Source organism: Heteronotia binoei, chromosome 17 (assembly GCF_032191835.1).
Source record: "Heteronotia binoei isolate CCM8104 ecotype False Entrance Well chromosome 17, APGP_CSIRO_Hbin_v1, whole genome shotgun sequence".
NCBI lineage: Eukaryota > Metazoa > Chordata > Lepidosauria > Squamata > Gekkonidae > Heteronotia > Heteronotia binoei.
The window spans coordinates 19,820,678-20,071,177 of record NC_083239.1 but is presented as its reverse complement, the minus strand read 5'-3'; the positions used below and the strand labels follow the sequence as shown (position 1 = coordinate 20,071,177).

At 47.0% G+C, this 250,500-nt stretch overlaps 2 protein-coding genes across 2 annotated transcripts; both read left to right on the top strand.

The window, feature by feature from the left end:
* Positions 1 to 30,953: 30,953 nt before the first annotated feature.
* On the top strand, positions 30,954 to 151,967 carry SPOCD1 (SPOC domain containing 1). The gene is made up of 16 exons (XM_060257907.1): positions 30,954 to 31,027; positions 40,660 to 40,750; positions 42,060 to 43,274; positions 44,619 to 44,672; positions 51,514 to 51,618; positions 53,188 to 53,278; positions 76,890 to 77,004; positions 87,111 to 87,270; positions 88,023 to 88,139; positions 97,071 to 97,196; positions 98,080 to 98,197; positions 99,098 to 99,239; positions 115,069 to 115,222; positions 116,395 to 116,484; positions 131,898 to 132,084; positions 149,741 to 151,967. The coding sequence occupies exons 3-16, from the start codon at positions 42,234 to 42,236 to the stop codon at positions 150,679 to 150,681; spliced, it is 3,441 nt and encodes a 1,146-aa protein (XP_060113890.1). The 5' UTR covers positions 30,954 to 31,027; positions 40,660 to 40,750; positions 42,060 to 42,233; the 3' UTR covers positions 150,682 to 151,967.
* A 43,551-nt stretch (positions 151,968 to 195,518) lies between these two features.
* On the top strand, positions 195,519 to 197,223 carry LOC132586155 (E3 ubiquitin-protein ligase SIAH1). Its single transcript, XM_060258122.1, has one exon. It carries the CDS (start codon positions 195,626 to 195,628, stop codon positions 196,472 to 196,474), a length of 849 nt encoding a protein of 282 aa, XP_060114105.1. The 5' UTR covers positions 195,519 to 195,625; the 3' UTR covers positions 196,475 to 197,223.
* Positions 197,224 to 250,500: the final 53,277 nt, after the last annotated feature.

The following is a 250,500-nucleotide window of genomic DNA, read 5'->3' as shown; positions in this document are numbered from 1 at the left end:
TACAGATAAGCACCTGGCCATTGGAGATGGGGGTAAAATAACTCTGACTCCTTGGTGTGCTGTCCAAAATTCTGAGGATTGTTACATTTGTAGCCGCTAAAATTGTCTAGGCATTCAGATTATGTGATTGCAGATGTGGTCCTCAGTGCTAAAATGCTGCCTTACAAAAGTGTTCTACTCTAAGAACTTGGTTGGACGTTTACTTGCAAATTGGGCAGACGTTTATAGGAAGCACTAGGCAGCCATGTTTTACATTGTCCAGATAAACAACATAGTTAAAAAGGGTGCCGTTGTCCTACAGGCCCTGTGCTTGCTTTTTGTGTGATCTTTGCGTCTTTGAGTGGAATAAACTTGACTGAAAGCTGTTTTGAATACGGCGCTGTGCCTACTTTGACATCTTCATCAATGCCTGAATGAGCATCTCCCCCCTGCCCCCCCTCCTGGACTGGCTTCATGTTCAGTTCCTGTTCACCACTTGTTGGCTTTGTTTCTGGTCTTTTCCCCAGGTCCTTAAGGAAGGCTTGCTGGTTTACACACTGCTGTTTTTAGGGTGTAGGAGGATAGTTGCAAGAGGACGCTGCATGTAGGCCTGCAAGACCAGCATTTAATTTTAGAGTGGGTCTGTACCATTTCCAGTTCCCACAGAAGCCTGTGTCCCTTTTCTTCCGACACTCAGTGTTTTGAAGTTAAGGATCAAGATTCCTTTGCCCTTTAGACTCACACAGATTCAAATGTCAGCTCTATTAGTAGGCACAGACAAGGCTGGTAACATTTCCATTATTGATGACACCATGTCACCCTCCAAGATCAACGGGGTACACAATCAGCTTTTGACTAATACAGCCCCAACATTTCAAGTCTTGATAACAGATCATGGAGTTTCATTTCCATGCATGCTTAAATAATAGCTACTTATGGGTACTGTGCCAATCAGTCCAGTTTTGGATAATTAAGATATTTAAGGCTAAAACCACAATTTTTTTTGTCAAATATATGTATTGGGGGAGGATTGTGGCACTGTTACTATACATACAACTAGGGGCAGGGACTGCAGTTCTGCAGAAAAGTGCTTATCTAGAAACGTGGCCCTGGGTAACAAATACTAAAGATACAAGATTGAGCAAGTATCAGACTTCTACCAATGTACAAATAAAGGTTCAAATTGTTCTTGCAAGTAGATTAACATTTTTGCAAAATTTAGAATGTCATTTTTCTGTTGTGTGACAAGACCTTACTATGGCTAAAACTGCTAAGCTGAATGAAAAAAAATTCCCAAACATAATAGAACATTTTTTTAAAAAATCACTTTTATGTAAAAGTTTATTCTTCCCATTCATTTTTGCTTTGTATTATAGTATATTAGTGTGTATTGCAACCTCAACAGAACTGAGAAAGCAGGGCTGTTTCTTACTGCACAAGGGTGCACATTCTGTTATAGAGTAAAAATGTCAGAGCTTCATTGTTGGAGGGCTCAACAGGCACAATTTCTGGTTCAGCACTTGGAACACGGTGCAATAAAATTCTTACCTGTATAAAGTCTCCTTCTCAGTGAATTTGTTATGACCACAAATTACAGTGGTTCATATAAGGGCAAAAATATGAGAATGGCTTTACTGAATAGACCAGAAGCCTGTTTTGTTCTGTTTGTATTTTGCTCCTTAAGGAAGAAAAAACATACAAGCATGAATTTATGTATGATTTGATTTCCATGTTGCCTGGTGAATGAGGTGTACTCAATTGTATGTCTTGTTGGAAATATTTTCCAGCAAAAGGCATAATTTCTCCACTGTGAAGCATATAGGAAGCACATGTAGTATTTGCTCAGTTGTGTGCTGACTACTTTTGTAATGCCTTTTTTAAATGACAACCAAGCTTTTTCCATGTGTAAAACTGCTGGGACTGCTGAGCCGTGTTGCTCATTTACATTGCTCTGACACGTTTTAATCCAGGATCCACACAGGTGGCAGTTGCCCAAATGGACAATCAAAGATGAATTTTAGAATGATCAGCACTGTATTTTCTCACTTACCCTCTGTTCCAATACAGAGCCTGCAGAACCAAGGGGAGAAAAAATAGCATCCCGTACTGAGCTTGGTGCCACAGTGAGCCCCTTTATACTGTGAGACTGCACCTGAGGACAGCAGCAGAAAGGTGCTATGGGGGAATAAAAAGGAATTACTTTGCACATGGCCTTTAACAAGATAATTGCAAACCTTCCTTCCCACACCAAGTCACTAATGGCAAGGGTCTGCCATACCACCTTGATATCACATGAAGATATCAAGGTGGCACAGCAGACCCTTGCCATTAGTGACTTGGCCTAGTAGCTTCTTGTGCTTATAAGAAGCATATCCTGTTCTCATTCCCCTGCACTGTAAGAAAAAGCCCCCTAATTTTCATACACATGGACATCGTGATCACCAGTATGGTTGCCAGGGTGCCTAGAGTTTTGACTCGCACACATCTGCTCTAAGAAGTGGACTTTGCCCACGGTTTCTAAGGCTTATGTGGATACTATGAGCCTCAGCTTTGCAGCAGCATTCTACATCTCTGGATGGGTGTTAGCCAGAACTACAGACGAGCTTCCAGCTGCTCCTTGTGTGCCCAGTCTTGGCCGCTGCAGTGGAAGAAGCCACGCCACCATGAACTGTACAGGCGAACAGTTTCCAGCCTGTTTCTATGAACCAAAGACTAACAGCACCAGAATCCATCTTGTTTTCCTGACTCCATTACAGCAAAGCAAGAAACTCACGTATCCAACAGCTGCTTCAACTTCTGCATAAGGCAATCAAGCTTTTCTTAGGCGTGGATCCTGCCAGACAGCCTAAGTCTTTGTCCAACGGAACTAAGGACAAAGACTGGTGTCAAGAAGAACTCTGAAGAAGAGGAAGACCATCTCCAGCCGGAGCCAAGTTCCTTTGTGTAAACCGGGTGTTACCTTAGGTAGCAATTTGGCCATCTATTGTCACCTCTTTAGATAAGTTTAGTAAACTCAAGCACACCTCCACCCAGTAATTTCCCCCATTCTTCCCCCCATTTTGGAGCCTCACCCTGGTCCATTGCAACCTGAAAGTCCAACCAGGTACCCCTGGACCAAGCTTGTTCATTGGTCAGTCATGGGCACCCAATTAGGTGCCACCAATTAACTTGCTATTGGGTAGTGCAGAAGTCCAGCCCTTATGGTCACGGCAGAGCCTCCCCTTTTCTGAGGTCATGTACCAGCTGACCACCTGTCATCCACCCCTGTGCCTCCCATCCCCTAAGGGCTCAAGGTAGTCTATATAACCTGTAACACAGCTCCCCACATGTGTGCATCTAGCAGTACCCCAGTTCCGCTGTCTAGATCCATCCCCGATTCTGGCCACAGTTGAGGGTCCCATTTCCCCTGTCCTCTATTGTTGCCATTGGAGCCTTCTTGAAGACTACGATCGGTAATTATCACCGTTTGTCTACCCATGTGTTGTCTCTATATTTCCTAGGACTGTACGAATGATTTTATGAGTATTTTATCTTGTATTCAAGCCTATATTTTTCTGGAATAAATTGTAATTGTTTACTTAATTAGAATCTCTAATATTTTTAAGCATTAATTTCTGGACGTGGAATCCTGTATACACAGGTAAAGATCCTGATTAAGCCAGGTGCCCACCTGACAATTCCCCATCGTTTTGAGGGCATTTTGGCTTACAGATATTGGTGGAGAAAGCATTGGGCATCCCTGAGTGTGTGAATACACGAGTCGACACGCGTGTCTTCAAACAGCCAGACGTGGGATTACACCATCCAGAAAGTCTTGCTAGCTAGGCTGTTGTGTGAATGAATGAGTGATTCTTGACTTGTGTGAACGGCTCTAGAGAGCATTTCTATATTGTGGGTTGGGCTGCTCCCACTCTATCATTTAGCTCAGATTCGCCAGCCGCACCTAGAGGACCAGAAACCTTGCAAAAGGATTGAGCCTGCCTAGAAAGCAAGGGGCGAATCTCGTGAAGTCCGGCTGTTGTCCCGAGGCCTTTCTGAACGCGTCTGTCCGGGAAGGGAATGTCAGGATAGGTCAGGACTGTTTAAGATCGGATAGAGAACCCTTCCCCTTTTTCTCTTTACTTGGAGCTTAGTGCACACACGCACACACACTGTACACGCATCCACACATGTAGAAGTCCGTAGAGCTGAGCAATTAACGGATCAGCTCTGGGCAGCACATAAAACAAGTCCTTGAGACCGGGGTGGTAATAGGACCAATCTTCTACAGAAACACAAATCCTTGAGACCGGGACGGTAATAGGATCAGTTTCTAGGCATTCACTCAAGTCCTGAGGCTCAGCATGGTGCGTTGCAGGCATCTTCTTAAAAGGACAGTGAGTAGCCCAAAACCCCAAGCCCACATAACAAATCCTTGAGACCGGGACGGTAATAGGATCAGTTTGTGGCACCCACGTAAGTCCCGAGGCTCCGTGCTGCACGTTTCAGGCATCCTCGTAGAAGGGCAGTGAGGAACCCAAGTCCTAGGCTGGGCGAGCTAAGCGATATTAGGAACCCAGCAGATGAGCCAGCCGCTGCCGGCTCTCTAGGCACAAACCCCAAGTCCTAGGCTAGGTGAGCTAAGCGATATTGGAGACCTTGCAGATGAGCCAGCCACTGCCAGCTCTCTAGGCACAAACCCCAAGTCCTAGGCTAGGCGAGCTAAGTGATATTGGAGACCTAGCAGACGAGCCAGCCGCTGCCAGCTCTCTAGGCACAAACCCCAAGTCCTAGGCTAGGCGAGCTAAGCGATATTAGGAACCCAGCAGATGAGCCAGCCGCTGCCGGCTCTCTAGGCACCAAACCAAGTCCTGGGGTCCATGATTAGCTACCGCAAGTGACCTTAGCATTGGGCGCAAAAAGCCCTAGACGGAATCCACTGATCGATATCAGCCCTCCACTAGGCATTCCCTAAGAAGGCCAACCCATGTGGTCACCATGGCTTTCTTTGCAAGAGGAGAGAAAGAACTTTTGCTTTGTTGCAGGAAAAACATCCCTGCAGTCAGCAAGTAGTTTTAAAAATCTCCCCCTCCAAATTCTTAGGGCACCTGAAAAATAGCACATAGGAGCCAGAGAGCATCTGGAAATATGCTGCTAGTTCTTTCTCTTGACTGTGCCTTTAAGAGAATTTAGTGAAAGGAGCGAGAAGCTCTCCCTTAGGGTTAATAATTTCTCCCGGGTCTGAAGAGATAGGCACCCTTCCCAGCCGAAAAATTTCCTTTTTACTTAGGGCCAACTGAGGAAAAGCTCAGGCTCTGTGAATTTTAAAACCTTTTGGTGAACTCAGGACTGCCCCACTAAGGAAAGGTGCAGGGGCAGTGACTTTTGATTGGTTTGGAGGCAGAGGCCCCTCCTGAGGAGCCCAGCAATGTGTGCAAGGCCATAAGCCCATGCTACACACATTTGTTAGTGTTGCAGAGGACTAAAGAAGGTCCTGCAACTTCCTCCTTCACTTGCGAGACACACAGAGGTGTCCTGCAAGTTCTTTGCTCCCCAATAGGCAGGAAAGTGCCAGAAAAAGCTCCTGCATCAGTTAATTTTGGTGGCCTGTGGCTAGGCAGCTAACAGTGCAAGAAAACCAGCCCTGCAAGTAAAGTAAGAATTTTGAGAGGAACTAAAGTGTAAGCCATGGCATTACAGGAAAATAAAGTTCTAAAACTAGAGAAATGGCTAGCCAAAAAGGGAAACAATCCGTGGCTGGCAGGATCTTTTAAGAGCCCCGATCCCTACCAGCTCTTCAGAAATACTTTCCAAGATCACTACATAAAGCCAAACTTAAGACCACTAAGCGGGACCTTTTTGCATCTTGGGGATTATTTACAGCCTTGAGAGATAGCTCTGCTGTTATTAAACAGCTACAGGAACAGCTAGTGCAAAGAGAACATGAGAAAGCAGAGCACATGCTTAAAACGCATGAACAAGAGGTAGAACAGATGCAGAAAATCCAGCTAGCTGAGGAGGAAGATATGCGCAAAAGCCATCTAGCGGAAACGGAAGTCATGCGTAGAACATGTGAGCAAGAAGTGGCCAAAGCCCAGAATCAGGAGCTAAAAGAAGAGGTTGCTCAACTTAAGTTGGACAAGCGCACCTTAACCATAGCTCAGCAAGATAAATTGCTAGCCTTAAAAAGGGCACAGCAACAGCTCACTAAAACTGAGAGTAAACTGAAAAAAAATCAAGCTAAGTTAGAAACTTATGAGAAGGAGATAGAAAGGTTCAGGGCTGAGAAATATGGGTACCTAATATACAAACAAAACCTAACCTACACTCTCCAGGAGGTCAAATGCAGACTGGAGAATGCTTTAAAGCATGCTCAAGTCTCTGAACAGAAAGTTGCTGTTTTAGAAACACAGATCACTCAGGCACAATATAAGAATAGCAGAGGCAGGCACCCTGCTTACTGGAATCAAGAACAAGATGGGCATAGAGAAAAAAGCCAGAACTGGAAGTTCCAAAACAGTGGCCTTGGTTCCAGCTCTTCTTGCCATCCCCAGCTTGCCCCAAGGGTTCCCCTCCACAGGCGGGCATATGCTCTTAGGCAAACACAGTCAGCCTTAGAGCAACCCTGTCCTCACTCAGCCCAGCGGACCCCTCGAGACAAAGTCAGAATGGCAGCTTGGTCCCAGCTTAGAGCCACTGGAGCAAACATGAGGCAGTTTGATAAGCAGCCCACACATGTGCTACTTACTGCCCTTTCAGATGCCATGAAGCCACCAGGGGACATGGCTTCCAAAGCCACAGGGTTTGCAGAAAATGGATCTAGCTTCCCCAAAGCTACTGCTTTGGAAAATGTTCCCCCAAAAGGAAAAATAGGGAAACTTACAAATCCTACTCAGGAAAAAGATTTAGAAATCAAACAGCTTGCTAAGAAAAATCAGGAACTTCAGCAAAGGTTAGAAGTTAGTATTAAAGAAAAGGAAACTGCCAGTCTCCTGCAACATGTCCTGGAGTCTTGCAGGATCACAGATAGGAGATATGGCGGGGCAAACCCAGCTGTGCAATCCCAGACTTCTTTCCCCCATGAAAATGAGAAAACAGTCCCTGTTTCAGTTCTCTTACCCCAGAATCATGAAGGAAATGTGGTCTCTGAGCCTATACAGAGTTCCACACTCATGGCACAAAGTATTCCTTTTAGCAAGGATTTGCTCCAGACACTCCTACATGAGCAAGCCTCAGTCCTTTTTGCCAGAAATTTTCTGTCCTTAGCTCATCCCATTTGGGGAATTTGAAAGCCAGAATTCTGTGGAACTTCAAAGAATGGTAGTCCCACATGGGCAGGCAAGGTTCCTTTGTCTCTGAACCTCCCCTCCCACCCAAAGGAAAATCTAACTTCTAGACTTGAATGTCTCTTAAAACAGAGAGACCTGGCTTTGTAAGGTTTAAAGGTAACAAAGACATTTTTTCCCTTGACTAAATAAGGAAACATAAAAGCAATGATTTGGACTACAATTAGACCAGGCCAGTTCTCCAGGTGAGGCCTGGAGATCTCCTGGAATCCCAGCAAGGGTTCCAGCCTACAGAGTCAGTTTTCTCTGCAGGGTAATGGGAGTTTGATGTAATATATTTAGTTTAACCCTTTAAAATGCCAGAATAAAGTACCTGAGAAAGAGGTTGAACTAGTTTTTGTTAATTCAAAGCATTCAGAGCAAAATGTAAGAAACTAACCGTTTTAACTTGGCTGAATGAAAATCTGTGAAACTCCCAAGTCCATCTTTCTCTCTTGCTTATAAAGTCAGAAAATATTTATTGCCTCAGTTCTATGAATTTTAAATGGTATAGCCTCTGAGCTTGTACGGAGTGCCTGCAGACTAGCCCAAACAGAGCTGGCTAAAGTATTGCAAATGCTCAGCACTCTTCCATCAAGAAGAAATGCTAATTGTTCTCCCTCTTGTTCAATGGAAATCTGTAGCAGTAAAGATTTTTTTTGTTCAAACAATTCTATTGGTAATATATGGTAATAAATCTATATCTTACATCTTTAAAAAAAACTTTTATCTATCCCATATATTACTTTCTACCCACCCCTCCGGTGTTATTTACTTAAAATGCAAATATTTAAAGGTATCCTTAACTATTAAAACAAAAATTTATATTCTTCTTTTTAAAACTTAATCATTATCAAAGATTTCCAGTGTCCTTTTATTTTCCACTCTTTTTCTATATCTCTTCTAAACTTTTCCCATTCCATCTTAAAAACTTCTAAATCATAGTCTCTTAATATTCTTGTTAATTTGTCCATTTCACTCCATGTCATAACTTTTATAATCAAATCCCATTTCTCTGGTATTTTTTCTTGCTTCCACAACTGCGCATCCAATGTCCAAGTGGCTGAGAGCAAGTACCAGATTAAAGTTCTATCTTCTTTTGGAAATTTTTCCATTTGTAATCCCAACAGAAAAGTCTCTGCAACTTTGTTAAACTCATATCCCAAGATCTTAGAAATCTCTTGCTGAATCATCTGCCAAAACATTTTAGCTCTTTCACAAGTCCACCATAAATGGTAGAAAGAATCTTCATGCTTTTTACATTTCCAACATCTGTCTGGCATCTTATTAGAAGAAGAAGAAGATGAAGATATTGGATTTATATCCCACCCTCCGCTCCGAAGAGTCTCAGAGCGGCTCACAATCTCCTTTACCTTCCTCCCCCACAACAGACACCCTGTGAGGTGGGTGGGGCTGGAGAGGACTCTCACAGCAGCTGCCCTTTCAAGGACAACCTCTGCCAGAGCTATGGCTGACCCAAGGCCATGCCATACCATACCAAACCTTTAATGGCATAATAGATTCAGATAAAAATACACAGAATATAAAAATTTAAACATTGGAGATAAAATCAAAATAAAACCGAGCTTACAGATACATTCAAACATGCTCAGAATTAAATTTAAGGATGTCAGCCAGAAATTTTGCCACAGCCTCACTAACCACCCCCTCAGTATCACTCAATAAATAATAACAGGGTGGCAGAATAGACAAATCTGGAGAAAAAGAAAGCTTGCCAAATAAATCTTTACGGAGGTTATGGTAAAAAGAACAATCAAGCAATATATGCTGGATTGAGTCAGGGGTATTCGCTCCACAGGAGCAAAGTCTGTCGGCTAAAGGGACTCGCTGATATCTCCCTTGTAAAACTTTGGAGGGAAACGCGTTTAGTCTGGCCAACATAAATGCCCTGCGATGACTTGGAGTGGTTAGGTCTGATAGATAATTGGGCATTTTGCCACAAAAAGCATAAAGACCTAAGGAAGCTGGAGAGCAAGTATAAGGGAGAGTTGGCCGTAATTTCGTTTCCTCCAATTCCCACAGTCTCAGTTTAATACATCTGAAGATATATGACTCTTCAGAGGTAGAAAAATCATCTACCTCTAACCCCAATTGATTGAGTTTAGACAGAAGCACTGCTGTCCAGGACGAAATATATGGGTCTCTTTTCATACAATCAAGAAGGCTGTTGGGATCTGTTCTAAAATGAATTTTGAGCCAGAATTTAAACACTGCAATCCAGGCTTTTGTCTCCACCAAAGACTGACCCACTTCAGAGCAGAGAGCAAAGTAGGACACACATTTTGGCAAACCAAGAATTTGTCTAAAGAATGAGGCTTGAATGCCCTCCACTTTCCTGGTAAAAGCTGAGATCCATATAGGGATACCATAGAGGATTTGGGCAAGCGTTTTGGCTTTGAATACTTTAATAGCTGCTGGAACTAATTGGTTGCCCCTTGCAAAGAAAAACTGTTTAATTTGAGCAGCTGAACACTTAGCCAAGTTGATGGTGTTGTTACGATGTGAAACCCAGCTTAACTTGTGGTTAAAAGTGATCCCCAAGTATTTAAAATTTTTTGTTTGCTCGATTGTTGAATTGCCAATAAACCATCTCTGTGGGCCCCAGCAATTTGAAAAGACAACTACTTTAGATTTGGTATAATTGATAGTAAGTGAATTACAATTACAGTAGTCATAAAAGGCGTTCAAATACCTTTGCAGGCCCACTCTTGTACAAGAGAGGATGGTAGTGTCATCGGCATAAAGTAATAAGGGGACCGCTCGGCCTGCAAGTTTAGGCGGATGACCATTGATAGGGGTCAAAAATTGTGCCAGGTCAGTTAAAAATAAATTAAAAAGATGTGGGGCCAGCACACAACCTTGTTTTACCCCCTTTAACACTGGGATTTTACTAGTCAAGTCACCGCTAGAAGAAAATTTCACTTGGCAAAAGGTATTAGAATGAAGTTTCCTCAAGAGAAACAGCAAACGAGGGTCCATTCCCAGGTAACCAAGCTTGATCCATAGTTGGGCTCTATCTATTGAATCAAAAGCACCCTTCAAATCGATGAAGGCAGCATATAATTTTTTTGACCCGGTATGCATATATTTTTCAGCAAGGAAGGCCAGAGTGCAGCAGTGATCCATAGCAGATTTGCCTTTGGAGAAGCCAATCTGTTCAGGACCTATGATGTTGCCTAGGCGCATCCAGTCAGTTAATCGGAGTTCTAAATGTTTTGCATACAATTTGCCCACTATAGATAATAAACTAATGGGGCGGAAGTTTTCTGGTAACTCCAACTCCCCCTTTTTGTATATTGGGATAATTATAGAGTCAAGCCAAGAGTCAGGGATGGAGCCATGCAGATCGATAAAAGAGAACAATTTTGCAAGGGGCAAGAGCCACCAATCGGCAAACTTTGTGAATACCTCAGCGGGAAGGCCATCAGGGCCAGGTGCTTTACCCGCTTTTAAATCCTTCAATAACTCACTGATTTCCTCTAGAGTTACTGGAGGCCAGACCGGCATATCAGTAACTGAGGGGTTTGCTAAGATAGGAGGGGATACACATGGGGCAGCAAAAATGTTAGAGAAGTAATCAACCCATGTTTGCTCAGAGATATTTGGGTCAGTAACAGAATTGTTTTTTTGATTACCTGAAATGATTCTCCAGAAGGCCTTATTATCGTTAGATTTTATCGAGTGGTAAAGTTGGTCCCATTTATTCTGAAAGAAAGCCATGCTAGCAGGTGCAAGTGGAGGAGTGGGGAATCAAACCCAGTTCTCCCAGATAAGAGTCCACACACTTAACCACTACACCAAATTTTTAGGAGTTATATACCATCTATACATCATCTTAAAACAGTTTTCTTTAATACTTTGACATGTTGAAAGTTTTATAGAGTTCTTCCACAAATATTCCCAAGTTTCTATCTGTATTTCTTTATCTACATTAATTGCCCATTTAATCATTTGCGATTTCACTACTTCATCTTTTGTAGACCATTGTAGAAGTAATTTATATACTTTTGAAATTAATTTATCATTGTCTCCAAGCAGAACTTTTTCCAATTCTGTTTGCTCTTTCCTTATTCCTTCAGTTTTAATATCATTTTCCACCAAGCTCTTTATTTGTTGCATTTGAAACCAATCATATTTATGATTCAACTCTTCAACAGTTTTCAGTTCTATTTTGCCACTTTGTATTTTTAATAATTGATTATATGACAACCACTTTTCTTCGCCTATCTCAGCTGTTATTTTTATTACTTCAGCTGGCACTATCCATAACGGTCTTCTTTCATCTCCATATTTCTTGTATTTAATCCATGTATTTAGCAAATTAGTTCTTATATAATTGTGAGAGAAAAAAACGTCTTCCTTTTTTCCATAATACAAATATGCGTGCCAGACAAATTTATTTCCGTGACCTTCTAACACTAAAAGATCTTCTTCGTGGTCTCTATGCAGTCCCACATATGGGTAATCTGCCAGGATCGAACCCGACCTCGGAGAATTCAAAGCAATATTGAAGCGTTAATTTTAGTGTGCCTTCCTGTCGTCCCGGGGAGGAGGCATTGCCTGTGCATGCCTGGACGAAGGGGAGGCGCCTAACCCACTCAGTTTCTTCTTTACCGCCGTCAGGAAGACACCTACCTCGCTGAGTCTCCCGCTTCTTCACTGCAATCTGATCCTCCACGTCTTTGTTCTCAAACCATACAATTCATAGGAGCGCACCTCTCAACGATTTCCCAGAAGGCTTACCTGCCACAAGACAGAGTGCAACATATCCAATCCTTGGCCAACAAAATCATAATGCACCGCTCCCAAACAGCTCTCATCTTCCAAAGGATGCTAGGCCTAATGGCGGCTACCACCTCAGTACTCTGTTTCGCCAAGCTCCACATGTGCCCTCTGCAACTGTGGTTTGTCCGAACATTCCACCCTCAAAGACAGCACCAAAGCACAGTGCTAACCCTTCCATCTCACATTGTCTCATCCCTGAGATGGTGAATGATAGAAAGTCATCTCCGGGTGGGAGTGCCATTCGCACAGACACCCTCCTCTGTGATCGTTACCACCGACGCTTCCAAGTGGGGATGGGGAGCCCACTTAGGAACACTCACAGTACAGGGACAATGGATGGACTACGAAAGATCCCTCCATATCAATTGCCTGGAACTCTTGGCGGTCCACAGAGCTCTGAGATCCTTTCTGCCATCTCTTTGCGACTCCCATGTACAAGTCACTTCCGACAATGTGGCCACTGTCTTCTACATCAATCGACAGGGAGGCACTGCATCTACCCGACTATGCAAACGAGCCCTAGAACTATGGCACTGGAGCATCAGCCAGGGTATCTTCCTAACAGCAGTACATTTACCAGGGTCCAGAATGTCCAAGCAGATGTGTTGAGTTGTCACCTAATCAACGACCACGAATGGACCATCAACAGGCGTTACATAGAGCCCATATTCCAGAACTTCGGTACCCCGAAGATAGATGTATTTGCATCTCCAAACAATACTCAGTGCCCCCGCTTCTACATGCGAGGCCCTCCATCCCCATTGTCACCCGGGGATGCCTTCCTCCAAACTTGGAAGGGAACACTTCACTACTTATTTCCTCCAATACCACTCATCACCAGAGTACTACAAAAGATACAGACGGACCACACCAACTGCATCCTGATCACACCCTGGTGGCCACGTCAACCCTGATTCACCGCTCTCCTTCTTCTATCCAGCAACACATTCCTGCGGCTTCCACAAGCTCAGGACTTGATTTCCCAACAAGACGGCAAGGTCCTACACCACAACCCAGCACTTCTGAGACTGACAGCCTGGAGAATCAGTTTTTAAACTTTCCTCCAGAAGTCCGCCATGTCCTGGTAAACGCAAGGAAACCTACCACTAGGAAATCCTACTCTCTCAAATGGAAACGTTTTTCCAAATACGCATGTCAGCATAACTTTAATCCTAGCCTTGCCAGTATCACCCAAATCCTAACATATACTCTAGCCCTCTCCAATGCTGGACGTTCGTACTCCTCCTTGAAGGTCCACCTAGCAGCTATCTCTGCATTTCACCCATATATTGAGGGTTCCACAGTCTTCTCTCACTACGCTACTAAAGCATTCCTAAAGGGAATTCTTCACCTTCATCCTCCAATCCGGAAAATCCTTCCTACCTGGAGCCTCTCCCTTGTCCTGAGTCAATTGATGAAACCACCCTTCGAACCTATGGCATCCATTCCTTTACATCTTCTCACTTGGAAAACAGCCCTACTGATAGCACTCACTTTGGGCAGAAGAGCTAGCGATATCTGCGCCTTTAGAGCAGATCCACCTTACACAGTCTTCCATCATAACAGGGTAGTGTTACGTCCCGACCCTGCATTCCTACCTAAGGTGGTCTCAGCGTTTCATCTAGGGAAATCCTCCACTCTACCTGCATTCTTCTTCCAACACCCTGCGGATGCAGGCCTACGGGCACTACACAATCTGGATGTTCGTCGGGCCCTTGCCTTTCACATTGAAAGGATGCAACAGTTCCGTAAGGACACGAGTCTATTTATAACTTACGCAACCCACAACCAGGGCAACAAAATCTCAACTCAGAGATTTTCAAAGTGGATTGTGGCTGCCATTACCTTATGTTATGAACTGGCGAGACAACCAATACCAGAACATATACGAGCTCACTCTACTAGAGCCGTTGCAACCTCATTGGCCTTCTGCAAGGGCATCCCGATGGAGGACATCTGCGCTGCTGCGGTCCGGTCCTCCCCATCAGCTTTCGCCTCGCACTACGACTTAGATGTTCTGCGATCCATCTTTGATTCTCCTTGACACTCAACCGTGAGTACAATCATATTCTCTTGACTTAACTAACCAAGCTTCTGCTTACAGATCCAGCACCCACCTCCTAGTGGAATAGCTTGCTAATCACCCATATGTGGGACTGCACAGAGACCACGAAGAAGATGGACAGGTTTCTTACCTGTAACTAGTGATCTTCAAGTGGTCATCTGTGCAGTCACACATACTCACCCATCCTTCCCCGCTGCTGGATGCTTATCATCTGTAGAATTGGTCCACCTACACGGCGGCGGGAAGAAACTGAGTGGGTTAGGCGCCTCCCCTTCATCCAGGCATGCGTAGGCGATGCCTCCTCCCCGGGACGACGGGAAGGCGCGCTAAAATTAACGCTTCAAGATTGCTTTGAATTCTCCGAAGTCGGGTTCGATCCTGGCGGATTACCCATATGTGTGACTGCACAGATGACCACTCGAAGATCACTAGTTACAGGTAAGAAACCTGTCTTTTTTTGTTTAACAACGTTATCCATTCTTTCATCCACACTAAACAAACTGCTTCATGATATAATTTTAAATTCGGCAGTTGAAACCAACCTTTTTTTTGCATCAGTCAAAATTTTCATTTTAATCCTTGGTTCTTCCCAGCCCATACAAATTCTGAGATTTTCCTTCGCCATTTATCAAATTGTTTGCCATTCTTCACAATAGGAATAGTTTGAACCAAATACATTATTCTTGGTAAGATATTCATTTTGATTGCAGCTATTCTACCCAACAATGACAAATTAAGCTTATTCCATTTTAACATGTCTTCATCCATTTTACACCATAACTTCTCATAATTATTTTTAAACAGATCAATATTCTTCATTGTTATCTCCACCCCTAGGTATTTTACCTTAGAAGTTTCTTCACAACCCGTTAGTCTCTGTAATTCTTGTTGCTTGTTCATGCACATATTTTTACACAGAATTTTTGATTTTTCTCTATTAATACAAAGTCCCGCCAACTCCCCATACGCTTGTATTTTAGCTAGCAGCAAAGGTGTAACTTGTATGGGGTTTTCATTTATAAACATTATATCATCAGCAAAAGCTCTATATTTGTAAGTAAATCCTTTTATTCTTAATCCTTCTATTTCTTTTTCTTCTTGGATCTGCATCAATAATATTTCAAGAGTAATTATAAACAATAATGGTGAAAGCGGACAGCCTTGTCTAGTACCTTTGCTAATTTTCATATCTTCTGTAAGATCTGTGTTTATACACAACCTTGCACTTTGTTCAGAATATAGTGATTTTATCATTTTTATAAAGTTTTCACCCAGCTCCATTTTTTCCATTACTGCAAACATAAAGTCCCAATTTAAATTATCAAATGCTTTCTCTGCATCTGCAAAGAATAATGCTTCTTCTTTTTCTGGATGTCTTTTATAATATTCTACAATATTTACAACAGTTCTAATATTGTCTCTTATTTGTCTTTCGGGAAGAAACCCTGCTTGATCTTCCTTTATAAAGTTTATCAAATGTTGTTTAAGCCGTTCTGTCAAGATTCTTGTAAATATTTTATAGTCATTATTTAATAGCGAAATTGGTCTATAATTGTTTACGTTCGTGACATCTCTATCTTCCTTAAGTATCAACGAAATAACAGCTTCTTTCCATGTCTTTGGTACTTTCCCTTTTATTCTTATCATATTCATCAACTTCTGCAATTTTGGTATTAACTCATCTTTAAAAGTTTTAAAATATTTAGCTGTATATCCATCAGGCCCAGGTGCTTTTCCATTCTTCATTGCATTAATTGCTGCTTCAATTTCTATTTTTTCAATTGGATCATTCAAAACTTTTCGCATATTTTCAGTTAAGGGCTCTATTTTTATCTTTTGTAAATACTCATCCATCTTCTTTTTCTTTATTTTAACACCTTTAAACAATTTGGCATAGTACTTAAAAATTCTCTTTTTATTCCCTCTTGAGTAACCACTTCTCTTCCATCTACCACAATTCTGTTAATAATTCTATTTTCTCTCTTTTTCTTCAATTGCCAAGCCAAACACTTCTCCGGTTTATTTGCTCCCTCAAAGGATTTCTGCTGAAGTCTTTTCAAACTCCATTCCACTTCTTTATTTAACAAATGTCTCAATTGAGTTTGTAATATTGTAATTTCTCTTAAAATTTTCTTTTTCCCTGGCCTTTTTCTCAACTCCCCTTCCTTTTTCGTTATTTCATTTTGAATGTCCAACAACTGTTTTTCTTTTACTCTCTTATCTTTATTATTCAAAGTAATTAACATTCCTCTCATTACTGCTTTATAGGCATCCCAGACCGTCTGAAAGTCAATATTGTCTGTGTCATTCACTTGGAAAAAAGCTTTAGTTTCATTTTCCAGGTATGTCACTGTTTCTTTATTCTGTAGCAAATCTTCATTCAATCTCCATCTTCTCACCTTCTTGGACAATTTTGTAATCCACATTATTGGGTTATGATCAGCCCCAATTTTAGGTAAAATCTCTATTTTCCTTGTTATAAGACCTAAATTTTTAGTTCCCCACGTCAATTCTAGAAAAAGTTTTGTGTCTTGCAGAAAAAAAGTATAGTGCCAAACTTCAGGGTTAAATTTCCTCCATATATCTTCCAGATTTTCTTGTTTAACCAATTCAAAAAAAGACTTTGGCAATTTTCCTTCTTTACTATTGTTTTTTCCCCCTCCCGACCTGTCCAATGAGTTCTTCTATTTATTTTTTTTCCTGTTTTTTTTCCAAATATATAGAAATTTTATTGAGAAAAGATAGACATACAAAGAAAAGAAAGAATAAAAAACAAACAAATACAATCCACATTAATCATACAAAGAAAGATACATTCCAGACACCTTACTGCGCAACACACTCAAGAAAAGCTATATACATATAAACGCTTAAGCGCGCCATACAGTCAAAACACATCTATATCTAACATCTGCCACTACATCCCACTCTTACACACTGGGGGATGGAGAGGATTGAAAAGAAAAAAGAAAAGTTCTAGCTACTCCATGTCGAAGCCTCTACTTTTGGCCCATTTATAGATGGGGTCCCATTCCTCCTGACATTTTTGCACATTACCATCTCTTAGTCTTGTGGACATTAAATCAGATTCAGCGACTTCCAACAGCTTATTAATAAATTCGTCTCTGTTCGGGATTCTATCATTTTTCCAATACTTGGCATACAAAGTTCTAGCAATGGTAACTATATACAGTAACAATTTCAGTTTTGTCATAGGCAGATTTTGCCTACAAATATTTAGAAGATACAATTCTGGCACATGCTTAATTTGTATTTTCAAGATTTTTTGAATCCAAATATTAACTTGAGCCCAATATTTTCTGGCTTCTTTGCATTGCCACCATATATGGAACAACGAACCTTTAACTTCCCGGCACTTCCAACATTTATTAGAGTATGTGGGGTAAATTTTGGCCAATCTATCTGGTGTAAGATACCATCTATATACCATTTTATATAGATTTTCTTTAAGATCAGTTGGCTTTATTAATTTTAAATTCTGTTTCCATAATTTTTCCCATTCATCCAGATCAATATTATAGCCAAAGTCCTTAAGCCAACAGATCGATGCTTCTTTTACAACTTCATCCTGCATCTTAACTTGAAGTAGCCAATCGTACGCTTTAGAAATTATTTTCTGCTTGGACTCTAAGATAAGATCTAATTCAATTGGTTTATTCGAAAAGCCCCTTTCTTTGTCTTTCTGAAATCTTGATTTAAGTTGACACTGGAGCCACCAATTTAACTTGGATAGTTCTTCCTCAATCAAATCGTTTTGGCTATTCAACAAATAGGCATAGTCTTGTGGGTTATCCCAATTATACAAGTTAGGATGAGTCAGAGCTTCTATCGGGGATAGCCACTTTGGAGAATAAGTATACATCAGCTTAATTTCATCCCAAATCTTATACAAGGATCTTCTTATTTCATGTCTGAAAAAACGACCAGTTTTTACAGGAGTGTGATACCACATATAATTGTGCCAGCCTTCTCCCAGACCTGCGCCTTCAATAGTCATTAGTCTCTTATTATCTAGTTTACACCAATCCCTTAACCATGCAATACAGCAAGCCTTATAATACAGATTCCAATCTGGGAGAGCTAGACCACCTCTTAATTTGCTGTCTTGTAGAATTTTCAATTTTATTCTGGCCTTTTTTCCTTGCCAAATAAACATTTTGATCATAGAATTAAGTTTCTGGAAAAATAGTTTGGGCAAGGTGATTGGGATTGTTTGGAAGAGAAATAAGATCCTTGGAAGAATGTTCATCTTTATTGTAGCAACTCTAACTAAGAGCGAAATGTGGAGATCTTTCCAGTTAGTTAGATCATCCCGGATTTCTTTCAATATTTTTTCATAATTGTCTCTGTACAAAGTCTTTAAATTGCTCGTCAAGTAAATTCCAAGGTATTTTATCTTTTTTTCTTGCTTAAATCCTGAAAGCTGTTCTAAAGATTCAACTTGAATTTTCTCCATATTTTTCGTTAAGATTTTTGTCTTAGACACATTCAGTTTGAAACCAGATACTTCTCCAAATTCTCGTAGTCTTTGCTTCAGAGGGACTATCGAAGAAATGGGTTGTTCCAAGATAAATACTAAGTCATCCGCAAACGCCAAAGACTTAAATTCCACGTTATTAATTCTGGTTCCTTGAATTTTGGTGTCTTCTCTAATCTTCTTTATTAAAGGTTCTAGCGTCAAGATAGTGCCTTGTTGTATTTCTATTAAATCAGACATCACTCCATTAAAACTCACTCTCGCATTTTGCTTCGAGTAAACCGCTTCGACCATTCTGCGGTACCTTTCACCACAACCAATCGCATCCAATGTCACTTTGGTAAAGTTCCAATTGACATTATCAAAAGCCTTTTCTGCGTCCACGAAAATAGCAGCGAATTCTTTGTCCGGGTGATCCCTGTAATATTCAATCACGTTTAAAAGTAGCCTCACATTCTGGTTCATTAGTCGTCCTGGGACGAAACCTGTTTGATCCTCATGAATTAAGTCGGTAATCACCTTCTTCAGTCTATTCGCTAGAATTGCTGCAAAAATCTTATAATCGCTGTTTAAAAGTGAAATTGGTCTATAATTTTTAATTTCTGATGGGTCGGTGCCTTCTTTGTGAATGAGAGTAATCAGCGCTTCTTTCCAGGAATCTGGAGTCTCGCCTGAATGATAAACCTCCTCAATTACTTTCTTAAAAGGCAACAATAACAAGTCTTCAAAAGCTCTAAAAAACTCAATCGGAAGTCCATCTGGACCTGGAGTCTTGTTACTTTTTTGGGTTTTAATTACATCAACCAATTCCTGCATTGAGATTGGGCTCTCCAAGCTTGCTTGCTGTTCCCTTGTTAATTGTTTCATTTCGACTCCCTTTATATAATTTTCTTGCTTGAATTGTTCAATCTTTTGCTTTTTGTACAGATTCCTATAAAAGTTTTGAATAATATCTTTCATTTGAGAATTTTGAAACACCTCCTCCTTGGATTCATTTTTCAACATTTTTATGATCTTCTTCTCCTTTTCCTTCCTTAATTTGTAAGCCAGCCATCTACTCACTTTGTTAGCATTTTCAAAATAATTTTGTCTTGTCCATTTTAATTTTTTCTCCATTTCTTCTGCTAGAAGAATATTTATCTGATGTTGGATGAAAATAATTCTGGCCTTCACCTCTTTTGGATTCCCAGTTTTCTGTTGTTTCTCATAGTATTTCAATTTTGTTATGAGTTCATTATAGGATTTTCTTTGTTCTCTCTTCCTCCTCTTTGAATATCGGATGGCGACTCCTCTAAAGAAGGCCTTGAATGCGTCCCAAATAACTGGGATCTTCGTGTCTTTCTCCAAGTTGAGTTTAAAAAATTCCTGAATCTCTTTTTTAGCTACTTCCAGGAATTGAGTTTCTTTTAAAATTTGCAGATTTAAAGACCATCGAGGATTTCTTGATTGCTCCTGTAGAGATAACAAAATTGGATTGTGATCAGCGTATGACTGAGGGAGGATATCAACTTGGTTAACTGACAAAATCATACTCAAGGATACCCAGGTCATATCTATTCTAGACCAGGATTTATGTGAATGTGAATAAAAAGTAAAATCTGTCGTATTCGGGTTCTTTGTTCTCCAGGCATCTACTAAGTTTAATTCTTCAGCCAGCTTCCAAAAAGAGTTGGGTAATAAATTCCGATTCTTCTTCTTTTTTTGAGGGTCGTCATATTTTTTATCCATTTTAATATCAGATATCGCATTGTAATCGCCAACTATGCAATACCTATCTGAATTGAATTCTCTAAGTTTCATGCACAATACTTGATAAAATTTTTCTTGATTTTCATTAGGGGCGTAAATATTCCCAAGAATTGTTTTAAGTCCATTTAACTCCAATTCAACTATGATAATTCTTCCTTGTTCATCCGAATATAGGCAGCTCGACTTAATGTGATGAGGAACAAAAATAGCTACCCCTTTCTTCTTTTTAAAAGGGTCACATGAAGAGTATAAAGTACCCAATTTCTTGTTTTCCAAATACTTCACATTATCCTTCCTAATATGCGTTTCTTGCAGACAGATAATGTGGGCGCCAGATTTTTTCAATTGCAGAAAAGTTCTCTTCCTCTTCCCGGGTTCATTTAATCCGTTAACATTCAAAGAGAGTATTTTAGTTTCCATCTTAGAGTTCATTTTGGTGAGTGAATACTATCCGATATCATGGCTGAGTCTTTCTTAGTCTGGAGCCTGGTTTTGATCTTCTCAGGTTTCCTTTTGGGAGACTTATCATCAGTGAACTTCTTAGCTCCTTCTACCTCCTGTTCGTCTCCCGATTCAGATCCATTTCGCTTCACGAACTCATCCCAAAATTCTTCCATCTTGGCCTCAGTAGTGATATTGTATCTCTTAGTTTGAAATGTAAAGAAAAGTCCTTGCGGGATAAGCCATCTGAATTGAATTTCTTGCTTCATTAACCAGGTAGACAATTTCCTAAACTTGAATCTCCTCTGTCGGACACTCCAGGGTATCTCTTTCAATACTTTGATCTTCGTTCCCTTCCAATTCATTTCATAATCTCTTGCTTTCCGCAGAATCCTTTCCACAGTTTCTGGACGGGCGAACTTTACTTGTACTTCTCTGGGGAGTTTGAATTTCCTTATGTAGCTCGAAGAAACTCTTTTGGCCCAAAGAATATCTCTTGAACCTTCTTCCAATAGTTCTTCATCATCAACAATTAAGATATCCCTGATTTTACTAATTATATCTTCCTCCTTCTCTTCTGGTAAACTTTGAAAGCGAAGAATAGTTGAAGCTTTCTCCATTTCGAGCCTCATCACCCGTTCTTCTAGCTCCATCAATCCTGTTTGGTTTTCTCTAACCGTATTGATTGTGCGCTTCTCCCGATCTTCCATTCTCTCAACTTTGGCTGTCAAACCATGAACTTGTTGTGTATTGGCCAACAGCTGCTTTTGAAATTCTGCCAACTGATCGTTAGTTTTCTTAATTTGAGTCATCAAGTCTGTTTTCAGCCCATCTAAAGCTTCTTGGTTCTGTTTAAATCCAGCAGTAACTGTACTCTGTAATTTTTCCAACGCGTCTTGGTTGACAGCGGCTTGCACCTTACCTCCCCCTGCCGGAGGAGTACCTTGTAGATATTTTTTAATCTTTGTTTCCATCATAATGATGCTACTGTCACTAACCTTATAAACTAACCCAATTTGTAATTTTCAACAACTCAATATATCAATAAGCAGGAAGACTATCAATAATCAATATTCAGCTAAATAAATTCTTAAGCTCAGTCAGCGATTCAAGATTATCTGGGATCCAGTAAAAATACTCAATAAGTAACACAGCAAATCAATAAATTCAATCAAAAAATCAATTCTATCAATTATTCTTTGAGCTCAATCAATAATTCAATTAATTATTAGGTATCAGATATTAAATCAATTCATTTCATTAATGCATTAAGGATTAAAATTTAACCCTGGAATTATTTATGGTAAGAGAATAAGTAAATAAATCAAAAATTACAGTTCTGAATCAAAAATTAATCAACATAAATATTTACACAGTCTTGTTTCTCTGTTCCTTATCTTCTCTGCTCCTTCTTCTTTCTTCTTTCTTCCCTTTTCTTGTTTCTTAATTGTTTCAGGATCTTAATATTGTCTTGGTAGCTTAGTGTCAAAATGTCTTAGTGTCTTAGTGCCAAATAGTCTTTTAGCTATCTTCCAGTGTTCTAAAAACCAAGTTCTAGTTTTAGTCCTAATAAATCCCCACGTTCTGAAAGATGAAAAGGAAAATGTTTTCTAGAGTCCAAAAATTCCAGTCTCTTATACTCCAAAAAGAAGGTTTCAAAAATCTAGATATAATGCCTAACCCTGTTTCCAATAATTATAGATTCAAAAACCACAGTCTTCAATAGAGAGCAGCCGCAGCAAAAGCTGCTAAGAACCACCACTCTACCCTTTAAGCTGTTACCAAAAATTAATTATCCCAGAGATAAGTATTTGCATGAACAAAACCCATCCTCTTCAACAAGGTGAAAAGTAAAATAAAAATAAAAAATAAAACTCCAGCGGAAGTGCAGATGAAGAGGCAGAAAATAAAAGAATCCGGAGATAGACAAGCAAAGGGGGGGGGGAGTTAAGATCGTCAAACACACTCAGAAAGTTTCTGTCTCAGCTCACCGCCAGCGCCGCCTGCGTCTTCCGCGTCCGAACTCCTAAAGGAGAACTTCAGCTCGCGTCCGCCATTACCGACAGCTTCCTCTCTCCTGACTCAAGTCGCGGTTCTCACACCGGTCGCGGACTGGCAACCACTTTTAATGTCTCAAAGACAGAAAACAAATCGCTTCTCAACCCCCTACTTCCCCCCGTCTTCCTTCTGCCAATATTCTTTGATCACAGCCAGGTTCTTTGTTGTTTCCCCTCAAAACGATCGCTCATCCAGTCGCCGCTAAGCCGCCAAGCCGCCCGCCTCCTCAGCCATTCACGTCCTCAACCGATACCCACACGCCGTGGCTCCGCTCCCTATCGATCGGTGCAGCACACAAATCGCTTACCAGCTTTGTCTTCTTCTCGCCATCACCATGAGCTGCACCATTCGCATTCCAAGGGTGGGACGACCCAGGTAGGAAAGAACGCTACGGGGTGCACTTGAGGGAGTTAAGATTCCTCTCCAATCTCCCTTTCCCGGTGGCACAGTTAGGCACCGAGGTGTTGCTGGTGTATCGGCCAGGAGGAAAACTGGCGCTGGGTGAGGAACCTCCGTTCCTCCCCCACGTCCAGAAAGCCCCCCAGGCTTCGGAGCGTCTCCAGACAGCTCCTTAAGAGGTACTTCCCAGCCAGGAAGCCCCCTCGATTACCCCACAAACGGAGTTCCCTCCCAAGACAGGGAAAGGAGCTCTGCGTCACTCCGCCATCTTGCCGGAAGTCCCCTGTCCAATGAGTTCTTAACTGTTCCATTAAAATCTCCCATTATCAAAACTTGGTCATAGGTCAATTCATCAAGCTGTTGTATAATGTCTTTAAAAAAAAACATCCTTTGCACCATTAGGCGCATAGAGTCCCAATAGCAACGTTTTTTTCCGATCTAATATTGTCTCTACTGCTACAAATCTTCCATCTTTATCTTTAAATACTAATTTTGGCTCCAATTCTTGTTTAATATAAAAAACCACTCCCGTTTTCTTCTGTTCAGCCAATGAAAAATATTCCACTCCCAATGGTTTGTTCCATAAAAATTTATAATCCTTTTGTTTGATATGCACTTCTTGCAAACACATTATATTACAGTTTTGTTTCTTAATCCAATGAAATGTTGCCCTTCTTTTTTGTGGTGAATATAGGCCATTTACATTCCAAGAAAATAACTTGTAATCCATCATGGTGCGAATTCTTTATTTTCTTCAAAAAACCTACGCATATCCTGTGCATTTGTAATTGTAATTCTTTCCGCCTGAGTTCAAAGCTCAAGCCTTCAGGTATTATCCATCTAAACCTCATTCCATTGTCTCAATTTTTCTGCCAACTTTTTATATGTTCTTCTATCATTTATCACTTGTCTTGGCAGCTCCTTCATGATTCTCACTCTATTGCCTCCCACTATGAATGTCTTTTCAAAATTTTTACTCATGATCCTTCCCACCATTTCCTTTGTCATATATCTTATGACAGCATCTCTTGGTAAGTTATTTTTCTTGGCATAAAGTAAGTTCACTCTATACATATAGCCATACATGTTTTTAGACTCTTCAGGGTCTTCCTCTAAAAAATCTGCAATTATTTTTATTATATATTCTTTTAAATCACCATCCTCCTTCTCAGGTACTCCTCTCAGACGTATCTGAGTCTCCATCAATTTGCAGTCATGGATCGTCACTTTTCCTTGCATTTTCAACAAGGTGGAATCATATACTTTCATTCTGCCTTCTACCTCCTGCACTTTCTTAGATGTTTCCTCAGTTTCCTTTCTGAGATCTTCCATATCCTTTTTAATCTCTGCAATATTTTTTTCCCCCAATTCATTTATCATCTCTCTCACCCCTTTCATCATTCTGGCCTCCATTGCCTCCAATTAGTCCTGCATTTTTTCCAATGAAGTAGCCCTTGTACGGGGCTGCTTGTGTTCATCCAAGGGGGAAGGAATTTTGGTTTGGTTTTTTTGTTAAAACCTTCCCCACTTTCCGCATCTAGGAGGGTGGAAATACAGTTGAGATATTTTGTGCTATTTTGAATTCTCATCTCTGAATTTGGGTCTAAAAAGATATAATTTCAAAAGTTTTTCATTACCAAACTTTTTTCCAGTCTCCAGGTGGGACCTGGAGGTCTCTCCCAAAACCATAGCCTTTTCCCCAGTATGTTGAGGCCAGCGTCTCTGGAGGAAATAAGTGTCCAAGGAAATGGACTGCATGCCTTGTGATTTTCAAATTTAATCCAAATTTCCAGGAATCTCCAGCCTGAAGCTGGCATCTCAAAGTTCAGTTCACCTTAATCCTGCTTTGTTCAACAGCATGTCTCTAGGTGCCTAGGAAGAGAAACTGCAGTTACCCTGATAATGTTTTTCTCTCCCTCATATTTGTTTTTTTCTAATGGGTCTTATATGAGACAATGGGTTGAAGTTTTATGTTTGCAATTTTGATGTAAAATTTCTTTCTGTTGAAGTTTAAATTACATCCTTGCACTGCCACACAAGCCTTATCCTGGCTGTGCAAGCTCCTTATCAGTTTTTCTCTCAAGTTTATATATATATATACACACACACACACATATTGCATGCTAGTATAAGTAGATTTAACAATTGTTTTATGTGTTGTCAGGTGAATTAACTAGAATTTGATTTCTAGGATTGGTTTTGTTAAATTTGCTCATCTTTTCTTTCAATATAGATGTGCAGGGAATCTGGACCTGCAAATCAAGTCTAATGCATGCTCAGTAGTTCTAAGAGTTGTTGATAGGCCTGTTAAGAATTGTTTTATGTATGTGTAACCATTATGTTGCTTTTCAGAATTCTTGTTTTGTTAAGTTTTTGTTGAAATCTATGCTCACATGTGAGACCCCCATACCAAGAAGTTTTAGTTGAACTAGCACAGAGAAAAACTGGATTCAGTGGGACTGGATCACCTCACTTATGTCCAGGTTTTTAATTTCTCTGCTCTAGCTCACCTATCATTTTGGGTCTGATCCCTCTCATATAAAGCTAGCTGGCATTGTTCTATCGAGGCTTCAGTTTTTGTTTTTGATTCCAAAGCTATAGCAAAGATTTTTTTGTCCCTCCTTTGTGGAACTATTTTCATTATATGGGGGACGCCCCAACTCTGGTCATTTCCCTAGAGCTACAACCTTGTGCACAATGTTTTATTTTAAGTTTTATGTTGCAACAAAGTATATTTGGGGTTGTGTTTTCTGGATTGTGTATGTTCTTTTCCTTCCTTGACAAGGAAAAAGCCTCCTAAACGCCTGAATGCTTAAGACTCCTTTCTTCATGGTTGAATGTATGCATTTTTGATCCGCTTTCACTGCTCCCTACAATGGTACAGAATCATCTTCCATGTTGTCATATGTGAATGTTTTTGGTTCCTTTTTGGTTCTTTCCCCAAGTCCACTGTTGCTCTATGGACCATAGGTGATACAGGCTGAAAAGTACCATTGCCAATTCCATGCTGGGTTACAAGAAAAATTCATTTTTGGCAACAATAAAGACAGATTTCGCTGGGTGCTAGGGGGAGTGGGAAGACTAATGACTGCCTCCAGGCGCTCTTTATTTTGCCCTCCACTAGGACTTTCACATACCTAATAGGTACATGGAAGAAGATCCTCTTCAAACCCCAGTATAAGAAGTTTATCAAGGGGGGGGGGGGGAGAAGAAGAAAAGAAGATTCAAGGTTAAGATAGGGAATAGGAAACCAATGTATTAGATTAGTTATAGGGAAATAGCATGAATTTCACTTGTAACTATGAATTCTAATGTGCTTCTTTAATCAATTGATATCATAATTGTGTGTTTTACCAATCAACTCTGATTATTTATATGGCTTAAATAGCAGCAATGATTTTATGAATTCACCCTTTTATATCAATGATTGTAACCTTGTGTTCTAAAATACTGTATGCCAAACAACGTTGCCAATGTCTGTTGCCTTTGCATCCTAGTATTCGAGGAAGTAGCCTTTGGCCCATTGGATACTGTATTTTTCAAATTGATTTTTGAGTGTTTTAGACTAGTGGCCCCCACTTTTGTAGCTAGGAGGTACACCCCGGTTGATACTTGGCTCCCTGTGGATACGTCGCCTGTCAAGATCAGCTGTGGACTTCTGTTTGTTGTGTTATTCAAGACCTTGCCTCCAGTTGGTGATGTAGGTCTTGAGGGGAGGAATTGTAAGAAAAAGCCCCCTACTTTTCATACACATGGACATTGTGATCACCAGTATGGTTGCCAGGGTGCTTGGAGTTTTGACTCGCACACATCTGCTCTAAGAAGTGGACTTTGCCCACGGTTTCTAAGGCTTATGTGGATACTATGAGCCTCAGCTTTGCAGCAGCATTCTACATCTCTGGATGGGTGTTAGCCGGAACTACAGACGAGCTTCCAGCTGCTCCTTGTGTGCCCAGTCTTGGCCGTTGCAGTGGAAGAAGCCACGCCACCATGAACTGTACAGGCAAACAGTTTCCAGCCTGTTTCCATGAACCAAAGACTAACAGCACCAGAATCCATCTTGTTTTCCTGACTCCATTACAGCAAAGCAAGAAACTCACGTATCCAACAGCTGCTTCAACTTCTGCATAAGGCAATCAAGCTTTTCTTAGGTGTGGATCCTGCCAGACCGCCTAAGCCTTTGTCCAACGGAACTAAGGACAAAGACTGGTGTCAAGAAGAACTCTGAAGAAGAGGAAAACCATTTCCAGCCAGAGCCAAGTTCCTTTGTGTAAACCGGGTGTTACCTTAGGTAGCAATTTGGCCATCTATTGTCACCTCTTTAGATAAGTTTAGTAAACTCAAGCACACCTCCACCCAGTAATTTCCCCCATTCTTCCCCCCATTTTGGAGCCTCACCCTGGTCCATTGCAACCTGAAAGTCCAACCAGGTACCCCTGGACCAAGCTTGTTCATTGGTCAGTCATGGCACCCAATTAGGTGCCACCAATTAACTTGCTATTGGGTAGTGCAGAAGTCCAGCCCTTATGGTCACGGCAGAGCCTCCCCTTTTCTGAGGTCATGTACCAGCTGACCACCTGTCATCCACCCCTGTGCCTCCCATCCCCTAAGGGCTCAAGGTAGTCTATATAACCTGTAACACAGCTCCCCACATGTGTGCATCTAGCAGTACCCCAGTTCCGCTGTCTAGATCCATCCCCGATTCTGGCCACAGTTGAGGGTCCCATTTCCCCTGTCCTCTATTGTTGCCATTGGAGCCTTCTTGAAGACTACGATCGGTAATTTGTCTACTCATGTGTTGTCTCTATATCTCTCTCTATATTTCCTAGGACTGTATGAATGATTTTATGAGTATTTTATCTTGTATGCAAGCCTATATTTTTCTGGAATGTTTAATATTTTTAAGCATTAATTTCTGGACGTGGAATCCTGTATACACAGGTAAAGATCCTGATTAAGCCAGGTGCCCACCTGACAATTCCCCATCCTCGTTTTGAGGGCATTTTGGCTTACAGCACAGCATACGAATGCACCTTCAAGGCACAGTGGCGTTTTGAACTTTGTGATCCAACTTGAAAATACAGAGTTTGCAGATTTGCACAAAAGATAATGGGTGGCAGAAGACCAGATTGTGTGAAGACAGCTAAAGGGAGGAATGGTTTGTGTCTTGTCCTGATTGCAAGCCAGCACAGGTCCAAGAATTTCAATCCATTAGGTTAACAGTCCTCTGCTGTATTGCCCCTCCATTGGAGGGCTTGCCATTTTTTCCCTTTGCTCACCACCTCTCCGAACAAGTAGCATTGCTGCTGGTCTTTTTGCTTTTTTCTCTCCCCTTCCCTAACACAGCATGCAGAGCAAAGGGGGGGGGGGGGGTCGTCTTGCAGCTGGCCTTCCGAGCAAGCAACTTCAGTTCAAGAAGTCTCTGTCTCTCTGAGAAAGGAGTGCATAAGAAAGGGGTGGGGGAGCAGAGCTTTGCCGGGGGAGCCCAGGCAAAGAGGGGGTTAGCTTGTGGAACTCAAGGCAGCTTACAGTGCCAAGGGCCACCAAACAGGGTGGCCTCCCGATCTCCCTCCCCCCACCCCCGAGCAACAAATCCTGCTGTGGGCCCCACCAAACATGAAATCCTAGCTAAGGCTCTGGATGTCCCCATGCTTAATGCTTCAAGGTTAAGCTCCCTCCTGCCTCAGGTCAGTGATGTCATTATGCTGAGACAGAAGAGGACACACCATAATACTTTGTGGCAGGTGGCATGTATAGGATGCCCTGGAAGAATCCTGTCTTGTACCTCGAGCTACACCAAATTTCTCTGTGCATGCATCTTTAGGGGTTTTGAATATTCAAGGAAAGGAAAATGAAAGGTCCCCTGTGCAAGCGCCAGTCGTTTCCAACTCTGGGGTGACGTTACTTTCACAGCGTTTTCATGGCCGACTTTTTATGGGGTGGTTTGCCATTGCCTTCCCCAGTCATCTACACTTCCCCCCCAGCAAGCTGGGTACTCATTTTACTGATCTTGGAAGGATGGAAGGCTGAGTCAACCTCGAACTGGCTACCTAAAAACCCAGCTACCGTCGGGGATCAACTCAGGTCTTGAGCAGAGCTTAGGACTGCAGTACTGCAGCTTTAACACTCTGCACCACGGGGCTCTTCTTGAATATTCAAAGCATTTCAATAACTTGTATTTTTTGAATTTTGTTTGTAGAGACTTTGTTTGCGTTTTCTGGTATAATACAAATTATAGATCAGTTCGGATCAATTTGTTCCCAGGAACTGTTAAGAGAGCCTGACGCTAAAGGTGAGAATTTAATTTCATCTTGATAAAATACCAATTACTTGGAAAGAGAGAGGCCTTTATCTGCCAAACAGATTTAATCTGGTTAGTGGCAGTTCAGTTGCAAACATTCCCTCAACTGTGATGGGAAGAATTTATTTTTAAAACTTTACAAGTACTTTGCAGCATTTATAGCTGCACTTAACAAATCTCCCCACCCAGCAGTTTAAACTGTGCTGACTTCTTTATCTTCAAAGATATGTCACCTTTTCAACCACAGTTTACGGCACTAAGCATGACAAATCTAGGTGGAAGCAAAGGGTTTCAAGGTTCAGATGGAAACAGAGGCTAAAGGAAAGCTGCCATACTAGAATCCAACAGGTGCAGCAAGGTTGCCAAGCCTACGTGAAGTTGCCACTAAACCAGGGGTTGGTGTTGCACACTTCTGAAGATGTGGTGTTCAATGCAAGTGCCTCCTGTTTCCATTGCCAGCAATTCCAGTAGCAGAAATGAGGCAAGCCCTGCAGTGTAATCTATGGTTAAGGTTTCCTAACTGTATGCTACAAAATCTTCACAGGCTGCTTTTGTGACTACCCTGGTTGGTCCTATTGACCAGATGTCAAGATGTGCATAAATCAAGTGAACTCATGCTCAGGGGTGTTCTGTATCCAAATGAAGACATGTATTTTCTAAGTCGCTGAATTGACTGTGTCATTGGGTGGATTAGGAAGCGGATCTTTAAATGCTTGTTCTTAATAAGGGGTTCTAACTTTGTGGGGAAATTATTGGACATCTGGGACAGTGGAGTTTGGGTAGGAAGCTCGGGGCAGGGATGTGATGAAGCCGTTATCCCTCCAAAGCTACCATTTTTTCCAGAGGAATTGATATCTGGAGTCCGGTTGTAATTATGGCCCCACCTAGAAATTGGTAACCTTAGGTGCACACCCGTTTCCGTTTTAAGGCTTTGAACTATTTCAGCTGGCTTTGAAACAACTTTCTAAAAACGTACCTTGGTAAAGTGCATTTTTATGTAGCGTTAGCCATCTTGGGAAACTTTTTGGTAGAAAGCTGGCATATTTATTAAAAACATTAAAATAAATAATTCATGGCTTCTTGTGTGTGCGCGCGAGAGAGAAGGGGGGGGGGACGGAGCTATGATTTGAAAGGGTCCAATTTCTTCTTACATTTTGAAAACATAACTTTCTCCATCTTGTAGAATGAAAACCGCTCCGCCCACGCTCAAAAGCCTAACAGAGACATTTCCTTCAGTCGGCCCCGCCCACAATTCTTAGCTTCAACCGTTACAAATATTAACGAAGCCCCGCCCATTTTGGGACGCTTGTGCTTTCCTAGCTGCTTTTCAGGTGTGCTGTTTCCACGCCGCCCGCGCTCTCGTCACGTGGTACACCGCCCGGCGGGCCTGAATATGCGCACGCTCACGCAAGAAAAGGTGGAGGCCGGTAAGCGACGGAGGCATGTGCAGAAACTTTCAACGGAGACGGGATCTCTTGCTCCGCATCTTTCCACCTCCCCCCCCCCCCTTGAGAGGGCGATCTAAGGGAGGGGGGGAGCAAAGGTTTGTCGTAGAGGGGGAATAGGCGGAGCTCCATATGCCGCTCCCACTTTGCAGTTGCAGTACCCCGATGGGGGGCTTTCCAGAGGGAAGGAATCTTCCAGAAGGCACGGAAGGCTTGAGATTGTGAAGAATTTCTTCCTCAACCCTTTAGGGGTTTTATATACTAAGAAGGAGGGTATCTTCCCTATAGGGTTGCCAAGTCCAATTCAAGAAATATCTCGGGACTTTGGAGGTGGAGACAGGAGCAAGATTGTGACCAGCAGAATTGAACTCCAGAGGGTGTTCTGGCCATCACATTTAAAGGGACCCCACCCTTTTAAATGCCTTCCCTCCACTGGAAATAATGAAGGATAGGAGCACCTTCTTTGGGAGCTCATAGAGTTGGACCCTCTAGTCCAATCCTTTTGAAACTTAGAAGGTGCTTTGAGGAGAGGCATCGGATGCTGTGCTGCAAATTTGGTGCCTCTACCTCAAAAAACAGCCCCCCCCCGAGCCCCAGACCCTTAGATCAATTCTCCATTATCCCCTATGGGAATTGGTCTCCATAGGAAATAATGGAGTGCCCATTAGACATTCCCTTCCCCCCACTTTCTGATGACCCTTAAGTGGGGGGAGGGCCTCCAAACAAGGGGATCCCCTACCCCCACCTGGGGATTGGCAACCCTACTCCCCCCAGTGGTTCTCAGTGATAGTATTAGCATTTTTTGTGGTGCTCTCCCAAGTCCTGATGGAGAAATTGGTGGAAATCAGGGCAACTTTAAACAAGTGAAGCACCGCTAATAAATAAATAACAGTTTGTGCTGAGCCAGGGAATAAAGGATATAGTTAGCATTCTGTGTGTGTGTGGAGCTGGAATGCATTTTTTGGGTTGCCAACCAGTAGGTGGGGTTGGAGATCTGGAATTACAGCTGATCTCAAGACTACAGATGAGTTCCTTTGGAAAAAATGGCAGCTCTGGTGGGTGGACATCCATTGAGTTTCTTTCTTTCCTCAAATGCTCCACCCCCAAATCTTCAGGAATTTCTCATCCCCAAGTTATGCTAAAGAGAAGGGGGGTCTCTGTGCCGACCGGCAACTAAAATATATGCACCAAGTGTTGAATCTGGTATGTTCAAGTACAGAAATGAGTACCTGGTCTGACCACAGACAGGAAGGGTGCCTTGAATGCTTTTCAGGAACTGCTTAGAGATTTCAGTCTGTGTTCCTCTCTTAACATTTTTGTGAGTTGTGGCTTTGGGAAGGATTTGGGGAAACGGGGCAAAAATGAGAAGAGAGACTTTGATGGAAATAAGAGGGGGTAGGTAGACAAAAATAATGTTTAGAACAAAGGGAATACAGCTTGAGGATGCGGTGTGCTGCCTGCATTACATTAGTTACCATAATGTCTTTCTGCTTAAAACCAGTTGTTTATGCATGGGACCTCAACTGACCTCAGTGAGCAGGGACACACTCTGAGTTGAGACAAATGGGCCTAATGGCTGCCAGACAGAGAACTTCAGTGAACACTTGGCACTAACTCTGAATAGCAAAGTAAAAAATATGAATGTGCCTGAATTTATATAATTCTTGCAAAAATGGAATGCTCAAAGAAATAATGTCCAGAAAAGAGGCCGACATGATTGACAAGGCATCAGAAATACCTAAAAATAGACATCAGGGAAGCAACGGTATCTTGAGGGAAGAATTCCTTGTGTGCCCCACATATCTTGATGACATTTTAGAGAACAGCTCTATTGAAGAATAAAATAACAGTCAGAAAATCCCAGGGGTCAAGGCAGTGGAGGGAGAATGAGAAATGTAATAGTAGAGAAAACTGCTTGAAGGCTGAGATGGCACACACAGCGGTGGTGTTATGGGAAACAGACTTGGATGTTCTGGATGTTGCCAAAACAGCAGTGGTGTTTAACAGGTGCAGAACCCAGGTGAAAAGTCGTGTTATGCATGCTGGCTTTTCTGAACACATTTGAGTTTCATGGGAGAAGGATACTCTTTCCAGCCCATCAATTGCTTCTGATGCAGAAGGCAATCAGCACATATTCTGGTTATAATCAGATATTTCTGCTCCATGTGCTTGAGGATTAGCTGCTAGAGACTTTTTTCACCTTTGTAATGCAGGTTTCAAGGCACATCCCAGTTCTGAATCCCTTTGTTTGCTGGTTAGTTTTCAGATTTTCTTTAACAAGGATAGGTGCCAACCAGATAATATTGTGATTGTTCCTAGCAATGAAATTCAATCCCCCCAAATATGCTTCCTACCCTGTGTTGCATTCTGGTTCCCAAGATAATTTCTGTAATTATAGGATAGGTCATGTATCCCTTTCCCAAGGACTCACCCCCCATTCAGATCTTCTTAGATCATTTCAGATAATCCATGTGTCTATCACAAGCAGATAGCAGGTGCACTGGAAAAGCGCTTGCATAGCAGATAATCTCAGCAACTGTGGCAAGACCGATACTATAGAGGGGGGCAAAAACATTGAACAGCAAGGTCATATATAGGGACATTCCTGGTAGTTGTTTTGTGTTTCTTGAACCCCTTTTCCTGAATCAAATGCCAGAGTTGTACCATATTAACCTGTTGCAGCAAAAACATATAGGATTCTGATGGCATCTTAAAAGACCGGTAGATTTGGCATACTTTCTTAGAAGGAAAACCTGCTTCATCAGATTTCCCCCCCACCCCGTCATGTCCCAGAGTTTCATTTGTTTTACTCCCGTCTTTTCCAAATCTGATTTTAAATTACTTTTCCGAAAGATTGCAGCAAAGGATGTTTTCATGCTGAATGGAAGGGGAAAGTGTGTATTTTTAAACGCTCTGTTCATATTGGTATAATTCCCCACCCACACCACTAGAGAACTTTATTAGATTTCTGTAGTGCTATAACCTTATAACAATCTCTTGCCACAATCTATTAGAACTTCTGAGCTCCCAGCTCTTATTTTTTAAAAAGCGGATAGCTTTTTTTTGTTGCAGAAGTATACCTTTTCCTTTAAATAGATTCAACAAAAAGGGCTACAGGATTTTTTTTAAAGATGGAAACTTGTGGCAGTCTGTTGTTGTGCAGTTACTATGGTACAGTATAATAGCAATTATCAGTGTTTTTTTTTTTTTAACCTCCTGGTGGCAGGGAAGGGGAAAAATTTAGAGAAAATGGTGGCTCACAGATGGAAGTGCTCAACATTCTGGTTTGGATGCTCTGTTGCCTCTGTGAATGTTTCTGCATATGTGGGAAGATGATGGCTTCACAGAGAGGACATAGATTTTACCAGGGGTCGCTTTGTAGAAAAATAGGTGGTGGAGCTCATTCAGGGATTGTTATGCAACTGCACCTACTTTTCAATGGACAAGGTGGGAAGGAGGAGGTGAAACTGTCAGAAAGATTTAGGAGCTGCTCTCCTGTGAACTCCCGCTGAATCTGAGGCCTGGATTTTACCTGTTAGACCACAGGTCCAAAAAAGTCAGTCTTGTCTACTCTTACTCTCCAGGGTGGGTCTCAGGCCAAGGCCTTTCACTTCACTTACTACCTGGTCCTTTTAACTGGATATCCTGGGTATTAAACCAGTAACTTTCTTCAGGTGCTCTAGATCTAAGCTGTAGCCCCACCCATAACATACCATTACTGGCTCTGCATATATAACAAAAGAGGTCAGTGAGTTTGTGTCACGAGCTGGGGCCAGGCCAGGCGAAGTCCAGGGGCAGTCCAAGGTCTGTAACCGGTGAGCAAGAGTGTCCAAGGTGCCAAAACCAAATCGTTGTCCAGGTATCGTAGGTCAGAGGTTCAGAAGCCGTAGTCAGGGGGTCCAGAAGTCAAGCCAAGGTCAGGAGGTCCAAAGTCAAAAGCCGAAGTGGATGCTAGGACGTCAGGTAGATGACTAGTTGCTTCCACAAAGCCTCCTCCCAAAGCCTACAGCTATATAGCCCTCTGCTGGCTGTTGCCCATTTGGGCTAATTGCTGGCTCAGAGAGGCAGCCAGGATCCTGTTGCAACTCAAGCATCCTTGCTCTTAGAAGGGCCAGAATCCTCTCAAAACTCAGGGCTCAGGGAGCGTCTTGCTTGTGAGCGTGCCGCCCTCCTCCGATCCCTGAGGTCCTGACGGAGGCGGTCACGCACACGCGCCACCCGAGAGGGCGAGGCAGGGGGGCTGGGATCTTCTCCAGCAGGAGGCAGGGGCACCGGTGCAGGTGGCAGGGGCACAGTTTCTGCTGCAGGCTCAACTTCCTCTACAGGGTCCCCAGCACCCATGACACTATCCCCCCCCCCAGGGCCCCCCTCCGTCGAGGGGCCTGGGAGGTCGGGGTGGTCGTTGTGGAACCGTTGCACCAAGTCTGGGGCATGAAGATTGTCCACGGGCTCCCAAGACCGGTCTTCTGGGCCGTATCCCTCCCAGTCCACAAGGTACTGGAGGCCTCCACGATGGTACCGGGAGTCCAGGATCTGGCGCACCTCGTATTCTTCTTCATCATCCACCAACACTGGTGGTGGTGGCGGTGGAGAAGGAGGCCGAGCTGGGTCAGGGCGTGCAGCTGGAACAAGGAGGGAGCGATGGAACACGGGGTGAATGCGGAGGTGGGGTGGCAACTGGAGCCTGAAGGCGACGGGGTTTATTTGTTCTAAGACAGGGTAGGGTCCAATGAACCGCGCATCCAGCTTGTGAGACCGACCAGGCCGGCGCAGGTAGCGAGTTGAGAGCCACACCTGATCCCCCGGCTGGATTGGGGGGCCTTCCTGCCTCTTCCGGTCCGCAGCTAGTTTATAGGCTTCCTTGGCCCGCTGTAGCTGCTCTCGGAGCAAGTCTTGGCTGGCGCGGAGTTCTTGCAGGTAGGCCTCAACGGCGGGGACATTCGTGGGTGGCAGGATCGCCGGGAAGAACCGAGGGTGGTACCCGTAGGTTGCAGCAAACGGGGTCATTTGGGTGGAGGAATGGACCGCGTTGTTGTATGCAAATTCCGCTAGAGGCAACAGAGTGGTCCAGTCGTCCTGCTGGTAGCAGGTGTAACAGCGGAGATATTGCTCTAGCGTGGCATTGGTGCGCTCTGTCTGACCATCTGTCTGTGGGTGGTAAGCTGAGGACAGGTGCACTCGAGTCCCCAGGCTGGAATGGAGGGCTTGCCAGAACCGAGAGGAGAACTGGGGCCCCCGGTCTGAGATCAGGTGGGCTGGGAGTCCGTGCAGACGAAAGATGTGTTGCAGGTAGAGCTGGGCTGTCTCCTGAGCTGTGGGAAGTTTCGGGCACGGAATGAAGTGGGCCATCTTGGTAAATAGGTCGACGACCACCAAGATGCACGTCTGACCCTTGGATCGTGGAAGTTCCGTGATGAAGTCCATCGAGATGGTATCCCAGGGTCCTGAGGGTGTGGGCAAGGGCTGTAACAACCCCGAGGGTTTGGCTGGGACGTCTTTGGCCCGTCGGCAGACGTCACAGGAGCTGACATAATGGGCAACATCGGAGCGAACTCGTGGCCACCAGAATTCCCGTGTCAGCAAGTGGGTGGTCTTATGTTGTCCAAAGTGCCCAGCGGGTAACGCATCGTGGGTCATGCGTAGTACTTCTGCCCGCAAGGGCCCGGGCGGCACATAGAGGCGTTCGTGGTGTAGCAAGAGGCCGCCTCGAGTCGTGAACTCGCCTGTTGAGCCATCTTGGAGTGCCTGGAGGTGTTGCTGGACCCAGGGATCATTGGCCTGGCTAGCACGAATGTCCTCCACGAGTGCTGGTGAAGTGGAGGTGGCTGCAAACACTGAGGGTGGCAGGATGGGAGCAGCAGGCACTGTCTCAGTCGAAGCAGGAGCGTATTCCGGTTTCCGCGAGAGCGCATCGGCTTTCCGGTTCTGGGTATGGGGGATGTAGGTGATCTTGAAGTCAAAGCGGGAGAAGAATAGGGACCACCGGATCTGGCGCTGGTTGAGACGGCGGGTGGTCTGGAGATGCTCCAAGTTCCGGTGGTCGGTGAGCACTTGGACAGGGTGGCGAGCCCCTTCAAGGTAATGTCTCCAAACCTCAAAAGCCACCTTGATCGCGAGCAACTCCCTCTCCCAGATGGTGTAGTTCCTCTCTGCCGCAGTGAGCTGGCGTGAGTAATAGGCGCAGGGCTGGAGTGGCTGGGACGGCTCCTCGCGCTGGGACAGCACTGCTCCCAGGGCCACGTTGGAGGCATCAGCTTCCACCGTAAAGGGAAGCTGGGGGTCGGGGTATCTCAGGAGTGGCCCGGTGGCGAAGCGGGTCTTCAGGGTGGAGAAAGCGTTATCGGCCTCTGGGGACCAGTGGAAAGGTTCTTTGGGGCGGAGTAGTTGAGTCAGGGGTGTTGTCAGAGATGCATAGGCTGGGATGAATTGCCGATAGTAGTTGGCAAAACCAAGGAACCGCTGCAGGTCTTTGCGATTCTGAGGGGCCTGCCAGGTCAGGACCGCTTCCACCTTTTTCGGGTCCATGAGGATTCCCTGTGGTGACACAATGTGACCAAGGAACTCGACGGAGCGCAGGTCAAAGTCGCACTTCTCCAGCTTGGCGTAGAGGCCATGGGCTCGTAGGCGCTGTAGGACCTGGCGGACGTGCTCGGCATGCTGGGCAGGATTGCGGGAGTAAATTAGAATGTCATCTAGGTATATGATCACGAAGCGGTCGAGCAGGTCCCGGAATACATCATTCATGAACCTCTGGAAGACAGCGGGGGCGTTGGTCAATCCGAAGGGCATCACCAGGTGCTCGTACTGCCCGTATCGGGTCCCAAACGCGGTCTTCCATTCGTCTCCGGGCCGTATGCGCACCAAATTGTACGCTCCGCGGAGGTCCAGCTTGGTGTAGATTTGGGCCCCCTTTAAACGATCCAAGAGTTCAGGGATCAGTGGTAGAGGGTACCGGTCGCGGATGGTGATCTTGTTCAGGGCCCGGTAGTCATTGCACAGCCGGAGCTCCCCGCTTTTCTTCTTCACGAAGAGGACTGGAGCAGACAGGGGAGAAGTTGAGGGTCGGATGAATCCGCGCTTCAGGTTCTTGTCCAGGTAGTCTCGCAAAGCTGCCAACTCAGGCTCCGACATTGGGTACAGACGCCCCACCGGGAGTGGTGCCCCAGGTACCAAATCAATGGCACAGTCATAGGGTCGGTGAGGGGGAAGCTGATCTGCTCCTGTCTCTTCAAAGACATCGGCGAAATCTGCATACTTCTGAGGGAGCTGAGGACCACCACTCGGGATGCCGGCTGCTAGAGTGGTGGGAGGAGTCAGATGGGGGCATGGGTCTCGGAAGCGTAGTTCTTGCTGAGCCCAGTCCACGATGGGGTTGTGCAGCTTCAGCCAGGAAAGGCCTAGAATCAGCGGGAAGCGAGGCATGCGGGCGACATCAAACTGCAGCTGTTCTTGGTGCTGCTGGACGTGGAAGGTGATGGGACAGGTCTCCTGGGTGACGGGGCCAGAACGGAGGAGGCGCCCGTCAATAGCCTCCACCAGCGTCGGAATCTCTTTTGGCTGCACTGGGATCTGGTGCTGCTTTACAAAGGCGGCATCTACGAAACAGTGGGCCGCTCCCGAGTCCAGCATGGCATACACGAACAGCCAGCGTCCATCGGGCAGATGGAGTTTGACTGGTAGCAGGAACGGGCCCGGGGTATCAGCCTGTTGTTCGGAGGACCCAGCTAGTCGCCCCAGGCTGGAGGGTCCACTTACGCCTGGGGCTGGCCTTTTGGCGACGGTGGCAATGTAGGTCTGGGTATTCGATGTTTAGCAGGGCAGCCAGAGGCATAGTGGCCTGCCGTGCCGCAGTAGAGGCACAGGTTCTGCGTGCGGCGTCTGGCCTTTTCTTCTGGAGTCAGGCGGGGTCGAGCAGCTCCAAGCTGCATAGGCTCACCCTCGTCTCTGGTACTAGCTGGGGATGGGAGAGGAGCCAAGTGGCATGGCGCAGGGAGCTGGCGCCCTCGGGTCTTGGCTTGGCGGCGACTTTCCAGGCGGCCATCGATGCGGAGGCAGAGGGTGATAAGTTCCTGGAGCGTGGGGGGCCGCTCCACCCTGGCCAGTTCGTCCAGGACTTCCTCTGCCAACCCCTCGGTAAACTGGTCCATCTGAGCAGCCTCATTCCACGCCAAGTCTTGGGCCAGGAGCTTGAATTCGGTGGCATACTGAGCCACCGAGGACTGGCCTTGTTTCAGGGCCCTGATTTTCCGGTTGGCTGTGGCTGCTTGGACTGGGTTGGAGAAGGCAGCAGACAGGTGGGCCTCAAACCCCTGGTAATCAGTCAGTAGGGGAGAGGACCCAACCAGTAGGGGTGTGGCCCACTTGGCCGCCTGCCCCTTTAACAGACTAATGATAAAACACACCTTCGTCTTGTCATTGGGGAAGTCCCGTGCTCTTAGTTCAAAGTACAGCTGACACTGTGCCAGGAACGCAGGAAATTCTTCCACAGCACCCCCAAATCTGTCAGGTGGGGGAACTGGGCACTTGGCTGGAGCACTGGCTGCAGGCTGTTGCTGCAAGTGCACTACTGCCTGTGTCAGCTGCTGTACCTGGGCTTGGAGGGCAGCCAGTAGTCCTGCGGTTCCACTTGCTTCAGCATCCATCCTGTGGAATGGGTGTTTGTGTGGGTGGAAGCAATCTGTCACGAGCTGGGGCCAGGCCAGGCGAAGTCCAGGGGCAGTCCAAGGTCTGTAACCGGTGAGCAAGAGTGTCCAAGGTGCCAAAACCAAATCGTTGTCCAGGTATCGTAGGTCAGAGGTTCAGAAGCCGTAGTCAGGGGGTCCAGAAGTCAAGCCAAGGTCAGGAGGTCCAAAGTCAAAAGCCGAAGTGGATGCTAGGACGTCAGGTAGATGACTAGTTGCTTCCACAAAGCCTCCTCCCAAAGCCTACAGCTATATAGCCCTCTGCTGGCTGTTGCCCATTTGGGCTAATTGCTGGCTCAGAGAGGCAGCCAGGATCCTGTTGCAACTCAAGCATCCTTGCTCTTAGAAGGGCCAGAATCCTCTCAAAACTCAGGGCTCAGGGAGCGTCTTGCTTGTGAGCGTGCCGCCCTCCTCCGATCCCTGAGGTCCTGACGGAGGCGGTCACGCACACGCGCCACCCGAGAGGGCGAGGCAGGGGGGCTGGGATCTTCTCCAGCAGGAGGCAGGGGCACCGGTGCAGGTGGCAGGGGCACAGTTTCTGCTGCAGGCTCAACTTCCTCTACAGGGTCCCCAGCACCCATGACAGTTTGCAAGCCTAACATAAAAAGGCTATTGTTCAGAAACCAGTAGTGGGACATTTTAATATCCTATAAGGCCCTATTCCTAGGGAAAATGTTTCTGTTTTTCAGTGGGAGATTGTAGTAAGGACTTACAGTTATTAGAATTTTTGGGGAAATGTGCTTGCATTTTCCAAATCAGACAGTTCTAATCCGCTATGGATGTTAACAAAGCTAAGAAGACTGTGTGTGATCTGCTTGTCTAGGTTGATAGATATGTATGTGTGTGTTTTCTGCCAGCTGAGGATTCACTTCATGGTAAAATGGATCCTAGATCATGAAAGCTTAAACCACAGTAAATCTTTTCATTTTTAAGGTGTTAGACGACTTCTGTTTGTTCTTGCATCTTTTGGAGGTTTACCTGAGCATTTCATCAGAGTGTACCAAGGGCTTTTTTTGGCTTGGAGGTATGCAAATAGGATAATTTTAATTCACTGTATTTTGTAATTCTACTTAAATATTGATCAGCCTGAAACTCCAGGGTAGAATGAGAATTGAATTTAAATAACCAGAATAAAATCACCTCATTTATGAGGGCAAAGCTACAAAGTGGTGGTGGTAGACCAGTGTTTTAAAATGTGGAATTCTTCCAGTCCTGCAAAGGGAGAGTGTGGGATATGTTGAACCTTACCCAAGCCTACCATGTTGCTCTGTAGAGTCAGACTTCTACAGTCATTATGCCTTAAGAACATAAGAGAAGCCATGTTGGATCAGGCTAATGGCCCATCCAGTCCAACACTCTGTGTCACACAGTGGCAAAAAATTTTATATATACACACACACTGTGGCTAATAGCCACTGATGGACCTGTGCTCCATATTTTTATCTAAACCCCTCTTTGGTCTGATGCTGGAAGTGAGGTAGGTAGGAAAAAGTTAGGGTTGCCAAGTCCAATTCAAGAAATATCTGGGGACTTTGGGGGTGGAGCCAGGAGACTTTGGGGGTGGAGCCAGAAGACTTTGGGAGTGGAGCCAGGAGCAAGGCTGTGACAAGCATAATCGATCTCCAAAGGGCGTTCTGGCCATCACATTTAAAGGGACTGCACACCTTTTAAATGCCTTCCTTCCATAGGAAATAATGAAGGATAGGGGCATCTTCTTTTGGGGCTCATAGAACTGGGCCTCTGGTCCAATCTTTTTGAAACTTGGGGGGTATTTTGGGGAGAGGCACTGGATGCTATGCTGAAAATATGGTGCATCTACCTCAAAATACAGCCCTCCCCCCGAGCCCCAGATACTCACAGATTAATTCTCCGTTATTCCCTATGGGAATAAGTCTCCATAGGGAATAATAGAGTTCCCAGAAAACATTTCCCTCCCCTTCCCCTGCTTTCTGATGACCCTGAAGTGGGGGGAGGGCCTCCAAACAGGGGGATCCCTTGCCCCCACCTGGGGATTGGCAACCCTAGAAAAGGTGGAGGGGAAGTGCTATGGTAGTCGGGAAGGTTTGAAATCACATTCTCCTTTTACGCTTTAAGTTACATCCCCCACTTTTTGCTTTATATGTGTTCTGGGAACACCCATGTTTAAATATTTAGATCTGCTGTCGTCTGCTATCTGATCTCAATTGCAATCAGAGCTGGCTAAAAGGATGAGACCGAAAGATGTGAAAGTTGGTGGATGAGAGGTAGAGTTAAGTTGGGTAATATCTTGCCTTTCATTGTTACTGATCCTGGAGCACCCAGGCAAAATAAAAACTCTTCTTTCCATATCACAGCAGTCACAGCCTAACACAGCACGAGAAAGCTGCAAGAAACGAGTAGTTACTGCATTCTCAGGAAAACAGCAATGTGATTGTGAAAGTCATCTGAAGGCAAAGACCCCCTTAGAATGTGAACCCCCAGCATCTGAAGAGGATTTCTCCTGCAGTCCTGGTGCTAAAAAAGTGGAAATGGATGAAGTGTATCTTGAAGGAGAGACCACACTGGCTAACAGTTCCCTTGAAGGGTCTGCAGAATCATGCAGAAGTAAAAGTAGTAAAACAGATATAACAATCAAACCCTGTAAAGTGCTCTTGAGAAATATTTTCTGTGAATTAAAACCTTCCCACAAATATTGTTTAATACCCCCAAAGACAAAGAAATTGTCACAGAAAACAAGAAATGCAAAAAAGATTGTTCATTCTAAAATGCTTCAAGTTGTCTTGTGTGACTTGTTGGATAGACACTGCATTAAAATAACAGGGAACCATCCCAATCCTGCTACTCTGCCAGAAAGCAAAAAAGTGAACAAGATGGACAATGACTTGGTTTTGAATAATTCTGCAAAAATACTAAGTAAGGAAACAAAAAGTGCTAATGACATTAAAAAAGCAGAAAGAGTAGCCAGTTTTCCAGATATCTCCATGCTGTGTGATAATATTTTAAGCAAGTTTTATTCTATAAAATCAAACCTTGAAAATTCTGCTACAGGCTCTTGTCGTGCTGAAGAGAATAAAAAAGAAGCAAAGCATTTACAGGAAGATCCTATACCTCTTCCTGAAACACAGAGCACTGTGTCTTTTGAACCCACTAAAGAGTGTATGGAACATGGAAAAACGTTGATTGAACAAACAGAGAGGAAAGAATCATCTCGCAGAACAGATTTGCCTGGATCTAAATATTCAGGAGAAACTTCTATTGATAGTACTAGTCAGCCCAGCAGAATAAATAAGATACCTATATCTGATAGTTGCTCATTTGAGCTTGAAGGGAATGGAACTGTAAATATTGGAGTTCCCATATGTGCCACTTGTGAAGAAAATATGTTCCAGAAGATGCAGAATGGAGATCACAGCAGTGAGGTTTCACTGTCAGAATGCCAGTCATTTCCAGATGATGTTGCAAATATCAAGCACACTGAGGCCAGGCAAGAAACCGTGCTAAATGATAGAGAGATCAGCAATGCAGAAGAACGTGGGAATTCTCAACCAGCTGAAGAAGGTCTTGCAGGGGTATGGTTGCAGTTACTGTCTTTATGGATAGCATTAATTGGGCTTGGGAAAGTGCAGAATGAGCACAGTAGACTTTTGAGATGTAGCTGTAGCAAAGAAATTGGGAACAAGCTAATTACGGTTGTGCAGTGCCCTTCGTAATTGTTTTCTCTTAAGAGTAGTAGGGTTTTCCTAACGAAAGTCACACCCTTTAAAACTTGATGATGCCAGTGGATTATAAGAATGTAGTTTTGCCTGTAAACATCTGCCTGTTTAAACAGGGTTTAAAGCCTGGGTTAAGAACTAGAGCTGAATCTTTGACTCCTGTTTTCTCTTATCACAAGATTCAGGGCTAGTTTTAACATGTTAAAATACCAGTCACCATAATAACATGATGTTCAGTTTTATCAGTTTAAAAACCTTAGCTCAGGGGTGGCCAAACTTGCTTAACGTAAGAGCCACATAGAATAAATGACAGGTGTTCGCAAGACATGAATGTAAGATGTTTGAGAGCCATAAGACAGGGAAGGAGGGAAGACAGATGGGGAAGAAGGGAGAAGTGGAAAGAAAGCAACTTTAACTTTAAATGCCTTCTCCAAGCCATTGGCTGGCTTGGCTTTGAGAAGTAATTTAGAGAGATAAATGCCTTTTTCAAGCTGGCTGATGAGGCAGTGGGGGCTTGGAGAGCCACATAATATGTGTGAAAGAGCCACATGTGGCTCCCGAGCCACAGTTTGACCACCCCTGCCTTAGTTTATCTTTTCTGCCATGTTTAATCTTGTTCTGTGCAAACAAACAAACAACAAAACTACAGCAGCCAATATGAAACTCTCTCAGTAAACTCCTCAGGATAAAACTTAACTGTTTCTTTAAAGAGGGGGAATTTTGTAATTTAGGAGCAACTAATGAGGCAATCAAAAATACAGTGGCATATTAAAAGACTAGCAACATTAATTCCCTTATGAGCTTTGGTAAGTCACAGCTCACTTCTTCAGGTATGTGGAGATCAAACTGGGAATTGTGTTGTGGAGGAGAGGATGCATTGAAGCAGAGAGTGAATTCATTCATGGACTTCTTGTGGGTTCTGTAAACCTTTACATTCTCATCTTGAGCTTTAGTGACTCATGAATGTCTTGTAATCTTTAAGGTGTTGCCTGGATTTTGCTTTTCTTTAACTGATGAGATGGCCTTTTGTGCATTGCTGTTGTGTGAGCGATGCAGAAATGGAATGATTGAAAGGATGCTCCTGGTTGACATTGAAAGGGAGGGAAGTCTTGGCATTTCCTGTCATCAGAGTCAGCTAAACATTGGTGGATCTAGTTTGAAAATATGGCTTATAACTGATGTGTTCTCTTTCTGCCCAAGGAGGAAGACCAGCTCCTGCTCCGTCAGTCTCATGGTGTGCAAACAGTCTTCTATGTACGTTCATTTCCTTCTTTATTACTTTAGGAGTACTCAGTTTCAGAGAGCCTGATGAGGATTAAGAAAATTGTACCTACATTCAAATGCAGAATTTGATCTCTTCTGAATGTTTTACCATCTCTAGGCTGCAGTAGAATTATGAGCTCAATGGACAAAAACTTATTTTTCTTTAAGAGTTGCAGTTATTAATGGACAAGGCATCATCTCCCATCCAGCACTTTAACAGGAGAAATGTTGGTTCTGATAGAATTCTCCTGCTTAAACAACTACCAAAATACAGAAAAATAACAAGAGAGAGGGCCTTTTCTATGGTGCACTTGAGGCTGTGGGCGCTTGTCTCATTTAAATTTGCCTGTGCTGGCTATATCTTTCAGTCAGCAGGTGAAGTCTGTATTTTTAAAGTGTGATTTAAATGAGTAAAATGAGTACCCAGCTTGTTGGGGGGAAAGTGTAAAAGACTGGGGAAGGCAATGGCAAACCACCCCGTTAAAAAAAGTCTGCCGTGAAAACGTTGTGAAAGCAACATCACCCCAGAGTCGGAAACGACGGGTGCTTGCACAAGGGACCTTTCCCTTTTTAATCATATATAAGCCAAGGAAGATAATGTATTAACGGTTTTATTGCTGGATATATCTGTTCTACTAGATATACTTTTCTAAACCTCTTAATTGCTGTGTTGCATTTATTTATTTATTTAGAATAGTCCTATCCTGCTTTTTCAGAGTCCTGATTGAGGCAGCTTATGATTAAAAGCCCAAGTATCATAAAAACACCAGCAAGCAATATTAAAAAGTATCTATAAAACAGAATCAGACCATTAAAAAGATGATAAGGTGAAACCATTACTGAAAAGCCTAAGTAAAAAGGTGTGTTTTGGCTTGGCACCTAAAAAAAAAATAAAGTAGTTGCCAGGCAAGCCTCCAGTGGGAGGACAGGTGTTCCAAAGGTGAGGTGCCACCACAGAAAAAGCCCTGTCTTTGGTCGTCTCTCACCTCATCTCTGAAGGTGAGGGGTGCAGGGAGCAGGGCTTGAGAGGCAGGTATTAACTGGTGGGTTGGATAGTATGGGAGGAGATGGTCCCTCAGATACACATGCTTTTATCACAGAGGTGGGAGAAAAATCATTTACAAATTTTATTGGTTTATTACTTTCTCCAAAAGACTCCAAGCAGGTTAATTACCGTATTTTTCGGACCATAAGATGCACTCCCCCCCCCCCCAAAAAAAAGTGGGGAGGAAAGTGTGTGCGTCTTATGGTCCGAAGGTACATACCTTCCGGGGGGGGGGGGCGATCTGCTGCCTCTTCCTCCGATCCGGTGCTTCCCCCGCGCCTGCCTGGCTCCATCTTCTTCAGGCAAGCGCTGGGATCTCTCCACGTGGCCCCACCGCAAAACCAGCCCTTCGCAAGCGCCGGCTGTGGAGGGGGCAGTGTGCTTCCTCCTTGCCTGTGTGCCTAGCTTCAGCTGTGATGTTTAAAGCAAGCGCTGGGATCGCTCCTTCCGCCCTCCGATCCTAGCGCTTGCTTTAAACATCACAGCTGAAGCTAGGCACACAGGCAAGGAGAAAGCACGCTGCCCTCTCCACAGCCGGCGCTCGCAAAGCGCTGGGTTTGCGGAGGGGGCGGGTGCTTCCTCCTTGCCTGTGTGCCTAGCTTCAGCTGTGATGTTTAAAGCAAGCGCTGGGATCGCTCCCTCCCCCCTCCGATCCCAGCGCTTGCTTTAAACATCACAGCTGAAGCTAGGCACACAGGCAAGGAGGAAGCACGCTGCCCCCTCCGCAGCCGGCGCTTGCGAAGCGCTGGGTTTGCGGTGGGGCCACGTGGAGCGATCCCAGCGCTTGCCTGAAGAAGATGGAGCCAGGCAGGCAGGTGCGGGGGAAGCGCCGGATCAGAGGCAGAGGCAGCGGATCGCCCCCCAGGAGGAAGGTGCGTCCTATCCTCTGGAGCACCTTATGGTGCGAAAATATGGTAAATAAAAGAGTAATGTAAATATCTGGTCTCATGTTAAAAGCTGCACTTGGCCAAAATTATTAGCTTTTGGGATGGAACACTTGTGGGAACCAGAGTGAAAATGAAGTGAACAGTTGTGTTTCCCTAAGTAATTCTATGCCTGAAATAGTAATAAGGGAAAGTTCTATGCATGCATAACACATTGATAAACTCTAGTGCACCTCTGTGCTTCTATTGTACTATTAATTTGGTTATGTCAATGGATCTGGAGTGTTGGTGGGGATAAGGGCACACAAGGCATATAAGATACAGTTGTTTAGGGCAAGTTGTCTCTGTGACGTGGCCCCCATGTCAGAATGGGACAATATGCATGCCCCTGCAAATGCACTTCAGTGTGGATTTATGATAGTGTGCACAACATTCTGGGTCTGCACAAATCTGTAAACGAATGACTCTCCACTATCTGGAAGCTGCTGTGTGCATAAGCAGCAACCTTAAATCCAGAGTTCATCTGCATGAACCCTGAAGGTTTGCTTGGAAGAAAAAAAAATAACATTCCTGTGATTTTCTTGTAATTAGTCTAAGAGACAATGTATAAGTTTTAATACCTGCGAACAACTGCTAATATGAATGGTCTGTTTGTGTGAGCAGTAATGTTGGAGAAACATATGGGTGACTGAGTGACAAGGATTTTCATACACTTGCTGTTTGATACTATGTCTTTTGTGACTGATGTTCTCATGGAAACATGTCACGCAAGTGTGGAGATATCCATACATTTCAAAGCCAATTCATCACAATTGTAATGCATTTTTAGGTACTGAAGAGGCTTGCAGAAGAAAACCCATTTACTTTGGATTGATATCTGTATTCACAATGAATTTCTCTTCCGCATATAGACAAAAAACCCTGTTCACTTACCTGGTCCAATTAGGCAAGAGTTATGACCCCTATTTTCAAAGCAGTTGAGGAACCCCTTTGAACTTAATGGGGCTTGAATAGATACAATACTTTGAGGCTTGTGGTTTTTATAGGCAGATACACATTAAACTACCACCATTTAGTTGATTGCAGATTTTGAAAGAAGTGTTCACTTGAGGATTAACATATTGATTATTGGCATGTGCACTGTGTCAGTTGTGAAAGGTAAATGTTTTCTAAGTTCTCATACTGCACCGAGAAGGAGAGAGTGAGAGCAGTGGAGGTGAGCACATTTTTGGTGTGCTTTGAGACCGCATGAGTAGCTTTACCAAGATACAGGTGGAGTTGAGAGAAAATTGAGAAACTACAGAAACATTCAAAGAATATGAGTTAGTTATTATAGTTTCAGAGGGTAACCATGTTGGTCTGTAATAGAAGAGCTAGATTAGAGTCCAGTAGCCCCACAGAGACAAAGTTTTTGGAGTATAAGCATCTCAACAGTTTATACCCTGAAAGTCTTGGTTTCTAAGAGGCTGTTGGACTCAAATCTAGTTCTAGTTTAGTAATGACTAGGTGAAATGAATAAAAAAACCTCAGCCTGATCCTAATTAATTGTCATAATCCGTTAATAAATATCTCTCACAGCATGGAAGACCTCTTGTGGTTTTCCTCTTCTCCTTTCCTGGAGGGTGGTTTCTGTGCTGTTCAGATTTCACACCTCCTTGTTTGCTTAATTTATCTTTCTCTGATTTTCTCTGTTTGTATCCTCTCTTGTACCATCATCATGGGAAGAGGGGTTTTCCAGCCCTGCTAGAAGTGATCCAATTTTGCACTAGACCTTTAATCCTGGTTTAGCCTTGTTCCCAAGCTGACATTCTACACTAAAATCATAGAATCAGAGAGTTGGTTTCTATGATTCTAGTGTAGAATGTCAGTTTGGGGACATTTAAACCAGGATTAAAGGCCTAGTGCAAATGATGTGGCAAAATGCAGATTGAAACGGGATAATCTCTTATATCAGAAGTGGAGTGGTGCTGGACAGTATGAGACCATCCAGTGTCAACACGACCTCCTTCTACTCTCTGCAGTTCAAGAAGTGTGCATTAGTTTGATGTTGTGCTGTCATTTGCCCATTTGCTCACTCAGTGGCAGCAGCAGCTTTAATAGACTGAATTCTTTGGTTTGGTATCATGTTATTTTGAAAGAACTGGATGTCATTTTGTAAAATAAGACTCGAGTGGCCAAATGCAGTAGCATTTTTCACACCTGTATGCAGGTGTTTGACAGCACAATCCTAAACCCCGCCATTAATCTGGCCATATGTCCGCACAAAGGGGAGATATTATGGTATACCTAGAGATATCCTTGTGTAGTGCTCTGTTGACACTGCTACAGTGTAAACCAGGAACTGATGTGGCTGTGCTAGCAAGGGAGCAAAAAATGGACACCACTGGGGAGTTCTGTTGTATGTGTGTACGTGTGTACATGCTGGGGGCTTGCAGTCCAGGTCCTGCCTCTTGCAAGAATACTAGTGTAAGTAAAGATATTACCATTGAACTCTGTGAGAATAACAAAGTCTCCCTGCCTTGTCCCCAGCCACCAACATAGCTATGGTATAGCTTATGATACCAAGCAAGGGTTGCAATCCTAAAAGCACTTTCCTGGGAGTAAAGCCTCCCTGGGTAAAATGGGAATTCCACATAGTCCTCCTTAAGATTGCTCCCTAAGTCCGCAGCCAGCCACAGCCATCCTAAGCACTCTGTAGCCAGGACACCCATGTATCAAATATTGTGGCATATGGTGTTTCTCTGGCCCTCTTGCCATGTACACATAGATTAGGGGGGGGGGGGTTGTTGCTGGGAACCCTAAAGAGAGGATACTTGGTTGTAAAAGGGAGTGCTTTGCACAAACAGCCCAAGATGAGGACTAAGAACCACTGAGCCTTATCCCCAGCTATGAATAGTAACAGGCAGCAGTAATTAACTCATGAATCCAGGGGAGGACTGGCCTGGGACACATTGGCAAGTGAAATGATTAAAATCTGGAGTAGCTATTCAGTAGGCATGGTGGCCATCCCTCATAACAGTGCAAGACCTCAGCAGTGCCTGGGACTTTATCTAGGGCTATCTGGTGGATCTTGGAAGCTAAGTATGGTTGGCTTTGGTTAGTATTTGAATGGGAGATGACTGAGGAATTCCAGGGTTATTATGCAGAGGAAGGCAGTGGCAAGCCATCTAGGTTAGTCTCTTACCCCTGAAAAAAATCGATGGGGTCGGCATCAATCGGGTGCCACTTGACAGCACTTAACACACATAACACATCTGGTGGTTAGTGTCCCATACAGACATCTTGCGTGTCTGCCTATGCTATCCCAGCACACTGTGCCTTTGTCTGCACTGCAGTCTATCTTGCTTTGATCCTGGAAGCTGATTTTGCCTCCATACTGTGCAGCAGCAATCCTTGAAATCTAATGTGTTTCTTGGTGCCAATTTGTTTGCCTTGCTTTCTGACCCCTCCATGCTCCTTTCTTATCCCCTTTCAAGTTTCCTTTTCCTCTTTGTCCTCCTTTGCCCTACAACATATGGCTTCCTTTTTTGCTCTTTTCTTTGTCACCTTTCACATTCTTTCCTTTCTGCTTCTCTGTCCCCTTTTCACTCTTGAGCTTCTCTGCCCTTATTAATCCATTACCTGCTCAGCTGGGTTCAAGATCTGCTAAAGGTAATGGGAAGAGGAAGAAGTGGTAGCAGCAACGGGGTAGGTGGGAAAAGCCAAACTCTCATTGCCTCCTCTGAAATCTGTATATACCATTTGTCAATGTGTACTGCTTGTCTACTTCATATATGGCTGATGCAAGGTAGGAGAGGTGTTAGCAGCAGGGCTTTTTTTGAGCAGGAATGCAGTTCTGGCTGGCTTGGTGTCAGGGGTGTGGCCTAATATGCAAATGAGTTCCTGCTGGGCTTTTTTAAAAAAAAACAGAAGTCCTGATTAGGCTGCTTTGAGCTTGGTGCACTTTGACAGCGTCCTTGTGAATTTAAGTGCATTTGCAGTGTTCTCACCTCCCTTAGAGCTGGATCTTCAGTGACATTTTCTCTGCTGAAAGAGCATATGATATCATTACTAGAATCTAAGGTTTAGAACTGAACTATTAAGTTCTCAAAATAGTTCATTTAGTGAAATATGAAGGTAGTCAGTGCTTTGCTGTGTGTTGGAAAAGATGTACAAGAGAATGAAAGCCTTTACTGTAGCTATATGAACAGAATCTGCAAGCTTTAATTGATTTAACTGGCATTCAAATAAAGCTTTAAAGGGATAATTGAAGGAGTCCAATTTTAATTGGCAGGTCTGTGAGTGGAAGGCATAGTTGTCAGTTGGTAAAAATGCATAAGATTAATTAACTGAAGATCCTGGATGCCCTTAGACAGCCCGGCTATTTTGCATTGGAGGATATTTTAGTTTATGATGCTAAACATCCATTGCACCTCTGTCTTACTGTCTGTGTGAACATGTGAATATTGGTAATGCATGGTAGTGAGTGGAAGAGACTTTAAGTGAAATGTTACCTTGTGATTGATGTGGATTTTGTGTATCCTGTAGCCAGAGGGAAAGCAAAAGCCATTTTCTGAGCATTTGCATCCATGAATCTTAGGTTACATTTGAGCCTCCCTCCTTTTGATGATGTCCAAAGAGGGGGAAAAAAACAGAAGGAAGGCATTTGGGTATTCTGGTAGGGTTAGCACTACAGCCCTGGGTGGAACAAGAACTACTTTAATTCTCATGTGTGGAAACTTTTGAGCTAGCGTGGCAATAATTTTGAGTGCTAAGTATGCAATCCTTAGTAGGATTTTAGGCCATAGATCTATGAGGCTGCTGTAAGATCATGGAGGATATTTTGACAGTACCACCCTCTCCCAAAGGCATTTATTTTCCAACTTTTGTTTTATTCTTAAACTGATTTTCCTTCCTTCTTCAGGAATTCTCTGACTCAACAGTCAAACTCCTTGGAACTCCCAAAAATAGCTCTGTAATGCTCGATTTGGATCGGCTTATAGAACTGGAGGATTCTTCAGATTCCAAGGTACAGACTGGCTCCCATTCAGCAGTGGTATTTTAACCTTCCTTTGCAGCACAGTGAAGTAACTGAGTGGAATGGTTAGCCATTATAATTGTAGTGAGTTTGGGTACCTAGATCATCCTTTAGAGCTAAAGCTGAATTTGCAGAAAAAGGTCAAGCAAATTTATATCAACTGCTTGTGATGCCATACAGGCTGCGTGGAAAGGAGACTGTGTCTGAAACTTCTGTGCCTTAGATGCCCTTGCATCTTGTCACCCATTTGTTCTTCTTAACACATTTGCCTTGCCTTTCAGTATGATTAGATGGCACTACTGGGTAGTGATTGTGTCCATCAAAGTAGATGTGACAGATGTGAAGGTTTCACTGCAATTCATATTCTGGCCCTCATTGTAGAAGGAAGTTTGAAAATGTGGAATATCTGCTACTATAGTTGGTTTTTTTAAATTTTCGAGTCCTTGTACATGAAGTTTGGCTCACCTTTTTCCTCTTGAGAGTGGCCGTCTCTGGCTGTACAATGCATGCAGCAAATTCTCTAATTGTAAGAATTATGACCTCAGGAACCAAGAGACTCATCCTGTGAAGAACATGCAGTTTTTGGGGTACGGTGCTTATTGCCTGTTATGTTGGTAATGGACATGAGTACTACATGTAGTGGTCAAAAGGTAGGACTTAAGTGTCATGCATTGGTCTCCCCCTTCCTGCTAGAGGAAGTAGTAAAAAGTAGTGAATGTACAGTCGCACAATTTATAAATGTTGGTGGTTTTAGCATTTCTGGTGTAGAATTTGGATTTCTCCAGCAAAGAGTTGCTAATTGTTTTAGTACAGAGCACACGTAGCCCTGGCCATACTGTCTTAGCAAAATATATGGTGGTTTTCTGAGTTAGACATAAAGAATAGTTCAAGAGGCCATTAATGGGCAACTCAGAAACCTGACTTGAGAGCAGCCCTGTAGCCAGAAAATTTTGGGTGGAGGGGCCCGGGAGCTAAAAAATTGGGGGGGGGCATGGGACTTGGCTGCTTCTTCCCTCCAGTGGCCAGCCCACCCAGCCCCAACTCTCACACTCTCTCTCTGGCTGTTGCTCTCTTGCTCTCCCACTTTCTCGCTGCCGCTCTCTCGTTGTCCCCCCTCTCTCTCTCTGCCATTCTCTCTCTGCCGCTCTTCCCCTCGCTTTCGCTCTCTCATTCTCGTGCTGTCTCTCTTGCTTTCACTGTTGCTCTCTTGTCTTGCACTCTCTCCCCCTCCTCTGTGCCCCCCCACCGCTTTCCCACTCTCCCCCTCACTGCTCCCCCTCTGCCGTTCTCCTGTTCTCTCTCTTTGCCGCTCTCCTGTTCTCTCTCTCGCTGCCCCTCTCTCTCTCCCTCCCTTTTCCACGGGTCCTGAAAGCCTTCCAATGGAGAGGCCCTACATAGGGAAGGGTTTTTTTTAAAATAGAGCAGCATGGCTCCCCCAGCCCCCCCCCCATAGCTACAGGCCTGCTTGAGAGTCAGAGTGAAATTAACAAACAAAAGTTCTTTTGAAACAACTAATTTATTCCCATCTATCTGTCCTTACTGTAATTTTTGCAATACCAGGAAGGGCAAGGCAGCAGCACATCTCTGATTAAAGAAAATCAAGGCAGCCCATATTCAACAGAGCTGACCTGGCACCAGTCTTTATATTCAGGTAAATTGCTGAAGATGCCCTAGATTTTCAGCTGTCAAACTTCTGCTGGTTGTTCATGTTCAGTACTTCATTTTTTAGGCTGTGCAGCCTGTGGGAATTCCCCCTTTTATTCTCACAGTGACAGTTTTATGAGGTAGGTCAGGCTGAAAGACAGTAACATGCCCAAAGGATTTGAACCCAGGGCTTCCTAATCCAAGTCCGTCTGTTACACTACACTGGTTGGTGGCTGCTGTTGGGCCTGTGGGATACAAGGGTTTGGATTTACCCAATTAGTATTCTCCAGTACTGTTTCAGGCTGGGAAAAAGGCACAGGGAGGAGACTGAAGCCCCTTTTCTACATGAACTGTAATCCTGATCCTAATTGCTCACCACATGTGCAAGAATTGAGGTGGACCCACAACTCATATGTGACTGTGCTACATCAGGTACAGGGTAGGGACACCAAACTCAACATGTTCTAAGCAACATCAACTACACAATCTCAGGCTTATTCATTCACATGCTCACCTTCTAACACTGTATATGCCATTAAGTGCTGACAATGCCTTTCGGTTCCCTACATAAGACAAAGTGGTCAAATCCTACACCAAATGAAAAATGGACACAAATCGGACATCAGGAATCACAAGACTGAGAATCCTGTAGGAGAACACTTCAGCCACCCAGAAAATTCAATGGGTGACATCAAACTAGCTGTTTTATTGCAAAGGAACTTCAGACTAGGAAGCGTAACTGCTGACTTGCAAGTTATTACCACTGTATTGACTTGCTGGCTCCAAGTATCAGGTGTCAGAAGTTAAGCAAGGCAGGGTTGCTCAGTCCAATGTCAGGGGTCCAAAAGTGGGGCAAGGCAGAGTCATTGTCATGGAGGTTGGGGGTGGAGCATTGCAGGGTTCCAGGGTCCAAAGACAAGCTGAGTTGAGAGTTCAGTATTGTTGGGAAATTTTGTGAGGGAAATTGTTTAAATTTTCCCAGACAGTTCAATGGACTGCTGGATCACAAAAGAAATTGAGAGATCTTTAGTATTGAAAAATATATTTTATTTCTAAAGGGACAGGGACACTGTGATGAAAATAATACTATAGACTATACCCTTACTCTATCACTAACAAGCTTGGTAAACAGTCTGCTCTCCCTAGATCCAAAACTGCCAACTGCTCTTCTTTAACCATCATTTTTCAACCCTTTCCTTCACGTTCCATCAACTCTCATCTCATTGGCAGTGAGCCAGATTTCCCTTCCTGAGTCAGCTAAACAATACAAACTGGTAAACATATTTAACCCTATAATGACTGAACTTAGACATTGCCTAGACATGCAATATAAATACTCAGAATTCCAACAAGTATCAGAGTTAGGAGCTGAGAAAGTCATACAAAGGGGTTGTTCAACAGATGTAGCTAGGCAGTCTGGAGGTTACTTAAAATGTTCTTTCTAAGCTGTGATGTCTTGAGGGCAAAAATTCCGCTTTGTGAGCCAAAAGATCTACTAGCATAAAAGTTGTGAGTGAGTGAGCCTTTTTTTAAATTTCAGTTTACAAACAGCTTTAAAGTTTCTGGTTGAACAGTTGTGCATGCATTTTACACTGCAGGGCACTAGAGGGATATTAAGACCCACCCAGTTGGAGGAAGGCTCTAGACTTGAGCCAAAGGGAAAGGCAGGGGGAAGACATTTTTGAAACCAAGTAAACTTTGCTTATTCAAGTGCAAGGATCTACCCCATTGGGTTCAGTGGGAGGGTTAAGCCTTGGCTAAATCAGGCCCAGCACCACTGTAGCCAGGATTTTTTCTATTCCAAGTCAGGGCTCACAAGTAAACTTTTATAAGAACCTTCATATTAACTTAACTTATGGAAAAACTACTTGGAGGTTTTAAAAAAAATGTTTTTCTCCTTTAGCATAGAACAGACAGAAGGGTATAAGTCAATTTCTCGCCAGCCTTACCCAACAACACTTTAAAAATGCTAATGACCTCCATGGCCATAGACAATGAAATGATCAGTTCACACTTCCAGCTAGTCACTTACTCTCTGACCCAGCAGCACTTTAAAAATGCTGAAGCAGGAGTGCTAAACATGCAGCCTGTGGGCCACATCTGGCCCAACTCAGGACCTTGAGCAACTTCCTTCTGGTTGCTTTTCCAGGGCTGCTGCAACACTCACACTGTAGCTTGCTTTTTCCCAGCTCCCTCAGTAGCTCTTTGCTTCCTGTTTCCTGCCTCTTGCTTCCCCGCCCCCCCCGGCGTTCTCTCTCTCTCCCCCCCTCCCTCTCCCCCCCCTCTCTCTCTCACACACACAGAGCTTCTGCTCCCTTCTCCTGGGCTGCTTCTCCTCTTTTGGGAAGAAGGGAGGGGGACGAAAGAGAGAGAGAAAACAGCTTCAACATCAACGATGTTTTATTCCAGGTATAAATTTTTGTGCACAAGCACACTTCTTGGGTGGGAGGGAGGGTGGATAGATTCTTCTGACAAGTACAATGTACATTGAGGAAATTATTTTGACTTATTCTGAAAGGTTGTTTTTAAAAAAGACTGGATTTCTCTGTTTCTATCTGGATTTGTTTTTTTTTAAAAAGACACTGATTAGGAACTAGAACACTTGAATTGGACCTTAAATCTTGGAGAGTGGAGTGATTTCAGATCCCATATGATAATAGCACACATTGGTAATGAGACAGGAAAACTAGCTCTCAGTTCAGTCCAGGAGGATGCATTGTCTTGAGCTTCACTATCAAGTGCAATTCAGCAGTCTCTCTTTCTAATCTTCCTTTGAAATTTCTTTGTAAAATCATTGCTGCTTTTAGGTCAGCAACTGAATGTTGTGGTTTCTAATGTCAGACTTGCGTCCATTTATTCTTTGCATCCTCCTGGATGGAATTGAGACCTAGGTTTCCTGTCTCACTACCAATGCTGGTATCTCCACGCCTGCTGCCCCTCTGCATTTCACACCTAATCCAGTCATTGTTGGCGTTTAGTGTGTAGTCTCTTGAGACTCGAAGGAATAAAGTCTGCACACAGCTGCTGTTAGGCAAACTATATACACTATTTATTTACAGATATTTACACAGACTAACAAAGTGCTCCGCATATACAACCACCATCCATCCACCACACGTAGCACTGGGCTACATTCCATTTATACATTTCAGCACAGTTCATTATCCAATCAGCTTAATGCTGAGTCATTATACTTTTCCCCCTTACATCATCCTAGCTGATGCAATCTGGAGGACTGCCAGGTGTCAACTGTCAGATCATCTACTGACATGTAGATCATTGCAGCTCTAGCTGTGGACTGATGACTGTATACTCTGACAGTCAAGCCTGCTATTGTCATTCACCTGCTATTGCCATTTGATATCTGAAATCACCTTTATAAAGTTTATATCTCTGGTACCTCATGTTACATTTTATGGTATGCATGACCAGCCCAACAAAGTGACAAGTGTCAGATCCAGCCCTCGTATCAGATGAGTTTGACAACTCTGTGCTAATGACTTCCCTGGTCAAAGACAATTAATTGGTCAGTTCACACCTCCAGCTAGTCAGTTTCTCTCTGATCCAGCAACACTTTAGAAATATTAGTGACCTCCTTGGCCAGAGACAATGAAATGGTAAGCATATACCTCCAGCTAGAAGCTGACAGCTAGCAGGGAAATGAAAACAGCTTTTACCTACAAATTGGAGAGGGGGCATTTGCCTTTGTGGGCTCCACTGTGGCTATGGTACTGAAGTTCAGTTTCCACACCTCTTCTGACATGACTACCAATCAGCAAGATCAATGTGCTGCCTGTATTATATGGGTGGGACTACGGCTCAAGGGTGGAGCATCTGCTTGGCATGCAGAAATTCCCGGGTTCGACCTCCATCACCTCCAGTTCAATGGAACCAGCAATAGGTGATGTGAACAGTCTCTGCCTGAGACCCAGAAGAGCCACTGAGCATCAACACTGATCTTGTTAGACCAACAGGCTGACTCAGTATAATGCAGCTTCATGTCAAGGGGAAGCATTGTCTCTTAGTGGTAGAGCCTTACATGCAGAGGGTCCCAGGCTGAGTCTTTGACATCCCCAATTGAAATGATCAAATAGCAGGTGATGTGGAAGAACTCTGCCTGAGACCCTGGAGAGCTGCTGCCAATTGAAGCAGGCAATACAGGCCTTGATAGGCTAACAGTCTGATTCAGTAGAAGGCTGACTGTTGTGATCTGAAGTACAGTACAATAAAAATAAATGTCTACACAATATATATATGCTGCCAGCCAATAAAAGAATGGTTCCTTTTGTTCCCCAATAAAAGAATCTTATTTTTAACTAGTCCCCCCAAACCTCCATCCTTGCCATTGAGGGGTTTGTTATATATAATATATACTTTTATATATTATACTGCCATTTAATGCCATGTCCTGTAAACTAAATAACCTGTTAGTGTTTATAATGATTTCTTCGTGATCACTGTTGGAACGAAAACACTGACAATGGCTGTTTGCTATTATTAACTAGCAAGCTAATAAAGGGAAATACTTTTTAAAATTGTAACTCAGGAAGCATTCTGACTGGTAATGTATTTCAATGAAATGCACAAGTAAGGTTCTTTTGGTTTGATTTGCAAGGCTTTGCATTCGCTCAGACCTGAAAGACTTAATCCCACCACCAATCAGAAGCAGAGCGTCATTGCATCAGGATGCAACTCTGTTGTCTGTCTGTAATGTTCAGTCTTAGACCCATACCAAGGAAGAAGTGGTACGAGAGCTCCTGAGCAGCTGTAAATTGCTTTTTTCCATGGAACTAGTTATGAAAGGTCCCTGCCAATGGGTGGAAGTTCCTGATGGAAATCAAGCACTGGCTGAAAGGGGAGGGGGGCAAATTCTGATTTGTGCAGCTGACATTTGTATCTCTTGACACAATTTTGATCCACTGCCACATTGATGAAGAGAGTTTTGACTCTTGGAAGCTTACATCCTGAAAATCTAGTTGATCTTCTTCGTGGTCTCTGTGCAGTCCCACACATGGGTCTTTCCTGCAGGCAATGTATCTGTACCTTGTAGTCTCTAATAGCTCGCCTAGAGCGCTTTTTGGCGCGCTTCCCACTCACTCTGGGGAGCAGGCATCAACTGCACATGCCTGGAGCGAGGGGGAGGCGCCATTCCCACTCAGTTTCTTCCTTTCCGCCGCCCGGACAACACCTACCTTGTTGCATTCCTCTCTTTGTCTCGTCTCTCCCTCCTGTTGGTATCGTATTTCTTCATCTTTATCTTCTCCTTCGCCTAGTTCCTTCGTCCATAGAAATTTTTTTTTTTTAAAAAAGCCCTATTCTGCGCTTTCTTTCCCCTTTCCTCCCCCCCTTCTTTCCCTCCCCTGTCCGGAGCGTATGGAAGGGAAAATCACCTTTAAGAAATGTCGGAAGTGTGGATCTAAAATCCCCACTTCAGACGGACACTCTTACTGCCTGTTCTGTCTGGGCGAATCGCATAGGGTAGATACTTGCCCTCATTGCGCCAGCTTTGGAAAACAGGCGCGAAAAAACCGAGCGGCTAAACTTAAAAGTTTTCTGCTTGAAAAGTCTCTTCGGGCTATGCCCACCTCGGATTCGCCGCCTCCCCCACAATGAGCGGGAGATTCGGCTGCGTCGGCTGCTCTTCACGTTCCGAAAAAGCATAAGTCCGACAAGAGACCATCTAAGCACTCTGAGGGCCATAAGGCTTCGAAGAAGTCTTGTCACTCAAATTCGCCGACCTCGGTTCCAAAGAAGTCCCGTGATCCGACACCATCGACTTCGACCGTGCAATCCACCCCGATGGCTTCGGCTCCAATCATACCACCAGAGTTTTTGGCGCCCTCTGGTGTTATTTCTGACATGCCACAGCTAACTCCGCACTCTCCACCTACGGTGGAGGTTATACCGATCGGGTCTCATTCCCCCTTGATCCATAGCGTCGTACCATACGAAATCCTGGAACCCGACCCCTCCTCGGACCCTACCCATTCGAGGTTTCAATCCGGGTCTTTTCGGGACATTGCAGTCTCTCCACTATATAGAGAGTCTTCCATACAGGTCTCCACTCAACGGGTCCAGTCCCGCTCTCTGGTTTGACGTCGTCTTCCTCGTTCTCCCTCTCCTTACCAGGACTACTACCGAGGTCGTCGATATGACTATTCTTCTCCGTCCCGATCGCCATCTCCTCGGCCCCGACGGATTCACCAGCGTTACTCCTGCTCCCCTTCCGAGCAGAGTTCCCGTCGATCCAGGTACCATGAATTCGATGCCGAGACCCACATGCGTAATGTTTTGATGCCTCGAATCCGGGACTTCCACGATTCCCCTCGGTACCGTAAGTCCTCTCGAACCCGAGTTCTAGAACATACATCACCTCAATACTGTCGTCCTTCCCGTTCTAGAGACCAGGAATCTCCTCAATACCGTCGTCCTTCCCCATGCTCTCGTCCTTCCCGTTATAGAGACCAGGAATATTACTCCCCTTGGACCCGTGAGACCCTTCGACCCTATGAACCCCCTCGGGACTGATATCTATCTAAAGAGCCCTTGATGCCCCATACAGCTTCCGCCATAGTATCTACAGCTCCGGCAACAGCTCCCATTGCAGCCCTAACATCCAATCTCCAACCTAAGCTTCCCAGAGATCAGACACCCTCCGCACCTACCAAACCTCGTATGTCGTCCCCGCCCAAAGAATCTCAATTCGAGATAGGCACCTCGGATCCCTCAGACTCTGAAGACCCTCCCGTTTCTTCTGTATAGGATTCAACCCAACCTACCCGACTTTCACCTTCTGACAGTTCCAAAGCATACCTCTATTTAATCACTACCATGGCTTTAAGCCCTTAATAGCCCTCTCCCTTCTGATTCTCCCAAAGTCTCTGATATTGTTCATGATCTTGTTCAGGTAGATTTTCCAGCGGGTTCAATTCTACCCATGTTGCCTGTCCACCTCGAGGGCTTACACGAGTCCTGGGACAAACCGGCTTCGATACCACCTACCTCGAAGCACCTCGACTCCCTTTACAGGGTGCACGTGCCCGAATCCAAATTTTTACCCTCCCACCCAGCTCCTAATTCAATAATCGTTCATTCAGCGACTAAGGCCAAACCATCGCAACATCCAACTCCACCTGATCATGAGGGCAGGAAGCTGGACACACTGGCTCGCAAGATCTACAGCCTTGCCTCCACAAACTCCAAACTCGACAGTTACCTAGCTTATTTTGCAGCATATACATACAACCTTGCCAACCAAATTACACTGCATATTCCATTCATGTCCGAGACCTCCCAGAAAGCTGTTTCTAATCTAGTCTCAGAACTGTCACGAGTGCCGAAGCAGCAAATCAACTCCTTGAGACATGCTGTTTCCTGCTCTTCCAAAGTTTTTGCCTCATCAGTGGCTCTACGTCGTCACGCCTGGCTGAGGTCGACTAACTTACAACCCGACATTAAGCAAAAGATTGAGGACTTCCTGGTGCCCAAGAGGGATGGGGCCAAGCGACCCATTCTGGATCTCAGGAGGCTAAACAAGCGGATAGTCTACAGGAAATTCAGAATGATCTCCCTCCAATCCATCCTTTCTCTAATTCCGCAGGACTCCTGGATGGCATCCCTGGATCTCCAGGACGCTTATTTCCATGTGACCATCAGGCCTCAGCACCGCAAATATCTTCGCTTCGCCATGGGGCATCATCACTTCCAGTACCAGTCTCTCCTGTTCGGGCTCTCCACCGCACCCAGAGTGTTTACGAAGTGCATGGCAGTAGTCACAGCTGCCCTGCGCCTCCGCAACATTCCAGTGTTCCTGTACATAGACGACTGGTTGCTCATTGCCCCTACAGTGCACCAGCTGGCGAGAAATCTCAAAACAACTCTCTCTCTTCTCGCCTCCCTGGGCCTTTGTGTGAATGTCATCAAATCGCACCTCACCCCAACTCAGGACTTGCAGTTCATAGGTGCTCGTCTCTGCACGTCTCCTCATCTTGTCTTCCTTCCAGAGGATCGTGCCCGAACCATTATGTCCCTGGCCCAGCTGGTCCAACATACCCCTATGCAGCCTGCAATCACCATACAACGTCTCCTCGGCCTCATGGCTGCAACCACGTCGGTCCTTCGATTTGGAAGACTGCGCATGCGACATCTCCAGCTTTGGTTTGTTCATGCCTACCATCCACACCTACAACCACAGAATACTGTTCTCACTGTCCCTCAGAATGCTCTGCTTTCCCTCCTTTGGTGGACAGTACCAGACAATTTGCTTTGCGGGATGCCTTTTGTTCTTCTTCCTCCATCTGTCATCGTAACCACAGACGCCTCCAAGTGAGGATGGGGAGCCCACTTAGAGGACAAAACTGTCAGAGGGCTGTGGACTGTGTCCGAGAGGGCTATGCACATAAACTGCCTAGAACGCATTGCCGTGCACAGGGCCCTTCAATCGTTCCTTCCATCTGTGAGGGATCGACACGTCCAGATCACAACAGACAATATGGCCACAGTGTTCTACGTGAACAAACAGGGCGGCACCAGATCTCTCCGACTGTGCCGCATAGCCATACTGCTCTGGGAATGGTGTATCGAAAACAACATCTACCTGACTGCCATTCACCTTCCAGGCATAGAGAACGTCCTGGCCGATTCTCTCAGCAGGATTCGCATAGACGACCACGAATGGTCCCTCAATCCACTCTACCTGCATCGCATTTTTGTTTGTTTTGGGACTCCCAAAATAGATGCCTTTGCTTCGAAGGACAATTCGAAATGCCCTCTCTTTTATACCAGGAGAGGCAACGATGCTTTCCTTCACATCTGGAGGGGTCCTCTGCATTATCTCTTTCCACCAACCCCTCTAATTACCCGATCACTACTCAAGATTGCTCAGGATGGCACAGACTGCATTCTGATAGCACCATGGTGGCCATGGCAACCATGGTTCACAAGGCTTCTTCAGATGTCCTGCCACACTTACGCCGCCTCCCCCTGGCAGGCGATCTCACCCAAGCTCACGGCCAGGTGCTGAACCACAACCCTCAAATTCTGGCCCTTATAGCTTGGAGAATTCGTCCACATCCCTATCTTCAAGAGTAGCTGAAGTTATACTGAATGCTAGAAAACCTTCCACCAGGCGCTCTTACCAGTGCAAGTGGAAGCGCTTCTGTTCCTTTGCATCATCCCAACATCTCCACCCAGAGTCTGTACCCCTGCCTTCGATCCTGGAATACCTACTGTCCTTGCAAGTGTCAGGTCTCAGCTACTCCTCTTTAAAGGTTCACCTTTCAGCCGTTCCTGCTTTCCACGAACTTATTGATGGCCAGACTGTCTTTTCTCATAGACTGTCCAAATCATTCCTAAGGGGCATGTTGCACCTTCACCCTCCTATCAAACCGTTTGTACCAGTTTGGAGTTTGTCGTTAGTGCTCTCACATCTTATGAAACCCCCGTTTGAACCCCTGGCCACCGTGGACCTCAGTCTGCTGTCTTGGAAGACTGCCTTATTGGTTGCTCTTACTTCTGGCAAACGGGCCAGTGACTTGTGTGCCTTCCGCTCTGACTCTCCTTATACAGTCTTTCATAAGAACAAGGTGGTCTTAAGACCGGACCCTTCCATCTTACCCAAGGTTGTGTCACAGTTTCATCTGTCAACCTCCACTTCGTTGCCCATGTTTTTTCCTGATCCTAAGGACCCTGGGCAAAGAGCTCTACACGCCCTCGACGTCAGAAGAGCTTTGTCCTTCTACCTCTCTCGTACACAACCGTTCCGTAAGGACCCTAACTTGTTTGTGGCCTACGGCAATCCTCACAGAGGGCACAAAATTTCTACCCAAAGACTCTCTAAGTGGGTATCCAGTGCAATTCGGTTGTGTTACGAAGTTGCTAAGCAATCCTTACCTGAAGGCCTTAAGGCTCACTCAACTAGAGCGGTCTTGACGTCTTCGGCCTTCTTGCACGGCGTCTCCTTGGAGGACATCTGTGCTGCGGCATCATGGTCCTCACCGTCCACGTTTGTCTCCCATTATGCCTTGGACGTTCGTGCCAGACGAGACGCCTCCTTCGGCCAAGCGGTCCTCAGGTCCATCTTCCACTGAAGTGACTGGTGAGTGGATTCGCTTCTTTCTAACTTTTAGATGTTGTGACTAATATTCTTTTTTTCTTGCCAGCACCCACCTCTGTGACCTTTAGCTGGCTAGTCACCCATGTGTGGGACTACACAGAGACCACGAAGAAGATAAACAGATTGCTTACCTGTAACTGATGATCTTCGAGTGGTCATCTGTGCTGTCACACACGCCCACCCAGCCTTCCCCGCTGCTGGCTTTCTCTGCCTTGATGTTTACCCCTGTAGAGTGTTAGTGGCGGCTGGAAGAAACTGAGTGGGAATCGCGCCTCCCCCTCGCTCCAGGCATGCGGAGTCGATGCCTGCTCCCCAGACTGAGTGGGAAGCGCGCCAAAAAGCACTCTAGGCGAGCTGAGACTCCGAGGTACGGATCCGTTGCCTGCGGCAAGACCCATGTGTGTGACTGCATAGATGACCACTCGAAGATCATCAGTTACAGGTAAGCAACCTGTTTGTCTCCAAGGTGCTATTGGATTCAACTCCAGTAGGTCAGCGCAGGGTTCATTGAGACTTCAACAATGAGAGAACTCTTTTATTTTGAAAATAAGTTTCATTTATTGATTACAACAATGTTACTCTTGCAGAAGGTCTTTGAGAGTGATAACGTATAGGGAACAAGCACTAGCATTTATTGGGATACATCAAAGCTTGGGGGGGGGGTTAAATTATTCTCATAATAAAGTTACATTCTGCTTTCAGAGGTGTTTGATTCACACGCCTGTTATCTCTTCCGTTGGGCCATCCTCACTCCCCCTCCCAGCTGATGTCCTTGCCGGCGCCTGGGAAGCGGCCGCGCTTCTCTGCACTTCAAAACCGTTTATGGCCTCTGGCGCCCAAATTCCCTCCCACCTTCCTCTTCCCCCTCAGGCATGCCTAAAATTTCCTACAGGGGATAAAGTGGGCTTGTTTGGAGAAGGTGTCCACCACCACCAGTATCACTGCCCGGCCCCTCGAGGGTGGCAGTTCCACGATAAAATCCATTGAGACTATTGACCAGGGCCAATCTGCTGAGGGGAGGGGTTGAAGGAGGCCCGGTACCTTTCCCCCCCTCCTTTTTGCCATGATGCATGTGGGACAGGTCTGCACAAACTCCGAGATGTCCTTTTTCATTTGTGGCCACCAGAATTGCCGGTGCACCATGTGGAGGGTTTTCACATAGCCAAAATGGCCCGCTAGCTTACTGGTGTGACAATGTTGGAGAACCTCCACCCTAAGGGATTTGGGGACGTAGAGTTTGCCTTCGTGGTACCAGAAACCTCCCTCCCCTTTCTCTATCCCCTCGGGTCAGTCCTTCCCTTCCGCTTCAGCTTCCGAGATCAGCTTGTCCCCCCCCCATGGGCTTTTGGTCTGCGCCGCCATTTTAGAGCGGGTTTGCACGGCTCCAGCCACGGCCTCGGGGGGAATGAGAGAGTCTATGACCTCCTCTCGCTCGCTCTCATGTTGGGGCAGTCTGGAGAGAGCGTCTGCCAAAAAGTTTTTAGACCCGGGAATATGGCGGAGGGTAAAGTCAAATTTGGCAAAGAACCCCGCCCATCGTATCTGCTTCCCCATCAACTTTCTGCGCCCCGTGAGGGCCTCCAGGTTTTTGTGGTTGGTCCAAATCTCAATAGGGACTCGGGCCCCCTCCAGCCACGATCGCCAGGTTTTTAAAGCGAAAGTGACTGCGTAGGCTTCCTTGTCCCACACCGACCAATTTCTCTGCTCGCTCGAGAACTTTCGGGAGATGTAAGCACAGGGTCTCAAGCAGCCCCCTCATCTTTCTGCATTAATATTGCCCCTACGGCCGTGTCGGAGGCGTCACATTGAACCACGAAAGGCTTAAGTTCGTTCGGGTGCACTAGCACGGGCTCGCTTGTGAAGAGGCGCTTCAGGGTGTCGAATGCCTCCTGACACTGGCTAGTCCAGTTCAGTTTCGCGCCCGGCTTTTTTGCCTCGGGACCCTTCCCTTTGGTCTGTAAGAGGTCTGTGAGGGGCAGGGCCACCTTCGCGAACCCCTGTATGAACGTTCTGTAAAAATTCGCGAATCCGATGAAAGATTGGAGCTGTCTACGTGTCCTCGGGGGCTCCCAATCCAAAACTGCCTGTATTTTTGCTGGGTCCATGGCTAATCCCTTCCTCGAGACCCGGAAACCCAAGTAGTCTAGTTCCTCCTTGTGGAATTCGCGTTTGGATAGTTTCGCATACAGTTTATTCTGATATAGGGTGGTCAAGACCTCCTGGACCAACTTCACGTGGGAGGTCAAGTGTTTTGAGTAAATAATGATGTCATCCAGGTACACCCCCCCCCCCCCGGTACAGGTACTTCGGTAGGACTTCGTTGATAAAGTTCATGAACACCCCGGGGGCCCCTTGAAGCCCGAACGGCATCACCAAATACTCAAATTGTCCCATTGGCGTGTTGAACGCCGTTTTCCACTCATCCCCTTCTTTTATTCTGACCCTGAAGTAGGCATCCCGCAAATCGAGTTTGGTAAATATCGACCCCTCAGGGGGATGGGGTAGGCGTTGGACATTGAAATCCCATTAATCCCGCGAAAATCTGTGCAAAGTCTAAGGCTCCCGTCCTTCTTCTTGCGGAAGAGGACCGGGGCCGCGTGCGGCGCGGTGGCCGGGCGGATGAAGCCCTGACGGAGGTTCTTTTCGAGGAACTTTCTCAGCTCCTCCTTCTCCACCCACCCCATAGAGTACAGTTTGGCTTTGGGCAATGGTTGGTCGGGGATGAGTTCTATGGCGCAGTCGGTGGCTCGGTGAGGCGGGAGCTTGTCCGCCTCGATCTCGCTGAACGCCCCCCTGAAGTCTCGATACTCTTTAGGGATGGTCCTCACCTCCTCTATGGTCACGCACAGTTTCTTGTTTTTGGGTGGGGGTCGGGGGCCCAGGATTCCCACCACAGGTGGGAGGTGCACCTCCGATCCAAAAAGTCTATCGTGTGCTCCCCCCACTGAATGTCTGGTTGGTGCCTAGCCAGCCACCCAACCCCCAACACAATGTCGAAAGAACAGGAGGGGGCAATCACGAATACTTCTAAGTCCCAAAGGTCCTCCACCCCCATGAGAATTTCTTGCATCTGCTCTGTGCATGGTTCTCCTCTCATGCGCGTCCCGTCCATCTGCTCGAACTTGAGTTCGGGGAAGGCGCTCTCTGGCTGTCTCTAACATGTCCACTAGTCGCGGGGTGATAAGCTCCCGCGTACACCCGGAGTCTATAAGAGCTCGTGCATGCACAAATCGTTTAAGCTTCACGTTTAGCAAAGTCAATGGGATGAACATCAGTTCCCCCGAAACTCTCACCCGTAGTGGTGCCACTTTCCCGGGACCTGCCGCTGGGCACCATCTAGTGCAGGTCGGTCTCGTTTCTCACCAGCTCGGCTTCCCATGGGTCTTCCCCCAACTCCTCCAACATTATAGAATCCTCGTCAAGCACCATCGACAGGGCGGTGCTGCTGCGACCCGATTCCTTCGGCTTACTCGGCTTCTTGAAGTTGCCCGGTGCCCCTTTTGATGACGGGGTACTGGCTCAGGTCTTCTCAGGGCAGTTGGCGGCCAGATGGTTGGGGTCTCCGCACTGGTAGCACTTGTGGGTTCCCGAGAAGGCCTTGGGGGTTGCTCCCCCCCGCCTTCTTCACCTCCGTCTTGGGCACGGGCTGCGCGTCGCGGCTTGCTCAGCTCTGGAGCCCCTGGCGCTGGATCGCTACCTCCTTCATGTTGGTCTCGATTTCTCCAGCGAGCTGGATGCAACCGACCAGGGTGTCGGGCCATACTTGCCCCAGGGCCCGGTCCAGTAAGCCCGGGTTCAGCCCCTTCTTATAAGCCCAGATTCTCATCGCTTCGCTCCATTTCTTTATCTTGTGGCTGTGGTTTCGGAACTCCAGGGAGTACTCCCTGATGGATTTGTTCCCTTGGCGGAGGCTGTCTATGGCCACGATGGTGAGGGTCTCCCTCAGGGGGTCTTCGAACTGTGATAGGAGTGCCTGCAGGAACCCGGCCACCATGGCTACCTCCGGGCCCTTGGTCTTGAAGAGTGTCACATACCACATCTGAGCCTTGCCCTCCAGCTTCGACCCCAGGTACGCCACCCGGCTGTATTCATCGTGGAAGGTAGACCCCCAATAATGCATGTAGCTGTTGGCTTGAATTATGAAGTATTCTACCTTGTCCGCACTCCCGTCAAAGGTAACGTGCAGCTCCCGGGTCTTCACTTTCGCCCCTGGTGCTGGGGGGTTAGGGGCCCCCGCCGGGGCCGGTGGTGCAGCCGGTTGGGTGAGGATCGGTGCTGCCGCTCCGGTCGCTCCCCCCGCGATGCCCGCGATTGCTCGGTCAACTTGCTTCTGCACCTCACTCAGGGTTAGCTTCATGGTGATGTTCATCTCCTGTCGGAGGTCACACCCCAATATTTCCATCTCCCTTCGGAGCTCCTCCATCGTGTTGGGCTTCGAGGAGGAAGCCCGCGAGTTGTCCTCGTCCTCGTCCAGGGATTCACCCTGCTGGCCGCTTGTCTTTTTCGGCTCCGGGCCCCCTCCGGGCCCCGCTGCTCCGGCGGGCCCCCCGGCTGTATTGGGTGAGTTTTCTTGGTCCTCCGGGTCCCCGGGGTTGCGGAGGAGGTTGGCGTGTCGCTGCACGGCCTCGTCCATTAGTGTGGTGGACGTGCGGTGCTTCCACGTTTTCAGGGTGATAAAGAGCACCTGGCTGCTCACTTTTCTTGGTTTTCACTGTTCGGTAACGTACCACGCCAGGGACCCTGGTAGTTCTGGAATGCAGGGCTCTCGGTCGTCGGGTGCCTCTGTAGCCATTCGCTAGAAGTAACTCGTGCCGATAAGCCCCTTTTAAGGGATCACTCTCAAAATGTCAGCGCAGGGTTCATTGAGACTTCAACAATGAGAGAACTCTTTTCTTCTGAAAATAAGTTTCATTTATTGATTACAACAATGTTACTCTTGCAGAAGGTCTTTGAGAGTGATAACGTATAGGGAACAAGCACTAGCATTTATTGGGATACATCAAAGCTTGGGGGGGGGTTTAAATCATTCTCATAATAAAGTTACATAATTTGCAGATTGAGTCATAGAAGTCATAGGTGTCTTGAATGACAAATGTCAACAATGTTGGCCCGGTCCCTGTCTATCAGGATGGCAAATCAGTGCAAGGAGGCCAGTTAGATGGTATAATCAATAAGAAAATAAATGAGATGAGATGAGGATGCCCACTTGCCTCAGCCAAAAGCTTGATGGAACAGCTCCGTTTTGCAAGCCCTCTAGAATGGTAGTAAGTCCAGTAGGCCCAAATCTGCATGGGGAAATTCTGGAATCAAAAGTTCTGCAGGCAGCCCTTGCCCCAAACTCATGGATCCTTTAACCCCAGGGGTTCTCTCTGTGTATGTCTAGGCAACCAAAGGCCAACCCCCTGGCATGAATTTGTAGCTGCTTAAAGCCTCAAGCTGTCCCCCAGCTGGATAGAGAACTTGGGTCCCCACCCCCCACCCCCCGATCCCAGAGACTGGCTACCAGGACTTCCATCTGCACAGAAACCCCCTATTCAAGCCTGGCCTCTTCTCCAGCTCCCTTTTCTCCCTTGACTGAGCCTCCATACCATACAAAACCTTTAATGGCATAACAGTTGCAAATAAAAATACACAGAATATAAAAATTTAAACATTGGAGATAAAATCAAAATGAAACCGAGCTTACAGATGCATTCATACATGGTCAGATTTAAATTTAAGGATGTCAGCCAAAAATTTTGCCATAGCCTTGCTAACCTCCCTCTCAGTATCATTCAATAAATAATAACAGGGTGGCAGAATTGACAAATCTGGGGAGAAAGAAAATTTACAAAAATATCTTTACGGAGATTATGATAAAAGGAACAACCAAGCAATATATGCTGAATTGAGTCGGGAATATTCGCTCCACAGGAACAGAGTCTGTCACCTAAAGGGACTCGATAATATCTCCCTTGTAAAACTTTGGAGGGAAACGCATTTAGTTTAGCCAACATGTTTTTGACTGAGCCTCAACTGTTCCCAGCCTCATGTGCAGTACAGACCCAAGCTGTCCCTCCTTGCCTTTGCACAAAGCATCCCTCTGCTTTTAGCCCAGTCTGATCGATGGTCTCCCCCACAGAGGTGCAGCAGCAGCGGGAGGAAGGCAGCATTCAGGTGGTAGGCAGGAGCAGGCTTGGGCCGCAGTGGTCTGGCTTGGGCTTGGCCAGCAGCAACTATGCAGCTTCTGAAAGGAGGGAGCAGTGGCTACTAACTTCTGCTTTGCACCACCTGGCCAGTACAGGCATCTCTACAGGACCCTCATGCTGCTATTGGAAGGAGGGCTGCAGATGCGGCTGAGTGGGAGGGTGGGACTGCTGGATGCACAGCTGTGCTGCATTGGGCTAATGCTTGCCCTGGCTTATTAGTGCCCGGTGTCTCTGGGTAGCCGGGCACATGCTGTCTCTCCTCTTGAGGAGCTCTTTCCATGGTCTCCTTTGTCTGCATTCTCTTAGTTCCAGGGATGATGGGGGCAAGATGGCTTGCGGAACTTAGTCTGAACCTAGATCAGCGACCTGAGCTGTTGGGGTGCTGTCCCCTGATGACAGCTCCTCAGATGCTTGTGTGACTGTAGCATCCAAAGCCCTTCTGTCAGTAGCTAGCTGCATGCTCTCATCTGTAATGTTCCAGCTGTTCAGCCTCCTTGGAACCAGCTGACTCAGGCTGATCCACAACAGTCGTTCAGTCCAGGGTCAGGGGTCCAAATGTCCAGCAAATCAGAAGTGGTGGCTCAGCGTCTGTTGTATTTGTTGTGTCCTAACAGTCTCTTTTGACTGGTTTTCATAGCCCCATGCCCAAGGGTCATGCTTGCACCCAGCGGTTAGAAGTAGTCTTGCAACTACTCATCTTTGTTACCAGCAAGCAGCTGGTGTCAGGTTAGGAGGCATGCACATTTTAAGAAGGATATAGACAAGCTAGAACGGGTCCAGAGGAGGGCGACGAAGATGATGAGGGGTCTGGAGATCAAGTCCTATGAGGAAAGGTTGAAGGAGCTGGGGATGTTTAGCCTGGAGAGGAGACGGCTGAGAGGTGATATGATCACCATCTTCAAGTACTTGAAGGGCTGTCATATAGAGGATGGCATGGAATTGTTTTCCTTCACTCCGGAAGGTAGGACCAGAACCAATGGTCTTTTGAAATTAATTCAAAAGAGTTTCCGGCTCAACATTAGGAAGAATTTCCTGACTGTTAGAGCAATTCCTCAGTGGAACAGGCTTCCTCAGTGTCATGGGTGCTGGGGACCCTGCAGAAGAAGCTGAGCCTGCAGAAGAAACTGTGCCCCTGCCACCTGCACCAGTGCCCCTGCCTCCTGCTGGAGAAGATCCAAGCCCCCCTGCCTCGCCCTCTCGGGTGGCTCGTGTGCGTGACCGCCTTCGTCAGGACCTCAGGGATCGGAGGAGGGCGGCACGCTCACGAGCAAGACGCTCCCTGAGCCCTGAGTTTTGAAAGGATTCTGGCCTATGCATCCCTGACCACACCCCTGACTCAACTACTCCGCCCCAAAGAACCCTTCCGCTGGTCCCCAGAGGCCGATAACGCCTTCTCCACCCTGAAGACCCGCTTTCCCACCGGGACACTCCTGAGATACCCCGACCCCTAGCTTCCCTTTACGGTGGAAGCTGATGCCTCCAACGTGGCCCTGGGAGCAGTGCTGTCCCAGCGCGAGGAGTCGTTCCAGCCACTCCAGCCCTGTGCCTATTACTCACGCCAGCTCACTGCTGCAGAGAGGAACTATACCATCTGGGAGAGGGAGTTGCTCGCGATCAAGGCGGCTTTTGAGGTTTGGAGACATTACCTCAAAAGGGCTCGCCACCCTGTTCAAGTGCTCACCGACCACCGGAACTTGGAGCACCTCCAGACCACCCGCCGTCTCAACCAGCGCCAGATCCGGTGGTCCCTATTCTTCTCCCGCTTCGACTTCCGGGTCTCCTACATCCCCCATACCCAGAACCGGAAAGCAGACGCGCTTTCCCGGAAACCGGAATACGCCCCTGCTTCAACTGAGACCGCGCCCGCTGCTCCCATCCTGCCGCCCTCAGTGTTTGCAGCCACCTCCACTTCACCAGCACTCGTGGAGGACATTCGGGCTAGCCAGGCCAATGATCCCTGGGTCCAGCAACACCTCCAGGCACTCCAAGATGACTCAACAGGCGAATTCACGACTCGAGGCGGCCTCTTGCTACACCGCGAACGCCTCTATGTGCCACCCGGGCCCTTGCGGGCAGAAGTGCTACGCCTGACCCACGACTCGTTACCCGCCGGGCACTTTGGACAGCATAAGACCACCCACTTTCTGACAAGGGAATTCTGGTGGCCACGAGTTCGCTCCGATGTTGCCCGTCATGTCAACTCCTGTGACGTCTGCCGACGGGCCAAAGACATCCCAGCCAAACCCTCAGGGTTGCTACAGCCCTTGCCCACATCCTCAGGACCTGGGATACCATCTCGATGGACTTCATCACAGAACTTCCGCGATCCAAGGGTCAGACTTGTATCTTGGTGGTCGTCGACCTATTTACCAAGATGGCCCACTTCATTCCGTGCCCGAAACTTCCCACAGCTCAGGAGACGGCCCAGCTCTACCTGCAACACATCTTTCATCTGCACGGACTCCCAGCCCACCTGATCTCAGATCGGGACCCCCAGTTCTCCTCTCGGTTCTGGCAAGCCCTCCATTCCAGCCTGGGTACTCGAGTGCACCTGTCCTCAGCCTACCACCCAGAGACAGATGGTCAGACAGAGCGCACCAATGCCACGCTAGAGCAATATCTCCGCTGTTACACCTGTTACCAGCAGGATGACTGGACCCACTCTGTTGCCCCTAGCGGAGTTTGCATACAACAACGCGGTCCATTCATCCACCCAAATGACCTTTTTTGCTGCAACCTACGGGTACCACCCTCGGTTCTTCCCGGCGATCCTGCCACCCACGAATGTCCCCGCCGTCGATGCCTACCTGCAAGAACTCTGCGCCAGCCAAGACTTGCTCCGAGAGCAGCTACAGCGGGCCAAGGAGGCATATAAACGGGCTGCGGACCGGAAGAGGCAAGAAGGCCCTCCAGTGCAGCCGGGGGATCATGTGTGGCTCTCAACTCGCTACCTGCACCGGCCTGGTTGGTCTCACAAGCTGGATGCACGGTTCATTGGACCCTACCCGTCATGGAACAAATAAACCCCATTGCCTTCAGGCTCCAGTTGCCACCCCACCTCCGCATTCACCCTGTGTTTCATTGCTCCCTCCTTGTTCCGGCTGCACCCCCCGACCCAGCTCGGCCTCCTTCCCCACTGCCGCCACCACCGGTGCTGGTGGATGACGAAGAAGAATATGAGGTGCGCCAGATCCTGGACTCCCGGTACCATCGTGGAGGCCTCCAGTACCTTGTGGACTGGGAGGGATATGGCCCGGAAGAGCGGTCTTGGGAGCCCGTGGACAATCTTCATGCCCCGGACTTGGTGCAACGGTTCCACAACGACCATCCCGACCTCCCAGGCCTTTCGATGGAGGAGGGCCCTGGGGGGGGGGATAGTGTCATGGGTGCTGCGGACCCTGCAGAAGAAGCTGAGCCTGCAGAAGAAACTGTGCCCCTGCCACCTGCACCAGTACCCCTGCCTCCTGCTGGAGAAGATCCAAGCCCCCCTGCCTCGCCCTCTCGGGTGGCTCGTGTGCGTGACCGCCTTCGTCAGGACCTCAGGGATCGGAGGAGGGCGGCACGCTCACGAGCAAGACGCTCCCTGAGCCCTGAGTTTTGAAAGGATTCTGGCCCTTCTGGAGTGAGGATGCTTGAGTCTCAGCAGGATCCTGGCTGCCTCTCTGAGCCAGCAATTAGCCCAAATGGGCAACAGCCAGCAGTGGGCTTTATAGCTGTGGGCTTTGGGAGGAGGCTTTGTGGAAGCAACTAGTCACTTACCTGACGTTCTAGCATCCACTTCGGCTTTTGACTTTGGCTTCTGGACTCCCTGACTTTGGCTTTGACTTCTGGACCCCCTGACTTCGGCTTCTGAACCTCTGACCTGCGATACCTGGACTGTGATTCGGTTTTGGCGCCTTGGACCGTCTTTGCTCACCAGCTACAGACCTTGGACTGCCCCTGGACTTTGCCTGACCCGGACTCAGCCCGTGACACTCAGGAGGTGGTGGACTCTCCTTCCTTGGAGGTTTTTAAACAGAGGTTAGATGGCCATCTGACAGCAATGAAGCTCCTGTGAATTTAGGGGGGAGGTGTTTGTGAGTTTTCTGCACTGTGCAGAGGGTTGGACTAGATGATCCTAGAGGTCCCTTCCAGTTCTATGATTCTATCTTGTTTGTAGCTCTGGTCTCCGCCTCTGTCTGCAGTGCTCTGAGGGTATGATACTGGTGGACTGGGAACAGCCAACTGAGGTTCACCTGCTGAACTGGAGGGTGTTGGTGGCCTGCACCAGTTATTGCCTGTGAATCCTGACAAGCCTGCAGCTCATTTTCCTGCTAGTTAGCATCTGTAAACTTAAGGCTGGTTACAGGGGGCTCCTCTTCTCCTGAGGAGTCCTCAATATCAGTGAGTCCTGGCTGACGCATGACAACAACACTCAGAACAATGGAACTCCCAGGACTTAAAGGGATATTGGTTTCTTATCTCTCTACATATGCTAATTTAATTCAATTCTTACATCTCTATTCTCACCATTGCCCCAGAAGAGACAGACATACATTGTCTTTTTAAAAAATGTCTTACTTGAAATAGTAGATTAGAATGGTAGATTGCAATATAATGTAATGAATAGTAGGATAATGTAATTTGGAACGGTAAATTTGGAATTTATTTCTCTGGTCTGGGAACAGGAGAGACTACTCTGCACAGCCAGTCACCCCACTTCAAAAAGAAGATGCTGTAAGGTTGCCTCCATGCTTGAGAAAAGATGGATGGAGAGTAGCAGCAGGGTCCCAGTTAATTACTCTCAGCATTCCATAATTAAGGATATTTCTGCCCATCAATCTAATTTTGACATTTATTTCCATCACTATGTCTCCCCCCTTGGAATTAAACACAAACTAAGCTTATTATTCCTATTTGGTCCTTGTATCTATTAAACATTTTTATTATGTTGTATGCCAATTGACTTCTCACCCTCTATCTATATGTATGGACTGGTAACTTCCGTTTCAATATATTGTGCTGCACACGAAGCTTATACCTCTGTTGGTCTTAAAGGTGCTACTAATCAGACTTTGTTCTGCAACTTCAGACCAACATGGCTACTAACCTGAATCTATTTCCCTTTCATGGTATCATCTTCAGATATTTCTGAAGAACTGTGCATGCCCACAAAAGCTTATACCTTGAATAAAACTCTGTTGGTCTTAAAGCAGTAAAGGCTTCTGTGCTTAAAATATTTTCAGCTATGATGTTTTTTCCGAGTGAAAAGGAGCTGCTAGCAACTTTAGTTTCCCTGGGGAAAGAAGTGTGAGAGTGCAATATCTTTGTTTGAATGCTTTATCCCTGTACTAGCAGTAAGCTAAAGAAGTCCATCACAGTTACTAAACTGTTGAAAGCCATGCTGTACCCAGAAGAGCAGCTGTCAAGGCATGTTGTGGCTCTTGCTTTTCATTCAGTGACTGTTTTCAGATCTTGCATACTGCTTCTGAAAGTGCTGGAATTCTGCAGAGGAAGGGAGAAGAAACCTAAATTCTGTGCTCCAGTTCAGCTGCTGGAATATTTTAGGAGAACGAGGTAGTGAATTTGCATTTTGTTTCAGCAGCAAAGGACATTTTTAAAAATGAAAAAAAAAACAACCTTGCAGAAGCAGTATTTTAAAGTTCTATAACAGAACTACCGAGAGTAAAGGTTGGTAGCCTTCCTCATTCTAACTGCTCCTTTGCTCTGCTTTTTTAATATGCTGTATGACTGCTCCTCAGCAACACATGCCCAGTCCCCTTGCTCATCCAGGGTTAAATACTGGAAGACAGACACCTTTCCATTTACTTGACTGTCACTAGACTTAAATATTTGTTAGCTACTTTGATTCCCAAAGGCACTCAAAGAAGCTTACAACAGTAAAGCAAACAAAAGGACAAATGAAATGTAATCTAATTTAAACCAACTGGGAAAAACTGAGTAACCACCCAGTAACCAGTGGGCCAGCTTGTCCAAGGCACCAGGACACAAGCCATGGGCTAAGAGCCACACAGTTCCTCTCAGTCTTCCATCTTTGCTAACAGAACCTCTGGCCACAGCCAGGCTTTTTATCTGGAAACAGGAAAGGGAAACAGAAGCACAGCTCTGGTGTTACAGCTGGCACCAATGTTGATCCCACTCTTCCCTCCCTAATGTGGCATTCTCACCCAGCAGCGTAAGGCTTCACAGATTGTTTACTGAAATGGGTCTGGAAGCGTGTGGGATGGGGGGAATGGAAGCTAACTGTCCTCTGACTCTCCTAACTCCTGCTGTGCTTCTCCCACCACTGTGTCTTCCCATACTCCAAATAACTCCTGTGGAGACACCTCCCTCCCACATAGCCCGCAGCATGCTCAAAACACATACTAAAAGTTGCAGGCGATGCTAAGACTTAAACTGTCCCTGCATAGCAAGTATAAATAACTAAAATTCAAATGGATATCTGGGAGAGGCAAATCTGTCTTTAGTCACCCTATAAACTCATTAATTTTTTTACCATTAGCATGCATATGGTGCTATTTAGGTAACTTTTACTACACTCTACTGCCAGATCGAAACCAGGTACCAAATACTAGATTAGATTTTTCGGTACAGTTCCTTCTCGCTAGGTATCAGAATGAGCAGTCCAGCACTTACTGTGAGTAGATGACAGAACTGCACAAGCCATGGCTGTCCTCTGCTTAGAGACTTCAGCTACAGTCTCTAAGCAGAGGACAGGTTGGCTTAAAGTTCATGGCTCTTATCAGAGGGGTGACCCTCTTGTCCTGTATGATGGCACAGGTGCTGTTCATTGGGTGGCTTTGACAATGATATAACCATCTTACAGCATCTCGGTGACAATGGAAGGGAACAAAGTCATGTTGAGGCACCAACGCCATTTTGTAGTGCAAGCCTTAAGAAAATGGGTTTATAATTTGGGAGGAATGTTTGTATTCACCCCAACAGTGAAGCTGCTTCTGAGCAAGACCTGGGCTGCAGTCCTAAGGACACTTTCCTGGGAGTCAGATCCACCCCCATTGAATAATGTGGGACTTCTGAGAACACCTCAGGATTACTCAGCTAATTATCTTCAGACTGAAATCTCTTTTTTGTCTTTGAAGCTGCAATTAGCAGGTTAAATATTCAGAAATGGCCAGACACTGTAATTGAGATGGGAAGTATTGTGTGCATCATTGGGTTAATATAATGCATTGCAGAGGGTTTTTTAAAAGATACTTTTGCTATTGGGAAATTCAGCCACAGATTCCACAAATGTCCTAGATTGGCATCATGACCATGTCACTTCACTAAAATTTCTTCCTTCCTTTTATTCTAAGACGATACCACAGCAAGGAAGAGATCCAGCAGGCGACAGATTATCAGCTCTAAACTATCTGAAGAAGAGAGCCGCATTAAAGTTATTAATGCCTTGAGGGAGGTCCTACAGAAAAGGTAAAGTGCTTGCCTGCCTCTTCTACCAGGAATCTTATAATAGAAAAAAGGCAGATTAAAATTGACCTATAATTAATAATTCTCAAGCAGGACAGTACAGGAGGTGGTTGTCCAATACAGGAAGTACCTTGGTCCCTAGCCATTTAGGGCAGACATGTCAAACATATGCCCCGGAGACTGGAACTGGCCCATCCAGGGCTGTTATCTGTCCTGTGAGCAACTGGGGTGTGAGGAGAAATCGGTCTGCATGTGGACTTGAAGGGCCTATATTTGGCACTAGGTCATCATGACCATGCCACTTCACTGGGGTGTGAGGAGAAATCGGTCTGCATGTGGACTTGAAGGGCCTATATTTGGGGTATTATACTTCCTGCTAAGGTCCATTCAAATTCAGACTTTCCCCAGGATCTTCCCCCAGATCACCAGGGACTGTCCAACCTGGAGGGGCAAGGAAGACTGGTTTGGCCCTAGGGTTGCCAATCCCTTGTTGGGGGCAGGGGATCCCCTGGTTTGGAGGCCCTTTCCTTGCTTCAGGGTTATCAGAAAGTGGGGCAGAGGGGGGGTTGAATGTCCACCAAGTACTCCATTATATCCTACGGAGACTGGGGTGTAATGGAGAATCGATCTGTGGATATCTGCGGCTCTGGAGGGGGATGTTTTTTGAGGCAGAGCATCTGATGCCTCTCCTCAGCCCTCCCTTGTTTCAAAAAGATTGGACCAGAAGGTCCAATTCTATGAGCCCCAAAAGAAGGTGCCTCCAGTCTCCATTACTTCCAGTGAAGGGAAAGCTGTTAAAAGGAGCGTGGTCCCTTTAAACGTGATGGCCAGAACTCCCTTTGGAGTTTAGTCGTGCTGGTTGCGACCTTGCTTCTGGCTCCACCCCCAAAGTCCCCAGATATTTTCCTGAGTTGGACCTGGCAACCCTATTTGGCCCTGAGCTCTGTTTGCTAGTCCCCTTGGGGCCTGCTTGCTGCCCTTGGCCAAGGCACCAGACTGGGATGTGCTGTCTGCCACTGCCGCCATCTCCTTTTCTGTCCAGAGTGTACTGGGCTCCTGCTTGTGCCACCTATGCTGCTGGAAAGGTGACTGACAGTTCATATATGGCAGGCAGAATTTCTTTGGCCCCACCTTTCCAAGTGGCTTGTCACTTGCAGGCAACCCAGGGAAGATGCCTACAGACACAGGGGTCTGTGGAAAGCCACTGGCCAGTTTGCCAAATGTCCTTGCTTATGTAAACATGTGAATGAAGTGACTGGTTGAGTGCTTCTGTGCACAGCAGCCCAGATGAGAGAGAAAAGACCAGCTCTTTGTAGGAGGTGCAATGAATGCAGAATGCCAAGGATTGGGGGGTGGAGGAGGCCTGATGAGTGGAGTGAGCCAGAGCTTGCTAACCCACTGACCCAACTGCACAGCTTCTCTCCTACCTCACTGTCATAAGAGGCAAAGCTGAAACACATGTATGCTCCCTGCATTCAAGTACTGCATTATGTAACAGAATGGAAGCAAGGATGACGGATGAGAAGGGTAAAGGCGTAAATCAGCAATTGGAGCAGGGCTTTAGAAATGTGTGCTGGGTTGACATGTGGCACAGCAGAGGTGGGTGGTGGATGTGTGTCTGTGCACTTGCACATGGCAAGTAATATTTTGGGTGGTTGGGGGGGGGGGCGTGGCATGCTCAGCGGAGAGGAAGACGCGTTTTGTTTGAGCTCCCGGTAGAATGCTAAAGGGAATTAAGTATTCCTTCTTCTGGTGATAAAAATGTCAAATAAAGCCTTGAAGACATTAATATAAGCTGGTGATAGTTGTGAAGTGGGAGTAAAGTTGTCTGGAAGTTGGCTAGAGGATAAGGTTAAAACTAATTGGTGTGCTGAGAGAAACGGCAATGGCGACTTCGGACTCAGAAGCAGAAAGTGAAGATAAGGTAATGAAACCGAAAGACTTTCAATTGGAAGTAAAGAAAGCAGTGGAAGGAGCCAAACATAGCATTATTAAAGCAGTAACAAAGATAGTGGATGAAAAAATAACTAATTTAGCAGAGGCCATTGAAGCCATGGCAGAAACTGTGAATAGTGCATGGGAAATGGCGCAGTTAAATGAGAAGAAAATTAACTTTTTGCAAAAACAGTCCAGATATTTGAAAAAACAAAATAAATACTTTAAAGATAAATTGATGGACTTGGAAAATCAGGCCAGAAGGTCAAATTTGCGGTTGAAAAATATTCCAGAAACGGAGGACATGGATAATGTGATTGAATGGATGGCTAAAATGCTCCCAGACTTAGGGATTTCAAGGGAAGTTTTGGATCGTATTCATCGAGTTGGGAAGCAGACAGCTGAGTGGAGGTGGCCGAGAGATGTGGTAATGTGCTTTGGAAAATATATATTAAAGGAGCAAGTGCTTAAAGGCATGAAGGCCTTGGATAGGCATGATAAGTTACTGCAGGGGTCCTCAAACTTTTTAAATAGGGGGCCAGTTCACTGTCCCTCAGACTGTTGGAGGGCTGGACTGCCGTTACTGTACAAGGCCGCGGGCCGTCAGTTCTCCGTCTTCTGCATCTCTCTCCCTTCCCCACACCACACACCCCGGCCTGGGAACTCACCTCACCTCGGCATCACCTCACACTCTGTCTCCGCCGCCTCAGCCCAGTGCCGGAAGTGTGCGTTGCTAACGCGAGTTTAGGTTGAACGTCACTTCTGGTCTGATTTTGCCATAACCCAGCGGGCCGCATAAACGCCCTCAGCGGGCCGCATCTGGCCCGCGGGCCGTAGTTTGAGGACCCCTGAGTTACTGTATAATGATAAGAAAGTGTTGGTTTTTGAAGATTTATCACAGGAAACGATTAACAGGAAGAAAAAGTTAAGAGTGTTTACCAAGGTGCTGCAGGATAAAGGAATGAAATACAGCTGGAGAATGGCACCCTTTGCTCTGAAAATGTTGCATGAAGGAGTAGAGTTGTTTGCAGAAGATCAGAAGCAGATGGAGGAGCTATTTAAATGTGTGGGATTGCAGCTGCCTAAGGATTACAAGCAATTCCCTGACTGGGAGTCAGAAGGGGAAAATGATTTGGAAGAGGAAATGGGGAACACTCAGAGAAGAGGAAAAAAAAGAAGGATGAAAAAAAGAATTGGGACTTCAGGGAAAGGACTAAGACTAAGAAATGATTAAGGAAAGATGGACTAAGGAAGAAGGAAAGAAGATAAAAGGACCGGAATAGCTCAACATGAACGGTTTTTTTGGTTGGTTTTTTTTTTTGTTCTTTTTGAGTTTACAGTATGGGAGAGATGTCTTTTTTCTCCCCCCCCCCCCAATATGGATGTCAGTGGTAGCTGGATGTCTGATGTGTTTAGTGGTATGAATGGGAAGAAGAGGTGTAGATGGTGGCTGATTGGGATGATGTTGGTATGTTTGGATGGTGTGATTGGGGTATGGTTGGATGATTGGGATCCAAAGGGTGAATGGGTGGATTATGAATGGAGTAAGAAGGTGTGTGAATACATATTGGGAAGAATTCTTTATACAAGAGATATGCCACGAGCATTGGCATATTGCATTTCTCTTGGATGGGTGGAACCGGTAATGGAGTGTAGGTGGTGGGTAGATAAGCAACATCATGCGGGGTTGGTTAAGGGTTGTTGGGGTTTAGAATTCCAGGCTGGTAGAGAACAGAAGAGAGATGGGGAAGAGCTATGGTTAGGTATAATATGACAAAAAATGTTAATGTTATATGTACAACTCTTAATGTTAGAGGGCTAGGAAATCCAGTGAAACGGGCAAGAGCTGGGAGATATATTCAAGAATTAAAAGCAGATGTGGTGTTTTTGCAGGAGGGATATAATGGGGGGAAAGAGAGATGAATTTTCCTGGATTTGGGAAAGGTAAGAAATTTATTGCTCCAGGCTCCTCGAAGAGCAGAGGGGCGGGAATAGTATTTAATTCTAAAATAGATTTTGTTGAAGATAAAGTAATGAGAGATAAGGATGGAAGGTTTATTTTTGTACAGGGTCATTTGGAGGGAGAGCTGGTGGCTTTAGCTTCTTTGTACCTCCCTAATGTGCATCAGTTGAATGTATTGTACAGATATTTGCAGAAGTTTGAAAAATTTTCGCCCTATACTAAAATAATAGGGGGGGATTTTAATATTAACTTGCAAGGGAAAGGCAATGTTAAAAAAAGAAAGGCAGAGAAATTTAAAAGAGTGTGCGGGAAATTTGGTCTGCTAGAATTATGGATGGAAATGTTTCCTAATGATGATGTGTATTCTTTTTACTCTGCCGTTCATGGACTTTATTCAAGATTGGATGGAATCTTAGTCTCTCAAGAAATGAGGAATTGGGTAAAAGATATGGAGATTGGAATGATTAAGATTACTGATCATGCCCCCGTTTCAGCCTTTTTGCAAATAGGTCATTGTAATAGATCTTATAATTGGAAGTTTAATCCATGGTTAGTGGCCGATGAAGAAAGTAAGTGTAATATTAAAAATGCAATGGAAAGATATTTTGAGGAGAATAGGAAATCAGATACTTCATTAACAATAATATGGGAAGCAATGAAAGCCACTATTAGAGGTGTGTGTATACAGAATTTGGTGAGATTGAAGAAGGGTAAAGATAGGAAGATTAAAGAAGTAGAAGAAGAAGTTAGAGTATTGGAGGAGAAATTTAGGAAATCTAAGAAGAAGGAGGATAAAGAACAAGTAGTTAGGAAAAGGGAAGAGTTGAATGTATTGGATGTTAATAGGACTACGTTAAAATTATGGTATGATAGACAGAAGTATTATGAGTTCGAAGGGAAAGGAGGAAGAATTTTAGCAAATAAAATTAAGAATTTTCAGGTAAGGAAAAATATTAAGGCAATCAGGAATGATATAGGGTTTTTGGAAACTGAACCTAAAATGATACTGGAGAATTTTATAGAATTTTATAATAAATTGTATGCAAATAAAGGGATTAAAAATGATGATACAGAAAAATTCTGTGAGGGGTTGGAATTTTTAGAATTAAGGGAAGATAGTAGGTATAGCAGCGCCCGCCTCACTGGATCTCTTTATTTCAGTCTCTTCGGGGTATTTTACTTGTTTATTTGATGAGACCACAGCAGCTTTGTTTGTTCTTCCCACAAAATATAGGCTCTTGAGAACTTTAACTTAAACCACAGATTTATTGTAACACAAAGTCTTAAACTGGGGATATGGGAGATATTTACACAGGCTAATACGTTGCTCAGTTGTTTCAGGCTTTACAATCCCTTTGTCTTTTCTTGAGTCTCTCACAGTTACACAGTTCACAGTTTTCCTATAACTCACTCTCCACCTCTAGCCAAGGTCTGGCCTCTTGGGATTGATGTGTCAAGTCTCACCCCTCGACTGGAGTCTCTCCTCTCAGCCCTTCTTGGTGTCTCAGACCCACATCCACTCTCTCAACCACCTCACTAGATCTTCAGAGTTATCTCTAGGTGTTTGTGACCGTTCAGGTCTTAACTGACTCACACACACACAGCCCTCTTGGCTGGTTTTGTCGAGCTTGCAGTCTCTGGAAGACTTCCCTGTCTCCGCCTCAAGCTCCTTCACAGGATCAACTGCTCTCTCAGCCCTTCTGGCAGGCTCGAACTGACCCTCTCAGTCTCTGTCAGGTCCCCACTGACAGACTTCTCTGACAGGCACCTTCTCTGTCAGAAGCCAACTGACTGAATCTCCTGCCTCAGCAGTTTCTCTTACTCAACTTCTTTTTCTCCCTGAGAGCTCTGAGCGCTTTACCCCCACCCTCAGGTCACCTGACGCAGCCCTGTGCGTCTTCAGTTTATGGTTAACCCATTGCTTTCCGTCACAGTAGGAAAGAATTAGATAAGGATATAATGGAAGAAGAAGTTAAGATGGCTATAGATTCTATGAATATGCAATCTGCACCTGGACTGGATGGTTTTAATGCAGTATTTTATAAGCATTTTAAGGATATATTGGTGCCTCATGTGACTGAATTGTTTCAAGGAATTTTGGATGGATCTCCTACACCGCCTGCATGGTTGGAGTCGAGATTGGTGTTAATTCTGAAACCTGGGAAAGATCAGACTTTAAGGGATTCATATAGGCCAATTTCTATCACCAATATGGATTATCGAATATTTGCAAAGGTTATGGCAATGAGACTTAAAAAATGTATAACACAATTGATAGGGAAAGATCAATTTGGGTTTATGCCTCAAAAGAATTTAGTAGAGGCAGTTAGGAAGGTGATAGGTATGGTTTATTTAGCTAAAAATAAGGATTTGCCACTTATGCTTTTGGCGTTGGATATTTATAAGGCCTTTGATTCTGTGGACTGGACGTACATGAAGATTATATTTCAAAAGTATAGGTTTGGGGAGAAATTTCAAAATATGATTGAGGCAATATATTCTAAATCCAAGGCGTTGATAGGAGTTGGTGGATCAGTAGAGGGATATGTTCAGGTAATGAGTGGTACGAAGCAGGGATGCCCTTTATCCCCTATGTTATTTATTTTAGCATTGGAACTGTTAGTGAATAAATTAAAAAAGGACAAAAGAATTATAGGCTTTGAAGTTCCAGGTAAAGGGAAAATAGATGGGAATCTCTTAACAATGTATGCAGATGACATGATGGTGACAATTAAAGATGTGGAGCCCGCAGTGGCACCTTTAAAAAAGATATTACAGGAATCTGAGGAAGTGTCAGGGTTAAAAGTGAATTTTTCAAAATCTTCGATGATGTGTGTTAATGTAAAACCAGGATTACAATTAGCAGCTTCAAAAATTTTGGGTATTCCCATAGCAAATAAAATGGTGAAGTATCTAGGGGTAAATATTCCTAGGAATATTAAAAAAGTATTTGAGTATAATTATAAAAGAATCTGGAGTGGAATTTAAGTTAAAATGAGAGACTGGAGGAAGAGGAAAGAATCAATTAGTACAAGGAATGCTGTGGTTAAAATGTTTCTAGTTCCTAGGTTGACTTATTTATTTTATGTACTGCCTTGGCATATACCAGAACACGTACTGAAGAGGTGGCAAGGAGATATAGATAGATTTGTTTTTGCATCAAAGAAACCAAGGACAGCTAGTAGGTATAGATATTATGGTATTAAAGATGGGGGATATAATTTATCATAATTTATTATGATGATGCATATCAATTAAGGCACTTAATGACTTGGTTGGAGGGAGAGTTAGAAGAGCTGAACGGGATAGAAAAGGAAAATTTAGAGGTAGTAGGAGGAAAGGAAAGTTTATTTGATAGAACGAAAAGGAGGAAGAAGATAGGTGATAAATTATTTATTTATTTATTTATTTATTATTTATATTTTGATTTATATCCCGCCCTTCCCACCGAAGTGGCTCAGGGCAGCTTACAACATATAAAACTTACATAGGTTTGGCTTAAAAACAATTACATAGCAGCAGTTAAAACAGTAGATTAATAAAACATTAATAAAACATAAAAACCAGCAGTCTGTCAGAATGCACTCTAGCTCCATCCAAAATTCTCAGTGTCAGTTAGTTATAGGCCAGCCGGAAGAGGACTGACTTGCAGGCCCTGCAGAACTGCCCTAGGTCCCGCAGGGCCCTCACCTCTTCCGGCAGCTGGTTCCACCAGTAAGGCGCCATTACCGAGAAGGCTCGATCCCTGGTAGATTATCAACCTTTATGGGGCCCAATAGGGTATGGGAGAAGTGGAAAAAAGAACTCGCTCCGGAGATATCATCTATTACTAAAATGTGGTATTATGATAAATTTGCTCCATTAAGGGGATCGCTGTCAAAGGAAGTAGGAGATAAACTGAAGAGGATTACGATTCGAGAATTGAAAGAGGTTTGGGGTACTGATGGGATGAAGAAAGAGGAGTATAATATTTTGAATAATATTAATTGGTTGTTAAAAAGTCAAATCTCCTCATTGTTGAAGGAGGAAGAACTTAAAAACTTTGGTAAAAGAATTAATACTCCCTATGAAGAAGATAAGTCAAAAATAGTTTCAAAATTGTATAAGATTTTATTAGGTACAGGGAAATCCCCGAGAGAATTTTTGAAGGAATATTGGGAAACAGATATTGAAGATAAAATTTTAGATGAAGATTGGGAGAGGATTTTTAGATTACCTCCCTTTGTTACAACATCTAGGTTAATGCAGGAGCAGGGATTGAAGATGATACAGAAATGGTATTATACACCAATTAAGATGTATTATATTTCTAAATCGGAGTAGAAATTGTTGGAGGAAATGTGGATAAATTGGAACTTTCAGTCACATGTGGTGGGATTGTCCCTTAGTGAAAAAATTCTGGGTTCAGGTTGGCATAGAGATGACAAAGATTATGGGAAGAAAAATAAGTATATCTAAAGCAATGGCAATTATTAATTTGGATGGTGTGGGATTAAGATCAAAAGAGGATAGTAAATGGATTAATTTGATGTTAGTAGGAGCAAGACAAGTGATAGCAAGGAATTGGAAAGATGCTGAGGAACTGTCAATCATTGGAGGGATAAAATGAATAATATAATAATATTGGAGTATTTAACGATGAAGATACAAAGAATGAACGGATTAAAGGTTGGGGAACAGGAGGAGGGCTGGTTTAGAAAGATGGTGAGGTATTTGGAAAAGTTTAAACAATTTAAGACGATTGGTTGGTTAATAAGAAAATGAATGGATAAGAAGTTTAAACAGAGTGATGGAGTTGTATTTGGATGAAATGTTAATAGTTATAAATATATGGAATATTATAATGTATCTATGGCCTGGGACTCTCACAGAGGTGGAGTGGTGTTGGAATATATAACAATAAAAATTATTTAAAAACATATTTTGGGTGGTTGGATAATGCCATGGAGCTGAAAGGGAAAAAAAGTCTATAAAAGGCAATTAAAGTGGAGTGGGCATCTTTGGAGAGTGGCAGCTCTTGAACATTTACTTGTAGTGCTGTTCCTCTTGTGGTTCAAGTTTATTGCTGAATTTGGGACATTGACAAAGGAAGGTTTTGTATGGCTGCCTCACCCCCTCCCCAAAGCCTGTTGATGCCACTTGGTTGATGCCACTTGGCCACTTGTCTTTAGTTGCTGCACTTCCAATAACAGAACGCAGCCCTTTGTGCTTCAGCTTATAAAAAGCAATGTGTTAGTCCAGGGGTGGCCAACGGTAGGTCTCCGGATGTTTTTTGCCTACAACTTCCATCAGCCCCAGCCAGCATGGCCAATGACTGGGGCTGATGGGAGCTGTAAGCAAAAAACATCCGGAGAGCTACCGTTTGTCAAGTCTGCTTTAACTCTGGTCAAGTCTGTGTTTCATCTTTGGTTCAGGGGGAAGCATTCTGGGTAAAAGCCACACTGTATACCAATGCTGCTAGCTCGAACTCTCCTTTCCCCCCTCCCTTCCTTTGTTATGTAGTTTTGCTTTGAAATATGTGAAAGAGATTATGGTGCCTTCTCAGGCTGGGCACCGGGGGAGGATCCGCCCAAGGCCACAACAGGCCTGAGAACGAATTTGTAACATCAATGTGTGAATGTGCCCTGCATAGTACCCCCTCCCTAAAGAATCCCTTTGAAGTATACCTTATATGATTACACTTGACTGTATGATCCTCAGTCTTTCAATCTCCTTGTAGTCGAGAACAATGATATCAATAAACTAGAAATTTTGTATCAACAAGGCCTCGTTATTGAATCAGCCGACTTGACACCGTTGGCCACCTCTGTGTTAATCTTTAAAAAGCCATGAGGATGGATCTCTGGTTGTTGCACCTTGCTTGTCAGGCAATAGCTCTCTCAGCTGTGCAAAACGTCTTGTCCATATTGAGCATAAAGGTGGTTAGTTAGGTGCTGAGGAGGGGTGTGGGTCCTGGTCACTGGTAAAATATCTCCAGTACCTGGCATTACATTTTAGCACACGTGGCCCTGCCCTACAAAGTGACATGTCAGATCCATCCCTCATAACAAATGAATTTGACACCTCTGATTTAGGGCTTAAAACCTGAGCACCAGGTGGTTTGAATTCGATGGTTTTAGATAAGGATCTCCAGCTGCCTCATTTGTGAGTTAAACTGAAAAGAACTAGCATGTGAGGCTACTCATCTTGATAACAGCATGTTCCTTGCCAGGTTGGATGATTCTCCTGACCTCAGTGTGCAAGAAAATACCGTTCTGAGGATAGCAAAGAAAGTGGAGAAGGCACTCTTCAACCTTTCTTGCTGTGTTGACCAACATTACAAAAACAAGTATCGCAGCTTGCTTTTCAACCTGAAGTCTGCAAGAAATCAGGTCAGAGATAGCATGCATAAATGAATGAATAAGTAAATCAGTTTCCTGCTGTTTGCCTCATGACTTCTTTACAAATCCTTTTCAGTAAGCAAAGATTTAATTGGGATGAAGGGCTGGTTAAAGAAAATAAAAACCTCTACTGTTCCTTACTTTACTCAGAGGCACTGTCTCTTGGTTCCTTCTTGAGACTTCTCAGCTGTGTTTGGTCATTGATGGGGCAGTTCAGACTTGCACCTTTCTAAGACCATTGTAGTCAGTGGGATTAGAAGGGTGTTTAGGACTGCACCATGAATTTCCTTTTTAGTGGCATGAGTTGGCTTCTTTAGTAGCTGCTTTAGTTGGGATCCTTGAGTATGCAGAAATGTTCTCAGAGTTTCTGTATGGCATGTTGCTTGAGCCATAACAATGAAGTCCTGTTTGATGCCTGTTTGCAACTCCAGTGTGCTGGAATTAGTGTCATAGGTTCACATGCTAAGATGGGGGTGGAAAGGAATTTTTTTTTTTTGAAGTCCTCTGTTTGTCAGAAAGAGAAGAGTTTTAAATTCAGAGTTGGACGCAGAGGGTTTCTGGCTGACGGGGACAGCATAAGGATGTCAGAGTAGCATTGATTTGAGGTACCTATGCATACTTGCTTTCCTTTGGTTAGATATACACGTTTCTCACACACTTCTTCCATGCTCTCATTTCACAAGGAAACTGATCTGAAAACAGATGTTTTTGAATTGTTTCTTATGGCTTTGCTTTTGTTCTAGCAGCTTTTCTGCAAGGTGATTCTTGGGGTGATCTCTCCAAAGAGGCTGGTTCAGATGAATGCTCTAGAACTGGCACCTGAGGACCTTGCAGAGTGGAGAGCCAGCAAGAGAAAGCATGTAAGTCACCCATTTTGCACTCAGGGAAAGGCAGTATGGGATGACTTCTTGGCTTTTGAAATTACCTCCCAAACCTGCTGCTCTCTCTGTACTTGGAAAAGTAGACCACAGGGCAGTTGTCTTACTAGGGGAAGGGAGAAAATACTTCCCAAGATGGAAGGCAAAGAATGCAGCTGCTAGGGTTGGGCAAAAACTGGTTCACGAACCTAAATTCATGACGAACTGGGCTTGATTCATGGTTTAATTGAAGTTCATACCATCACTCCCCCCAACCCATGGACTTGACAGGGACCATGGTCTTTTTAAATGCCTTTTCCAAGCCGTGTTGGTGCAGCTTGGCTAGTGAACTCAGAAGGCATTTACATTCTTTCTGAGTTCGCTTTTGAGTTGTGTAGTGGCAGCACAGCTTGCAAAAGCCATTAAAAATGGATCCCTTTTGCATATTGGACCCTAGGATCTCCCCCCGCCCCACACCAAGCCAATCTACACACAACTTGGAGGGTGGGTATAGGGACATCCCAGGGAGGTCTGCTTGGAGTTTGATGCCTCTAGCTGGTGGCAGGGAGGTGCATTTGACACACTCCTTCCTGTTTTGCACACTGAACTCTAGGATCTCCCTCCCCCCCAGTCAATCTGCACACAACTTGAAGAGTGGGTAGAAGGGCATCTAGGGGAGATATACTGCAGATTTGATGCCTCTGGTTTGTGGAGAAACTGCTCTACTGCACCACAAGCCTTATAAACTCACAAACCATGGACTGGTTTGTTAAATGGAAAGGTACATGCAGGTTTTGTGGTTCATCGTTTGTCAGACATCATGAACCATGAATTTCCAGTTTCCTGGGTCATGCCCATCCCTAGTAGCCACCTTGCGGAAAGTAAACCTGTCTGAGTCTGATGATCAGTGATTGGACGAAGATATATACATTGCCTTGGGTGTCATTATGGTGGGATATAGACAGAAACTTAGCAGCCATGGGTTTTTTTGGCCTGTGCAAAGTCCTTGAAATGTCATTTTAAAAAACTGTATCCTTATTTTAGAACTGTTTCATGTGTTAAAGAGGTACCCAATTCATGTTTGCCACTGGGTGTGTTACTTTTTCAATTGAGCTAATACTGGCTCCCTGGGATAAAAAGTGTGATGTAGTGGCTGGAGTGCTGGTCAGGAAGATCCAGGTTCCAATCCAACTCTTCTGTGGAAGTTTACTGGGTGGTCTTGGGCCAGTCACACTTGGCCTAACCTAGTTCTCAGGGTTCTTGTGAAGATATCATGGAGGTGAGGAGAACAGTGTAAGCTGTTTTGGTCCCCATTGGGAGAGAAAGGCAAGGTATAAACTGAGGAAATAAATATACGTTTCTCATTGGTGCAACATGATCTTTGTGTTCTTTGTGCAATCCCACACTTGGTTTTTAGCCTGCGTATGAACCTGACCTTGGAGAATACAACATCTAGCTCCTGGCAGGAGAACCCCCTGCTCCCACTCAGTTTCTTCTTGACCACCATGTCGTTTACACCTTGCAGCGTTTCTTCTTTTAGCTTCTTCGGCCCTTTTTTCCTGATGATCTTAGTTGCTTTTTCTCATCTCTATCTTCCATCTTCTTGTATCTACAAAAAAATTTTTTAGTTGCATTCTAAGGACACCCTGGAGGCCCAGACAACCATGGTTTCCACATCTACTTCAGTTCTCCCACAGCCTGACCTTCTTTCACAACAGGGACTGCCCTACAGTCCCACTCTATTCCAGTTGAGTGCCTGGAAAATATCCCCATAGCCTTTCCTCCTGAGGTTCAACATGTCCTGCTTGATCCATGGAAACCAACCAGTCATTGTACCTATGAAGCTAAATAGAAGCATTTCTCTGTCTATGCATTCAGTTGGCAAATAGACCCTAGGAAGCCCCCGCTTCCTGGCGTTCTATCATACCTGGTCTCTCCTAGTGATTCTAGACTCAGTTTTTCATCACTGAAAGTCCATTTGGTGTCAGTCTCTGCCCACCATTACTTGGTAGAGGGTAGTACTCTTTTTCTCCCTAAGAGGCAGAGGACATCTTGGGTGTTTCCCACCATCCAATCAGGGAGGCAGGAATCTAAAATCTTCCTGTGGCTGTGGGAACCACCCTCTTGCTCAGTTCATTTCCTGCCTCGACAGCGAGAGCAAGCTTTAGGATAGGCTCCTATCCCTTTTTCCTCATATTATTACTCTTACTATAAAAAAACCCCCTTCCTCTTCTTCTTTTTCTGTAAATTCTCTCTGTAACTAACACCTTTCTTCCTCCCCGCTTTTTCTGCCTTCTCTCTTTAAAATTGTTCCTCTGCCTCAGCGTCGGAGGAAAGGAGCGCCAAAACGGCCCAGGCTCCTTTAAGAAAAAGCTGCGGCGCGAAGAAAGGCGGGATGCAGTGCCGTCCCAGGGCCGACTTTATGGACGACCCCACGTTAGATGCCTGGTGCGGGGCCGAAGAGCGGGGATCCTCCAGAGCCATCATGACCCTTGGGCTTGCGGCGGCTACCGGCAACATGCCCTGTAGGGGCGGGCCACCGGCGAGCGGCAGAAAGCGGCGCTGGTCGTCTTCGGCCACAGAAGAAGCACGCGCTGCACTTTATTCTCCCGACGGCCATTTTGAAGCGCGAAAAATGGCGCGAAGCGGGCCCAGTCGGCGGCAGTCCTGCGCTGAGCAGCAAGGACACCCAGAGGCCACCTTCCAGCCAGGAGACTTTGGTCACGGCCTCCAAGAGACTGCACAGTCCTCTCAGCCCCTTGGGGAGCAGGGTAACGTACCCACAATGGGATCTTCTCCTTCTTTTGCTTATGATTTTTTAGAGTGCATTAAACAGACTGTAGACAGTGCAGTTAGAGCAGCAACTCATAAGAGATCTTATGCTCTAAGCTCTCACTATCTTCCAGGTCCCCCTCTCCAAAGAGACCCAAAAGTTGTGCCTGGCTCACCAAGGCACAGAAGAAGACCCTAGCAAGTGAATGTTCAGGGAGGGAGAGATCACCTGAGGTGGATCAGTCAGAGGACTCTGAGAGGGAGGATCGGGAGGAGGGCGAGTTTATTTCAGATGAGGAGATAGAAAGCTGTACAGGTCCAGAACCTTCCTTAAGATTTTTTAAAGCAGAGGAGTACCAACCCCTCTTAGCTAAAATACTGGCAGCTTTAGACCTCTATGAATCACCTGAAGAGCAGGAGGCCAGCTGCCCTCTAACTAACCCTAAGAACAAACCTAAGGGGAACACGGAGTTCTTCCCTCGGTACCGATCCACGGATAAGGTCTTTCCTTTCCCTGAGTTTTTCGAACGCCAGTTGAAGGCGGAGTGGGCAAAGCCAAGTGCTAATCGTCAGGTGCCAGGTTTCATTAAGAAATTGTATGCATTGCCTTCCTTTGCCAATGACATGCTTCAGGTACCGTTGGTTGATGCGCCAGTGTCGGCCCTACAGTCACATGGACTCCTGTCTGAAGACGGACATGGCTCAGTTCGAGACAGCTGGGACAGAAAGATCGACTTAGCTCTGAAAAGGAACCACAAGGCCATGGCCTTAGCAATTAAGGCAGCAGCCACAAACTCTATTGTTTCTCGGGCGGCAATTGTTTGGGTTCAACGCCTAACCCAACTACTCCCCAACACAGACAGGAGGATTCTTGAGGGCACCAACAGGCTCCTTAGGGCTGCCGAGTTTTCTGCAGATGCTTCCTTGGATACGCTTACCTTCTCCGCCAGAGCAATGGCATCATCAGCAGTAGCGAGAAGGGGGCTGTGGCTTCGTGCCTGGCCAGCGGACATTCATTCTAAGTCAATAGTTTCTTCCTATCCCTTTCAGGGTGAGAAGTTGTTTGGAGACGCTCTAGACAAGATCCTGGTGGAGACACATGACAAGAAGAAGGCGTCCAGATAGCAAATGCTTCGGATCCAGCTCCTTTCGAGCTTTAACCAACAACAACTCCAAGCCAAAACAGGACTTTCGAAAATCATCCTGGGGGCAGCCCAGACAAAACTTTTGCAAGAATTTTAATAACCCAAGATTCCAGAGGCACCAGCCCGACATATCGGATAAGCCAGACAGGGACCCCAAGTCCAATAAAGCCTGACTGGACTTCCATTCCCTTTGGGGGTCACCTTCTACATTTTCATCAGGTTTGGGCGACCTCACAAGCTGATTCTTGGACTTTAGAAATTGTCTCTCAGGGATATGCCATAGAGTTCAAGAGAACTCCCCCAGATCGCTTCCTTATATCCCCTTTTCATTCAAACCCAACCAGGAGAGACATCACCTTCAAAGCAATTCGTCATCTATTGGAGTACGCGGCAATAGAGCCAGTACCACGGAATCAGAGATGTCAAGGTGTCTATTCGATTTTTTTCACGGTTCCCAAGAAAAACGGGGACTGGAGAGCAATTCTGGATTTGAAGTTTCTGAACAGGGCCATCAAACTCCGCCATTTTTGTATGGAGTCCATCAAATCCATAACGGAAGCTCTTCATCATCAGGACTACATGACATCCTTGGACCTAACAGTAGCATACCTGCACATCCTGATTCTGCTGGCACACTGTAAGTTCCTTCGCTTCTGCATGAACGGATCGCACTTCCAATTCAGGGCTCTGCCCTTCGGCCTGGCAACAACACCCAGGGTGTTCACCAAAGTACTGGTGAACATAATAGCTCTTTTGAGACAACATGATACATGTACATCCGTATCTCGACGACTTGTTGATAAGGTCATCATCGAGGAGGAGCGCCTTACAAGATGTCCAACATAAGAGAAGCCGTGTTAGATCAAGCCAATGGCCCATCCAGTCCAACACTCTGTGTCACACAGTGGCAAAATATATATATATATATATATATATATATATATATATATATATATATATATACACACACACACACACACACTGTGGCTAATAGCCACTGATGGACCTCTGCTCCATATTTTTATCTAAACCCCTCTTGAAGGTGGCTATGCTTGTGGCCGCCACCACCTCCTGTGGCAGTGAATTCCACATGTTAATCACCCTTTGGGTGAAGAAGTACTTCCTTTTATCCGTTTTAACCTGTCTGCTCAGCAATTTCATCGAATGGCCACAAGTTCTTGTACTGTGAGAAAGGGAGAAAAGTACTTCTTTCTCTACTTTCTCCATCCCATGCATTGTCTTGTAAACCTCTATCATGTCACCCCGCAGTCGATCGGTCTACCGATCCTGGATCTGTTTGCATCGAGTCAAAATCACCAACTTCCAAGGTTCTTCATGAGATTCTTCCACAGACAGGCAGAGTTCACAGACGCTCTAACATCCCCGTGGCCTCAAGGTCTTCTTTACGCCTTTCCTCCGATTCCTGTCATTCCAAAACTACTCAGAAGAGTCAATCTACTGAGAGCCGAGGTCTTACTGGTTGCTCCCTGGTGGCCTCGATGTCCTTGGTTTTCATCAATCCACCAGATGTCAATAATGGAACCACTCCATCTACCAATGTGGCCAGACGCACTATCACAGGGGTCAGTGTGGCATCCACATCCCGACTGGCTGCGATTGACCGTGTGGAGGTTGAGAGGAGATCGTTGCTAGATCTGGGTTATACAACGGAGGTAGCAAGCACTATTTTAGCCTCCAGAAAAGATTCCACTATGCAGATATACAACGCCTCATGGAAAGCCTTCCACAGATGGTGTTGGAGAAAGGACGTGGACCCATTACAGCCTACTATTCCGAAGATCCTTCAGTTTCTCCAGGATGGTTTACGTTCGGGTCTTAAACCAGCTACACTTCGACGTCAGTTGGCAGCCATATCATCCGTGCTTCAGCAGGTGGAGGGGTTCAAGTTATCATCTCATCCAACATTCGCCGTTTTCTTAGAGGAGCTTCACTAACTTCTCCCCCTCAAATTCACCGTTTTCCTACATGGCGACTAAATCCAGTACTCTCAGCTTTAACCAACCCACCATTCGAGCCTCTAATGTCGGTTCCTTTGAAGATGCTGCGTATGAAGGTTATCTTTCTGATGGCAGTAACATCGGCCAGAAGGATTTCCGAGCTCGGGGCTCTATCTGTTAAGCGAGAGTTATGTGTATTTCACAAGGATAAGGTGGTCCTCTACACAGACCCCACTTTTCAGCCGAAGGTTTCTTCTAAATTTCATAAAAACCAGGAAATCAACTTACCATCCTTTTGCCCAAACCCCAAGCATCCCAAGGAGCGAGTATGGCATACGCTTGATGTGCACAGAGCAATCAAGATTTACCTGATCAGAACTGAACAAATTCGCAAGTCAGATTCTATGTTCATCAATATAGCATCGCCCAGACTGGGCCAGAAAATGTCCAAAGCGGCAATAAGTTATGCCATTAAACAGTGTATAGCAGAGGCTTACAAAGCAATGCGTCTCAAAGTACCCACTGGGATTACTGCTCATTCGACAAGAAGTGCGGCAACCAACGCGGCCTTTGAGAGGAACGCCTCGGTTGAGGAAGTTTGTAAAGCAGCCACGTGGTCCTCTATTTCCACGTTCATTAGTCATTACAAGTTAAATGCTTATGCCTCTGCGGGTGCAGCCTTCGGCAGACGAATATTACAGCATGTGCTGTCGGATTAGGGCGATCCCTCCCTGACTAACACACTGCTCTGGGAGCACCCAAGATGTCCTCCGCCTCTTAGGGAGAACGACCCTTGGCACTTACCGTGAGGGGTCCTTCTCCTAAGAGGATAGGAGGACATCTTGCCCTCCCTTTCTATCGCCCTATCTGTGGAGTGTTATTTTCTCCTCTCTTTTCTCTAACATCAAATTTCCAATGTTTTGTTAGGTCAGGACTGTGGCCTGCCGTTTCTCTTTACATCAGTTGTTTCATAGCAATATTTTTTGCCTTAAAGTTGCAGTTTTACTGTTTATATATAGGTTAAGTTGTCCATACTGCTTCTCGGAGTCACCCGAACTGAGCAAGAGGGTGCTTCCCACAGCCACAGGAAGAGGAAGATTTTAGATTCCTGCCTCCCTGATTGGACGGTGGGAAACACCCAAGGTGTCCTCCTATCCTTTTAGGAGAAGGACCCCTCACGGTAAGTGCCAAGGGTCGTTCACATCACATCACCAAGGCTTTCTTTTAAGGATACACTATGCCTTCATCCTCCAGTGAAACCTCTTGTTCCTCACTGGAGCCTGTTCTGACTAAATTGATGGGCAAACCATTAAAATAAGTGGTGTCTACAGCACTTCACCTTCTCTCTTGGAAGATTGCCGCAGTTGCTTCAGCAAAGAGAGCAAGCAACCTGTGGGCTTTCCAGTTGAATGCCCTCTGTACTGTCTTCTATGGGAAGAAAGTTGTATTGCGTCCTGGCCCTTCTTTTTGCCAAAGGTGATCTCTTCGTTTTACCTATTGCAACCTACGATTCTACCCACCTTCTTTCCACAACCAATGGATGAAGATCAGCAAGCATTTCATACTCTTGATGTTTGCAGGGCATTGTCTTTCTGCCTAACAAGAACTTGTCCTTTCCATAAGGGCCCACATCTATTTGTGGACTATGGCAATCCTAAAAGAGGCCAAAGGATATCTCCTCAGTGGGTCACATCTGTCAGCTCTCTATTTTATGAACTGTTAAAGCAACCCTTACCTGCTCAGCTTCAGGTCCATTCTATAAAAGCCAACTCAGAAGAAAGTTCCATACTATTCATACTCTCAGTAAAATGTTCTTAAGATAGCAGCTTCTTAGTGCTCAGTTCTAACAACTTCTTTGTACTGGTTAGACATTTTAGCTGCGTTAACTGTTGGATGAGAAAGAAAAGCTCTGGCACTAGGATTGCCTGCTCTGGGTTGGGAAATACCTGGAGATTTTTTTGGGGTGGAGCCAGAGGAGAATGGGGCTTGGGAGAGGAGGTATCTCAGTAAGTTATACTGCCATAGAGCCCATCTTGCTGTAGCCATTTTATCCAGGTAAACTGATCTCTTATCACCTGGAGATCAGTTACAATAGCAGGAGATCTTCAGCCACCATCTGGTGGTTGGCAACCCTATCTGGCACTCATACACAAATCAAATGACAGGATTCTTATTTCCTTTTATCACAGTGGCATTCCGTTCTGCTCCCAATAAGCTTGTAGTGTCAGGCTTAGTAAAATTCTGTTATCCTTCCATTAAATGAACAAAATAGGAGTCAATTGCACCTTTAAGACCAACTTAGTTTTATTCAGAACGTAAGCTTTCGTGTGCATGCACACTTCTTCAGACGAGGAATGAGGTACAGTAAGCAGAGCCACATATAGCTGGTGGGGTTTGGAATGCAAAGTGGTATAAAGTTAAAAACCAATAGCAGAATAGTGAAATTAACTAATTCAGAAAACCTTTGATCTGGGTCGCATTAGTGTGGGAAACCATAAAACAGTAACATGTCAGAATGTGAGAATGCCTGATAATTATTCTATTGCTATTACAGGCATTCTCACATTCTGACATGTTACTGTTTTATGGTTTCCCATGCTAATATGACCCAGATCAAAGGTTTTCTGAATTTGTTAATTTTACTATTCTGCTATTGGTTTTTAACTTTGTACCACTTTGCATTCCAAACCCCACCAGCTATATGTGACTCTGCTTACTGTACCTTGTTCCTCGTCTGAAGAAGTGTGCATGCACACGGAAGCTTATGTTCTGAATAAAACTAAGTTGGTCTTAAAGGTGCAATTGACTCCTATTTTGTTCTACTACTTCAAACCAACACGGCTCCCTATTTGGATCTATTTCCATTAAATGAGTCAGGGGTTCCCAACAAGGTGCCCGCCGGCATTTCCTGGCATCCACCAAGTGTTTTTAGAAAGTGGGTGTGGTATATGCAAATGAGCTATGCTAATGAGCTCTGACACCTCTTTTTCTACAAAACACCTCCTGCATGTGAGGCACCTACCTGGAGTTAACCTTGACTTTCACCGTGCTCCTTGCAGGCACTAGAAGTTATAGAGAAAGAAGAACGAGAAGCGCCGAGGTGTTGCCTCACAAAATTCACTCACAAAGGAATCATAGAGATAGACAGAGATACAGACGAGGATTTGATGTTCCAAGAAATATCTGTGAGTAGGTGCAGCATTCAAGCTGGCTATGGTATACAGATCTCTTATTCAAGGTGAATGTTAGGTTGGCTCCTGAGATCAGCTGACTTGCTGGGAGCTGTCATTCAGGTGCCATAATGGCCAGTCTTTGGCACTCAAAAGTTCTGCACAATGTGCTGGTGAGGAGTGGTGGCAATGAAATAACTGTTCCCCTTTCTACTGCCTAAACACAACTGACTGCTTTAGATGCAGCAGCAACGCAAGCGTGCAAGGCCTTGCATCTCTATCCCACTCTTCATGATGTTTTCCTTAATTGTGCTAAAAGGCAAAGAGAAAAGAAAAGACTATGCCTGTATAGCAGATTCAGGATCCTGAGGGGGGGGGGGGGAAGCATGAGAACTAACAGTATATATCACATTGCACTCTTTTAGAGTTCGTGTTGATTATTTCATCACCCCTACTTTGGACTGGCTCTAAGGGCTACAGAACATTCCAGTAGATGTTGGCCAGAACCTGGAAATGGGGGCCTCTGCAATCTGTTTATTCAGAAAACATATCTGCTCCTCTCCAGAGAACCTACCTGCTCAGGGCAGTTTATAAATAAAACATAAAATCATAAAAGAGCATGGAAATTGTTAAAAATGAACCACCTGCTAAAAAAAGTCATTTGAAAACCAAATCAGCCCTTTCCTTAAAAGCGTGGGTAAAAGGAAATGGTTTGGCGTGGCATCTGAAAGATTAAGCACTAGAAGTAAAGCTACTAGTTGCAAGCCTTAATTGGTTTCATCAGTAACCTAATCAATTTAAGCAAGGGTTAATCAATTGGTGGGTCAATCTTAATCTGTGGGGCTGAACGTTAAGGGTATAGTAACTTATTACTTTGCTTTTTTCCCCTCTCTCCAAGGGATCACAGTTGCCTGAAGATGAGAACTCTCATCTTGAAGCTCCTGCAGCATCTATGAAGGACTCTAGAAATAACCACAAAAGTCACATGTCAGATTTTGACTGCTTGAGGGACACTGGTAAGCCGGGATGGGCAAGGCATTTGGTGGTTTATCCTTGGACATCTCTCAAAACGTTTCCCAATGCCTTGTGGAAATAAGTTGTATTTTCCACTATGAATTTAGTGAAAGGTGTATGTGAGGAATACAGTTAGTTGCTTTGTCATAACTCATAGTTAAGGTTATACTTAATCAGTGCTACTGAAGTAATGTTGGGCTGAAAAAAGAGGAAGGGGTGGCATTGTTTGCCTGCAGAAGTCTGGAGTCAACCTCGGTATCTCCTGTTAAAGGATTTCAGGTAGCAGGTGTTCTCTGCCAGAGACCCCGAGGAGCTCTTCCAGTCATGATGGACGGGACTGAACTAGATCAATGAATGGTGCAACCTGGCATAAGGCATCACCCCAGTGCCCACTGAATTTTGTACCAAGAGGGTCTGAATGAGAAGCTTAAGGCTCTCGGGATAAGGATTTTAGCAAGCACAGATAGCAGTGGGATCTTTTCCAATGAACACTCACCAAAATGAATGAGAGACCCTTGGGCTTTGGCCCAGCTCCTGTTATTTATTTCAGCATGGTGTATGCAGGAGAAGCTGCCAGAGGGGTTGTGTCTGTATTCATCCAGACATGAGGCCAGTTTGCTTAGCAAGAGGTTTGGCTGAAGATGCTGCACTGTTTTGAGCATCTTTTCTGAAGTGAGCAGGTATTGCTGGTGGAGGTGACAGCATTATTTCAAACTCTGGATGATGATTGACACTTACAGAATCTGACTGGAAAAATAACTTTTAATCCCAAATTTAAGTCTATAAAATCCAAGAGCTGTCACTTGAATTTGATTATCGACAGCACAGTTTCTGCATAGTTGATCTAGACTCTTTTAAGTGAAACAAAATATAAATAAGATCTGTTCCTTCTGACTTTACAGGACAGATGGCTGCTGACAGTGAAGGAGGATTTAAACCACCTACATACAAGTGTATTTTAAAACAGAAAACAAATGTCTCTAAATATTTGCAGTCAAACACCATCTATTCAGGTGGAGGAGAAAGACGGTTTCAGGAAGACAGGTCTGTCTGGTTTATACCTCTCAGCTCTGTGAACTTTAGCAGGGAAGACAAAATCTCTGAAAATAATGGAATTATTTAAAAACAAACTTTTAAACACACACACACTATTGCAAGATGCCTGAAAGTGGCCCGCTGCTAACTGTTCAACATAGCATCAGTTCAGCTGTCCACTGTGATTTTCACTCTGTGCAGTGCTGGAGGAAACTCTAGAACAGGGAAATTTTTTACCGTATGTTTACTTCAAAAGAAAAGATACAAATGAAAAATTCCATTAAGACATAGAACAGGGATGTCAAATGTGTGGCCTGTGAGGCAGAACTGGCCCACCCAGGACTTTAATCAGGCCTGTGGCTCTTTCCCCCTCCCCCCGCCATTCTCCCCCTTTGACGCTCCGAGGCTGCCAAAGTTCCCAGCTCCTTCTGTCTTGTCTTTGCTGGCTGAAGCAGGAAGTAGGGATGTGCATTCGGTTCGGCCGAACCGTATTTACAGCCGAATCAACACTGATTCGGCTGTATGCGGAATAGGCTGAAGCCGATCCCCATAGGCGCCCATTATACGGCAGCCGAATACGGCTCGCCGCATACTTACGAATAGCTATTCGTAAGTATGCGGCTGTCAATTCAAAAGGCTGTCTGCAGCTTCAAAGGAGCTGCTTGCCTACTCTGGCGCCTTTAGTGGCCTCTTCCCGCCTCTCCCTGGGATCAGGGAGGGGGGAGAGGGGGAAGAGGAGCCCCAGCAGCCAATCCAAAGCATGCATTTGCAAAATGCATTGCAAATGCATGCTTTGAAGGGCTTTTTAAGGAGTCTTCCTTCCTGGCTGGATTAACTCCTCCATTGCTGTTGTGTGTGAGAGATTGTGCAAAGGGCTGGCTGCCCCTTGTCTTAAACTGCTGCTTGCAGCTCTCTCACTCAGCCTTACCAAGTTACCAGACTTCCCTGGACTAGAGAAGACAAGGTAAGACACTCTTGGGGTTCTTGTTTTTATTTATTGTTGGTAAAAGGACTTTTTTAAAGACTTAGAGTCCCTTTACTTAACCAGATTTGGGTGGTGGTGGTGGTGGGGTAGCTTATTTGGGGGTTTCTGCTTGGGAAGGGGGCCTGGGGTGGGGGGGTTTGCCAATTTGCCCATATCTTAATTTAGTGAGAGGACTTTTAAAAGTGCAGTGTCCTTTTACTTCTCCTGATTTGGGTGGCTTGGATTTCTTGGGGTTAGGGTGAAGGGTTTTTTTGGGGGGGAGGGGGTGGCAAAGTTCCTGTATTGTTAAAAGTTAATTTTTTACTGTTTTAAAAGTATTCAGTGTTTGATTTGTTGCTGCTGTGTTGTGCTGCTGCTGTTACTCTTTTCTTTGGGTTCTTTTGGGTTTAACACTTGGCCTTTTGTGATTCTGCTGGTTTTGTTTTGGTTTTTTTAAATTGCCTCTGCTTGGTGTGGGAGTTGGTGAGGGTGTGTGTGGGCTGGGTCACTTTCTTGTTTTTATAGAGTAGATTGTGTGTTCTGTGGCAGGGAAGCTGGCACCTGGGTGAGAGACCCAGAACCAGCAGGTTTTTTGTGGTTGGCCAGCTCTCCCCATGTTGTTTGGGGCAGGGCTGGAGAGCTGGCATCTGTAGATTGTGTGTTCTGTGGCAGGAAAGCTGGCACCTGGGTGAGAGACCCAGAACCAGCAGGTTTGTTGTGTCTGGCCAGCTCTCCCCGTGTTGTTTGGGGCAGGGCTGGAGAGCTGGCATCTGGGTTTGCTGCAGCCAGGTCTGCAGAGCAGACCTTGAGCAGATTGTGTTTTGTGTGGCAGTGACGTTGGCAACTGGGTTTTATATTGCTTCCAGGCCTGCCCTGCAGGGTTAGAGTAGATAGAGGGATGTGCATTTGGGTGATAGAGATTCTCTGATGTGGTTAGGTTTGGCTTTGGGTGCCCCAGGAATTGGACCCCCTGGTCCAATTTTTTTTGGCCTTGTGGGTTTTGTGTGGGACAGTGCCCTGAAGCTGCACAGCAGTTTGGGGGGCTCTCCTCAAAACCCCCTGCTCCCCAGATCCACTTTTCCCACGACAATTACAGTGAGGAAGTGGCTAATTGGGCTTTCCCCATCATTGTTAGCAATGGGCCTTTTGGGGAGCCCAAAGACAGGGACCCCCTGGCCCAATCTTTTTGGGACTTGGGGGGGGGGGGGTTGGAGGGGAGAGTCCCCTGCAGGTCCCCTGCAAATTTGGGGGCTCTCCCTCAAACCCCCTGCCCCCCAGTAGCCTCTAATTATGCCTTATGTTGCCATTGATTTCAATGGCCCATAGGGTATAATGATGGAATAGGGGCACCCTCTTTGGGTGCCCCTGGAATGGGATCCCCTGGCCCAATCTTTTTGGGACTTGGGGGGCTTGGAGGGGAGAGTCCCCTGCAGGTCCCTTGCAAATTTGGGGGCTCTATCTCAAACCCCCTCCCCTCCATGCAGCTTCAAATATACCCTATTTGCCATTGATTTCAATGGCCCATAGGGTATAATAGGGCCGTATATTCGGTAATAGCCGTGCATCTACCGTATATGCGGCTATTCTGAATGTGGTATTCAGGAGTATATGGGGATTACGAATCCCCCCCCCCCCGTATACTTCCGAATCCGTGTCAATCCGAATTTTTTTTTTTTTGGCACATCCCTAGCAGGAAGTACTTCTGGGCTTGCAAAGCTTCAAATAAATTGCAGAATGGATTTTCCATTAAGGTCTATCTGGGCCCAGCAACCTTAATAGAAAATCCTTTCCATGTTTTCCTTGCAACTTTGTTTGTGCTGCTGTGTGTTTTGGTGAAGTGCAACTCAGTTTCGCTTTCCATGGTTCTTGTGGCCAGCTGAAACTGTTGCTTCCTGAAGTTGTGTCCTTTCATGTAAAGGGTTGATGCTTTGGGCCAGTTTATCTTCCCTATGAAGAAAGGTTGAAACGCTTGGGACTCTTTAGCTTGGAGAAACGTCGACTGCGGGGTGACATGATAGAGGTTTACAAGATAATGCATGGGATGGAGAAAGTAGAGAAAGAAGTACTTTTCTCCCTTTCTCACAATACAAGAACTCGTGGGCATTCGATGAAATTGCTGAGCAGACAGGTTAAAACGGATAAAAGGAAGTACTTCTTCACCCAAAGGGTGATTAACATGTGGAATTCACTGCCACAGGAGGTGGTGGCGGCCACAAGTATAGCCACCTTCAAGAAGGGTTTAGATAAAAATATGGAGCACAGGTCCATCAGTGGCTATTAGCCACAGTGTATGTGTGTATATAACATTTTTTGCCACTGTGTGACACAGAGTGTTGGACTTGATGGACCGTTGGCCTGATCCAACATGGCTTCTCTTATGTTCTTATGTTCTTATCTCTGCTGAATGGACCTGAGAACTGGTGCCTAGTGAGTACTCTAACTTGGGAACCCACAGTCAAAGGGGGATAATACACTGGAGAGCTATTGCCAATCTGAGTAAAATTGGGGGGTGGGGAGAAGCTTGCAATGCCCAGCCATAGGCTCAGAGCATTTTATATTTTTAGTTTCTGCCATGATCCTTGTGCTTTTTCTTGAGGTTTTATTTTTTAAAATTGCATAGCCAAATCCCACTATTCCCTCCACCTTTCCATTTTAAACAAAAACTGCAAGAGTTTTAAACATGTTTGTACATAAAGTAAAAAAAAATCTTTGTGTTCTTTTTTTGTGGTAAAACAATTTTTATTAGTAACATATGGTAATAAATCTATATCTTACATCTTTAAAAATTTCTTTTATCTACCCCATATATTACTTTCCATCCATCCCTCCCCCCGTTACTTGACCCCCGCCAGTGTTATTTACTTAAAAAAAATATTAAAGGTACCCTTAACTATTAAAACAAAAATTTATATTCTTTTTAAAACTTAATTATTATCAAAAATTGTCCAATGTCCTTTTATTTTCCACTCTTTTTCTATATATCTTTTTAAAACTTTTTCCACTCCGTCTTAAAAACTTCTAAATCATAGTCTCTTAATATTCTTGTTAGTTTGTCCATTTCACTCCATGTCATAACTTTTATAATCCAATCCCATTTCTCTGGTATTTTTTCTTGCTTCCACAACTGCGCATACAATGTCCTAGCAGCTGAGAGCAAGTACCAGATTAAAGTTCTATCTTCTTTTGGAAATTTTTCCATTTGTAATCCCAATAAGAAAGTCTCTGCAACTTTCATTACTTCATATCCCAATATCCTAGAAATTTCTTGTTGAATCATATGCCAATACTGTTTTGCTCTTTCACAAGTCCACCACATATGGTAGAAAGAACCTTCATGTTTTTTTACATTTCCAGCATCTGTTTGGCATCTTGTTATTCATCTTTGCTAATTTTTTAGGAGTCATATACCATCTATACATCATCTTAAAACAGTTTTCTTTAATACTTTGACATGTTGAAAGTTTCATAGAATTCTTCCACAAATATTCCCAAGTTTCCATCTGTATTTCTTTATTTACATTAATTGCCCATTTGATCATTTGAGATTTCACTACTTCATCTTCTGTAGACCATTGTAGAAGGAATTTATATACTTTTGAAATTAATTTATCATTGTCTCCAAGCAGAACTTTTTCCATTTCTGTTTGCTCTTTCCTTATTCCTTCAGTTTTAATATCATTCTCCACCAAGCTCTTTATTTGTTGCATTTGAAACCAATCATATTTATGATTCAACTCTTCAGCAGTTTTCAGTTCTATTTTGCCACTTTGTATTTTTAATAATTGATTATATGACAACCACTTTTCTTCACCTATCTTAGCCGTTATTTTTATTACTTCAGCTGGCACTATCCATAACTATCTCTCATCTCCATATTTCTTGTATTTCATCCATGCATTTAGTAAATTACTTCTTATATAATTGAGAGAGAAAAAAACATCCATCTTTTTTCCATAATACAAATATGCGTGCCAGCCAAATTTATTTCCGTGACCTTCCAGCGCCAAAAGTTTTTTATTCAACAACGTTATCCATTCTTTCATCCACACTAAACAAACTGCTTCATGATATAATTTTAAATCTGGTAGTTGAAATCCGCCTCTCTCTTTTGCATCAGTCAAAATTTTAATTTTAATCCTTGGTTTCTTCCCAGCCCACACAAATTCTGAGATTTTCCTTCGCCATTTATCAAATTGTTTGCACTCCTTCACAATAGGAATAGTTTGAAACAAATGCATTATTCTTGGTAAGATATTCATTTTAATTGCAGCTATTCTACCCAGCAATGATAAATTAAGCTTGTTCCATTTTAGCATGTCTTCATCCATTTTATGCCATAACTTCTCATAGTTATTTTTAAACAAGTCAATATTTTTAATTGTAATCTCTATCCCTAGGTACTTTACCTTAGAAGTAACTTCACAGCCCGTTAGTCTCTGTAGTTCTTGTTGCTTAATCATCTGCATATTTTTACGCAGAATTTTTGATTTTTCTCTGTTAATACAAAGTCCTGCCAACTCCCCATATTCTTGTATTTTAGCTAACAACAAAGGTATAACTTGTATGGGGTTTTCATTTATAAACATTATATCATCAGCAAACACTCTGTATTTGTAAGTAAATCCTTTTATTCTTAGACCTTCTATCTCTTTTTCCTCTTGGATCTGCATCAGTAATATTTCAAGAGTCATTATAAACAACAATGGTGAAAGCGGACAGCCTTGTCTGGTACCTTTGCTGACTTTCATACCTTCTGTAAGGTCTGCATTTATACACAACCTTGCATTCTCCCTAAGAGGCGGAGGACATCTTGGGTGTTTTCCCACCGTCCAATCAGGGAGGCAGGAATCTAAAAGATCTTCCCCTTCCTGTGGCTGTGGGAACCACCCTTCAGTTCAGTTCTGTTCCTGCCTCAACAGGGAGAGCAAGTGTTTAGAATAGGCTCCTATTCTTTTTCTTGGAGAGAGACTAATTTCTTAAAAAAAAAAAAAAAAAAACTTTCCTCAGATCCTTTTCTTCTCCTTCCTATCCTAATCTAATTATTCTACTTTACCCCTTGTCTAAATACTGCAGCCCTTTGTTCACTCACCAGTTCTTCTTCCTTTCACTACTCCTTCCCCCCCCTTTCCTCTTTTGCTAACGATATGTTACAGGTTCCCCTGGTCGATGCTCCCGTGGCAGCCCTACAGTCCCAGGGGTTGCTAGCTGAGGACGGCCAGGGTTCAGTCCGCGACAGTTGGGACAGGAAAATCGACCTGGCCTTGCGGAGGAGCCACGAGGCCACAGCCCTGGCCATCAAGGCAACTACTGCTACTTCTATTGTGGCTAGAGCAGCAATAGTGTGGGTCAGACGCTTAGCACAACTCGTACCAGACACGGATAAGAGGATTCTGGAGGGCACCAGCAGACTCATGCGGGCAGCAGAGTTCTCAGCGGACGCCTCACTGGACTCCCTTTCGTTCTCAGCCAGGGCGATGGCAGCTAACACCGTCGCGAGAAGGGGCTTATGGCTGAGAGCGTGGCCAGCCGACAATCACTCAAAATCCATTGTGTCAGGCTATCCCTTTCAAGGAGAGAAGCTATTCGGGGACTCACTGGAGAAGATCCTGGTGGAGACGCGAGACAAGAAGAAAGCAATGCCAAAATTTCTGAGACGCCCCGACAGACGGGGGTTCGGTTCTAGTTCCTTTCGTAACACAGCCAACTTCTCCAAGCCTAAACAAGAATACAGAAGACAATCCTGGAGTCAATCCAAACAAACTTTCCGCAAGAACTTCTCCAACCCCCGATTCCAGAGGAACCAGCCCAACCGATCGGACAAGTTTGAGAAGGGCCCCAAGCCCAGTAAGGCATGACTGGGATCTCATCCCAGTAGGGGGCCGCCTGCTTCACTTCCATCAAGCCTGGAGGGAGTCACGGGCGGACTCATGGACTCTGGACATTGTTACTCGGGGCTACCCGATAGAATTCAAGCGCTCACCCCCAGACCGCTTTATCGTTTCTCCTCTTCGCTCGAACCCGGGTCGGAGGAATGTTACCCTCAGGGCTATAGACCACCTCCTAGAGATCGCAGCTATAGAACAAGTTCCCTTGAACCAGAGATGTCAAGGTGTCTATTCGATCTTCTTTACAGTGCCCAAAAGGAACGGGGACTGGAGGGCGATCCTGGACTTAAAATTCCTGAACAAGAACATCAAACTTCGACACTTCAGAATGGAGTCCATCAGGTCCATTACAGAAGCCCTACATCACCAAGATTACATGGCATCACTGGATCTAACGGAGGCTTATTTGCACATTCCGATCCTACCCGCGCATCGCAGATTTCTTCGTTTTTGCGTGAACAGATCGCACTACCAATTCAGGGCCCTTCCATTCGGCCTGGCGACGGCACCGCGGGTGTTCACCAAGGTCCTGGTGAATCCGATAGCACACCTCAGACAGAGGGGAATCCACGTGCACCCCTATCTCGACGACCTGTTGATAAGATCTTCGTCGAGGAGGGAAGCGGAATTGGACGTCCAGCGCACTGTCAATTGCCTGCAACAGCACGGGTTCTTAATAAACCTATCCAAAAGCCAGTTACATCCGACCCAGAAACTGGAACATCTGGGCATGATAATCGACACCAACTTGAACTCCATATTCCTTCCGGAGGACAAGATCTCAAAGACCAAGACACTGGTACAGCAGGTGATTCAGGGGTCATCATCAACGCTCCTGACACTAGCAAGGCTCATGGGTCTCCTGATCTCGAATCTCGAGGCATTACAGTGGGGTCGCCATCACACCAGACAGTTGCAAATGTTTCTACGACCCTATCAACTCCGCATCATGGAGAGATGTGCCATCTCACTGACGGTACCGATGAAGGTCAAGGAGAGTCTTCTGTGGTGGACCAAGACCACCAACCTTCGGCAGGGAAGAGTCTACGCCGCAGAGAGAGAACTACAACTGTTCTCAGACGCCAGCCTCTCAGGTTGGGGGGCTACTCTCAACGAGGTTCCCACACAGGGTCTGTGGTCAGCCAAGGAGTCGACTCTTCCAATCAACCTTCTGGAGCTCCGGGCCATACGATTGGCACTACTCTACTTTCAGGTCCAGGTATCGGGACAGCACGTGCTAGTGCGAACGGACAATATAGCGGCGAAAGCCTACTTAAACAATCAAGGGGGGTCCAGGTCCAGTTCCCTTTACAAGGAGGCTGCGAAGTTATTCGAATGGGCGGAACTCCATTTAAAATCAATAAGAGCGGAGCACATCAAGGGGGCCTGCAATGTCCAAGCAGACTGGCTCAGTCGAGAGAGCATTCAAGCAGGGGAGTGGTCGCTCAACAGGGCCTTGTTTCTGAAGATAGTGAACCATTTCGGCCCACCTTCACTGGATCTCTTTGCGTCTCACCAGAATCACCAGCTCCCTCGGTTCTTCACGAGGTACTACCACAGTCGGGCGGAGGCCACAGACGCCTTAACATCTCCATGGCCGCAGGATCTCCTATACGCCTTTCCCCCGATACCGGTCATTCCCAAGTTGCTCAGGAAGATCAGCCGGCTGGGGGCCGAGGTCATACTAGTTGCACCCTGGTGGCCTCGTCGTCCTTGGTTTTCTTCAATTCAGCAGATGTCGGTAGAAGAACCTCTCCACCTACCAGTTCAACCAGACATGCTATTGCAGGGACCAGTATGGCACCCCCATCCCGAATGGCTGAGTCTGACCGCGTGGAGGTTGAGAGGAGATCACTACTGGACCTAGGCTATTCTAGTGATGTGACCAATACAATTCTAGCTTCCAGAAGAGAATCCACTACACGGATCTATAACGCGTCTTGGAAGGCCTTCCACAGGTGGTGTAGGAGAAAACAGGTGGACCCGCTACAGCCTACGATCCCTAGGATCCTACAATTTCTTCAAGACGGCCTCCGATCCGGACTGAAACCTGCCACTCTCAGACGACAGGTCGCGGCCCTGGCATCAGTTCTCCAGCAGGTAGACGGCGTACATCTGTCATCCCATCCACACCTTCGGCGGTTCCTTAGAGGGGCTTCCTTGAGCTCTCCACCACAAACGCATCGCTTTCCAACTTGGCGACTGAACACGGTGCTCTCGGCCCTAACCAATCCACCCTTCGAACCATTAATGTCTGTACCATTAAGGATAATGCGCATGAAGACGATTTTCCTGGTGGCAATAACCTCGGCCAGGAGGATCTCGGAAATCGGTGCGCTGTCGGTCAGGAAGGAGCTTTGCGTATTTCATAAGGACAAGGTCGTTCTGTACCCGGATCCCACTTTCCGCCCGAAGATTTCCTCTAGATTCCACCAGAGCCAGGAGATCAACCTACCATCGTTTTGTCCAGATCCCAAGCACCCGAAGGAGCGCACGTGGCATACCTTGGACGTGCGCAGGGCACTCAAGATCTACTTGATTAGGACTGAGACATTTCGTAAATCTGACGCCATGTTTGTCAATGTGGCAGAACCCAGAATGGGACAGAAGATGTCCAAGTCTGCCATCAGTTATGCAATCAAGCAGTGCATAACGGAGGCATACAAGGCGTTGCACCTCAAAGTTCCACAAGGAATCACGGCACATTCGACCAGGAGTTCAGCGGCCAACGCGGCCTTCAATAAGAACGCCTCTGTCGAGGAGGTGTGCAAGGCAGCTACGTGGTCTTCAATATCCACCTTTATCCGGCACTATAAACTGAATGGCTACGCATCAGCAGACGCCGCCTTCGGCAGGCGAATCCTTCAACACGTCCTGCCCGAGTAGGGCGACCCCACCCTGCTTAACAATACTGCTCTGGGAGCACCCAAGATGTCCTCCGCCTCTTAGGGAGAACGACCCTTGGCACTTACCGTGAGGGGTCCTTCTCCTAAGAGGACAGGAGGACATCTTGCCCTCCCATCTATCGCCCTACCTTGGGCAGCCTGTTCCTACTCCTTTAGTCTACACCTGTTGCTGGTACTTTCTACTAATTATGTCCATTGTCATGGGCCTGTTTTTTCTCTCTTACGTTCCTTTTTTAGGGGTTACCTTGAATTTCAATCTGCCGCGTTTAGGCAGTTGTACCTGACGTACCGTTATCTGTTTGCATGAGAAGTTCCTTTTTTTACTAGATATAGGTTTTTTTTGTACTGCTTCTCGGAGTCACCCGAACTGAAGGGTGGTTCCCACAGCCACAGGAAGGGGAAGATCTTTTAGATTCCTGCCTCCCTGATTGGACGGTGGGAAAACACCCAAGATGTCCTCCTGTCCTCTTAGGAGAAGGACCCCTCACGGTAAGTGCCAAGGGTCGTTTTGTTCAGAGTATATTGCTTTTATAATTCTTATAAAATTTTCTCCCAGCTCCATTTTTTCCATTACTGCAAACATAAAGACCCAGTTTAAATTGTCAAATGCTTTCTCTGCATCTACAAAGAATAATGCGACTTCTTTTTCTGGATGTCTTTCATAATATTTTACAATATTTACAACAGTTCTAATATTGTCTCATATTTGTCTTTTGGGAAGAAACCCTGCTTGATCCTCCTTTATAAAGTTTATCAAATGTTGTTTAAGCTGTTCTGCCAAAATTCTTGTAAATATTTTATAGTCATTATTTAATAGTGAAATTGGTCTATAATTTTTTACGTTCGTGACATCTCTATCTTCCTTGGGTATCAACGAAATACTAGCTTCTTTCCATGTGTTTGGTATATTCCCTTTTATTCTTATCATATTCATCAACTTCTGCAGTTTTGATATTAATTCATCTTTTTAATTCAAGTTTTAAAATATTCATCTTTTTAATTCAAGTTTTAAAATATTTGCCTATATATCCATCTGGTCCAGAGGCTTTCCCATTTTTCATTGCATTAATTGCTACTTCAACTTCTTTTTTTTCAATAGGATCATTCAAAATTTTCCTCATAGTTTCAGTTAAGGGCTCTATTTTTATCTTTTGTAAATACTCATCCATCTTCTCTTTCTTTATTTTAACACCTTTAAACAATTTGGCATAGTGTTTAAAAATTCTCTTTTTATTCCCTCTTGGGTAACCACTTCTCTTCCATCTACCACAATTCTGTTAATAACTCTATTTTCTCTCTTTTTCTTCAGTTGCCAAGCCAAATACTTTACCGGTTTATTTGCTCCTTCAAAGGATTTCTGCTGAAGTCTTTTCAAACTCTATTCCACTTCTTTATTTAACAAATGTCTCAACTGAGTTTGTAATATTGTAATTTTCCTTAAAATTTTCTTTTTCCCTGGCCTTTTTCTCAACTCCCCTTCCTTTTTCTTTATTTCATTTTGAATATCCAGCAACTGTTTTTCTTTCATTATCTTATCTTTATTATTCAAAGTAATCAACACTCCTCTCATTACTGCTTTATAAGCATCCCAGACCGTCTGAAAGTCAATATCGTCTTTGTCATTCACTTGGAAAAAAGCTTTAGTTTCATTTTCTAGGTATGTCACTGTTTCTTTATTCTGTAGCAAATCTTCATTCAATCTCCATCTTCTCAATTTCTTGGACAGTTTTGTAATCCACATTATTGGGTTATGATCAGCCCCAATTTTAGGTAAAATCTCTATCTTTCTTGTTATAAGTCCTAAATCTTTAGTTCCCCACAGCATGTCAATTCTAGAAAAAGTTTTGTGTCTTGCTGAAAAAAAAGTATAGTCCCGAACTTCAGGGTTAAACTTCCTCCATATAACTTCCAAATTTTCTTGTTTAACCAATTCAAAAAAAGACTTTGGCAATTTTCCTTCTTTACAATTATTTTTTCCCCCTCCAGATCTATCCAATGAGTTTTTAACTGTTCCATTAAAATCTCCCATTATCAAAACTTGGTCATAGGTCACTTCATCAAGCTGTTGTGTAATATCTTTTTAAAAAGCATCCTTTGCACCATTAGGCTCATAGAATCCCAATAACAACTTTTTTTTATTTAATATTGTCTCTACTGCTACAAATCTTCCATCTTTATCTTTAAACATTAATTTTGGCTCAAATTCTGGTTTGATATACAAAACCACTCCGCTTTTCTTCTGTTCAGCTAATGAAAAAAATTCTATTCCCAATTGTTTGTTCCATAAAAATTTATAATCCTTTTCTTTAATATGCACTTCTTGCAAACAAATTATATTACAGTTTTGTTTCTTAATCCAATGAAATGTTGCCCTTCTTTTTTGTGGTGAATTTAGTCCATTTACATTCCAAGACAGTAATTTGTAATCCATTATAGTGCAAATTCTTTATTTTCTTCAAAAAATCTACGCAGCTCCTGAGCATTTGTAATTGTGATTCTCTTCCCCTAGAGTTCAAAACTCAAGCCTTCATGTATTATCCATCTAAACCTCATTCCATTGTCTCTCAATTTTTCTGTCAACTTTTTATATGTTCTTCTATCACTTATCACTTGCCTTGGCAGCTCCTTCATGATTCTCACTTTACTGCCTCCCACAATCAATGTATTTTCAAAGTTTTTATTCATGATCCTTCCTACCATTTCCTTTGTCATATATCTTATGACAACATCTCTTGGAAGGTTATTTTTCTTGGCAAAAAGTGAATTCACTCTATACATATAGGCATACATATTTTTAGTCTCTTCAGGGTCTTCATCTAAAAATTCTGCAATTATTTTTATTATATATCCTTTTAAATCACCATCCTCCCATCCCCTTCAGGTACTCCTCTCAGACGTATCTGGGTCTCCATCAATTTGCAGTCATGGATCATCACTTTTTCTTGCATTTTCAACAAGGTGGAATCATATACTTTCATTTTGCCTTCTACTTCCTGTACTTTTTTAGATGCTTCCTCAGTTTCCTTTCTGAGACCTTCCATATCTTTTTAATCTCTGCAATAATTTCTTTTTTCGAATCATCTATCATCTCTCTCACCCCTTTCATCATTCTTGCCTCCATTGCCTCTAATTGATCCTGCATTTTTTCCAATGAAAGAGCCCTTGTTTGGGGCTGTTTGTGTTCAGACATTTAAAAACACCAGAAATTTTAATCTCACAGAAATCAAATTTAACTATCAGGTTCAAAAGATTAAAGCTTGCTTTTTATAACAAGCCTAATTTCGCTGTCCTCGGAGCTTCCTAGACCAAGATATTAATTTTTAAAACTTTTAAACCCTTCAAAAAACCACGAAATTTTGGACCTTGCCAATTTCCAATTCAACTATCAGGATCAATAGAGGACTTGCCCTCTATAACAAGCCCAATTTTGCCTTCCTCAGAGTTCCCAAAGTCAAGATATTTATTTTTAAAGTTTTTAAATCTTCCAAAATGGTGGTCGCAACTTTTTACTGCTCCTTGCAATTTTTTCCCCTTTTAAAAACTTCCGAGGACCACACAAATAATATGACCATCTAAAGCTTATCTTCTTACCCTCTTCTCAGTTAATTCCAACAGTTTTTAATATCTCGAATTCTTTAAAAATATTGTTTTTTATTTTGGCCTCCCAGCAATGGCCGCCGATGTTTCTCAATGGTATATATTCCTAGAGTAGGTTTTCTTTCCACTACTTCCTGCTCTTGTTGTCACGAAATCCCATTCACACTGGTAAGGAGATCTCACGATACTTGACGTATTTCTTGTCTTGCTCAGATGTAATGCAAATCTGTGCCAATATGACGATGTTGCTTTTTCTTCCAGAACCGCAAGTAGACTAAACAATAAATTCCTTTCCACTTTTTCACACTTTTTAACACTTTATAAAGTCCCAATTTCACCTCTTCCTCCCCTCTTCTCCCAACTCTCTAAATTTTCCTTTTCCACCTTTTAAATTTGTTTCTTTAAGTTGTAAATAATTCCAGAATTAAAAATAGTCCTCTGTACCTTTTCTTCCAATTATCCAAGTTTCCACTGGTCTTGCAAAGCTTTAGATGTTTAGCAATGTCCAAGAAGGTTAGGATCCTGTTGACCTTATGTCAAATAAATGACTCTGAGAACTTCTGCAGATGATGAAAATGCAACTCCTCGAGACCCCTCAAAGCCTCAAAGAAGCCCCTCCCGGGACTTCTTTTAAGCCAAGGTAAATCTCATCAAAGTTTTCTGTGCATATCTTGGACTAATCTCTGACTGAGAAAAGTAGGCAGTAGGCATTAATTTGCCTTCCACTACCCTGAACAGAAGTTCCAGCCTGCTCCCATTGTAAGAAGCAGCTCAGCTCGACATTTTCCTCCCCCGGAAGTCCTGTTTGTGTTCTTTATAAAGCTTACATCTCCACTCCCTGGTATTACATTTTATGACATGCATGGCCTGGCTCCACAAAGTCCCATTTATGTCAGATCTGGTCCTCGTGAGTCCAACACCCATGGCATAGAACATTTAGATTTACAGAAGAGTATCAATTTTTGCTATTACCTTTGTAAGTCAGATAAACTTGGGGGGGGGGGACACTCAGGTAAATGCAATTTGTGATCTTTGAACTCTGTTTCACCCATGACTGTAGGATCTTCAGTATATTGAAATGGCTGTTCCCTTTTATTTATTTAAAAATTTGCATCCTATTTATCTCCCATACTAGTGATTCAAAGCAAGTTACAAACTGAAATAAACATAAAAATACAATGAACAAAAAAACAAACAATATGTTGATAAGCAGATAGTGAGCCAAAAGGACATCCCAAGCAGTTGACTGTTCCGTTGGCAAGGCACATAACTGAGCTGTTAATCATTGATTTAGCTTCTTAGGTGTTATGGAATTTCCAGAAGTTCAGAAAAACTGTTTCTATAGGGGCAGTTGAGTCCACATGCTGGCTGCTTAAGATTACTTGTGCAAATGGGACAGTGTGAGAGGGGAAACACGGAACAGACACAGAAGGCGTAATGCTCAGAAGAGTACAGGTCAGAAGAGTACAAGTGTAGACAGGTCTACATTTCTGCATCATATGTGTGATCACTGGAAACATTGCACTAGCATACACACAAGTACTTCCAATTCACACAGTCATTCCTACTTGTAATTGTGGATTGCTCACAAAATCAAGGAAGCACAGAGGAAGAGGATTGCTGTGGTGCACTTTGTGTCTGAGTAGGTCCTCAGTTGCTAGCTAATCCTAAAAAGGAGCTTACATGAAAGACAGAGCAACAGTTGCATCATTATTTTAAATTGTCAAACAATTCTTATGGTGAAAGACACTTTCTTAAATTTTAACTTTTAAAGGGGATATAGAATTAAAAAAAAAGGGGGGGGGGGGAAATCATGGAAACACAATACAGAAGGCAATTTTTGCAAAAAATTAAGGACAAGCGTTATACCCTGAAAACCTTATTGGTCTGTCAAACTCAAATTTTGCTATTCTACTGCTGATCAACAAGGCTACTCACCTATCATGCAGACAGAGTTCTGAAATTTAAAAGCTAGTTTCTTGAAAGCAGAAGTTTCTGCCTGTGACTCATTAAAGTTGCTTAGCACTCCATGCTTCAGTTTGTTGGGTAGAGAACTGTTAACACGTTACTTTCCAAAACAACAGTTCATGGGAAAACCAAAGTTACAGGCAGTACAGCTTTTTGGTTGCATCATGTGGTATCTGAGAAGGGAGTTTTGACTCTCAAAAGCTTATACCCTTGTCTTTAAGGTGCTACTGAACTCTAGTTATTCTAATGCAAACCAATATGACCACCCTCTGAAACTATCATGTTGAATGTCACTCTTTTCCTCCCTGCCTTAAATATGAAAAGCTGGGTGGGTGACCTTAGGCCAGTCACACACACTCAGTTTAAACTACTGCACTGGATTGTTGTGAGAATGAAATGTGATAGGTGAGAATATTGTAAGCCTTTTTAGGGAGTTTTGCAAAGGATAAAACAAAGTAAATCTTAGGTTTACCTGAACGTCTGAACAGGATCTACATCTTTCCTCATCTCTTCTTTAGAGCTATCTCATCAAGCTTTCCCAAGAAGCATCTCCAGGTGGGGAATCAGGCTAGAATTTCAGTCATCTGGAAAGGACTTATTCAGATGTTCAGTTTAAAGCGGTTTGCTGCAAAAGCATATCCTGTTTCTGGCTCTGGCTATCATCTCTTTCAGGTATAACTAGAATTGGCTTGGATACAGAAGTATCATTTTCTATCTCTCCCTCCCCCCCGCCCCCAGCTTTTATTTGGGGGATGTTGCTGCTTTTGATGTGACTTCACTATTTCCTTAACCAGATCACTCTTTTTCTGCTGAGCAGCATGAAGAAGTTATTACACAGTATCCTTCAGTCAGTGCTGCTGATTTAATTTCTGTGGCTTTGAATGAAACCAGGTAGATGGAGGGGTGGAGCAGGTGTCAGCAGGATAAGCAGCTGCCAAATAACCCTTTTCTGCACCAAGAACTGGCTTGCAGAGAAGCTGATAGCAGTTAGAAGTTAATACAAATATCAATCAAAATGTAATTTTAGTGGTGCCTCAGTACAAGCATGATGTTGGCATGTCTCTCTGCAACCGTTTCTGCTACTGGCCTCAGTAAACAGCACTCGGTAGCAGATAGGAGGGGAGCAAACCTCAGATTTCTTTTCTGCCATTCCCTAAAGCATGTGCCAACCAACGTCTTAATGCTGTCCTCCATAAAGAAAGAAAACTTGGGTTTGTGCATGTCTGTGTTTTCCTTTCAGAATAGGGAAGCTGAAGCCTCAAATGTTCTGATATAGCTATTTTATTCTAGAAGTGCTAGAGCAGTGTATGAGCCAGGGTCCCCAACCTTTTTGCGATTGTGGGCACTGTAGGCACAATCACAAAGTGGCTGCCACAGTAGGCACAGCAGTTACAAAATGGCTGCCATGTGGAACCAACCACATAATGTCAGGGAGTGAGGTTACATATGATTCTAATAGGTCAAAGCTGTATTAACAGTATGCACAGCCAATTAGAAGCCTGGCTGGCAAAAGCTCTGCCCACTTACTAAAAATACTTGGCAGGCACCAGGGAAGGTGTCTGCAGCCACCAAGGCAGTCATGGGCACTGTATTGGGGGCCCCAGTATAAACTGTGAGGTGAGAAATCCCCAGTTCATCTGTCACCTCAACTTTGAAATTGTTGGATGTCTTCATTTTCTGGCAGGCCCAGTCCTGGGAGCTGCATGCTCAGTGGGGTAGGAGCTGCAATTATATATATGTGACACTACATATATGCAACTGCTGTGGTGTTAATGATTTTATAAAGCCAGATTTGATTATAGGGATGCAGATTTCTCTGCTGTTTACTCTTGCAATTCCTCCAGACTCTACCTGATCTACTTCAATCAAGGGGCTGCATTCTCCCTGAGGACGTCTGGGCCTATTTTGACAGCATATGGCCAGCAAAGACCAAGGTACCTCCTGTCTATATTTTCTTCAGGTTCTGCTGCTCTTATGCATTGTAGACCTTTCATCAGGTAAGCTGAGGTTCTGACTAACATCTAGTGGGGATTTGTGCAGTATCGAACTTAGATTGGGACTGCAGGTTGCAAGTAGTTCAGTGATTCCTTTCAGAGATGTTGTTTCTTCATACAGTGCAGCCTCTGAGGCTGTGATTTGAAAGGAAAGACTAGTGTGCAAGTGGGGGTGGGGGCTTCTTAATTCTTCCCCGCACATTGTTTCCCCAGCTTTCACCCATCTACCTCACAACTTGAACCTGTGCTGATACCCAGGTGTTTTCCCCAGAATGACTAAAAGTATCTGTTGAGGTGCTAGAGAAAGAGGAAGGCAATTTGCAGTAGAAAAATAGTAGGTGGGATTTGATCCTTTGTTTCACTGAATGGCTAGACAAAGGTACCCTGTGTTAATGGCAGCCAGTTGCTTCAATCTTGATTCCCTTGTATTAGATAGCCCTATATCTAAGTGTAGTGATAGTTTCCCATGATTTTCCCCTTTACATGTAGATTTATTTAGTGTTGCAATTCTCCCCTTAGGAGAAAATTCAGCTTCGGAAGGTGTCACCTCTGGGACTGGGTAGGTAGTGCTAATCACTTCCTGAGAAAGCATGACATTTGCCCTAGATCCCCATTCCTCTTCCTGTTTTGACTGGAGAAGGTAGGGCTTCCACAGAGCTCCCTAAAGGAACTGATGGCTGTGTAACAAAACCCTGAACAAAAATAGAACGAAGGAAAGAGAAAACAACAGAAGATGAGTGAAAGAACAGGAGGCCTTTATCAGTGTCACATCAATTGAAAGCTGCCTTTTTTCTTGTCCTTTGTCTCCCTAATCCATCTAGGAGAGACAGGGAAGTTATAGACAGGGTAATCATTTTTGTGTTGTGCGAAATCTGAATCCGGTGTTCATTGCTGCTGGCCAGGGGGACATGGCATTTGAGTTCAGCCCTTGGTATGAAGCCAGTCATTGCTGAAGCAGCAGCAGGTAGCCAGGCAAGACACTTGGGCTAGTCCCCACCCTCCAATTTGGGGACCATATGGCTAGCAAGAGCCATGAAGCCCCTAGACTCAGTGACTGATTCTCTTAGTGCTGGAAAGTGCTGTCTAGTCACAGTTGACTGATGGCAACGCCGTAGGGTTTTCAAGACAAGGGACATTCTGAGATGGCTTGCCATTGCCTGCCCTTCACATCATGACCCTGGTATTGCATGCCTGATGTGACTGTGAGTCTTTGTTTTGATTTCCTCAAGAAAATTTTGGATTTTTCATTCTACAATTTAAAGAAGATGACCTTATTTTTTTTAAAAAAATGTGTTGATGGTAGCACAAAAAATGGCTCAGCCTGATGCTCATGACTCATGTCTATTATGCCTGGGACACATAATACTGTGGCCTGTGACCACTGCCATCAGTTTACCCCTAAGGCCAAGCATGATTGGGTGCAAAGACTAAAAGCCGCCTGTTGGGAGAAGGCTCTGGGGGCACAAAATCCTTCATCTGAGGGATACCAACTTTCTCCAGGAAAAATATGGCCTGAACACCTTTAGTAGTGTCCATGCCAGCTGTGGTTGTCAGATCCAGCATCCAGAAAGGCGTTGAGACCTTCTTTGACTTTGAGAGCCGCCCTCTACAAAAAAGAAGACAAAACATAATTTTGCCCATATTTTGTTGGTCTTCTCAATCATTTGTTTGACACTCCTCCCCCTTTTGCTGCAATCATTGTCTCCGATGTGACCTCGATCACCGGTACCAAAGGTTTGTGGTAAGACTGAAGATACTCTCACATTCTAAATGGGCCTGTCAGTCACCTTCAACTTCTGATGACAAGGTCTTTGAGGTTCTAGCCACACAGGAGGTTGTTGAACTGAATAAAGCAAAAGGTCCTATGTGACCATTATCTGACCAGCCATCCTCTTATTTTCCATGGGGTTCTCAGCAAACACCTTAGTTCCCTTGATGCTTCCCACCATGGTCACAGTAGGATCAGCAAACTCCCTGGTAACAGCCTCCATGGGCCATGCCTTCGATGTCTGTCGAATCCAAATACTGAGCTGGTCCACCACTGTTGACGGGTGCTCAGAATTCCTTGGCTCTGCCAGGACAAAATGAATCCGACTCCGAAGAGGTTGCTAGCCATGACTTCAAGGCCCCATCAGTCACACCCCCTGAGGACACAGTGGAATATTGTTCCCCAGTATTGCCAACTGAGAACCTTCGGATGTATGCTGAGCAACTGTTGGGCATGGCAAAAGCACTGCACCTGGATGTCATGTTATAGGATCTGAAGCCATCAGATTCTATACCAACAACATGGGTCTGATCGCATTCCCTATGCTCCGGGGACTCGTGGACATGGCCAGTGGTGTTTGGTCTAAGCCTTCCTCTATACCAGGGTTGGCCAGTGGTAGCTGTCCGGATGTTTTTTGCCTACAACTCCCATCAGCCCTAGCCAGCATGGCCAATGGCTGGGGCTGATGGGAGTTGTAGGCAAAAAAACATCCGGAGAGCTACCGTTGGCCAACCCTGCTCTATACCCCCCAAAGTTGAGATGCTGCTACAAGGTGAAAGAAGACAGTTGTGAGTTCCTAATGTATCATCCTCCAGCAAAGTCACTGGTTGCAGAGGTTCTGCCATCTGGGGAATGTGCAGGATCCTATGCATCTCCATTGGATAAAGAAGGTAACTCACAAACTAGATGTCCTTGGTAGAAAAATTTACTCATCAGGGGCAGTGGGCCTGAGTATATACAATTTTATGGTTCTTATGGGGAGGTATACGATGCTTTTCTGGGAGCATGTCCCCCTGTCTGGATATCCTCCCCAAAGATAAGGCTGTAGTGAAAGTGACTTACACAGAAGAGGTCCATCTAGGCAAGGAAAGACAGGTTGCTTACCTGTAACTGTAGATCTTTGAGTGGTCATCTGTGCATTCACACTCATGGGATAGAGCGCCTGCGCCGATCCCCGAATTGGTATATGAAAAGCCTGGAATTTTTCTGCGCTCGGTGCCAATGGGCATGAGCAGGCGTCCCAGTATGCATGCTCACTGGCGCCAGCACAGGAATCCCGCCAATTCCTTCCTGACCGCTGGAAGCCCCTACTGGAGGGAGACCATCAGCAGTGGGGAAGGAGGGCGGGTAGTGTGAATGCACAGATGACCACTCGAAGATCTAGTTACAGATAAGCAACCTGTCTATCTTCTTCGTGGTCTCTGTGCTTCTCACTCATGGGAGATTAGCAAGCAAGACATACCTGGAGGCGGGAAGACGGTCAACCGGAAGAAGCAGCTTGCAACACCGCAGTTCCCAACCAAATCCTCTGCTGAGCATGCACGTCCAGCGCGTAGTGCTTCATGAACGCATGTGGAGAAGACCAGGTGGCAGCCTTGCAGACATCAGTCAGGGACACGCCTTTCAGGAACACCACTGACGTAGCCATCACTCTTGTGAAGTGTCCACGAATAGGCCCAGGTAACGGCTTCTTTGCCAACAAATAACAGAGTTTAATAGTCTCAGTGAGCCATTTTGAGAGCCTCTGAGATGAAATCCTGGAACCTAACTTGGGAGCAGCATACGAAACAAAAAGCTGCTTGTCCTTACGAAAACTCTTTGAACGGTTCAAATAAAACAGCAGAGCACGCTTTACGTCCAAAGCATGCAACCTATGTTCCTCATCCGAGGAAGGGGTAGGGTAAAAAGTGGGCAACCAAACTTCTAAGTTGAGGTGGAACTGAGAGACCACCTTAGGAAGAAAAGTAATGTCAGGAGCTAAGGAAACTCCAGCCTCCCAAAAAACAAGATAGGGATAATCACAGCGCATCGCTGTGAGCTCCCCTACATGACGTGCTGACGTGATAGCAACCAAAAATGCAGTTTTCCATGATAGGAGCTGCAAAGAGCACGTGGCCATCGGCTCAAAGGGGTGATGAGTTAGTTTGTCCAGCACTAAAGTTAAGTCGCACAACTGCGGGGGCGATCTTGATGGTGGATGCAACCTAACAAACCCCTCAAAAACTTCTTGGAATGAGGGTGTGCAAAAACAGAATATCCCTCCACTGGATCATGAAAAGCAGATATTGCTGCCAAATACACCTTAATGGAGGAGAAAACAAGGCCAGCATCCACTAGGGATAACAAAAAATCAAAAATTACCGACAGTCCCACCCTGCTAGGTGAGACTGAAGGGTCAACTAAGAACTGAGTGAACTTCCGCCACTTCCTGTCATAGGAAGCGTGGGTGGAGGGTTTTCTACTGTTCATGAGAACTTGCTGGACTCTGTCAGAGAACCCCAAGGGTCGATGAGCCATGCTGTCAACTTCAGGTGGGGCACGTTGTGATGGAGTATGTGACCGCCCTGAGCTGACAGAAGGTCCGGTTCTGCCGGAAACTGGCAGAAGACCCCCTCGACAGTTGGAGCAGGATCGAGAACCAGTTCTGGCGAGGCCACCAGGGGATCACCAGGATGCAGCATGGTCTCTCTCTTGCTATCTTGTTGACCACCTTCGTCAACAACGGCAGAGGCGGAACATGTAGAGGAACTGACCCTCCCAAGGAAGCAGTAGGCCGTCTCCCAGTGACGCTGGATCCGCTCCCCCTCTGGAACAGAACAGAGGACATTTCTTGTTCTCGGCCATGGCGAAGACATCCAACTGTGGGTACCTCCCAAAGCTGGAATACAGGCTTGAGAAAACGCCACTGCAGTTCCCAGTCGTGTGGGGAAGCCCCACCCCTGCTGAGGGAGTCTGCCTGCATGTTGAGGACCCCTGGAAGGTGTGCAGCTTTCACAAAGATGTCGTATTGTAGACACTCCGACCAGAGATCCATCACCAATGCGCAGAGCCGATGAGAAACTGTCCCTCCCTGCCTGTTGATGTAGCACAGGGAGGTATTGTCCGTGAGTAATGCCACGATCTTCCCTGCCACCAAGGGGCAGAAAGAGCACAGGGCAAAATGAACCACCAGCAGTTCTAGGTAATTTATGTGGCATTGAGTCAGTTTTGGCAGCCAAGGGCCCCCCACACACAGGCCTTCCATGTGGACCCCCCAAGCCCACAAGGAAGCATCTGTTGTAATAGTCGCAGTGGGAGTAGGGAGATGAAAGGGAGCTCCCTGACAGACATTGTTCTCTGACTCCCACCACTGTAGTGTGTGAAGGGTCATGGATGGGATGATGAACCTCTTTCGAGGTGAGTCTCTGATTGTTCGAAACTGGTGAAGAAACCACAACTGTAGGCCTCTCATCCTCAGTTTCGCAAAAAGTAGCATGCTTGTCGCCGCCATCAGCCCCAGCATCCGCTGCAGCTGCTGCGCTGTGCCCCACTTTCGCCTCTGTAGATGTCGTACCAAACAGATAATGTCCCTCGCTCTCTGCGGAGGCAGGTATATGCGATGCAGGTTCGTATCCAGCAAAGCCCCTATGAACTGCACTGTCCTTGACGGAGTAAGGTGAGATTTCTCCAAATTGACCTGCAACCCCAAGGTGTCGAGAAGACATAGAGTGATGGCAATGTGAGTTGACAGACTTTCTTTCGACTCCGCCACAAGGAGCCAGTCGTCAATGTATGGAAAAACGACAACTCCCTGGAGATGGGCATCCACAACGCTTATCATCTTCGTAAACACCCGAGGTGCAGTGGACAGGCCGAATGGAAGAGCTTTGAACTGGAAGTGTTGAGAACCCACTGCAAACCGAAGGAAACGCCTGAACGCCGGATGGATGCTGACGTGGAAGTAGGCATCCTTGAGGTTCAGGGTCGCCATCTAGTCCCCTTGATTGATGAGGGGCAGGATTGTTTGCAGAGTGGACATTCTGAACTTCTGGTACAGAATAAATTTGTTCAGATTCCAAAGATCCATGATTGGTCTTAGGCCCCCGTCCCGCTTGGGGACCAGGAAGTACCGAGAGTAGAAACCTCCCATCCTGACCTCCATCGGAACTCTCTCTATGGCTTGTTTCTGTAGGAGGTTGTTCACCTCCGCCAGCAGAGGTGGGGAAGGGGGAGTGGTGATTACCACGGATTGGTTTGGACTCTGAACAGACTCTATTTTGTAGCCCTCTTCTATGATGGACAGCACCCACCTGTCTGTAGAGATCAACTCCCAGGCAGGTAGGAAAGGGCGGAGGCGGATAGATGTAGAACCAGTGGGGACGATGACACGTGCCACGAGAAAGTCAAAGGCCCTGCTTTTGAGGGCGAGTGCCCTTGGATTTGCCAGTGGCCTGGGAGCCATAACGGTTCCTGTTGTTGCCTGAATACGAGGGCCTATTATCAGGTTGAGCTGAGCGAGGTCTCCATTGCTGCTCGGGTGAGAACTTTTGATATGTCTTCTTGGCCCAGGGTTTGTGCCACTGCTTCGCCTTGGGAGCTTTGGAGGTGGCCTGAACACCCAAGTTCCTCGAGTTCTTCAGACTCTTGTCTATCTCCTGCAGCGCACTGTCTGTGGTGGTGCTAAAGAGGCCGTCTCCCTCAAAGGGCAAATCCTCAACAGAGGCCCTAGTGTCTTGCTGAAGGGCTGTTGATCTTAGCCATGAGTGTCGATGGAGGCACACCGCGGACGTGATGGTCTTTGCGGAGACATCCTTCATGTGGGATCCTTCATGTGCTTTGCTATAGCCAATTGTTGCTTGGCGTAGGAGGGTTGCGAGGATGAGTTTCCCCCCCAGTTCTTCCTCATAAAAAAATAAGGGAGGTGGCCTGTGCCCCATTTTGGATTTAAGGTTCCTGAACAAGTCACTTATTTAGGATGGTGTTGGTACTCTCCCCCTTCTAGTGCAAGTGGCACTTGAGGACACCTATTTTCACATAGTCATCCTGAGAGCTGTGGGACAGTACCTGAGGTTCCAGTGTGGTTCCTCCAGTTTTGAATATTCTGTCCACTCTTTGGACTAGCAGTGGCCCCTAGGTCACTAGAGCCTCTAGTGCATGTCTGTGATAATCACTCATCTCAGATTGAAAGGGTGTGCAGAATACTCCTTATTAGATAACTGGCCTGGCTGGGAAATGTGAAATGCAGCTGTTTTTTTCATCAGAGCAGCATGGGCCCCAGTTCCCTAGTGGATGTGTTCGAGCTCAGTTGGCATGGGGAATTCTTTTACACTTTCTCCTCCCTCCATTTGTTACACGAGGTAGTCTCCAAGATCAAAGCAGAAGGAGCATATTTGTCACCTGTTTCTGGCCAAAGATTCTGTGGTTCCCTACTCTTTCCCTACTCTGTCCCAGGGGAGTCACATCCCTTTTCTGCTGGAATTTGATCTCCTTCAGCAGGGCCCAGTAGTGCATCACAGTGTACAACGTCTGTATTTGGCATTATGGTTGATTCTCTGAACCCCAACCTGTCGGCCAGAGCCTCAGCGGTTCTAGAAGCAGTGCTGAAGCCAAGTACACAAAATTCATATGCCTCCAGATGGAAAATTTTTGCAAGTTGGGCTTCAGAGCAGGGATTCTGTCTGGTTTCATACCCTTTTCCAAACCGAGGGCTCTGTCTCCTCTATCAAAGTACACTTAGTAGCCATCTCAGCACACCATGCTAGGATAGAGGGGTATTTCTATATATTCACATCCCCAGGGCAAAAAATTCTTAAAAGGGCCTGCTTAATCTATTCCTGCCTCACTTTCCAGTGTACTCCTTGGTGGAGTTTATCACTAGTTCTCGCAGGCTTAATGGGAAAACCCTTCGAAGTGTTAACTGCTTCAAATATCTCATTGGTTACCTGCAAAATGGCATTTTTAGTTGGCATCACCTTGGCATGCAGGGTGAATGAGTCGAGTGCCCTCAAATGTGACTCTCCTTCTCTTAAGTTCCACAGTGATAAGGTAGTTTTGAGACCTAGCATGACCTTTCTTCCCACAGTAGTGTCACAATTCCACCCGAAACAGGACATAGTTCTACCTGTTTTTTTTCCTAGCCCCTCCTCTCCATCTGAACAATAACTTTTGACTTTAGATATCAGGAAGTGTTTATTGTTTTACCTGGCCCATATGAAAATGTTCCATGGAAGGAAAGCTTTGTTTGCTTCTCTGAGCACAAGGGTAGGGCAGCTTCCTCTCAGTCTGTGTCCTGTTAAAGCTAGGCCAGTAGTTCTGGGGGTGGGGAGCCTGTGGAGCCTGCCCTGACTTCCTGTTGGGGTTCTCCTACTTAGGGCCCCCAACCTTCCCTCCCACCCACCACCACAGCAGCTGCCTGCTCCCTCTCTAGCAATTTAAATTGTGTGGGACGTGTCAAGTCTGCTTCAACTCTGGTCAAGTCTGTATTTCATCTTTGGTTCAGGGGGGAGCATTCTGGGTAAAAGCCACACTGTATACCAATGCTGCTAGCTTGAACTCTCCTTTCCCCCTCCCTTCCTTTGTTATGTAATAGTTTTTAACCTATAAATGTATTATGGTTTTATATGTTTTTATGGAATTGATTGTTTTTATGATATTGTAAGCCGCCCTGAGTCCGCTTGCGGAGAGGGCGGGATATAAATATAAAGTAATAAATAAATAAATAAATAAATGTAGCTTTGCTTTGAAATGGGAATATGTGAAAGAGATTATAGTGCCTTCTCAGGCTGGGCACTGTGGGAGGATCCGCCCAAGGCCACAACAGGCCTGAGAACGAATTTGTAACATCAATGTGTGAATGTGCCCTTCATAGTACCCCCTCCCTAAAGAATCCCTTTGAAGTATACCTTATATGATTACACTTTACTGTATGATCCTCAGTCTTTCATTCTCCCTGTAGTCGAGAACAATGATATCAATAAACTAGAAACTTTGTATCAACAAGGCCTTGTTATTGAATCAGCCGACTTGACATTTTGAAAGACTCCCCTTCGAAGTTCAACCTTTCTGGCAACTTTAAAGCCTCATGGCCGAACAGATTCCGGACAACGGAGAACCTCTTACCGACGTGGAAGGGGCCAAGGCGCCGTGGCACGTCCTTGATTCTAGGAGAGCCGCGGAGTCCCCCCCCCAATTCCAGTTGGTGATCACGCCCCGGCAGTATCAACCGCGGACCTCTACCACCATCATGGAGCAGGCCCCGATCCGCCAGGAGGCCATCATGACCCGCCACACAAGGAGAGTCCAGATGGCCGAAACAGAAGCCTCCAACCCGGGTCCCATCGAGACGGGGGGAGGCGGACAGCATCATCGTCGTCCAGGTGCCAGAGGACGAGAACGTGGGAGCGGAGTGCTGGGGGGTCGATGGTGGAGAACCGAGGCCCAAAGACATGCACGATGAAGACTATCAGATGTTCTGCTTGATGGTCCGTCGGGAGGTCGACGGAGCAATACGGAGCCTGAAGGATGAGATGCACACCCTGACGGCTCAACTGGGCAGAGCGCTGGGGGTGACCGGGTCTCGGCGACAGCAACCCACCCAGCCGACGACCCGAGGCCGCCCAAGCCAACCGGCCCAGGCGGCAGCCCCTGCAAGAGGCGCGGCTCCCCAGATACAGGCGGCTCCCCAGATACCTGCGGCTCCCCGCCATGCAGGAAGAGGGCGAGAACTGGATGCAACCTTCGACGGGGACCCGGAGGAGGTGAACTACTTCGCTATCCAGGCGAACAGCTTCATGTACTACTGGGGGAACTCCTTCCCAGACGAGTTCAGCAGGGTGGACTACCTGGGCTCGAAGCTGAGAGGGGCGGCCAAGCGTTGGTATGTGAGCTTGTGCGAAACCATGCATCCTGACCTGGACTACGTGCACACCTTCCTATAAGCCCTTCTAACCCAGTACGAAGACCCCCTGCAGGAGACCCGTGCGCTGGCAGCCCTCCGCAACATGCAGCAGGGGGCCCAATCCATCCGCGAGTATGAAGCGGACTTCCAAGCCAACGCAGCTAGGGTCCGGGGTTGGAGCGAACTAATGAAGATCGAGCACTTTTCCAACGGGCTGAACGCCAGCATCCTGGATCGTGCCCTCACCCAGGCGAGCCCAGACACCCTGGTGGGGTGGATCCAGCTAGCGGGGGAAGTGGAGACCAACCTGAAACGGGTGGCGATGCTGCGCCAACACCAGTCGGGCAAGAGCCACCCCGGGGAAAGCAGACCCGCCCAAAATCCAGGAGACCCGCAGTGGCGGTGCCGGTGGGACCCCGCAAGTGCTTCAGGTGCGGGGACCCGAATCACCTCGCTTCCAGCTGTCCCCAGCCACCTCCCGCCCGAGCTCTCCCACCAGCGACAAAGCCAAGCACCCCGGGGCCCAAGAAGACAACTGGCCGCGCTAAGGATGCGACGAAGAGCAGCGCGGCGGTGCCGGAGGAGGTACTGGACGAGGAGGTGCTGCTCTTTGCGGAACTGGCCGACCTAGCCTGGGCCGAGGAACCGGCGGGAAACGAGGCCGGCCTACTCTGAACGGTGCCAACCAGCAGGTCGAGCAGGAAGAGTCACCACTGACGGTGAGAGCAACGGGACGGTTGTATTTTGTCTCAGTGAAGCTCCTAAACCCCAAACTGAGAAGGTTTCTACAAATACGGGCCCTGATAGACTCGGGGTGCAACCGGGAACTAATTTCCCCCAAGGTAGCGGAGGCCCTAGGGCTGGAGAGCTCGCAGCTACCTCACCCCATGCTGTTTGAGCAAATGGACGGGTCCGTGATGTGCGGAGAGTCGTGCACCCGGGAAACGCAGGCGTGCCCCATGGGGATCGAGGAACACTGGGACCACGAGGTCTTTGTTATTGCCCCTTCGTGCTCCTATCCGGTGGTATTAGGGGTGGGCTGGCTGGAAAAGCACGAGCCCCTAATCCGGTGGAGAGCCCAGACGATCAGGTTCCTGGACCCCCTGTGTAAAAGCCACCTGTGGGACACGGCGTGGGGCCCGCGGGCTCCCGTGGCCAAGGAGAGGGCGTGCGTGTCAGTAGAGAAGGCGTACCCCGTTCCAAGCGCCTACCGTGACCTGATGGGGGTGTTTAGCGAGCAGGAAGCCAACCAGTTGCCCCCCCCCATCGGAGCACCGACTGTGCCATAGAACTGATCCCAGGGGAGAGCTTACCAAAAGCCAAACTCTACCAGATGGGGTGGGCAGGGAAGAAGGAACTGCGCAAGTTCTTAGACAAAAACCTGGAGCGGGGGTTCATTAGACCAGCCACGGCCCCCCACGCCACCCCAGTGCTGTTCCGCAAGAAGAAGGACGGCTCACTTAGACTTTGTACCGACTTTCGCAGGAAAAACGCGATCTCGATGTCCAACGCCTACCCCACCCCCCTCATCCGGGACTTATTGAATACAGTGTCCGGGGGGAAAATTTTCACTAAGCTGGACTTGAGGGATGTGTACTTCCAAGTGCGCATCAAGGAGGGGGATGAGTGGAAAACGGCGTTTAACACCCCGATGGGCCAATTCGAGTACCTGGTCATGCCATTTGGGTTGCAGGGGGCGCCGGGGGTGTTCATGAATTTAATAAACAATGTGCTCAGGAAATTTCTGTATAAGGGGGTGGTGGTGCACCTGGATGACATCATTATTTATTCGCAAGACGAACAGTCCCATGTGAAACTGGTGAGGGAGGTGCTCAGTACCTTGCTGGAGCATCAATTGTACGCTAAGTTATCCAAGTGTGAGTTCCACAAGACCGAGCTAGACTATTTGGGCTTCCGGGTGTCGGGTCAGGGGCTGGTCATGGATCCCGCCAAGGTGCAGGCAGTGCTCGAGTGGGCCCCCCCGAGAACTCGTAGACAGCTCCAATCATTTCTCGGGTTCGCAAATTTCTACAGGGCGTTCATAGAGGGGTTCGTCCAGATCGCCCTGCCCCTGACCGAACTCCTAAAGACGAAAGGAAGGGGGCTGGAAGCCAGGCGGCCGGGTGCCCGGTTAAACTGGACACCTTAGTGTCAAGCTGCCTTTGACCAGCTAAAGCGCCTGTTCACTAGCGAACCGGTCGTGAGCCACCCCGACGACCAAAGTGCCTTCATGGTTCAATGCAACGCCTCCGACGTGGCCATAGGAGCCATTCTCATGCAGAGGGACGGGGAGGGAAAACTACGGCCATGCGCTTACATCTCTCAAAAGTTCTCAGATGACCAGAGGAACTGGTCAGTCTGGGACAAGGAGGCGTTTGCAGTCATGTTTGCCCTAAAAACCTGGAGGTCTTGGTTAGAGGGGGCCAAGGTACCGTTCGAAGTGTGGACAGACCACAAAAACCTAGAAGCCCTGATGGGGAAAAGAAGGTTGAGCGAGAAACAAATCCGGTGGGCGGGCTTCTTTTCCAAATTCAATTTCACCCTGAGACACATCCCAGGGACGAGGAACTTCTTAGCCGATGCCCTCTCCCGACTCCCGCAACACGAGAGTTAGCGAGAGGAGGTGGTGGACTCTCTAATTTCACCCTCACAAGTAGCGGCCATGGTCACCACCCGGTCCCAGAAAAAGAGGGAACTGGAAGGGATCAGTCGTGAGCAAATCGCCACAGAAACCGAGTGGGAGGGAAAAGACCAGCTGGAGGGGGTGCTGAAGGGGAAAGACAGGCTCTGGTATAAGGGGGAGAAGCTCTATATCCCGGAGGGGCTCCGGAGAGAGATACTGCAACTCTGCCACTCCTCCAAACTAGCTGGGCACTTCGGCTATGTAAAAACCCTGCACTTAGTCAACCGGCAGTTCTGGTGGCCGTCCCTGCGGAAGGATGTGTCCGAATTTGTGACTAGCTGCCCGCTGTGCATCATGGCTAAGCGAAGGGGGGGAAAACCGCCGGGGCTCCTACACCCAATAGAGACGGCTAAGCGGCCCTGGTCGGTAGTGTCAATGGATTTCATAGTGGAGCTCCCCCCCTCCCGGGGAAAGACAGTGATTCTAGTGGTGGTGGACATGTTCTCAAAGCAAGCCCACTTCATCCCGTGCGCTCAACTGCCCACAGCTAAAAAATTAGCGGCCCTATTTTTTGATCACGTGGTAAAATTACACTCGTTCCCAGATAAGGTCATTAGCGACCACGGGCCGCAGTTCATTGCCACCTTCTGGCGGGAGTTTTGCAAATTGGTGGGAATGGAACAGGGTCTGAGTTCAGCCTACCACCCCCAAACGGACGGACAGACAGAGAGGGTAAACAGGGTCCTAGAGCAATACCTGAGGTGTTTTATAAATCAACGCCAGTCCGACTGGGTGGACCTCCTCCCCTTTGCAGAGTATTGTTACAACAATAGTGCGCATAGCTCCACCAAAGCCTCTCCCTTCTCCACAGTGTTTGGGTATGAGGGGAAACCAATCCCCCTTCTACCGGGAGGGGAGAGTCAGGAGGCCCCCTCAGCCTTCGAGCAGTGGTGGCAAGGTCCGAGTCGGAGCTGGCCAACCATCCAAGAGAACCTAGAGGCTGCAAAAGAGACCTATAAAAGACAGGATGACAAGTCTCATGTCCCGGCTTGGGATTTCAAAGCTGGGGACTCTGTGTATCTATCAACCAAGAACCTACCTCTCTCCCAACCCTCCAGGAAACTGGCTTATAAATTCCTGGGGCCTTTCAAGATCAAAAGGGTCATTAACCCAGTGACTGTGGAGTTAGATCTACCTCCTGCCCTTGGTAAAATACACCCTGTATTTCATTGCAGCCTGCTGAGTCGAGACCCTGGTTCTTCGGGTTGGCATCCTCCATCACCAGGACCCCCTCCGATTCGGAAGGGGGATCAAGGCCTTTCGGGCCACGAAGTCCAGGACTCTAAAAACCATCCGCCTCTCCCGCAGCCACAAGCGGTGGCGGGGGCTTAGGGGGGACAGTATGTCAAGTCTGCTTCAACTCTGGTCAAGTCTGTATTTCATCTTTGGTTCAGGGGGGAGCATTCTGAGTAAAAGCCACACTGTATACCAATGCTGCTAGCTCGAACTCTCCTTTCCCCCTCCCTTCCTTTGTTATGTAGCTTTGCTTTGAAATGGGAATATGTGAAAGAGATTATAGTGCCTTCTCAGGCTGGGCACTGTGGGAGGATCCGCCCAAGGCCACAACAGGCCTGAGAACGAATTTGTAACATCAATGTGTGAATGTGCCCTGCATAGTACCCCCTCCCTAAAGAATCCCTTTGAAGTATACCTTATATGATTACACTTTACTGTATGATCCTCAGTCTTTCATTCTCCCTGTAGTCGAGAACAATGATATCAATAAACTAGAAACTTTGTATCAACAAGGCCTTGTTATTGAATCAGCCGACTTGACAGGAAGGGAACCCAGGAGCAGCTGCCACCTCTCCCAGGCCATTTAAAGGGCCCACAAAACAGTCGATCGGTGGGCCCTTTCAATCCCGTGGGAGGCTAGTGGCTGCTCTTGCTGCCCCTCCTGTGCGATTTAAAGAGCTCTCCCCCCACACTGTTTGTGGGGTGAGAGCTGAGAGGACAGGACAAGGCTGCCCCCACCCCCACAATTTAAATCTCATGGGTGGGGTGTCCAGGAGCAGCTGCTGCTCCTCTTGTATGATTTAAAGGGCCCACCAAACAGCTGATTGGTGGGCTCTTTAGATGGCACAGGAGGGGCAGTGGCTGCTCCTGAGCATCCCTCCTGCATGATTTAAATTGCTGGGGTGGGGCAGCTCCCACCCAGGCCCCTGTTTTCACCATCTGTGGCTCCAGTGGGGAGATTGAAGGTCCGGTACCCTGAGTGGCGATGGGTGAGGAGAGCCACTAAGTGACCCCCAACTTCAACACATGCCCCTGCTTATACTGTCTCGAACACTCCACACCTGTTTCTTCTGAGAGCTCATTCAGCTAGCGGCTAGATGTCTTCATCGGTAAAGTTGCCTTCACAGACCTCTGCAGAGCAGCTACTTGGTTCACTCCCTCCATGTTTGTCTGAGACTACACTGTAGACATGGACTCCAGGCAGTCAGCTCTGGGGGAAGGAATGCTTCCATCAGTCTTTTGCTGACCAGCCCACACCCTCAAGAATGTGATTTTTCTGTTCTCCCATGTGAGCCTTCACAGAAGTCATGAAGACAAAAACATGATTGTGCCTGTAACTAATGTTTGTCAAATGGTGTTCTTTGCAGTCCCACATCCTTCCCTCCTTTCCCGCTGTGGACTGCCCTGGCTCAGGGCCATACCCCTATAGTGGCGTAAGGAAGACTGAGGGAAGATCATTCCCCCTCCTCCAGTTACATGGCTGCTCTTGGGAGGAAATACTGGCTTGGAGGGGGGAGGGGAGTGCTCTCGCAACCTAGAAAGTTTTTTGTGGAGTTCCTTTTGGTAGCAGGTCTGTGCATGCACAGGTGCATGTGTGTCTGCTTAGAAGACCACTTGGTGAACATAAGTTACAGGTAAGTGCAACCATATTTTGTGATCTGTGGCATCGATCGAGGCTGTGATAGTGTATTAAGTGGCAGTGAGTTAAACAGGGGACTGATTTCCTTTCCCAAAGAGCCGTCCTCCACTCATCAGCTACCTCCCTCCTCTCCTTCCCTTTGCTGTTTTAGGAGATGGCCTTGATAAAATTCCACCCAAGCTTGACAAAAGGCTGCAGCCCTTACAACATGCTGTATTCTTATCTGAACAATAAACAGAGATACGGCATTGTGGACAACAACCATATGGAGATGTTTATGGTGCCACTAGCAGCTTACCAACCAGTACCTTCCAAACTCCACCCACTGGGTGGCCCAGGTAAGGAACTGGAACAGATCTTTCTTCCATTTTCAAGGTTTCTTGTGGTAGGGTAGAAACATTGAGATAAACATCCCGGATGCCCATCTGAAGCACAGATCAGGGAACAATACACCAGTGCTCTGTACTCTGTGTTCCTTTTGTTGCTATAATAATGTTTCTCATCTGCTGCTGTTCTATACCAGTTCTGGTCTTCCTCATGAAAGGTATAAATATTTTCAGTAGATTAGGAGAAGGAAGATTGAAGAGGGGCAAGGCATGCTGAAAATATCTGACATGATTAGTACCAGGACTTGAAATGGGAAATAAATAAAGGAAAACTCAGTTTTCAGCATACTGGTAGTAGCCAGGGGTCATTTTGTAGAAAAAGAGATGACAGAGCTCATTAGCACAACATATTTGCATCACTCATTTGCATATGCCACACACCCCTGACATCACTGGAAGGTGCACTAAATTATATCAACTCAGTATCTACCTTAAAATGCTTCTTGAATTATAGTTGTCATAATAAAACCTTGCTCCCATCCTACTTTTAAACTTACTTTCTGTGTGGCCACAGTGGAAGGATGAAGATTTCAATCTGTCTGCTTTATATGTTTTGGTTATTTTTTGTGGGGAAAAATATTAGAAAGTTTGTCAAACCTTAGAGTTCAGCATAATTCTCACAGGGGGGTTGAACAATGGAGCCCAGAAGCAAGTGTGTGTGTGTGTGGGGGGGGGGGGGTTAAGAAAGAGAGCACAATAAAATTTAGATGTTCCAGAGCTCTGTTCCTGTGAGCTTCCCAAATCGAGGCCTGCTGGTAGTTATCTGTTGACCCTGATAGTCAGAATGCACAAGACAAACAAAGGGGGCAAACCTTTACACCATGCTGTTGTGTGTGGAAAATGAGGGTGGCTGAGTGAAAATATTCTTGGCCTTTTTCTTGACTGCAGGCAAGACTCTGAAACAACTTGTTGTGTGTCTAGAAAATTGGTCATGTCCGCTTATGGTTTAATGTTGCATAATGTAATCTGGCAAAGAATGGCAGCTCTGTGAACAGGAAAAGGATTAGACTGAAGGAGCGCTGGGTCCTCTTGTGCTTTGTTTGGTGTTCGTGTACATGTGACAATGTATTTGTGAATGGTATTCCCATTGATGCAAATGGGATATCAGGGGTGGTCAAACTGTGACTTGGGAGCCACATGTGGCTCTTTCACAGATATTGTGTGGCTCTTGAAGCCCCTACTGCCCTGTTGGCCAGCTTGGAGAAGGCACTTGTCTCTTTAAATCACTTTTCCAAGCCAAGCCAGCTGGCAGCTTAGAGCAGGGGTGGCTAATGGTAGCTCTCCAGATGTCTTTTGCCTACAACTCCCATCAGCCCCAGCCATTGGCCATGCTGGCTGGGGATGATGGGAGTTGCAGGCAAAAAACATCTGGAGAGCTACCGCTGGCCACCCCTGGCTTAGAGAATGCATTTAAAGTTAAAGTCACTTTCATTCCACCTCTCCCTCCCTCATCTATTTGCTTTCCTTCCTTCCCTCCGTTCTTCCTTCTTTCTGTCCTTCTTTGCAGCTGTCAAACATCTGATGTTCATGTCTTGTGGTTCTCAAATATCTGACATTTATTATGTATAGCTCTTATGTTAAGCAAGTTTGGACACCCTTGGGATAGATAGATGGCATGGACCTCCATGAGCTTACACTGAAATCCCTTTGTGTGTAGTGGAGCTCAGGGGCTGGAGTGATTTTCCACATATTTTCCCTGCAATCACAAGGGCTAGGAAGTTTAGAAATAAAACTTGGTTTATGGGACAAATATTCACCCCTGACTTTTAACAACCCTAGGCAGAATTTATTCTGAGCCTGGCAGTATCCATTAATGACTGGCTATCCTAAATGTCATCATATTCTTTTCCCCTCAGTTATTTTACGTTTTCTGTTGGTGGTGTAAGTTTCACAATGCTCTGAGCTGGCAGGCCTACTTACCTTGCAGGATATAACTTGCGATGGGAAGAAACCCCTTACAGTTCTTTTATCTCCTCATTCATTCATATCCCATGCTTCTCTCCAGTGGGGATCCAAAGTGGCTTACAACATTTTCTTCGCTTGCATTTTATCCTCACAATGAGTGAGGTAGGTGAGGCTGAGAATGTGTTTAGCCCAAGGTCACCTAGCATGCTTCCAAGGCAGAGTGGAGATTCAAACCTTGTTCTCTCAACACTAACCACTATACAACGTTCTCCTTCCCTTCCTAGCACCAACAGCATATGACAGTAGGGCTCTTCCCTGCAAAAACATAGATTTGCTCTGATTACCTAATATTTTTTTCTGCATTGGTCTGAAAATTTCTTGTATTTCAATCTGCTTCCTTTCCCTTGTTTGATCCCGGTTTTTCTTTCTATCTTAGTCTTAACAGTTCTCCCCACCCCCCTTGGCTTTCTTCCCCCTTCCTTCTTTTTTTCATTTTGACTCTTAGCAGGCAGCTAAGAAAGGAAAAGTTAAGAGTGGTATCTAAGCCATCTGCTGCCACTAAGCCATCTGCCACCATTGTAGGGACTTCAGTAATGTCTTCATGAATGAAGAAATGCACCAAGACAGGGAAGTGCCCGGGGGCTTCAGAGGAACGGCAAGTTCCATCTCACGGGTAGGGGATGAGGGGTGGGGAGGTGGCAAGATTGCAGAAGCGGTGCCATTTGCTGCCTCAGACAACTCACTCTCTCTCATGGGTCTGTCTGCCACAACTTTGAATCTGCTCCCAACAGTTCCCAGGTCACAACACATCAGGAGGGATTGTTCCCTGGCATGACCTCTGTGGAAAGTGCATGCCAGTCTTGCTGGATATTTTGTCTTTGCCTGCAGCAGGAGAATAGGCCTGGGTGTCCAGCAGGGTTGCCACCTCCAACTTGAGAAATACATGGGTGTCTGGGAGTGGAGCCTGGGGGAGGGCAAGGTTTGTAGAGAAGGACCACTATAGGGTATAATGCAATTGAGTCTGCCCTCCAAAATAGCCATTTTCTCCAGGAAAACTGATCTCTGTCATTTGGAGGTGGGTTGTGATCCCAGAATATCTCCAGCCCCCATCAGGAGGCTGGCAGCATAGTGCCGAAGATGGCAGCGGTTGTTGTCAGGGAAGAATTTGTTTGCACATCCTCCCTCTCTTCTGCACCTAGGGCAGATTTTTTTTTTAATATGTATATTTTTATTATTAATACATTATCCGTTTCTCTACATGGTTTCTGATATCCATTTTACATTTACCCCCAACCCACCCCCCTTAGTCTATTCATCCTTTTCTTCTTCCAGCCAGGGACAAAGGACTCGAAGCTTCCACTGAATGTCCACTCTCCTTTCTTCCTTCGCCCATTTCAGATATGTCAGCCACTTTTCTTTAATTCTTGATCTTCTTTCTTCCCATGATTCTTCTTGCAACATTACAGCGGCTATATCTGACTGGACAAAATCAAAGAGATAGTTATGCCAAGTACTTTCCTTCCATTTACTTTTATCCTTCCATCCTGCCGCTATTACCGCTTTACCAGCTGATATCATTGCTTTTAGTAAATGTTGGTTGTTCTTCCCTATTTTTTCATTCCCTAATAAACTCATCTGCATTAGTTCAAAGTTAATTCTCGGCTCTACCTGAAAGAATTTCTTTATCATTCCCACTACCATATCCCATAGTTTCTTGGCCTCAGGACACTCCCACCACATGTGGGAATACCATCCCTTTTCTTTCTTACAGTGCCAACACTTAGGGCTCAACCCAGGAAACATATTGGCTAAAGTAGCCGGAGTTCTATACCATTTAGTGAAAAATTTCAATTCCATTTCTCTAACCTTATGTATCTTAACTTTTTTTAAACCTTCCATTATCTTCTCCCCTGTTCGTTTCGTTATTTGGCCTTCTAAACTCCATGACCGTTGAAGGTAGCTTATTGCTCCTTCGTTACCTAAATTCATGCTCCTATATAGGATGCCTACTAATCCTTTTTTTGTTTTACCCATTAATTTATAAAACTTTTCCATAGGTTCTTCTTCATTTAAGTTACTCTTCTCCACTTCTTTCTTAGTATACAATCCTGTAGCCTTAAGCCAGTATTGTATTCCTACAACTTCTTGAAATTCATGTAATGGTTTTAACTTATCTAGTATTAACAAATCTTCTACCCTTCTAAATCCTTTAGCCTTAAGTAGTTCGCTCCACCTATGCTCCTTGTCTCCTTCCATCAACATTTCTAATGGCGTCCATCTAGATACCCGATTCAGCCATTTCGGTTGCCATTTCTTCCAAACATTTAGCCCATTTTTCCTTGGTCCCACGTTTAAATTAAGTTCCTTCGCCCCCATGTTCGTAAAGATGCCATGTTTTCCTACCCCATTATTAGCTTCATTCTCAAACCTTATCCATTTCTGGTCCCCTTCCTTCTCTATTTCTAATAATGCTTTAAGCTGAAATGCTTCATAATAATTGACTATATCTGGGACTCCCCATCCAAGTTCTGATTTATGATTGTATGCCAATTTTTTTGGAAATCTAAGTTTCCTACTACCAAATATCCATTCCCTTATTTTAGTGTTCCAGTTAGTCATTTTTTGCTTATCTAACTCCAATGGTATCGTTTGAAAAAGGTACGACAACCTTGGCATCCAAAACATCGATACACTCTTTATTCTAGTGGTCAGGCTCATCGTCCTTTCCCCCCACTGCTGCATATCCCTCTCTATTTTCTCCCAGGTTTTATTATAATTTCCCTCCACTATCCTGTTAATATTTTTATAAATTTCTATCCCTAGGTATTTAAATTTCTTAACTCCCATCCCCATATTAGTTATCCTATTAATCTCTTTCCTTTCTTCCAAACCAACATTAAAGTACATTATTTCAGACTTTCCCATATTTATTCTTAAACCTGATACTGCTTCAAAATCTTCTAAAATAATTTTCGTTTCCCTAATGGCTTCTTTCGGGTTAGATATTGTCATGATTATGTCATCTGCAAATAAATTGATTTTTATTTCCTCCTTTCCTATTCTACAGCCTTCTATTCTCCCTGAATTCCTAATCCTTTCTGCTAGTTGCTCTGTCGCCATTATAAACAGGGATGGGGAAAGTGGACACCCCTGCCTCACACCTCTCTCAATTGGGAGCTGATCCGTATGTTCGTTGTTTACTCTTACCACTGCTGACCCCTCCCTATAGACCTCTTGAATGGCTTTTAAGAATAGTGGCCCAATCCCACACTTCTTCATTATGGACCATAAGAATTCATGGGACAGCGTATCAAATGCCTTGTATACATCTAATTTAAGTAAAGCAAGTTGCCCAGGACGTTTATGGTACAATACATTAAATATATTCCTTATAGAATGTGCAATACTCCTATTCTTTACAAAGCCATATTGATCCTCTTTTATTATATGAGGTAATATGTTCCTTAACCTATTTGCTAAAACTTTAGCGAAAATTTTGTAGTCCTGGTTAAGTAAACTTATTGGTCTATATGAACCCACTTCCCGAGGATCCTTCTGGGGTTTTAATATTACGGTTATTTCAGCCATTCTCCAAGAGTCGGGAGCTTTCCCTCCCTTCAATATAGCATTAAACACTTGTTGTAATTCGGGGATCAGTAACTCCTTCAACTCCTTATAAAAATCCACAGTAAAGCCGTCAGGCCCTGGGGATTTACCCACTTTTAAATTGTTCACTACTTCCTCTATTTCTTGAACTGTTATTTCCTTCTCCAAACTCTCTCTATCTGTGTCTCCCAACACTTCTCCACTTTCTTCAATATGTTCTGTTATATCCCTCCTAGCGTATAACTCTTTGTAGAATTCTTGAAACACTTGCCTAATTTCTCTCGGGTTCTGCGTGACCTTTCCTTTTCTCTTAATACTTTCCACCTTTTGCTTTTCTTTCCTAGTCTTGAGATAATTAGCCAGTCTCCTAACGGAGTTTATTGAATCTCTTTGAAACTCATTTCTTACCATGGTTTGTTTTTTCCATAATGCCCTCGAATCCATAAAGTCCAATTGTTTCCTAATTTCATCGATCTTTTTTTTCCTATCAGGGCAGAATCTAATACCTTGACTGCTCTGCAGTGCGCCTAATTCCTGGAGTTTCTGTGTCTTGTTAGCATACCATTCTTTTTTTATTTCTTTCTCCTTCATCATACAATGACCTCTTAACACTGCTTTTGCTGCTTCCCACAAGATATTTGTGGCCACTGTTCCCTTATTTTCTCTAAAATATTGTTTTACTTGATTTTCCATATATTGTCTATTTTCTTTTTTTAATAAGACCATACTGTTAAATCTCCAAGTCCTTCTAATTTGTTCGTTTTTTATCACCAGTTCTATAGTTAGTGGAGCATGATCTGAGATCCATATTGGATGGGTTGTTACTTTCCTCACCTCCCAATTATTTGATTTTTTAAGAAATATATAATCTATACAAGAAGCTGTCTTGTGTCTACTTGATAAATGTGTCGGCTTTGGAACCAAGCCTAAGGCCTCATGCACTTCTACCAAATTCCTTTTCCACCTAGCCTCCTTCTCCTTGGTCATATCTATGTTAAAGTCTCCTGCTATAATAACTTCTCCCTCTGAGAATTTCTGAACTTTTTGCATAACTTTATTCAAAAATCTCCTCTGTCCTGTATTTGGGGCATATATATTTATAAGCGTTATTACTCTATTTTGAAACCTACCTTTGATAAACAAATATCTCCCTTCCCTATCACTAATGAGATCTAGTATCCTAATATCGATCTTTGTGTGTACTAAAATTGCTATTCCTCTCGTCTTAGTTCTACTTCTTGCTTCAGCCAATACTTTCCATCCTGGGTGTTTAATCAACGGTTTAATATCATCCTTTGCCTTATGTGTTTCCTGTAAATACATGATATCTATATTGTGTTGTTTGGCCATTCTTGTTAATCTATATCTTTTCAGGTCTGAACTTAGTCCGTTGACATTCAGTGAGAGCATTTTCAAAGTTTTAGCCATAATCATTCACCTCCTTTCCCTTCCCTGGCTGGATAACAAAGTCTATTCTGCCTCTCCCCTTTCTCCCTTCCCCCCTCCCACACCCTTTCCCACCACTCTTCCCCATCATCCCCCCTCCCCTCTTCTGGTATAAGACTCGTTTTTGGGTTGATCTCTCCACCCTCCCTATACCTTTAGGTGGGCACACCTCCCCCCCCTCCTGGATCTTTTATTATTTCCTTCCTTCACTTAAGACCGTGATATTCCCTCCCTCTTATTTGTGGGGTACTTCCCCTTTTTTTTTTTTTGAAGTTCCTCCTTTTCCTTGAACGTCTTATAGTCTCGTCCTCTGTCGTTTCTCCTGACGTGTAGAGGGCCCCTCCTCTGGTTCATCGACATTAAGCTCTTCCTCTGGTTGAGTTCCTGTTTCTCCTGGGTCCAGACCCATCTTCTCCAAGAGTTTCCTTGCTTCAGCTGGGTTCCTTGCTGTGAGTCTTTTGCCTTCTTTGTAGATCACAATAGTGGCTGGGTAAGCCCATGTAAACAATATCTTTTTCTGAAAGAGTTTATCTGCAAATGGCTTCATTTGTCTTTTTTCTTCCAGTGTTTCACTGCAAAAGTCTTGTCTCACATATACCCTTTTCCCTTTAAATTCCAGTGCCCTCCTCTTCTTCAAAGCCAAAAAGACTTGCTGCTGCACTTTTTCTCTTGTGAATTTGACTATTACTGGTCTCGGAGATCCTCCTGACCTTCTAGATCTAAGCCTATGGACTCTCTCGACCTGGTCAGCATTAATCAAAACACCTGTTTGCTGTTCTGAGAGCCAATTTATTATCCCGTCTTCCAAGTGTCGTGAGTCAATGTCTTCTGAAATGCCATGAATGATAAGGTTTGCCCTTCTTGCTCTGTCGGAGAGGCTTTTAATCTGCCCCTTTAAATAAACTATCTCCTTCTGATTTGTTGACGCTGCCTTATCAGCTTTGTTGGCCAGCTGCCTAATATCTTGCAGATCCTTGTTTATCCGGCTAACTTCATTTTTAATTTCAGCAACAGTCTCCTCTATTTTGTTCTGAGACTGCATCATTAAAGCTTGAAGCTGTGCTATCTGTTCGGAAAGCTGTTTCACTGTAGTGGCAGCCATTTTAACGGTGCTAATCACTGCCTCCGGTTCTTATCTGTTTTCCAAAATACTCCCTTTTTCTCAGTGCTAGCTGTCTTCTGAGCACGCCTTTAACTTCTTTGACTCTCTAGCTTCACTGCCAAATATTATGACCCCAAAACTTCAATATTTACTTATCTTTCGGTCCTAATCTCTTTTCTTGTCCGGAGAGGGGCGAGCCGAGGCTGCTACTCTTCAGAGCGTGCGCATTCCACCTCTGCACCTAGGGCAGATTAAGACCCATCTGCTTCTGCAAGGAAGAACAAATCTCTATTTGCCCCTCCTATCCCCCACTACCCATGAAGGTTCTCTATATCCTGATTCCCCCCTGCCCCCACACACACACCTTCTGGTTCCAAAGGTCCTTGTTAAGAATCTGAGGAGTTTAAGAAAAGACAGAAAGAGGTTTAATTTATATTTATTTAATTAAAGCATTTATTGATTGCCTTTGTCCCAATAAAAGAGAACCCCAGGGTGGTTTACAATATGATGCAAAATCAAAAGCATAATAGCATTAATCTTTTAAATAAATAGTCTTACTCAGATTGACCCTGATCTGGACAGCCTTAGGCTAGCTCTCCTATCAGGTCTCAGAAGCTAAGCAGGGTCTGGTTGGTTAGTACTTGGATGGGAGACCACCAAGGAAGTCCAGGGTTGCTAGGCATAGGCAGGCAGTGGTAAACCACCACTGTTTTGTCTCTTGTCTTGAATACCTCATAAAGGGTCACCATAAATCAGCTGCAACTTGATGGCACATTCTGATCTTCTTCGTGGTCTCCGTGCATTCACACATATGGGTATTCCTCCGGAATGGCCCTGACCTCGGAGAGTTCAAAGCAATCTTGATCGTAGATCTGGCGCGCCTCCCCCTCGTCCCGGGGCGGAGCCACCGTTTGCGCATGCGCGGACGAGGAGGGAGGCGTCTAGCCACTCAGTTTCTTCCTTACCGCTGACCCGATCGCACCTACCTCGTTGATCTCCAACTTCCTCATTGCAATCTACCAGCGAACCTACTTCTTTCCTCAAATCTTCCAACTTCAGTCTTTCATCTTCACCGGGTATCGTATAGAAAAAAAAAAAAAAAACCTTCCTCACTATCTTTCGGACTTTCTCCCTCACCCCCCCTCCCCGCGAGCGGATGGAAGGAAGGGACAAGGTCACTTTCAAACGCTGCACGCGCTGCTCTGCCAAGATCCCATCGTCTGACGGGCACTCCCTCTGCCTTTTCTGCCTTGGGGAGACCCACCACACGGATTCCTGCGTCCACTGTAGCCAGTTCGGCAAACAGGCCCGCAAGAATCGCGCCGCGAGACTCCGGAGCCATCTAATGGAAGCCTCCCTCCGACCGCATGGCGCGCAACACCAGCATCCGCCATCTTCCCCACTCCACGTGGGAACGGCGCAGCCGGCAGCTTCCGTGGCTCAAGGTCCCTGCAAGCCTAAGTCCGGTAAACACACCACAAAGTCGGACGGCACCAAAAAGCGTCACCGCTCCAAGTCCGCCCACGTGGATACGACGAGCACCGCCAGCATAAAGAAAACCAAGTCTGCACATCGACCCTCCGACCAATCTGGGCAACTCACAAGCTCGAACCCGACCACGAGCTCGACCGCAGTAAGATCGACATCGAACCCGACCACGAGCTCCGCCTCGGCTCCCAAGACACCAACAGTGAAATTGACACCGACACCGAACATCACACCATTGGAGATTGTACGCATCTCCTCCAAGTCGCCGTCAGTCACGAACTCCCCACCCGACCAAATACTCGAGGCCCACTCCCCTGCAAGGAGCCACCAACCACTCGACCCCAGCGCCTTCATAGACCTCTCTAAGCCGCTGGAAGCCCAATCCCTGACCAGGGAACCTTCGACTCCGAGAGTCCTTTTACCCCGGCAACCCACACCAAGAGCTCACAGCCGCCAACGCTCACGCAGTCGCCGACGCTCCCGCAGCCACCGTAGGCAACGTTCCCACAGCCGCCGTAGGGACAGCCGTCAACGTTCCCGCAGCCGACGCAGTCACCGTTCCCACAGCCGCCGCAGGGAGAGATACTCCTACTACTCCCCGTCGAGGTCTAGATCTCGCTCTCCCCGGACCCGACGAGGGCACCGACGATCCCTCTCTCACGACCGCTACCGCTCGGATTCGAGAGGACGCCACTACCACAGCTACCACGACTCCCCTCGATACCGAGACCGCGCGGATAGACGCGATCGAACCCGACACTACGAAGCGTCCCCGCGCGCACACCACCTCGACTACGACAGGCTCGTTCAGCTCCATGACGAACGCAGTCGCCCCGACCTCGAACCGAAACTGCCTTCACCACCGGGCTCCATACACACTGCGCCCAACAAACAGCTGCCACCTGTAGAAACCCAACCAGACCTGCAGCACGGAACCGACGACGACTCCGAAGCCGAACTCTCCGAATCCGACCGCTCCTCGGGGTCGGACCTACAATCTCCGGCTTCCGACATAGCTAAGCCAGCGGACCTGTCTCCATCAGAGGGTCCGAAATCCTACCTTGACTTAGTCTCCAATATGGCGAACTCGCTGAATCTGAAGCTTAACACAGACGCACCCAGGGTCTCTGATGTCGTCTTTGACCTCGTACATGCAGACCTCCCATCAAGCTCCTCTCTTCCTATGCTTCCCGTCCTCCTAGAAACACTCAAGGAAGCCTGGGACAAGCCGGCATCGGTACCTCCAACCTCCAAAAGAGTCGAAGCCCTTTACAAGATCCACGCACCCGACGCAAAGTTCTTGTTCACCCACCCGGCTCCCAACTCCATAATAGTTCACTCCTCCTCGAAATCGAAACAGACGAGACACCCAGTACCCCCGGAAAGAGAGGGCAAGAAGCTCGATACTATAGGGCGAAAGATATATTCGCTCACTACAGCTGCAACAAAGATACAAAACTACACGGCATGCTTTTCAGCATATGCATACAATCTAACCACCTATCTCAACACCCTGATACCCTCCTTACCCGAGGAATCACGAAAACCAGCCACTAACGCCCTTCAGGAATTAGCAAGACTGAGCAAGCAGCAGATTAACACAGCTCGCCATGCTGCACAGTGCTCCTCCAAAGCCTTGGCCTCAGCTATAGCCTTACGCAGACATGCGTGGCTTAGGTCCTCGTCACTCCAACCGGATATTAAATATAAGATTGAGGACCTACCCTTCGACGGCCTTGGCCTGTTTAACGCGGCCACAGACGACATCCTCACATCAGTCGATGACGGCAGGAAACGGGCGAAACGCTTGGGGGTCTCCCAACACCAACCCCAGTTCAACAGGCAGAGGAACTGGAAGTCCACCTACCATAAGGGTACCAAGTCTCCCAGACAGCAAACCTCATGGAGACGAAAAACCCCCCAGCCCAAACTGTCATCCCAATACAGACCACGCACTCAAACTTCCAAAAAGACCGCAGCTACCTCAAAACCGTCTCTTTGACCACCCTGCCACGAGACGTCCAGTTCCCCTCCTTCAGCCAAATCCCCACTCATACACCCGTCTACAACAGTTTTACCCCGCCTGGAGAGACATAACATCGGACGCTTGGGTCCTCGCCATCATACAGAGAGGATACCTAATAGAATTCACATCCACCCCGAAACATCACAGATTTCTTACCACCCCATCGTCCGCACCTCTACAGACAGAAATCGCGTCCCTGCTAGACAAGAACGCGATAGAACCAGTCCCACCCCGATACCATCGCACCGGGTTTTATTCCCGCTACTTCCTGGTGCCGAAAAGAGATGGAGGTCTCCGCCCGATCCTCGACCTTCGCAAACTAAACCTCCACATCACCTACAAGAAATTCCGTATGATCACACTCCAGGCAATCCTTCCACTTATTCCAGAACGCTCCTGGATGGCATCCATAGATCTACAGGATGCCTACTTCCACATCACAATCAACCACCATCACAGAAGATTTCTCAGATTCGCCGTCGGGGAGCAACACTTCCAGTTCCGTTCTCTCCCATTCGGCCTATCGACGGCCCCGAGAGTCTTCACCAAATGCATGGCAGTAGTTGCCGCATCACTACGCCAACGAAGCATATCAATATACCCATATATAGACGACTGGCTGATCGTCGCCCATTCAAGGGAACAACTCCAACTGGACGTCTCCACTACCCTCTCCCTCTTGGCCACTCTCGGCCTCCAGGTCAACTTATCAAAATCCAAACTAACCCCTACTCAGAGAATTCAGTTCATAGGAGCAGACATCTCCACAGTCTCCCAGACAGCTTCTCTACCGCACGACAGAGTACTCAGCATACAGTCTCTGGCCAACACCATCATTGCCCGGCGCTCCCAGACAGCTCTCACGTTTCAGAGGATGCTAGGCCTAATGGCAGCAACCACCGCAGTCCTATGCTTCGCGAAACTTCACATGCGACCCCTGCAGATGTGGTTCGTCAGGACCTTTCATCCTCACACACAGCACCAGTCCACACTCTTGACCCTCCCATCGCACATCGTAACATCCCTCAGATGGTGGACGATGCAACATCATCTCCGCACGGGCATGCCGTTCAAACAAGCCCCTCCCTCAGTGATCGTCACCACGGACGCCTCCAGGTGGGGATGGGGAGCCCACTTAGGAACCCTCACAGTCCAAGGCCAATGGTCGGACTACGAGCGGTCCCTCCACATCAACTGCCTAGAGCTCCTGGCAGTACACAAAGCGCTGAGATCCTTTCTCCCATCGCTACGGAATCAGCACGTCCAGGTCACCTCCGACAACATCGCCACGGTCTTCTACATCAACAGGCAGGGAGGCACCGCCTCCATCAGACTCTGCAAGAGGGCCTTGGCATTGTGGCATTGGAGCATCACCCAGGGCATCTTCCTCACGGCCGTTCACCTACCAGGGAACGAGAATACCCAGGCAGATGCCCTGAGCCGCCACTCGACCAACAACCACGAGTGGTCTATCAGCACTCAATACATCCGACAAGTCTTCAGAACCTTCGGAACCCCGAGCATAGATGTATTTGCTTCACCATCAAATGCCCAGTGCACCCACTTCTACATGAGAGGTCCACCATCCCAGCTCTCCAGAGGGGATGCATTCCTCCAAACCTGGAAGGGAAAACTACATTACCTGTTTCCCCCCATCCCACTCATCACAAGGGTCCTGCAGAAAATCCAAACAGACCGCACGAACTGCATCCTCATAACCCCATGGTGGCCACGCCAACCCTGGTTCACCACCCTCCTGTCCCTGTCCAACAGGACATTCCTAATCCTCCCACAAGCACAGGACCTTCTCTCCCAACAGGACGGAAAGGTCCTACACCACAACCCGGCATCCCTCAAATTGACGGCCTGGAGAATCAGTTTTTAGAATTTCCCCCGGACGTCCGCCAAGTCCTAGTGAACTCTAGAAAACCATCCACTAGGAAAGCCTATCTACTAAAATGGAAGCGCTTCACTCACTACGCCTCTCAACACAACTTTGACCCTAACTGCGCTACCATCTCTCAGGTACTAACCTACACCTTAGCACTTTCAAGGACAGGCCTCTCATACTCCTCCCTGAAAGTACACCTCGCAGCTATCTCTGCCTTCCACCCCCACATCGGGGGAACAACTGTCTTCTCTCATCATGCCACGAAGGCATTTCTCAAGGGCATCATTCGTCTACACCCTCCAGTCAGACAACTCCTCCCAACCTGGAGCCTCTCTCTAGTGCTCAGCCAGCTCATGAAACCACCCTTTGAGCCCATGGCATCTATTCCACTGCACCTGCTATCGTGGAAAACAGCACTACTCACGGCTCTCACCACAGGCAAGAGGGCTAGCGACATCTGTGCCCTGAGGGCGGACCCACCTTACACAATCTTTCACAGTAACAGGGTGGTCCTTCGCCCCGACCCGACCTTCCTACCAAAGGTCGTTTCTCCATTCCACCTAGGGAAACAGTCAATCATACCAGCCTTTTTCCAGCACCCCTCGGACGCAGGCCAGAGGGCTCTCCACAACTTGGACGCGCGCAGAGCACTAGCTTTCTACATAGACAGAACTCGAGAATTCCGTAAGGATCCGAGACTCTTTGTTACCTACGCCACCCATAATAAGGGCAGCAAAATATCTACTCAGAGGCTCTCTAAGTGGCTCGTTGCCACCATAGAACTCTGCTACCAACTGGCGAAACAACCAGTCCCGCAACACATACGAGCTCATTCTACCAGAGCCGTCGCCACCTCGTCAGCCTTCACGAAGGGCATCCCTATAGAGGACATCTGCGATGCCGCGGTCTGGTCCTCCACGTCTACCTTCGCCTCGCACTACGCTCTTGACGTTCGTGCCCGGCGTGATGCCTCCTTCGGACAGGCTGTACTTCGCTCCATCTTCGACTGACCACCGTAAGTACCACTCTCATTACATTCTGGTCTAACCTTGCATACCTTTTACAGATCCAGCACCCGCCTCCGAAGGGATAGCTCGCTAATCACCCATATGTGTGAATGCACAGAGACCACGAAGAAGATGGACAGGTTTCTTACCTGTAACTGGTGATCTTCGAGTGGTCATCTGTGCAATCACACAGACCCATCCAGCCTTCCCCGCTGCTGGACACTTACCTAGCACGTCTTCCACCTGTCCGGTGGCGGGAAGAAACTGAGTGGCTAGACGCCTCCCTCCTCGTCCGCGCATGCGCAAACGGTGGCTCCGCCCCGGGACGAGGGGGAGGCGCGCCAGATCTACGATCAAGATTGCTTTGAACTCTCCGAGGTCAGGGCCATTCCGGAGGAATACCCATATGTGTGATTGCACAGATGACCACTCGAAGATCACCAGTTACAGGTAAGAAACCTGTCCTTTTTATCCAGTCTGAAAATACGCACCAATTTTTGTTATCATCTGGTTATGCAGGACACCTTCCACCACTTTTGGAAAAAAGAATCTTGGACCTACAATGAATGGTCCTCAACAGTGGCTGGAAACTATCCCAATATAGTTGTTATTTATTTCAGTTATGTTTATAATTTCTATACCCCCCTTCACTGAGTTCACAGGGCTGAGGGCAGTTAATAACATGGAACCCTGAAAGTTGATAGTTTTCAAGTTTGCTTCAGGGTAGGATAGGACAACAGATATTTCTGTAGTTGTTCTCCTGTCTTCTTTTTGGACTTTTCTGTTTTTTGCCTTATTTACTGAGCCACATTTGGAAACTGGGCTTCCTCTTCCAGCAAGAGATGTCCTGCAAGGTAGTTACAATTAGCCCTGCCTGCTTGGAGCAAGTGGGAGGATTAACCCTTCCGCAGAATGCCTTCGCAACCACCAATAAGAAGGCTGTGTTCATAGTAGGCCCAACCTTTGTTTTTTCATCAGGGATTCTTTGAGGTGACCTTTGCCTGCCTGTTTGAGTCAGGTAGATTTTTATCATCCTGCTGGGGCAGGATATTAAAATGTCTTTGTCAATGTTTGGAAGCGGTGACTTCCTTTTATTTCTCATTGCAGAAGGCCAGAAAATAGTATGTCTGGCGTCTGAGGAGCTTGCTATTTACGCAGGGCTGTTGTGGGAGCAGGCAGACCAGGCAGTGGAAAGAAACAAATTGGTCTTTTATATAAGCGGAGTTTCATGAAGAGAATTATTGTGCTTCATGTTTACTGGTCTGTTTTTCATCTAAAAGGGGGGAGGGGGGAGCATTGAAAGTAAGCCCAGTATTAGATACATTTTCTAAAGTGGAGTGCCATTTATGTTTTTTTCTCCTCAGGCAGAAACTGGATAACTGCCACTCCACTTCAAGACCATATTAAAAAGTTCTGTGATCTAAAAATTCAGAAAAGTTTAGTTTTCCAATCAATTTGCCTTGCAAAAACTGCAGATTTCTCTCTGGTCATAAGTGTATTACTCCTTGCCCTTCGTTCCTGGCTTTTCCCCGAAGGTTAGCTGCCTTCATTGTTCTGCCGAAGCTTTATAAAACAGATCTTTGAGGGCGCATGAAAGACTAGCAATGTTTATTTCCATATGAGCTTTCATGACTCACAGCTGACTTCTTCAGGTATGTGAAGCTCAAAACTGGGAATGCATCTTATGGCCATCTTAAGAGTTAGGGAAAGGAAAAGATTAAAAACTATATTCTTTCCATGGGCTTTTCTGCATTCCCATTTTCCTTGCTTGTGGGTTCCTGTTGTTTCTGTGGTGTTTTCCAATTCCGCACATTTTTCTCTCTCTAGTAGTCAATTCAATATTACAGGGGTGGCCAACAGTAGCTCTCCAGATGTTTTTGCCTACAACTCCCATCAGCCCCCGCCATTGGCCATGCTGGCTGGGGCTGATGGGAATTGTAGGCAAAAAACATCTGGAGAGCTACCGTTGGCCACCCCTGCAATATTACATTGGTTTATATCTGATAAAAACCTGCAGTTTACATCTGCAGGGAGATACACCCAACATAAACTAATGTGTAATATTGAATTGACCACTAGAGGGAGCAAAACACATGTGGAAGAGAACTCTCCCTCCCAGCAGCAGGAACTCACAAACCAGGAAAAAGAGAATGTAGAAAAGTACCCTCTCTCTGAGGATGTGTCCCGACTTGAACCTCAGCCCTCCTCAGCTGCTCTTCCCCATCTATTGACTGTCAGGGCTTTGAATAGGCCATAATTTCTAGTTTCTGGAAAAACTCTTGTGATCCTATGGCTTTGGACATAGTAGAGTTGCCAAGTCCAATTCAAGAAATACCTGGGGATTTTGAGGGTTGAGCCAGGAGCAAGATTGTGACAAGCATAATTGAGCTCCAAAGGGACCGCACACCTTTTAAATGACTTCCCTCCATTGGAAATAATGAAGGATACAGGCACCTTCTTTTGGGGCTCATGGAATTGGACCCCCTGATCCAATCCTTTTGAAACTTGGAGGGTATTTTGGGGGAACTTGGAGGGTATTTTGGATACTATGCTGCAAATTTGGTGCCTCTACCTCAAAAAACAGCCCCCCCCCCCGAGCCCCAGATTATCGCGGATCAATTCTCCATTATACCCTATGGGAATTGGTCTCTAAAGGGAATAATGGATTACCCAGGAGATTCTCTCCCTTCACCCCCTGCTTTCTGATGACCCTAAGTGGGAGGGAGGAAGCACCTCCAAACTGGGGGATTCCCTGCCCCCACCTGGGGATTAGCAACCTTAGGACATAGCACTGCCTTTACCTAGGTGATGGCACAGCCATTGTTGGTTGCCTTGACCACTGAATGAGCAGCAAAATGACTGAAGCTCCTTTGCCAGCATGATTTGGGCAACTTTATGCTGTGTTTGGCTGGCATGGCCCATGCTTAGGCCTCCAACAAAGAGCCATGGCATGCCTTTTTAAAAACACTGAAATTGTTCTGGTTTTATTAGTTTTGTTTATTATTATTAACAAGATTTTTACCCTGCTTTTCATCTCTTATAGGGGCTCCAGGGTGGCTAACGAATTAAATTCATCACTGGGTTTTAACTAGAATGAGACAAAGAGGTCTTTTTTTGTCTCTGTTTTGTCCCCACAGGGCTTGATGCGTCTCACCCTTCCTTGTTGCTGGGATTAATTCTACCCAAGAGACCTCCCACTGGGCCTGGCCCTTTACCAAAACCCAAAAGAAAGAATGTGACTTTTAAGGACAGCATCGAAATCCAGTACTTTCCTCTTCCTTCGCAAGTAGACGCTCATCAGCACCAGCCACCGCAACCCCTGTCCCCGAATGAGCCTCTCTGGGAACGTGATTGTCTTGCATTGGTTCTTCCGTGGTGTGAGCCACTTCTCAGTGAGAAGTCAGTCAGCAAGATGGTCCACGGGGCTCTTTCCTCGTTTCACCAAGAAACAGCTGGAGATGAAACCAGTCAGTCTCTTTCAGATGTTATTCTGCAGTTGCAGTGTGACTCTTCTTTGATCGAGGGACAGTTGGGCAATCTGACATTGGAAACCTTGGGAGTGCAATCCCAGCAGGCTGAGATTTGCACCAATCCTGGCCCCTTACACCTCAGGAACCCTCTTGGGCTTCTTCTGCCCTCTGAGACCGTCCGCCCAAATCATCATGGAGTGGATGGAACACACGGAGCAGATCTCTTGGACACTTCGCACTTGCTGAACATGCTTTGTCCTGAGCCTGTGCCGCCTGCAGAAGCATCCGAGGCTCCATTGCCACCCCTGATCCCTAGTGCTGCACCTGTTGCCAGAGATAGCAACTCACTCATGAAGGACACTTTATCTCTCATCCACTATGTGACACAGTTGCAGTCCAATATAATCCCAGACCAGGAGCCTCCTCCTGGTCCTCCATCTCTCCTCCATCCATTTTCTACAATGCCACCAGAAACTGCCTCTGCATTGTCCCCAATTGTAGCAGGGCTAGAGGTCCCAGCAGTTCAGCAGAGTGATGACGAAGTGTATGCCCAGCTTCAGCTGCTCCTGTCCTTGCTGGGGGGATTGGCTCAGCCCCCTTCTACTTGACAATCCATCCTCTAAGCAGCTCTCTAAACCTTGTGATAAGCAAAGCATGCTTTGGGAACGCTTAATCAGGATTAAAAACAGCATTATCTGAACACTGGGCACAAAATGCTCAAGAGCTGCAAATAATGTAGAGCAGAATGACTTGGGAGGGGATTTGACGTCCTCGGGAATGGGTAGTATAATATAGAATTTCATTAGGCATATGCGGCCAGTAATCAAGAGAGAAGCCAAACAGGGAGTTACCATTAAGGTTTTGTGTAAGCAAACATGGTCTGGTAGATCTGCCTAAAAATAACCTTCCGGCATTACATTCACTTTTGAAACAAATACAAATTAAACAAATACAAATGGAGGTGAAGGTGAGTTAACTGTCTTTTTTAGCATGATTTAAATTTTATCTTCCGGAGAGGAAGAAAATTAGAAGTGGGGATCTAATGTTGAATATGCTTTTTAAATTATTTTTGCAACTTCCAAGAAGACTTTTAAAAATAGTTATTTTATATTTTAAAAGACGTTAATTCACGTTTCACAAGATCCTTTTCCTTTGGAAAGCTTGAATCTAAGTTCAGAACATTCTCACAGTGATTTGGATAGCAGAACATTGGTGCTGATTATGCATACACTGCTGGGTGGTATATGTCTTTATCAAGTGTGCATCTAACTATGCAATAAGACCCCCAGCTGAAGAAGTGAACATTCTCTTGCTTCCATTCCTAGTCAGGAATCCTGAGAAGCACTGATTGGTTGCAAACCATGGCAAGTTACTGTTTTGTTAAAAGGTCGTGTCTACACCTTTCATAGGGCCCAAATTTACACATTGTGGTGGCACAGCTGCATTGTAGTCCTATATCGAGTCACCCCAGTCTCTAAACCCATTGAAATTAAATGGGTTTAGGCTGAAGTAATTCTGCATAGGATTGCACTATTGGGTTTTTAAGGGGGATCTGCCCCAGCCATGCAGAAAAGAGGAAGCGTGTTTGTGTTTGGTCCAATTTACGGATCAAGGGGGGTGTTTTGGATGAAGGGGGGGAAATGGTCTAGGGGAACAAATGCTGCAGGGAATGGTGTGTATGGTAGAAGTGTAGTTATTTTTGTATTTTACCATTATGGAAGTTGAATAACAGTATTGGGCAAGAGGGGGGAGTCTGAATAGGAAAACTTGAATTAGGATGATAGGTACTAGTTTTGTTGTCTGAATACAAGATGCTGTTGCAGCAGATTTGTTTCTGTTTTCAATGTCAAACAGTTCAAAAGAGTTCAATGCAATAAAGCTTTTATTATGTTTTTATGAGGATCTGCTCTCGTACAGACATACCGGGTATTAAAAGGCTCTGGGCACACCTGGAGCTTGAGTGAAGTTTGAAAAAAGCCTTTCAGCAGTCTCTATCCTTTGCATTAGCCAGTAGCGTTACATTAGTAAAGTGGTGTCACATTAGCATGGGCTATGTGGGGAAAGACTGGCCATCTTGCCTAGTAGTGAACTCACTCTCATGGTCATTCTATGTAAAGCAGACCCTGGCATGTCACAGAAGAAGCATGGATACACCAAAGAAAGCTGCCTGCATAGCAAAGAGCTGTGGAAGCCTTGAACAAGATATGCTGCAGGCTCAAATCGCTGAGCTGCCCGGTCAGAAAATCCTTTACCAATCTCAAATATGACAGCCCTAAATATGAGCAGAACCACTTCTTGCAAATGGAAATTTCAAAAGGGAGTCATGCTTGTAACTTCCCACCTCCTTGCTTTTTGGAGGGCTTTTGAAGATTATGGGGGATAGATCTATCAGGGGCTACTAGCCATGGTGACTGAGGGGAACCTCCATGTTCAGAGGCACTAAACCACTGAATCCCAGAGCCAGGAGGCAACATCAAGGGAAGGTCTCAACCTTGATGGTCTGTTGTTGGCTCTCCAGAGGACCTGGTTGGCCACTGTGTGAGACAGGAAGGTAGACTAGATGGACCACTGGTCTGATCCAGCAAGATTTTTCTTGTGTTCTTATCGCAGAAGGGTTAAAAATTTGGTGGGGAAGGGAGTACGCCAACAGGCCACCAGGTTGCTGCAATTCATAGATATGGGAAAGGTATGCCTGAACCTGTGAATAAGAGCAGGAGGCCACAGGAATAAAGCATGGAGACAAGAAGGAAGTATACAGAGAGGTTGCAAGATAGAGACAACTTGGAAGTGTCCTCCTCTGTCTCCTAAAACCATTGGCTAATCTGCTGTGATGTCATAGAATGTTTATAAGAAAAGAGCCAGAAGGCGGGGAAATGAAGGGATAACTTCAACTTATAATTTATTTTGATACGCAGAAGTGAAGATGGAGGGATAAAATTTAAATGGGGAGCAGAAAAAACAGCTACATCTTTCAGTTGTTGGTCTCTTGTCACAGCGTAAACATTCAGTTTGCTAGAATTGTTTAAATGTAACTTTTTTTTAAAAAAGCACAGTTCTCTATTTTACAGCATGAATTTATGCATTTGGTAACAAAAAAGGACAGACTTTTATAATCCTCTTTGGGTTTGATAGTTATCTGTAATTACAAAAGCAAGCTATTTAATAGGGTTATTTTTAACACAATGCCTGTGAAACAATGCACTGGAAAGGTTTTTTTTTTGTCAGCTTATAACAAGAAATCCAAAATATGATTTGTAATTAATGGTTTTCAAGCTGAACAGTGCCGCCTCTCCCCACCCCTACCCCTGCTTCTCATTCCTTACCATGTGTGAGTTGCACAAGGGGGCAAAGTTCTTGAGGCTTGAGGCACAGATGTGTTACTGAAGTAAAGCAGGACATTTCATGTGAATGGAACAGAGCTGCTTGGAGGAAGGGGCAGGATAAAGCTGAGCTTAGAGTGTTCATTGCACATGAAGTTTCTGTTAAGGGTTCCTTTGACCCTGGTATTTTAGAATATGATCTGGGGTCTTGGGTGTACAGTGCTGGTGAATATAAGAACATAAGAGAAGCCATGTTGGATCAGGCCAATGGCCCATCCAGTCCAACACTGTGTCACACAGTGGCCAAAAACACCAGGTGTCATCAGGAGGTCCATCAGTGGGACCAGGACACTAGAAGCTTTCCCACTGTTGCTTCTCCCAAGCACCAAGAATACGGAGCATCATGGCCCCAGACAGAGTTTCAACAATACTCTGTGACTAGTAGCCACTCGTGGACCTCTGCTCCATATGTTTATCCAGTCCTCTGTTTCATATGTTTATCTGGGTGCTGGTGATCAACCTGTCCTGAGTCTGCTCATCAGGACCAGGTTGACTCAACAAGCAACCTGAGAATTGCTTGGAGCGTCAGTGTTTTGAGGGGCTCCCAGTGAAACAGCCAAGTGCACACTTTGAGATGTGGCCCGGGATTTCTGGCATCATCACAAACTAATGGAGGGCAGCTTTTAAATCTTACATCGCTGCACACGATCCAAGTGTTGCCTTTCTCTGTGGTAGTGGAAAGTGCCATCAGCCCTCATGGCTGCCATTCTCAAAGGTGGGTCCAATCCTCAGGTTCAGTGAAGGCATTGACCTGGAGGAGAAGCATACTTGAAATGAGGCTTCCCGAGTATAAGCTGAGTCAAAACTCCATCAGATACCAGAATATTCGTCATAACCTAGATTAATTCAACAAATAGGTTAAAATTTCTTTAACAAATCCATAGCTGAGAAAAACACCCTTTCTTCTTCAAATACTGGAAGAAATTTTCCATTAATGCTGCTGTTTTGATCTGGGTACTTCTAAGTAAAGTCAGGTCAGAAAGCAGTGCAAGAGAAAGTCTTAAGCTCTCCATCCCTGTGCACTGTTGTCCTGATCCAAATCAGGATGCTGGGTGTCCATTTTATTAGGGGAGGGGATGGTGGGTTAGTCAGGATACTAACTCAGCCTTCGTTGACATATCTCCCCTACTTCTGATTCTTGTGACAGTGAGGCAGAGCTTGTCCTGGGGTTTCACTATTGCAAAGGCGGCATATCTCTCAGTTACACCAGTTTCGTGGCTATCCTAAGCAATTTGCAGACTGGTTTTAGGATTGCACCCACCAGCATTTTGTATCCTGTAGATGCACTTTGTTGTGGGCCAGCCAGGGCTCAGCAATATAGTGAGGACTACACAGGAGAAAAGGACTCTCCAGGAGAAGAGGAGCCCCATGTCACCAGCCTTGAGTTAACAAAACCAGCAGGAAAGAGCTGCAGGCTTGTCAGGATTCACAGCCAACAGCTGGTGCAGAGCTACTGATACTCTTTAGCCCTAATTCAGCAGGTGAGCCACAGGTGGCCATTGCCAGTGTCATCCACCCCCTTAGAACACTGCAGATGAAGGCTGTGAACAGAGCTACAGACAAAAAGGCCTCTTTGTATGCCTCTTGGTCCTACACCAGCTACTTGCTGATAACAAAGATTAGTAGTTGCAGGATTATTTCTGAGCAGCTGGCTGCAAGCGTGACCTTTAGGCATGGGACTATATAAACCAGCCAAGAGAGGTTGTTAGGCATGGATGTAACAAATATGATAGGTGTTAAGCCATTGCCTCTGCCTTGCCTGACTTCTGGACCCCTAACCTTGGACTGAACAACTGTCTTGCATGACTACTGGCAGCTGATACTCAGAGTCTGCAACCCAGTACAGACGTTTTGTTGGTCACCGCTAGCCAAAGAGATTTTGCAGGTTTTTGAAACAAGATTAGAACATGCATGAAACACTTGAGCCCTTGAATTGCACAACATCATGCTTATTGTGAGCTTGCCTGGGTAACGTTCCCAGAGGGGACTGTAAGGGTGGCTGTGTTACAGCATGGCTATGTATTGAAAGGGAAAGGAAAGGGGGAGGGGATTCTGGATAGTGGGGGGGCAGCAGCACAATTGCACTGCTGCTTTTGTGAGGACACCATGGGGGGAAAAGCAGAGGAGTGATATGTGTGTGCGTGCGTTGACTGCCAAGATAGGAGCATATTTTTGCCCTTTTTTGAAGATGCCTGGTTTTCCAGAGGCTGAAGTGGGATGTGATGCCTCTTTCACCCCACTCTTGCCACTGTCATCAGCTTCAGTATTGCCCTGACCTTACAGTCTTTTTTGATTGCAGAACACTCAAATCTCTCAGCTGCATTAATGGATTTCATGGACAGCAGCTTAAATGTTTGCTGCCGACTCTCAGGGTATTTTTTTATTTTAGGATAACTATCTAAGATGGGCGTATTGATGGGTGGAAGAGAGGGCTTGTGTATTCCTGAGCTGCTTGGACCCTCCAAAACTGTATTTAAACACCAGTCAGGTGGGGAAAAAAAGAAAGATGGGTTTAATAGTTGATCCCTTCTTGCAGAAGAATTCCCAGTTCCCCCTCTCCCCTGGGACACATTCTGTCTTATTCCTGGTACAGTCCAGTGGGGCCCCAAGGCAGATGTTGCTGCATTGTAAACAAAACAAATTAATTAAAGGAAAATCAAAACATTGGCACATTCATAATTAGCTAATCCACCAGCCCCTAATATAATTAATTATGTTAATACATCTGGCAGCTGCCATGGAGGAAAACGTATCTGTGATTAATGCCATTGGTAAAGGGTGGACTGCGGCTGCAGGCAGAAAGGCGTCATTCTCAGCTAAGGACACAACCATGCGTTTCAAAGGGAATCTGCACAGGAGACCCTCCCATGGCCCCAGGTTGTCACTGGGTTTCAAAGGGGGAAGCACTTGGTGAATTTTAAGAAGGAAGACAGGCAGATGCAATCCACTGGAGCTTCTACAGCAGACCATCCTAATGGGCTTTCTCCCATGGGAGTTAGTGGGAACAGGTTTATCACAGGGTTCCCCAGCATCCTGATGAAGTGAGCAACTGTACCTGAAAATCACCCAAATCGTGGGCCGTGGTGGTGGCAGTTATTGCTCGCTGTAACATTCTTGCTGGTTGAAGTCCACAAATCTCAGGGCTGAGTCTCTTGCTGCAAACATAAGGAACCTTATGGCACAGAGTTATTGAAGCAGAAGCTTTCCTGATTTTTTTATCTAAGTGCCTCGGTTTGGGAGGGTTTTTAAAAAAAGCCACGTATCTTTCCCCCTGTAGAGCAGCAGGGGGCAGCACAGCTCCAGTAAACAGCTAGAGCTGGTGGAATGGCTTGCAAATCTAGAATGCTTGGTGTGTGTGTGGTGTGTGGGTGTAGGGCAGGAATGTGAACATTTTCAGCTGTACCAGCCAGGTTTTCCCCCACTCCCCCATTTTCCAAAGCCCAAGATGTTAAAGCAATGCCAGGGGAATTTGTAGAGGGTGAATTCTCCAGTAAAAAGAGCTCTCCGTTTTTTAGCCTGGCATCCAAAAGCGAGTCCTTGAATCTTGTTTTCTTGAAAATCCAACTGGCTGGTGCTTGACGGAAAGATAACGCTGCATTTGTGATTGTTGCAGATGGTGGCGGGGGGGGGGGGGAATGCCTATTTGGGTCTCTTTGCACATAGCCATCCGGAAAGGTTTATTTATGCTACTTAATTTGAGCACGGCGCTTAAGCTCTGGAAATCCTGGGACTAAACTCCTGTAGCTATGAAGCAGGAAGGAAAGAAAGGAACATGTGGGGGTTGGGGGGGGGGGAGAACTATCAGTGCCAGCAACTCACCTGGGGTTTCCAGTGTGTAGAGTCTGGCAGATAGTGAAGTCAGCTCAATTCTTTAGCACGGGACATTGTAAAGATATGTTATATTGATTCTTGGGCCATGTTTTGCCTGGTAGAGTTTGCTGTCTTGTGTGCTAAGCGGTGGCATTTTTGTTTCCTAGCCCTGCTTATCGAGATCCTTTAAAGGCAGAGGTTGAATCTGAATAGAGTATATGCAAAGCAAGCTCCTTCTTGCTGAACTGTGATGCTCCCCAAAGGACCTTTGATGGTTGCTTCAGGCTGAGACTGAGAGTTTGGTCCATTGAACATGCCAGTGTCTGCTCTGGCTGGTAGCAGCTACCCAAGTCCCTCCCTGTCCACAGTCTGGAGATGGGGGAATAGGACCTCTGTCTCAGGCACAGAGATACACATGCAAGGGAAAGTCCTCTCCATTTGAGAAAGCCACATGCACCATCTCTAGGAAGAAGAAGAGAAACAAATACCATTCCTCCACCACCAACCTGCCCCAGTGTGTGAGATCAGGGGTCAGGCTTTTCAGGTAAGAGGACTGTGAGTTCCAGGCAGGTCTGTTCTCAGCAGTTAAAATGGTAAAGGTAATCCCCTGGGCAAGCACCAGTCATTTCTGACTCTGGGGTGATGTTGCTTTCACAATGTTTTCATGGCAGACTTTTTAAGGGGTGGTTTGCCATTGCCTTCCCCAGTCATCTACACTTTACACCCAGCAAGCTGGGGACTCATTTTACTGACCTCAGAAGGCTGAGTCAACCTTGAGCAGGCTATCTGAACCCAGCTTCTGCTGGGATTGAACTCAGGTCATGAGCAGAGCTTGGATTGCAGTATTGCAGTTTACCACTCTGTGCCATGCAGCTCTTTCTTCTCAGCAGTTAATTGCTGTTAAAACGTGATCAAAATCAATGTTCCCTCTAAGCTGTGGAGTCTTGTGAGCAAAAATTCTACCTTGTGAGCTACTGGCATTAAAGTTGTGAGCTACTGCATATAAATTAGTTTGCTCTGGGGCCATTTTTCCTGAGCTAAAAAAACTGTGAGCTAGAGGCTAGAAAACTGTGAGCTAGCTCATACTAATTCAGTTTAGAGGGAACACTGGTCAAAATAAAAGCAAGCCAAATGAAATGTAACCTTGGCACAGTTAAAGACTTTACCCTGTCTGCCAAGGAGAAGTATTTTGCTGCTTTCCTGCTTGAGACTCCAGACTGGTAAATCTATGCAGGAAGCAGAATCTGTAAAGGTAATGATTCCTATCTAGGTGCTGATGGGAATATCTGAACCTTGGGTCAGCAACGTAATCCCCAGGGCTAAATCTACCTTCTGATGGATGTCACTAGGCCCTTTGATTGCCATCCTAGAAAGAAGAAGCAGGTGGTTGTGTTACAAGAGGTCTGCTCACCACATGCAGCCTCCAGAAAAACCTGCACAAAATCCATTCCTTCTCTTGCCTTCCAATGCCCCCATTTACACCGCACAGACTCAGGGCCAATTCCAGACACTTAATTATGAGACAATTGAAAGTGTCTCTTTCTCTTGCTCCCTCTTTTGCCTTATCTCACTTCTTCCCTGCCACTTTTGTGCTGAGAAGCTCGGGAAGAAATTCTGCCTGGATTGTGATGGAGAAAAGACTGGTCAATAAATCTCTTGGCCTGTGTGGATGTGATCAGAATAATCTCACTGGCCTGGCAAGGAACCAAAGCCAATCTAAATGTCACTGGAAATGATTCTGTGAACCCTGCAGAAGGCCCTGGAAATGACCCAAAACTTTCTGGCTGGGCAAGAGTGGTTCAAGGGTATTTGCTTGAACCCAGTTGGAGGAGAAGTCACTCTCCTGCTATTCCCTGATGACTGGGAGGGAGCTGATTCTAGTGCACTAGCCATGTTAGTCTTTCATAGCAAAGCAAAAGTCCAGGGCACCAAACAAACAATATTCATTTCTGTACAACAGTGGTTCCCAAACTTTTTGGCACCAGGGGCTGGTTTCATGGAAGATAATTTTTCCACAGACCAGGCAGGGAGTGTGGCACTGGGATTTTTGCTGCCCCCGCCCATGCCCCATCCCTGCCCCACATGGGAGTCTTTAAATGGTGGGGGGGACTGGGGCTGCTTCTGCCACCTCCTTGCGAGGTGGCAGAAGCAGCTGATCTGCCTCCCTCTCCCTGGGAAGCCAGACTTGGAAGAGAGTGAAGGCCAATGCACCGTCCTGCTGCTCTCAGCTTCTTGAGTCTGTGACTTGGGAAGCCGAGAGTACCATGCCTGCGCGGCCCAGTTGCTAACAGGCCATGGACCTTACTGGTCCACGGACTGGGGGTTGGGGACCCCTGCTGTATAAGCTTTTATGAGTCTGAGCTCACTTCTTCAGATACTAAGAGAAGAAAGAGAATCATCTTCCTCACCTTTATGCGAGGAGAGGGGAGGGGGAAGAGGGAGGAGTTGAGCAGAGGGGTGACCTAGGGGTGCATCAGTTCCCTGCTCATGGTGTTTTCTCAAGCAGCTAAACAGCAGGGGAACTGGCCCTCCATTCACTTTGCCTTTCCCATGCTCCATTTTTACATGAAAAGTCAGCTTGACTAACGTGACCCGCTTTCAGTTTCAAGTCCAAGAGCACCATAAAGACCAACAAGATTTCCTAGGGCATAAGTCTGTGAGAGCTGAAGTTTCCTTCTTCAGATACCAGCTTTGACTCTCGAAGATTATAGCATTGAGATTTTGTTGGCCTTTGAGGCGCTGCTAGACTTGAATCTTGCTCATCTACTGCAGACCAACCTACTTGAAACTCCTTTCAGCTTGGAAATCTCAGAGAGACTGGAATGTTAAAGCATTGTGCTGTTGGCCAGTGCTCAAGGGCCCTGAAGCCTTTTCTAGGTTTATTTCATGAAAGTAAGTTTTATAGCAGATCATCCATTTTTTAAAAAAACTGGTCTCGTTCTTGTGCGTTGGGCTGCAATTAGACTCACAGACACTGAGCTCTTCTTTCCTGGGTATAAAAGGCAGGCAAAGGTGTAGCTTAATTTCTGTGTTTGGCTGCTATTAAAATAAGTGTGGTATAATGGTTAGAGTAGGGGGGTCCCCAGTGTGATGCCTGTGGCACAGTGGCAATTGCAGGGCTTTTTTTAAAAGAAAAAGCCCAGGAGGAACTCATTTGCATATTAGGCCACACTCCTTGACATCACCATTGTTTCACACGGGGCTCTTTTTTGCAGAAAAAGCCCAACAGGAACTAATTTGCATATTAGACCATACCCCCTGGTGGCACCATTGTTTTGCGCAGGACTTTTTGTAGAAAAAGCCCAGCAGGAACTAATTTGCATATTATGCCACACCCCTGATACCAAGCTAGCTGGAACTGCATTCCTGCTTTTAAAAAAAGTTCTGGGCAATTTCCTGGTGCCTGCCAAGGGAGCAGGGCCAGATGGGAGCCTGGGGCAGTTGGAAATCTGATTGAGATTGACTGTGCAGATTAAAATAATGTTGTTTTGGTCCTCCTCCTCTGTGTGTGTGTACTCATTTTCTTCCTTGCACTTGGGCTTCCTATACTGGTGTGGCTTTGCCTCCTGAAGTAGCCATTTTGTGGCTGTGCCCACCACCTAGTGTGAGAATTCCAGAGGTGCCCCACAGGGCTGAAAAAAGTTGGGGACTCCGAATTGGAATGTTAGACTAGTATCTAGCCAGTTTTGTGTAGTGGTTAAGTGTGCAGACTCTTATCTGGGAGAACTGGGTTTGATTCCCCACTCCTCCACTTGCAGTTGCTGGAATGGCCTTGGATCAGCCATAGCTCTTGTAGGAGTTGTCCTTGAAAGGGCAGCTGCTGTAAAAAGCTCTCTCAGCCCCACCTACCTCACAGGGTGTCTGGTGGGGGGGGAAGGTAAAGGAGATTGTGGCCGCTCTGAGACTCTGAGATTCAGAGTATAGGCAGGATATAAATCCAATATCATCATCATCACCACCACCATCGTCATCATCAGTAGAAGAAGGGGAATGACTTTTGCTGCTGCCTGTTTAGAGAGGGCAAATGAAAAGAAGGGCATCCACAACAGACAGGTGTCTGGAAAACAAGCCCTGGGAGGGAAGGCAGAAGGAAGTGGGCATGTTTAGCCTGCAGCGGAGGAGACACAAGATTATGCTCTTCAGACACCTTGAAGGGCTGTCACATAGAAAAGGCCAAAGGCTTGTTCTCTGCTGCTCCAGAGGATATTGTTGGATATTACACTATCACTGGGCTTCAGCAATCATTTGTAATTGGATTTTCCTGTGTGGACAAGACAATTTAGTTGTGAGTGATTGCTGTCGCACAATATCCAACGCTGTGTGGATGTGGCCAGCCTCCAAGTGAGAAGGGGCTCTGGAATTTGCTTGCAGTGACAAGACTGACTCTTAAAATGACAGTTCATGCCAAGAAGAAATCCCATCTTAGGGGACTCCCTCTAGGGCACTAAATATGCCCTGCAATCCTAGCTTCCACCTTTGTTCTTTGCCCCAGATATTCACTACCATCTCCTAGCTGGCTGTCCAAGACTCTTCCCTCTTCACTGCAGCTGCTTGTGCTTTTACAAAAGACTATGTAAAGTAAAAGGAAACATGGAAGAGAAGGCAGCACTGTATAGCCCTATCTTGTCAGCCCTTGAAAGCTAAGCAGGGTCAGTACTTGGACAGGAGATCATCCGGGAAAACTCTGCAGGGGGTGCAATGACAAACCAGCTCTGCTCCTCGCTTGTCTTGAAAGCCCTTTGCTGAGTTTGCTATGAGTCAGTTGTGGCTTGATGGCACTTTTGTATGTGGAAGGAAACCGGCTTGGTGGAAGCTGTGCCGGGTGATGCCCATTGTGGCAAGGAAACAGGACTGGCTGGAGCTAAAAGGAACATGGGAGGAAACAAATCTGTTGAAATCGGAGTTTCAGGCTGCTTTAATTGTGCAGATACAAGATTGCATCCAAAAGCTTGATGCACCTCAGTGTGGGGTCTTCGTCTGGTGGAAAAAGCTCTCCAGATGGTCATGGAGGAAAATTATCGTGTGCAAGAGGAGCTTCAAAGTTATCAGCTCATTTCCCAGTGCACTGTGCTCTGTTCAATGAGCCTTCATTAAATGCATCTATGCCCCGCCCCCACCTGTGTCTCCCATGCTGGGACTAAAATGCCTGTTTTCGTGTTCTGACTTCTCCCCTGTCATCTTTTCCATTCAGACACACATTCCTCAGCTTCACCTTTTTGTAAATTAACAGTTTATTAATTTTCAGTAGTGAGATGAAGAAATAAAAAAATAAAGTAATATTAAGGCTAAAAGAAAGTAGTGCATATCATAATTCTCTATATCAGTGTGCAACACAGTAATATTATAGTGTTCTTCACATACTTCCATAGTGATGATATATAATGCACACCACATTTTAAATATCAGATGCTAATATATGAAATAACCAAGAACTTTTGTTGACCAGATTACCACCAGCTTCACCTTTTCCATGAGAATCACCCTCTTGTGATGTATCTGTTGTAGGACTGCATTGCTCCAGAGGCAAGAGAAGTTGCCAACTTTTATCTAGCTCTGCTCCAAACCTTTTATGAGTAGCTTGACAGGCAGACATCCAGCAGGTAAAGTTTTCCCCCATCACTTTCATCTCAGAGATAGAAAAAACTTAACCTGTTAGATTTCTGCATGTTGGGTTGCTGTTGAAAAGCAACAAGGTAAAACAACATAGTAGAAAGTGCCTTCAAGTCACAGCTGATTTATGGCAACACCCATAGGGTTTTCAAGGCAAGAGATGAACAGAAGTGGTTTGCCACTGCCTGCCTCTGCATCACAACCCTGGTATTCCTTGTACATGGTGACCCCACAGGGTTTCGGAGGCAAGAGACAAACAGGTGGTTTACAATTGCCTGCTTCTGCACAGCAACCCTGGACTTCCTTGGTGGTCTCCCATCCAAATACTAACCAGGGCCAATCCTACTTAGCTTCTGAGATCTGACAAGGCCAGGCATGCCTGGACCCTCCAAGTCAGAGCAAAGTGAAGTGGAGCAGTTATTTAAAAAGAAAAGTATCCCTAAAGGGGGTCTCCTTGTGCTTCCTCCCAGCCCTGGGAGACAAAGACAGAGCTGGGTGGGTGGCAACCTTAGTTTTTAAAGAGATTTCTTTTTGTAACACCCAGACTGATGAGTTGTGATAAGCCTGGAAGCTGGCACACTGTTATGTGTCATTTGCATGGTCCCACTAAAAGGTCTTACACAGACTGTGTTCTGGTTTGGAGGATTTTACTTTGGCTGCTGCCAACTTCAGCTTGCATTTGCCAGTCCAAGAGCCCTCTGAGCTGCAAGCGTCATCCTTGGATCAGGACCCAGCAGCCCTTTGGCCTTTGTTGCTCCCCTGCACCTGGCTCCAGAGCTGAGAAGTGATGACCCTCTTGGAGCCTGGTCTGCTGCTGAGGACAACCCACAGTATCCCACATTTAATTAGCACCTTGGACAGCGCCCAAGGAGTGGCCAGTTATTGAACTGCGCTCAATGCCTGGCAAGGAGACCTGCACGGTAATTAGAGGAGAATCAGAGCAGGTGAACAGGATGTCAATAGGGCACCTGCTAATTCTTTTCTTCCTGGAGATGAGTTGCGCGAGGTGGGAGGGCGGCTCATGGCTCTCCGGCCTTGGGGAGGAGAGGCAGAGCAATCCAGCCACTGGCTGCTTCTTGTGACCAACTTTCCAGGTGGTGGATCTCAGAGCAGATTTCCCTTGTCCATACACTGTTATCCCTTCCTTGGATGGTAATGCATGGCTGGCCAGCTGCCTCTTAGGATGTACCTGGCACTGCTGAATAGCACTATTACAGATGCTAGTTTAGGCACCTGTGATTACCTTTTCAAAACAACTGCATTAGGAAGAATACCCTCACTCCAAGTCTAGATTCTTCTGTTATTGTTCACTGTGTATTACAGGAACAGGTAACTCCCCCAGACATGCAGGCCAAACGGCACCCCTGTAGGAGCAGACAGGTGCAGTGGCTTGACTCCTGAGGGTGCCATAGACTGGGACAGAGGGGGTGAGAGACTGCAAGGTATGCCAAATGAACAGGCTTCTACCCACCCCAGGGACCTGGAGAGGAGACCCTTTGTCTGACCTGTCATCTGCACTGAATGAGAGACAAAAAGACCCAAAGCCAATGAACTTCCCCAAACCTTTCAGTTCAGATGTGTGCTGTAACTAGAGCAGACAGGATGGCTTATTTAGAACCCTAACCTACCTCATAGAGATGTTGTGAGGATAGAATGGAGGAGAGGAGAATGATGTAAGCCACTTTGGGTATCCTCTAAGGTTGGGTTCTAAACAAACAAATAGATTATATATACATAAACAAGGACATCTTTGCTTGGATAAAATTGCTGTGCCAAAAGAAGATTGCAATGGCTAGGAAAGGGATGGCACTGCTCATCCCAGGGATGGCAGTCAGTAGCCCAAGAGATTTCTGGGTGTTGGTAGATGGGGAATGAATGTGTGGCCACATCCTTAATGGTGCTGCCTTCTTCTTTTTTCTTTTTTTTTGGTTTATAATTTTTTATTGAACTCCAAAGTGTGATCTCCCATAAAAAGTAAAAAGAAAAGAAAACATCATAGTACAACAATATAGAAGTCACATAAGACATACAACCATACATCCTCAAGGAGGTTGCTTGTGGGTAAATCCAGTACTCAAGAAAAGAAAAAAATACAGTAAACAGAAACGACGGAAAGATATCCAATCTTCCCTTACAGTTATAATATAACAGTATAGCGATATAACAATAATGCAAGTGTTACTCTATTTTTCGTGCTGTTCTTATAATACTTTATTTTTTCCAAACCATTTATAGAGTTTACTCCATTTTCTGCTGGCTTCATTTTTAGACTCTCCTCTTAATAAGTTGGAGAGTATGTCCATTTCGGCGGCTTGGAGGATTTTATCAATCACCTCATTTATATCAGGGCAACTCTTTTGCCGCCAATACTTGGCAATGGTGCTGCCTTCTTTGGATGCTCCAGGTTGGTGGTACCTGTGGATTTTCCCTCTGTTTTTCTTCACAGCCACATGAGATAAAAAGAGAAAAAGAGTCACTCAGTAAACGTCATGGCTAAGTGGAGATTTAACCCAAGACCAGACATGCAACTTGCTCTCCTCCTGGCCCCACAACTGCAGTAGTACAGGTAGGCTTTGTCACCTGATTTTTTTTTTCAAAAAGCCTGTATAGACCAGAATCCAGGCCAAGGAAATGGCTCTATGCAGGATGAATTCTCACTGATTTGCTGTGCCTTACTGTATGGGGGGTGGGAATCAGTCGTTTACTGGTAGGGTTGCCAACACTGGGTTGGGAAATTCTTGGAACTTTGTCGGTGGAGCCTGGGGAAGGTGAAGTTTGGGATGGGGAGGAACCTTAGCAGGGTACAGTGCCATAGAGTCCACCCTCCAAAGCAGCCATTTTCTCCAGGAGAGCTGATCTTGGTAGTCTGGAGATGAATTGTAATTCCAGGAGATCTCCAGACTTCAACTGGAGGTTGACATTCTGTCTTGCTGAAGAGGGGGTTCCTTGGTATCTGGCAGCTTTGCTGGGGACCTTGGGGGGAGGGGAAGACTATGATTCCCTCGTCCATCAACTGCCTATCCTTTCTCCTCCCTTTCTTTCAGCACTTCTGGGTTGCTGGACAAGGTCTCCCATGGCTGGCCTGTGAAGGTAGCTGGGCACGTTCAGGGCCTTTCTCATCTCTCCTGCCAGCAGTCGGTTGCTTAGCTCTGGGATAAATCATCTTTCAACAAGGAAGGTGATCTCTGGTGAACTAATCTGGTATGAACCTGTGTTAAAATTTTGTTTCGCCTAATGAAAACATCAGATCATTTCCAGGAGGTAATAGTTGCCCTTAAATCAATAGCACGTGCTCTGTGTTATGGAAGCGGTTGACAGAAATGCTGGGGAAGTGTATTTGAACAGTCTGCTCCACTGCGAAGTCCTGTGGAGGCCAGAAGGGGTGGAAAGGAAGAGGTAACTTCTGTGACTTTGAGCTGGGTTTCGAGGCATTTGGTGTGAATGAGCAAAATGCCTCTGCTTTGCGATGACTAATGGCGGGGGGTGGGTGAAGGGAAGGCTTGCAGCAGACGCTCTCTTACAGGACCCTGCATTATCTCTCTCTCTCTCCCTCCCCCCTCTCCCTCTTCGTGTGTGTAAGAGAGAGAGAGAGAGAGAGGGAATGAAGTCCTGTAAGGTTGTTCTGCAGTGGAGAGTACCTCTGAGTATGTACAGAGTGCCTTCCTGTTGCAACTGAGTAAAAGTGGCATCATCCTTTCCCCCGACCAATGGGACTCTATATGGGCTAGTGATGCCCTACAATCTACTATTATAAATATATCTCAACAAAACTTTAAATTGATAGCACGTTGGTACCTTACTCCTAACCAGTTCTCTCATATGACCCAGTTAGGCTTTTCAGACTGCTGGAGAAACTGTGGGCTCAAAGCCTCTTATTTTCATTGCTGGTGGGACTGCCCCAAAATCAGACTATTCTGGACCTCAATTTGTGCCCATCTCTCCTTCCTAACTGGGGTCTTGATCCCAGATGACCCAACAAGGATACTTCTCAATCATTGGTCTGATACCCATCTCTCATCTTCTAAAAAATCCTTGATAGTTAAACTCCTGACAGCTGCCAAAACCACGATTGCACAGTCCTGGAAAAACTCATTGAATTTGACACTTGACAACTGGCTACTTAAAGTCTGGGAACACATTGTAATGGATAAAATTCAGGCAGCCATAGACCACAAAGACCCATACCAAGCCTACGCTAAATATCTGGCAACTTGGCTTCCCATTCTAGAAAAGCTTGACACCGATCCATTTTATGCTAACTCTTATTCTAAAAATAAAATGTATAAGGATTTCCTTTTGCTATAAAATTTTTTTAACAAGTTAATTTCAAGTTATTTAAAGTGTATTATATCTTCCTTTTTCCTTTCCTTTCCTTTCCTTGATCTTATTTTATTTTTAAATAATGTGTTATAATAACTATAATTATTATTACCTTCAGTTTGTATTTTGTTTTTAAATGTTGTTTTTGCTTTGTATTCTGTCTATTAAGCTTACGATGTTATTTCTGTTAATCTTCACAGTAAACTTCTTGCGTTATGGATTGTAAGCTACTTTTATGCCTCAATAAAATGTTTAAATGAAAAAAAAAAGAAACCCTTTGATGTGTTTAAAAGTGTGTCTCTTTCACAGTTCCAATTCTTGCTTGTCCAGAACTTTGAGATAGCAAATAAACGTCTTAACTTTTGCAACAAATGGAAGTCCGTTTACTTTGAACCTCCAGCATCTGACATTTTGGAACTGATCCAATACGGGTCTATCCGAACCGGCAACTTGTTAGCTGGATGGCCGCCAAAGTTCCGGATGACAGAGAACCCACCGAACTCACAGAGGGGCAGGGGATCCCACAGGGGGTCACAGTCGACCGAAGGAAAGGGGGATCTCCACTGCATTTTTCAACGCTACTTTTCACTCTGAGAAAGTGGCAGCCCCGCACCTCGACCGCACTCATGGACGAGGCAGCCGGGCGCTTCAGCCACCTATTCACCGGAGCGGGGGCTGAAGGAGAGGATATACTGGCCAGAGAAGACCGCGGCGGTGGCCCGGGGGAGGATGAAGGCCGGGCCCCGAGAGGGGGTGAGGACGTCCAACTGCTGAGGAACGAGATGCGGATCTGGGTGAGAGAGATCCGAAATGAACTCCAAGCGAACACCGTGCACATTGCACACAAGGTGCAAAGGCAGTTAGATCAGATGCGGGAGCAGTTGCGGGCTCCGCCGGGCGAACCTGCGCCACGTCCAGAGTCGAAGGGGTCGCTGCCAGACCCGCCCGCCGGTCTCCTGGGAGAGCCAGCCGAACCCCCACCAGACCAGCCAGCTCCACAGCCAGACCAACCGAGGGACCCGCCGGGAGAGCCAGACGCACCACCGGCCCCGGTGGGGCCACCACCAATCCCAGGTCCGGCAGTGCCCCCAGTTCCAGTCCTTCCCCCTGGATGGCCGGTGGGGCCCGCTGGCCTACAACCTCTAGTACCCTGGGTGGGAGGCAGAGGCCGGGAGCTGCAGATCACCTTGAATGGCGATCCGGAGAAAGTTGAGTACTTCACCATCCAGTGCAACAGTTTCATGACCCACTGGGGGAATACCTTCCCGACTGAACTTAGCCAAGTGGATTACCTGAGGTCGAAGCTGAAAGGGGCGGCGAGGCGATGGTTCATCAGCCTGTATGAAACCCGGGGGCCCGAGCTAACCACCGTAGCGGGGTTCCTGCAAGCCATGCTGCAGCAGTACGGCGACCCACTGCAAGAGGTCAGGGCCTTCACCGCCCTACGAGAGCTACAGCAAAGGGCGAGAACAGGGAGAGAATATGTCGCCGACTTCTGAGCTCACTGCTCCAAAGTCTGAAGGTGGAACGAGAGAATGAAGTACGAAGCCTTCCATCGGGGCCTCAACGTGAGCATCCTTGACTGATGCTTCCAACAAGCTCGACCCACCACCCTAGTGGGCTGGATACAACTGGCCAGTGAGGTTGAGACCAACCTGAAGCACGTGCCACTGCAACGGCAGCAGCAACAAGGGGCGAGAGGGGGACGGGAATCCAAGGCAGGGACTAAGTCTGAGCCTAAGAAGACAGCGCCCCAGGGAGGAACCCCCAAGGCGACCCCTGGGTTCCGGTGCTTCCGATGCGGTGACCCTGGGCACTTGGCAACCAATTGCCCGGAGAAGCCCCGCACACCCCCCCTGACCCCAAAACCGACAGCAGTCGGCCAGAAAAAGACCGGGAACAAGCCCAAAGAGCCCAGTTGGGGCAGCGTCGCCACGTCCATGGTGCTCGACGAGGAATCTATAATAACCAAGGACTCGGTGGAAGAATTGTGGGAGCCAGAGCTGGCGGAAAATGGGAGCGACCTGCACTGAGAGGTGCCGAACGGCAGGTCATGGATTTGACAGCACCACTACGGGTGAGAATAACGGCGGCCCTACTCTTTGTACCAGTGACTTTATTAAACCCGAAACTGAAGCGGTTCATGCATGCCCGAGCAGTAGACTCAGGCTGCACCCACGAAATTATCACCCCGAGACTAGTGGACGCCCTGGGACTGGCAAAGGTCCCACTCCCCCACTCGATCCAATTCGAGCAGATGGACGGGGCAGCCATGAGGGGGGAGCCTTGCACAGAAGAGACCCAGGGACTGCCAGTGGGGATCCAGGAACACTGGGAGGTGGAGATCTTTGTCATTACCCCCTCCTCGTCTTTTGATGTGGTGGTGGGAGTGGGATGGCTGGCTCGTCACCAGCCGGACATACAGTGGGAAGCGCAGACGATAGACTTTACAGACCGGCGGTGCACCCACCACCACTGGCAGGGGAAATGGGGGCCAACGCCACCCCCGGTGAACAAAAAGACATGCGTGTCAGTGGAGGAGGTCTGCTCCATCCCAAAGGAGTACCGAGACCTTTGCAAGGTGTTTAGCGAGGAGGAGGCCAACGAGCTGCCACCCCACCGAGACACAGACTGTGCAATTGAATTAATCCCTGGGCAAGAACTACCCAAAGCCAAACTGTATTCGATGGGGTGGGCTGAAAAAGACAAATTACGGAAGTTCATCGATAAAAATTTGAAACGGGGGTTCATTAGGCCAGCGACTGCACCCCATGCCACCCCGGTCCTCTTCCGGAAGAAGGACAGGAGTCTGAGACTTTGCACAGACTTTCGCGGAATAAATGGGATTTCCATGTCTAACGGCTACCCCATTCCCCTGATCAAAGACTTGTTAAGCACAGTGTCGGAGGTGTCTGTGTTTACCAACTAGACCTGAGGGACGCTTATTTTCGCGTCCGAATCAAAGAGGGGGACGAGTGGAAAACGGCGTTCAACATGCCCATGGGACTGTTTGAATACTTAGTAATGCCCTTCGGCTTGCAGGGGGCGCCCGGGGTGTTTATGAACTTTATAAATGAAGTGTTGCGGGAATACCTGTATAAAGGGGTGGTGGTGTACTTGGATGACATCATTATCTATTCCAAAGATCTAGAGTCTCACGTGCCCCTGGTTCGAAAGGTGCTGACGAACTTATATCAGCACAAGCTGTACGCCAAGCTATCAAAGTGCGAGTTCCACCAGACGGAACTCGACTACTTGGGGTTTCGAGTGTCCGGGAAGCGATTAGTGATGGACCCAGCCAAGATTCAAGCGGTGTTAGACTGGGAACCCCTGAGAACACACAAACAACTCCAATCGTTCCTCGGGTTAGCAAATTTCTATAGGGGGTTCATACAGGAGTTCGCCCAGGCGATGCTGCCCTTAACTGATCTCCTAAAGACAAAGAGAAAGGGGCCGGAAGCCAAAAAACCGGGGGCAAAACTCCCGTGGACCCCTAGCTGCCAAGCTGCGTTTAATGAACTCAAGAGACTGTTCACTAGTGAGCCCATGTTAGCCCATCCGAACGAACTAAAACCCTTCGTGGTTCAATGCAACACCTCCGATGTGGCCGTCGGAGCCATATTAATGCAGAAAGATGAGGAGGGGAGGCTCCGACCGTGTACCTACATCTCGCGCAAGTTCTCCCATGAACAGCGCAACTGGTCAGTCTGGGACAAAGAGGCGTTTGCTGTAACGTATGCCCTAAAAATCTGGAGGTCTTGGTTAGAAGGGGCCAGGGTGCTGTTCGAAATCTGGACAGACCACAAGAACCTGGAAGCCCTAGCAGGCCGGAGAAAATTAACAGCCAAACAAATCCCGTGGGCAGGGTTCTTTGCGAAATTTGACTTTGTGCTCAAGCACATCCCGGGCTCCAAAAACTTCTTAGCCGATGCTCTCTCATGCTTGCCCCAGCACAAGAGCCAGAGAAAGGAGGTCATAGACTCAATCATTCCTCCTTCCGCTGTGGCTGGGGGGGGGGGGTGACCACCTGATCCGGAAAGAAAACCGGGTGATCGGAACCGTGGGGGGGGGCAGCAGACTCATCGAGGAGATGGAAAAAGAGGGAGAGGGGAGGCCAGACGGCATACTGAAGGGAGAAAGGGGTTTTTGGTACTACGAGGGGAAATTTTATGTGCTGAAGTCCCTCCGATCAGAAGTCCTGCAGCATTGTCACTGCAGCAAACTGGCCGGCCACTTTGGCTATGTAAAGACACTGCATTTAGTAAATCGCCAATTCTGGTGGCCTCAGATGAAAAAAGACATCTCTGAATTTGTGGGATCATGCCCCATCTGCATCATGGCCGAGCAGAGGGGGGGGGGAAGCCCCCGGGATTACTGCACCCTATCCCCACCGCTAACCGACCCTGGTCAGTGGTGTCAATGGACTTTATAGTAGAACTTCCAGTGTCTCAGGGAAAAACAGTAAGACTAGTGGTAGTAGACACCTTTTCCAAGCAGGTGCACTTTATTCCTTGTAAACAATTACCAACAGCTAAAAAACTAGCCTATTTGTTTTTCCATCACATGGTTAGACTCCACTCGTTCCCCAACAAGGTCATTAGCGATTGCGAGCCGCAATTCGTTGCCAACTTCTGGCGGGAGTTTTGCAAGATGGTGGGGATAGAGCAAGGTTTGAGTTCTGCCTACCACTCTCAGACTGATGGACAGACAGAACGTGTAAACAGTCTTCTCGAACAATACCTGAGGTGTTATATAAACTACCAGCAGTCCAACTGGGTGGAGCTACTCCCGTTCGCAGAGTATGGCTACAACAACAGCCTGCACAGTTCCACCAAAGCTTCGCCATTTCAGATAGTGAATGGCTACGAAGGCAAGCCGTTCCCGTTGCTGCCCAATCCTGAGGGGACAGTGCCACCTAGCTCCTGCCAGAAATGGTGGGAAGGAGTGAAAAAAGGCTGGACAGTCATTCAGGAAAACTTAGAAATGGCCAAACGAGACTACAAAACATACTGTGACCAAAAGCACTCCCCCGAGTGGGACTTTAAAGAAGGGGAGAGTGTATTCCTGTCCACTAAAAACCTCCCCTTATCGCAGACTTGTAAAAAATTGGCATATAAATTCTTGGGTCTGTTCAAAATCAAACGGGTGATAAACAGAGTGACAGTAGAACTGGACCTTCCCAAGATGTTAGTAAGATTCACCCTGTTTTTCATTGCAGTCTTCTTCGCAAGGATCCTGGAGTTACGTCTTGGCACCCCCGCCCTCCAGAGCCCACACCTATTCAAGTGAAGGGTCAGAGTCATCATGAGGTGCAGGATGTGCTGGATTCAAAAATCCAAAGGGGGGTATTGTACTATCTGGTCCATTGGAAGTACTTCCCTACTAGTTGTGATGAATGGGTCAAGTCCACTGACCTTCGGGCTCCTTCCCTTTTAAAAAAATTTTACCTACTGCACCCAGACAAACACCGAGCAAGAGCTTAGGGGGGGCAGTATGTCAGACATTGGAGAATATTACTATGACATTATGCTGAATGTGATACTATGCTGAACATAACCTGTAACCTGCCTCTTGACATGACTAACCCCATTTTGAGCACTAGCTACTAACCATGAGACAAAGGCCTTGCATATCAAACGGCTCTAGAGATGTTACTAATTCCTGCTGTGAATTCCTCTGCATAGTACTAAGATCCCTTTGAAGATAGCAGGCCTCAAGGAGAGCCAGCAGGGCTCATCCGTGAGAAGAAGAACCACAAGCGATAAGAAGTAGGGAAAGTGTTACTTGTAACACAGAAGTGTAAGAATGTAGTATTGTTTAGAAACCCTTTGATGTGAGTGTTTAAAACTGTGTCTCTTTCACTAAATGCTATCAGTTCCAATTCTTGCTTGTCCAGAACTTTGAGATATCAAATAAACGTCCTAACTTTTGCAACAAATGGAAGTCCGCTTACTTTGAACCTCCAATGTCTGACACTGGGATTCAAAATCAGAGCAGAACCTAGTCTGCAAGAACCTAGCTAGACAGCATGGTGGCTGTTCTGCATGCTGAACGTGGAACCGCACCAATCATTTAGAAGGAAGGGGTTGGTGTGGGTGCCTTTCTCTGACCTGAACGCTGAAAGAGGCAGTAGAAAAGAACATGAGTCCAGTAGCATCTTAAAGACTAACAAAATTTGTGGCAGGGTATGAGCTTTTGTGAGGCATGAAAGCTCATACCCTGTCACAGATTTTGTTAAATCTTTATGGTGCTACTGGACTCATGCTCATTTCTACTGCTACAGATAGACTAACATGGCGACCCATCTTGATCTATCACCAAAAGAGGCGAAAGTGAGCAGTGCCCTGCCTTCCTTGGAATTATCACTTTCCAGCCACTTAGAATCACAGAGGTGGAAGGGATCTCCAGGGACATCTAGTCCAACCCCTTGGAACAAGGCAGGAAATTTACAAGTACCTCCCCCCCACAACCCCAGTGACACCTGCTCCAAATCCAGAAGATGCCCCTCCCCCCCCCCCAAAAAAACCCCTCTAGGATCCCTGGCTAAACTGGCCTGAGAAAAATTGCTGCCTGATCTCAAAGTGGCAAACAGCATTTCCCTGGGCATGTAAGAAAGGGCCACGAGAGCTAACCACTGATGTAACCCTTGCTGCCCTCCTTCTCATGATCTGCCTAAGTTCACAGAATCAGCATTGCTGTGAGATGGCCATCCAGCCTCTGTTTAAAAATCTCCAAAGAAGGAGACCCCACTACCTCTCAAGGAAGCACTTTTCAAGCAGCCAAGATCACTGCCAATATGGGAGCCAACTGCAGAGAAAAGCCCTCTGGGAAAGGAGATGCTTCCAGGGGAAGGTAGACCTTTCCTTCTTTTCTTTCTTCCTGATTGGGCAACTCCACATAACAACTTCACTTAAAGAAGTGCTTTGCAGGGCAAGAGAAAAGAGCTCTCTCTCCTTTCCTCTGCAGACAGCAAATGGCAGTGGAGTCTCATCATGAAAATGTGAAACAAATCCTTCATGAGCAGAAGGCAGCCCCTGCTTCTCTTCCTCCCTTTAAAATGTAAATGTCAAAATCATTATCCTGTAGGAGAGCTCAGCCATAACCGCTTGAGAGGGGGGGGAGGGAGGCAGAGTAGCATGCTGAGAGGCTAACTTGGGAGGGGAGGAATTGAGATGCTCTATCAGTGTCTTGCAGAAAAAGGAATTACTGTGTTCTGTGCTTTTCTGGCCTCCTGCCTGGAAGATAAAGCTTGGCTCACTTGCTGGAGCTTTCTAACTGCATGAGAAAGCACATGGTTGGAGCAGGCTGTCTCACTAGAATTCTTTTCTCTAAAAGCAGTCGCCAAATGCTCTTATCCTTGCACTGAGTGAGAATGTTTGGCCACTTACCTCTCTGACAGAGGGCCTCCAATGACTTGGGCAGACAAAAGTGCTTTCTAGCTGGGTAGCCCATGATCCTTTATGATGGAGAGGTCAGGGATCCAAAGTGGAACATTCTGTGTTTAGATCACATACACTACCTGTGAGCTACGGCCTCTTCTGTGAAGCTCGAAGAGAACATGACAATTGTAGCCATCCCTGTGGTTTCACCCACAGGTGACTTGGGACAGTGAAGAGGCTCTGGAGCAAATGGAGCCAATGCTGCAGGGTCTGTTCTGCTTGGACCTAGGCTGCAACAACAATGGCTGTCAGTTTGCTTACCACAAGGGCTATTTAGTTCCTCTCTGGAGTTGACAGCCTCCAAGTGGAGGCTAGAGTTCTCCCAGATTTACAACTGATATCCTGACTACAGAGATCAGCTCCCATGGAGAAAATGGCTGCTTTGGAAGGTGGACTCTAGCATTATACCCCACCGAGGTCCCTCCCTTCTCTAAATCTTGTCTTCTCCAAATCTCCAGGAATTTCCCACCGCAGAGTTGTCAACCCCACTTGGACCACTGGGTAGTGGCCCACCCAGTAAGTTAAAAGGCCAGTCTGCCCTCGTTTAACACCACTGTTTGGTAATCAGAGGTACAACACCTGTGAAATTAGAGGCACAATGTAGTTTCTGTGGGCAGTGATAGATCTCTCTTCCACAACTTTGTTTAATCTTGAGACTCTGTTCTTCCAGCACGTTGGGCTTCTTTATACAATCCTAAAACAATCCATGAACTCACTTCAGTATCTGATTTTGTGATGCATTCAAAGATACTGGTGGTGATGGTGGAGTCAGAACTGAAGGGAATCCACCCACCCTGCTCCCCTCCCCTCCTTGACAAAGTAAGGTTGCCAACCTCTAGGTGGTGTCTGGAGATCTCCTGGAATTACAACTGGTTGCCAGGTGGCAGAAATCAGTTCACCTGGAGTAAATGGCCATTGTGGAAGGTGGACTCTATGGCATTATACTCAATGAAGTCCCTCCTTCCCCAACTCCACCTTCCTCAGGCACCACCCCCCCAAATCTCCAGGTGTTTCTCAACCCAGAGATGCCATCCATAAGACAAGATCAGGAACTTTTGACTGAGTCTTGTTTCACCCAGGGTTTGGTGATCATTGTAATAAAGCAAGATAATTATATTTGACTGCTCAGGTAGGGTTGCTAGCCTCCAGGTGGGGCCTGGAGACCTTCCTAGAATCATGACTTATCTCTAGACTGCACAGGTCAGTTTCCCCAGGGCTGTAGCCAGCAGAGAAGCACAGATGCAACACCCCCACCCAATCTCCTTAATTTTGAAGGGTGGACTGTGCAGCCATGTTGCTAGGGGGGAGGAGGGTGCTCCCTATGAGTAGGACCAACACACCCCTTGTCTCCTTCCTTGATGGCTCACTGCAATCTCAAAGGCCTGTCTCAGGTCATGAGAAATAACACATGATGTCATGCCATCATGTTAATTGCCCCGCCCCTTCATTGGTTGCTGTGTCAAGATGATGCAGTCACCTTTTTCCAGCTCTGTGAAGTGGGGAAGTTGTGAGTTGGTGTGGGCCCCCTTCATCTCCTTCTATAGCATGGAGTTTAGGCCCATGGGGATGTCTTCAAGACACATGTTCAAAAGATTCAAACCTGTTGAAAAGAGAGCACTCTTAGGAGATGCGCCCAAATTATGGCACTCCAGCACCCTGCAGACTCACCATGTGGAGCTTGTCTTTGAAACATTGTAAGAGCTCCTTGACTGGGGCTGGTCTTTGGAACTTGGCTACCTGCTACCTTAATTGGATCAGAAGGAGAAGGCAGGCTTTGACTCTGATGACCCCCTTAGCAGAGACGGCTAGAAGTAATCATAAGCAGGAGCCTCTTTGCCGGCTGCATTTGCTGCACTCTGCTTAGCTACTAAAAGGGAGAGAAGGTAAGCAGAGATAAACAGAGGCTCCGATCATGCACATTAAATAATGCACTTTCAATCCACTTTCAGTGCACTCTCCAACTGGATTTTACTGTGTAAACAGGCAAAATCCAGCTGGAAAGTGCATTGAAAGTGAATTGAAAGTGCATTATTTAGTGTGTGTGATTGCAACCTTGAGAAAGGCCGGGAGCTGGGGACTCTTCTATCCCTTTGTGTAGGGGTCCCCAACAGGCAGGACCAGATCTACATGTTTTTTTTTGGGGGGGGGGCAAAATTAAAAAATGGTGCCCCCTTATGGGCCCATTCTACCTTATGGGCCCATAGAATAGAACAGACTCCATATCCAATTTGACGCCCCTCCTCCAGAGGCACCCGGAGCAAGCACCCTCCTCTGCCCTCCCTAGATCTGGCCCTGCCAACAGGGCTCCCGTGGGCACCATTGTGCCTGCCATGAGTTTTTAGAAAATAGGTGTGACCACATGGGACTTTTGCCCAGCAGGATTTTTTCTATAACATTTTATTAAGAATTTTAAAAACAAGAATTAAAAAAGAAAAAGAAGGAAGAAGAACCAAGAAATTGTAAAAAATATTAAGAACTGATTTTTTCTGCAACAGATAGAAATACATGATACACACCTACAAATTGCAAATTATAGAAGGATTTTTGATCAGCCTTTGGAGATCTGATTGGAGATCTGTGTGCAGCTTTTAAAAATGTTGCTTTAGCAGCAGCTGCCACCTCCAGTGCCAGTTGTTTTGTGGCTGCACCCACCACACTGTGTCAGAATTTCAAAGATGCCTGCAGGCTCAGAAAGGTTGGGGACCCTTCCCTTAGTGCTTGCCTCAATCTTGGTCTGTCTCCAGGGGTCCTTTCTGGATTCCTCATTAGTCTGAGCATGATTTACTCAGAACTTGAATTACATAGGACCACTTTTCATATGATGAAGGCAAACATATTGCTAAAACCTAGACTGGTGAGATTTAAGAGGAGTGGTTTTGATTTCTTTTTTGAGTAAAGTTTGGTATCTTTTTACAGTCTTTTTTTTTTTTTTTGCTACCTGCGGGGGGGTTTTCAGGATGAAGAGGACCATGAATAAATAGAAATGCCACGGATCCTGTCTTATGAAAATTAGTTCTCTGACAGAGTTGGAAGAAAAAAAATGCATCTTTTGTACTTTCATCAACTGAGTTCCAAGGACTCTTTGAGGGAAGCCATGACAGTTGCATCAGATTACATTTGGCCAGGACTTTTTTTGTAGAAGAAGCCCAGCAGGAACTCATTTGCATATTAGGCCACACCCCTGACATCACCATTGTTTCACATAGGACTTTTTTGTAGGAAAAGCCCACCAGGTCCTCATTTGCATATTAGGCCAAACCCCTTATACCAAGCCAGCTGGAACTGCATTCCTGCTCAAAAAAAGCTCTGCATTTTAGAACAGAAGTATCCTGAAATACTGGAAGGAGTCAAATTTTGACCTCAACAGAGATTTTAACGGAATACATCCATCATGCTGTCTGAAGGAAGGTGTGCTCAGCTACTGCCATACGCAGCTTTACAAAATTTAATTGGACCACTCACCTCTTGCAAAACTTACCTTGTAAGAACTTGGATGCAGCTCAGCTCTTGCAATGCTGATCTTACTACAAATCTTGAGTTGCTTGTCTGATTAGTTCAGAAATGCTCAGTGAGCGGGGTCATTTGCTTCATAGCAATTTAAACAAAGCAGCTATGAAAGTAACCATGGGTCACCACCTATTCAGGGGTGGTAGCTGAACACTGTTATCATATTAGTAATCTAAACAGCCAAAGTGGTCAAATTGGCAGGTCTCCCAAATACTCTGACAGAATATTATTGGCTGCTTTTGAGATGCTGCCTTCAACCTGGAAATTCACAGCAGCTTTTCTAAGTGTGGCATTTATGAAACCAGTTTCCTCCCTTTGCTCTTTTTAAATTAGTGGGAAGTAATTGAGAGCAAGCAAAACAAACCCTCTGGATGCTATAAATTAAGAACGCAAGTGCTTCTATGTTTCCCAACATAAGTTTAAATAAAAGCAAACCCTCCCTCAGCCCCATACCAGCCTTCAGAACACGTTGCCAAGAGATTTCACCAGGAGAAGGACTTTATAGTCCAAAAACCCATATAACGTACTCCAAATTACCTAGCGCTCATTTAAAACAATTACAGTTTTTATCTTTGGGTATTAAAAAAAAAAGATTGTTCACTGTTGTTTTAAAAAAGCACATAGGCTTATAAAAAACTCCTCCGTTTAATTTTACAATTGGGGGGTGAGAGCATTGCTGCATGACTGGGAATGTTGATATCTTTCCACAAGCCCTGGCAAACTTTAGTGACACCTGTGCTGGACCAAGGAGATGGACCAAAAGGGAAACCAGACAGAATTCTGCCAATTTATCAATTATGTAGTGTTTACATGCATTGATTTGTCATCTTTTCAACAGCTGTCTCATCAGTTTCATCCCCCACAGGTGGCCAGGGAAGACCTGAAAATTCTGTTTATCACCCACTATTATACATGTGTGTGTGTGTGGGGGGGGGGGGTATTAAGGAGAATGGTTCATCATTGGGATTTCCCAGTTTGGATTCTTAGCTATTAAACTGTTCCCCAGGGCAAGCAACCCAGGCAGCCATTTGGAAAGCAACTGTCTTCAGGGCATGCAAATCACAGAGAGGATGTTAGGAACGGACTTCTTGGGTTGCTTTGTGGTAAGGCTTCAGAAGGGGAATTGGGAACTCATAGATTGGCAGACATCAGGCAAGCCTTAGGACCTGGGTGGGACCAGTGGGGGGATGGAAATGGGGGGCAGAAGTCCCTGTGAAAAAGAAGGGAAGAGTGGGCAGGAGCAAGAAAACAAGTGCTACAGTAACTGGGAGAGGGTGGTGTTGGGGAGCAGGGCAGATCTAGCCTACCGGACCATGTGTGGAGCAGTGGATAGAAGGGTGTAGTGGCTGTCATTGCCAACCTCCAGGTGGGGTCTGGAGATCTCCCAGAATCATAACTGATCTCCAGGCTATAAAGAACAATTCCCCTGGAAGAACTGTAAGGCTGCCAACTTCCAAGAAGTGGCTGGAGATCTCCTGGAATAAGAACTGGTTTCCAGATGACAGAGATCAGTTCCCCTGACGAAAATCCCCCCGGGATTCTCGGTCTTTCACCAATCACGGATGAGCGGGCGGGGGGGAGGGGTAGCATTACTCATACGGGAGGATTACTCCTTTTGGGCTCTCCCGGATCCAAAGATTGATGGGATTGAATGCACCGGTCTGGCGTGGGATGTTGGAGAGGGGTTGGCAGTTTGGCTGGTGTACCGTCCGTCCAACGCACCGGCTAACGCCTTACCATCACTATTGGAGGCAGTGGCGGGCTGGGCGTTGGAGTACCCGAGGCTTATGGTCCTGGGTGACTTCAACGTCCATGCCGACGACACGGCCTCCACTCAGGCGATGGACCTAGTGTCGTCCATGGCGACACTGGGACTCTCTCAATTTGTCACGACTCCCACGCATCAGGCCGGGCACACATTAGACCTGATCTTTGCAGCCGGGATTTTGGTGAACGATATCGCCGTAGAAGCGGTACCATGGTCGGATCACCTAGCCCTTAAGGCCCGTGTGGGGACGCCGCCCCAACCCTGTATGGGCGGAGAGCCTATTTTGGCTCGCCCTCGGGGCCTGATGGACCCGGAACGGTTCCAAATGGCCCTGAGGGATCCCTGGCCCACTGGCAATTCCCTCAATGACCTGGTGGAAATCTGGCAGGGCCAGTTGTCCAGGGCTATCGACGAAATTGCACCCCGGCGCCCTCTGCGCCCTCGTATGAAGCTGGCTCCATGGTATACCTTGGAGTTGCGCCAGCTGAAACAAGGGCTCAGACGACTAGAGAGGCAGTGGAGGCATACTCGGGACGAAGCAACGAGAACATCCTATAGAACGTTTATGAAGTCTTATGAGATGGCAGTCAAGGCTGCAAAGAAAGATTACTTTGCAACCAAGATTGCATCTGCAAATTCGCGCCCAGCACAATTATTTAGAATAATTGGGGATCTTACAACGTTGCCACAAGGCAAACCAAATGTTAGAGAATTAGAAATTGGCTGTGAGGCATTTGCGAAATATTTTGCAGATAAAATCTCGCTGCTCCGCCAAGACCTGCCTACCACATTGGATACAGTGAGTGAAATTGAGGCTCTGTGCCTGTCTTCGGGTTTAGTGCTGGACCACTTCGACCCACTCAGCCTGGAGGAAGTCGACAGAATCCTCTCTGCTGCTCGCCCAACAACATGTGATCTGGACCCTTGCCCCTCTTGGCTGATTAAATCTTGCCAAGGGGAACTTAGATGTCCTTTATGGGACATCATAAATAGATCCCTTTTAGAGGGGCATTTTCCAACACCTCTGAAAGAGGCTTTGGTCCGCCCTCTCCTGAAAAAAGCTACAGCAGACCCGGCTGAATTGGCGAACTACCGGCCGGTGTCCAATTTACCATTTTTAGGTAAAATTATTGAGAGGGCCGTGGCGTTGCAGCTACAGGGGTTTCTGGATGACGCTTCTGTCCTAGACCCATGTCAGTCTGGCTTCCGGCCGGGCCATGGGATGGAGACGGTGCTGGTCGCCTTAGTGGATGACCTCCAATGGCAACTGGATCGGGGCGGCGTTGCGGTACTGATGCTGTTAGATCTGTCGGCTGCATTTGATACAGTCGACCATCGGCTACTGACGCGCCGCCTCGCCAACATTGGGGTTGAGGGGTCAGCCTTGCAATGGCTTTCCTCCTTTCTCCTAGGTCGGGGACAGAGGGTGGCTATCGGGAGCGAGCGGTCCCGGAGGCGCACACTGGATTGTGGGGTGCCCCAGGGAGCAGTTCTCTCCCCGATGTTGTTTAACATCTATTTGCGCCCCCTTGCCCAGATTGCCCGGCGGTTTGGGCTGGGTTGCCATCAATATGCAGATGACACCCAGCTCTATCTACTAATGGATGGCTGGCCCGGCCCCGCTCCAGGGAATCTCGACCGGGCATTACAGGCTGTTGCGACATGGCTCAGGCTGAGTGGGCTGAAGTTGAACCCAGCGAAGACAGAGGTCCTATGCGCGGGTCGCGGCGCTCTGGGAAGGGAAATAGCTCTCCCATTGAAAGCAGCGCACCAGGTAAAGAGTCTGGGTGTTTTACTGGAGCCTATCGATGGAGGCCCAGATAGCAGCCACTGCCAAGTCAGCATTCTTCCATCTGAAGCGGGCAAGGCAGTTGGCCCCTTTCCTTGAGCGCCGGGACCTCGCAACAGTGATCCACGCAACGGTCACCTCAAGACTAGACTACTGTAATGCCCTCTACTTGGGGCTACCTCTGTGCCGGACCCGGAGATTGCAGCTAGTGCAGAACGCGGCGGCCAGGCTGTTGTTGGGACTCCCGAAATGGGAACATATACGGCCGGGGCTATGTGAACTGCACTGGCTGCCGATTATATACCGGGTCCAGTACAAAGTGTTGGTCGTTACCTTTAAAGCCTTATATGGCCGAGGACCTGTCTACCTGAGGGACCATCTTTCCCCATATGAACCCCAGAGAGCACTGAGGTCAACGGGGAAAAACCTAATGACTATCCCTGGGCCGAAGGAAATTAAATATCAGAGTACCAGAGCACGGGCCTTTTCGATCGCGGCCCCTACCCTATGGAACCGACTCCCCGAGGAGGTGCGGGCCCTGCGGAACCTTGAACAGTTCCGCAGGGCCTGCAAGACCACTCTTTTTAAATTAGCATATTCGGACTGCTAAGAAAAATGGTAATCAAGGATCCGCCAATGCGGTCTAAAGATCTATACCGCAGTACAACTGTATTTATTGGATTGGTTTTAATTTAATGTTTTAATGTCTTATTGTTCTATATTGTAAATCTAGGGTTTTATTTATTACTGTATGTTTTTATGGAATGTTGTTAGCCGCCCTGAGCCTGCCGAGGTGGGGGAGGGCGGGATATAAATGAAATTAATAAATAAATAATAAATAAATAAATAAATAAATAAATAAAATGGCTGCTTTGGAGTGTAGACGGTATGGCATTATACGTTGCTGAGGTCCCTCCCTTCCCCCAAACCCACCCTTCCCAGGCTCCACTCCCCCAAATCTCCATGTGTTTCCCAACCCAGAGCTGGCAAACCTAAGGAAATGGTAGCTTTGGAGGGTGGACTTCATGGCATTATATCCCACTGAGTTACCTCTCCAGACCAGACCCAGCCTTCCCCAGGAATCTCCCAACCCAAAGATGGCAACCCTAGTTGGGACTTTGTGGCCTGACACTTGCCTTTGTGGGGTTCAGATTTCAGAGTCTTCTTCAAGCCCAGAAGAGCCGAGAGAGGAGCAGTTTCCAGCTTTTACTTGGCAGGGTGCTTGGCCTGGAGAAGGCACACTCCAGATCTCGGTTCTGGAATGGATCTATTTGGCCTTGGACTTTGGCTTCTGGGTTCCAAGCCCTCCAAGTCAGTGACTTGCCCATCCCCTGCCAGCTTGTGTCCGACCGCCTGCCGTTTTTTTCTAATCTTGAGTAATTGGATTTACAGGGAGTGCTGTATCCAATTACAGAATCCTAATTAAAGGACCAAAGTTACAAGTGTGATGTGTCTTGCTTTCAGCAATTATGATTAATTTTGCCAGAATACACACGCAGACGTTGATTATGGGATCTGCGGGCAAACAGGAGCTGAATGCTGATAATTGAGCCATCAGCAGGGGGAAGGAAAATATTTCAGCACTCGAGGGATGCTGGCATTTCCTTCTCTGCCTGAGTTTGCGGGAAGAACTTTGTGGGCCAGCACTGTGAGACAGATGTGCAGAAGGGATGGTGTGACGGTGAAGCTGAAGTGTCTGCCTCCTTGAATCATCACATTTCTGGGGCAACGAGAAAAGGGTGCACAGAGAAGGAACATGCAAAGCCAGGTTTGGGGGAGGGGTTTTCTGCACCCACAGAGTCACGATAAATGTGGCGCACCTTCCTCTGCAGGGTGTGGCTTGGCTTATTTCCTAGGGTCACCTGGGGCTGTTGTTCAGCAAACACCTTCCTGCTTCTTGTGTGTGAATTGGATTTGGGGGAGTGGATCTTTGGATGGTGGATGGATAAATGGAGCCTGCTTGTAGCAGAAGGCCGATGGATTGGATTCCTTCAACTTATGGCTTTGCCAGGACCAGTCAGGGCTATGAGGATTCATACCTGAATCCAGATCTCCAGACTTGCATTCTCTGCTCCAGAGGGCAGGTGATGGAATTGACTCCATGTATTAGTCAAATCCCATATTAACATTATTAGTCAAATCCCATTATTAACATTCGAGGCAAATGCCTAAAGATGCTATTGTTGGCTCTTCATAGTAACTGGCTTTCCACTGTGTGATACAGGATGCTGGACTAGGTGATACAGCAGGGCTCTTCTTATGTTCTTAAAAACTGGAAGCAAATTGCTCCTGCACTGCTTAGCAAAAGGCCAATACATTACCCCCCCCCCCCCAATAAAAATGTTCTTTGGAATTCTTTACTAGGTTGGATCAAGGCATAATGGAGGACTGCCTTGCCTGGTTGCTTCTTGGTCTCTCTCAGATGGTGAATTTGTCAGTAGTTGGAAACTGGAGGTGGGATGAAGTTCATCTTGTGCTGGAAACTCAGTGAGGAGTAACTCTTAATTGTGCTGGAAACTCAGTGAGGGTTACTCTTAATTGTTGCTGTTGTAAGAACATAAGAAGGGCCCTGCTGGATCTGATCAGTGGCCCATCTAGTCCAGCATCTTGTCTTATGCAGTGGCCAACCAGTTGCGTTGAGAGCCAGCAATATGACACAGAAGTCACTTCAGGGCCTTCCCCTGATGTTGCCTCTTGGCACTGGGGATAGGATTCAGAGATTGACTGCCTCTGAACATGGAGGTTTCCATTAATCATTGTGGATGGTAATCACTGATGTATCTATCCTCCCCAATTCCTTCTATCATGCCATATCATACCTTTCCAAAGCAGTTCAAAAATATAAACCAGATAAGTCCATTCCAACTGAAGTCCAAGCAGTAATCCATTGACAATGGAAAACCAAGCATGTTTTCACTTGCCTCCAGAAGGAGGTGAGGCATCTTGGGAGTAAGTTTGCCATTACAACCTGGGGCGGCTACGGAGAAGGCTTGCTGCCAGTGGCTGGCAATCTTGTATCTACAAAACCTCCCCCCCACCCCCGCCAATCGAGTGGCAATCCAGGCATGACTTCTTCTGCTACAAATTTACAGAACTATTTCTTTAGAGCTTGACAGTGGCTGGAAGCAGCAAAGCGTAATCCTGAATGGAACACAATGACCCTTCCAAACCAGCTCCACTGCTCTAAGTGTTGCATGATCTTGTGTGCTAGAAGAGAAATCAAAGCCTTCTGTTCTCAGACATCTGTGTATGTGTGTTAAGTACACAGAGTACATTGCCAGTTCTCATCAGCTAGTGCTGTTTCTATTCTGTCTCCCCCTACCCTTTCTGCTGGTGGGTGGGATCGCAACATCTGAAACAACGAGGTTTTCAAAAGCCTTCCCCGACTTCCAACCTCAACTGCATCTCACCCAAGAATGAGACCTTAGGACGGTGTAATCTTTGCTGAAGAACTATACAACTGAAATAGGTTACCTGGGGATTTCTGTGCGGGAGGAAGAAAGGGCTGTGTGTATGCCGGCCACCTTGATGAATTTGTTTAGAGGAAAGGAAGGGGACAGCACAGGAGATTGTTCACCGACGTCTCAATAATGGATTTGAAAATATAAAGGGGGGAGGAGAAAGAATGCCCTGCGTTTTTTCTTTTTTTCCTCTCCCCACCCCCCAAAAGAGACGATTTGATGGAAACAAAGGAGCAGAAAGAGCTCGCGAAAGCAGACAGGTAATTATAGGCCTTGCAGGGTCTGATTTGGGTAAGCGTGCCTTCATCAAAGAAAGGAAACATTAGGAGGAAGAAAAAGACATTGTTTGTTCTTTGGAGAATGTCAGGATCTGGCAGAAAGGGCTGTGGGGACCAAACAAAAAAATAAAATAAAATAAAACAATGTGAAAATGAAGCTTCCAAAAGGAGACTGAAATTAACAAAACAGAAAGCAATAAATGAGAGCAGGTATCAAGAAGAGCTGCAGACAACCGAGACGAAACGTGGGAGTCTGGTGCAGCACCAAACTCTGGCAGGTGATGAAGAAGCAGTAGGAGGACCTGAGAGGGGTAAAGGGAGGACATGGGGAAGAAAAACTAGCATATCATTGGAAGTGGGAGACAGTGTTTCTGTGGCAACTTTTTTTGTGATGTCACCTGGTTCCATAGCTCTGGCATTGCATAGCTTTACCAAAGAACTTGTTCCTTCAATGCTACCACCAGCTGCTGTCTTGCTCTGTGAAATGGCCTTACCAGTTCTCCTTGGCCACCTTTTAGGCCCACCCAGAGCATGACCCAGTGCCACCTCTTTATCCACCTTCCAACCTCAGCTTTAAAATAACTTCTTTTGTAAAATAAAAAATGCAGCTAAGGCAGAGAAGGCAGCATGGTATAGCCTGATACAATCAGATCTCAGAAACTAAGCATGGTCAGTACTTGGAAGGGAGACCACCAAGGAAGACTGCAGAGGAAGGCCGGGGCAAACCACCTCCTTTGCTGAGGTCGCCATAAGTTGGCTGAGACTTGATGGCATTTTACATATAAAACATGTGGTGGCTGCGATTGCCAGCCTCCAGTGGGGACCTGGAGATCTGAAATTACAACTGATCATACTACAGAGATCAGTTCCCTTTAAGAAAATGGCTACTTGGAGGGCAAACTCTATGGCATTATATCTCACTGAGCTCTCCCCTCCCCAAGCCCCTGCCCTCTCCAAACTCCATTCCCCAAATCTCTGGAAATCATTTATATACAAGGCTCTTTTTTTGTAAGCTCTTGGAGGATTGACTACACCTAGGTGTCAGCGTAGGGTTCATGGACGTTCCAACAATGAAGAGTCTCTTTTCATTTGAAAATAAGTATCCTTTATTGGTTACATCTATGTTACTGCTACGAGAGGTCTTTGAAAGTGATAACATGCAAAGGAAAGCATTGGCATTTATGGACAAGGATCAAAGCCTGGGGATTTAAATCATTCTCACAATACAGTTACTTTCTACTTCTAAAGGGTGCGAGGTTCACACGTTATCTCAGTTAGCTAGCCATCACCATTCCTCCCTCCTGCTGCTGGCCCATCAGCCTGAGCCCATCTCGAAGGAGCAGCCAAGAGGCGGCAGCAGCGCAGGCAAAACCAGGGGAGGGCGGAGGCAGGCCAGGAGCATGGCGAGCCGTGAATCCAGGCCCTCCTAGGACCCGGACTCGCGGCTCGCCACACCCCCAGCCCGCCTCCACCCCCCCTCCGATTCCACCCCAGAGGCGGAGCGGGCGAGGCCGCTGTGCCGCTGCCGCCTCTTCTCCGCTCGCCGTGGCTGCTCCTCTGAGATGGGCTCAGGCTGAGCCCATCTCGGAGGAGCAGCCACGGCGAGCGGAGAAGAGGCGGCAGCGGCGCAGCGGCGTAGCGGCGTCGCCTACTCCAAGACGGGGTGGCTCGCCACGCTCCCCGGCGCCGTTTCCCCCCTCCCCCTAGCTCCACCCCAGTGTCTCCTGGCTCCACCCCCAAAGTCTCCTGGCTCCACCCCCAAAGTCCCCAGATATTTCTGGGATTGGACTTGGCAACCCTAACTACACCAGGGGGTGTGGCCTAATATGCAAAGGAACTCCTGCTAGAATTCCACCCTTTTATATATAAGGGTGGAATTCTAGCAGGAGGTCCTTTGCATATTAGGCCACACCCCCTGATGTAGCCAAAACTCCAAGAGCTTACAAAAAAAGAGCCTTGTAAACTCTAGGATTGGCTATATCAGGGGTGTGTGGCCTAATATGCAAAGGAACTCTTGCTAGAATTCCATTCCTGTATATATTCAATTTAGGAATCACTTGTTCTGTACAATGTAAGTCTCCAGGTGATGACAACCAATAAAAACAAATTAAAAACAAGAAACCCAAATGGACAGCTAGAGAAAACAATGTACGCTATCCTGAGATTTTTTCGCTCTAAGGGGGCCTTCTATGTTCCGGCAGCACTGAAACTGTTCCAATACAAAGTGTTAACACAATTGCTCTATGGTATTAACCTGGGCATTTCGGCTAAAAAACTGAAGGCTCTCGAGAAAGTGCAATCTAAATTTCTTCGTAACATTTTGCAGCTTCCGCCAGGTGTGTCAAATGCCCTTTTGCGTTTAGAAACTGGGCAAATGAGAATTGAGGCCAGAATTATGTTATCTTCGGCATGTCAATGGCTAAGGATCCATAAAAACAAAAAAGGCCTCTTCCCTTTAATAACTCAAGACCCCTATAGGCCAAGGTGGCTGCAATTGGTCAGAAGCAACTTAGAAAGTATAGGATTCTCACTTGAAAACCTCTTGGCGCAGAGCTATGCCAAAGCAAAAAGTATTATCAAACAAAGAATCTGCGATATAGAGAGACAAAGGGATCTAGAACAGGCCCCCTCTTTTTTAGCAGCTACTGAGACCAAATATGTTATGAGGACGGCCAAGTACTTTTTTTATTTGGAGGCACCAGCCCACAGAAGAGCCTTTACGTTGGCTCGATGCGCAGCCATGCCCTCAAAGGTGCTAGAAGGGAAATATAGAAAAGTCCCGTATGAAGACCGACGCTGTCCTTGTGCTATGGGAGAGGTGGAGTCGATGACTCATATGTTTTTTCGATGCCCTTTCCACCAGGTACAGAGGGATAGGTTTGTTTTCCCGTTTGTAGTTAAACCAATGGCAGACGCGGACGAGGCATGTTTGGAGAAACTTTTGGTAGATGCAAGTCCAACTATCTCTAGACAGATAGCCAAATTTTGCCATTATCTTGTGAAGTTCCATACTAAGAAACAAGAAACTGCATGTCTTGTATGATCTCTTGGAATTTTAGTTTATAAATGTTTTTATATACTCTGATTTAAAGGATTTATATAAATTGGAACTGACTTGAATTTTAAAATTGGTTCAATTATATTTTAGTTATCTTGGATTGTATAGGTGGGGAAATGTTTATGTATTTTATTGTATTTTATGTTTTTTTAGGAGGGTATTTTATACTATCTTAGGTATTTTAGGAGGGTTTTATATGATGTGTTATAGTTTTTATATTGGTCTATGACTGTAATAAAGTTCATTCATTCAAATGGACAGCTATATTATTTCAGGTGGCATCAGATATTTCTTTCTTATCATACCCCACTATGGACTGCACTGTAAACTTGCAGGCAGGTGAGGAGAGGGCTGAAGGAAAGATGGCGGAGTGGGGGGGAGAAAGAAGAGAAGAGGAGGGTACCGGCTAAGATGGAACAGTCACTGTCCTCAACCAAAGGCCTGGCAGAGCATCTCTGTCTTACAAGCCCTGCAGAACAGCATGGGCAGCCCAATCCAGACATATGTGGTGGCTGGCCGCTCGGGCATGGGCAGATTTACGGCGCCGCTCATTGGCTTCCAAAGGAGAGACGTTATGCCACACTTGGAGGGGGAAGAGCAGCCTGACGAGTGAGAGAGAACCCGTCGCCATGGTGATTCCACCCAGGCACATGGCATTGGCCTGCTGCCGAAACGGGGGTGGAGGAGGTGCAGCCTCGCGTGGGACCAAGGAATTGGCCAGCCCATTGCGCATGACTGGGTGAGGGGGCAGAAAGCCTGCGTCTGAGAGGTCATCAATCCCCCCACTGTCAGAGACTCTGCCAATGGCAGGCTGGCGGGTAGAGGCATGCGCGGACAAGCAGGAAGTGCCAAGTGCAGGAATTCCCTGTCCTAGACAGCAGCTAGAAAGTGTGTCTGGGAGCAGCCAGACCAAGTTCGAAAGACACCCTCTGCCGCCCCCTGCTATGTGCAAGGAACACCCCCCCTGGGAGCCGCAGAACTCAGAGTGTGAGCTGCTAGGCATGCATCCACTTCAGCAGCTCCCCCCCAAGTGCCCAGCGCACAACAGCGCATTTCTCTGGGCTTCCTGTCAAGTTCATAGGCTTCTCTCTGAAAAACAATTGTTCACTAGCTGAGCCATGGAACTCACAAACAGCCCCCCCCTCCCCAATGCTCAGACAGCCTTCCCTTACGGGCCAGCCCTTCCAGAATCTGTCTCCCAGAGGGAGTCTCTTTTCTCAGTCTAGGATAACACGCTCTGTGTTGGATAATTGACACATCTCTCCAGGAAGTCTGACACCTTGGAGGAATGGCAGTTGTTCTTTGATTCATCTGGAGTGAATCTAAAATAGGTGCCATTTTTTGGTTCAGGCCACAGGCAGAAAGAATTGAAGACCACCCTATGTACTTACACAATATTTATTTTAGCTACCTTTGTTCAGGTCACAAGTGGAAAGAATGGAGGATTCTCTACATACTTACACACTATTTATTTTATGTACTCCATTGATACCTTGTCTGTCTCTCCAGTGGGGACTTGAAGTGGCTTACATTGTTCTCCTCTGCTCCATTTTATCCTGACAACCACTCTGTGAAGTAGGTGAGAGTGTGTGATTGGCCCAGCAAGCTTCCATAGCAGATTGGGGATTCAAATTGGGGTTTCCCAGCTCCTCATCTGACACTCTAACCACCATAACACACTGGCTGCAATAAAGAACAAACCACGAGCGTTCTGTCTCTGTTTACAAAATCTCTTAGAACAAGCACTTAGTTGAGAAGGCATTTGGATTTTTAATCATTCTCTTATTGATTTCAGATGGTGCATAATGTGGGCACTCAAAGTGCAATTCTTGATTCTTCTTAAATCTGAGAAGTGGTTTGAGAATGTGGTAGGCATAGAGATGCCCAGGTTCAAATCTCCATTCTGCCTTGAAGCTCACTGGAAGACGTGGGACCAGCCCCCCTCAGCCTAACACACAGGGTTCTTTGACAAAGTTAGAGTCCAATAGCACCTTTAAGACTAATAAAGTTTTATTCAGGATGTGAGGTTTTGTGTGCATGCACACTTTGTCAAACAGGATGGAAACAGGATGACAAGGGGTGTGTGCACATGAAAGCTCACATCCTGAATAAAACTTTGTTGATCTTAAAGGTGCTACTGGACTCTAACTTTGTCACACTGCTTCAGACCAACATGGCTACCTGCCTGGATCTATATCTACACAGGGTTCTTGTGAGGATAAAATGGAGGAGAAACATGAATGCTGCTCTGATCTCTGGAGAAAGGGCAGGATCTTTTTTTTTTTTTTTAAGGCAAGTTGTGGATTCTGTTTTATTCCTCTTTTCAAATTTTAGTAGTGAAATGAGCATCCAAGCACATGTCAGGAAAGGAGCAATTATTCCGTAGCAGAAACAAATGCAATTTGAATTTACAACAGTTCCCAGAAGTGGATGGGAGATAGACAAACTCACTTCAGCTCTGCAATTGGAACTCAGCAAACAGAGCAATTTTCTAACAAATCAGGAAATCACTTTGCTTGAGCCTAAATCTAAAATTCTGACCCTGTAATGCTCCCAGAAGAGAAACATTATGGGGTCTGAAAACATCTAACCTCACTGTCCCTGTATTCCCCACCACATCTTCCCACAAACCCAGCAGCAACAGTGATGGTTGCTGCAGACAGGGTCTTGAGGGACTCTTCTTTAGGGACCTCTGTTTCTCCCTCTCTCACCTGGAATGCTGCATCTTCCAGCTTCAGGACATCCGGGGATCTTGGGCCCATGTGGCTTTGCAGGGTATCCATGGATGATCTGACCTCTTCAGGAGAACCTTTTGAGGAAATGCTGCTGGATCTGCCATGCAGCAGAACTTTACAAGGTGGACAAATGTTTTTGCTCCAGCTTTGTATTTTCTGCAATAAGCAGGCAGTTGGGCTTAGATTGCCCACAAGGCTTCTTCTAACCTTGGGCCAGAGGCATACAAAAATGTTTGGTGACATTGCAACTTGTATTTAGAGGTGAGCCCCAATTGGGACCCCTTGACTGATTAGCAAGACCCTCAGTTAGGAAGAAGATCCTGGACTTTCTGTTAAGCTCCATTAAAAAGCTGTTTTACTCAGACTGTAAGAAGCCTCTTGCCTGGTTCCATCATCTTTTGGGGCAGGAATGCTTGATAAAATTGGGGTTTTCCCATCAATGATGAGCATAGGTCTCTGTGTGCCAATACATAACTTCCTGGCCTGGTTGCTTTTGTTAACTTATATCTATGGTTGGGGGGGGGAGGGGTGGTCTCCGTCTTGGGTATCCTGCCCCCCCAGGGAAAGTGTATGCGCAATACATAGCCTCTCCTTTCCCGGTGTAGTGAACGCCGCGTGGTCACTGTCCGGCTATGCCTGGCAGATGGTCACTGCAATGGCCTCTCCTGCATTACTGCATCTGTGGCAACACCTTCCTGCTGGTCCCCCCCCCCCGTTTCTCACAGAGTTTGCCACGTCATGGTGCGACCGAATGTCCGGCGGTATAATCGGATGGGCAGGCTGGGCTCACCAACCTCGCCAGCCAAGAGAAGGAAAACTCTAACATCAAACCCGGGCAGATAGAGCTCGTTAATGTAACACCTACCACCTGGAGGACTCGCTGCCGGCGTCCCGGCTTACTGGGCCATGGCAGATGACCCCAAGGTGAAAGGGTGGAGCCAGTACCGCGCACACTGTGCTTCACCTAAAAATTCCTCTGCGCAGGCCTGAAGGGCATATCCACATCCACAACCCACAACACACCAAGTCCTGCAGCGATGGGCAAGGGGTGAAACGGCAGGTGGAAGATGCCACTGGAAGCTGCAGTCCCGATCCTGCATGTAGGCGGTTCAGGGTATTGGTCGCCTGATGCTGAACCAGAGACGAAAGCATTTTTCGGCAGCACCCTGAACGACCAAGCAGCCTTATCTAGGGACAGCACTGCTTGCTCCACATGGAGAGGGGCCTAGAAAAGGTGGCCTAAACAAAGCTCGTCTCCCCCACCCCAGTTGGCTAGTCGCGGTCAACGGGCATCCTTACTTGCGGTCAAAAAATAACAACAAAGAAAAGGCATGCACCTGCCTCACAAAGTGTGCAAAGACTAAAGCTTGCGTGTTGGAACATCAGAACCATGCTTGACACAGTAGACAGTGGTCGCCCTGAACGACGCTCTGCTCTAGTTGCCCACGAACTTCTCAGGTTGAATATCGAAATAGCAGCTCTCAGTGAGGTCCGTTTCCCTGAGGAAGGTAGTCTTCAAGAACACGGTGCTGGCTATACCCTCTACTGGTCAGGTAAGTCAAAGGCTGAGAGCCACCTTTCTGGCATTGGCTTCATGGTCAGGAACTCCATTGCCTCCAAACTCGAAAACCTGCCAACGGGTCACTCAGATCGCATCATGTCCATGCGCCTCCCACTTCAAAACAAGCAGCATGCAACACTCTTCAGTGTGTATGCCCCAACCCTTCAAGCAGATCCTGCAGAAAAGAACAAGTTCTATGCTGATCTACGTAACCTCGTACGGAAGACCCCTACAGAGGACAAGGTGATCATCCTTGGTGACTTCAATGCCAGAGTAGGTAAAGACTCGGAAGCCTGGAAAGGAGTACTTGGCAAACACGGCATTGGCAACTGCAATGATAACGGGCGCCTCCTGCTAGAATTCTGCACGGAGCACCAGCTCACCATCACCAACACTATCTTTCAGCAGAAGAATAGCCTGAAGACAACCTGGATGCACCCACGGTCCAAGCACTGGCACCTTATCGACTACATTCTGGTGTGCCAGAGAGACCTTTGAGATGTCTTACACACCCGAGTAATGCCCAGTGCGGAATGTCATACGGATCATCGTCTTGTACGCTGCAATCTCTGTCTTCACTTTAAACCCACACCCAGGAGAGGAGGTATTCCTCGGAGGAAGCTTCAGGTTGGCAGCCTTCAGTCAGCCGAAGTTAAAGCTGCCTTCCAGGCAAAACTCCAGTCAAGAATTGAGGACCCCAGTTGCCCCACAGACCCTTCTCCAGAAGCACTCTGGGAACACCTAAAAACTACCATCCTGTTGATCTCTGAAGAAGTCCTCGGGTTCTCCACAAGGAAGAACAAGGACTGGTTTGACAAGAACAATCAAGAGATCCAAGAATTACTAGCGAAAAAGAGATCTGCCTACCAAGCACATCTTGCTCAGCCCTCCTGTCCCGGGAAAAAAGCAATCTTTCGCGCTGCATGTAGCAACCTCCAGCGCAAGCATTGAAACATTCAGAACGAGTGGTGGACCAAGCTTGCAGAGAGAACTCAGCTGTGTGCAGACACTGATGATTTAAGAGGGTTCTACGAAGCCCTGAAGGCAGTGTATGGCCCATCATATCAGGCTCAGAGTCCCTTGCGTAGTGCAGACGGCCAAGTGCTCCTCACAGAAAGGCATCCATACTGAACCGGTGGTCGGAATATTTTCAGGTTCTCTTCAGTGCCAACCGCGTAGTTCAAGATTCAGCAATCCACCTCACCCCACTTCAACCAGTGAAAACAGAGTTGGATGAGATCCCCACCCTAGAAGAGACTGTTAAAGCCATCAAGCAACTGAAAAGTGGCAAAGCAGCGGAAGTTGATGGAATCCCACCAGGGATCTGGAAGCATGGGGGCACAGTACTACATAGCGCACTTCACAAAGTACTTGTCACCTGCTGGGAACAAGGCAAACTACCACAGGACTTTCGCGATGCAATCATCATCACCCTATACAAGAACAAAGGGGAAAAGTCAGACTGCTCCAACTACCGGGGGATAACCCTGCTCTCCATCGCAGGCAAAATCCTTGCCAGAATACTCCTGAACAGACTGGTGCCCACCATTGCAGAAGAACTCCTCCCAGAGAACCAGTGCGGCTTCAGAGCTAACAGGAGCACCACCGACATGGTATTTGTTCTCAGGCAGCTCCAAGAGAAATGCAGGGAACAGAACAAGGGTCTATATGTGACTTTTGTCAACCTTACCAAAGCTTTCGATACCGTTAGCAGGAAAGGCCTGTGGCAAATCTTGGAACGTTTAGGATGTCCCCCAAGGTTCCTCAGCATGATCATCCAGCTACACGAAGACCAGCGAGGCCAAGTCAGACACTGCAACGACCTCTCGGAGCCCTTCCCAATAGGCACAGGTGTAAAGCAAGGCTGCGTTCTCGCGCCAACTCTCTTTACGATCTTCTTTAGCATGATGCTTCAAAGAGCCGCAGTAGATCTAGATGATGACGATGGTGTCTACATACGCTATCGCACCGATGGCAGCCTGTTCAACCTGAGGCGACTAAAGGCTCACTCCAAGACAATGGAAAAACTTATCCGAGAGCTACTGTTTGCTGATGATGCTGCACTCGTCTCCCACTCAGTATCAGCTCTGCAGCATATGACGTCCTGCTTTGCAGAGGCTGCCAAGCTATTCGGCCTAGAAGTTAGTCTGAAGAAGACAGAAGTTCTCCTCCAGCCTGCACCCCAGGAAGATTATCACCCTCCCTGCATCACTGTGGGTGAATCAGTTCTGAAGATAGTCCAGCAGTTCAGCTACCTGGGGTGCATCATCTCCTCAGATGCCAAGATCGACAAGGAGATTGACAACAGGCTGGCAAAGGCAAACTGTGCATTTGGCCGACTGCACAAAAGAGTGTGGAGCAACAAGCATCTGAAAAAAGGCACAAAGATCAATGTTTACAAAGCGGTTGTGATGACAACCCTCATCTACGGCTCCGAATCGTGGGTCTTATACCGTCATCACCTGCGACTCCTTGAGCGCTTTCATCAGCGCTGCCTTCGCACCATCCTCAACATCCACTGGAGTGACTTTGTGACCAACACTGAAGTCCTCAAGAGGGCGGAGGTTACAAGCGAGGCACTGCTGTTGAAGACGCAGCTGCGGGCGGGGCGGTGGTGTGGCCGGCCTGAGGCCCCGCGCCGCCTTCCTCTTCCCTTTGTGACTGGAGGAGGCGGCAGACCCGGCCGCGAATGCCTTTTGTGTTTTAGGAGGAGGAGGAGGAGGCCAGGCCGCGGCGTGGCCTGCGCAGCAGCAAGAGCAGCAGCAGCAGCCCCGATCCGCGTGGCTGACTCGCGAGGAAAGCGCCTCGAGGTCGGCGCGGGACTGACTTCCCGAAAATGAGCCGTCAGACTGCTACAGCACTTCCTACGGGTACCTCCAAGTGTACACCATCCCAGAGGGTACCTGCATTGACTGGCACCACTGCATCCAACAATGACTTGGCTAGCCTCTTTGAGTGTCCTGTGTGTTTTGACTATGTATTGCCACCTATTCTGCAGTGCCAAAGCGGCCACCTTGTTTGTAGCAACTGTCGTCCCAAGCTCACATGCTGTCCAACTTGCCGAGGCCCATTGGGCTCTATTCGTAACTTGGCTATGGAAAAAGTTGCCAATTCTGTACTGTTCCCTTGTAAATACGCCTCCTCTGGCTGTGAGATAACGTTGCCTCACACCGAGAAAGCAGACCACGAAGAGCTTTGTGAATTTAGGCCTTATTCATGTCCGTGCCCTGGTGCTTCTTGTAAGTGGCAAGGATCTCTGGATGCTGTCATGCCCCATCTCATGCACCAGCACAAGTCAATCACCACGCTACAGGGAGAAGATATTGTTTTCCTCGCCACAGACATTAACCTTCCTGGTGCTGTTGACTGGGTTATGATGCAGTCTTGTTTTGGCTTTCATTTCATGTTAGTATTGGAGAAACAGGAGAAGTACGATGGTCACCAGCAGTTCTTTGCAATTGTACAGCTGATAGGAACAAGGAAGCAAGCTGAAAATTTTGCTTACCGGCTAGAGCTGAATGGTCATAGGCGGCGATTGACTTGGGAAGCAACACCTCGATCGATTCATGAAGGGATTGCGACTGCCATCATGAATAGTGACTGTCTAGTCTTCGACACCAGCATCGCACAGCTTTTTGCAGAGAACGGCAATTTAGGCATCAATGTGACGATTTCGATGTGTTGAAACTGCAATCCATCCAGCATTTTGAGGCCAGTGTCTTGGGAGGGGGGCACCCCAACCCCACCATTGCATTCAGTTTCATAGAAAATCAAGGTAAACATCTTTGGCTGCCGGATGTGAACAGTTTAACAGGGAGAGGTTGGCGCATATTGAAAGTAAATTAATGGAAAGGCTGTGGAAAGTACAGGAAACAGTTGCATGTAATAACACTAATATATTTAAAAGTAAGTCAGCAGTAAACCACTGAAATATATATATATGTGTGTATATATATATTATACCCAAAATGGGCATCTTTTTGTATTAAGAATTGATTCTACGGGAAAGTGTTGTAAAATAATTCTAAACTTGTTTGTAGATTGATTGTACGTTTTGAAAAGGAAAACTGTTTTGTGTTTCATTTGTGTTCTTTTTTTTCCTTTGACTGACAAGCCATGCAAGGCGGTCTGGTGTCTGGCCGTTTTTTTTCTCCCCCCCCCCCCAGCTGACCCCACTCCCAAGTCACTACATAGTATTGCTGCTGTTCTTGTGTACATTTTTGTGTATTTGCTAATTTTTATTAACTTCTAGTTTTTCATTAAATAAATGACTTTCTTTTCTGTAATTCAGGTTTCCCCCCCTTTTTTTGTACCTTTTGAAATTAATTGCAGGTGTCACCTTCTGCTACTCATAATTGATTATGGTAAAGTGTATACTTCTGTATATTTGGTAACCCCTTCCCCTTTTCTTTTGTGCAATACTGCCATTGGTTATATAGTACAGATTAGTCCTATGGACCTATTTGGAAGTTCCGCCTGAATAACTCTTTGCAGGATTGCAGCCCTTTCCAGTTTGATGATATTGTCATTCATTTGATGATATTGTCATTCATATGACTATTTTGTGAACATGATGGTCTCTGAAGGAGATTCTATTGGATGAATTCTAAAAATAAAAATGGAACCTTTTAAAATTATAGATGCCATTGGTATTTAAGTTCAAACCTAACTGCAGGTTCTTGTTTTGTTTGGGGAACGTTCGAATTTCGAGGAAGTGAAAGTTCAGGCACATTTTCAAAGAAATTTAAAGACAGACATTTAAAGTCATTCTTGTATTTATTGGTTGTGCAGTACAAGAAGGCGTTGTCTATACAGTATTTGTAAACTCTGAAGACAGACCATTTGTTTAAAAGAAGCAGTTGAAATAAGCTGTGTTTAAGCTTTTTTTAAATTCTGTCATTAAAAGAATTCCTGGCAAACTGAAAAAAAAAAAAAAAAAAGAAGACGCAGCTGCGCTGGGCAGGGCATATTTCTAGGATGGTAAACCACCGCCTTCCCAAGATTGCTCTGTATGGCGAACTTTCCACCGGCCATCGAAATAGAGGGGTACCAAAGAAGAGGTACAAGGACTCCTTGACGAAATCCCTTGGCACCTGTCGCATCAACCATCACCAGTGGTCTGACCTAGCCTCAGATCGCAAAGCATGGAGGCACACCATCCACCAGTCTGTCTCTTCCTTTGAGAATGCACGCATAGCTGGTCTTGAGGACAAAAGGAGATTGAGGAAGAATCGCACTCCTACAGCACCAACCCCAAATCAGACTTTTCCCTGCAGCCACTGTGGCTGGATCTGCCTGTCCCACATTGGTCTTGTCAGCCACCAGCGAGCCTGCAGCAGACGTGGACTACTGCACCCTTCTTAAATCTTCGTTCGCGAAGTCAAGCCGAGAGAGATCTATGGTTGCTTTTTTTGCTGCATTTCATCTGCTAGAGATCTTGCCTTTTGGTATTTCAAGCTGGATTTCTCTTTCCCCATCAGAATTTCACCATCTCTGGGGAGACTGTATCAGGTGCACCTAGGGCTGCCAGTTCTGGGTTGAGAAATACCTGGAGATTTTCAGGGGTGGAGCCTGGAGAGGGCAGGGACCTCAGCAGGGTATAATGCTATAGATTTAATCCTCAAAAGCAGCTACTTCCTCCAGGGGAACTGATCTCTGTTGTCTGGGGATAAATTGTAGTAGTAGGAAATCTCCAGGTAGGGCTCCCAGCCTCCCATCGAAGGTGGGGTTTCCCCTGATTTCAGATCCTCCAACCTGTCATCATGGAACTGGCTGGTGGGGAGAGCCCCACCCTCAAAGACCACCAGTATGCTACAATGTGCTTGGCACAATGACATTGTCAGACATTGTAACTTACCTCTTTAATATGCTTTAAACTGTTCATGTCCCCTTGCCCTAACTAACTTCATTTTGAATTATTCTGCTAACCCTGTGAATAAAAGTTTGCATTTCAAACACTTTTGCAACAGTTACTAACTCCCATGGGAATTCCTAGCATAGCACTAACAAATGTAACAGGGCTTTGAAGATAGTGAGCCTCAAGGTAACCAGCAGGGTTCCTTCCTTGAGAAAGAGATAAGAAGGCCAGGGAACCGGCTATTGCCTCCCGAAAGTGTGAGAATGGTTTTATTGTTTAGCTTTTGATGTTAGGGGTTAAAATGGCATGTTCTGCTTTGAATTGTATCAATCTCAACTCGTCCCTGTCCTAGACCACTAGTTCTCAAATAAATGGATTAAGCTGCTACAAACTATGGTCCATTTGACAGAAATCACCCGGAAGTGACATTATCACACCAGGCATGTCATGGGGGTATACTCTAGCATTTTATGATAATCATAGAAGAAGCTCCCCTGCCAGGAGCCAAGTATGACCTGACAACCCTATCTCCTGGTGCCACCTGGAGGTTGGCAACCCAAGGTGTGCCTTGAAATTATGATTGCCTGCTCTAATTTGAGAAGCACCTGGAGGTTTGTGTGTGTGTGTGTGTGTGGAGCCTGGGGAAAGCAGGGCTCACAGAAGGTGTGGACTTCTTTGCCGGGTGAAATGCCATAGAATCCACTCTCCAAAACAGCCATTTTTTTCAGGGAAGCAGCTGATCTCTTGCCTGAAGACCAGTTGTTATTCTGGAAGATCTCCAGGCTCCCCCTGGAGGCTGGCAGCCCAACTTGAACAAAGGGCAGTCTGAACACCTACAGAGAAAGGTCCGGCATTAATTCCTGAAAGCATGATATAAGAAGAGCACCATATGCATTGCTTCCCCGGGGAAATGCATGTTTAGCTGGACTTGCACCATCTCTGAGACAGAAGAGGGGCTTCTCATATCTGTGTGCCCTTTAAAACTGGCTCCCGAGGCCACCACCAGCTCAAGTCAATGCTGCCAGAGGCAGAGGGCAACATGCCCCCTCCTGCCCAGTCCTTGTTCTTGTCTACACAACATGCTTGTAGCCACAACACAGGACACAATTACAGGCATGGTGATTTCACTACAGAGGGGGTCTCTGTGTTTGCTTGCTGCTGCAAATATAAATGGGAGTCTTGTGGCTCCCAGAAGCTTTTCTTTCAGCAGAAGCATCCATCTGCTTGACAAAGTGGGCTGTAGTCCATGAACAAGTAAAAACTTGTCAAAGCCACAAGGCTCCTATTTATTTTTGTGTTTACTATAAACCAGGAAGGGAGGGAAAGCAGCATGCTATAGCCCAACCTTGTTAGATCTTGGAAGCTAAGCGGGATCGGTACTTGGATGGAGTGCCGCCAAGGAAGGTCATGGTGAACCTCTTCTGCTTCTCACTTGCCTTTGGAAACCCCTTGCTGGGGACACCGTAAGTCAGCTGCAATGTAACCACACAGCCTTACTTGTAAGTATTTTTGTCAGTGGTGTTCCCCTCCCCTTGAGTAAATTTTTTGATGGGTGGCAAAAGAGGGCAGACTCTGTGGCATTATGCTCTGCTGAGGCCTCTCTCTCCTCAGACCTCGCTCTCCCCAAGCTCTACCCCCAAAATCTCCAAGTATTTCCCAGCCCAGAGTGGCAACCCAGCCTCCCCCCAATCTTGTGAAGTAGGTTAGGCTGTGAGGAATAACTAAATGAAGAAGTAAACTGTGACCGATTTCCCACTCACCTTAAACTGCTCTCACATTCCTCTTCTCAGCTCTCACATTCCTCTTCCGATGTCACACTATTTGCCCTGGGGCTGCAGCTAAGCGTTGGCTTTTTCATGCCGCAAACAGAAACCTCTAAAAACCAGTTTCTGTTCGCGGTGCAGAAAGACCGACGCTAGCTGCAGCCCCAGGGCAGATAGTGTGAAATTGGAAGGGAGCTCTGCCGAGAAGAGGAATGTGAGAGTGACATATGGTGAGTGGGAAATCGGTCTGTGTAATGGCTAGCAAGTGAGCACTCACCTGTCCAAAACAGATTAGCCTGCTTGATGCCAGATTCTGGCATCACCCTGGAATTCTGAATGGGGCTTGCTGGCTGCTTCTGCCATCCTCTTCTTGGACCAGTGGCTCCTGTTTGGTAACTAGCAGGACCGGTTATGCCACTAGGCAAACTAGGTGATTGCCTAGGGCTCTGGCTTTCAGGGGGTACTGAATTGGGCACCCTCCATGTGACTCGGTGATGTTATCATTGCACGGAGGGGGCATCAGAAATTAGCCTTGCTTCGGGTGCCAGACAATCCAACCCTGGTAACTAGTGCTGTGCTTCATTTCTTAAAAATGGCTTATTTGTGGCCCTTTGCATCAAAACAATCTCCCTTTCAAACCTGAAGTAATCAGCTTGGGCACAAGATCCCCTCCCCACATTTCTGAGGCAAAGAGCTGGTGTTGAATAGAAAGTTCTGGACTGCGCTTCGGCAAAGCGGCCTGCCCGCTTCCCTCTCTTCCTAGGAATGAATCTGTAGAGAGGCGGCTGTTCAGGCTGATTGAAACAGTTCATTAGGGGCAATCCTGAAGCTCTGCTCTCAGCCCTGAATATGAAGAAGCATCTGCTTTTCCCTGGACAAGCCCCTTGCAATTTATTTCATCAATTTGTCCCCCCCCCCCGCTTCTCCCAAAATAAAATAATTGCCTTGGCCATCTTTGGAGAGAACAGTTTCAAGATGCTGCTGGCAACTGGATGCCAAAACAGCCTGAGTGTTGTACTCAGAAGAGAAAGAGAGGAAGGAGAAAGAGGCTGGGGAGATGGGAGAAAATTAAAGGGGGGGGGGATGCTGGAAGGTGATGGCCTCTCTTTGACAGGGCAGACAACAGAAGACTTTGACCTTTAACTCTCACTGGCTAATTAGCCTCCAAAATGACAAAAGTCTGACAGGGAATGTTGCACGCTTCCCCAGCTTGGGCACGGATCCTGGACAGGGCTGCGGCCAGCTATGCTGATGAAGATGCCAAGGAATGGCTCTTCCAGGTGCCTTCCTCCCACCCCACTATTGACAAGCATGGACATTCATCTAATTCCCTCAGACTGCTTGAGCTAATTCTAAGGCGGCCATTTGTTTCTACCCCCCTCCCCCCACAACGTTGCTTAAGGGAAGACTGGGAGCTGAATGGGATTGGGTAGATTCCATAGAAGGCATTCTCCCCCCTCCCCTTACTCACCTCTCACTGGCCTTGATCACAAGATACAGTGAATGCACATACAATTGGTGTACAATGTACACAGTTTTTTCTTATATTCATTGGAAGTAATTCTCATGTTCCGGTGAATGCACATGCAGTGAATCTTTGATTGAAACCCAGGACTTTTTTTGTAGCAGGAACTCATTTGCATATTAGGCCACACCCTCTGATGCAGCCAATCTTCCAAGAGCTTACAGTAGGTCCTGTACTGAGAGCCCTGTAAGCTCTTAGAGGATTGGATACATTAGGGGGGGGGTGTCCTAATATGCAAAGGAGTTCCTGCTACAAAAAAAAAAGCCCTGCTGAAACCATACATTTCCCCAGGTGCCAGTCCCTGGTTTCATTTGTAAACTGGTCCAAGGCCAACCCACAAGCTTCCTTAGCAGAGCAGGGATTTGAATCTGGGTCTCCCAGATCCTACCCCAACACTCTCATCACTCGATAGCAAAGCATGCCACCAGAGACCATGTAAAAGCTTCCTCTCTGGCATCCCACTGGCACATTCATTGGTCTGCAGGGATCAGGCAGTTGCACGCAGTTGTCAACCAGCCAGTCCTGAGCATGGGAGCAACTCTCTCCTGAAAGCCACTGAGATTGAAGTGAGACTTTGTCCTCAGGTATCCTTTCTCTCACCCTGACCTGGATGGCTCAGGCTAGCCCAGAAGCTAAGCAGGAAGACCACCAAGGAAGACCAGAGGCAGGTAATGGCAAACCACCTCTGCTCCTCTCTTCCCTTGAACACACTATGGGGGTCACCATAAGTCAGCTGTGATTTGATAACACTTTACACAGATATAATTCTTTCCTGGAACATCAGTCAAAAAAGCATTGCCTTTCTTACAAAGAGATGTATACATTAGGAGGTACATGCGTTCATGGTAACACATGAACTGGGCTTCATTGATGCATCTTGAATGGCCTAGAAAGCAAAAGGGAGGCATATGTTTACCAAATGCTTTTTCTACTATCATGAGCCATACAGATGGATCCCATTCTAGCAGCCCTCTTTGCTGATCTCTAGAGATCAATTCCCCTGGAGAATATGGCTGCTTTGGTGGGTTGACTACATGGCATCATATCCTGCTCCAGGTGGGGCCTGGAGATTGCTCAGAATTACAACTGATCCTCAGCCTCCCTTGCATCCTTATCTGTTGAGATTCCTAAGCAAAAGGCTGGTTTAATGTTGTATTTCAGAGACACTGCTCTGTCTTTCACACATGGCTTTGAGGGCATGCAGGGCTTTTTTTGAGCAGGAACGCACAGGAATGCAGTCCTAGCTGGCTTGGTGTCAGGGGGTGTGGTCTCATATGCAGATAAGTTCCTGTTTGGCTTTTTTGTAGAAACAAGGGTGCGAAACAATAGTGACATCAGGGGGTGTGGCTTAATATTGAAATGAGTTCCTGTTGTGTTTTTTCCATAAAAAAAGCCCCGAGGGCATGTGATCTTGTCTCTGCTTTCTCCATCCTGTCACTGTGTCCAGTCTGATTCTAAGTCTTTCAGGCAGCCTGTACATCCTAGCAGAGACTGCGGTCAACAATCTAGTGTCCAGATTGGGTCAGAATTAGCTTGGCCTGAGCTTTACAGCCCCGTGGCGCAGAGTGGTAAAGCTGCAGTATTGCAGTCAGAGCCCTCTGCTCATGACCTGAGTTTGATCCCAGTGGAAGCTGGTTCAGGTAGCTGGCTCCAGCTTGACTCAGCCTTCCACCCTTCTGAGTTCGGTAAAATGAGTACCCAGCTTGCTGGGAGGAAAGTGTAGATGACTGTGGAAGGCAATGGCATAAAAAGTCTACCGTGAAAACATTGTGAAAGCAACGTCACTCTAGAGTTGAAAATGACTGGTACTTGCACAGGGGACTACCTTCACCTTTAGCTCTGACCTTGTTACACTCTCCAAGGTCACTGAGACCTCTCAGACTGGAGAATCACTTCAGAGTAAACCTTCTCCAAATAAGCAATTGTTTGAGGCAATATTTGAAATAAAAAAGGTGGTTGCATCTTTTTTGTGCACATGAAGAAATAACTTTTATCTCAAGTATGCCTCTCTATTGACAGATGGGGGATAAAATATGTCTTTGGACTACATCCTGATTGATACCTCCTGTCCATGGGGCCCTCAACTTTCCCCTTAACGTCAATGTACTTTTCTCCTTCCTCGCTTCCTGAAAGCTGTGCTATCTGCATGAAATTGGTCTCCGAAAAAGATGAGGAGGAAATCTGTCGCTATCAGGGTTCTCAGATGGCATGGGAGGCATTGCGTCCGCCTGTGGAGGAATAAAAGGAAGCAAAAGCAATCATGGCCTCTGTCAGCTCCGCCTGACGAAAATGATGTCGCTTTGCAGCCTGTGATGGCTTGTTGGGATTGCGAGTGGAATGAGATGAGATTGGGTCGGAGTGAGTTTGCAGAGAGCTGTAATGGACCCAGGGAGGAGAGAAGGGAACAATGCAGCAAGGCCGTTTGCGTTTGTGAGAAAAGCTGCACTCATTCCAGGACCCCTAAATGAAGATCTGCATTTTGCCTGATGTTCGGAGAAAGAATGTCTGTGTAAAGTGCTGTCAGGTCACAGCTGACTTATGGCGACCTCCATAGGGTGTTCAAGGGAAGAGATGAAGAAAGGCAGTTTACTACTGCCTGTGTCTGTGTAGCAGCACTGGTCTTCCTTGGTGGCCTCCCATCCAAGTACTAACCAGGACTGACCCTGCTTAGCTTCTGGGCTAGCCTGGGCCATCCAGCTCAAGGCCTGAGAAAGGATACCTGTGGCAAAGATGCTGAGATCTCACCTTCATCTCTCTTGGTGGCCTCCAAGAGAGAGCTGTTCCCATGATCAGAACTAGCTGGCTGACCTCTGTGTGCAACCGCTTGATCTTTGAAGACCAATTAATGTGCCAGTGGAATGCCAAAGAGGAAGCTTTTTACATGGCTTCTGATGGCATGCTTTGTCGAGAAGTGATTAGAATGTTGGGCTAGGATCTGGGAGACCCAGATTCGAACCCCTCCTCTTCCAAGGAAGCTTGTAGGTTGACTTTGGGTCAGTCACACACTCTTAGCCCAACCTACCTCACAGGGTTGTCATGAGGATAAAATGGAGGAGAAGGCTAGCAGAAAGATTATAGAGGCAATAACACTCAGAACACTAAAGAGTGCTATCTAGATGTTAAGAACTGACTTGGATTCCACAGTACATCTCTGCTGAAAGAAGCAATTTCCATCCATAGAGTGGGACCTCCATCTCCTGTTGTGACCCAGCTTTATAAAGAAAGCCATTGGATTCGAGGCCAGAGTTGGTCTCATGGTCAGCTCTCGCTTTGTGGTGGATGGTTGGACAAGTTCCTTTCTGCCCTGTATGTAAAATGGGAATCATTGTGATACTTATTACCATGACCATTGGCTAAAGAATCTTTAATTGATTGGCTATCAGTCTCTTAATGAATAAAGTGAACAAATGCAACCCTCCCAACATTTCACAGATCAAAACAGGAACAATCCTGGGTGTGAATGGACATGGGTATGGGTTATACTTGGTGGCCTGGTGGCACACAGTGGTGGGTGGAGGCCATTTCCATGTGTTGTTTGTCCCGAGTTCAATACTGTTGAAAAGCATGCCCCCTCCCCCTCACAGCACTGTGGTACATTTGTGCACATTCTGGGGTTTCCCTGTATTATCTCCAACCTTTGCCAAACTTGGGGTTGCCTTCTTCCAGATGGGACCCATTCCCAGCACAGGCGTGAGTGGGAGTGTGTGTGTTAAGTACTCTCAAGTCACTTCTGATCTATGGCACCTGTATGAATTAATAATCTCTAGAACAGGGGTGTCAAATTTATTTGTTACGAGGGCTGGATTGACATAAATAAGACCTTGTCGAGCCGGGTCGTATCAGGCCAGGCCGTGTGTGTTCCTATTTAAGATTAGGTAGCAGAGATATAAACTTTATAAAGGACACAGACAAACACAATTAAATTTAAAAACCCCCTTAAAACATGCTTAAAACATTACCCTTGTTGGTCTTAAAGGTGCTTTCTTTGTATTTCTGCCATGGGATCCAGAAACTGGGCAAAGGAAGTTCTGGTTCTTTCCTTCCTTTCCCAGAGGACCATGAGGGGGAGGACCCTCAGCCCACAGAAGGAAGAGATGCTTGGCTCAGTAGCTTTGCTGTGTTATTGAGAGAGGCCTGGCAAAGCAAGCTATCCCTCCCCCCTTCCTCCCCAAGGGGGGACCCTCGGCCAATGGAGAAAACAGAGGCTTTGCTCTGTAGCTCCTGTGCAATTGAGCAAGCCTGGCAAAGCAAACTGTGCTGCAGAAGGGGGCAAGAGAGAGGGAGAAGGAAGCAGACAAGAGCCAGTTGCTCGGGGGCCTTATAGGAGCCTTCCGGGGGCCTGATTCAGCCATTGGGCTGCATGTTTGACATCCCTGCTCTAGAACATCCTATTGTTAACAGCCTTGCAAAATGTGGGCTGTGGCTTCCATGATCGAGTCAATCCATCTCATGTTGGGTATTTTGTTTTTCATGCTGCTGCTCACATTTTCCTATCATATTGAGCTTTTTCACACAGCCTAAGTATTCCGGTATAGCAGCTGGCCAGTTACTGAACAGTAACGGGTTTCTGCTGGCATTTCAGACAGACCCGATTCAGTAACTGGCTGCTACCGGAATACTCTCACCTTTTCACACACTCCCGCGGCTGTCCCGGTAGTGAGGCGTGCCTGAGTCGTCACAAACAAAGAGCAGCTTCTTCCACTTTTCAACCCCTCCTCCCGGGTTGAAATCGCTATGGGGTGCTGTGTGAAATGTCCAGTATCTAACCCGGGAGCAGTTTTCGCGCCGTTTTTCGCCCGCCGGCGCGCTATCTCCGGCTTTTTTTTTTTTGGAACGTCAGTTTAGATCGATATAGCGATATATCGCTATATCGACCTGTCAAAACAGCACCACCATAGGGATGGCTAGGCTCTGTTGAGATCCCTATGGTGGTGCTGTTTGGATAGGTCAATATAGCGATATATCGCTATATCGATCTAAACTGACGTTCCAAAAAAAAAAAAGCCGGAGATCGCGCGCGCCGGCGGGCGAAAAACGGCGTGAAACCGGCTGGCGCTGGTGGAAGCGAGATAAGAGCGGAACAGTGTGAAATGGCTCGCTTCAATCATGCTTCAATCACGGAACCCTACCAGGGAAAAAAACATGTGTATGAAAACTCCCATCGCTGTCTCGGATTACTGCAAGCGGCACAATACCGACTCCCTTCCGGTTTCCACTGGTAAGTGTGAAAAGGCCCATTGTCTTTTCCAATGACTCTTGTCTTGTCAGAATGTGACCATAGTATGATAGCCTCCATTTAGTTTTTTCAGCTTGTAGAGACAGTTCTGGGTTGATTTGATCTAAAGCCCAATTATTTGTGTTTTGGCAGTATTGGTAAAACTCTCCTCCCAATACCACATTTTAAATGAATAAACTTTATTCCTGTCAGCTTTATTCATTGTCCAATGGGGAATGCTATAGCATGAATTAATTTGATCTTGGATGCCAACAACACATCCTTATACAAGACTCTTGTGAGAGCCAGTTTGATGTAGTGGTTAAGTGCGCTGACTCTTATCTGGGAGAACTGGGTTTGATTCTCCACTCCACCGCATGCACCTGCTGATGTGACCTTGAATCAGTCACAAGTTCTCACAGAACTGTTCTACTCAATAACAGTTTGTGTCAGAGCTCTCTCAGCCCCACCTGCCTCACAGGGTGTCTGTTGTGGGGAGAGGAAGGGAAAGGAGATTGTAAGCCACTCTGAGACTCCTTCAGGTAGTGAAGGGCGGGCTATAAATCCAATCTTTTCTTCTTTTCTAGCTCCTTCACGGCTGCCCTCACTCTCCTTCTGATCTCTTGGTTGCAGTCTCCCTTTTGGCTGAAGATGGAGCCAAGGAACAGAAAATCTTGAACAAGCATAGCCACTGAGAAACTCAAACTGGAACACTGCCCATTCTCACTGACTTTAGTTCAGGAACTACCAACAGTCCCTGTTCTGATGGTCAGAGCTGCCTGGTGGAGATTTGTGAGTAATGGCAGTCTAGCAGATCTGAGGCACCCAAGTCATGACTGGGGAAGGGGGACTGGAGAGCTCCGGGAATTACAACTGATCTTGACTGCAAAGAGTGACTGGAGAAAAAGGCAGCTTTGGAGGTTGGACTCTGTGGCATTAGATCCCTGTTGAGCTCCCTCACTTCCCCAGACTCCATCTTCCTCAAACTCTTTCCCCAAATCTCTAGGAAATTCCCAAGCTGGAGTTGGCAACCCTTTAAAGAATTCATGGTGCCATAAGTCCCAGTCACTCGGTAGTCTGTCCACACGGCTGTTTCTCCTGGAGAACCAATTTCCTCTCAAATCCCACCCTGCAGAACATGTGTGACAGGAAGGTAGTGAATGTGCTTCCAGAACATAGCAATTATTCTTTTTAACAGATACCTATATCCACCCTAAAATATCTTGCATATAAAAAATATTTTGTAATAATAATAGAGTTTTTATTAAGATTAATAAAATGAATAATTTGATAATCTTCTAGCAACCACTGCTGCAAGAGGACACTATCTTTTTGTTGCTTAGCAACTAGTACTATGGGGGGGGGTGAGGAGTGAAAAGAGATGAAGCTCAACAATTTCTCTGTGGCCACCATCAGAAAAACATTATTTACTAGATCCAGTGGTGTCCTAAACTGGCTTCCATAATTCTTCTCCATTTCACCCTCACAACAACAACCTTGGGAGGTAGGCTGAGATGTGAATGACCAGCCCAAGGTCATACAATGACCTTCCATAGCTGAGTGATGATTCGAACATGGGTCTCCCAGATCCTGGCCCGACACTCTAACTACTTTGTCTCTGTGTTCCAAACTCTTGGAAGGAGCTGAAGTCCTTCATTTCATTTTGTCTTCCATTCGCATAATATACAGGGAGCAGGAAAACAAATTCTCTGTGGATAAGGGTACTCAGCTGGCCAGAAAAATCCCTCTGGCCTCCAAAAGCATCAGCTGCAGGAGTTAGTAATTAAAAGAAATGTATGAGGATAAACACTACCTAAGGCCACTAACCTCCAAGTGGGACCTGAAGATCTCCCAGAATCACAACTTAACCTCCAGACTACAGAGATAAATTCCCCCAGATAATGTGGTTGCTTTGGAGGGTGAACTCTATGGCATCCCCTCCCTGCTGAGTCTCCTCCCCTCCCTAAATTGTCTTCCCTTAATTTCTGGGAATTTCCTAACCAAGAGTTGGCAGCTCTGGCATTACCACCTGATAATGCCAACAGAGCAAACTACAGTTAAAAGCAGAGGAACAGAGGGGTGGACAGTTAAAAAGCACACAACCCTTAATTGTGTTCCTACTGGAAGAGGGTTTTTAAAATCGTTGTGGGTTTGTTTTCCCCCTTTCAAAGTGCATGTCCTTATGTCCAGGGGAACTGCATTTTCTCATTTCTCTTGCACATGCTGAGCTGGTTGGTGCAAACTCGGTATCCTGGGGAGAGGAAATGGCTGCTAAATGGATACTTTGCATATGATCAAAATCCTTGCCTGCTATCAAAACAGTGCTTTCTTGATTCCCAAATACTCTTTTGATGGGCAGCCTTTGCCTGCTCTCTGGCTGACTCTCATCTGTGGTCTTCTCAGAAGGTGGCAGTGCCCCGGCTCTGAAGCCTGGCTTCAAAGTGGTGCTCTGTGCCAAGAAGCGGATGTCTGTCCTTCTGCCAGCTTTTTCCTTGTATCCCCTCACCTGCTTCTACACCCTTTCTCCTAGCTCCAAGGGTGCTCTTGTGGGGATTGATCCCTCCCCTGCACAGAACCTGCTGGTTTGTTTAGGCTCAGAGTTATTAAAACAGATGAAAGCAGCTCTCTGATCTTCCTTTGACCTCATCTGCAGTAAAGCTTTGAGCACAGGCCTCCTGCTTCCCTGCGCCAGGGCAGATCCTTTGGCTGTTGTTGGGTAGCTGTGAAGAAAACACCTGATGGGACTCAGATTGCCCCCCCACCCTACAGTCTTACTGTCCAAATTGGCAGCTTTGGCTCCCAATGTGGGATGTGCACAGACTGAGTTTAATTACTCGACAGCAAAAAATTGTGCATGCAAAGAAGGAAGGCTGGCACTTAGAACAGGTTCCAGTGCTGGGTTCTGGCTTGACTGAAGCCGTGGGGATGGGTGCAGAATTCTCAGTTCTGAGTGGCAAAATTCCTGGAGATTTGGGGGTGAAACCTGGGAAGGGTGGGGTTTGGGGAGAGGAGGGATCTCAGCAGGGGATAATGCCGAACAGCCTACCCTCCATAGTAGCCATTTTCCCCAAAGGAGCTGGTATCTGTCATCTGGAATAACTTGTAATTCTGGGAGACCTCCAGTGCCACGTGGAGGTTGGCAACCATAAACAGCACATGAAAGGGCTTGACAAACAGTGTGAAAAGTTGGTAGCTGGATATCTTGTGCCTCAGTTTTGATCTCTGCAAAATGGGCCAAACAGAATTCATTACTAGTTTTATTTACTTCATTTATAGGTTTGCTGTGACTTAAGGCAGATCACAACATATAAATGCAATTCATTCAGTGAACAATGTAGTAGGATTGAGACTGCAGAACTGGAAAATGATACTAACTTGTTGAAGGCATGCCATACCATAATTCAGAAAGTGAGTTAAAAACTTTTCAGTTACATTGCCAGCGTGGGAGTCTCCATTGCTCTGTGTCTACTCACCTCACTCTCTTTTCAAGTTAATGGAAGAAGGATGCCCATGCCTTGGGTGTAGGGGTGCCAACTCTTGCTGGGACTATCCCTGGAGATTAGGAGGCAGGGCCTGTGAAGAGGGCATTTGGGGAACTATTTCACCTAGAATCTATGGTATACCACAGTATTTGCCTTCTGAGTGCTATTTTCTCCAGTGGAACTCATCTCTGTAGTTTGGAGAGCAATTTGTAATTCCAGAACTCCAGGCCCCAGCTGGAGATTGGCAATCCTACTTGGGCAAAGCTATGTACTTGTAAGAAGCAGAAAACCTGAGATGTTGGATAGGTGCTAAGGAAGATGTTTTGGAGGGGTGTTGATGACCTTGGCTCAATGGAGGGGGAGGAGGAGAGAGGCTTCATTCTGCCTCCTCCAATTTTTGAGTAGCTCAAATGGGTTTTCCTTCTCTGCAAATTGACTGTAGAGAGTCAAACAACTTCCTCCTCTTGCTGTGAAGAAGGCAGCTTGTCCCTGAGTGCAGGAGAGCCAGAGCGCACAGGAAGTAGGTCAGGTTCCCATTAAAGATGGATGTTTCTAAATGCACGCTGGGAAACCTACAAGGACGGCTATGTGAAGGAGACTCTGTCTCCAGCCTGCCTCTTTTCCCTCCCTCAGCCAGAATAAAGAAGCATTAGATACCCCCCCATCTAGGGCCAGCCCTAGACTGTCTGGCACCCTAACTTCTGGCACCCCCCCTGCACTGATAATGTCACTGAGTCACATGGGGGCACCCAATTTGACACCCCCCAAAAGCCAGTGCCCTAGGTCAGCCCTGCCCCACTTCTCCACTGTGGGGAACAAACTTGTCATGTGTCTTTTTACTGTCAGGGTCCCATCTTGGCCAATAAGAGGCACAACATGTAGAAATTCCAAAGATACTGTGTACCTTAGCTTGTAGCTGCTGAAGGCACCAAGCAAGGCAGCCAAGGGGCAGAGCAGCTATCTCTGCCAAGCACCTGTTACTCCATAGCGGGTTCTTGGAGCAGCCAAGCCACAGGTGACTCTCTGAGTGGCACAATGAAGATGGCACCGATTCACTGCATGCGTGCAACTCCCAGCCATCAGTGGCATAGGAAACCCCCTCCTGGGCCCATGCACCATACCAGGATTCAAGACAGGACAGCAGCAATGAACACAACCAGCAACTGTGCAGGCCCAAGAGGGGATGGGATTATCTCGACTGGGGTAAGGCAATATCTTGTTTTGCTCTCCTGATACACAAGGAGTAAGGATACCAACTCAGGGTTGGGAAATTCCTGGAGATTTGAGATCAGGAAGGGCAGGGTTTGGGGGAAAGGATGAAGCTCAGTGGGAGCTGGTGCCTGCCAAGTCTTTTCAGAAAGTGGCAGACCCAGATGGGGCTTTTGTCCAGCAAGGCTTTTGATTGGCCTCTGGATATTTGCTTGGTTGTGCATTTTTTTTTAAATGCTACTTTGGCACCCCTGCTACCACAACACAAGGATCTTCACTGTGTAACTGAAGGCAAGCTGGGGCAAGTGTTTAGTTGGCTCCACCTCCTACAGCTGCCATTTTGTGGCTGCACCCACTGAACTGTGCCAGGCTTTCAAAGGTGCCTGCAGATTGAGGACCCCTGAAATAAGTTACAAAACCACTAAAACATTCCACCCCCCCCCCCCCCACACACACCTCATTAAAACACCTTTTAGAGTTAACAACAGAGTTAAAACCCAAACATAACACTTAAAACATATACAAAACAGTGGTTAGGAAGAAGGGATCACTGAGGGAATGGCAAAGGAAACAAACAAAAGGATTCACTTGCTGGCAGAAGACAGTAACAGAAGGGGACGCTTTTTGTTGTTGTAAATCCGACTGCATACAAGCTTGTCGATAACCCCGGCAATCAAATGAAAGAGGCAGCCTCTTTAGAAAGCAGAAGGTGAAAATAAACCTGAAAAGGAAGATGAAACGGTTTTGAAACAGCGATTGGGGGGGGGGGAGGGAGAGAGAACCTGCGAAGAGGAAACGTCGCTCTGGGGACGGGAACCACTGGGCAGCCCCACCGAGGTGACACGTCGGAATGTGCTAAAATATGAATAATGAAAGCGGCCCCCCTGCGGGTCCCGCGCTTCATGGATTAGCCGCCGAGCGCGGCCCTGCAGGGGCTGAACTCCCGCCACGCTAATCTTTTGAGTCGCCGCCGCCCGCCTGCCTTTGTGCGGCCTCCAAGAAAGGCTGCCTGCGCTCGGCGACTGAGCCCCGGCTCGGCCCGCTGCGCCACACAGAAGCCGCCACGCGAGCTGCCTTTTTCCAAGGGGGGAAACAACTGCTAATCAGCAGCCGGGCTGGGAACGCGGGCGAGAGGCGGCGCTGCGCGTCACGGCGAAAGGCCCAGCCGGGGCCGCCTGCTCCGATGTGCAGGCTGGAGGTTCACGGTGGCCTTGCGGCGCCTCAGGCGGGATCTCTGAGCGAGCCATCTGGCCGTTGTGTTGCCAGCCTCCAGGGAGGACCTGGAGATCTCTTGGTATTACAGCTGATCTCCCTCCAGACTACATAGATCTGTCCCCCTGGAGAAAACGGCTGCTTTGGAGGACATTATACCCTGCTGAGGTACCTCCTCTCTACAACCCACACCCTCCCCAGGCAGCACCCCTTGATCTCCAGGAACTTCCTAATCTGGAGTTGGCATCACCTTCTGGGCAGCTGCTTGGGGGTTGCACAATGAGGAGGGTACTGAGTCCCATCAGGGGCTTGACTCCCTTCCGTTGAGCAGTTGCACATAGGGTGGCCATAATGTCTGAAGGCCAGCCAGGGACACCTTGGGGGGGGGGGGGGAAGGTAGGGGTGCGCGCGCCGAAGCAGCCTGTCACTAATAACACAGGTCGAGATGCAGGACAGGAACCCAGAAGTGACCGACAGGCTGCTTCAGCGTGCCGCTGCGCCGGCCCCCTGGGCCCCACAATGATGGGACCGATGCCACAGGGACGGGCTCGAAACACTCTATAACCCCTCAAAAGAACAGCAGTCTAGCTCGCTCCCCCCGAGTCCTGCCGCCATAAGCCTCAAGGGGGCTCATTTTGCGGCATCTCCCGGCGGGAGGGTGGCACCCGCACGGGACACATATCAAATGAAAGAGGGGGCGCAGGGCTATCAGAAACAGCCGGCGGAGGGAGTCGGGAGACCACCCCACTGGGGGATCCACACCCCGGAAGTGATGAAGGTGGCGCAGATAGAGCCAACAGAGCAAACAGGACAAAATAAATAGGCTGCATTATGCAGCACAGTTGAGAAAGTGCCTTATCCCATATACTGATGAAGTAAATACAGGATTTGAGAACAAAAGTGCACCAGAAGACACAAACACAAAGCTCCCTTACACGGAATCAGTGCTTGGGTTCACCAAAGTCAGTATTGTCTACTCCAGGGGTGGCCAGAGTTGCTTAACAAAAGAGCAACACAGAATAAAGGTCAGATGTTTGAGAGCCGCAAGATATGAACATCGGATATTTGAGAGCCACGGAAGGAAGGAAGGAAGGAAGGAAGGAAGGAAGGAAGGAAGGAAGGAAGGAAGGAAGGAAGGAAGGAAGGAAGGAAGGAAGGAAGGAAGGAAGGAAGGGAGGGAGGGAGGGAGGGAGGGAGGGAGGGAATCGAAACAGGGGAGATATTCTCTGCTGGTCTCCTGTCCTGTCTGGCTAGTTCAGCAACCAGAAAACACCAGATACCTCCCTTAGTCAATGAAAACAATGTACATAAATACACAAGCACTTGAAAAATACGCAAAGCACAAGTAGTATAGGAAAATGATCACCCTATCTATATGGCAAAAAAAAAAAAAGTCAAAATGCTGTATTACACAAGCTATTGCCAATAAATGCAAATGCCAATAAATGCAAAAGTAACAATATACCAAACCACCAAAACAGGGAGGGAGGAAGGAGGGAGGGAGGGAAGGAGGGAGGGAGGGAGGAAGGAGGGAGGGGGGAGGGAGGGAAGGAGGAAAGGAAGGAGGGAGGGAGGAAGGAAGGAAGGAAGGAAGGAAGGAAGGAAGGAAGGAAGGAAGGAAGGAAGGAAGGAAGGAAGGAAGGAGGGAGGGAAGGAAGGGAGGAGGGAGGTAGGGAAGGAAGGAAGGAGGGAGGGAGGGGGGAGGGAGGGAAGGAGGGAAGGAAGAAAGGAAGGAAGGAGGGAGGGAGGGAAGGAAGGAGGGAGGAAGAAAGGAAGGAAGGAGGGAGGAAGGAGGGAGGGAAGGAAGGGAGGGAGGGAAGGAGGGAAGGAAGAAAGGAAGGAAGGAAGGAAGGAGGGAGAAAGGAAGAAAGGAGGGATGGAGGGAGGAAGGAAGGAGGGAGGGAAGGGAGGAGGGAGGGAGGGAAGGAAGGGAGGGAAGGAAGGAAGGAAGGAAGGAAGGAAGGAAGGAAGGAAGGAAGGAAGGAAGGAAGGAAGGCCCCTCCCGCCAGCCGCCCCCCTGCTTTCGCCCCCCTCCCTCCCTGCTTACCTTTTTCCAGGGCGGGGTGGCGGCCTCTCCTCCGGGCGGCTGGTGCTGCTGGCGGGGCTGGCGGCGGCTGCGGAGGCCGGGGAGGGCCTCCAGGGACCAGCGCCGGCCTCTCCGCGGCCTCCGCTGGTCGGCGCTGGTCGCCGGAGGGCCTCCAGAGTCTCTGGAGGGCCTCCAGCGACCAGCGCCGGCCTCTCCGCGGCCTCCGCTGGTCGGCGCTGGTCGCCGGAGGGCCTCCAGAGTCTCTGGAGGGCCTCCAGCGACCAGCGCCGGCCTCTCCGCGGCCTCCGCTGGTCGGCGCTGGTCGCCGGAGGGCCTCCAGAGTCTCTGGAGGGCCTCCAGGGACCAGCGCCGGCCTCTCCGCGGCCTCCGCTGGTCGGCGCTGGTCGCCGGAGGCCCTCCAGAGTCTCTGGAGGGCCTCCAGGGACCAGCGCCGGCCTCTCCGCGGCCACCGCTGGTCGGCGCTGGTCGCCGGAGGCCCTCCAGAGTCTCTGGAGGGCCTCCAGGGACCAGCGCCGGCCTCTCCGCGGCCACCGCTGGTCGGCGCTGGTCGCCGGAGGCCCTCCAGAGTCTCTGGAGGGCCTCCAGGGACCAGCGCCGGCCTCTCCGCGGCCTCCGCTGGTCGACGCTGGTCGCTGGAGGCCCTCCAGAGTCTCTGGAGGGCCTCCAGCGACCAGCGCCGGCCTCTCCGCGGCCTCCGCTGGTCGACGCTGGTCTCTGGAGGCCCTCCAGCGACCAGCGCCGGCCTCTCCGCGGCCTCCGCTGGTCGGCGCTGGTTGGCGCTGGTCGCTGGAGGCCCTCCAGAGTCTCTGCAGGGCCTCCAGGGACCAGTGCCGGCCTCTCTGCGGCCTCAGCTGGTCGGCGCTGGTCGCCGGAGGCCCTCCAGAGTCTCTGGAGGGCCTCCAGGGACCAGCGCCAGCCTCTCCGCGGCCTCCGCTGGTTGGCGCTGGTCGCCGGAGGGCCTCCAGAGTCTCTGGAGGGCCTCCAGCGACCAGCGCCGGCCTCTCCGCGGCCTCCGCTGGTCGGCGCTGGTCGCCGGAGGCCCTCCAGAGTCTCTGGAGGGCCTCCAGGGACCAGCGCTGGCCTCTCCGCGGCCTCCGCTGGTCGGCGCTGGTTGGCGCTGGTCGCCGGAGGCCCTCCAGAGTCTCTGGAGGGCCTCCAGCAACCAGCGCCGGCCTCTCCGCGGCCTCCGCTGGTCGGCGCTGGTCGCCGGAGGCCCTCCAGAGTCTCTGGAGGGCCTCCAGGGACCAGCGCCGGCCTCTCCGCGACCTCCGCTGGTCGACACTGGTCTCTGGAGGCCGTCCAGCGACCAGCGCCGGCCTCTCCGCGGCCTCCGCTGGTCGGCGCTGGTCGCTGGAGGCCCTCCAGATTCTCTGGAGGGCCTCCAGCGACCAGCGCCGGCCTCTCCGCGGCCTCCACTGGTCGACGCTGGTCTCTGGAGGCCCTCCAGAGTTTCTGGAGGGCCTCCAGGGACCAGCGCCGGCCTCTCCGCGGCCTCCGCTGGTCGACGCTGGTCTCTGGAGGCCCTCCAGCGACCAGCGCCGGCCTCTCCGCGGCCTCCGCTGGTCGGCGCTGGTCGCTGGAGGCCCTCCAGAGTCTCTGGAGTGCCTCCAGCGACGGCCTCTCCGTGGCCTCAGCTGGTCGGCACTGGTCGCTGGAGGCCCTCCAGAGTCTCTGGAGGGCCTCCAGGGACCAGCGCCGGCCTCTCCGCGGCCTCCGCTGCTCAACGCTGGTCGCTGGAGGCCCTCCAGAGTCTCTGGAGGGCCTCCAGGGACCAGCGCCGGCCTCTCCGCGGCCTCCGCTGGTCGGCGCTGTTCGCTGGAGGCCCTCCAGAGTCTCTGGAGGGCCTCCAGGGACCAGCGCCGGCCTCTCCGCGGCCTCCGCTGGTCGGCGCTGGTTGCTGAGGTCCTCCAGAGTCTCTGGAGGGCCTCCAGCGAACAGCGCCGGCCTCTCCACGGCCTCCGCTTGTCGGCGCTGGAGGCCCTCCAGAGTCTCTGGAGGGCCTCCAGCTACCAGCGCCGGCCTCTCCGCGGCCTCCGCTGGTCGGCGCTGGTCGCTGGAGGCCCTCCAGAGTCTCTGGAGGGCCTCCAGGGACCAGCGCCGGCCTCTCCACCACGGAGAGGCCCTCCAGCGACCAGCGCCGGCCTCTCCGCCGCCTCCCCGGCCTCCGCCACCGCCGCCGGGCCCTGCGCACGGGCGGGGAAGGCGGTGAGGGAGGGAGGGAGCGTCCCTGCGCGTGCGCAGGGGCCCTGTGCACGCGCAGGTACGCTCCCTCCCTCCCTCGCCGCCTTCCCCGCCGGCGCGCGCGGCCCACCGGCTCTCTGGCTGGCTAAACTGGGACCTCTAATGGTCCCGGTATAGCCAGCCCGGGAGGCGGGAATAGGGGGCCAGAACCGGGACTTTCCCGGGTGCCCGGGACGGTCTGGCCACCCTAGTTGTACAGGAAGCACACTGGTATGGAAGCCAAGGAACTACAGCATTGTCCCAGCCCGCAGTTTTTGTTGTCCTGCATCCATGAGACCAAATTGGACAAGTAGCATTTTCTTGTGCTAAAGTGCAGACCCTGGAGCAGGGGTGCACAAACGGTGGCTCCGAGACCGCTTGTGGCTCCTTCACACATATTGCATGGCTGTAGAAGCCCCCACTGTCATGGCCAGCTTGGAGAAGGCAATTGTCTCTTTAAATCACTTTGCCAAGCCAAGCTAGCTGGCGGATTGAATAATGCATCTTAAGTTAAAGTTGCTTTCTTTCTACCTCTCCTTCCCTCCCGTCTATTTTTCTACTTCACAGGCTTGTTGCAGAGATGAACTATGATTGCCACCTCTTTGTATCAGCCCTGCTCCTGGACCTTTAACAGCACAGGCCAACATGCAATGACAGGAAAAGGTTCTGTGGGTTAGGATGCTGTTAAACTCATTGGATCCTGGTAAGGAGAGGAAAATGCAGCTGATTAATTTACAGCAGGAGTGGCCAGACTGCAGCTATTGTGTTCCTTTTGAAGCCCCCACTGCCTCCTTGGCTTGCTTGGAGAATGCATTTAAAGTTAAACTTGCCTTATTTCCACCTCTCCCTCACCCATCTATTTGCTTCCCTCCTTTCCTCCCTCCCCCCGCCCCTTTCCCTTCCCTGCCTTGTCTTGCGGCTCTCAAACATCTGATGTTTGTTCTATGTGGCCCTTATGTTAAGCAAGTTTAGCCACCCCTGCCCTGGAGAGTATGGGGAAACCTTACTTGGTGGTTGTGGAAAATGCCATCACATTGCAGCTGACTTTTGTTGGCCCAATAGCTTTTCAAGGCAAGAGATTTATTTTATTATATTTGTAAGAGATATATTACAAGAGATGTTCAGAGACCATTGCCTGTCTCCATAGAGCAACTCTGGGCTTCCTTGGAGTTCTCTCATCCAAATACTAACCAGGATCCAACCCTGCTTAGCTTTTTGAATCTGATGAGACTGGGCTAGCCTGGGCCACCTAGCTCAGGGCTAGACGGTGGGAATAGATGGAGGGAATATGACGGTGGGAATAGACGGAGATGTGAGAGAAGGAGGCTGAGACAAAACAGTGCTCGGCCCCCTTCTAGTCTACTTCCCATCCCAACGGTGACAAGTAGTGGGACCAAGAGAAATTATGCAACGCCAGGTCTATAAATAATAAGACCGAAACCATTAGGGACTTCCTGCTTCGACAGGACGCAGACCTGGCTTGCGTGACCGAGACCTGGGTTCAAGAGGGGGAGACGACGGCACTCTCCCAGATGACCCCCCCAGGTTACTCGGTCTTTCACCAGTCCCGGATTAGTGGGCGGGGGGGCGGGGGGGCGGTACTCATACGGGAGGGTTACTCCTTCCGGGCTCTCCCGGCCCCAAAGATCGACGGTATTGAGTGTGTTGGCCTTGCGTGGGACGTCAGGGAGAGGTTGGCGATCTGGCTGGTGTACCGTCCGCCTAACGCACCGGCCAGCGCCTTACCATCCCTGATGGAGGCGGTGTCCGGCTGGGCGCTGGAGTACCCAGGGCTTCTGGTCCTGGGCGACTTCAATGTCCATGCCGATGACGCGGCCTCCACTCAGGCGATGGACCTAGTGTCTTCCATGGCGACACTGGGAATCTCCCAATTTGTTACGACTCCCACGCATCAGGCTGGGCACACATTAGATCTGATCTTTGCGACCGGGATTCAAGTGAACGAAATCGCAACGGAGACGATACCATGGTCGGATCACTTAGCCCTCAAGGCTCGTATGGAGACGCTACCACAACCCTGTAAGGGCGGAGAGCCTATTTTGGCTCGCCCGCGGAGCCTGATGGACCCGGAACGGTTCCAAATGGCTCTTCGGGATCCTTGGCCCCCTGGCGATTCCCTTGATGCCCTGGTTGATGCCTGGCAAGATCGGCTATCCGGGGCAATCAACGAGATCGCACCTCGACGTCCTCTGCGCCCTCGTTCAAGGCTGGCTCCTTGGTATACCTTGGAGCTACGCCGGTTGAAACAAGGACTCCGACGACTAGAGAGGCAGTGGCGGCGCACTCGTGACGAAGCGGCGAGAACATCCTATAGAACGTTTATGAGGTCTTATGAGGTGGCAGTCAAGGCCGCGAAGAAGAAGTACTTCGCGGCCAAGATTGCGTCTGCAAATTCGCGCCCAGCACAATTGTTTAAAATAATTGGACAGCTAACCACACTGCCCCAAGGCAGACCAAACGTTAGAGAATTGGAAATAGGCTGTGAGGCTTTCGCGAAATTTTTTGCAGACAAAATCACGTCGCTCCGCCAGGACCTGCCCATCACCTTGGATACAGTATGTGAGCCCGAGGCCCCGTGCCTGTCTTCTGATTTAATCCTGGATCACTTCAACCCGCTCAGCCTGGAGGAAGTTGACGGAATTCTCTCCTCTGCACGCCCTACAACTTGCGATTTGGACCCATGCCCCTCCTGGCTAATTAAATCCTGCCTGAGGGAGCTTGAATGTCCTTTACGGGACATCATAAATAGATCCCTCTCGGAGGGGCGCTTTCCATCATCTCTAAAAGAGGCTTTGGTCCGTCCCCTCTTGAAAAAAAGTACAGCGGATCCGGCCGAATTGGCAAACTACCGACCGGTCTCTAATTTACTGTTTTTAGGTAAAATTATAGAGAGGGCAGTGGCGTCACAGTTGCAGAGCTTTCTGGATGACGCTTCCATCCTAGACCCTTGCCAATCTGGCTTTCGCCCAGGTTACGGGACGGAGACAGTACTGGTCGCCCTGGTAGATGATCTCCAACGGCACCTGGATCGGGGCAGTGTGGTGGTGCTGATGTTGTTGGACCTGTCGGCTGCGTTCGACACGGTTGACCATCGGCTACTGACCCGCCGCCTCGCCGATGTAGGGGTGAGGGGGTCTGCCTTACAATGGCTTGCCTCCTTCCTCGAGGATCGGGGACAAAGGGTGGCAATTGGGGGCGAGCTGTCCCAGAGGCGCACACTGGATTGTGGAGTGCCTCAGGGGGCAGTTCTCTCACCAATGCTATTTAATATCTATATGCGCCCCCTTGCCCAGATTGCCAGGAGACATGGACTTGGGTGCCATCAATATGCAGATGACACCCAACTCTATCTGCTAATGGACGGCCGGCCTGACTGCGTCCCAGAGAATTTAGACCGGGCCCTGCAGGATTTGGCAACCTGGTTGAGGAAGAGCGGGCTGAAACTGAATCCAGCGAAGACAGAAGTCCTTTGTCTGGGTCGGGGCGCTCGGGGAGGGGAAATACCTCTCCCGGTCTTCGACGGGGCGCCGTTGAAAGTGGCGCACCGGGTTAAGAGCCTGGGAGTTTTACTGGAGCCTGCATTATCAATGGAGGCCCAGATTGCAGCCACTGCCAAGTCAGCCTTTTTCCATCTAAGGCGGGCAAAGCAGTTGGCTCCCTTCCTAGAGCGCCAAGATCTGGCAATGGTGCTTCATGCAACGGTCACCTCGAGACTGGATTACTGTAATGCCCTCTACATGGGGCTGCCTCTGTACCGAACCCGGAAGCTGCAGCTGGTGCAGAACGCAGCGGCTAGACTGTTGCTGGGACTCCCTAAATGGGAGCACATACAGCCTGGGCTGCACGAACTGCACTGGCTGCCAGTTACATACCGGGTTCGTTACAAAGTGCTGGTCATTACCTTTAAAGCCCTATATGGTCGAGGACCTGTCTACCTTAGGGACCGTCTCTCCTCATATGAACCCCAGAGAGCACTGAGGTCAGCCGGGAAAAACCTGCTGACTATCCCCGGACCGAGAGAGGTGAAGCTGCAAAGCACCCGTAACCGGGCCTTCTCCTCTATTGCCCCGAGCCTATGGAACCAACTTCCAGAGGAAATGCGGGCCCTGCGGGACCTAGAACAGTTCCGCAGGGCCTGCAAGACCTTCCTCTTCAGACTGGCTTTCCCTGACGAAAAGGGAAATTGCGAAGGAAACCGCCATCAGAAAAAGTAAACATAGCACTAGCACTTTTAAAATTAATTAATTTAATTTTAAAACTTAACCAGATTTTAATTAAATGCTTATAATGTTTAATGTAATTTTATCTATTTGTATAATTCAACCCTGAACCATGTTGTTAGCCGCCCTGAGCCTGCTCCGGCGGGGAGGGCGGGATACAAATAAAATTTGTTGTTGTTGTTGTTGTTGTAGAAGCACTCTTGTCCAAGCTCCTGTGGTCCTTGCCTGTCTTCTACCATAGCATCTGCTGCAACACAAAAGTTGAATCAGGACTGAAACCAGCAGAAGGCGATTGACTGGAGTCCACAGTGTGGCTGCAGCAATGAGTGTGCCAATGCGGGCTTCTCTCATACCACTTTAATGCAGGGTTCTGAAACATGTTTGTGCTGCACAACCATATTTGGGTGAAAGTTTTTTTTTTAATGCTTTGGAGAGAAATGGTGATGCCTGTTTATGTCTGTAGCTCAAGCCACCTGAACATTGACACGGGATGGTTCAAATGCCGGGAGCCAGATCCCTCTGCTGGTTAAAGTGTCCTGTTGGTGCTTTGAAGGAACTGAGTCATGCTAGGATGTGAACTGGGTCTTCCATCGGCCTGGAAGAACATTCTATTAAATGAGGTCAGGGCCCTGTGGGACTTATTAGAGTTCCGCCGGGCCTGTAAAACAGAGCTGTTCCATCAGGCCTTTGGTTGAGGCTGCAGGTGTCCAGCTACAATGGCCTCCCCATCTCATCCCTCCCTTTTATTTCATCTTGTTAATGGTGCTCCCGCCCACATGGTGACTGAATTCGTCTAGGTACACATTTGGTATAATTTGGGAGCTCTGTAAAATTCTTTTTGCCATCTTGCGGTTCATGGGGGTTTAAATTAAGTTATTCTTAAGTGTTTTAAAATGTTTTGTCAAAACCTTGTTGTGAACCACCCTGAGTACACTTGCAGGGAAGGGCAGTATAGAAATACAATAAATAAATGATTTGTAAGAGGAATGAAGAGGCTGGAGAGCCAGAGGCTGGTCAATGTAAATCAGAAAGAAAAGTTTCTAAGCTGTTTGCTCTGATTGAGTAAAGGGGTGGTGTGAAGAAAGACTGCTGCCAGTGGAGGCCAGATTCCAAGGCTCTCTGGGAAAATATTTGCCCAGAAGGAGGTGAATCTGGTTAATTACAGGTAATTAACCATTGGAAGGTTGTGGTTTCCGGTTTCTGTTGGAAACGCCATGCGGCGTGCATTGAAGTGTGACTTGGCAAGCCAGCTGCTCATTATTCCCATGCACTGCTTTGTGAAACACCAATTTTGGGGCCACATGCTGTCAGTTTTGCTTGTGAGAGGCGTTCCGCATCTTGGCGGCGATGCTCTCAACAGGGAACCTTCCTCCAGTCAGGACTTAAGCAGAAGAAAACGGACAAGGTTGCTAGAGAGATGGCGTGTTACTTTTCTGCCGCCTAAGTACACCTGTGAACATCTGGGATGATGAGGCCACCTCTTTGACAGGATGCAGGAAGTCTCACTTTTTAATTCCAGGTGTGAAAATGTCAGGCAGTAATTTCCAAATAGTCCTGAAGATATGGCTGCTGGCTGTATTTTTGGGGCTGGGCTGTCTACCAAACAGCCTTTGCTTCTGCCTCTCTTTGCCAGTGGGTTAAGATGTTTATTTATTTATTTATCAGATTTATATCCTGCCCTCCCCCAACAGGCTCAGGGTGGCTAACAACAGTTTAAAAACATTAGCAAACACATTAAAATTAGATCTATAAAAACATTTTGATATATATTAAAAATCCGAGATGGCAAGCTTCTGTTTTCCATTATATTAATTCAGTAAGATTGTCGATGCTGAAGGTAATAGCGACCTCCCCCTAACCATTAAAGGCAAGTTTGAAAAGTTTGGTCTTACAGGCCCTGCGGAACTGTGGCAGGTCCCACAGGGCCCTGATGTTTTCAGGGAGGGCATTCCACAAAGTGGGGACTCTTACCAAGAATGCTCTGGCTCTAGTGCTGGTCAATTGAGCTTCTTTCAGTCCAGGGATCTTAAGGAGATTTTGAGACCCTGAACGTAGTGCTCTCTAGAGTACGTATGGGGAAAGGCGGTCCCGAAGGTAGACAGGTCCCAGACTATATAGGATGTGACGGAACCGGCCCGATTCTGCCTTCAGACCCGGTCCTGTCAACTCCCTATTGAGTCGCCAACTCCTGGAGGGAGCTATTTCTCCTTCGGCCACTTGGGCTTGCTGCCACCACCTGCTCAGTCTAGGAGTTCAGATTGAGAGGAACAGGACTCCCAATCCCTCTCTCCAGCTCTGAGGCCAGGCCTCAAGGTCCTCTGCCACCCTGTACTTGGGTATCACAGAGACCACAGCACTTCTTTGGGGAACCCCTGGAGGATTGGCACCTTATCCAACTGCATGCCTTCCCCGGGGCCCCCTTCATAAAGCAGCGTGATCTAAGCGGTTGGGGATCTATGTGGTACAGAGTTTGACTGCCAGCATTCAAAACAGTAAAAATGTTTAATAAGAAGAGAAAGAAAAACAAAAACAGTTACATGTAAAAGTTTAGCACAGCACCTGATCAGCAACAAGAAGGGCAAATAAAAGGTGGATTTAAACGCATCCTCTCGTCCCTGGTGTAAACTTGGCCTATCTTGTGAATTACTTACTCGGTCTGACTGCCCGGGGGTCCTCCTCCTCTTGAGTAGGCCTCTCCCACAGTTAGGAGCCCACAGACTCACAACCTCTCTCTTTGAAGGCCAGCTGCGAACTGGCCTTTTCCTGCCTAATTCAAATAAAAAAACCAAAAGAACTTCTTGCCTCTCTAGGAGGCTTTCCCCCTAGAGTTGCTGGTTTAACTCCAGAAGGGAGGAGGGAATGAGGGGAAGGCTAAAGAACTTCCTACCCCTCTAGGAGGCTTTCCCCCTAGAGTTGATGGTTTAACTCCAGAAAGGAGGGGGGGGGGAGTGAAGGGAAGCCTAGGCCACACAGCCTGCCTAGTAGCTTCATGTTCCCCTCCAACCAAGCACCAACATTAACCAAGATGGCGTTTCTCCACATAGGACTTTAAAGGTTATAACCAGCACCTTGAAGCGAATCTGGAATGCCACAGGCAACCAATGTAACGCTTTCAGCACAGGTTGAATGTGCTCCCGTACAGGTAGCTCCATTAACAACCCAGCTGCTGCGTTTTGCACCAGTTGCAGCCTCCGAAGTTGAATCAAGGGCAGCCCCATGTAGAGGGCATTACAGTAGTCTGTTCTTGAGGTGACTGTTGCATGGATCACTGTTGCCAAGTCGTCACGCTCCAGGTATGGAGCCAACTGCCTTATCCACCTTAGATAGTAGAATGCGGATTTGGCAGTGGCTGCTACCTGGACCTCCATTGTCAGCGAAGGCTCCAGGAGCACCCCCAAGCTCTTGACCTTCAACGCTGGCACTAATAGCGTCCCATCAAAGGCTGGCAAGGGGATTTCCCTACCCAGGCCACTGCGACTCAGGCACAGGACCTCTATCTTCGCTGGGTTCAATTTCAGTTGTCTCTGCCTGAGCCATTTCACTATGGCTTGCAATGCCAGGTCCAGATCTTCCAGGGCACAGCTGGACTGGTTCCCCAACAATAGATAGAGCTGGGTGTCATCCGCATACTGGTGACAACCCAGCCCATATCTCTGGACAATCTGGGCACAGGGGTGCATATAGATGTTAAACAACATCGGGGAGAGGACTGCCCCCTGAGGGACCCCACATACAAGAGGATGCCTCTGGGACAACTGTTCCCCTATAGCCACCCTTTGTCCCCAGCCTTGGAGAAAGGAGGTAAGCCATTGAAGGGCAGACCCCTGAATCCCCACGTTGGCAAGGCAGTGGAACAGAAGCTGGTGGTCGACTGTGTCAAACGCAGCCGACAGATCTAACAACAACAGCACTGCTGAGCCGCCCCGATCCAGATGTCTCAAGAGATCATTTATGAGGGTGACCAGTACCGTCACCATTCCATGGCCCGGCTGAAAGCTGGACTGAAATGGGTCTAAGATGGAAGCGTCATCCAAGAATCCCTGTAACTGTACTGCCATGGCCCTCTCAATAACTTTACCCAGAAAGGGCAAGTTTGACACCGACCAGTAGTTTGCCAATACGGCTGGGTCCAAAGATGGTTTTTTGGGGAGAGGGCGTACCACTGCCTCCTTAAGGGGCATGGGAAAGGTTCCTTAAATCAAGGACCTGTTGATAATCACCTGCAATGGGACTCGCAATTCCGTCTGGCAAGCACACATCAACAAGGACAGACACAGGTCCAGATCGCAGGTAGTGGGACGTACAGTACAAAGGACCTTGTCAACTTCCTCCAAGCTGAGTGGAGTGAAATGGTCCAAGATCAAACCAGAAGATGCACTTGGGGCCTTGAGTTCACTCACTATGTCAAGGTTGGTGGGGAGATCATGGTGGAGCAGCAGGACCTTATCTGCGAAAAAATCTGCAAAAGCCTCACAGCTGATTCCAATTCCTTATCGTTTGGTCTGCTCTGTGGCAAGTTTGTAAGCATTCGAATTGTTCTAAATAATTGGGCCGGGTGAGAATTCGCAGATGCAATCTGGGTTGCAAAGTAAGCCCTCTTTGCAGCCTTAACTGCCATCTCATAGGACTTCATAAACAGCCTATAAGATGTTCTTGTTGCTTCATCGCGGGCGCGCTGCCATCGCCTCTCTAGCCGTCTTAGCTGCCATTTCATCAGCCGCAACTCCAGGGTATACTGCGGTACAAGCCGTGAATGGCAATGAAGAGGGCACTGGGGAGTGATCTCGTCGATGGCTGCGGAGAGTTGTTGATGCCACATCTCCGCTAGTTCATCCAGCGAGTGGCCAGGGGGCCAAGGATCCTACAGAGCCATTAGAAGCCGCATAGGGTCCATCTGGCTTTGCAGGCAAGCCAAAATATGCTCACCACCTAAACAGGGTTGTGGCAGCACAACCGTATGGGCCTTCAGGGCATAGTGGTCTGACCATGGCACTGCTTCGGCAGTAATCTGGTCCATCGTAACTCCCACCGCAAAGATCAAATCCAGCGTGTGCCCGGCCTGATGGGTGATAGTTGTTACATATTGGGAGAGTCCCAGTGTCACCATGGATGACACCAGGTCTGTCGCCTGTAAGGAGTTCGCGTCATCGGCATGGACATTGAAGTCACCCAGGACTAAAAGCCCTGGGTATTCCAATGTCCAGCCTGCTACGGCCTTCATCAGGAACGATAAGGCACTGGCTGGTGCAGTAGGCGGATGGTACACCAGCCAGATAGCCTCTCCCCCACATCCCATACCAGGCCAGCACACTCTATGCCAGTAATCATTGGGAATGGGAGTGCCCGGAAGGAGTAAGCCTCCCGTATAAGTAGTGTCACCCCTCCCCCCCACCCACTAGTCCATGACTGGTGAAGGATCGAGTATCCAGGTGGAGCCATTTGAGAGAGAGCTACCGTCTCTCCATCTTGCACCCAGGTCTCGGTCAAGCAAGCCAGGTCCATTGCCTGCTCCTGCAGGAAGTCTCGTAGGACTGCGGTCTTATTATTAATGGACCTGGCATTGCACAACACCAGGGACGGAGGTGGGTAATTTCTCTTGGCTCCACTATTTCCTACCATTGGGATGGGACACAGGCTGGAAGCAGAGCGAGCATTCCCATATCACAGTCTTTTTCCCTTTAGTTTTTGCCTATTCCCACCGCTATACTTTCCCCACCCCAGGAGCACTAGGATCCCCTGACCGGACATCAATGTTAGGTGGTCTTTGCCTCAGCCACAGGCCAATCACATTGTGATAATGTCCTCTTACACCTATCCTGTACTTTCTATTCTTATATTTATACCTTATATTTACTCCTAACCTATCTAGTCTAATTTAATAAAAAGCAACCTAATTTGGTCCCTACCACTAATTAATTAAACTATGTTCTGCTGAAAATGATGTTCTGCATCAGTACAATTGGTTGTGCATGGATCAAGTTCCCAGATGCTGTGAGCAGCTTTCTGTTGAGTCTCTGCATGATTCCCTGTGGTAGGCATACCTACTAATCAAGCACAAGCAGATCAGTGATTCATGCCAAAACACAAGGTGTGAGGGGGGCTCTACTGTTGAGGGCTGGTAACTCTTACCTGAATAATCTCTAAAGATAACCCTTTTGGGGTGTCAGAGGGAAGATTGTCTCCAGTTTTTAACTCAGAGAAGAGCTTGCATAGGTTATTGGATGTTGGCAGCTGAATTCCTGTAAGCCTTTTAGGAGTTTCTAAAGGAAAAATGTGAGAAACGTTCTGTTCCACAAGCCACTAACTTCACAAGCTGTGAGAGCTGTTTCAAACCCTGAGCCTACAATTCAGGATCTCCTTTAATTTATTGTTTCAGTCTTAGAAAACATAACTTATGTATTTAAGGATTTATATGTCACCTTTCCTTGTGCTCAAGGCAATATAATAAAGATACATGCCAATGCAAATACAACAATTTAAGGTCAAGTAGCCAGTGTTAATAGACAGAACACAACCACAGCTCAGAAATGTGATCAGACACAAGCATTTACTTTACTCCCATCCCATGTTTAAAGACTGCTTTAAAATAAAGGTCTTTGCAGACTTTATGAAATCTTAAGTAGCAAAATGGCTTGCCTATCCATGCTAGGGAGCAGATTCCAGAGGCAGGTGCAAACTCTGAAAAGCTCTTCTGGTTGTAGTTTTTACATAGTGGGAGAAATGGACCACCAATAAAGACTGGTCATCCTCATCTTGGGAGATACACAGGATCTTATGAAGAAAGGTGACAGGTTATGTGAGCCCTGGCCTGGAATGGCATTAAAAGTTAACATCAGAGCCTACAACTCAAGCTGGAAGCAGCTTGGTAGTTGATACAGCTGCTCTGATATGGGCTAAGGTCCTGGTGGGTAGGTGGAAGGCTGGCATCTGCATTTTGCACCAGTCTTCAAGGGAAGCTCCACACAGAGTGCATTGCAGTAGTCAAGTCTGAGTTTACTGACAGATGGATCAGCATGGCAAAGACAGCTTTTCCTGGATGGCCAGGATAGCTTGAACTTGTTAGATCTCAGAAGCCAAGCAGGGTCAGCCTTGATTAATACTTGGGTGGGAGACCATCAGAGAAGTCATGTTGTTATGCAGAGGCAGGCAGTCATAAACCATCTTGCCTTGAAAACCCTAGGGGTTGCCATGTCATCTATGATTTAATAGCACTTCACATGTATCTCTGTGTAAGATGAAGATGAACAAAGCACATTTGGTTACTGTGGCCACCTGTTTTTTTTGCAGCGGGGGGGGGGGACATACCTGTGAGTCTGACAAAACATGTGAGTCTGACAAAACTGCAAGGCTACATCAATATACCATCTTAATACCTGAGCTGCAGCTTTTCTAAAACAGATAGATCATGAGATATCATGATGTGAGACGGTCAGGCTGGGCATCCAGCTCCCAGCTTTGGCCAATGCCACATTGGTGGCAGCCCAATAGGTGAGGAGCTTGGGAGTGACCTTGGATGCCTCCCTTTCCATGGAGGCCCAGATCACGATGGTTGCCAGGTCTGCCTTTTGTTATCTTCGGCAGATCAGGCAGCTAGCACCATATCTTTCCCCCCAGTGTCAAGTCTGCTTTAACTCTGGTCAAGTCTGTATTTCATCTTTGGTTCAGGGGGAAGCATTCTGGGTAAAAGCCACACTGTATACCAATGCTGCTAGCTCGAGCTCTCCTTTCCCCCCCCTTCCTTTGTTATGTAGTTTTGCTTTGAAATGGGAATATGTGAAAGAGATTATGGTGCCTTCTCAGGCTGGGTACTGGGGGAGGATCCGCCCAAGGCCACAACAGGCCTGAGAACGAATTTGTAACATCAATGTGTGAATGTGCCCTGCATAGTACCCTCCTCCCTAAAGAATCCCTTTGAAGTATACCTTATATGATTACACTTTACTGTATGATCCTCAGTCTTTCAATCTCCTCGTAGTCGAGAACAATGATATAAATAAACTAGAAACTTTGTATCAACAAGACCTCGTTATTGAATCAGCCAACTTGACATTTTGAAAGACTCCCCTTCGAAGTTCAACCTTTCCGGCAACTTTAAAGCCTCATGGCCGAACAGATTCCGGACAACAGAGAACTTCCCATCGACGTGGAAGGGGCCAAGACGCTGTGGTACGTCCTGGATTCCAGGAGAGCTGTGGAGTCCCCCCCTCAATTCCAGTTGGTGATCACCCCCCGGGAGTATCAACCGCGGACCTCTACCACCATCATGGAGCAGGCCCTGATCCGCCGGGAAGCCATCCTGAACCGCCACACCAGGGGGACCCGGATCGCAGGGACAGAGGCCGCCAACCCGGGCTCCACTGAGACGGGGGAGGTGGACAGCATCATCGTCGTCCAGGTGCCAGAGGACGAGAGTGCGGGCGCTGAGTGCAGAGGGGCTGAGGGTGGGGAACCGAGGCCCAAAGACATGCACGATGAAGACTACCAGATGTTCCGCTCGATGGTCCGTCAGGAGGTCGACGGAGTGATACAGAGCCTGAAGGATGAGATGCACACCCTGACGGCTCAACTGGGGAGAGCGCTGGGGGTGACCGGGTCTCGGCGGCAGCAACCTACCCAGCCAGCGACCTGAGGCCACCCAAGCCAACCGGCCCAGGCAGCAGCCCCTGCAAGAGGCGCGGCTCCCCAGATACCAGTGGCCCCCCAGGCACTGGCGGCTCCCCGTGATGTGGGTAGAGGGCGAGAGCTGGATGCGACCTTCGACGGGGACCTGGAGGAGGTGAACTACTTCGCCATTCAAGCGAACAGCTTCATGTACTATTGGGGGCACTCCTTCCCGGACGAGTTTAGCAGAGTGGACTACCTGGGCTCGAAGCTGAGAGGGGCAGCTAAGCGTTGGTACGTGAGTTTGTGCGAAACCATGAGTCCTGACCTGGACTACGTGCACACCTTCCTACAAGCCCTTCTGACCCAGTACGAAGATCCCCTGCAGGAGACCCACGCGCTGGCGGCCCTCCGCAACATGCAGCAGGGGGCCCGGTCCATCCATGAGTATACGGCGGATTTCCAAGCTAATGCGGCTAGAGTCCGGGGTTGGAGCGAACTAATGAAGATGGAGCACTTCTCTAATGGGCTGAATGCCAGCATCCTGGATCGGGCCCTCACCCAGGCGAGCCCAGACACCCTGGTGGTGTGGATCCAACTAGCGGGGGAAGTGGAGACCAACCTGAAATGGGTGGCGATGCTGCGCCAACACCAGTCGGGCAAGAGCCAACCAAGAACCACCCCAGGGAAAGCAGACCCCCCGAAATTCAAGAAACCCGCAGCGGCAGTGCCGGTGGGACCCCGCAAGTGCTTCAGGTGCGGGGACCCGAATCACCTCACCTCCAGCTGCCCCCAACCGCCTCCCGCCAGAGCTCTCCCGCCGGCAGTGAAGCCAAGCACCCCGGTACCCAAGAAGACGCCCGGCCGCTCTAAGGACGCGGCGAAGAGCAGCGCGGCAGTGCCGGAGGAACTACTAGACGAGGAGGTGTTCCTCTCCGCGGAGCTAGCCGACCTATCCTGGGCCGAGGAACTGGCGGGAAACGAGGCCGGCCTGCTCTGAACGGTGCCAACCAGCAGGTCTAGCGGGAAGAGGCACCACTGACGGTGAGAGTAACGGGACGGTTGTATTTTGTCACAGTGAAGCTCCTAAACCCCAAATTGAGAAGGTTTCTACAAATACGGGCCCAAATAGACTCGGGGTGCAACCGGGAACTAATTTCCCCCAAGGTAGTGGAAGCCCTAGGGCTGGAGAGCTCACAGCTACCCCACCCCATGCTGTTTGAGCAAATGGATGGGTCCATGATGTGCGGAGAGCCGTGCACACGGGAAACACAGGCCTGCCCCATGGGGATCAAGGAACATTGGGACCACGAGGTCTTTGTTATTGCCCCTTCGTGCTCCTACCCGGTGGTACTGTGGGTGGGCTGGCTGGAAAAGCACGAGCCTCTAATCTGGTGGAGAGCCCAAACGATCAGGTTCCTGGACCCCCTGTGTAAAAGCCACCTGTGGGACACGGCGTGGGGCCCGCGGGCTCCCGTGGCCAAGGAGAGGGCGTGTGTGTCAGTAGAGGTGGCGCACCCTGTTCCGAGCACCTACCGCGACCTGATGGGGGTGTTTAGCGAACAGGAAACCAACCAGTTCCCCCCCCCCCCATCGGAGCACCGACTGTGCCATAGAACTAATCCCAGGGGAGAGCTTACCAAAAGCCAAGCTCTACCAGATGGGGTGGGCCGAGAAGAAGAAACTGCGCAAGTTCTTAGACCAAAACCTGGAGTGGGGGTTCATTAGGCCAGCCATGGCTCCCCACGCCGCCCCAGTGCTGTTCCGCAAGAAGAAGGACGGCTCGCTTAGACTTTGTACCGACTTTCGCGGGATAAACGCGATTTCGATGTCCAACGCCTACCCCATCCCCCTCATCCGGGACTTACTGAACACAGTGTCCGGGGGGAAGATTTTTACCAAGTTGGACTTGAGAGACACGTACTTCCGAGTGCGCATCAAGGAGGAGGATGAGTGGAAAACAGCGTTTAACACCCCGATGGGCCAATTCGAGTACCTGGTCATGCCGTTTGGGTTACAGGGGGCGCCGGGGGTGTTCATGAATTTCATAAATGATGTGCTCAGGAAATTTCTGTATAAGGGGGTGGTGGTGTCCCTGGATGACATCATTATTTATTCACAAGACGAACAGTCCCATGTGAAACTGGTGAGGGAGGTGCTCAGTACCTTGCTGGAGCATCAACTGTACGCTAAGCTATCCAAGTGTGAGTTCCACCGGACCGAGTTAGACTATTTGGGCTTCTGGGTGTCGGGCCAGGGGCTGGCCATGGACCCCGCCAAGGTGCAGGCGGTGCTCGAGTGGGCCCCCCCGAGAACACATAGACAGCTCCAATCATTTCTCGGGTTTGCAAATTTCTACAGGGTGTTCATAGAGGGGTTCACCCAGATCGCCCTGCCCCTGACCGAGCTCCTAAAGACGAAAGGAAAGGGGCTGGAAGCCAAGCGGCCGGGAGCCCGGTTAAACTGGACACCTAAGTGTCAAGCAGCCTTTGACCAGCTAAAGCGCTTGTTCACTAGCGAACCGGTCCTGAGCCACCCTGATGAGCAGAAGGCCTTCGTGGTTCAATGCAACACCTCCGACATGGCCGTAGGAGCCATTCTCATGCAGAGGGACGGGGAAGGGAAGCTACGGCCATGCGCTTACATCTCTCGAAAATTCTCAGATGACCAGAGGAACTGGTAAGTCTGGGACAAGGAGGCGTTTGCAGTCATGTTTGCCCTAAAAACCTGGCGGTCTTGGTTAGAGGGGGCCAAGGTACCGTTCGAAGTGTGGACAGACCACAAAAACCTAGAAGCCCTGACGGGGAAAAGAAGGCTGAGCGAGAAGCAGATCCGGTGGGCGGGCTTCTTTTCTAAATTCGATTTCACCCTGAGACACATCCCGGGGACGAGGAACTTCTTAGCCGATGCCCTCTCCTGCCTCCCGCAGCACGAGAGTCAGCGAGAGGAGGTGGTAGACTCTCTAATCTCACCCTCCCAAGTAGTGGCCATGGTCACCACCCGGTCCCAGAAAAAGAGGGAGCTGGAAGGGATCAGTCGGGAGCGGATCGCCACGAAAACCAAGCGGGAGGGAAAAGACCGGCCAGAGGGGGTGCTGAAAGGGAAAGATGGGCTCTGGTACAAAGGGGAGAAACTTTACATCCCGGGGGGACTCCGGAGGGAGATATTACAACTCTGCCACTCCTCCAAACTAGCTGGGCATTTTGGCTATGTAAAAACCCTGCACTTAGTCAACCAGCAGTTCTGGTGGCCATCCTTATGGAAGAATGTGTCCAAATTTGTAACTAGCTGCCCTGTGTGCATCATGGCTAAACGAAGGGGGGGAAACCGCCGGGGCTCCTACACCCAATAGAGACGGCTAAGCGGCCCTGGTTGGTAGTGTCAATGGATTTCATAGTGGAGCTCCCCCCCTCCCGGGGAAAAATGGTGATCCTAGTGGTGGTGGACACATTCTCAAAACAAGCCCACTTCATCCTGTGCGCTCAATTGCCCATGGCTAAAAAATTAGCGGCCCTCTTCTTTGATCACGTGGTAAAATTACACTCATTCCCAGATAAGGTCATTAGCGACCACGGGCCACAGTTCATTGCCACCTTCTGGTGGGAGTTTTGCAAATTGGTGGGCATGAAACGGGGTCTGAGTTCAGCCTACCACCCCCAAACGGACGGACAGACGGAGAGGGTAAATGGGGTCCTAGAACAATACCTGAGATGTTTCATAAATCAACGCCAGTCCGACTGGGTAGACCTCCTCCCCTTTGCAGAATATTGTTACAACAACAGTGCGCACAGCTCCACCAAGGCTTCTCCCTTCTCCACAGTATTTGGGTATGAGGGGAAACCAATCCCCCTCCTACCGGGGGGGGGGAAGTCAGGAGGTCCCCTCAGCCTTTGAACAGTGGTGGCAAGGTCCGAGTCAGAGTTGGCCAGCCATCCAAGAGAACCTAGAGGCTGTCAAAGAGACCTATAAAAGGCAGTATGACAAGTCTCATGTCCCCGTTTGGGATTTCAAAGCTGGGGACTCTGTGTACCTATCAACCAAGAACCTACCTCTCTCCCAACCCTCCAGGAAACTGGCGTATAAATTCCTGGGACCCTTCAAGATCAAAAGGGTCATTAACCCAGTGACTGTGGAGTTAGATCTGCCTCCTGCCCTTGGTAAAATACACCCTGTATTTCATTGCAGCCTGCTGCGTCGAGAACCTGGTTCTTCGGACTGGCATCCTCCACCACCAGGACCCCCTCCCATTCGGAAGGGGGAACAAGGCCTTTCGAGCCACGAGGTCCAGGACTCTGAGAACCATCCACCTCTCCTGCGGCCACAAGCGGTGGCGGGGGCTTAGGAGGGGCAGTATGTCAAGTCTGCTTTAACTCTGGTCAAGTCTGTATTTCATCTTTGGTTCAGGGGGAAGCATTCTGGGTAAAAGCCACACTGTATACCAATGCTGCTAGCTCGAGCTCTCCTTTCCCTCCCTCCCTTCCTTTGTTATGTAGTTTTGCTTTGAAATGGGAATATGTGAAAGAGATTATGGTGCCTTCTCAGGCTGGGTGCCGGGGGAGGATCCGCCCAAGGCCACAACAGGCCTGAGAATGAATTTGTAACATCAATGTGTGAATGTGCCCTGCATAGTACCTTCCTCCCTAAAGAATCCCTTTGAAGTATACCTTATATGATTACACTTTACTGTATGATCCTCAGTCTTTCAATCTCCTCGTAGTTGAGAACAATGATATCAATAAACTAGAAACTTTGTATCAACAAGGCCTCGTTATTGAATCAGCCAACTTGACACCCAGGACCTGGCTACAGTGATCCATGCAATGGCCACTTCCAGACTAAACTACTGTAACTCACTCTACGCTGGCTTACCTTTGAGATTGATCCGGAAACTACAGCAGGTGCAGAATGCGGCGGCTCACCTGCTGACTGCACTATCTTTACGGGTGGGCATTCAGCCGGCACTCTGCAGTCTGCATTGACTGCCCATTGGGTACCAGATCCGCTTCAAGGTTTTGGTTCTAGTGTTTAAAGCCTTACGTGGCCTGGGACAAACATACCTGCGGGACCGTCTCCTTCCATATATTCCCAGGAGGTCATTACATTCGGCCTCCCAACATCTGTTGGTTCTCCTCAGCCCAAGAGATGCCCTCCTTGCCTCAACTAGGGCCAGTGTTTTTTCGGTCCTGGCCCCGACCTGGTGGAATCAGCTCCCTACAGAGATCCGGGCCCTACCTGGCTTATTAGCCTTCCATAGGGCCTGTAAAACGAAGCTGTTCCGCCATGCTTTTAGTTGAGGCTGTGGGCGTCTATTGTTGATCTGGTTGGCCTCCCCTATCTGCACTGTCACCTGTGTTACAAAATGGATTATCATCTGCCATCTCTATGAGATATCGTGATGTGAGATGGCCAGGCTGGGCAATATGTTGAGCTGTCTGTTTTTAAAATGTTTTTATTGTATTTTATTGTTTTATCATATGCTGTACTCTTCCCTGAGCCCTACGGGGAATGGGAGGAATGGAAATATACTAAAATAAATAAATAAATAAATAAGATAGAAGCAGATCCTCAGTAAGATTAAGCATGCTAGAACATCTACAGTTTCATTCCACCATCAACCTAAGCATGGACCAGTCCACGCACATACATTTTTTGGATACTGATGTGCAACTGTGTAGTGGACACATTGATGCTACTTTATATCAAAAACCTTCTGACCACCACACATACCTGAATTCTTCCAATTACCACCTGAGGTATTTAAAACAATTCATAATCTATAGCCAAGCCCTACATTACAACTGTGCTTGGTCAAACAGGGAGTCTTACCTGATGGATTTGCAAGAGGCATTCTCAGGATTCCAATTCCTATGCAGCAAATTAAAGCAGCCATGGCTTGGATAGTTCCGACTTCCCCAATCTCATTAGATCTTGGAAGCTAAGCAGAGTCTGCCCTAGTTAGTGCATGGAAGTGACATTGTGTATTGATTAAGTGTGGTGGACTCTAATCTGGAGACCCAGGTTTGATTCCCCACTCCAACATGTGAAGTCTTTTGCGTGACTTTGAGGTAGGACTTTTGTGTCATGGGGAGTCCCTGCCTTCTCCTGCAGTCCAGGAACACTTCTATCATGTCTTCCACCTGTTATTGAAGCGTTCTGTGGCTGAGCCTGCCTGCAGAATACTGGCAGTATAAGTCCAGGGCTAAGGACCTGCCCACCTCCTCTGTCTCCTGCCTCCTAGAGAACCTGCAATGATTAAGGAAGTGCTGGTGTTGATCAGGCTGGTTTGCCACATATAAGGTTGCCAGGTCTGTGTTGGAAAATACCTAAAGACTTTGGGAGTGCAGCCAGGAGAGGGCGGGGTTTGGAGAGGGGAAGGGCCTCAACAGGGTACAAAGCCATGGAGTCAAAGCAGCCATTTTTCTCCAGGGGAGCCGATCTCTGCCAGTTAGGGCTGCCACCTCATTATAAACATAGGGTTAGCACCTCATTATAAACATAACTTTCACTGTACTTGAAGGATTGATTTCCATTGTCAACTTTGCAATCTTTTGCATTAAGCCTGTGGAAGCTTCAGAGAAACGGAGGCAGAGAGGCGCCGCCTTCATAGCTATCTGCTACTGTTGGCTTTTTTCTACAGCAGTTTGACTTGTGAAGAAGACTCTACTTTGCCAGTTCTTGGCTGAAACCATTTGGAGGCCTATTGGTCCCAAGAAAAACTGTGCATATTATAATACTTCACCTAATTTTGTCCTTATAAAGGACTGAGCATACTGTATGACTTCACCTTATGTACTTTATGTACACTGCTTTAAGTGGTTGTTTATGTTTCCTTTATAAATTTCAATGAAAATTTGTTGATTATATTGGAGGCTGGTTTAATCACAGAACCCTTAGGGGCTCCCCTGCTAGTCATTTATCTGTGATTCTCTATTCATATTTGGTTATTTAATCCCCAGTTGGAGGCAGGGGATCCCCTAGTTTGGAGGCCTTCCCCCTGCTTCAGGGTCATCAGAAATTGGGAGGGGGGGAAGGAAATGTCTTCTGGGCACTCCATTATTCCCTATGAAACTGATTCCCATAGGGTATAATGGAGAATTGATCCACAGGTATGTGGGGCTCTGGGAGACTGTTTTTTGAGTAGTGGCACCAAATTTGCAGCACGGCATCCAATGCCTCTCCTCAGAACAGCCTCTATGTTTCAAAAAGATTAGACCAGGGGGTCCAATTCTATGAGCCCCAAAAGAAGGTGCCCCTATCTTTCATTATTTCCAATGGAGGGAAGGCATCTAAAAGGTGTGCGGTCCCTTTAAAAGTGATGGCCTTTGGAGTTCAATTATGCTTGTCACAACCTTGCTTCTGGCTCCATCTCCAAAGTCTCCTGACTCCATCCCCAAAGTCTCCTGGCTCCACCCCCAAAGTCCCCAGATATTTCTTGAATGGGACTTGGCAACTCTACCTTCAAAGCAGCCATTTTCTCCAGGGGAGCTGATCTCTGCCTGCTGGAGATCGGTTGTAAATGTGGGAGATCTCCAGGCCCCACCTGGAGGCTGGCAACCTTAGGTGCCAGCTCTGGGCTGGGAAATTTGGGGGGTTGGGGTGATTTTGGCAGTGGAGGCTGGGGAGGGATTTCTTTAGGGTATAAATGCCTCCAAAGCAGCCATTTTCTTCAGGGGGAACTGATCTCTATTGTCTGGAGATCAGTTATAATAGCAGGAGATATCCAGGCAGCCCTAGCCAGGCATGAATGCATACAGGCGCTTGAAGAAGACAGCCTGTTTATTCTTTACCCCAGGGGAACAGTAAGCCAGGATATTCAAAGGTCAAGTCCCTGCAGTTAGAAAAATCTCTGCATTAAGGAGCCCAATTGCTGTCTGTTTGACAGTTGCTTTTGTTCACCGCAAAATGCATGCTGGCCTAGGAGAGAAAAGGGATATGCACCAGCCATGCGTAACAGAGATGCTGATACCCACAAGATGTTCTTCATCTTTCTCTCCCTCCTTTGAAGGTCCCTGTTGCCGGAGGCCTTGTTGACCCTGAAAAGGGAGATGTTAAAGGGAGAGATGAGGCCTGACAAGGCTCTATGTGGCAGCTGAAGTTTGGGAAGAAACAGTTCTGCTTATTAGCTGAATTCTTCCACTGTGCGCTTATTGACTGCTCAGCTTGCGGGCTGCTGAGCTCTGGAGGCATTTGGGCTGCGAAAATGCTGGACAGATTGTGTGTGAAAGCCAGAGTTTGTTGCTTTGGTAGGGTTTTTGCTGGAACTATGTAATTTGTGTTGTACAATAAGGAACCCCTTTCTCCTTGGATGGGGAGATGGAGCAGGAGAACTGAGGGGAAGAATTCTAGCTGGGCCTGGGTTTGCCAACCTCCAGGTGGGGCCTGGAAGTCCTGTAGAATTACAACTAATTACAAGTGATCCAGACAACAGAGATCCAGACTACAGCAGTTCCCCTGGAGAGAATGGCAGATTTGGAGGTCAGACTCCAAGGGTTTTTTTTTTTTTGAGCAGGAACCTACAGGAATGAAGTTCCAGCTGGCTTGGTATCAGGGTGTGTGGCCTAATATGCAAATGAGCCCCCTGCTGGGCTTCTTATACAAAAAAGCCATGCACAAAACCATGGTGATGTCATGGGGTGTGGCCTAATATGCAAATGAGTTCCTGCTGGGCTCTTTCTACAAAAAAAGCCCTGGCAGACTCTATATGGCATTGGTGGGATGTAATGGCATAGAACGGGCTCCGTGTGCTCTGGAGGACCTTCCAGAGTGCTCATGCACCTCCCAGCCTCTTCCCAGGCACTTCCTGGCCAACCAGACAGCTGGGAAGCACCTCAAAGCCGCCTTGGAATTTCCAAGGCGGCTTTGACCTTGCCCTGGGCGGGCTGCGATCAGGACTGGGATGGGAGGCAGATGTCCGCGTGTGGACTCACTTTTTTGTCTGCCTGCCTCCCATCCCCAGAGCGGCTTAAACCACCCGTCTGTATTCACCCCACCATTCCTTTTGCTTTCACCATAATAACAATACTAATGGGGTAGTAGTAGCTGTTGCGCTTTAATATCTTCTTGTTCCACTGGAGTTAGAGGCCTCTTCCCGGACAGTACACTTTACACTAGGGTTGCCAGGTCTGTGTTGGAAAACACCTGGAGACTTTGGGGGTGGATCTGGGAGAGGGTGGGGTTTGGGGAGGGAAGGGGCCTCAGCAGGGTATACTGCCATTGATTCTACCCTTCAAAGCAGCCATTTTCTGCAGGGGAGCTGTGGGTGAGTGCATCACTGTAAAAGAGTGGGAGGAGATGATGGTGGTTAGTGTCAAGATACTTATGATTATTTTGATAACAGCTCCAGTTAAAACAGCGTTGAGAGAAGACTGATGAAGGGTTAAACCAACGAAACCATAGGAAATTCAGGAAATACAGTCTTTTGATCTCTTTGTGAGAAGTTATGCAAAATGACACCCCTGTCTCCACCCAGATTCTGAACTGCAAGAAGCGGCTGAAGACAGTGCCTCTGAGACGTGACTTTAGAAAACAGTCTGGGGGAGCATTGTGTGGGTGTTTGTTCTATTATTTTGCTGCATGGACTTTATAAACTGTGCACTAAATGTTTGTTTACACACTTTTTGTGTGAGAGTGATAATTCAACCGGTGAGGTTTTGAAGGATATATTTTCTCCAGGGGAGCTGATTTCTGCCAGATGGAGATCAGTTGTAAAAGTGGGAGATCTCCAGGCCCCACCTGGAGACTGGCAACCCTACTTTAACACTGCAGGTGCATTGTGTGTCTGTCACATTTTTGAATGCTTCCCCATGTTTTTGTTTTTAAAAACCCTCTGCATGAAGAAAACAAGAACGTCAGGGCAAAAAGTTCCAGCACCTTCTATCACTGAGTCTCCAGTTTTCTATAAGCAAGAAGCTTTTTAATGCAGATTACATCTGTTTTAGTTGGTTTTAGAGGTAAAACCTTATGAACGTTTTCCCCACTACTACATGCTGTATTCTGTGCGCAGCTGCAAAAATGGTAAAATAAATCTCCCCATCCCAGATTGTTCCAGCTTGGAAAAAAGTCATGGGTGGGGGGGAGAGGCAGGAGTCCCTCAGTTCCAAGCCAAACTGCACTCCCATTGCTTTTTAAAATGACATTCCTTGCAGCTGCTATGTGACTGTGGAGAAGGTGGACAGGTCTGGAGAAGCCTCAGGTCTTTAAAAAGCCTCAGGTCTAGTTTGGCCCATAAATGGAGAGAGTAAGTTAACTCTCTTGGCTGCAAAGGGTATTTATCTTTTGGCTGAGAAGCAGGAAGTGGGACTTAGGAAGCAACCTCTGTCTGGTTGCTGAAAACCCACTTATTTTGTGTCATCAGAAAAGTTCACCTCTGGTGTTCAACACTAGCTGAGGAGCTTGTGATATGGCTGACCAAACCTTCAGAGCTGGCCTGACAGCTGCTTGCCCTTGGCCACATGAAAAATGTCCTTTTCTTAACTCCACCTTTGGCTCTGTACCCAGGAGACACAGAGACTGCTGCAGAGCCCAAGCACTAGAAGAACAAGGGATTTTGAATGAAGAGGCTTAAAGAGGCAGTGGTTCGTCCCCTCCTAAAAAAAACATCTTTAGATCCGGCCCAATTGGCACACTATCGGCCGGTTTCAAATTTGCCCTTCTTGGGCAAACTTATTGAGAGGGCTGTGGCGACGCAGTTACAGACTTTCCTGGAGGACGCTTCCATCCTAGACCCACTTCAGTCCGGCTTTCGCCCGGGCCACGGGACGGAGACGGTGTTGGTTGTCCTAGTAGATGACCTTCAACGGCATCTGGACCGGGGTGGCTCGGCAGTGCTGATGTTGTTGGACCTATCGGCTGCGTTCGATACGGTCGACCATTGGTTACTGACTTGCCGCCTTGCCGACGCGGGGATTCAGGGGTTGGCCTTACAGTGGCTTTCCTCTTTCCTTGAAGGTCGGGGACAAAGTGTCGCGATTGGGGGGGAGCTATCCCGGAGGTGCACATTTGAATGTGGTGTGCCCCAGGGGGCGGTTCTCTCCCCGATGTTATTTAACATCTACATGCGACCTCTTGCCCAGATTGCTCGAAGGTATGGGCTGGGGTGTCACCAGTACGCTGATGACACCCAGCTCTATCTGCTTATGGACAATCAACCGGTTTGCGCCCCGGAAAACCTGGATCCGGCACTACAGGCCGTGGCTGAGTGGCTCAAACTGAGTAGGCTGAGGCTAAATCCTGCGAAGACAGAGGTCCTTTGCTTGGGTCGTCGGGGACTGGGGAGGGAAATCCCCCTGCCAGCTTTTGACGGTGCTCCGCTGATGGCGACGGACAGGGTCAAGAGCCTGGGGGTGCTATTGGAGCCTTCCTTAAAGATGGAGGCTCAGATAGCAGCCACTGCCATCTTAGGCGGGCAAGGCAATTGGCTCCCTTCCTGGATCGCAATGACCTAGCAACAGTGATCCATGCTACGGTCACCTCGAGGTTGGACTACTTCAATGCCCTCTACATGGGGCTGCCCTTGTGTCGAACTCGGAAGTTGCAGCTGGTGCAGAATGCCGCGGCCCGGCTGTTATTGGGCCTCCCAAAGTGGGGGCACATTCGGCCAGGTCTTCGGGCTCTGCACTGGCTTCCAATAATATACCGAGTTCGGTACAAGGTGCTGGTTATTACCTTTAAAGCCCTATATGGCCTGGGACCTGCCTATCTGAAGGACCGTCTCTCCCCACATGTTCCCCAGAGAGTACTGAGGTCGGGAACTCAAAATCTTCTCACTATCCCCGGGCCAAAAGAAGCCCGCCTAAAATCAACTAGGGACAGGGTCTTCTCTGTTATGGCCCCTACATGGTGGAACCAGCTGCCGGAGGAGGTGAGGGCCCTGTGGGACCTTATTCAGTTCCGCAGGGCCTGTAAGACAACCCTCTTCCGGCTAGCTTATACCTAGTCTACATCTAACTGATACGGGAAATGATAGGTAGCTTACCATGTAGCTCTGTTATACATATTGTTATACTGTTTAATGTTTTTAGGTTTTAATTTTTTGAATGTTTTAAATCTTAATATTTGCTAGTTTAAATTATGTTTAATTATTTGTTGTGAGCTGCCCTGAGCCACTTGTGGGAAGGGCGGGATATAAATTATTAAATAATAAAAATAATAATAAGAGAGAATCACAGAAGGAGACAGAGAGAAGTGAGAGAAAGGCATAGAGGATACCATGCCCTACTCCTGGACTAGATACCTTTGAACTGAAGCTATGGTCAGAAACATATGGCTAAAGCCATCTTTATGGGACCTTTCCAGATGACATAACTTAGAACTGTGTTAGTGCTAGTTCCAGCCCAGTGCTAATTGTGCAGAATCTTCTCGTGCAATTAATAGGGACTAGTAACTTTGCTGCAGAAAGCAACTGGTTTGCAAGGGATCAATGCTAGGTTTGTTTTTTTGACTGATGGGAATACACAAAGCAAATTGTTCAATACATTTGTGTTTCACCCTTTCTTCAAGTCATCCTGTTTTATCCCCACTACAATCCTCCAAGGTAGGCTGTTTCAAGGTAGACTATCCCTTCTGCAGTGATCTTCCAGCCATTTTCTTGGCTGAACAGGTGTTCAAATTTGGGTGTTCCCAGTTCAAGTTCAACACCCGACCTGTTATGTGTCACAATGGTTCTATTGACTGTATTACCATGTGGCTCAGTGGCAGAGAACTTCTTTAGCATGGAGAATGTCCCAGCTTTAAGCTCTGGCATCTTCAATTTAAAAAGGATTGGGTGATGTAAAATATCTTCAGTCTGGGACTTTAGAAAGCTGCTGCCTGTCTAAGCAGACAGTATTGATCTCGATGGATTAAGGCTCAAACTCGTTAACTGGCATTTTCATATATTCAAATAGAAAACAGAGAGTTCTAAGCCTATGAAGAAAAGCAAGGGATGCATACAAATAAATAGAGGCACTTGGAGTGAAGATCATAGCAAAAGAGTGTTCACTCGGCTCACTCTCACACTGAGTGAGCACGCATTCCTCCTGGCTAAGGTATGTGCTGTCAACTTACAAGTGACTTATTGCAACTCCAGCAAGGGGCTTCTCAAGACAAGTGAGAAGTGGTTTGCCATTGCCTTCTTCTGCAAAGCCTTCGTTGGTGGTCTCCCATCAAAGTACCAACCCTACTTAGCTCCTAAGATCTGATAAGGCTATGCCATACCATTCCACATCCTTCCTCCTGCTTTAGCAGCTTATGAATTACCAATGTGCATATAGTTGAATCAGATCCTGGTTCAATTCTATATGGTATCTTTCCCTACACACTTCAAGCAGGCTATCTGCTTCATTGTTTTTACAGTGCTGTGTGAATGTTCATCCTTCATTTGTTACATTATTTTTTTTAAAAAAAAATAAAAATTGCAAACTGCTCTGGGGATCTGGGGTGTTTGAGTTCCATGATGACATTGCAATTCGCAGCCAATCAGTGCCCTGATGGATGCAGAGCTGTCAACTCCAGCTTTGGACATTCCTGAAGACTTGGGGGTGGTGTCTGTGCCTTGAGGGGCTGGAATTTGGGGAGGTGAGGGAGTTCAGTAGGGGTGTGATACCACAGAGTCTGCCCTCCAAAGCTGCCATTTCTTCCAGGGCTTTGAGATCCCCTCCCTGTAATCTTAGGGTTACCAGCCTCCTGGTTGCACCTGGAGATCTCCTGTTTTTACAACTGATCTCCAGATGGTAGAGATCAGCTCCCCTGAAGAAAATGGCTGCTTTAGAGGATGGTGTCTATGGCATTGTACCATGCTGCGACCTCTCCCCTCTCTAAACTCCGCCCTCTCCCAGATCCATCCCCAAAGTTGCCAGTTATTTTCCAGCACAGACCTGGCAACCCTACATAATCTGGAATCCATGGTTGCAATTATTCCAGGAGAACTCGGGCATCACCTCAAACTTGGTAACCCTAAATCAATGCCTTCTATGGCAAATGTGCAGACCTAGGTTTTTGGTACCAGAACTGGACTGAAAAAAAGTATGTTGGAACTGAGTGCAGGGAGTGCACTTCTGAATTAGACTCTGAGTGCTCTCTTCATGTCACGTCTCTCTTAAAATGAAAAAAAAATTAATTGAATCAACTTTGGCATATCTGCAGAGCAAAATTATGGTGTTTTTGCACCAATTTAATGGTCAGGACTGTCCAAGATTTTTCGGAAATGGCTATTCAATGACATTACATCTGTGTTGCAAAGTGATGGAAAGGCTCTTCAGGGCTGCGGTCACACTTACATTAAATCCATCAGCAACCCATCTTTAAAGCGCCGTTATTTCGTATCTCAGATAATCCGCCGCATCCTGTTTCCCGATCAGACAGCATGGAGTTCCGATGCCATGCCGTATTGATCCCGTCCCCTGCTCGATCACACAGCTCTCCCGGAACTTCTTTCAGATGGCGGCAATCCGGATAAGCGCAGGCGCAGTGCTGGGCGGGTTCTCTATTTGCGCAGGCGCACTGATGCGTGCTGCAGTGGGTCCGCGTTTGCAATAGCGGGGTTTCCAACTATTTAAACCTTTTTTTTTTTTTCCCCCGGCTGCTCTATCGATATATCGGCAGGCCCTTTCATGTGGTCTGCTTCGAACCGAGGGTGGGACGTCAGATGTGGTCGAGCGATTCTTTCTGAGAACATTTTTTCTAATTATGCCCCCGAGCTTTTGGTGGCCCCAAAGTATTAATCAGAGAGCCCTTTGAGGCTGGGGCTTGATCTGGACGAGGAGGAGGAGGAGGAAGAGGTGGCTGCAGAGCGCGCTGCCCGGCGGCCTCACGGAAAACCGCAACTCCCCAGTCATCCATTCAGCCCACGGACAACGGGCAGTTGGAAGGAGAGCTCGTCGCCGGGATGCACAGGGCCCCACTGGGGAAGCACTGCAGAGCGCGGCTAGAGCTGTCCTCACATCCCCGCCCCTTCCAGGTAGACGATTTCGGTTCTTGATCCCAAATAGTCTACCTGGGAGTAAACTCTCCTTGGCTTCCGCGGCAGCAGAGAGGAAGGGCAGGTACCTTCTGGCGTTTTTGCTTCAGAGGCGGTCCAATGAAGCCCCCCCAACACCCCCCTGGTTTTACATCGTTCTCCTCGCCTCCATTTCAGCCCTGCCCCGAGGCAATCCCGGGAGAGCGGCACCGACCCAGTGGTACCCAGTGAGCTTCCACGGCAGAGGACTTGAGGTCCACAGTGGAACCTGAGCAGCCCAGCCACGGAGCGGGCTTGCTTCTAGGGAAGGGTCTACTCTTGGAGGTGACAGGCAGACGCGACGCATTCCCAAGGTCCTGCTACGAAAAGGTCCCGGGCAGTCCCACTTGGAAAGGGGCAGTAGGAGCGCTTTCGGGCCCGCTTCGAAGCGAGGCGTCGTGCCTTCAAAGGGCCACCGTTCCCAAGAGCACCCTCCGGTGGCTGGGCTGCAGACGGGAGGGATGCCTGCAACTTTGGTCGGGAAGAAGAACAAAGTAGGAGTCAAGCGGCACCAACATAGTTTTATTCCGAATGTAAGCTTTTGTATGCTCCTCGTATGACGAAGTGTGCTTCGAGGACACGAAAGCTTACGTTCTGAACAAACCTTTGTTGGTCTTAAGGGTGCAACGCGACTCCTGCTTTGTTCTACTGCTTCAGACCAACACGGCGGCCCACTTGGATCTTTGTTCTGGAAGCGGGGCTTTTGCCTCGGGTAACGCGGTACACGCCGGCACCCTTGAAAAAGAAATGGAGAAATAGCAACTCTCTCCGCCCGCCCCCCCCCTCCCCGCGCCCCTTTTCGACTTGTTGGGCGGCTTAGGGGAAAGTTTTGTTGCCCGTCTGGCTCATCTTGCCATGCTCGGGCTCGGCCTTTGGTGCCCACCGGCGCCCTGCTTCCAAAACGCTGCCCCTCCCCGCCCGCCCGCCGCGGCCTTTCGGCCTCTTGAGCCTCGCCGTCGGTTATTTACAAGAGGCGAAAGGAACTCCGAGAGCGGAAAGGAAGTAACAATTTGTCGAGCAATAAATCTTTTAATTTATTGTGTCTGTGGCCATTACTGATATTTCGATATATCGATATATCGCTATTACGCAATAAACTAAATATTAAAAAAAAAAAAAGGCCGTTTCGGAAGGCCCCCTTCCTTCCTTCGATGGCGCAGTGATATGCATTTTGTTTGTGGCGGGAAGCAGGAGGCAGGAAGCGCTGTTGCGACTCACCAACGATTGCCCGTTCAGATGCTCCAGAGCGCTCAGGAAGCGTCTTGTTCCGGATTAAAAGCAGTAGCAAATTAATCCGCGAGCAAGGCGCATCAGCGTGGGACGGGCACGGGCTAAGCACGCTTCACAGATGTGGGCGTGTGAACGTCCGGGTAAAATCCGACATGCTTGCGGGCTCAACTCATGCCCGTAGCGGGGTTTTTTGGACGTCTGACCGCGGCCTAAGACTCTTGACATTTGGAAGCTCATGGTGCAAGGTACTTGTTGGTTAAGGGGCCACAACACTTTTGTGTTATTTTTGCTGCTGCAAACTAATATGTCTTCCCCTCTGGAATTAAAAAAAGAGGAAGAAATAAAATAGATTAATTAGTGGGCTTGAGAAAAGAATCCCAATATTCAGAAACAGGTGAGATTCTGGATGTTTAATGAACAGAGCATTCAGCTGCTGTTCTCCAACACTGGATTACTCTTTTCTGTAACACTGGGGACTGCAGGGACCCAAAGACCATGTGTGGGAGGGGATAAGCCTGCTGTTTTTGCTAACTGAAATATCTCTTATGGGTCACTCTTCTTCTGCTTGAGGGTCCATACCCATTTCAATCCTCTAACTTCTCTACATTCTGTTGTATTCAAGGCCAAACCAGAGCTGCTAGTAATTTTTAAGGCTTGTTTTGAAATTTAATTTTTAATTGTGTGTGAAGATCTCATTCAGATTGGGATCAAAGAAGGGGACTTAGTAGTACAGAGGGAAGGCTTGAGTTCTCTCCTGCTGGTGGTGATTTGAACTGGGCTCCCTGTGCCACAGAAAGTTGTTTCAAAAGCCACTAGGAGTTCCAAGCACAAAACTCCCCATCCACATCTTGATTGGCCCTTACAACCAAGTTGCTAGCAAGTTGGGTTTTCCCTCTTTCCAATGCATGTTTTGAACTGAGACTTCATGAACCAACTTCAGGGACACTAGTCCCTGTTAACATTGAGAGCAAGTGGCAGCCTTGAGAACGTTGTGGGATGTGATACCACAGAGTCTGCCCTCTGAATCCTCCCCTCTGAATCCACTTTGAATCCTCTGCTCCACAGGACTTCCTGGAACATTTGGCTGAACTGCCGTGTGGCCACGGAATGTTCATACATCCTAACTGCTGAAGGGAAAGTCACAGAATGCTGACGCAAAGTGCAGATGGCTATGAGGGAAGTGGAAGATTGACCACGACAAAGGAAATTTGTACGGCTAGACTGTCATCAGTCCACAGGTCTCTTTACCCACATTCCTCCCTCTGTCACACTTTCTCCTATCCCACCCCCTTCCTATCCTGCCTGCCTCCATGAGAGTGAGTCAAGCGAGGCTTGTGCTGGGTTCTTAATAAGACGTGATTCACTCCTTGAGCTTAGTTAGTGATTCAGCTAATGGTTTGCAATTCAGGCATGACCCTGATTGCATCCGAATGCTACTTTATTTCGTTTGTGGCTGCTCGCATTCTGAGCACTAATTATGCTTCTCTGCCTGCTAATTGCTTTCCAGCCCTCTACTGCTGTCTCTTTCCAGTAACATTTATTTTGCATGCCTCTCTGTGTTTAAAGGTATCTAACAGGTGGGTATCTTGTGAGTGTGCTTGTGAGTGTGTTGTTTGTGTGTGTGTGTGGGGGGGAGCAGTTTGGGAGGTACTGAGTGTCAGCCAAGTGAAAAGAAAAATGAGGGGGGAGGTTCTCAAGTCTGGCTCCCCCGCCTTCGGTCTCCACATCATGCTCTGCTTCTAAACTCCAGATGTTCTGGAGGAAGAGAATAAAATAATGCTAGGTCCCCCCCCCCTTCAGCTTGACTGTCAAGAAATTGTTTTCTTTAACTAATTGTGCTTGGGAAAATCCTCTGTCTGTATGAGTTTTAAGATTAGAAGGGTATCGCTGGCTCTTGGGAATCTGGAAATTCTGAGAGAAGCCATAACCATTTGCCCACTCTGACAGTGGGGAAGAGAGAGGAGGCACTGCTGGTTCCATTCTGGGCTGCTCTCTCATGCACTGGCACCCTCCTCACCTTGCTGCCCCATGGCATAGATTGGGATATGTGTGTGTGTGGGGAAAACTTTTGTCCAGGGCTTTTTTTGTAGCAGGAACTTCTTTGCATATTAGGCTACACACCCCTGATGTAGCCAATCCTCCAAGAGCTTAGAGTAGGCTCTGTAATAAGAGCTCTGTAAGCTCTTGGATGATTGGCTACATAAGAGGGATGTGGCCAAATATGCAAAGGAGTTCCTACTACAGAAAAAGCCCTGCCTACCTTTGCCCTCCAGTTGATATTTGCCCAAGTGGGGGAGACAGAGGGCCAAACCACACCCACAATGTGGAAGTTCTTGGACTATTTCTCCAGATGCCTTGTTTGATAGTGAGGCTCTCCCCCACAATGTGAAGTTCTGGGACTGTATCTCTCCAGATGCCTTGTTTGGTAGCAAGGCTCTCCCCCACCCCCACTACAGTCCTATTGTGCCGCCCTTTCTTGTGTTTCTCTACCAAAGTTTAAAACAGCCTACAGGCGGGGGAATTTCCAATTGGAGAAATGGTGTGTGTGTGTATGTGTGTGGAGAACTAACCCCCTTCCCCAGCACTGCGGTTCTCCCACGGCAGCTTCTTATGGCACTCAGAGCTCCAGCATCAAATGGTACTGGCCTTGTGGGCAAGTTCAGCCTGTCTGTTGGGGAAACTTCATTGGCAAGGAAGGGCTAACCACTCATTCCATTCACTCTAGGCCCCAATTCAAGTGACCCTAAGGCTAACAACCTCAAGGTATGGAGATCTCCTGGGAATGCAGTTCATGTCCAACCTACTCTACCATGTCCTACCTACTCTATGATATTATACCCCATGGAAGTTCCCTTCTTCTTCTTCTTCTGATATTTGACTGGTGGATGGTGTTCTGCAGTTTGAGATCTAGCCAAGTTCTTGGAAGTTGATGTATATTCACAGGATTCTTACTGTTCCAAGCAACATTGTCTTCTGCAGTGGAGCTGGTGTTATTTGTTCAGTGCCCAGAATGTCCAGGTGTTTCTTGAGACTTCTAGGCACTGCTCCAAGGGTTCCAATGACAACTGGCATGATAGTAACCTCCTTCTCTCAGAGGCACTCTAACTCTATTTGTAGGTCTTGCTATCTTCTCCTGTTCTTTCTTTTCTATTCTGCTGTCCCCTGGGACTGCAATGTCAATGATCTAAACCTTATTTCTAATTTTTTTCTACAATTGTCATATCAGGGGTATTATGCTCCAGGTATTTATCTGTTGGAAGTCCCAACAAATCTTTGTTTCATCATTCTCTATGATCTTGTCTGGTTTGTATCCCCATGAATTTTGCCTGATGGTAAGCCGTACTTCTTGCAAAGATTCCAGTGTAACATCGTGATGTTCTTTATAGTCAGTCTGAGCAATTTTACCGCAGGCATGGACCATGTGGTTGATGGTTTCATCCTGTGTTTTGCAAAGTCAACATTTGCTGTTATCACTGGTCTTCTGAATGTTGACTTTCATACTATTCATTTCGAGTGCCTGCTCTGATGCAGCTAGAATGAGCCCTTCCATTTTTTTCTTTAAGTGCCCATTTTGGAGCCAATTCTAGGTATTTACACTCTCAACTTTGTCTTTCAAATATTGCCCATATTGCCTGCTTTCCCTTCCATTTGTCAGTTTTGATTTCACTTTTTTTTGTAATCTTTGGTTTCTGGAATGTGAAATAGGTCTGCCTTGTATATTTCAGCTAGAAGCTTCTCTTTGCTTTTCTGGGTGAAGTCATTTCAGTGCTCATTTTTCTTTTTCACTGCTTGTTTAACTTTCAAGAGACCTGTTCCACCTTATTTTCTTGGTAAGTCAAGGTGATCAACATCACTTCTAGGGTATACTAAGTGATGCGTTGTCATTATCTTGTGAGTTTTGTGATCTATTGCTTCTCATTCTGCTTGTTTCCAATTGATAATGCCAGCTGTGTATCTTAGAACTGGAACTGCTTACATGTTAATTGCCTTTACTGTTTTGCCTCCATCTAATTTTGTTTGCAGTCTCTTTTAAATTCTTTGGTAGTACTCCTTGGCTGTATTTTTTTTAACAAGGGTATCTTTGATGTTGTCACCTTCCAAAATTATAAGGTATTTGTAGTTTTCTTCAAAGCTC

What these genes read in the sequence shown, in the direction of transcription:
- SPOCD1 (XM_060257907.1), top strand. Translation starts at nt 42,234, where the DNA reads ATGGATGAAGTGTATCTTGAAGGAGAGACCACACTGGCTAACAGTTCC. An exon ending in GTGTGCAAACAGTCTTCTAT is followed by an intron (nt 44,673 to 51,513) that starts GTACGTTCATTT and finishes TTCCTTCTTCAG; the next exon opens with GAATTCTCTGACTCAACAGT. An exon ending in CTGGCTATCATCTCTTTCAG is followed by an intron (nt 115,223 to 116,394) that starts GTATAACTAGAA and finishes CAATTCCTCCAG; the next exon opens with ACTCTACCTGATCTACTTCA.
- LOC132586155 (XM_060258122.1), top strand. Translation starts at nt 195,626, where the DNA reads ATGAGCCGTCAGACTGCTACAGCACTTCCTACGGGTACCTCCAAGTGT.